The 276,399-nt window shown below is 40.8% G+C and overlaps 4 protein-coding genes and 1 non-coding gene across 7 annotated transcripts; 3 read left to right on the top strand and 2 right to left on the bottom strand.

Annotated features, from left to right (window-relative positions):
* Nucleotides 1-18,606: 18,606 nt before the first annotated feature.
* On the bottom strand, nt 18,607-71,222 carry TMEM182 (transmembrane protein 182). The gene is made up of 5 exons (XM_007097772.3): nt 71,091-71,222; nt 70,753-70,852; nt 68,968-69,066; nt 35,913-36,050; nt 18,607-20,824 (listed from the first exon to the last, which is right to left on the bottom strand). The coding sequence occupies exons 1-5, from the start codon at nt 71,220-71,222 to the stop codon at nt 20,604-20,606; spliced, it is 690 nt and encodes a 229-aa protein (XP_007097834.1). The 3' UTR covers nt 18,607-20,603.
* Nucleotides 71,223-95,082: 23,860 nt separating this feature from the next.
* Nucleotides 95,083-111,655, top strand: MFSD9 (major facilitator superfamily domain containing 9). 3 transcript variants are annotated; one of them, XM_042981080.1, is made up of 7 exons: nt 95,216-95,304; nt 97,686-97,816; nt 99,934-100,021; nt 101,211-101,254; nt 101,573-101,702; nt 104,220-104,429; nt 107,845-111,655. In XM_042981080.1, the coding sequence occupies exons 3-7, from the start codon at nt 99,952-99,954 to the stop codon at nt 108,633-108,635; spliced, it is 1,245 nt and encodes a 414-aa protein (XP_042837014.1). In that variant the 5' UTR covers nt 95,216-95,304; nt 97,686-97,816; nt 99,934-99,951; the 3' UTR covers nt 108,636-111,655. The 3 variants fall into 3 exon arrangements, with proteins under 3 accessions (XP_042837012.1, XP_042837013.1, XP_042837014.1); XM_042981078.1 differs by lacking the exon at nt 97,686-97,816 and having other exon boundaries at nt 95,083-95,304; XM_042981079.1 differs by lacking the exons at nt 97,686-97,816; nt 101,211-101,254; nt 101,573-101,702 and having other exon boundaries at nt 95,083-95,304.
* Nucleotides 111,656-117,280: 5,625 nt separating this feature from the next.
* SLC9A2 (solute carrier family 9 member A2) lies at nt 117,281-216,788 on the bottom strand. Its single transcript, XM_015544618.2, has 12 exons — nt 216,491-216,788; nt 177,464-177,927; nt 169,704-169,954; nt 150,124-150,341; nt 149,525-149,727; nt 139,274-139,363; nt 138,642-138,712; nt 132,275-132,436; nt 124,635-124,731; nt 122,404-122,535; nt 120,795-120,885; nt 117,281-119,472 (listed from the first exon to the last, which is right to left on the bottom strand). Exons 1-12 carry the CDS (start codon nt 216,786-216,788, stop codon nt 119,102-119,104), a joined length of 2,448 nt encoding a protein of 815 aa, XP_015400104.2. The 3' UTR covers nt 117,281-119,101.
* LOC122237110 (basic proline-rich protein-like) lies at nt 216,787-217,602 on the top strand. Its single transcript, XM_042979835.1, has one exon. The coding sequence runs from the start codon at nt 216,787-216,789 to the stop codon at nt 217,600-217,602; it is 816 nt and encodes a 271-aa protein (XP_042835769.1).
* A 20,189-nt stretch (nt 217,603-237,791) lies between these two features.
* On the top strand, nt 237,792-237,897 carry LOC122237491. Its single transcript, XR_006216102.1, has one exon. It is a non-coding gene; the product is annotated as a U6 spliceosomal RNA (small nuclear RNA).
* Nucleotides 237,898-276,399: the final 38,502 nt, after the last annotated feature.

A 276,399-nucleotide genomic window follows, 5' to 3' on the forward strand; every position in this document is an offset into this window, starting at 1 on the left:
TGTTGTACCACCTTCGGGAAGACAGTGGGTCCCTCACAGCTCTTGACTTTTCTCTCCCCATTGTTCACATCCACAATGTATCTCAAATTCGTCCTCTCCCTGCCCTTCCTCCATCAACGGGTGGTTACAATCTCATGGCCTCTCACCTGCACAGCCGCGAGACCTTGGAGAGTTCAAATCCCTTACAGCCATGTTGCCCAGGAGCTATCGTCCATTCCCCACAAAGCCCCGGAACGGCTCCTACAACGTGCAGCTGCCTCATCCCAGCTTTGAAAGTCATCGCTGACCTCCTGGTGTCCTCTACAACAGATTCCAAAGTGTTTTCGGGACTTTGATTCCTTGAGACGTGAGCACTGACAAATGAGAAGGGGTCATCTATTTGGGAAATGGCACACGTGTGCTGTGAATTATCAAGTGGGGCTGAGGGGACAGATGGAGACAGTACATAGGAGTTTCCACCCTGGCATCCTCTGGAAAGCTTTCTCCTAATTCATCTGGAGCTGAATTAAGCCCTCCTTTCTCTGCACGTCCTTAACATGTTAGACATACGTACCACATGACATAACACTAATGTAGTTATGTGCTTTGATACCTAAGCTCACACTCTAGCTGTCTGAAGTGATAACTGAGCATCATAATTTTCTGTTTTGAAACTTAAAATTTACAAAACCCAAATCACACTGGGGAACCGTAAACACAATGCCACCGATGGAGGCAGAATTGGATAATTAGGTTTGTCAAGGAAAAGAGAGTAAGACTTCGTGAATTTGTAAAAGGTCATCTGAAAACATTAATTAGTATTTCTTATTAATACCAGTTTCACTCAGATGGGATTAGTAGCCCACAAGCCCATGAAATTCTACTTGGAATTTCTTCCTCCTCAAATATAAAGACAAATGTGTCCTGTTCATTTCTGCATGATTTTATTCTGATAAAATGAAGATTTAGGTTAAGAGAGAGGACTGTCCCCTGATACAGATTTGGCAACAAGGCGAGAGGAGAGGCTAACTCTGGGGCAGGGGTCAGCTTTATGGGTGAGTAATAACTGCAGTCATACAGGGCCCTGCACCTGGACCTGTGCTTGGATTAGTGCTCTGCTCTGGAATTTCTTAATAACTTTTCAACGAGGAGCTCCCATTTTCATTTTGCACTGGGCCCTGCAGATTATGCAGCCAGTCCTGCAGTGGGGAGATCTCAGGAGCCACTTGCTGCCTCCTTTAACCAGCAACTTCCCCCGAAGCCCCTTCCCAGAAAGGCCAAAATCAGCCTGCACGCTTGGGTCTCTGGAAAGCGCGAGGGTGCAGCTAGAACCAAATCCACAGGAGGTGCTAACAGCCCCTCGGCCTAACCCAGTTGCTCTGCCGCAGTGCTTTGTGGGTCTTTTGCTCTGACCTCCCCACTGCCTTAGAAACCACATCCCACGGGGGGTGCTGGTGGTCCATCAAGGTGGCGTCCCTACAGCTCCGGAACCCGATAAATAAATAAACGTTGATAAAAAAATATTTAAAAAATAAAAGACCTCACATTTTCAAAGGCAGAATCTCCACCCTATTAACAGCAGCCAATCGCTCTACGGTCTATCTGTAGAAGTTAGTTGATGCTTTACCACTTATGTTTTTCTGTTCTCTAATTCAAGTTAAGAACAAATCATCTCTCTTATTTGTCTTACTGAGCAACTTTATACTTCTTGACACTTTTGGAATGACAACCCCCTAAAATGAAAAAAAAAAAATCCACAAACTTCACCTTCTTATGCCGAACATTTGTTTTTAAAACTGAATTGGGTTGGAACTAATGTCTTAAGAATTCTTTATTTCGTATGAAAAAAATTAGAAACACCACAGGGTATCATAGAACTGGGAACGGAAACTACCTAAGAAGACAATTAACAGTGGAGGGAGGTACCGCAATAACACAGAGCTCTCATCTGTGGCTGGCATTCACGAGCGGGGTAGGCAACATATTTCAAGTAGATAGCAAGGCGACGCTAGGTTTATGTGTTGCTCTCAAGAGAGGTCCTCTGTCTTTAATCTGAGCATGAAATTAAGTACATTGATAATAAGCCGCGGATCTGAGAGGCTTGGAATAGCCATCATCCCTCAGGATTCCTCAGTATAAAGCCAAGGACTGCACGCCTTAGGTCAGAAGCCAATCCTGACATGATTGACGGCTGCCTTGTGTGTGGTGCAGAGGACAAGGCTGGGAGAGATGGGGTTCTCTTCCTGAATCTTACTCTAAGTAGCCATGACTTCCCGTGAGTCCTTTTACAGATCTGGAGTCCATGTCCTCCTCTGTAAAAGGAGGGCGGCGGGGGGGGGGGGTGGACAGGCAGACCAGGAATCCAGGAATCCAGCTTCACATCCTGTGGGAGCACCTCTGAACACTTGGCTTTGTCCTTGCTATTTATGGAACCTTAGGTATACCGAACTTTAGGTTATATAACCTTTCGACACCTCCCTTTATCTCCGTGTAAAATACAATGACAAAATCATGGCACTTACCTCATCAGATTTTTGTAAGGATCAAATGAGAGCATTGTTTACAGCACTTAGCCCCGTGTCTGGCACCTAGTAAGCGCGCAAAAACTTTCACCATAAAGAGATACCACCACACAAGTATCGGAATGGCCTACATCCAGAAAGCTGACTACAGCAAATGCTGAAGAAGATTAGAACAACAGGAACCCTCATTCGTTGCTGGTGGCGCAGCGATGTGGGAGAGAGTACAGCCACCGTGGAAGACATTTTGGACAGTCTGGAGAGGTTTCTTTTAAAACTGAACATCTTAAAACTGAACATTTTACCATATGATCTAGCAATCGTGCTCCTTGGTACTTACCCAACGAGCTGAAAACTTATGTCCACACAAAAACCTGCACCCGGATGTTTATAGCAGCTTTATTCATAATTGCCAAACTTGGACACAATAAAGATGTCCTTCAGGAGGTGAATAGATAAAAATACTACTACTACTACTAATAACTCTGGTACATCCACACAATAGAATATTATTCAGTGCCAAAAAGAAATGAGCTATCAAGTCACGAGAAGACCTGGAGGAAACTTCAGTGCACATTACTATGTGAAAGAAGCTAATCTGAACAGGCTGTATACTGTATGATTCCCATAATATGACATTCTGGAAAAGGCACAACTATGGAGACAGTGAAAGATCGGGAGGTGCCAAGGATAAAAAGGGAACAGAGGAATGAGTAGGTGGAGCACAGAGGAATTTTAGGGCACTGAACTACTTTGCATGATATAATAATGGTGAACACATATTACATAGTTGTCCAAATCCACTGAATGCACAATATGGTAAGAGTGAGTGCTTAGTGTAAACTATTGACGCTGGGTAATAATGATGTGTCAGTGTTGGTTCATCAGTTACAACAAATGTATCACTCTGGTGCAGGATGTTAATGATGGGGGAAGCTGTGTGTATGTGTGCATGGTGGATGGGGGAACAGGGTGTACATGGGAAATCTCTGCATCTCCAGCTTAATATTGCTGTGAACCGAAAACTGCTCTAAAAAATAAGATCTATTAAAAATAATTTTTAGCCGGGGCTATTTTTATCAAGGATCCTTTCTAGCTTCATTTTCTTTTTTTTTTTTTTTAATTTTTTTTTTTAACGTTTTTATTTATTTTTGAGACAGAGAGAGATAGAGCATGAATGGGGGAGGGTCAGAGAGAGGAAGACACAGAATCCGAAACAGGCTCCGGGCTCTGAGCTGTCAGCACAGGGGCCCGATGTGGGGCTCGAACTCACGGACCGCGAGATCGTGACCTGAGCCGAAGTCGGCGCTCAACCGACTGAGCCACCCAGGCGCCCCAAGAACAATCTAGCTTCATTTTCTGATGGTATATGTAGCTGATGTGTATTTGTTGAAGGAAGTTACTGTTTACCCAGCATTTGTGTTATCCTGGCCTCTGGTGGTGAATTCGCAGACATGCTATCATTCTCGCTACTGCATTTCACATTTCCATAGCACTTTTCCTGATTTGGGTTTTCCCTGAGCTGTTACAATTATTGAGTCTTTCCCAATCCCCACCCTCCACAATTGCTTTGTGTGCAGGTGATTGCTATTATTATCCTTAATTTCCAAAGAAGGAAACAGGCACAATGGGTCCTTATCTAGGAGGTGTTATTTTGGCATAAATAATACCTCGGCGAAACAGGTGAGGCATAATTTGCATCTTGGGATTAAATTAGAAATAGACCCCAGGAATATTTTATTCCTGAAATAACAACCACCAAGTGGAAAAGCCAGAGTGATTAACTAATGTCCCTTGGCTTTGTAATAACTTGGTAACACACTCAGAGTTGGAGGCACCTGCTTATAGATTGAACTATTCTGGACCTGCCCAGGGCCCTGAGCCTCTTTTGTTGGGTGAACAGAGTGTCAAGGCAGCTCAGTGGACTGAACATCCAAGAGCCTGGATCTTCTAACTCTGCACTGCTATAGCCATACAGAGCAAGTCCTTGAGACTTCATTGTGTGGTTTTTTTTTTTTTTTGGGGGGGGTCGTTTCTTAATTTGTGGAGTAGAGAAACACTTTCTGATTTTTCTACCTCCCAGGGCAAAGGGGAAAAAAAGATAAACGTGGCATATGCAGATAAAGAAGATAACTCCCAAAATGGTGACTGGATCAGTGCTTCTTTCTTTAGGTGAGCCGTCATAAAGGTCATCAATGGATAATCCTTCAGTTTTAGAGTTACAGACCTAGGCCAAGTGGGGTCAGGGGCTGACTTACAGATGTCTACAAGCAGCCACAGTGCTACCAGAGATGTATTTAGACCTATATAACTCCTGATGATCACAGACCATAGGGCAAGAAAGTAAAAAATGCAAACCCCATCACGGATTTGAAGCACTGAATTCTTGCTCAGTGCACGTACATACTGTTCAAACTACGTGTCTACTAAATTGTTAACACAAGGCTTGCTAGGCTCCTTTGCTAACTCAGGCCCTGTTCACAAAAATGGAATAAGCTGTATGTCACTGACTTAGCAGAGCCCATGTTACCCTCACCACTAATGGGTTAGATTAATATTCTGTGCCTCGTGCTGCTCAGAGAAGGGGACATCATCTCTGTGGTATTCTTCCCCCAAATCCATAGCTCCAATCTGTCAAAGCATCAGAAAAAACCGATTGAGAGACACTCGACAAGGTGCTTGACCAGTACTCTTCAAAAGCACCCAGGTCATGAAAAACAAGGAAAAACTGAGGAAAGGTCCTAGATTGAGAAGGCTAAGGAGACAGTACAGCCAAATGCAAAGTGGGGTCCTGGATCAGATCCTGGAACAGAAAAAGACACCGGAGGGAAGATAGTCGAGATAAAAAAAAAAAAAAAGGTGCATAGTTTTAGTTAGTGGTATAGTACCAACGTTGGTTTCTTGAAAGTTATCTGTGGTTTCATGAGATGTTAACATTGGAGGTAGTAGGTGGCAGTGTGTGGGGGGTTCTCTATATTTCTAACTGCCTTGTAGGTTTAAATTTTTTCAAATTACAAAGTTTAAAAAAAAAGCATGGCACTCAATTTTCCAGTCCCCATGCACAATTCCAGGGAGATGCCAGAGCCAGGACTGGATGTAGTGAGGGAGAGAAATGATAGCCAAGCTGTTTAAGCTGATCCAACGGGTCAAAATTAACATGGTTGTTATTTCTACAAGAAGTATATCCATAATTGATTTATACTAGACTGTGAAAGAATAACAGAATTAGTTTGATGAGCTCCTGCCAGCAACTCTGATCCCTAACCCACCGCTCCCCCTCCAACCTTCCACCTGCCTGAGAAAGAAGAGCTCCTCCGTGAAATCATCACATCTTCCAATTTTTGTGTCAACCACGGCAAAGGCACCAACCCTTTTCTTCTTACATTGTTCTCGTGAAGTATGCCGTTAGGGGCTCAGAATAATAAAGACCGCTGTCATAATTAAGCTCTGGGATGTATTTCAAAAGACTCACAGACATTAGAAATGAGAAGGACCCAGCAGGTCATCCAAGCCCGTCTTCCTGCCAGTGCAGGATGGCTGTGTGCAATTTGGCAGATCCGTTATCAGGCTATAAAAATTCTAAACTATTCAAAAAATTGCCACATCGTATAAATTATGATAAAAAGTTTACCTTATTCCTGGGTGATTCTTGAGGGTAGGGAGAAAAAAAAAGGAAGTCATGAATAGCTCCCTAAAAACAATTACTGTCGTCCTATTTAGAAAATACTTTCCAAGGTGAAAATGTGGTTATTTTCTGTTCAGTGTGACAGTCTATGCTTATTGTTATGCAAGAGTTGCCTCTCTGCATCTGATAATTCAAAATTTAGCACTGACCCCAGCTGTCCCTCAAATGATATTATGAATGTGTTTTGCAATGGTTCCAACTTCTTCTGGCTTATATTTAAAGTGCTGGACTTGAACACAGTTGTATATGCTCCTGCCTTTGGCTCTGACCTCCTAGCCCAATGTCTACATTCCTGGAGAATCAATTCTAGAGAGAAACCTTCCAAAGACCTTTCAAGAATGATACTCAAACCACCACACCTGATCAGGTTGGGTGAGGCCTTTTCCAATCAGAATTGTGAAATGTCTGTGATGTATGATCTGACAGATAAATCCAATAGAAAAGGGGCAACAGCAACAAATACAATAATAATAACAAAAGGAAGTATTTTCAGTGCATGGAACTTGGAGGAAAACTGGGGAGAATCACTGAAATGAAGCGGTTAATTCATAGCCCAGAAATACATCCTTGAAATGTGTCTTGATTATGTACAAAATGGAAACTTGGCAGAATAAAGGATGTAGGCAGATACAGTCCAATGAAATATGTGACCACTGTATCCGTCAAGACCAGATGTTTGTCTGTCATTCTTTCATGCTGGGCATTGGAAAACCAGGGCACAGCCCCATGAAATATGTCAATATTTTTCATTTTTGTTGAGTTTTCACTACTTGGTATACACAGTTCACCTTTGTATAACACATAAGAAAATGTAGGTCTGTGTCCTATGAAATAAAAGGAGCATTGTATCAAAAACTATGCCTAGTCCTTCTTTCTAACACCATATTGGATGGGCACATCATGTCTATAATAAGTCATGGCAGAAATTCACGTTTAGAAGCATATCCCAAGAACCAGAAGTTCTACCTTCGAAACCCTTCTTCGCTCTTCTTTTAACATAACTGCATGGAAAATGTATGCAGATAGGATCCCCTTTGTAAGTGGTTTGTGTTTCAAAAATTCATTTGTAGGTTGGTTAAAACTTAAAACACACTTTGCCAAAGCTCCAGGGTTGTAAACAATAGCTTATTTCCCAGGGCAGTTCACAAAAGCTCTTGAACTCATTATTAGAGCTGGTTTCCTTGTCTTGACCACTTCTGTACACAAGATGCTTGAAACATAATTGCTGAAAGTCCCATTAGTTCACACACCATCGGGGTTTAATGCCAGCAATCAATCGACTTCTGAATCCGGAGTTCTTGGACTATAGGGTACGATTGATCATTTGCATGAAATGGTTGTCAAAAGGTGATTGTTCATTAAGCCTGAGGATTGTGGTGTTGAAAATAATAGGTAGAGGATTAGACATATAGAATTAGCAACAGTAGTAAGACAGCTACATCACTAATACAAGAAAGCGGGGGGGGGGGGTGCGGGAAGATTGGAAATCAAATATTCTGTGAGTCATAAATGCTTAGATGGAACTGGGTGAATAGAAAACCCTCAGGTGCCACACCTTTTTTTAATGTTTATTTATTCATTTTGAGACAGAAAGAGAGAGAGCATGTGCATGAGTGAGGGGAGAGGGGGAGAGAGAGAGAGAGAGAGAGAGAGAGGAGAGAGAAAGATTCCAAGCAGGTTCTGTTCTGTCAGCATGCCAGACATGGGGCTCAATCCCATGAACCGTGAGACCATGACCTGAGCTGAAGTCAAGAGTCAGATGCTTAACCAATTGAGCCACCCAGGCACCCCTGCTACAGCTTTCTTGATTCTCTCAATGGGAATCAAGCAATATATATATATATATACGTATATATATATATATATACGTATATATATATATACTTCCTGTTACTCTTCAACTATTACTCTTACAGGTAAAACGGAATTGCGCTACTGGGAGGAAACGACTGCCTCTAAACTTTCCCCTTCCGTTTTGGTTGGCTGTCTGTGTTACCAGACTGGGGACACTCTGAGTCTAGTTTAAATGGAACAGTGGAGTGTTGGAGCAAAATACACGGTGCAAGAAGGGAAAGTTACAAAAAGCCAAGAACACGACACATAAAGAGCTAGGCTACCTGAGGCTGGAGCAGGAGGCTAGGAGCCTCGGAAGGACACAGCAGTAAAAGCCTCTGAATTTCATGGAGCTATCTGGTGTTAACGGGACATGGATGGTAATGGGACCTGCTGGCAAAAATCTTCACGTGCTTTCTCATGGTCTTTGTCCTCCTAAGCCTTCTGACTGAGTATGGCCCATCACTGTCTCTACTGTTTCCATTACAACTGTTGACGTATCCTCCGGGTTTCTGCCTCAACTTCTTCCAAACATCTTTTGATATGTCTCCATTTAAATTCCGGGGAGGGCAGCGACTGGGGGACTAGAGGAAAAGAAAGAGGAAGGGGAGAGAAAGAAGAATCCAACTGCCCAACTTTTGCCCTGGGCTATAGTCATACGTATCGAGTGGATGGATAGGCGATGGACTAGCTGTCCTTGGGCCAGGTGCCCCACCTTGACACAATTAGCTATACTCGTCCTGTGGCATTCACCAGGGACCTGCTTCCTAGGAAGTGTAACAGAAGCCAGCTCTGTGACATTATTAGCACCTTTTTTTCAACAAAGTGTTTTTCAACAAAGGGCTCCAAATAAATAAATTCTTAATCCAGCAATGCTCAGTGTAGGTGAAGGAACTAGCACTACCTGGTGAGAACCTTCAGCTACCATGTAACCTGAGCCTTGCACTTAAACTTCTCCTGCTGGGCACTGAAGGAATAATCTGCTAATTAGTGTACATTAAAAGGGGAAGACAGAATCTGGTGTGTCTGCTAACTTCTGCTCTGCTCCAGATCTTTAAAGGAATGACTTTTATTTTTATAAATGACCATAAATGGGTGACAAAATATTTGTTTAATATAAATATTTACATGCTGCCTCAGTTTCTCCTAAGTCATCAGTAAAAGTGACCTCGCTCTGGGCCAAAATTTCACAACAGCTTGATCCATTCATTCACTCCGCCATTCAGCCATCGTTTATTGTTTATTGAGTACTGTGGACACTCCATCAGGGAGGATCACCAGGTGATCACTCGGCAGAGTTAAGTACCGACGGGTCACCTAGAGCCACAATCAGAAAGGATATCAAAAGCATGACCAGTTTTCCTGATGACTTTATCGCAAAGTAACACGTGACAACCTGAGAAATGATCTGGCTGCCTTGTTTTTCAAGCTCTCTAAATGACTATTTGTATTTCACAGATAGAAAAAAAGAAGTAATGCCTTTCCTAAGATTATGACATATATCAGCCATGAGTAGAGGCAGTGTCCTCATCTCCAATTGCCCATAAATACTGGCAATTCTAGGGGCGCCTGGGTGGCTCAGTCGGTTAAGCGACCGACTTCAGCTCAGGTCATGCTCTCGCCGTTTGTGAGTTCAAGCCCCGCGTCAGACTCTGTGCTGACAGCTCGGAGCCTGAAACCTGCTTCAGATTCTGTGTCTCGCTCTCTCTCTGCTCTTCTCCCTCATGCTCTGTCTCTCCTTCCTTCAAAAATAAATAAACATTTAAAAAAATTTAAAAAAAATACTGGCAATTCTATTGTGTTTTTCCCCCAGGGATAACCCTAATCCATATGAACTGAGACAACTTTGATCATCCCTCTTTGATCATTCCTAGGGTAGGGATTTGATTTCTCTTCTCTGGGTTAAGAGCTGCACAGAGTCCTATCTCTTAACCAAGTCACATTCCAAAACATTTTTATTTCTCTAATCCTAAAACCACAAGTCACTGTTATCCAATGTATGTACTAGTCAAATCTTTATGGAGGTTGCTTGTCTTTCTTGAACATTATGTGAAATATAAATGTCGTATGATAGTGAAGGTGAAGGCTTGAATCTACTCTTCTAATACTGAACACTCAACCACACTTCCAGATCTTGTCTGAGGCTGCTTAGGCAGGGGCAAAATGGTTTCTTTTCAAGAAACAATCTTCCAAGATCAATGATGCACAAAGTACTTTGGTTCGAAAGGAAGAGAGAGGAAAGCAAAGACAAAAAGCAGCTCAGACTGGAGGGCCTTGAAGTTGGGGAACTTTTTGAAGCTGTTCACATATGTGGTATCTACCCTTGACAGGTCATTTCGTTCCATTTAGCACTTTTTCTTCTCCACGATTAGAAGCTCTTAGGCAAATGCAGAAGGGAGGAAAAGCTACCAGCTCTGATAATACAGTATATCAGACTGTCAGCCTAACTGAAGTTCCCCTGTGGTGCGAGCAAGACACCGTTCCAAAAAGAAATCACGCGAAAGAAAGGGACAAAAGGATCCTAGAGATCACGCCTTCACATTTAATTTCAGAGAAGAAGACCCGAAGCTGATTTCTGTTTAGATCAGTTGTGTACCAGTTGGAACACGGGCACCTAGCACTGCAGTGCAGTAATATGATCTGCGCTTTAAATAGCTGCCAAATAGCCATGTGGTGGCTGGCGGCAGGCTACGTGTTGCAAAGAGAGCGATCTGTTTCAAAGCGAAGCCGCATAACGAGGGGACGGGTAAAGCTGATGTGCGGGAGAGCAGTGTTTCATTATCTTTCTGTTTTCCTTTCATATTTATTTAAATGTATTCCCCATTTTGAAAGGGCACTAATTCAGTTTGGACTCTTTGGGTGGGGGAGAGGGGTCGGCCAACCACATATGGAAACCCACCCAAGTAATTTTGTGCTGACTCCTCTTCTTTGGTGGTCTGTTTTCTCTGAAGGGAACATAATAGCACTATTGTCGCTCCTTCCCCCAAGTTTTTCTGGCTCTCATCACACTCCTGGGAAATATTATATAAGCAGAGGCAATGAAATGGAAGATGTCCCTGAGGTGAATTTAGGAATAAGTTGGGGGGGGGGGGGGGATGTGTCTACTGATCTTTGAAAACTGAAAAGAAATCCGGGATCAGAAATTGTAGAAACATGGTAAGTCAAAACTATAATAATAACAATAACAGCAAGAGTGGGTAACATTTATTAAGCACCTGCTCTGTGACAGATGCTGTTCTAACTGCCTTCCACAAGTATTTTACTGTCCTTACTTTGAGGCTGAGGAGACTGAGGCCTAGAGAAGTCTGTAATTGCTCAAGATCATGCTGCTATAGTGGAACTCAGATTTTTTTTTTAATTTTTAAGCTTTATTTATTTTCGAGAGAGAGAGAGAGAGAGAGAGAGGGAGAGAATGTGAGTGGGGGATAAACAGAGAGAGAGAGATACAGAATCCAAAGCAGGCTCCAGGCTCTGAGCTGTCAGAACAGAGCCCAACGTAGGGCTCAAACCTATGAACTGTGAGATCATGACCTGATCTGAAGTCAGACACTTAACTGACTGAGCCACCCAAGCGCCCCTGGAACTCAGATTCTAACCCTGGCCATCTCTCTCTGTCTCTCCAGAGCCCTCTCGCTTAACTGGAAGGCCTCCATTCCCAATACCCTAACTGGCCTTGAGTGGGAACTCTGTTAAACAAAGTCAGCAGCATACCGGACGTTGCACTGGGGGTTTTGCCTAATTATATTGCTTGGAGAAAAATGGAGAGTCTCAGTATCTGAGGGCACACAGATAGGTTTTAGACTCAGAATCCCACTGTCTTTCCCCTGTCAGATAGTTAGGTGCCCTCTCCAACACTGTGAGCAAAGGCTTTCAATAATAAAAACGGGAAGCCATTTCTGTAAGACAATATCTGCTTTCTACATAGCGGACTTTCTATTTTGTCCCCAGAGTGGCATATGCCATTAAAGTGGCCTCAGACTCCTATTGCCTCATTCCAGATTCTAGGTCACTAAGGTCATTGAGCATGTCACGGGGACCCTGACATTCTGTACCATCCCATTTAATGATTGAAGTCCAAAGACTACATCAAAGGGTATGGTCCGTGGAGGATTTTAAAGTAGGTCACTTTGTGCAATTTGCTTTTCCATTCATGCAACTAACCCAACACACGTCTATTCACAGACATCTTTCTGTTTTTATTAAAATATGTTCAAAAACATTTCCCATCCACTTTATGGAGAAGCCAGTTGGTATTACAGAAAGAGCATGGAGATTCAAACACCTTAAACCACATCTCCAACCCTCCCTAGCTGTGTAGCATTGGGCAAGTTATATACCCTTTCTGTTTTAGTTCCTTCAGTGCCCCAGTGGAACACGGATAATGTATGAAAAGCTACTGGTACATAGGAAGTGCTCAAAAAATCAGAGTAATTGCCATTTTTAATCTTGTCATCATTCTCATTTGGTGGAAATTTAGAGAATATCTTTATTTTCCTAATACGATTTTCAATTGTCCACAAGTATTTAATTCACAATAACCTAGGTGGATGGTCACTATTATTCCTCCATTTTAAACTGTGTCCATATAGAGAACAAAGAGCAAAGTGACTCCAAAACCAGTGGCTCTCTAAAGTTAAAGACTTGAACACAGGCTGGGTTGGCATGCTTTTGAGCTGTGCTGGCTTGGCTGTCATTGAAAGAATGTAGTAATCTTTACTTAAAGACACAAATATGTTCAAGCTATAGCATTAAGTAAAAAACTAAGTTTACAAAACTTTATTCTCTATGACCTCCTTCTGGCTACCTATTAAAACTATTTACACCACTTGACTCTAGTGGTGGAATTATGGGCGAAATTTGTGTCTTTCTTTCTGCTTGTTTATACTTTCTGAATTGTCTAATGAATATGTATTACTCTTGTAAAGAAGAACAGCTTGGAGAATTAAAAGATTTCTTTAATGTCTGTTTTTTCTGGGTTTTTTTCTTCCTGTCCTATTGTGTCTGTGAATAGGCAGTGACAGACCTTAGAAACTGTATTTTTCTGAAAGCTTGATAGGTTGTGAAATTGTAAGCTTTGGGATTCACCATTTTATGATTAAGATAACAACATTATACAACAATCAGATTAATTTGGAAAATCTTGCTATCTATAAAAAATCATGTGGACCGATAAAAGTATTAGAAATCATAAACTGTATTGGGGTGCCTACATGGCTCAGTCGATTGAGAGTCTGACTCTTGGTTTCGGCTCAGATCATGATCCCAGGGCCCTGGGATCAAGCCCCACATCTGGCTTTGCACTGAGCGTGGAACTTGCTTAGGATTTTCTCTCTCTGTCTCTGTCTCTCTCTGTCTCTGTCTCTCTCTGTCTCTGTCTCTCTCTCTCTCTCTCTCCCCTGCTCACACTTTCTCTCTCTCTCTACAAAAAATAAAATAAAACATGAAGAAATCATAAACTGTATTGATAATACTATTGACCACTCAAAAACTACAGTATCTATAGGTATAAGATGCAGCCCCTATTTCTCGGAGCTTGAGAGGTTTTACTGCTTGTGCTAGTGGTCAGTCAGGCCAATTACAGAAGAGTAAAACCAAATTATATACTCACTTTATTTTTTTTTAATGTTTATTTATTTTTGAGATGGAAAGACAGAGCGTGAGCAGGGGAGGGGCAGAGAGAGATAGAGACACAGAATCTGAAGCAGGCTTCAGGCTCTGAGCTGTCAGCACAGCCTGACGCAGGGCTTGGACTCACAGACTATGAGATCATGACCTGAGCCAAACAGACATCCAACCGACTGAGCCACCCAGGCATCCCTCTATGCTCCCTTTAAAAAATAAACTCTGATTTTACTACTGATGAATTAAGAAACACAAGAATGTCTTAGAATCCAAACTGAGTCAGTTTTAAAAATCCTCTTTCTGATCATTTATCAACTGTCTTTCACATACTATACTTTTTGTTTTATTTTGGGTATTTTCCCAGATCAGAAACGGACAACCTAAAACAAATAATGCAGAACCCAGATCCAGGGTTCTAGTGTAGTATCCGGAATGTGTTTTGATTATCCTTAAAACAGGAGGCCAAGGTTTTCCATCACACCAATGGATGGATTTCTGACAGTCACCAGGATTCTTCTAGACTGGAATAAAACTAATGCCATCAGATATGAACAAGAAATCTCCTTCTCAAATACTTATCTAGAGAAACAAGTCAGGGAGCATTTAACTTCATGAGCATGATGGAATCTTCTGGATAGTCAGCAACATCCTGACACACTCAGTCTATTCCTACTCAAAATTTTAACAGATCTATATTTATGCTGTGTTTACTCCCTGGGGCTTGATTCATATCTTGGCTGATAAGCAGTGAAGGGTATTACATTTGACCTATACAAGGTGATTTGCTCAACTTTCTGCAACCCCGATGCCTAACGTTGGAACTAGTGCTTGGTAAATGTACAATAGGAATTTTGTTTGTATTTGTGGGGGTTTTTTTGGGGGGGAGGTGTTGGTTGGTTGGTTTTACCAACTGTAACATAGTGAGTGCTTTCTCCATTCTGGGCATCCTTAAATATATGACCCCTTTAAGGGGAGGCAGGTGCACTGTCCCTCCACATGTACATCAGCATGCCCCATGACCCCACCCCCACCCCCATCATGGTCCTTCCCCCACACCATCACCCTCTTCTCTGGACAGAATGACTTTCAAAAGAGGCAAACTCGCTCTCATTTTCCCAGGTCTTAAGAATGCTTTCTCTGGACCTCACACTCCCTTCTCTCCAATTCCATGACCCTTTGCCCTCCTTGAAGATAGACAGTCTTTTTCTAGAAGCGGCCCAGCATGCATTCTCCACATGCTCATCTCTCAGTGACTCCCCACACCAATCAGATCCAGCTTCTGTCCCCACCACTATGCCAAGATTTCTGTCATCATTGTCACAATCTCCAAGCTTCCACGGCCAGAGGCTCCCTTTCTTTCCCTGTCACAGCCATCTTGCCAACAGTGTTGGGAAAGTACAAAACTTAGTCCCTTCTCAAAACATTCTCCCCACTGGCCTTCCCAAACCTATCAACCCTTCTATATCTCTTTCTGGCCTCTCTTCAGGCTCCACCTTCTCTTCACCCTATAAATGCTGGGTTCGCCAGCGCAAAGAGAGTTCCTCTCTCTAGCCATCCTCCCTCGCAGCCTCATCCTTCCCATGCTTTTCAGTGTGGTGACTTCCAGATGTGAGTCTCCAGCTCAGACTGCTCACAATTACTCTTTGCTGAATAAACGAGTAAATATTTTAGATGAAGCTACTGAGTGAAAGTAAAGTGGAATAAGTTTTCAAAGTATAAGTTTAAAATCCAGGATTGGAATGCCGGTCTTCAGACACAGATTTAAAACTTTTGCCACCACACCAGAGGTGTGACCTGAGTCACCAGAGGATCTTCCCTACAGGTGACTCAGATAAGGAGTTCATGAGACACCCAGTTGGCTTAACCTTCTGTAAGGGCATTCAAAAAATGTATCAACCAAGGCATGCTGCTTTAGAAAGGAACTCTTTTACTTGGCAAAACTTATTAGTGTTACATAAATATTCACTAGTGGTTATCAATTGCTAGATATCAGTTGTTAGAAGGTGTTCAAAGACAAGGGCATTGCCATTAGGCATCCATTGGGTCAGACACGACCAATCCATTGCACATGCATCGTCACATACGCCCTGGATCCAAGGAAGAGAGGCTATGGGAGCACTCACTGAGTCTCCCCTTTATCCCCCACTCACCCCTGGGACAGGCTTGCAACAGCATAAAAATAAAATAAGCCCCCACTTCGGCAAGCCTTATGAGACTGACAGACATTTGCAGAAGTATGTATGCACATATGAGAGAAACGTAGGCATTTATTATGTACATATATATATTATAGATGTATAAAATATTTCATAAACATACATGTATTATGCATCTATGTGTATGTACGTTCAGACCTGTCTATTGACAAATGTATATGCAGCGTTATCCAAATCCATATTTACACATGCATACATAACACATATATGCAGAAATAAAACCATACATAGGTTCATGGGTGTATGTTTACAAAACACACACATATAGGTTAATCCAGCTTTCTGTTTGACGTCTCTCCAGGAATTTACACAAACCCATAAAATTCTTGAGGAAAAAGTTCTTGCATTGGGGCGGAGTGAAGACAATATATCAGTACTTCATATAGTGTCTGTATATGCCACACAAAAATATAAGGCAACAAGCATTGTTCCTTATATATCACTCTTATTATTATTCTTTTTAAAGGTATATTGTTCAAATACCTATTTGTTTAGATGGTTTGCAGTGACGACACAATCTGTAAGCATTGGTGAATTTTTTTTTAACAGTGGCAGTCTCTTTTTAGAATAAATGGACAAAGAAATGCTAAGGAAAAAAACCCAATTGCCACACAAAGGGGGAGCTATCTACATTTTCAGTGAATTATGTCACAATAACTCGTAGACTCCCAGAAGAATGAGACTATTAAAATGTTTGCTGTGTATGTATTTATTTTATTCCAGTGAGCCTTCTCTCCCCTACATTATCTACATAATACTTGGGATCAATACAGGATGCCAATTACCCCAAGCACACTTATTTCATAAGAACAATTGAGACTATTCCTATCATTTGTGCAAACAAGAAAAATTATTACTTGAAGAATTCAAAATCATTCTAATGTGTTTACTTACAGATAGATGTCTTATAAATAGAATCGACTGGTTAGACATAATATATGATTCTCTATATCCTAAGGCGTATCATTTTAGAAAGTTCAACCCGCCAACTGCCCCTTCAATTGTTCACAGCCATGGGGACACACCTGTGAGACAAATGACCCCTGAGAAGCCAGAGTTGGACTCTTAGTACTCCTCCGCTGTCATTTCAGACTTGTCCTCTCTAATACTTCCCACCCTCACACACTGGTCCAGGCTGATCTCAACGTTCCCAAAGACAGAGGTCCTAGCACTTGCCTTCATGGAGCTAGCTCAGAAACTCTAAGCTCTAGTAGGACCTTTGTTCTTTCTTTCCTCTTATCCTGCCAACCAGGTTAAGTGTGCCAGCTTGCTTTATGCTTATTATAATATGTATGACGTTTAATATTTCCTCACCTTCCTTGGTTTTTAACATCTAATACACTGTCTTCCTAAGTTTTTGTTGGAATTTCTGTACCTACTCTGGGTCATCGCCGAGGAAATGTCTCTATGTATTTAATTCTTTAGGACAATCAACAAAAAATGTAGTTTCTATTTCATCTCTTTTGTATGAGCCTCTTCACTCCTGGTGGCCTTTCACCAAAATCAAATTGGGGAACTATCCTCTTACTCGATATATTTCTTTCCATGTAAGCCCAGTACTACGGGTCTTTCTCCACAATGCTACTTTCTTACAGATGTATGTACAGCTTATGTTTACTGGCACCTCATATCTGTCTAATCCTTATGACATTCTAAGCCTCTTTGTAAGCTTAATCTGGTTGCTTTTCATGAAAATATAAGTCAAATTATGTACTGAACTGAAGAGACCATCATCAATTGAGTAAAACAGTTAAAGTGGTACTCAGGGACATATTACTGTCCCCCGAGAGAAACAGATTTGTAAAATTTTGCTTATCTCAATTATATTGATTTCCATCACTCACTTTATCTCTTTGTATCCAAATTTATAATTCTGGGTAGACACACACACACACACACACACACACACACACTTATGTGCTGATGATAGATACACAGATAACTACCAAATGCTGACACCTCATCCACCATGCACCTTTCTAAGTGGCTTTAATATTCAACTTCAATAAATACATTTCATATATTAGTCAAAACAGTGACTAAATGGCCAGGAATAGCACACCTAGTAGCATTTTTTTAAGTCGTACCCTCCACCCTCAAACTGAACACCATCATTCAGCTTCTCTGCACAGTTTTTCCAGCCAGTTCCAGTGCATGTACCACCTGCTGCCCGACCAAACTGAACCCCCAGAGCAAATACAGTATGGAAAGACAACAGCTTTCCCCAAGTCCAAGGGCGTGAGGAACTGCCCTCTTACTTCACTCCTTCCAGGATGGCACCAAAAAGACATCTCATTTGTTACACTGAAACTTTATGATGCAAAATCAACACACTTACAAAGGGTTTTGACATATTATTTGGAGGCTTCTGAAAATTAATCAGTACACCGAATAGAAGCAAACACACTATCCCAAATCACACATGAGGCTGTTACGAGAATGTACTGCATATTTCTGCTATTTTAAAGTATATTTTACATATAGACACAGCACACAGAACTCACCTTCCTTCCTTCCGCAGATTGCTGGTAAGTAGATGGGGAAATGCATCTGAATTAATGTGATTGATGCATTACAACTATGAAATACTTCCAAAGTGTGTATCTGTGTAAAAGTGTCATACACATCAGATATTCAGCCAATTGCCTTGTGATAAATATATGGTAGCCGCATAAGTGTATTAGAAAACGAGGATAACCATCTGAAATTTATAAATATTCAAACCTTTACTGAAAGCAGCTTGTATGTGAAATTTAAATGACATATAATACACTAGAAAAAAGGCTCCATTCCAAAGTTCTACAAAAAGGAATTGTATTTACAGATGACATGAACTAATCAAATACATCTAGCATCGTCTGGAAAACTTAATGGCATGCCATAACTTAATATCACAGCAAATATGCATAACAGAACCCATAATTATTTTTCTAATAATCAAGCCAAAAGCAAAGTAAACGGAGCAATATAAAAATGAAAACAGAAAAAGACAAAGGCAAGGATCACAAAAAACATTTATGATATAACTCAGATGGCTTGAGAAACCAGTTAAACCCCTGAAGCTTTTTTTTTTGTCTTGTATTCTTGTGTTTGGTTTTTATTGCATGCGAATCCTGTCACTAAACATTAAAATGCCCTCATGATTCTGCAGATACCTCAGATGGTGGCGATCCCTCCAGAAATCCCTCCCACTGAAACAGGTTAACGGAAAGGATAGATGTATAAGAAGACAGGCGATCTCTCCATCAGGGGAACCGAGGAATGGAAAGCAATAGCCCCTCTATCCCACAGCATCTTCTCGGCGGTCACTCTTAACTTGTCTCTGAGTCCTGCCTTAGGTATTCACAAGGGCCGCAGAGCAAAATGCTGTGTCCAGAACAAAGCTCTCATACCACACAGGTTCTCTGTTCCCTCACCAACACCAAACTGCTCCTTGGTGGAGGTTTCCAAGATGCAAATGCAACGTGGGCTTCTCAGATGGATTTGATTTCAATGAAAATTAGTGCCAAACAAACATCTTTGATATGCAAAACATCTACATGTCTACACTAGCAAGTAAGAAAGAATTATTCACCAACCAGCACAAAGTTTTCTTCCAGGAGGTTAAAGGAAATAGCAGATCTGTAAATGTTAAAATACCTATTGTAAAGATGAAGGAACTGAGAGACAATAATTAAGGGAATCAAATTATCAGAAGAACTACAACCTAGAAAATCTTGGGGAAAGTTACTATTTCATGGTCTTTAATACAGCAAGGCTATTATTTCATGTGGAAATATTTTGAAAGTTTATAGCTAGTGCATATTAAAAGCACATTTCATCGATAAATTTTCACATGCTGAACATATTAGCCTATAATTTTAAATAGGAATTTTAAAATATCAAACAGAACTCTGAACTAAGCTAAGGTGCTTGGTTGTTACATATTTTCAGCCATGTTACATATAATTAATCCACTGAGCTCGTGAAAACCCAGTCTGCATCATATGTAATTTGGCAGTGCAGATTTGCCACTTTTAAACATAGTTTAAGGTTTATGCAAGCATGCACAATTAAGTAACCTAAGTGATTAAGTAAGTAACCAAACCACTGTTGGGGAGAATGTGGAATAAGCACACATTCTCAGTCTGGTTGTGGCCCATTTCAGCCGATGTGTTTAACTGATAGCACACTGCTATCTATTTTTAAGGCATAAATAATTGGCTCACAGGAGTCAGTGAATGTGTATGGGGATACGCATGTGTGTGGAGAAGAAATGGAGTAAGTTCTCTGACAACATTTGTATTCCGTTCTTAATTATTCTCCAAAGATTTTTTTTTTAATAGCAGCAGAAGTGAACGCCAAGAAGGAAGCTTTCAATCAAAGCTTCACTGGCCCAGGTGGTGGTGTTATGCCATTAACAGGCCTTTGTAACCTGTGTGAGCTTTAACAGGTGCAATGAAAGGGAGGCCCATGTTACCTGCTCCTTACAGAACTAGGTTCTTGATAGCACCTATGTGAGATGGACACATGTGGCTGTTGGGAAAGACTCTAGGACCTTCCTATTAGGGGAAGTCACAAGTAAAATATAAAAGTGAACTTCAAATAGCAACTAAATAGCTCACCAACTAATTCTATGCTGGGATCACCAAAACAAAATGAAAAAAAAAATTCTCTCTTCTAAAACCTCTCAAGAAAACATGGGTGGCAACAGTTTAATTAGTGATGTATCTGAATCTGCTCAAGAAAACATGGGAGGCAACTGTTTGATTAGTGATGTATCTGAATATGCCGTCCAATAACTAGAAATAGTAATCCTGCTAGCAAAGAAAAAAATATCCCCGCTGGGGCCAGAAAAAATGACCAGCCATAGAGAACAGAAGGGGTGAACTCCAAGCAGTCTCTCATTTTCATGTTTTTGTAGCCTTCCATGTCAGCCACTGCCTGGACCCAGATGACATACAGCATCACCACCAGGGAAAACAGGATGCCTGGGAAGGACAAAACGAAAGACCTTTAGGCTTTATGAAGATGTTTTCCCAAGAACGCTAACCGATCATTTGCCTGATGATATGTCTCTAAAAATAGCATCCTAGCCAAGTCACCTACTTTGTGTCAGACTTTTTATTTATGTGTCTTATATGCACATTGTCTATCTTTAATTTTCAAAGCATTGAGATGAGAGCTATGGCAACATAAGAACAATGGCAACAGCTGTCATGCATTTACTGAGTACTTACTGTATGCCAGGCTCTGTATTAGGCGTTTGTGAACATAAGAGTCAAAGATCCTGCCTGGTGGAATTTCTTCTAACATTTCATATCTGTACTGTATGTCTGGTTTGGGGTGAGCACCGTAATATATTATTTATTGCAGTATACAATAAACTGGTAAAAATAGGTACCATTAACCCTCGGTTTTAACTAGCAGTTTTCAGAGCTGATTTTCAGCTCAGGTCTTTCCGACTGTTGTTATGTTATTATAACACAGCTGACTGGTGCTACGGGTAATTGTGTCCATGAAAACAGAAGCTGAAGTGAGTACCAGACAAGAACGGAGATGAAAGCACTGGACTAATGTAAAAGAATATACATGATTCTTTCGAATTGAAATACATACGGTAAGATGGATCACGGCATAAAGGAAACATTGCCTGGAAAAAGTTCAGTGGACTATAAAACCACAGGTTTAAGAGCAAGAGCCTTACCAAACAAAAGAAAGGAAGTAAAAAGAATGTGGGGATGTGGGGAGGGAGCAATATGACAGGAGAGCTTCACGGATGCTAAAATTTGAGAACACCACAAAGCATATACTTTTCCATGTGGCAGCTACTGAAAAAAAAAAACAGAAGGGAGCAGCACTTCTGAGCTGCAGACCCAGGTGAGTCAGCTGGCTGACTCACTCACTAGTGACAGATCCGGAGCAGGACGCAGCCTGAAGGATTCAAATCTGTCCCTAAGCAAAATATACTTGAGGTCATTTGCTAGCTGTTCAAAAGTTCAATCCAAACCTGTCAAGGACCTATTAGCTTTTGAATTAAGGAACAGAAGCATCAGGCATCAAATCTCCATATTCTAATTGCCAGTCAGTCTGAAAGGTAAACATAACCCTGGGACTGAGAGCAGAGATGGTGGCATATTGGTAGGACACAGTAGCTTTTAGGAGCCTAGCCATTAATCACCCTTCCCCAGTTGATTGTGCTCCTAGAGTATTTAGGATGCCCTTTCTCTCTTGGGCCATCAATTGCATAAAGAATCTTGAGAAGCACTCACAAAAGAAGAAGGGCTCATAAATATGCCGAGGTGAGTCTCAAACTTTCTCATAATCGTGATACAAAGTACAGAGCAATGAAGAATCAACATAGATGCTTCACTAATAGGAAACATCCTTCACACTGTGGTCTGTAATGTAAATGCAAATACGGCAGCACAGAAGAGTGCAATTTAACCACCGAACAACAGCGATGTCAGAGAGAAATAGTAAAGTCATAGCCGGCGAGCAAACTCCTCGCAAAGCCGTACCTCAGATGTTGACAACAATATGGCAAGGCCATGTGTTGTCGAGCAACTCTGTGCATTTCAATACATTTTCCTGCAAATATATAGACACCGTTCTCTCCTAATGTAAAAGTTTGGCTTAGTTATTTGCATACCATTTGCCTTATGCAAACACACTGCAAACCTTTGTTATTATTTGCGGATATGTTTCTTTATCTCTCTTCCGTCATATGAATCTCTTGTGCTTTCAGGTATTTTTATTAAAAAAAAAAAAAGAAAACTGCCTTTGTAAAAAACTAGAAGCCTTACTTGTATATCCTTTCAAAAGTTACAAAACTCATTACTGAATTTAGAGTATTCAAAAAAACACATTGCAGGTAATCATGTGGAGATTTTTTATAAGGAAGAATTAACTTATACTTAAAATATACTTAAATATTAAAAAATATACTTAAAAACTGCTATTATTCAAGAGCATTTGCATCCTGAAAGCAATGAAAATAGGCATTTCTATCACTGCAGTCTTTAACTTGTTCACCAACTGAGGATACTGTCCATTTAATTCATATCATACCAGTTTATAATTATATCTTCCCATGGGGTAAGACAGAGTTTCCTTACCTATTAAATTGCCACTGTTTTATACCAGTGTGTGTATGTTTGCATGTATACACTTGCACATGGAGACAGAGACAGACAGAAAGAAAATGAACTAACAGACATTGAAAAGTAAGAATTTATGATGGGGAGTCTGCGTGAGACATCTGGCCAACAGAGGAATCAGGAGACTGTTACATAGAGGTACACTGATGAAACAAATAAATATATTGAGGTTAGTTGGAACCATGTTCTTCACCGCCTGAAAGGGGAGTTACAAATTTGGAAAGGGGGAAAGTTAGAATAAACTCTATTCTATTTGTTTGGAGTTAAATATATCAGTGTGAATTTATGGCTCTAGGTAGATAGACAGATAGATGATGGATAGATAGATAATAGATAGAGAAGTAAAAGTGTGTGTGTGTGTGTGTGTGTGTGTGTGTGTGTGTGTGTGTGTGTTAAAATATACCCGTGTGTATATGCCTACATATATTACCTGGTTCTTTTCCCTGAGAGGGTCTGAGAGCAGTAACACCCCAGTAGCATGGAACATACCAAGTATCCAGATCTTCGCTTCTAAATATCAGACCCAAGCATCTCAAAGAAATAGTTGTATCCAGGCTGGGACAGAAAGTACCAGGTAAGTCAGGAACATCAGATGTGCTCAAGGAATTGTGGCAGTGTTTCAGAAGTGAGCTTCAGGGACTTCCCCAGACAGTTCTGAGGCAATCTGACTATCAAACAACAAATGATAATGGTACATTATACCTCACTGAATAAAATAGAAATCTGAGCCCACAGTGATATAAATAAATGAATAAATAAATTAGCAGGGAGACGGGAAAGCTTTTCCTTACAGAATGCTAACTTATAAATGTAGAAGGAATAGTTGAGTTAGAAATCGCCATTTGGCAATCATTTAAGTAATAATTCAGGCAAGAGACAAAAATGGATGCTAAAACTAGTAAATGAAATGTAGATGAGAAATAAATATTTACACAGGCTCAAAGTCTCTTCCCACAAGACACTTATCAATCTGTAAAGGGGAAAACAGTAATTTTATACTGAAGAAACCTAGCAAATATCACCTTATTCAAATGATCAAAGTGAACATCACCAGTGGCATGACATATTCATGTCACTAACCACCTTGTCAGACACAATGAGAACAGCATAGCATCACTGCTGCGATGCAGCCAAAAATGAAGAGCCTAAATCTAGCCGTAGGAAAACATCAGACACGCCAACTCAGGAACACTGTAGAAAATCACAGGCCTGTACTCTTGTAGAGTCAAAGTCATGAAGATCTACCTAGGATTTATTCTGGTCTGATGGAGATTCGAATGACACAACTACTAAATGCAAAGCATGTTCCAGGACTGGATCCTTTTGCTGTGAAAGACATTATTGAGATGGTTAGTGAAACGTGAATGGAGTCTCTGGGTGAAGAGACTTTCAAGTTCAATGTAAATGTGAAAATATTTCAAAACAAAAACCAAAATGAACGAATAAAAAAAAGTATAGTGGGAATCTGTGGCTATGCGTGTTAGAAAGAGCATATATATGCTCTATATATATGGGGGAATGGGAGGAGGGTATGTGTGTTCATATACGTAGCAAGATACATCTTCTTTCTGCAACTTTATTTGTGACTATTACTGAACAGTAGTATTACTGATCCGGTTCACCTACCAAGTGGAGAGTCTCATCTGGGAGAATACTAACAGCAAAATACTATGGAAAAATCTTAATTATTATCCCGTGATATCTTAAAGGACTCTCATTCATGAAAATATAACTAATAACTGTCTTGAGCAACAAGTGATTTGCATTTCAAGCTCACCTGCCACTATGATTTTAGCAGAAATAGAAAATATTGCTAGTATTTAGGTAATAATTTACTTCTAAAATTAAGTTAGATTTAAGTTTGGTCATATTTTGAAAGCATGATTTATTTCCAATTAAATTTAAAAATACCTAGTTTTTGGAAGACCAACAAAAATTCATAAAAGAGCTCACTGGAGGCATAATCAAAGTAAGGTACCAAAACCCATGAAGATTTGTGATAATAAAATCATGGACAAATAAGTCACAAGAACCTGTTGGTTCCCTTATTAATTAGCAGTGTGAGGAAGAGCCATTAAACTTATGATTTCACACGCATTCTCTTACGAAGTTGAAAACTTTTCCTTCTAAATATCAAATTCAGGGAATCTGGGTGGCTCAGTCAGTTAAGCATCCAACTTGATTTTGGCTCAGGTCATGAACTCATGGTTCATGGCTTCGAGCTCCACATGGGGCTCTGTGCTGACAGCATGGAGTCTGCTTGGGATTCTCTTTCTCTCTCTCTCTCTCTCTCTCTCTCTCTCTCTCTCTCTCTCTCTCCTGTCTCTCTACCCCTCCCCTGCTCTCTCTCTCTCGCTCTCTCTCTCTAAAAAATAAACAAACATTAAAAAAATTAAAAAATATCAAAAATTCAATTTGGAAAGAATTTTCTCTGAAACAAAAGTCACATAAAATTTAGTCACAAATGGCCATCAGGAACACAATTGCTAATGATTAACAATATGGAAATGATCACAATGTGGAAAAAAAAAATACAAAAGAATTTTCCCCAACACCAAGTCACAGACTGAAAAATAAAATTACATGTCCTCAATATTTCATAGAAAAAAGTATGGAAAAATAAGACATACTATGAAGATTTTATATACTATCTTATAAAAAACAAATTTAAAAATGTAGTCCTAGGGAAAAGTTAGCCACAAGAATGGAAACTCTTCAAAAAGACAGGCAAATGTCAAACCCCTATATCCTTGCCTAGAAATAGACATATTTGTATTAAAAAACAAAAGCCTTTTGGAGTTACTGAAAAACTATAAGCTTGATCTTTAACTGCTTAGATGTAACTGAACTGCCTTGAAATGTGTTTTAAAACTTCTTTTTTTAATGTTTATTTATTTTTGAGAGAGACAGAGACAGAATGCGAGTGGGGAGGGGCAGAGAGAGAGGGAGACACAGAATCTGAAACAGGCTCCAGGCTCTGAGCTGTCAGCACAGAGCCCGATGCGGGGCTTGAGCTCACGAACTGTGAGATCATGACCTGAGCAGAAGTCGGACGCTCAACCGGCTGAGCCACCCACGCACCCCTTGAAATGTGTTTTAACAACTTGAATCACAAGCAGCTATTGGTCACTTGGGAAAGAATCATAAACTCAAGATGCTTCCATTGGCCTCTCTGTGTCATGCTCCCACACAAATTCAGTGGCAACTCATTTCAGCTTTCATTGGGCATTGAAAATGTCACAGAATTCCGTAGTCAAAAAAATGCATTATGTAGAAAGCTGAAGTGAACAGTAAATTAGAATTAGAAAAAAAATTGCCTTTTCTCTACCTGGAGGATGCATGTATTCTAGAGACAGGGCAATATTCAGCAAGGGAATCTACACAGAACTACAAAGTAAGCTTCAAAACATTTTAGGATGGGGTGCTCAGTGGCTAAGTCAGTTAAGTGTCTGATTCAGCTCATGTCATGGTCTCATGGTTCGTGGGTTCAAGCGCCGCATCGGGCTCTGTGCTGACAGCTTGAAGCCTGCTTTGGATTCTGTGTCTCCCTCTCTCTCTGCGTACAACCCCCCAACCCCTATTGTTCTCTGTCTCTCCCTCTCTATCAAAAATAAACATTAAAAAAAAATTTAGGATGATAGCTTCAGCTTGCTTCTTGCATCTATTTTCAGAAGATGAAAATGAGGTCTGCAATAGTCAACTGCCACAAGGTCAAAGTAGCCTGTGGCATAACACAAACGGCCACCCTGATACACCCTGATAGCAGGTATAACACAGTAGGCTGAAGACATTCAAAAGACATTCTACAATATAGAGAAAATATTCCAAGGAGCTGGTGGGAGATGAGGTTACTTTTCTAGGTGGAGTTCCCTGGAGGGCAGAGAGAGGGTTCATGCTAATGACAGAAATGAAGAAAAAATCTGGAGTGTGGGTAAGAGTACAAAGGATAGCATGGCAACTGTGGATCTGACATGCCCAGAAGAAAGAACAAAAATGAAACAAAAAGCAATGTATTTACTGTCATTTTCTAAAAGGAAACACAGCAATTAATCAAGAAATACATAACGAATGCCTTCTTTGTTCTGCATAGGGACACGGAGAAGCATGACTGACAAAGTCCCCAAAAGGGGCTTTTGCAGAAGATTCATAAACAGTTTTCATACAAACATGTTTTAACTTATCCCATACTCATATTTGAAAGTATTATATTAAGCCCCAATGGTTTGAAGTTTGTTCCAATGTGTAAAAAGCATTCCAGGCTCATTGTTTCTCTTTCTCATTTTTTTTTAAAACCGAGGTATAATTCAGATAGAGAAAAATGTACAAATTTTAAGTGTATGGTTTGATGAGCTTTGATAAATGTAAACATCAGTGTAGCCACAGTCCATTGAAAACAGAACATATTCATCACTGTCACTACAGAAAGGTTCTTCACGCCTCCTCACACCCTCACCCAAAGCATCTATCACTATAGCAGAGTTTTGCCCTCAGAACTCCATAGGAATGAAAGCATGACCGCATGCAGTTTTTGTCTCTGGCTGTTCATACTCAACATGATGACTGAGAATTCACCCACATTGTACATGTGCTAGCCATTCCCAGCTTTTTACTGCTGAGCACTGTCCCATTGTAGGAACAGACCACATTTTACTCATCCATTTATCTATGGGTGACCACTTGGGTTCTTTCTAGGTCTTGGGGATAATGAATTAAGCCACCACTATGAATATTTTGGTTTGCGATGCTCCAACTCAAACATAGAATCTTGAAGTGATGGCTACATCTCCTTAGACAAATGGCTTTGTCCCTTCCCTTTCATTATCTGGCCTCATGTTTTTATTCACTCAACCAAACCGATACAATGTCTATCAGATTTCCCAAATATTTATTACTTTCTTAGATTGGCATGATCATCATAGGCATTAAACATTCTGCGTATCCGATAGTCTGTTCTCTCTCGAGAAAGAGTTATTGATACAGAACGATCATGAGGGTTTATCCATCCATACAAGTCATTAGGGATTTCACCCGGAAAGCGGTTTTCGCTTAACTCCACGGAAGTATTTACTCACAGTCACACTCACTAAGCAGCAAGCGGCTGAACAGCACAGGCCTGGATTCTGACTGCCCTGGTTTAAACCTGACCTCAAAGGTACACAGGTTAGAAAGCTTCACACTTTCCCAGCTGAGCAACCTTGACAAAGTTCTGTACTTGTCTCTGTCTCAGGGTCTTTGCTGGTAAAATAGAGATGGTGCCAGTGCCTCCCACAGAGAGCAGTCATGGAGAATGAATGGAAGTAAAACACTTAGCAAGGTGTCTGGAACAGGACAAGCATATAACAGGCATGGGCTAGTTTGGTTATTATCATTGTTTTTATTGAGCTTTGGCATGAGCTCCTGCTAACAGCTAGCAAATATTATTCTCTGAAATCTTTTAAGGCATCAGAGCTTCTCATATGACTGGGCTATTTCAGGACTGGCCAAGAGGCAAGAAGATAAACTGCCATGGTGCCTTCCAGTTCTGAGATTTCAGAAGTGAGGGAGTGCCCATGTCTTATTAGAATGCTCCACCAGGTGGCACCAGTCACCCCGCAGGCCCATTGCTGAATATTTCAGAAAGGGTAACAGGTGAATCCAGACTTATGCTCACTTCTATATATTAAGGACATTTTCTTTTTCTTTTTTTTTTCCCTTTTTAAAAAATTTTATTTATTTATTTTTTAGTTTACATCCAAGTTAGCTAGCATACAGTGCAATAATGATTTCAGTAGTAGATTCCAGTGATTTATCCCCTATGTATAACACCCAGTGCTCATCCCAACAAGTGTCTTCCTTAATTCCCCTTACCCATTTAGCCCATCCCCCCACCCAAAACCCCTCCAGCAGCCCTGAGTTTGTTCTCTTATTTAAGAGTCTCTTATGTTTTGCCCCTTCCTTTTTTTATATATTAATATCTTTTGCTTCCCTTCTATATATTAAGGACATTTTCTGCTTTAAGTATCCAGTGAGCAAACTTCTTGTCCCTCCCCAACAGCACTTTAGTTATAGAAATCTCTACGACAGACTCTTAGCATATGTCAATCTGGTCATTTGGAGGAGTCTGTATCTAATGTGCTTCTCTTTCCTACAAGTAAGTATAAAGGGGGGAAAAGGCCTCAGAAAATACCTAAAAATTTTACTAAAAAAGGTAATACGCCTTTTTCATGCACTACTAGTTATTCTGAGCAACGTGACTATTTGGGGGAAGGATGTTGAACAAAACAGAATATTTGGAAAGAAACTGAGTCCCTCCTAGCTAAATTAATAACAGATGTTAATGATACACATACTTTAAAAAAGGAGAATGAAGTGATGGAAACTCATTCTGCCTTCCCACCATACCAAAATCTAACCCCACACCAGAGATGCCATTTGTAAACAGGAAAGGATCTTGTCACCCTACACATCTGAAAATTCCCTCTTGGTGTGATTAATTATACTCCCAAAATACAATGACGTATGAGTAAAAGCATTCATCTGCCAGGCTGTAGCTCTAGTTCTCAGAAGGAACCACACAGATGCATTTTTAAAAGGTTATGGAGAGCATTTATTCATGTTTGCAATCCAAGGTTTTCCAGAAAGTCCCAGTAACACTATTACTGAACTGAGCTCTCATACCCTAGGTTTATCTGGGCAGTAGCGGGACCATCACCCTGGAAGTCTCCAACGAGGACACACATACACACCAAGCTCAGGGTGGAGACTCAGGAGCATAAGAGCTCTCTTCCTCACACTCCTCGTCCCTTCCCAGCCTTCAGGTGGCTGGGGTGGTGGAGATTCGCAGACCTGGGTCTCACTCATCCCTTCTGAACTCTCCTCTGGGGACCTGCCCCTTCACTCCAGCATCATATACCTACCACAGTGGTGCCCTGTTCGAAACTGAGCCAGGACACGTCTGGTCCTAACAGCCTGTTACACACATTCCAACTGATAAGGCCACGTGGGAAAAAATAAACTTTCAAAGAAGTATCCAAGAAAGAAAAGTAATAAGTTTTTAAAGTATTCTTGTAAATAAAAATTCTTCAGAGTTCTTTCCTATGTAGTATCGACAAAGGTTGACTTATTCCAGCACTTGACGTTTACATGAAATGTCATAGAGAGGATATTTAAAATTCCACATCAAAATTTGAAGGGAGGCCTTCCCACATTATAATAGTATCAGTATCCAAAACAATACTTTCCCTGAACAAATTCCCAAATATTACAACTGAAGGCACAAATCCAGAGGACAAGGCAAGTACTTCTAGAAAGTTGTCACAGCAAGTACGAAGCAGGTACTTAGAAAGCAGATCTCATGTACTAAGCATTTTTACTGAGCAAAAGAGAAATCCAAGCTGTCATTCTGTATTTCATAAAAATCAGAGACACTAATTCTACTATAAGAAGTATATCTGGCTGATGTATCAGTATCCTACAGTTTTCATTAGTCCCCCCTTCCTTTCCTCCTCCACTCGCCTCCAACAAAACACAGCTATGAATAAAATGTTAAGTCCTGGACTTTGGTAAAATATTCTGTTCCCCACTGGGAGGTCATGTTTGTGATCCTCTCCTAAGAGCCTACCTCTGGTACACTAGGAAAGACCCAGAAGCTCTAGAAAAGCCATTCTGGCAAGCATTTGCCGGTCTTCCAGGTCTGTTAGGCTAACACAGAGGCCCCTTTGCTTGTCCAGGGTTAAGTGGCTGTTTATAGCCTGGATCTCTCACTATATAGACATGGAGACAGCAGGTGCAAGCAGGGAGATGCGTATGCCTGTAAGTTTAGAGCGCCTGCCTCTAGACCGTCAGCAATTCTTCCCTAATCCCTTCCTGCCCATGGTCTTCTGTTTCCTCCACATACTCTTCTCTTGCTCTGCTTTATCTGGAGGAAGACGTGAGAAGCAAGGAATGACACTGAGTACTTCCTGGAAGCCACGTGTTCACTGTCAGCCAAAAAAAAAAAAAAAAAAAAAGAGAGAGAGAGAGAGAGAGAGAACATCTGAAATATGCCCCTTGGCTTTATGACCTATTTTTTCTAGGATTCAGGTGAAAAAGTATCTTGTAGTTTGTAACCATGACATCTATCTTATCTCATATAGAAATACATGTGCTTAACTGATGAGCTACTACAAATTCCATTGACCTTTTGAAAGAAAAAGGAAAACAAACCACAAATCCGATTTAACTCTGATTCAGTATTTTATGTTGTATTTTGGATTCTGAATTTTATATTCCCTTCATATCCGCTCACCTTTCTTATGCTACTTTTTAAAAAGGGTTCACATCACTACGCTTTTAGAAAGCACTGCCCTCCAGATCTGAAGGGAGCAGGGATGAGCTGTGGAGGGATGTGCTTCAGGCGGTTTATCCCACGTGGCAGAGGATTTATACAATTCACCCCAACTCACTCAGTTTGTATCCCTGGTGACCAGTAATAGCTTGGGCAACAGCTGTCTAGGTAAATCTGTGGTCACAGAATGGGGTGGGAGTCAAACCACTACTTTGCCTCCAGGGGACTAATTGTTCCAAAGGGCCAATTACACTGCAGAGGTACCATTTACTTCCATTAATACATCCTGGGTCTACTAAAACAAAGGCTGCTATATTCCTGACTTCTAAGAGGTCCCCGTAGTCTCACCAGCCTGAGGGTCCCACAAGGGATTTAGTCAAGATTCAGAAGCTTTTCAGGCACCTCTACCCAGGAGGGACTCAGTCTAGCTCTACAATCAGCAGAAAAACATACTCTCACTTTGTCACTCAGGAAGAGGTGATTTCAATTTTTACAAAGTAAAAATCTTTGTACCCTAATATGCTGCTAAGATGCTGATCTCTACATTTTATGGCTTATCACCCAATGTCAGTGTCCCCAAACTTCCAGACCATGTCATTATTCTTTCCTGTTCACTTAGAAGTCTTACTCAGGCACAACAATTCCTGTATTGATATCACTTTGCCCAGGCACTAGGAATATTCTGTGGTATAATAATTTCCTCCATATAACCTAAATGTTTTGTAATGCGATGCCTACCCATTCTAACTTCTCCTGGATCTTTCCTATAACCTCCAGTATCACAGGGTTAGAAGAAGACCAGTGTCAGCCCCCTTTGGATCTGAAAGTTCTCTGGGAGCCAACATTAAAATAAATTTCAGCACTTGTTTAGACATTGTAGCGTGTATGATTAGACTCACTGAAACAGGTTCTGTAATATAGCAATCCTGACAATTACCATGCACTTGGTTCATACCCGAACCTCCTTGGGGAGCACATGGCCAGAGACTGCCTGAAGAGGAATCTGCCCAGCTGCAAGGAGTGGCCACATATGTCCTCTAAGTTTTGCTCTGAGCCTGTTGACAGAGCAAGAAGAATACCATGGACCCCACTCCTTACTCACACCGACAACTGCGACATCAGCATGACTCAGCTATGCATGGAATGCCCCAAAGCAATCTTCTTGCTAATGCCAAGGAGTCTTTCTACATGCACACACAGCCAGCAATGGCCATTTGGAATTTGGGTATCCCCTGTCCTAAAGTCATCTGTCCAAATAGAGAGAGTGTGCAATCTTGTTTGTGGCATTGATAAAGCTGCCACGGCAACCCTGGGCCCAAGCTGCACCTGTCACTAACTGCCCAGCAGAGCACAGAGCATTGGCACAGGCCAGCATGGGAGATTCAGGCAACGAATGATGAGGCCCATAAAAAAAAAAAAAAACAAAGAGATTGTATAATACCAGATGCATGGAATGAGATCTCTTCATTTTGAAAATATAAAATCTGACCAAAGAAAGCATTATAAATTCAATTCTGTTAAATTCAGCAGATGATTATATGCATGGGTCCATATTAAATGTGGTACACAAAAATCCGGCTGGCCCCAAAACCTAGTGTTTAGTACATATTTTCCTAGTGTTCCTATAGCATAGCATGTAAGTTTCCATCTTCAGCTTTGAAAGGATAACTTGCTTATTAACATCACCTGAGAATGTCAATAATAGACAATTAAAAGGTTTTACAAATTCTTCTATCAAAGTACTCAAGCTTCAGGATAATTTATTAGCCCCATAACTGCCTTAACAAAATTGTGCTTCATTGTGGAAATTGCCACTGAACCATAAACTTTAGTTATTCCTGGGAACATCATTTTTTCTGCCCGAGCTAATAAAATGAACAGTAATATTTTGTCCCATCCAACAGAATATCTCTCTGTGTTTTGGGGAAACAAATAGCCATATATAAACACTAAAGAATTCTGCCCTGAAGAAAATTAAAAGTCAAATTTGAAAGGACGTGTCCTCATAATTGTCCAGTTCAGTTGCTTTCAGAATGGGTCCCAGAATACCATGGGCACCTCTCAATTCCTAGGGGCTATTGCATGAAGACTTGGCAAGGAGGACCTCAGCCCCATACCCACATACAGCAAAGATTCATTGAAAAGAGAAAACCCACTGGTCATAAGCATAGGAGTATATATCAAATGCTTTACCTTCCTATAGAGTTCTCAGCCAAATATAATTCTCTGAATATACTATTTTCTTGTACAATTTAAAAATGACCAACTTTTTCTTTTTCAAAAGCACTAACACACACAGAGACACATAATTCTTCGATCAGACTAAACCAAGGATCAGAGCACTTCTGAGTATAAAGCAACTATGCTATCCATAATATGTACTAAACTAACGCTATTACAGTTAACCCTTGAACAATGTAGCATTAGGAGCACTGACCTTATGCGCAGTTGAAAATCTGCCTATATCTTTTAACTCCCCCAAATTTATCTGCAGTTGAAAATTTGCCTATAACTTTTAACTCCCCTAAACTTAATGACTAATAGCCTACTCGACCAGAAGTTTTACTGATAACAGTCGATTAACACATACTTTGTATATGTATTACATATCGTATTCTTACAACAAAGTAAGCTAAGAATAGAAAATGTCACTAATAAAAACATGAGGAAGAAAAAATACATTTATAGAACTGTACTGTATTTATCAAAAAAAGAAATCTGTGTGTAAGTGGACCCAAACAGTTCAAACTATATTGTTCAAGGGTCAACTGTACATAGTTCCCTTATTGGAAAAGATTAAAAAAGAAAAGCAAGGAATGAGAAGAAACAAATATTTACAAACTCTAGCAGACAGCTGCTATTTCTGGGAAGACCATGGAAAAATATAAACCTTCACTAGACCTTTGAATGAAGCAAAGGTAGAATGTGGTTTTCCCTCCCTCCTTGAGGGAGAAAAAAAAATTTTGGCTCATAAAATGGTCAGTTTTAAGATATATAAGGGGTTTAGTCTTACGGAATTATGAATGAAGGAAAGGACATTATAAGTTATGAGACTGAAATGGACCGACACAAAAGGCCACACATTGTCTGAATCCATTTATATGAAATTTCCAGAGGAGGCAAACCCACAGAGACAGAAAGTAGATGATTGTTTACTCAGGGCCAGAAGGAGAAAAAGATGGGAGATGATGAGGTCTCTTTGTGAGGTGATAAAATATTCTGGAATCAGAGAGTGGTAATATTTGCACAACTCTGGAAACATATTTAAAAACACTGCATTGTATACCTTAAAAATTTTTTAATGTTTATTTATTTTTGACAGAGAGAGAGAGAAAGAGAGAGAGAGAGAGAGAGAGAGCATGAATAGGGGAGGGGCAGAGAGAGAGGGAGACACAGAATCTGAAACAGGCTCCAGGCTCCGAGCTGTCAGCACAGAGCCGACCTGGGGCTCAGACTCACGGACCACGAGATCATGACCTGAACTGAAGTCGAATGCTCAACCGACTGAGCTACCCAGGAGCCCTGCATTGTTTATTTTATAAAGGTAAATTTTGTGAAGAAATCCAGGCCCTTGGAAACAAGGTCCTTGAAAAAACAGTGAGGAAAAGAATTGAATATAAGACAAAAGAATGACAGAATGGGTTAAATAGGACTCTGATTTGATGGGTTTTTTTCTTTTTTCTTTTCTTTTTTTTTTTTTTTTTGAGGTCTTTGAATGGAGGATCCATATCTGATTATTCTTGTTTTTATTCCCTCTACAGAATTAAGTACAATATTATGTAAAAAGCGTGCTCAAAGGAACTGTGAATTGACCATCAATTAAATGATGAGGGAACACATGATGAGCTGTCTCTGAAATGATTTAGAGACAACAAAGCTATCCATCCTGTTTCTTTACTGTCATTACCATTTCTATAGAAACACTCTGTCCTTCTTATCTGACATTATAGTATAGCTTAGTCATGTGCAATTTGGTCTTACTATAGTGAAGTTTGTCTAATTTTCTAGAACTGTTATCTTTACAAATCACCTGTGCACTTATGTTTTCGGATTAGACTTCTGGCTTTTACTTCCCAATTAAATGAAAAAGATGGAACATTCACAAGACACACCTAGTCGATTATTTTTCTATTTGTGCTATGATCACCATAAGCAGGCATTAAAAACACTAGTTGTAAAGCCGACTAAAACAAACGCAGGTTTTGCCAGGGAGAGAATGTGTTTCGCTAATGCCCATGAACCACAGTTAAGAAAACTGAATGGGGACATTGTAGAAAGAGATGTTTTTTACCTGTGATGCCGGTTTGTAATATCATCAGGAGGTTATCTCTTTTAAGATCACCCAGAAAAGTTCACCCACATCCTGATATTACAGATACGACCCCATTTTACAGAGAGAGTAAACAGGTTAACTTCCCTTCTAGTGCCCTCTTAATACAATATGGATACAGTGAGGAAAGGCTGTGGAGCATGTAGCAAGCGCTCAAGAAATACTGTATATAAATATCATTGTATTACCACTACTAGAAGCCTGAAATCTGAAACTAGAAAAGGAGAATATGAAGATATGGAGGAAACCCATGGCTGGAATCACACCCTTTGCCCAGTGCGTACCTGCAGCAATGTACCCGCCTCCGCCGGCTTTATAGAGAACATGGCTCGCAAAGGGGGCTGCACAGATGATCAGAAAGCTTGCAGTCACCACGGCGACGACCCCCAGAAGCATCAGGACTGCCCAGAAACCACGGTAAACTGGAGACCCGGGGGTGGGGTGAAGGAGAAAAGAAAAACAAACTTAGATTGTGAACACCGCTTAGATTGTACCAGGCAGTTTCTTTTCTCTTTATTGTTCTGATTTCAGCCATAGCACGGATGGGCACAATCCCAAACCACAGATCCTGAATTACAATCCAAGGGAAACCTTACTAGATAACTCCATACTCAATGATATCAACCTTCAATCAACTCGTGCTCGGTGTTTGCACCGCACACATGCTCAGTATATTCTAGGAGCTCATTTTCCGGACCAGATTTTCCATTTTAGAAGTGGAGATATTCCAAAATTCTGGAAAGAGTACCTTTGAGTAAGGATCTAATTGGGTCACAGATAGCGTTCCATACCAAATGTACAAAGACATGAAGACGCATTCACATTTACAAACATGGCCTCTTACTACCACTATAATCACTAGAAGGTAATAATCACTCCAATCCCCTAACAAAAAAGTACACTTCTGTTTAGATTGTGATGCCATTGGAAAGTAGTCTTCAGGTAATAAAAATAGAAAGCAAAAATAAAAATAAAAATTTGTACAGACTGAGATTTTAAGTCCGATATATTTAAGGCATTCTACTTTCTACCAATATTTTTCTTAGAAAGACTCAAAATGAGAAGTTAGAGTAGTCTCTTATGCATGGACCAGCAAGGCTGAATTAATGGATGCAGCTGGTGATAAATGGATTGTGCGTTTGGTGATACATAGTAATCAAATACAGAGGAATTCTAATGATCATTTTTGAGCAGGATAATTACCAATCTATTAAACAAATTCATCATTTCCCAAGGGATAAAACACTAAAATAAGTACCTTTTGGCATAAATGAGAGAAAGCTCTGTGAAACACATTAGTCAAGTTACCTTTTTTCATGAAAATATAGACTTTATATAAGAAAGCAAAAAAAAAAAAAGATTTTATTTTTCTCCACAAGCCCATTTGGCAAAGAAAAAAACACGTCTGTCACCTGCAATCTTACAGAAAAGAGGATGGGAAGGTGGAAACGTACAGGGAGAAGCCACTGCAGTTAAATGGGAAAGGCAGGCTGCACGTTTTGTGTGGACACATCTGAAAGCCCGGGTACAAGGCTGGCTTGTCCCCCATATGCCGTGCTGTCCACTTGACAGTGGCTTCCTGGTCTGTGGTGTAGGAATATTCTGTGGCTGTGTTCAGGCTCCACAGGCAGCCAAGCAGTGGAGAAGTGCTGATCATATCTGAGCATGGGAAGAGTGGTAGACTGTGAGCCAAACATGTGCCATCCAGGTCCTACCAGAATTTGCTAGAGAATTGGCAAGCTTCATGGTTTACATTTTCATTCACACACACACACACACACACACACACACACACACACACACACACACAAATATTCCCTTCAAATTGGGGAGCCTCACCTTTTACATTTGTATTCACTTCATTTGCTTTATTGTCTATCATGTGACAGGTTCTGAGGCAAGTGCTAGGGGTGAAAACGTGAATTAGAGGCAGTCCAGTGAGTAAGGAGCCCATTCTGTTGTTCCCCTGATCACGACTAAAACGTGGACCCACATGGCAAACAACTATCTGAGGAGTCTGAAATGTAAACAGTAGCAAGTGGATTAAGGAGAGAAGTCTAGCTAGCCTTAAGGAAAGATAAAATTGGCTACGAAGAGTTTTCTGAGTTTTTCCTTTTTTTCTCTTCCTAGATTGGACCTGAAGGCAAGTCAGATTGGGAACTTTGTAAAAGTGTAAAAGGTGCAAACAGAAAACAAAGCAAAACAAAACAAAACAAAAATCCCCATAGTTATGATCATCATTCTCACTAGATCAGCAGAAAAGGGGGCTGCTGTAAGCCAGAGTATAGGGAAAGTCCCCATGTTGAAGTCTTCTCTTTTTATTCTCCCAGTCCTGTCTTTAAGGCCTCAAAAGTAGATCTGCACTGCTACCCGAGGGGAGGCATGGACACTTACGATCCCAAATGACGATTTAACACTTTTGCTATAAGAATGAGAAAAAGGAACCCTCAATTTTCAAAGAGTGAGGGAAAAAAAAGAGAGGTTTTCTCTTTTCTTTCACTGCTTTGTGCTTCAATTGCATGGAACTGGGCCATGGCTCTGGAGGCCAAAACTCAGAAAACCTAATCTTTCCAGCCAGAAAAACTGGAAATGTGGGCCTTGGAAGCCTGAAGGTGTGGGAGAAACCCCACAGATGAGAGGGAGCCAGAGAAGAGAATCTCTAATTCTGTGTTTGAATCTACACAAGTGATGAGCTTACTCCCCAAGTTGTGCATGCACAGAAAATGCCCAGAGAAGTGCAGTGAAGGCTCTGAGAACAAATTACAGTATCAAAACCACCCAAGTACCAGAGCCCTGACTGGCACATTATCCCAGGCAGACCCAAACAGCATAGCAAAGGCTTTGAAAACAGAATTGACCTTGCAAAGACTCCCACAGAAGAAAAGGACAGACATGCAGGCGGATCACTCCTTCAAACAACAAATCAATATTCTCCAGAGAAGTTTTTACAGTATGCAAAGTCTAGCAATGTATGTTCAAAATGTCTAGGCTATAATCCAAAATTACTTGATATACTAACATCCATGATAATCTGACCAATTCTCAAAGGAATGAGCAGTCAGCAGACGCCAACCCAAAGACGGCTCAGATGTGTGAATTCTCATACAGACTTTAAAGCAGCTACTAGAACCGTTTGCTATGAACTAAGGTAAACACTGTTGAAATGAATAGATAGAAATTCTTAGAAGAGAAATAGAGTCTTTAAAAAAAAGAACTAAACTGAAGTGAAAAATATAATATCTGAAATTTAAAATCCATGAAATGAACTCAAGAGCAGAATGGAGATGAAAACGAGCAGGCGAAACATGAAGAGAGAGCAGTAGAAATTATCCCAATTGGAATAACAGGAAGAAAAAAAGTGATTGGAACCAAAAATAGCTAGGGTCTCAGAGACTTGAGAGACAATATCAAAAGATATCACATTTGTGTCACTGGAGTCCCTAAGGAAGAGGCAAATAATGTTGGTACAGAAAGAACATTCATAGAAATAATGCCTGAAAACTTCCCAGACTTGCTATAGATGACAGAAACTCAACAAACTCCAAAGGAAATAAACAAACAAAAAAAAAAATTAGCCCAGAAACATAACAAAATCACTGAAAACCATGGATAAAGGAAAAAGTTTTGAATGTAGTCACAGGCAGGTGGGGGTGGGGGGTGGGGGATGACATATTAAATGCAGGAGAACAATAATCCCAAGGACGGAAGTTTCTCATCAGATATGATGGAGGCCAGGAGACAGTAGAACATCTTCAAGGTGCCAAAAGAAAAGAACTATCAACCTTGAATTCTGTTTCTAGTGAAGATATCTTTGAGGGATAAAGGTGAATTTATCAAAGCAGACCTGTTCTGTAAAGACATGCGAAAATGGATTTCTTTAGGTTGAAAGAAATGACGCCAGGGTTCACTTGAAACTTCAGGGAAAAGGAAGTGAAACAGAAAAGGTGGATATCTGCATAAATGTAGTCTAGTATTTTTCTCATCTTAACTTCTTTAAAATATACTTGCCTGTTGAAATGCAAAAATATATTGTCAGCAAAATATGGTAAAGAAGTAGAGCTTTTAGAGTATTTACCACTTCCATGGGATATAACCAGTTACTTAAGTTTCCTGACCAGTTACTTACTTAAGCTTCCTGAACCTCTAACTCTTCTGTAAAATACAGATGTCTGTATCCACCCTTTACAGTTACTGGAGGAATTATTAATAACGCATAGGAAGTGTGCAACATACAATAAGAGATCAATGAATGGCATTTATTTTGTGGTTGCTTTTATTCACATTATTATTTAAACTGTCCTAACACTATGCAGCGGGTAGTACTGTGTTCAATACTAGGAAAAGTGAATTACTTCCCTCAGAGATCCTTACAGACTGCTTTTATGTAACATCGATGTTTGGAAATTCCTTTAGATTACTACACAGGATGCAGTAAAGAAGTTGTGTTTGACAAAGGTCTCTCATACCGTCTTCCTTGGGAAGTTTTCTCATCCCCTAACCTCCAAAAAGGCATTGGGCATGTTTTATAACATGTAACTCTATTTCTAAATACCTGAAATACAAACAAATGGGGTCAGACACCGAACAAAAGACAGCTCAGACATGGTGACTTCAGATCCATGCCTCATGACCAACGTTTTGTAAGGATGAGTTGGGCTCATCAGTGTGATCCCTGCAGAACCGGAAAGCTAGAAACATGAGGTGATTAGTAGCAGGGTTGAAGTTGAAGGAAGCATTGGTCATTGGGTCCAAAAGAGCCACATGTGAACAAGAAGGCAGGCATTATGAATTGGGCCACAGACAGGGCGGAAACAGCAGGACATGCCTCCCTACAGAGAAGAGCAGAAGGACTGAAAGAAGGAGAGAAAGTACCTGGTGAGGGAGAGAGAGAAAGAGAGCAAGACAGAAATGCAGATAAATGCTCCCCAGAGTTGCTGTCATTCCTGAGAGCTGCCAGTTCCTGTCCTGTCATTTGCTCTAACGAAATAGCCTGACTTTTAATTCTGAGTCCCGTGTAAAAGGCAGGAACAACAGATCTGTATTTAAGGGAAGGGGGAACCTCGCGCCTGGAGAGTTGTGAGCATACAGAAATCGCTTCCAAGTGAGTTTCCTTACTGCAGTCACTGTGTGCTTTATTTTTCCACTTGTGTTTCAGCATTCAAAAGTGTGTAACTTCAGGCCTATTTCAAAATGTTTTGGAACTTCCTGTTCCTTGGCTAATTATATTACCTTGTTTGCATATGTGGCACACTTTGATTCCAGAATTAAAATGTTCACTCGTAATTAAGAATCATCTCATGGAATTGGGTAGGGTTCTTTCACTGTCTGAAGTAAACCTGAGGCAATCAGAGAACCTTCAACATAAAGTGAATTAAGTATATGTGTTTTGGGAGTCAAACATGATATTGGGGCCCTTCCAATTACTAATTGTGTGACTCTGATAGACCACAGTTTTCTAAGATGGAAAATAATATCCTTCACATAAGTTTATAGAAAGAGTTGAGAAAATATAAGTAGCTGCATGCAGTAAGTACTCATATACATTTGCTATTACTAGTATTAATTAATACTCACCCTGTAATAAAATGTCAACAATATAGTTGACACATAAAAGACATCTTACTAATTTCATGGATCTAGGATGGACAAGAGTTCAGTTGTAATATATCTACACCTTTTAAATTTTGGCAGGGAGCATGTTTTTGTTTGGTCAGTAGTTTGTATTATTTAAGTCTCCTAGATTGTGAATGTTTCTCAGAGATCACTTCATTTGTTTCCTGGTTCCTTATATGAGCCTGTAAAAACTGTGAAGTTTTGTCTTTGAAAGCTTTGGACTGTGCCGAGTGAAAACATCTCTAAAAATCCATTTGAACCATTAAGGACAATTCAATGCTTAACTTAAACCATATTGGATTTCTATTAATTCCTATTAGAACATGAAGCAAGATGTACAATGTAAGTAGATTTACATGTAATCTATATCATCACAATTTGGATTAATTAAAAGAAAGCTTCATCTGAATCTGTGAAAGTCCAGAATTAACAGCTATTTTCAAAGCAATGGAGTTCTGTTGATTCTAAATAAATTGGCGAACTGACCTAACAAAGTGCCCCTTGTTCAGGTGTTGTAATGAGGATGAGTAGTAATTAGTGTAACAACAGATGTTACAGGAATGGTTCTTCTAGAGTATTCAGCTTATTTTCCTCAATAGATGAAGCTTTTACCCCGACAGTATTACTTGCACCACCAATTTACTTAGTAACTCCATCTTCGTAGGTCTAGATTAAAAATCATCAGTCTCGGGTATGCTGAAATGTGATGTCACTATATCCTGTTTGTCACTTCATATTTTATAATATTTTCACTCACATATGATACTTTGTAGTTTTCATTTGAGGACTATCCTGTTGCTTTTTTAGTGGAGAAAAGAGACCAGTCATTAGAGACTGTCTAGGGTGTTAAATAAGAGTGTATTTGGAATGCAAAACTATGTTCACAATGTGTTTTACTCATAAAAAGTACATAACATAAAGAGTATTAACTGCATTGCAAATTCAAATTTCAGACTAAAACATGTACCAAGAGGAGCTCATATCCTGGGTATACCTAAAAGTCAAATTCCAAAATGACATTAATTAGGAACTGAAGGGAGACATCTACTAAGCATCCTTCAGGGAAAAAACAGAAATATCACCCAAAACTGTAGGACAATGAAGGCCATGAAATAAAGTGGACTATTAACTGTGCACATCAGTATGTGTGCATATGTATGAGTGTGTGTGTGTGTGTGTGTGTGTGTGTACACATTTGCACTATGTGTGCAGGTTCCCACAGACCACAGACAGGAAGCTAATGGCAGAATTGGCATCTGTTCTGAATTCCATCTACATGGTTAGTATTTTTTTTCACTAAGAATGTAATAAAATGCACTAAAACCCATTAATTTTGATGATAGAGCAACCTGAAGTTTTAATTCTGGATTATTTTTTCAAGAAGTTCCATTCCAAGACATTCACATCCATCCAGTAATTCCAGCCGGCGTCTTACAAGGGACCGCAAAGAGAGACCCTGCCAGGCTTGCTTGGCGAACGGGGGTGTTGTTGACAACTATAAGTTACTTAATTTAGCAAACATATTTCTATGGCTCTCTAGGCACCAAAACCTGCTAGAGTAAGACACATTCCTTGCCCTCACAAGTTCAGTCCAGTGATGGAAAAACAAGTAAGTTTCACACTGTGTTGATAGGTGCCTCAGCAGAGGTATGCACAGAATATCATGGAGCCCGATGGACCACAGCCCAGAGAAGCCGCTATTTCAGGGCTGAATGGTAACGAGTAAAGCCCTACAGTTCTTATTCTAGTTGAACTGGGTCTTATTTGAACTGTCAGAAGGCAAGAGGGAAGGTCAGTCTAATCACAGTAGGAAAGAGTTCCACGGATCAGCAAACAGAAAACAGCTCCCTGCAGCTGCTTCCCATATGGATGAAGGGAACAGAAAACGAGGGATAGAAAGCTCGTCAAGGCCTTGTGTGCCACTCAGCAAGATAGTCCTTGTCATACTGGTCCTAGGGAGCCCCTGAAGGTCAGTTATCAGAAATTATAGCCACACCTGTATCAGAATACCGCTCCTGTAGCTGTCCAGAGACAAACTGGCAGGAAGAAGAATAGAAGAAGGGAAACCAGTTAGGTAGGTGCCATAGTAATCCAAGTGGGGCCTAAAACGGGCAGTAGGGATAGAGACGAAAGAAGCTTTAGTGAGAAGCCGTTGTTACAGGAGCTGAGAACCCAGCAAGAACAAAGTCTATCTTTATGGATTTTTCCTTTGCATGCCGGAACAGCGTGTTCTGTTAAGATAGTAACAAACCTCCTCTTGATTTTGTAATATTACAATGTACACATCAAACCTCCTTCCACACAGAGTGGAGAGGGAAAAGTCAACCCACACGATCACAATTCCAAATTCGTAGTGTTTTGATAGATTATTTTGTTGTGTATACAAAAATGTAAATATTGTATTTGCAGTTTAAAGATAAACTTAAGTGTTATTCATGTTTCAAAACTTGCTATCTTGCCTCAGACACCTCACAAAGCTAGTTCATAAAGCTAATCCTATGTTTCGACACATCCTCAAGCACACAGTGTGAAGTGCTATAAAATGTTTTATAAGAAGCCAAAACAAAACGCGCCACCCCCCGCCCCTCCACCATCGTCAGCAGCAAATGAGAACCTCCAGCATATGTTGCCGTTGCTTTAGGCAAGACGCTTCTGTTACACAGGCCAGCAAGCCTGTCCTGCATCTCCATACACTACTGGTCTTGGCAGCATTGGGCAGGTCTAAAAATACAGTCATCCCTTCACCAAAGCAGAAGGACAGGCTGTACAGTGTGTCCGCGTCTGAGCTCTGCAACTGTGGACGTGCCAAGTCACGTGCTCTGCATGGTCCATTGATTTTTTTTTCCAGAACAAAAAGAACATTGAAAGGCCTGATGGAGTTTATTTACTTCCCTACTGTAAACACAGGCAGTGAAGGAAGGGCCGAGAGGGAGGAGTGTCTTGAGCAACCGGGGCAGAGTCCTCACCGTCCATGCCGGCTGTGACCTTGGGACAGTCCCCGAAGCAGGAGAACCGTGGGTTTCTTCACATGGTTTCGTGGGCTTTCCAGGTTGGAGGGTGCGTCTATGGTCACTATCTTGTTTCTCCTCCTGACCATCTTGGGGGGTGGGAAGGGAGGCTTTGTGGGTGCTGGGCTTGGCGGTAGCAGAGGTAAAAGTGGTGGTGGCTGCAGTGACAGCGGTACTAGCACAGTGCGGCTTGACCACAGAAGCAGCCAGAACACTCAAGTCACAGCCAGGAGGAACTGAGGCACTCAGAAGTGAGGTGAAGGGGAATCAGAATGTGTCACCCCAAAATGCGCCACTTTGGGTAAGGATTATCTGAGCTGGAAGCGAGTAAGAGTCAGTGCATGCAGAAAGAAACCTGGGGGGAGTTTTCATCACCTGGCTTAAAGCAGAAACGTTTGAGACATGAAGTCTGCTCTTCGAGAGGAGTTTTATGCCCATGACAGAGACAGCAAGTCAGTACCAAGATGGGATTGCAAACACATCTACTAACGTACCCTTCCTGTCCATTAGTCTCTCCCGTATAGTTCCTAGTTACCATCCCACCGTTTACCACCTCTAGCCCAAACCCGTTTCCTCTGTCTTGTCACATCACCATGTTCTTTGTTAAAAAGGTATATAAGCTCTCAGGCTTATCTGCTTCTTTGGCCCTTCTTCTTCTTTTTTTTCTTTTTTTTTTTTTCTTAGTAGGCTTCATGCCCAGAGCAGAGCCCAACATGGGGCTTGAAATCATGAAAATCACGACCCTGACATTGGGACCTGAGCCAAGATCGAGAGTCAGATGCTTAACCAACTAAGCCACCCAGGCAGCCCAGCTCTTCGTTTTTCCATGAAGGCCTCCATATGCATACAGACTAATAAATCTTTTCTCATCTCCTCTGTCTTTTTATAGTATAATTTGCAGGGCCACAGTCCCTGAACCGAAGGGGATAGAATAAAGTTTCCCTACAGAGGTATTGTATACAAAGACACTCGGATTCTAATACAAGGGACCAGATTAACCTCCAGCTCCAGGTCTTGCTCTGACCCCTGCTGCCTCCAAGGGCCTAGATTTGCAGCCCCATCCCTGCCTGAGCATCAGAGCCACCTGCAGGTTTCTAATGTCATACCCAGGCCAGGATTCCAAACCAGCCCAATTAGGTGAGAATCTCTCTGGGTGGGCACATGCAATCATATTTCTTCCAGCCTCTAGGAGAATGGAATGTGCACCAGGTTGAGAACCACTGGCCTCTTGGGTCTCTCTGGAGCTGCCAACAGCATTGCGAAGGTGCTATATGCCATGAAGTGGCTCAGCCTTTCCAGATGTCCTTCCCTCTGTCATCAGAGCAATCCCTACTCTGTATTTTACTGATGAGGCTGGGGAGCTTAAGGAAAGTTCCAGAAATTAAAACAGCCACTAAATGACAAGGTCAAGATTTGAACTCAGGGCTGTCTGATCTCAGTCTGAGACACCATTAGTCTCTGTGTTTGGGGTGTGTGTGTGTGTGTGTGTGTGTGTGTGTGTGTGTGTTGCAAATAAAGTTCCATCAGAACTTCTAGGTTCAAATCCTCCCACTTTGGTTCCTCTCACCTTATCCTCCAGAAATCCTGAAATTATACTGAAGTTTTCTGTTGGGAAGGGGGAATGCTGTTATGCCTCTAGGCTTTTGTTTCCCCTCACTAGAATGATTAAACCTTCCTACTTGTCACTTGAGATCCGTTCAAGCTGCTTCCTTCCTTGAAGGGACATAGTAGAGTTACTTCCTCACCTCCACCAAAAGGCAGGAGAGCACTGAACCAGCTAGATGAAAGAGGTAGAATAATAACCCTTACCAGCTGTATGACCTTCAGCAAGTCACTTAGCTTCTCCGTGCCTTAGTTTCCTTTCCTATAATGTGATAATAATGATACTTATGGTGTTGTAAGAGGACTGAAAGAGGGAAACACTGAGCAGAGTGCCTGGCCCCCTACTCAGTCAGTGTTCTTAACACATGCCAGTCCCTGGACTTAGCACTCTGTGCTGTCTTCTCACTTCTCACATCCTCCTCCACTGCTAGACTGTGAGTTCCTTCAGGGCAAAGACTCAGTCTTGCTCATTTTTCTAACGCTAGGGAAAGCTTCATGTCTGGAGTGTAACAGACGGTCAATAAAAATACAAATGAGTGGATAATCAATAACTTATCGCTCAGTACCCACTGAAATCTCAAGTTACACAGCCAAGGCTAGGGGAATATTTAAGGGCCGGGGGACAGAATGAAGCAAACTCATTCAAAACAGAAAGGAATCCATGGTCTCGTCTCACTACCACAATGGCTGGGGAGCCTTTATTACCTGAATCCCTACTAGGGAGAAAGAGGCCCTTGAAAATGAAGAGCTGAGGAATCAAGTAATGAGACATTAACACCTGGTGGCTAAGTAAAGGTACCAAGGACTATGTGACTGCCCTTCCCATGCTCCTGAATATCCAGTACATAGAAATTAATTAAGAACGTCAGGGATTCGTGTAAGTTTTCCCACTCAACTCTAAAGATGACAGAAAAGAGACACATTTCCTTATTCTCTGAGTCCCTTAAAAAAGATCTATACCTGAGAAGTCTTGTTATCCTTTATATTAAGCCATGAAAAGAACATTTTTAGAACCGCTTTACTCATATACTTTTTTTTAGTGTTTATTTTTGAGAGAGATAGAAACAATGTGATAGGGTGAGGGGCAAAGAGAGAGGGAGACACAGAATCCGAAATAGGCTCCAGGCTCCAAGCTGTCAGCACAGAGCCCGATGTGGGACTTGAACTCAGGAACCATGAGATCATGACCCGAGCCAAAGTTGGACACTTAACAGACTGAGCAACCCAGGCTTCCCTATTCATATAGTTTTTTAACATTAAATTTGAACCTGCTTGCCCAAATCTTTTGTACAGACAATAGAAAATAATTGTAGCAAAGACTTGCTTACTTAGCTGTAAGTATTGTATTATTATTATTATCCTAGGACTCCTGAGTCTTCATGTTCTTGTCTTTCATATGGTTTGACTCCACAAATCTCTAACATCTTAGAACCACATTTCTCCAGGGAATTTTGTGATATTTTATCATATTGACATTATATATCTAAGAACCTTTTCTTAGAGATGTGACTCAAAAGTAGTTTCTGCTATTTCCACATCAGGAAAGTTGGTTTATGAATTCCAGAGCAATAAAATGATTTGATATGTTCCCTCTATTTTTATCACAAAACACCCAACCAAAGAAGTGATTAACAACTAAACTGAATTCCACTCTTTCACTTACCTATGCTCAGACATTGATCAAAAAATATCTACCTTGTATCAGGCACTATTCTAGGTAAGCACTTATTGGTGATATTCCATGAATAAAAGTACAATATATGTTATCAAGCAGTCTAATAGGAGAGAATTGCACAATCTGATGGTTATTGGCTATGCCAAGTGCAAGGAAAGAATGCAATGAATGGTGTATTACACAAGAATAGAGTAAGGGTATTTGACCCAATCTTGGCATATTGCAGAGAGCTTCCTGGAGGAAGTGATGCTTAGAAGGGACAGTTGGCATGCAGAAAATGGAGGCAGAAAGCACAAAGGAGACCAAGGCGGAATGCAGGTGTGTGCAAGGAGCTTAGTGTGAAAGCAGAGAGAGAGCAAACCTTTGGTGGCAGGGGAAGTGGCTAGAGAAAAAGGTAGGAGGCAGATCACAACGGTCCATGTAGGATACAGTCATTTTCCAGTGGAATATTTTTGGCCCATGTTATGTAAAACTTTCCCTACAAATGACGTAAAAAAATCACTGATTAACGTAAATCAAAATAGGCTTTTTGTCCCCACAAAGCTTCTGTCTATTAATAATCAAACCATTGGCAGGAGGTTTACAGTCTGGATTGTGGGGGGCAGTGTGTTCAGTGAGAAAGACAAAGATAAAAACAGAAAAACACAAGCCCCTTTTCTTTCTTATAGAAATTTGTATTTTCCTGGTTTTGCTTTTCTGAAGGAGTAAAATACCATGATGCAGCCACCAAAAAAATCTGACCATACTTCTGGGAAACTAGCCTGCCCTGTGGCGAAAATTAAATGGACAAAGAAACCTTTTCAAGGAATTAGGATAAAAGAGAAATGAAGCAACCAAGTTTCTAGGAAGACAATGAAGGAATGAGAGTCACCACCAGCTGCCAGGGTGACAGGATTCAGCAGGCAACTAGTGGCCTGTCCCTGCCAGCAAATGCCTTGGAAAACTACGTGACCAGCTCTGGAGAAGGACATGCGTGGTTCGGGATGGGAACCCCGCACACAAGGAGTGTTAGCACAGTCAGCGAAGGTGAGTGTCACATGGGGACAGACGACATAGCTGGCAAGCCGCCAGCATCTCGGCAGGGCAATGCCTCCATTCCCTCCAGAACAAACGTTTGCACTTTGCTCGTCCATGAACAGACTGACAGTCGTATTTTCTCCACTTAGCAAGAAACATGACCTTTGGTGTTCAAGGTCGGCATCCACCAAGTATAGTACATAAACCCTTCTCGGGCATCTTTCAATGACTTGGAATCCTCTAGGGGTCAATCTGAGGGAACGTGTCAGAAATGCTTACTGGCCTTGAGTTCTCACAGAACTGCCAACTATTTGCTGTGTGTGCCTTAGAAGCCAGTCACGTAACCAGCCTCCCTAATTTTCTGTTTGATTCTTAATAAAGAGGTAGCCATCTCAAGTCTCATCTCCAGCTCTTCCAGTTAGAGTCCTGGCAAGCATATGGCCGATATTTCCCTTTGATAATGAACTGCATAGATTGAACTTCCAAGTCTCCCCTTGAAAGGACCAGTCTTCCAAAATTGCCCATTTTAAGCAGAAATTCATCGAGAAGATCAAACGTAACATCCCCACAGCTTCTCTGTACATGGTCTAGTGGGGGATTTGGTTTTATTTATTTATTTGCAGTGATAGGATACATCTTTGGAAGACTTCCCTCTCTAGCTACTCAACATAGCAAACTGTTACAGCAAATATCCTTCTTATTGCATAACAACAGCTGTTGCTCTGGAAACAAGTTAACCCTTTGCTTCCCATAAAACGTATCTATATCTTCCCTTAAAAATACTGAATCAATGCTCCGTGGGTGTGAAGAATACCCTTGGCCACCACAGCCCTGAAGCAATGAATTTGTGGACTAGGAAAAACACTCTAAAGATCAATCATATTTTAAAATAAATATATTTAAAAGTCACTTTGGTTTTACTTTTATACCCCTAGACTTGTTTGTAAAGAATAATAAATAGTAAAAGAAAAATCGACATTGGCTCACCACACCAAAACTAAAAAGTGAAAGAACAGATTATGTAATTAAGCAATGGATTTTGTTTCAAAGTATGTATTGCTTGCTAGGTAAATGAAACATAATTTCTCCTACAATGTTATCAAGAAGGTGGTTATGGAGAAGCAGGCAGCTCATTGCAGAGCCTGATCTTTGGGGTGAGAAACTTAAACACTCTCAGTTTCCTTGGCTTTGAGATAGCAGCAATAAATCCTACCTCGTAGTGCTGTCACCAGATCCAGGGAGCTATATATGTAATATCAAGTAAGTGGGCGAGCACCAGGATGGGCTCCCCTCAATCCATTTAACTTGTAATCAGAAATGAAATACGCCATTCTGTTGTGATAAGAGTGATTTTGATAAAATAAATAAAATTAATTATTATCTATTATACATTAATATTTATTAAGAAATCAGTATTTTATTCACGCAATAAATAAAAATAACACAAATAAAATGTTCCTTTAACATCTGTTAATAGTCTAGTGGGTTTAAATAAGCAGAAATGAGGAGAGAAACAAATAGCATTGAAGGAATTATGATGGTGTCTCTGGGAAATGTATGGCCTCAATGACTGACAAATTCATTTGTTCTCATTCATGCCAGCACTGGAATTTATCAAGTAGTATTTGTGTTTATCATTCATACATTATCATTTACAGATGGAAGAAAGAAAAAAAAGAGTGCAAAAAAATATATATAATCTGTGAAAAGGGAAATAAGAGTAGTGAGCCTCAGAAGAAGGAAGTCCAGCTTGTGAAATAGGAGGTGAAGTTGCTGAGGACAGCCTGTTCAACCCAAGGGTCGGACCACACTCCATACCTGCCTCTACCCCCTGGCAGCATTTAACAAAACTTATCACTTCCTCCTCTGAGGAAAACTTAACCATGGAACATCCTTGGCCTCAGTCCTTGGACTGACCTTCTTTCTCACTACACTCACTCCCCCAAATGGTCTCATCTTGTCTCATGACTTTAAATACACCGCCACACAATGACTCCCAAAGGTACGCTTCCTGCCCAGACTTCCACCTTTAACTCTGGACTCTGTGATCCAAGAGCCCACATAATGTCTGCACTAGGCAGCCTCAATTTAACACATCTGAAAACTTCCAAAGCTTCCTCTTAAAGATCAGCTCCACCTCAGCCCTCTGCATCTCTAGTAATAGCAACATCATCCCTCCAGTTGGCAAAGACAAAAGAGGGTCACCATCGACTCTGCTCTTTCCCTCACACCCCACACCCAATCCATTAGTCAATTATTCCTCCATTATACAATCAGATATAGTGACCTTCTGCTTTTTTTTCAACCAGGACTAAAATCCCTGGAGATTATCTATGAAACAGAAGAGGATTCAGAAAGATAAATATAAGATGCAGACGTCAACGAGGGGGCTTAGAGCCCAAGTAATGGCACAGTGGGGGGGGGGTTCCCTGGGTTTTCTTTTTGCCTCATTCCTCTCATACTTGACACTAGAGAAGTAGAGAACCATAAAATGGCAAAAGCACAGGTCAACCTGGACAAAGTGCCAGGAAGGGGGCTATCTATCATGACAGAAAACATTTAGACGATAACTGTTCTACTGCACTCAAACACCACAGAAGATTTCAACACAGTCTGAATGAAGAGCCTACATTCCCCCTCACCAGACTACATGGACCACTTCAATACAGTGCTGGGTTGGTTTCAGGGAAGAAAGGGAGGTGAGACTTTCATCACCACCAGGTGGGAACATCCAGCCCCTATCCTGTGGTGTTTGAGGAGATGGAAAAGCCGGACACCCAGAAATGGCAACTATCATAGGCAAAAAACAAACAAACAAACAAACAAAAAACCCTAACAAAAACTGTTTATCTAAAGGACAAGGTAAGGGGCTGCCTAGTAAGGCAGGAAACTTTCAGGAAATAAGCATACTACAGTAGTAAAACTTGGGCTCCCAACCTTACTCTGATCAGCAAAGACCAAGAAAGGAGCCTAGACTTTGCCCCTCGATAGGCTGTAACAAGGTGCTCCAAACACTACTGCCTCTGTAATACACACACACACACACACACACACACACACACACACACACACACAAGGATGGGTCAAAGAAGGCTAAATAAGGAGTCAGGACTTTCATCTTTGCAGGGGTAATGAGGTTACCAATCACAGTGACAGGAGAGACCGTGTGTGGAGCCTGGACTTCCACCCCTAAAAGGTGAAAATAAGACATTCCTTCCACCTAGGGTGGTATCAGAGAAGGTAGAGTGGAGAGTCAGGACCACCCCTGCCTACTCTCCATGTCAATGGAAGCCATTGTAGAGGCTGCAATGACTGAATCCTGCCCCTTCTGGATAGGATGGCATCAGGGAAAGCACAGTAGAAAGCCAGAACTCTCATTACTGCCCAGCAGTAGCACAGCATCTCCTCCCGTCAACACATACTAAGTGGGGAACCTGGAATTCTGCTCCTGCCTGACTTTCCCTGAGACAGTACCCATCCCTTCTCCTGCAGAAGCTGTGCCAAAAAAGCCAACCAAAACAAAAAATCTAGAGTTTCATAACATAATACCCCCAAACTCCAGGTTTTAGTTGAAAAAAAAATGTCTAGTCATACCAAGAACCAGGAGAATCACCACTTAAATGAAGAACATCACTCAATAGATGCCAACAGACAGAGTGGAGATGGTAGTATTTGCTAATGAATATTTTTAATGAGCCATGATAAAAATGTCTTGGGGTGTCTGGGTGGCTCAGTCGGTTAAGCATCTGACTTCGATGCAGGTCATGATCTCATGGTTTGTGGGTTCAAGCCCTGCATTGCGTTCTGTGCTGACAGCTCAGAGCCTGGAGCCTGTTTCGTATTCTGTGTCTCCTCCTCTCTCTGTCCCTCCCATACTCATGCTCTGTCTTTCTCTATCTCTCAATAATGAATAAGTGTTAAAAAAATTTTTTTAATGTCTTAAAGAAAATAGGGATTAAATTGAAGAGAAAATTAAATCTTGGCAAAGAAATAGAAGATATAAAGAAGAAACAAAAGAAAATCTTAAGAATGAAAAAATATAGTAGCCAAAAATAAAAACTCAATGGATGGTCTGGAAAGTGGGATAAAGTAGAAAAAGGGGATATACTCAAAAACACTATAGATAAATCAAAATGGAATGAAATTCTAAAAAAATTTAAATAACCCATAGTAAGGCAGGAACAAGAAAACAGAGAAATTAAAACAAAACAAAACAAAAAAACAGAACTGAGATGCCTGGGTAGCTCAGTCGGTTGAGTGACTGACTCTTCATTTTGCCTCAGGTCGTGATCTCACAGTTGTGAGATCGAGGCCCACACCAGGCTCCACACTGAGCGTGGAGCCTGCCTGAGATTCTCACTCTCTCTCCCTCTGCCCCTCTCCCCTGCTTGCGCTCTCTCTGGGGTGGGGGTGGGGGGGAGATCAAAGGTAAGAGAAAATAAAAATTTAAATGGCAGGGTTAATTCCTAACATATCAAAAATGGCATTAAATATAAAGAGCATAAATACACTAATTAAAGAACAGCTTTACCTTAATGTGTATGTGCTTAACAAGAGAGTGCCAAATTACTTGAGTCAGAAACTGACAGAACTGAAAGAGAAAAGAATGGATCCACTGTTACAGTCGGAGACTTCAACTCTTCTCCATAAGAAATGGACAGCTCCAACAGGTAGAAAATCAGTAAGGTCATAGCTGGGCTCAGCAACACCATCAATTAACTGGATATAATTGACATCTATAGACTACTTCACCAAACAAGAGCAGAATACACATTTTCTCAAGCTTACATGAAACACTCACTAAGATAGACCACATTCCAGACCATAATGCACTCCTTAACAAATTTAAAATAGAGATCAAACAATGTCTTCCTTCTCTCAGACCATAGCAGAGTTAAATTAGAACCAATAACAAAGATAACTGGAAAATCCCAAAATATATAGAGATTAAAAACACACTTCTAAATAACACAGCGGTCAAAGAATAATATCAAGAGAAATGTAAAACATTTTCAACTAAATGAAAATGAAAACACAACTTGCCAAAATATGTGGGATTTGGAGAAAACAGTGCCTAAGGGAAATTTAAAGCACTAAATGCATATGTTAAAAAAGAAGAAAGATCTAATATCATTTATCTAAGTTTCGACCTTAAAAAACTAGAAAAAGTTGAGTGAATTAAATCCAAAGTAAGCAAAAGCAAAGAAGTAATATAATTATAATGAAAATCAATTAATTTGAAAACAGAAAATCAATAGAAAAAATCAACAAAACCAAGATGGTCTTTGAAATGATCAACAAAATTGATAAGCCTCTAGCCAATCTGTCTAACAAAAAAAAGGAGGACAGAAATTACCAATAACAAAAATGAAAGAGAGAACATCAGTACATTTTGCAAGGACAGTAAAAGGGCAGTAAAAATAGCTGGATTCATCATACTCATCACTTCATAATGTTGAATCACTAAGTTGTACACTTGAAGTTAATAGAACACTGTCAGCTACACTTCAATAAAAAATTAATAAGCAGCCAAAAAATGGGATAATAAAGGAATACTATGAAATACTCTATGCTACAATTTGATAATATTGAGGAAATGGACTAATTCCTTGAAAGACACAATCTGCCAATACTCAACCTATAAAGGCAAATGTCTATTAAAGAAATGGGATTAGCAGTTAATAATCTTCCTAAACAGAAAGGACCAGGCCCAAATGGTTCCCTGGTGAATTTTACCAAATATTTAAGGAAAAAGTCTATCAATCTCTACAATATCTCAGAGGATAGAAACAGAGGTAGTACCTCCTAAATCACTCTAGGAGGCCAACATTATCCTAACACCAAAACTAAAGACCAATATCTCTCATGAACATAGATGCAAAAATTACCAACAAAATATCAGCCAATTGAATCCAACAATGTGTATAAAGAATTATGCACCATGATAAAGTGAGATTTATCCTAGATATGCAAGGCTGATTCAACATTAAGAAAATCAATTAATATAATCCATCACATCGACAAGCTTAAAAAAGAAAAATCACATGATCATATCAATAGATGCAGAAAAAGCATTTGACAAAATCCAATAAAACATGGTCAAAAAACAAAACAAAACAAAACAAACAAACAAACAAAAACCTCTCAGGAAACTAGGAATAGAGGGGAAATTCCTTAAAATGATAATGTGTATGTACAAAAATCCTGCAACTAAAATTATATTTAACAATGAGAAACTCGAAGCTATTCCACTAATACTCAAGAATGTTCCCTTTTACCACTCCTTGCCAAAATCACACTGGAAGTCTTTGCTAATGCAGTAAGACAAGAAAATAAAATAAAAGGTATAAGGATTGGGAAGGAAGAAATAAAACTCTCTTTGTTCATTGATGATATGATCATCTATGAAGAAAATCTAAAATAATCTACAAAAAACAAAAACAAAGAACTCCAGGAACTAATAACAACAAGGCTGTAGCAAGATTGATACACAAAAGTCAACTGATTTCCTATATGCTGGCAATGAAAAAATAAATTTGAAATTAAAACTAAAATACCATTTACATTAACACCCCCAAAATCAAATAGTTAGGTTTAAATTGAACGACATATGTATAAGATCTATATGAGGATAAGCAGAAAACACTGTTGAACAAAATCCAAGGACTAAATAAATGGAGATATCCCATGTTCATTGGTAGGAAGATTCAGTATTGTCAAGATGTCATTTCTTCCTAACTCGGTCTATAGAGGCAATGCAATCCCAATCAAAATCCCATCAAAATATTCTGTGGATATCAATAAACTGATTCCAAAGTTTGTATGGAGAAGCAAAAGACCAAGAAGAGCCAGCAAAATATTTAAGCAGAAGAACAAGGTTGGAGGACTGATACTATTTAAGTTCAAGATTTACTATGAAGTTGTAGTAACCAAGAGATTGTGGTAATGAAAAAATAATTGACATATTTAGATCAATGGAACATAATATTTAGCCCAGAAACAGATGCATATAAATATAGTCAACTGATCTTTGACAAAGGATCAAAGAATGGACAAATGGAGCAAGGAAAGTGCTACTGGAACAGGTGGACATCTGCATGCAATGAAATGTATGTAGACACAGAACTTACACCCTTCATGAAAATTAACTCAAAATGCATCATAGGCCTAAAAGTAAAACACAAAACTATAAAACTCCTAGGGGCACCCAGGTGGTCAGTCGGTTGAGCATCTGACTTCAGCTCAGGTCATGATCTCACAGTTTGTGAGTTCGAGCCCCGCGTTGGGCTCTGTGCTTACAGCTCAGAGCCTGGAGCCTGCTTCAGATTCTGTGTCTCCCTCTCTCTCTTCCCCATCCCCACTCATGCTCTGTCTCTCTCTGTCTTAAAAATAAATAAAACATTAAAAAAAATTTAAACTCCTAGAATGTAGGAGAAAACCTAGATGTCCTTGGGTATAGTGATGGCTTTTTAGATACAACACAAAGGCACAATCCATGAAAAAAATACTTGATAAGCTCAACTTCATTAAAATTAAAAATTCTTCCGCAAAACATGTTCAACGTCCGTCCTCATCAGGGAAATACAAATGCAAGCTGGTGCAGCCACTCTGGAAAACAGTGTGGAGGTTCCTCAAAAACTTAAAAATAGATCTACCCTATGACCCAGCAATAGCACTGCTAAGAATTTACCCAAGGGATACAGGAGTGCTGATGCATAGGGGCACTTGTACCCCAATGTTTATAGCAGCACTTTCAACAATAGCCAAATTATGCACTTGACCTTAGCCAAAAGGCCGAGAAGCGGTAACAGTAGCCAAATTATGGAAAGAGCCTAAATGCCCATCAACTGATGAATGGATAAAGAAGATGTGGTTTATATATACAATGGAATACTACTTGGCCAAGAGAAAGAATGAAATCATGCCATTTGCAACAACGTGGATGGAACTGGAAGGTATTATGCTAAGTGAAATAAGTCAGGCAGAGAAAGACAGATACCATATGTTTTCACTCATATGTGGATCCTGAGAAACTTAACAGAAGACCAGGGGGGAGGGGAAGGGAAAAAAAAAAAGTTACAGAGAGGGAAGGAGGCAAACCATAAGAGACTCTTAAATACTGAGAACAAACTGAGGGTTGATAGGGGGTGGGGGAGAGGGGAAAGTGGGTGAGGGGCATTGAGGAGGGCACCTGTTGGGATGAGCACTTGGTGTTGTATGGAAACCAATTTGACAATAAATTATATTTAATAATAAAAAATTCTCCTGCAAAACACAATGTCAAGAAAATGAGAAAACAAGCCACAGAGTGGGAGAAAATATTTGCAAAAGGCACATCCAATAAATGACTGTGAGCCAAAGTATACAATGAACTCCTAAAACTCAAGAATAAGAAGACAAAAAGCTCCATTAAAAAGTAGACAAAGATCTTAAGAGAAACAAAGAAGATATAAAGATGGCAAACAAGCTTATGAAAAGATGCACCACAGTATTTGTCATTAGGGAAGTGCAAATTAAAGCAACAGGATACCACTACACACCTATCAAAGTGGCCAAAATTCAGAATATTAACAATATCAAATTCTAGAGAGGATTGGAGCAATAGGAAATCTCAGTGCTAGTAAGAATGCAAAATTTTCTAGCCACTGTGCAGGAGAGTTTAGAAGTATTTTATAAAATGAAAGATATACTTGCTATGCTACCTAGCAGTCATGCTCCTTGGTATTAAAACTTGTGTCCACATAAATACCTGCATGCAGATGTTTATAGCAGCTGTATTCATAACGGCAAAAACTTGGAAGCAACGGAGTTGTCTTTCAATAGGTAAACAGATAAATAAACTGTGGTGAAGTCAGCCAATGAAATATTACTCAGTGCTAACAAGACATGAACTACCAGGACATGATAATAACATGAAGGAAAACTAAATGCATGTTACTAAGTGAAAGAAACCAATCTGAAAAGGCAACATGCTCTATGATTCCTACAATGTGACATTCTAGAAAAGATAAAACTATGGAGACAGTAAAAATATCAGTGGTTGCCAGATGTTGGGGTGGAGCAGAGGGGTAAATACGCAGAGCATGCGGGATTTCTAGGGCAGTGAAATCATGTTATGTGATAATGTAATAATGGATACATGTCATTATACATTTGTCTAAACCCATAAAATGAACAACATCAAGAGTAAGCCCTAAGGTAAAATAATGGACTCTCAGTGATTATGGTGTATCAATGTAGGTTCATCGGTTGTAACAAATGTACCACTCTGGTAGGGGGATGCTGATAACGGGCAAACCCTGAATGTGTGGGGGCAGTGGGTAAATGAAAAAACCCTGGACCTTCTCTCAATTTTGCTATTAACCTAAAATTTCTCTAAAAAATTATATTTAAGTTGAAAAGAGATAGCTTAGCAGACTCGATTAAAAAAATCTTCCAACTATATGCTGTGTATAAACTCACTTCAAATATAATAATATAGAAATATTGACAGTAAAAAAAAATGAGAAATTACATACCATGTAAATACTAATTCAAAGAATTAAGGAGTGGAGATATTTTATCCATATCAGATAAAATAGATTTTAGAATAAAGAAAATTATTGGCAACATTAAATAATGATAAAAGGGTGACTCTACCAAAAAGACATAGCAATACCAAATGTGTATACATCTGACAAAAAAGGAGCAGAATATGTAAAGTAAAAACTGCTACATATTAAAAGAGAAGTAGATAAATCCACAATTATAGCTGGGGACTTCTATATCCCTTCTCACCAATTACTAGAAAACCTAGACAGAAAATCAGTCAGAATATAGAAGAATTCAACAATGCCATCAACCAATAAGCTCTAACTGACATTCACAACACATTCCATTCAACAGCAGTACATTCTTTCAAGTGCCATGGAATACAGAGAAAAATAGACCATACCCTGGGCCACAAATCTCATTAACTTTAAAAGAATTTAAATTATACAGAGTATGGTCTTTAATCACAAGGGAATCAGACTAAATATTAATAACAGAAAGATTGAAAAGAAATCTCCAAACTTTTGGAAACTAAACAACACACTTCTAAATAATCTATGAGTCAAACAATAAAGTATCAAGAGAAATGAGACAACACAGAGTTGAATGAAAAGAAAAATAAAACATATCAAAAGTGTAGGAAGCAGCTAAAGCAGTGCTGAGAGCGAAATCTATACCCATAAATGCTTATATTAGAAAAGAGGATAAAAGACCAATAACCTAATTTTTCATTTCAAAATGAAGAGCAAGACAAACCTACAGCAATCAGAAAGAACGAAATAATAAAGAGCAGAAATCAATGAAATTCAAAACAGAAAATTAATAGGAAAACAAAGAAACAAACAAACAAAAGCAGGATCTTTGAAAAGTTCAACAAAATTAACACTATTTTAACAATACTGACAAAGAAAAAATAAGACACAAGTTACCAATATCAGGAATGAAACATGAGATATCACCACAGATACAGCATACATAAAAAATAATAAAGGAATATTTTGAACAACTCTCTCTATATATATTTTTTACAACTTAGATGAAATGAACCAATTCTTAGAAAAACACAAACCATCACAAATCACACAATGTTAACTACATAATTTGAATAGCCCTGTAACTATTGAGTAAAATGAATTTATAATTTTAAATTTCCTGAAAGTTAAATCTCCTGGCCAAGATTATCTCACTGGTGAATTCTATCAAACATAAGCATTTAAAGAGAACTAACACCAATTCTCCACAATCTCTTCTTGTATACAGAAGATACTTCCCAATTTACTTTATGAAATCATTTTTACACAGATACTAAACCCAGAAAAAGGAGTTAAAAAAAGGAAAACTATAGACCAATATCCTTCATAAATACAAATGAAAAAATCCTTACAAAATATTAACAAATAGAATTCAGCAATATATGAAATGAATTATTTATCATGACCATATGGAGTTTATTCCAATGGTAAGAGGCTGGTTCAATATTTGAAAATCAATAAATGTAATATGTGATATTAGTATGCTAAAGAAGAATAAAAATTGTGATCATATCAACTGATGCAAACAATTAACAAAATTCATCATTCACTTATTATAAATACTCTCAGTAAATAAGGAATAGAGGGGAATTTCAAGTTAATAAAGAATGTATGTAAAAAAAAAAAAAAGGCCTATAGCAAACATCATACTTGAGGAAAAAATACTGAATGCCTTCTCCTAAAGACTAGAAATGAGGCAAAAGTGTCTTCTTTCACTGCTGCTATTCACCATGGTACTGGAAATTATAGCCCATGCAACAAGGTAAGAAAAGGAAATAAAAGGTATGTAAATAAGCAAGGAAGAAATAAAACTGGTCTATGTGCCAATGACATGAATGTTTATGTAGAAAATCCAAAGTAACCTACAAAAAAACAAATACAAAACCTCTTAAAACTACTAAGTAAATTCAGCAAGGTCTCACTATACAATATACACATTAAAAATCAACTATATTCCTATTATCAATAAATATATGGAAACCACAATTAAAAATATATAGCAGTTATAATTTCTAAAAAAATTTAAATACTTAGATGGAAATCTAACAGCATAAGCTGAAAACTACAAAATGCTGGTGAAAGAAATTAAAGATCTAAATAAATGGAAAGATATACTGCATTCACAGTTTGGAAGGTTCAACATAATAAAATTAATTCTTCCCAAATTGATACAGGCAATTCTATCATCCAAGAAAGGCTTACTATAGATATCGATACAACTATCCTAAATTTTAATTTAAAGGAAAAGGATCTAGAATAGCTAAAATAATTTTGAAGAAAGAACTGAATAGGAGGAATCATTCACCCCAACTTCAAGATACAGCTGAAGTAATCGGGATGGTGTGGCTCTGGCAGAGGGACAGACACATACGTCAATGCAACAGAATACATAATCCAAAAATAGTCCAACACAAGTATGACCTACTACTTTTTAATGTGTGCAAAATCAATTCAATGGGGGAAAGATAGTCTTTACAAAAAAAAATGGTGCTAGGGAAATGGGACACATGTTTGAAAAATTATAAATCATACACTTTATACAAAAAGTACCTCAAACTGGATCATAGATTTAAATATAAAACATAAAACTATAAAACTTTTGGAAGAAAAGAGGAGACAAACTTCAGAGCCTGGGGTTTGGTAAACAGTTCTCAGAGATGACACTAAAAACACGATCCATAAAAGAAAACCTCCATAAACTGAACTTCATAAAAATTCACAACTTTTACTCTGTGAAAGACCTTGTTTTCAAGGTCTTTTCAAGATGATGAAAAAAGCTACAGAGTGGGAGGAAATGTTTGGAAACTATGTATTCAATAAATGACTTATATCTAGAATATATAAAGAACTCTCAAAATTCACAGTAATGATCATTCAATTAGAAAATATGTTAATAATTACTATGTTTGAGAATTTCTACAATAAAATACTTGTTTAAAATTTAAAAAAGGGAAAATCTGGAATCCAGGACTGATATTTTAAGGTATATAGCAGCCTGGACATAGGAGTTTTTTTGTTGTGTTGTGCTGTGCTACTGATACTGATAGATATTCTTACTGGTTCGAAACAATTTTAAGGGACCATGGCAGATTCAAACAAATTTTCACCTTTTAATATCTTTTTCTTAGCCATCTGAAATATAGCAAACCTCCTAATTAACTAGTCCCCTGATTCCACATTTGACTAGTCTGTTAACAATGCAATAATCGGAGATATTCTTTTACAACACAAATCAGGTAGAAATCATCCATCAGTCCCCTTCTTCTCTCATTCAGAACATGAGCCAAGGTCTTTACACTGGCCCAACCTCTCCCTGAACCCACCATCTCTCTGATCATCTCCTCTACTCTCCACTCACTCAATCTCTTCCTGCCATACTGGCTTCTTTTGTGCTCTTTGCACACATCAGCCATGTTCCAGCCTCTGGGCCTTTGCATCTCATGCTCTCTCTATCTGGAACACTCTTCTTCTGGATATCACAGAGCTCACTCCCTCACTTTCTACAAGTCTCCACTAAATATCATTTTCTCAGAGCCAAGCTTTCTTCTTAGCACATTACAGAGTTTTTATCACCCTCACTTCTGCCAGCTTCTAGTCTCCAGCCTCTTTTCAGGTGTCATGCTTTTCCAGAGCACTTTTCATCTTCCAACACACTATAAAATTGACTTATTTTATCTTGTCTTGTGTGTCTCCCCTCTCAAGACTGTCGGCCCCACAAGGACAGAGATTTCCATCTGTTTTTGTGCACTGCTGTTCCCCAGAACCCAGTGCCTGGCACATAGTATGTGCTCAATAAATATTTGTTGAATGAATTTTAATCAAAATTACTAGATAAAAAGTGACAAAGCTTGGCCATTACAGATGGTAATATTAAGTATCTTGTACTAGGATGAGGAAAGCCACTTTTGAAGCCCTTATTCTTTGCCAGAGCTCTACCAAATGCTTGATGTCACTGCGCACACACACGCACGCACATGCGTATACACACACACACACACACACACACACACACACACACACAGTGCAGAGAGCCGGAGCATTTCACTAGGGAGAAGCCATGAGGAGTTAACGTGCCCTCATGAGGACTTATCATCAGTGCTCTAAATTGGCATATTGCCCTAGAAATAGCTGACATTTATTGAGTACCAACTACATAGCAACTACTCTGCTAAGCATTTGTATTTTTACCTATTCTCATTTTAACAACTGTGTGAGTTGATACTATACTAATTTCCCTTTCATAAACAAGTGCAGGGAGTTTTGTTGAGATAAAGAAGTCAGAGGCAGGAAGTGGTGGCTTTAGGTAGTGAACACAGATACACTGACTGAAAGCCCAACTTCTAACTGCCATAGAACCCTTACCACAAGCCGGCTCCACTGCTAAGTACTCTGTGCACAGCATCCATCTAGCCTCAAAAGAAGGATTGTGAATCATGACAGCTTAGCTGGATGACAGACCCCCATTCAACCAGGGCTGGCCAACTCAAAACACACATCACCTTCGCTATGAGGCCTGTCACCTTATTTAATATTGAGGTTGCTTCCACACACACTATACCCCCTTTTATTTCTCCCCAAGTACTTAACTGATTTATTTTGTTTGTCATCTGCCTCCCCCCATAATGAAAGTTCCATAAGCATAAGTTTAGGGCTGACACTAAAGCCTGCAGAACAGTGCCCAGCCTACAGCAGTCATTCGATATTTTTTTCCACTGGATCTAGTAAATATTTTTTCTATGACAAGATCCACAACTTGGAGTAGAAATGGTAATATTTAAAGATGAGAGAGACCCAGACCAGATCCTTGCTCCTTTTTTGGCTGTATATTCTGCATGGAGACAGGAAACTAACCATTATTAATATGCTTTTTGAGTCCAGACTTGGAGCTGGGCACAGATGTTTACAGTATAATTCTAAAGAAGAGCTTGGGTCCTCAGAAGTGTTAGGAATGAATGTCTAGAATGTTTCAGTAGTTCTCATGAGAGGTGATTTTGTGCCCACCCACCTCAGGACATTTGCCTATGTTAAGAGATATTTTTGACTGGCACAACTGAAGGGTGCTCCAGGGGTAGAGGCCAGGGGTACTGCTCAACATCTCACAATGCACAGAGCAGCCTCCACAGCAAAGAATTATCTGGCCACAAATGTCAATACAGCCAAGGCACCAAGAGATTCTCTATTAATGGAGAATATTTCTACTTCTGAGTGTGATTGACATTTCAATAGCTATCACCAGAAGCCTCTGTAGAGGCTGGAGCCTGTCCTCCATGAAGGGAAGTCAAGCCACACTATGGTAAATAACCACACAGTCTTGTTTTCAGAAGGCAATCTCCCCGCATTAGTGCAGGGATGTCACATAAGCTGTCAATCAATCCTTAGATGTCCATGAATCAGTTGTAGAGAACACAAAATAACACCCTCTGAAAAAGTGATTTTTAATTACAGCTTTGATATTGGGACCTGGACCTGAAAGCCAACTGTATCTTCATGAGCTGCAGCTTTGGAAGACGGGGCGAGCTTCCCTATGAGTGCCCTGTGATCTGAATGCAGGGGAGCCTTCACTGGGTCACAGGTGAAAAGTCAGCCAGAAATCGGGAATTGCAGTCACCCCGTAATATCACGCTGTGTCTGTGGCTGTGTAATCCCAAATGTCTGAATGAATAGTAGGACATTGAGTGAATGTCAAGGTATTTCTAAATATCTAGGTACTTGACATTTTTGACCAAAAAACAAAACAAAACAAAACAAAAAAGGAACTGATTTCCATTATATTTTACAATGTATGTTTTTTTGCTATATAACTAAAGCAGAACAGAAGGAAATTTGGTAAATTTAAGACAACATCCAGATTCACTGTATTGAACATGGGAAAATTCGTAAATAGGACCCAGCTATGGAAGCATAATTGATCTGGAAGCAGAAGGTCATCCCAATGAAATTAGGTGCCTCAGGTGTGTTGATGTACCTTCGTAGTTATGTGTTTGCATTAACTTTAGACTCAAATCTAAAATATTAAAGAAATAAAATTGTCAGATATGATGGTATTTATATTTTATTTTGCCTTGCATAGCAAAGCAAGATGGTGTGTGTGTGTGTGTGTGTGTGTGTGTGTGTGTGTGTGTGTGTGTGACTGTTTTTATAAGGACTTAGTATTCTCTGTAAATGTGTACTCTTGGGAGCTACTCCAAGTCCAAGTGCTGGCTCCTCACAAAGGTCTCAACTTGTTCATTGCCCATCCCCTAACCACCCTGTATGAGGTTTTGTGCCCCCATCATTCTGTGGTTCTGCCCCTTTATGAGCATCACTGCTTTCTCACCTCTTCCTCCTGAAGGAGGAAGAAGCCTGGGATAGGGCTAGGCCCTCAGGAGGACTGTTGGGTGACAAAATGTGCAGGAAAATGGAACGGTTCCTGGAGGAGGAAGGGCATTGCCAGGAAAGAGGGCAGGGCCCTCAGGTCCCATCTGAGGGAACAGGCAGTGAGCAGGAATGGGATACAGAGCAGAAGGCCTCAGGTCTCAGGCCAAACCAGCAGGGCATTGTGGGTTTACATTTAGAAAGAGATGCCTGTAAAGAGCCTTTGAGGGCCTCTGTAGCTGAGCCTTCAGTAGGCACAGCTATGAGTGGCCATGGGAACCCCTGCATTATCAGTACTATCCAGTTCCTTTCTACTTCTGCATTTGTCACTGAGGGACACCACCTCCTTCCCAAGACTCTTCCTGTCTGCCCACAGGCCCCTGGAACAGTGTTGACAGCCTGCTCATCAGCTTCTTTCTCAAGGCTTCTTTCTCTTTCTCCTTTGTGGGCTGCCTTTGCTTATTTTTTCTCCCCCTAAATATAACTGATATTTTACCACCTCCTTTTCTATCATTTTTTTCTTAAAGATTATATCTGATATCAAAAACTACCTCTATGGAAGGTTTCCTTAGAAAACTGATGTATGGGGCCCCCAGGGTGGCTCAGTTGGCTAAGCATCCGACTTTGGCTCAGGTCATGATCTTGTGGTCCATGAGTTTGAGCCCCATGTTGGGCTCTGTGTTGACAGCTCAGAGCCTGGAACCTGCTCTGGTTTCTGTGTCTCCCTCTCTCTCTGCTCCTCCCCTGCTCATGCTCTCTTTCTCAAAAAATAAACATTTTTTAAAAATTGAAAAAAAAAAAAAGAAAGAAAACTGAAGTATGTATTAGCTCAGAGAATGGGCCTGCTTTGTTAGAGAAGTGAAGGGAGGAGGGGTTGGGAAAAGAGGAACAGCATTTGGGGAGGAGGGACGGCAGGTACAAAGGCCCTAACGCAGGAGGCCAAACACTGATTCTGAAGAACTCAAAGAAGGCCATTGTGTATGTGTTTGTTCCAACTTATGAAGGAAAGGAGACATCATGTTCAATATACTCTGCTGAATAAGAAGGCCAAGGAATTTTTGCACTTAGTCATTCCATAGAAATATTTAAGCACTTACTAAGTACCACTCACTATACTAGGTTCTGGGGGTATAAATATGAGTAGGTTACATCCTGTGTCTCTAGGGAGCTCCAACAAATAATAAAGAAACTAAGGTGAACAATTGCAGTTACATGCAATGAGCACTTTGATATAGGTGTGGCCAAAGGCTATGGGGATAGCAAGAAAATTATTAATTCACTCAAGGGCTGAATTATCTTGAAAATTAATCTATGTTCTATACATCATCACCAAATGATACCAAATAAATGAATTGTTATTGAGTTTAATCATGAAACAAACCAGAAAATCTAAATTCTGACAGATATCAAAAGGCAATAGAATTGTTTAAAGGATGTCAAAGTGGAGCGTCTGGGTGGCTTAGTCAGTTAAGCATCTGACTTCAACTCAGGTCATGATCTCACAGCTCATGGGTTCGAGCCCCACATCGGGCTCTGTGCTGACAGCTCAGAGCCTGGAGCCTGCTTCAGATTCTGTGTCTCCCTCTCTTCTGCCCCTTCCCTGCTCACACCCTGTCTCTGTCTCCTTCAAAAATAAATAAACATTAAAAAATATATTAAAAAAATAAAAATAAAGGAAGTCAAAGTATACAATCCTACCTCAAAACTTCTCTAGGCTTGGGCAACCATTCAAATAACTAAAGTTGAGCATAATTGAATTTTAGAATGTGTACTTGAGACAAAAAATAAATAAATAAAGGAAACACTGAATTAGACCTGACTGTATACACAGGTCAGGATCAGATAGAAAAGTAGAGAAAGGCAACATAAATTTAAAATTGCTCTTTTGTTGAGATCCAACTAAATGACTCATGCTTAGAAAGATTTAACGGCAAATACTAAGATTTGCCTTTTCATTTCACTGTAGTTTATAATAAGATTATCAATAAATAAAATGCAGAGACTTGGACCTTTGCATTAGTTTTGCCAAGGATCAGCTGTGTGAAAACCGAGTCACAAGGTTTCTCTGAGTTTCAGTCTCCCTATTATGAAATAGAACAATTTCAACAGTAGCATCCAATGATTGTAAAATAGTCTTTCCAGAACAATCAAACACTGCTATATTATTTTCACTGATTTCGATACTGGCTAACTGTAACTGCAAAAACTAAGGAAAATACAAAGCTATTTTACCAATTATATTTGCCAGGCTGGAATGCATCCAATTTTTACAAACAAGACTCTGAATTTACCCAAGATAAATTGGCAAATGTATAATGCCTGATAATGATGAGGCTATATGAAACCCAAGAGTACATATGGGGTCTGGTGAAGACTAGATAGCCTCACTAACTAGGAAACACTCACTTTTCAGTCAGATAAAACCCTTCTCACGATACCGATGGCCCTTCTCTTGGATAAGGGAACCATAAAAAAAATCACCCAAATATAATGTCAGATACCATTGTATGTTACTATGAATGTAAATGAAATGTGTATAAGCTGTTTCTTTGTAGGACAGCCTTCCTCCCGTCTTGGTCATGTTTGCTAAAATGTTTGATAAAGCTGCTTAAAGTGAATAGGGAGTGACAATATGTGAGCCAAGGGGAGTCTGATCATTTAAAACAAAAAAAAAAAATTGGAATATGGTTTTGTCATTAGATCCAAAAATGACACAGTAATTATATGCAGTGCTACATAATGATTCTAACTGTAATTGCAGTATAATTTTTGGGGCATGCACGTACACTCCACCTCCATCATAATTATTATGTTTAGATCATGTCACCTTGTGTTTCAAGTTCTCCGCTAATTCCTTGAGCTACAGACTCTTCAAATATGTAGATTCATTTAAACATATATAGCGCCCATGATACCTATCCGATCATCACAGGACCTGAACATATACATGAGTTATCAACAGAACACTAATAGCTATGCAAACACCTAATATTGTGGAAAATCAACCCTGTTCTACTCTGCTACTTCTTGGTCAATTTTACAAAAGTAAGAACGTCAGGGAAGGGATACCTTTTTTGCAACTTTTTGTGAGACAGAATAGTTTATACACTTTCCTATGTGATCTCTTCTCTTATCAGTGAAAAGGTCCACGTCACACAATGCAAAATGCTTTGACAAATGGAAGTGCCTTTTGCAGTTATTAATGGGAAGGAACATTCACACCGCTCGTTCTCAAGGCCAAAAGCCAGAGCCCTTTTAGGCACAAGCGACTATGATGGATAAGCATGGCTGTATGACAGCTTATCTCGTTTGCTATTCAGACCCCACTTCCACTCCATAAAGTGTCATGTTAATTGTGTGATATGAGCAAATGCTACATCCTTTGACAAACTTAAAATTATAAGGCATATAATTTGCAATGGTTAATTTTATGCACTAATGTGGTTAAACTACCCATAATGGGGGTGGGCCTCATCTAATCAGTTGAAGGCCTTAAGACTAAAGACTGAGGTTACCTAAAGAAAAACTTCTACCAGAGTTTCTAGGCTTCAGATTCAAGACTACAACAGCAACTCTTATCCAGCCTGAAATCTTGCCCTATAGATTTTAGACTTGCCAGCCTCCACAATCACATAAGCCCATTCTTTAAAATCTCTCCATCAATCCATCCATCCATCATTCTCTCTTCCCAACCCCCACCCCTACCTATATATCTCCTATTGATTCTCTGGGGACTACTAATATAAGTTTATTCAGAAAAGTAAATATGCTGCTTACTCTCTTTGAAAAAAAAAACAAATATTTTTTTGTCTTTATTTATGACATTGGTAAATAATGAACCAATTCTTAGTTTTAAGATTACAAGAAACACCCTTTGTTAAAAACTTCATGAAACCAGCTGAGAATCAAGTTGACATATTGAGCTTTTGTACTTTGTATAAAACTACATTTAAGTATATATGATATATTTTCCATACCAACTGAGTTTGTGTACCTTCCATAGGACAAAGAGGATGTAAATACCAAGGAAACTCGGTAATCACGACTCTCAGTTAATGACATCTGACTATTCTTCGTTGAGATATCACATATAAGGAAGTCCAGTCATTTTGCAGGAAACCAGTAGCATAATCATATTCTTATGTGTAACAATTACACAAACAATGTTTTTAAAGCAGGGTGTGGATTATAATATTTTCCATTATAAGACTAGCTTTAGGTCTGTTAAACCCACTAGAAGCAGTTATTCCTAATAAACATCATTATTTCCACACCAGAGGACACAATTAAAAAAAAATTTTTATAAGCAGCAAGTTACAATGGCTTTACTTTTAACTCTGAGCTATATTATATTAGAGCTATAAATATTGTATTAAAATGGTATTTTATTATTTATATATAACAGATTGATTCCAGAGAAAATGTTGAAATGATATATGTTAAATTAGTTTTTTTTTTCAGAAAAGCAAGTCTTTCTTGGAGGCATTCTCTAGACAAAGGTACTTACTAACAGCAGAGTCATAGGAGGTTGAATTGTGTTCCCCTCTCGTGAAGGGATATGGTGACAGGTAAGCGTGCATGCAGTTCTTGGACAGTGGCTGATTGGCTAGGAAGGAGAGCAAATGATGGTAGTTGTTATTGAGATGCTGAGTGAAGACTTCCTAACAAGAGACATACAGGACCTGGGATAGATAAGCTAAATAAACTGTGGGTGGGAGCAACAGATTCAGAGAACTGATGAGTGAGGGGGGGGGGGAAACTCACATCAAGCAGCTCAGGGAACCTGGAAAGTAGATTCATCCAAAACATCTAGTTCATGACATAGTTCAATGCTGGGAATGCCCCTAATATCACCTTAAGATTAAAGGCACTACACTTCATTTATTTTCACAGCCATATTCTCCAGTTCCCAACATGATGCCTAGCACATAGTATTCAAAAAGTAATTGTTTTAAAACTCTAATAAACTTAGATTTACCCATTGTCAGCTCTGATTAATATAAAATGTATCCTATATTCTATTTTTAGGGAAAAGCTGGAAATGATAGGTCATACAAGCTAATAATTTAAATGCATTTTTAGTATTTGGAGAAAACACAAGAAAAAAACTTTTATGTTGTTGGAAAACTTGAAACTTTCACTGTGTACCCTTTAAGGAGGAGTGAAATATTCTTTCTTTCTCTAAGTCCTTGGCAAAATCTTCCTCTTGCACAGTCTGACTTACTCTGCCAGAGTCTGAATGCTTTTCATTGGCAGATTCCATGCTCATTTTCCTCTCCAAAAGGACTACAAGATAGCCTACCAACTATTTCTTGCAAAATTCCATTTCATCATTACTTTGTTCCTTTCACATATGCCAACTTGCTGTCAGCTTGCTTACGTCTTCCAAGATCTCATCTCTTTATTATATATTATTTTATCATATAATCTTGACTAGTGTGTAAATGCCATATTTTGATATATCACAGGAGTATTGGATAAGGAGACTAATAATTTCAACCTACAATAACCTTGAGGGTAATAAATAGTTCTTTTATTGTTGAATGCAATAAGATAAAAGCTAGTTATTTTCAATGAATTTACTTTCAGAGGTTAATATAATATAGGAAATACAGTGAAAAGAATGTACTGTATTTTTAAGAAGCTATTCTACATCAAAAAGGAACTCTCAAGTTTCTATGAGAGAACACAGACATCAGAAGCCAGGCATTTCTTGATAATTCCCACTACCTTGGTTAAAGCCCAAACAGAGTGTGCTTTCATCCACCGCTGCTGGTAAGTAAGTTTCATTATAAAAAAAAAAAAAAAAAAAAAAAAAAGATATTTTTTAACTTTAAAGCCACCAATATAAAATATCTGATCTCTATATCTTAATTTTTAAATTTGACATTTAAAGGGTTGATAGCCAAAAATAAAACTAATTTATTTGCAACACAGCAATAACAGACACAGCAATAATAGACAAGAAAAATACTATAGGTAATACCTAGTTTTTTTTGTTGCTGTTGTTGTTGTTAGGGTGAGTGTATTTTAAATATGAGCAAGGAAACAGAAGATAATTCAGTTTTGCCATAAATATTCAGACCCCTATTTTAGGTTAGAAAATAAAATAATTATTCATATAGCCATTTCTACTTACTGAAAAAGAATCACTTCATGAATCTTTTGAAGACATTCTATCAGGATTCTACAGGTAAGAATCCAATCCTATCTTGTAAGTGATCTATGCTAAACAAGAAGCTGCTCATTCTTATTTTAATGACGAGGGGAAATAAAGCTAAATTGCACTTACTGTACCAGAACTTCCAGATACTGGAATCATTCTCTTCCGCAATCCCATTAAACCAACATCTCCAGAAGAATCCTTCATGGTGGAAAGTGACATTCTCTATCTGTACAGAACACAAAGAAAGTAATTTGCCATCAACACAAAGCACATAACCTAAATTATCACATCCGGGAAAATATTAAAACAATGGATTTTATCCCAAATAATGATGGTCAGTAGCTTGCTACCTATCTCTTCTGTGAAGAAATAGGCACTCCACCACTGTTCTCTGATTTCAAGAGGATACATAAGGCTACCCTCATCCCTACCAAGTACATCAGTATTTGGAAGAAGAAACGCACATTCTGTTCACCTGAACACTTCCCCACTTCAGTTGCAAGAAGCCAGTAATCCGATCCAAAAGCCACCAAAAAGAGTAAAACCCCCAAAGCACCAAAGAGAGCCCCAAAGAAGATGGCAATATTTAGTCTCATCTTCAAGCCACTGGTTTCCCTTTAAATAAACTTAGAAATTAAAAAAAAATGGCAGACACGTAGCTTCTCAATTAAAAAAAAAAAATAAGAAAAATAAGAAAGATTTTTCAAGTAGGCAGGATCTTCTTTAGAAGCCTCTCCTAGCTCATGTTTTGGTGACTTCTCACTCGCACCCAGTGGGTGGATTTGTATTCCCTTTGCTCTCCCCTGGAGGGACTCCAGCCCAGCAGCTGAGAATGGCCAGCTATTTTAGGATACTGATTGAGGAGCTGTCTCTCTCCCGTGGGGATCAAAAAATAGCTGACCTTCCCCTGACTGTAGAGAGGAATATCAGGGGCTGGCTAGAATGACCATTTTTGCTGTTGGGTAATCCATAGAAGTGGGAAGAAGATGAAGTGGTATGAAGTCATTGGCAGTATTGGCCCAAAGTCTTAAGTGTCTGAACAAGCTCCTCGGTCTAGAATGACCATTACAACACCAAAGCCGAAGACACTTAAGACTCTCTTTGAAGACAGATAAAGAACAGCTATAAGGAACCACAAAGAGTTTTCTTGAATATAATTAAAGTTGTAATTAATTTCTTAATTCCTTTTGGATACTTTAGGGATACAAAATAATCTGCGGGTCAAGTGGTCTAACGTATCATGGAGTACAGCTCAAGTGTATAACCTAGACATTCAGATGTATACTTAAAAGATCAAGAAAAAAGTAACATAGGCTATTTAAAGTACAAAAAAGTACCTTCATGCTACCCACACTATTGACATAAAAACAGCACTTTCTACAGCAGCTCCAATATCTTGTACAAGTTACTCCAAATAACCATCCCCAAAGTGAACCGAAGAAAAACAGAGTCCCAAAGTATATTGTTGTCTGGATGAAGATGAAAGAATCTGGTCTACTCTTTATTTTTGTTTCCTTCGTTTTAAATGTTCAACTTCGTCAAAACATCCTGGATTCTGATACAAACCACCTCATGAATCTATACTTTTCTCCATGCCTTATCTCTATTGTTGTTTTCTTTTCATGTCTGAGTATACAGGAGAGTATTTTTAAGTACTTGTGTAGCATTTTAAAATTGGTACTGTCTCTATGGCTACTGTTTTTGGTTTTTCCTTTTAAATATATATTCTCAACAATAATGTGAGTTAGTGCATCTTCTGAAGAGGCATCAGCTCTACCAGCCTCCTTCACCACTTCTGCTTGGTATGGGACAGATCCTTAAATACAGAGTCACGGAGGGCAAAAGATGACTCTTCAGTAGGGAGGTAGGGCCTTCGTCAGTTCTGGCTGTATGCAGTCAGAGGTACCCGAAGGTCATGAATGGAATTCTAGGTCACAGAATCAGTGGCTGCGAGGGCTAAATGGAATTCAACAGAACACCTCAGCTGATTCCTTATCTAATGCTCAAATCTCTTTTGTAAGAACCCCCACAGCATGGAGCCAGGCCGTCTCTAGCCTGCTGTCTTGAAAGACGTCAGGAATGTCCACACAGCCCAACCTTAAGTTCTGCCAAAAGCTGCTTTCCTAAAGTTTCCAGTATTAATCCTATTTGGTCCCCTGAGATTGCATAGCACAGGTGTGCAATCTTCTGTCATGTGACAGAATTTCCTGGTATTTTTCTGATGAAGAAGCAGTCATCTCAAGCCTCCTCAAACCAGAACTGCTACTGGACCCCTAAATTGAGGTCTTTTTCTTCTAAGCTAAACATCCTATTCTTTTAAACATCCCTTAGGTTGGCACAACTCCAAATTTCCCTGTTATTCTGGTTCTTGGCTACAATCTTCAAGGATTTGATTGAAGTGAGGCATAGTATAATCTTCTGCATAGAGCCTAGCACCTGAATACCACCACCTTTCTGATTCAGAGGCTGTGATAAGCAGAATAATAATCTCCCAAAGATGTCCACACCCTAATCCTAACTGTAATCACATAATCTGTGAATAGGTTATGTGGCAATATCCTGGATTACACAGGTAGGCCCAATCTAATCACATGAACCCTTTAAAGTAGAGAATCTCTTCTAACAGAGTAGGCAGAGAAAGGAATGTGGCAAGAAAAAGAGTCAAAGAGTTGCTGGTTTGAAGGGGTCACAAGCCAAGTAATATGGCTGGCTTCTAGTGCCTGGAAGAGGAAAGAACAGATTCCCCCTGGGCCCCTCCCCGACTAAGGAAGAAACATAGCTTTACCAACACCTTGATTTGGGAGGTTTCTGACCTCTGGAACTGTAGGGATAGTAAATTTGTATTCTTTTAAGCCACCAATTTTTTATTCATTTGTTGTAGCAACAATAAGAGACTAATACAGATGCTATTCGGTAATTAATGCAATATCAGATCAAATTAAGGATTTTGGGGGGGTGGGGGGAGAAAATACGTCTTGAAGAAGTGCTTATTGAGAACTTGTGAGACATTTTTGCCAGACATTAAGGTTACAGTACATAGGCCCTGACCTTGAGGAATTCATGCCCTAGTGGGAAAAAATAAATGATTCATTAGAATGAAGTACATAGAGGTTTAATAATGAGCTTTGGGCCAACCTGGACACATTCTCCTCCTTCCCAGCCCACCCCTCTCCCAGCGTCAGTGTGGTTGTGTAGTTGTGGTTGTGTAGTTGTGGTCGTAGACACCAACACTGCTCTTTGGAGAGGAGGAGGAATTTCTTCATGAAGATTTTATTTATTTATATCCCAAAGGTTTATGGTAAACATCTATGCATCAATACTAAATCTTTAACACACACACATTAACAAACATACACACATACAAACAACTAGATTTTTTTAAGTAAGCAGGAAGGAGTGTGGAACTTTGTCATTGTTATAATTCATCTCAATTTTGGTATTTGTCACACACAAAAATCATCTTTCTGGGTTAGGTCCATCAACTAATGACATTTTCTCACCATTTCTGGTTTATCCAAAAATGCATAAGCATCATTATAAAAATGTGTGTTTATTAAATCAATTATGAGTAAGCAATCTAATTATTTCCACCATTCATTTGTGTGCATCTATTTGATATCACAGAGTACTTCTCATGTCATGAAACTAAACTGCTTTAGCCCCATTATCCCCAGTGCTTATCACAGTGCTTGACATGCAACAGGCACTAAAATAAAATAAAAATCAATTTGTATTAGGACACTTGGCTGAGATACAAGTCCATGACCTTCTGAGCCATCCAACTGATAATCCGTCCCAGAAGAAAGCGCCCCGATCTGGCATGGCCTGTTCTTTGTGAAACCTGGAGGGATGGATTTTAGTGGGGTGTGTGTTTCCTCTTTTTGAGAATCTCCATTAGACTCTTACTGATAAATGCAATGAAACTTACTCTCCAGGGGTCAAAACGTGTTTCCTTTCTTTAGAAAACTGGACCATTTGCTTGTCATTTGCCACTCCCCTAATTTTGCATGATTCTTAAAATATTCCCAAATACCTTTTTTAAGTTTATTTATTTTGAGAGAGAGCATGAGCTGCGGAGGGGCAGAGAATCCCAAGCAGGCTCTGTGCTGTCAGTGCAGAGCCCAACATGGGGCTTGAACTCACAAACCACAAGATCGTGACCGGAGCCCAAATCAAGAGCCGGATGCTTAACCGACTGAGCCACCCAGGCACCCCGTGCAGCTTCCTCAGGTTCTTTCAGCAGCCTGAACAATTGTCCGTGCACCAGGAAGATGCCTAAAAAGCTGCTGGGTTCTTATCATCTCCACGGATTTGGGCAGAGGGTCTCTTTTTCCCTTCACACTCTTTTCTGGTGAAAGGCCAAGAGATGAGGAGAAACAGACAAACTCAGGCACCAACCCCAACTTGTAATACCCTGTAATAAACCACTCCATTGCCTATCCTTTAGGTGGATATTGAATCTATTTTTATGTTGATATGATTATCACACTGAATCTGCAAGGCCACAAACCTAAGCATGGTATCTCAGGTTTGATCCTGTGGGAAAACTGGATTTTCAAAAATGTGAACTGAGGTCAATAATAACAGCTGATATCCATGAGCATCTACCAGGTAGCAGATAGAAACCTAAGCACATTAAATACCTTGAATACAGGACAACCTTCAGTAGACAGACTATGAAACAACCACTTTCTCTATGGGTGTCCACTCTCTTGAGCAGGAATCTTAGCATCTAAAAGTCTTTTTGGTGGTAGGAGTCAAAGATGGTCTAGGTCACATGAAAGATGGCCAGAGGTAAGCCAAGAGAGATCTGCTTGGAGTCTCACTGCCAAAGGCAATTCTCAATAATTAATGGGTTATGTTTCTACGTTTAGACCCTAGAGGTTACCCCTTTGTTATGATGCTCAATTGTTCTCTGTGGCCCCAAGGCTAAATGAGGAGGCTAGGTGGCTGAGTGCAGACTTAGGACCGGTCCTCCAGAATACAACAAACCTGGACACAAGAGCAGGAGCTGCAGGTACCAGCTCTTCCCCACTGGCAGTTTTCAGAATGAGGATTTCACTGAATTAAGAAGAGTGGGAATCGTCTTTCATAGAAGATGATTTGTGCTTGGGCAAATCACTCAAATCTCTGAGCTTTGGCTTCCCATATGGAAAAACAGGAACAACGCTTCAGAGGATAACTGGGGATATTAGGAAAGAGGGCGTGTCAAATGAGTCGGTGGAATACCCACATTAGGTTTCTCTTCTATCCTTCCTTTAGCTGAAGACAATTTTTTGATGAATTTTTTTTAAAAAAATCATAATACAAGATAAAACTCCCTCTGCTAGCATTCCAGATAGGACTCGGGTTTATTTCAACAGACTAACCTCTCAGCAAGTGCCCCTAGCCCTCCCCACACCCATATACATCATTCTCTCCCCTAGGCCACCTGCAGCATTTTCCCAAATCCTTGCCTATCCTGTTCCCTTCTGATTAGAACTCTCTTCTCTTCCACCTGTCTGATGAACTCTTCCTTAATCCACTCAACAAATACATAGCAAGTCCCTACTCTGTATTACATGTTCTTGTGGGTGTTGAGTACTAGCAGTACTCTCCAAGAAGACTGTATTGTACAACCTATAACACTTTCCTGTATTTAATTACACTCTTGTCTTCCATAGACACTTTTTGAATCCCTGCGTCTTGGGAAAACTTGGGTCAAGACATGTTTGCTCAATGAACAAATTAATAATGAATAAACAAATAAATGAAAGCCCCCCCCATAAAATATGCCCCATTATTCTTCAAAATGTTATCAAGAATGTTAGCCCCTGTATCTACAGTGCCTTCTTATGAAGACCAGGAGGAAATTTCTGAATACTGAAAGAAGTTGTGTTTCCATAGACCACTGCTATTATTTTTAATCTTAGAGACACTATAAATTGTATCCTTTTGATAAATATTTATCAAATGCCTGTTTTAAGGCAGATTGCTGTGTCCCAGAATGATGGTAGTGAATAAAATGTGCTCTCTAACCTCAATGAGCTTATATTCTTATGACACCAAGAGTACTTCTGTCTCCACCCGGGTACCTGGAAAGCTCAGAGACAAATGTACAAAGGTGATGTCCCAGCTTCCCACACTCTTCCCAAGGTGCCTTCCTTAGTTTCCTTCCTGTGTGCCCCCGACTTTCTCTCCCACACACACTTGTTTAACATGTCATTTTATATATGTTTATGTAAGCTGCTTCAAGTACTTTTGAGAACAACATAAAGAATAAACAAGGAAACAAACAGACACTTTGTGAAATCAGATATTAGAAAACATGATGTAACTGCCCCAGCCAAGAAAGCTGGTCTGGTTTTATTGTTCCATTCTAAAAGCTCCCTGAACTCTTTGGTCATCCCTGCCTTTTTCCTCTCATCCTGATCATTCTACTGTCACAATTTCATTTGGAGAGCCTCCTGACTTCGTGGAAATAACTTTCCTTTTAGAGTCTTTTGTCACTTAAAGAAATTGACAAAAACCTTTTTAATTTTTTTAATTAAAAAAAAGTTTAAAAATCAACCTTCTAAAATCTAGAGTATAGGAAGATCATTAGCACTCCAAGTTAGGGTGGTAAGTTTCCTTCTTGTTTTTTACAAGTTAAATAAAACTTGACAACCAAAGACTGGACAACTAAACAATGGAAGGCTTTGATCCACTATTTTGATCCAATGTCTTTTTTTTTTTTTTTTAAGTTAACTGTGTTTTGTTTTTTTTTTTAATTGGTAAATACACTGAAACTTAGCAGAAATCTCAAGTCATGATAATGAGCAAACATTCTTTTTTCTACGGTCATAATTTCTAATCCTGATACTGTAATACTCTTAATTATCTCAAAATATCTAATTAAACTAAGCATTTTGAAAACAAAATTAATTCTGGTTCACTTTAGCTTAAAAATATTCAAGAATGACAATACCCAGGACCTAAAAATGGTAAACAAATTTGTAAAGAAATATGGGCCTACTTCAGAGATATTGTGAGTTTGGTTCTAGACCATGGCAATGAAATGAACAAATAACACAATAAAGCAAGCCAAATGAACTTTTTGGTTTCCCAGTTCATGGTCTTGTAAATGCGCAAGAGTATCATGTCTAAAAATACAATGTACATACCTTAATTAAAAGATACTTCATTGCAGGGTGCTTAGGTGGCTCAGTTGGTTGAGCATTTGACTTCAGCTCAGGTCATGAACTCACAGTTGGTGAGTTCCAGCCCCGCTTCAGATCCTTTGCCCCTCTCTTGCTCTTTCCCCCTCCCCTGCTCACACTCTCTCAAAAATAAATAAAACATTAAAAAAATATGCTAAGATATGCTGATCATTATCTGAGATTTCACATCGTGGTTATCTTTTAAGTGTGTTGGAGGGTCTTGTCCCCATGTTGATGGCTGCTGACTGATCAGGGTGGTTTGCTGAAGGCAATTTCTTAAAATAAGACAACAATAAAGTTTGCCACTGGGATTGATTCTTCCTCTCACAAGTGATTTCTCTGTAGCAGGCGATGCTATTTGATAGTATTTCATCCAGAGTAGAACTTCTTTCAAAACTGGAGTCCAGCTTCTCAAACTGCGGCTGTTGTTTTATCAACTAATTTTATGTGATATTCTAAGTCCTTTGTTGTCATTTCAACCATCTTCACAGTATCTTCACCAGGAGTAGATTCATCTGGAAAAAACAACAAAACAAAACAAAACAAAACAAAACAAAACACTTTCTTAGTTCATCCATAAGAAGCAACTCCTCATCCATCAAAGTTTTATCATGATATCATGATATTGCAAAGTTTTATCACTGATATACAATTCAAGTATAATAATAATGAAAAAGTTTGAAAGATTGTGAGAATTACCAAAATCTAACACAGAGACATGCAGTGAACAAATATTATTGGAAAAATGGCACCAACAGACTTATTCGATGTAGGGTTGCCACAAAGCACCAATTTGTAAAAAACCACCATGTCGTTAAAGCACAATAAAGTATACTCCAATAAAACAAAGTATGCCTGTATATAAATCAAACTCTCACAAACTTCTATAGACTGAGAATCCATTTTCCAAAAAAAAACTGGAATGGTTTTCTAGAGAGTTGGGGTTGAATTATTTTTTGTCATGGAATAATATAGATCCACAATATTTATCTGCCATTCAAAAACCTCTGAAAACCAAAAGCTGTTGGTAAAACAGACCTAATGGGCATAAGGGTATATATAAATTATAGTGTAAATTTCTCATGTATTTTATTGCATAAGTATGAATGTGTTTGATTACAGGGCTCCCCAGCTTACAATGGGGGTATTAGGTAATATATAATATATTACTTTTCCAAAATCCCCAAAATTCTGACTTCTAAACACATCTGGCCCTAAGGGTTACAGTAAGGGACTGTGGGACCACAGCCCTAAACATAAGACAACAGACCTGAAACATCAATTGCTTCCCTATGATCATTATTGAAACAGATTGTTACTGCCAGTGAAACATTGCCATCTGTCTCTGTGGCTCTACTGACTTCTTTAAGTTCTGTTTTTATAATGGTTCTTGGTTCTTGTGTGTGTTCCTCCTGACTACTCTCCCATCCACCAAGATGACAACAGGACCACATCCTGTAGTTTTAAGAGATTATTCACAGGCCTTATCATCTTACACATAGTATGTAACAACAAATAAACTCACTGGACATTATTAGTGGTTCTGTTTTTGTTTACTGCTACACCCCTACCAGCCTGAGGTAGGTGCTCGGGAAAAACTTAACTAACCTAATAAGTAAGCCAGCAATCTTATGGAGGTGAACTGAACTGGGTTGAACACTGCCATCTGCTGGCCACAGGTAAAATTTGCATTCTCTGGTCCACTATGGTCAGTTGTGGGAATTTTTATATAATACAAACATTCTAACATACAAATACAAGATTTGCTATTTTCACAATAGTATTTGATGCTGATCAGCCTTTACTAAGATGGCTCCACCAAAGTACCAAGGCCCTGATGAACAGCGTACACTGAACACAACTGTAGCAAGATCCACTGCCTCACTCACCTCAATAATTTAGGCAGTTAGTATTCCATTAAATTGAGAGCTACTTATACAAGTAACTCACACAAAGGGGATTATATTACAATGACATCCTTTACTTTGAAAGGGAGTTCACTATCTAGCTTCATAGAGCTCCATAAGGAACTCTATTAGTGAACTTAAGTGCATCAGCTCCTGAAAGAGGTAAAAAACTGAGAATTTATTTGTTAAAAACCTGCCTTCAGCTGCAATCAAAACATAATAAACAATTTCAAAAACAAAACAGTGGACTAAAGGGGAAATATTTTTGATTTGTAAAACTAGAAATCAAACAGATATAACTTATCAGAATGTATCTATTATACAAATATCCATCTTAAAGAATTGCTACTTTGAATTTACTCATCCCTTTGTTTCCTTGCAATTCTCTCTTGAGGGTACATGCTACACTCCACATGCCAGAAACCTGTGAATAAAAAGTTTCCCTTCTCCTGTCCCTCAGTTGTGAAAGTGCTTTCCATGAATCTCGTGTGCCATGATTTGAATCTTCATATAGAGAAAGACATGTTTGCCTTGGCTCTGGGGTGTGTTGCCTTGTCCTTCCACACCTTGGCCACTGGTCTTCTTTCTCAGTAAAAATGAAGATGGTCTTTTCATTCCCACTTCAGATGACTTTCCCAAAGCAAGAGGCTCAAATGGGCTCAGCGTCTGCAAGCCAGTTCTGTGCCCCAAAGGAAAGACAATCCAATCCAGGAGTAAGAGAGTGCAGGGTGGGGAGACACATCCATGTGACCTTTGTGCTACCAAGTCTCAAAGAGGAGAAATAGCTGGTGTTGCATTGGTGTGAAAATACAGTCAGAAGCTGTCCAGGGAGAGGCCGCTGTCTGCAGCACTGTTAAAGGTGCTGGTGGTTTCTGCATGAAGGGCTACACAGACTTCTCTTCATGTTTTGCTCAGCCAAGTCCTTTAAGTTCTGTAGATTTAATTCCATAGGAAGTATGGGGTAAGCACTTGAAAATCAGGACATATCAGGATACTCAAATAACACAACAGCTAAATAACAAAAATGACCACAGTGACAAATTAATAGCACCCAGCACTTACGTAGCACTGGCTCTGTTCTAAGCACTGTTCTAAGTGCTTATTAACACATTTAAACTTCACAATAACCCACTGTAATAAGTGCTATGATTTCCCCTATTTTATCAATAAGGAAACTGAGGCATCTCTCCATGGCAGGGTTTCTTATTATGCTAGTTTGTGTGCCCCCCAAAATTCATATGTTGAATCCTTAACCCCATTGTGACTTTCTTTGGATATAGTATTTGTTAGGAGGTAATTAGGATAAAATGAGGTCATAAGGGTGGGACCCTAAAGTGTTACCCCAGAACATAAAACTAAAGCCAGGAGTTAGATGCTCTTTGCAGATTGCAGTTCAATAGCAGCTGTCAAAGAATTATAGCAATGTAAAAAAAAAAAAAAAAAAAGGAGTAAGTTCCATTTTCATCTTGGAAGTGTAGAAACTGGAAGGAACATTCTGCCACCCTTTCTACAAACAAAAGGTTAGACAAACTTTAAATGAATAACTTTTCTTGAACCCATGAGAGAATTGAGATCTCAGGTGAACAACTAACCAATCTGTATCTCTTGGGAAAGACATGTGCCTCCAGGAAGAAAAAGGACCCATGCATATATAGTGGATCATGCTGAGTGGCATGTAAGTTAGCTACAAATTCCTTATGAATTGCTACAGGCCAAGTGTGGCTAGCATAAAGATCTACCCATACACAGGGGGATTCATATCAATTTGTTTGCATCAACAAACTCTTCCAGGTATTTCCAAAGACTGGGGAGAATCTCCATCCTCTCCTACCTCAGTATTGCCTGAGGCATCAGAAAAGTAGCCACTGCCAAACTCTACTGACAACTCTCCCGTGGAACAAAAGCCTAAATCCGAATGGAGAAGAGAAACAAAATTGTCACCTTAGGGCATTAGAGAAAACCCTTTGTAGCTGAGAAAAACAAAAGGGTTTTTTTTTGTGTGTGTGTTTTGTGTGTGTGTGTGTGTGTGTTTTAAGCAAGAAAAAAAAGGAGGTAAAAAGAAAGGAAGGAAAGAAGGAAGCAAAGAAGAAACTTTACCCCAAGAGAGAAGCAGGAGTAAGTAGAGTGTGCAGGATTGATAGAACAGTGAGGATATTCTGCATGATAGTATAATGCTGGATACATGCCTTTATGCATTTGTCCAAACCCGCAGACTGTACAACACAAAATGTAAACCATGGGCTTCGTGTGACCATGATGGGTCAATGCAAGTTCATTGATTATAACAAATATAAACTGTGGCACAGGATACTGATAATAGGGCAGGCTCTGCGTGTGTGGAGGCAGGGGATATGTAGGAACTCTTTATGTTCCATTTATTTTTTCTATTAACCTAAAACTGATCTGAAAAATAAAGTCTATTAAAGAAATCTCTCTCCCTAAGTGAGGAACTAGAATATGTGGTGTCAGGCCTAGCATACAGCAGAATGAAAATGTGAACACTTGTGAAGGCCACACCCCAAGCCTCAGGTTCACAGAGCCTGGCTAAGACATAGTCAGAACATCAGAGAATGCTCCCCTCCCCTGCCAGCTACCCACAAGCTAACATGCGTCCAAGTAGAAATAACAGTGGAATATACCTAGGAATTCCAAGAGAAATATGCTCTCTGAGGGACCGTGCAAAGCTGGCCAAGAGGACAGCAGATATAATAGGAAAACCCTCTAGCAAACTATGTGGAATTTCAGGTAGCTCTAGAGTAGTGTTTCCTAACTTGGGCACTACTGACATTATGTGCTGGATCATTTTTTGTTGTGGGTGCCGTCCTGTGAGGTGCAAGATGTTCAGCATTATCTCTGGTCTCTACTCGCCAGATGCTAGTAGCAATACTCCCAGGCAGTCCCAAATGTCCCCCAGAAAGCAAAATCATCCTCAAGTGAGAACCCCTGCACTCAAGACCATGAAGTCTATGGTACAGAGAGGGTAACCAGCAAAGTAATTACTGAGGGTAACTGGGCAACAACAAACTTCCAGCTCAGTCAAGCTCCTGACTAGATTAACACACACCTTCACACTGAAGGATCAGCAGAAGGAAAGTTGCGCTCACCTCCAAGTATATAAGCAAAATACACATATATATTTATATTTATCTCACTAACTAGTGTCCTATACAACATGCCAAGCATTTAACAAAAATATTACAGAACATGTGAAAAGCAAGAAGAAAATGGAGCCTAAGTTCCACTTCCAAAGTGGCAGCTTGAGGAACTCGATGCACCCATTCCCCAATAACACAAGCATAACTGGTAAAAGCTATTTAAAACACTCAACCATTTACAGTCTGAGCAAATTGTCCTAAAGGACAATTACATAAACCAATGTAGAAACATTTAGTCAAAAATCTACTAAAAATTTGATACAAACAGCATGAGTTCTTGACATTTGAGACATGGCCCACCCCCTTCCTCCCCTTCTCACAAAATACACAAAAATTTAATTCACTATGGACCAAAGGCCTAAACTGAAGAGCTGAACTATAAAGTTCTTAGAAAAAAAGTGAGCATAAATATTCATACCCATGGATTAGGCAATGTCATTTTAGATATTACAACAAAAGCACAAGCAATTAAGAGACAAAAAATAAACTGGACATCCTCAAAGTTAAAAACTATTGTTCATCAAAGAACACTATCAAGAAAGTGAAAAGACAACCTGCAGAATAGGATAGATATTAATAATACACATATCCATATGGAGATTTAATAATAATAATAATAATCCGTATAAGAGATTTACATCTAGAATATATAAGGAAATTTTACAATTCAATGATAAAAAGACAACCCAATTTAAAAATGGACAAAGTACCTGAACAGACGTTTCTCCAAACAAGATACGCAAACAGCAAAAAGGCACATAAAAAGATGCTCAACAGTGTTGACCATCAGGAAAATGTAAATCCACACAACTACCATTAACTAATAAATGTTTGAGGACATGGAGAAATTAGAACTTCCATCCACTGCAGGTGGTAATATAAAACAATATAGCCACTTTTGAAAACAGTTTTGACAGTTCTTCCGATGTTTAAACATAGAGTTACCACGAGCAATTCTACTTCAAGAAAAATAGAAACATGTATATACACAAAAATTTGTACACAAATGTTCATAGCAGTATTAAACCTGTATTATCCCCAAATTAGAACAAACCCAAATGTCTATTAATCAATGAATGGATAAATAAAATGTGGTCTATCCACACAATGAATGTTATTGGCATCTATGCTACCATAAGGACAAACCTTGAAATCAATATTAATAGAAGCTAGTCACAATGGAACACATATTGCATAATTCTATTTATTATGAAATGTCCAGAATAGGCAAATACATAGAGGCAGAAAGTAGATTAGTAGCCTCCTGAGGCCTAGGAGGGTTGGGGGTTTGCAGGGTGATGTCTAAGATGTACAGGTTGTCTTTTCAGGGTGACTACAATATTCTAAAAGTAAGTTTTGTGTTTTTAAGTTTATGTATTTATTTTGATAGAAGGAAGAGCAGGGGAGGAGCAGAAAGAGAGGAGAGAAAGAATCCCAAGCAGGCTCCTTTCTGTCAGTGTGGAGATCGTCCCACGAGCCACTGAGATCATGACATGAGCTGAAATCGAGTCGACCTCTTAACCAATTGAGCCACCCAGACATCCCTAACCTAAAATTGATTGTGGTGATGATTGCACTATCCCATGAGTATTCTAAAAGCTCTCGAATTGTAGGTGTTAAATAGGTGAATGGTATAATATGTGAATTACCTTTTAAGAATGTTGTTGTAAAAGAAAAAACAAAGTCTGAAGAGACAAAATAATCATCATAACCAAGCCCAGACATAACCCAGATGTTGAATCTATCATAATATGGAATTAAAATAACAGATAAATATGTTAAAGATTATAATGGAAAAGGTAGACATTTAAGACTTGATTTACATCTTCAGCAGAGATACGTAAACTATAAGACAGAATTGAATGCAAATCTAGACATCAAAACACAGTAGATGAAGATTGCCTTTATCAAATTCATCAGCATACGAAACACAGCCAAGGAAAGAAACATTGAACTTAAAGACAGATCAATAGAGATTACCCAAGTTGAAACTCAAAAAGAAAAAAGAGAAAAAAATAAAAATAAACAGAACACACCATTCAAAGTCTGATGGGCAGTAATAAATGGGTCTATGTATCACTGGAGTCCCAGCAGTAGAAGACAGAGAATGGGGCAGAAGAAATATTTGAAAAATAATGGCTGAGAATTTTCCTAAATTGGAGATACACCAAACAACAGATCCAAGAAACTCAGAGAATATCAAGCAATATTAATACCAAAATAGAAAAAAAAAAAATAGACCTACCGTATTCAAACTGCTGAACATAAAAGACAAAGATAAAAATCCTAAAGGCAGCCACAGAAAAGAAGGCAAATTACCCAGAGGTTTAAGAGTTACAACAACTTTTCATTAGAAAACACAAGGGATGAAAAAACATGGAGTGAAATCTTTTAAGTGCTGGAAGAAAAAAAAACCCACATGCCATACCAGAATTCTATACTTTTTAAAAGTGAAGGGAAGGGGGCCCCTAGGTGGCTCAGTCGGTTGAGCCTCTGACTCTTGATTTTGGCTCAGGTCATGATTTCACAGTTCTTGAGTTTGAGCCCTACATCTGTGCTGACAGTGCAGAGCTGCTTGGGATTCTCTCTCTCTTCCCCTCCCCTGCTTGCATGCTCTCTCTCTCAAAATAAATAAATACATAAATAAACAAACATGAAAGAAAGAAACAAGCAAACAAACACGGGAATGTACTGTGAAATCCATTCAATAGGTTTTCTCAAAAACCTATAAACAGGATTCTAAGGGATGAAGTAAAATTTTAAAGGTGAAACAAACAAACAAGTTCTACTCCTTGAATATGTTCAGAGTTAGAAATCCACTGGCAACAGGTCTACTTAAAGGGCATTTGGCTAAAAGGTGAAGTATGTGAGAAGTTACCAGAAATCTCCTTGGCTAAATTCCTCAGGGTATGATTGATCTAAAGGTAACAAATGTCAAGAAGCACCTTGAGAATATGTAAGAGATAAATTCAGAAGAGGATCATTTAAAATACAGTAAAGTGATAATGGGGCACCTGGATAGCTGTCAGTTAAGCATCCAACTTCAGCTCAGGTCATGATCTTGCAGTTTGTGGGTTCAAGTCCCACATTGGGCTTTGTACTGACAGTGCTCTCTTTCCCTCTCTCTCTCTCAAAATAATAAACTTTTTAAAAAGTTTAAAAAATAAGTAAAAGGAAGGAAAGTTTTAAAAAGTTTAACAAATAAATAAAAGGAAGGAAAATCAAGCCTTTTCATACAACATAGAGAATTCAGTGCCAGCAGACCTACATTTATAAGAAATGTGAAAGGAAGTTCTTCAAGAAAAGAGAATGTGATATGGATTAGAAAATTGGTTCCAAAGAAAGAAATTAAAATTGTTCTTCCTTTAGTGTCCTAAAATGTTAAGCTTAGATTGTTGATTTTAGATCTTTCTTCTGATACATGCATTCAATGTTATAAATTTCCCTCTGAGTGCCACAATTGTTCTATTTCACAATTCTGAGAAGTTGCATTTTTATTTAGTTGAAAATATTTTTTAATATCTTGTAAGACTTCATCTTTGACCCATGTGCTACTTAAAAGTATGTTGTTAGGGGCGCCTGGGTGGCTCAGTCAGTTAAGCGTCTCTTAACTTTGGCTCAGATCCTGATCTCACAGTTCGTGGGTTTGAGCCATGTCAGGATGCGCTGACAGTATGGAGCCTACTTGGGATTCTCTCTCTCTCCTTCTCTCTCTGCCCCCACTCCCTCAAAATAAATAAATAAACTTAAAAAAATGTATGTTGTTTATTTTCAAGGGTGTTGAAAATCTGGTAATTTTGTTATCAATTTCTAGTTTAAATCCATTGTGCATACTTTTTTATTTTTCTAAAGTTGTTAAGGTATATATTAAGGCCCAGAATGTGGTCTCTTGGTGAATGTCAATGCAAACCTGAGATGAATGGGTATTCTGCAATGCTAGATGAAGTATTTCATAAATGTCAATTAGATTCCCTTGAATGTCGTTGTTGTTCTTTGGTTTTCTGCATTTTTAATATACAGCTCATGTAGGGTTTTTAGTATTTATCCTGCTTGGTGTTCTCTGAGTCTTTTGTGGTATGGTCTCTGTCATCCATTTTGGGAAATTCTAGACCATTGTTACTTCAAATAATAATTCTCTTTCTTCTTCCTCTGGTATTCCAATTATGCATATCACATACTTTTTGAAATTGTCCCAACGGTCTTCAATATTCTGATATATTTTTAAAATTCATTATTTTTTTTATCTTTGCTTTTCACTTAGGGCATTTTTTATTGACCTATCTTCAAACTCAAGGATTCTTTCCTGAGCTGAGTTCAGTCTACTGATAAGCACATCAAAGGCAATCTTCATTTCTATTATAATGTTCTTGATTTCTATCATTTCAATTCCCTTTTAGAGTTTTCATCTCTGCTTGCATTGTCCCTCTGTTCTTGCATGTTGTCTACTTTCCATAAGAGCCCTTAATGTATTAATCATAGTCACTTTAAGTCCTCTGATAATTATAAGGCCTGTGTCGTATGTGAGCCTAGTTCTGACGCTTGTCTCTTCAGAGTGTTCATTCTTGCCCTTTAGCATGCATTTTAAATTTTTGTCAAAAGCCAGGCATGTACGTATTGGGGAATAGAAGCTCAAGTGATTAGGCTTTTAAAGTGAGGTTTTATATTAATATTGCTAGGAATTAGGCTGTATTTAATGTGTTTATGGCTGTAAGTTCCAGAGGCTTCAGTTTTCTCCAGTTCCCGTGTTTTTTTTCCTGCTGTATTTGGGTTTCCTTAGAAAGTCCTTAAATAGGGTGTATGTCTTACATGTTTCTCAGTTGTAATGCACTCTTACTGAAGGTTTGTTGATATTTTCATAAGGTGTAGGAGAGGGAAAACATTCTATAACCTTATGATTAAATCTCAATGCTTTAGTGGGTTTGAGTCTTTGGATTATGACTTTTGGAAGCATATGTTGGCCCCCTTCTTTTCCCCCTCCTTTTGTGTGAAATAAAATGTTAGAGGGTGCTAGAGTTGTTTAATTGTCCTTTTTCAAGTCAGATAAGGCTCTGGTAGCTTACCTTTGTTATAGACAATGCCCTCAGTGTATTTCAAAATGGTTAATTTTCCTGTGTTAATTTTTAAATTTTCTCCTCTCCCTGTTGAAAACATACAGGGACTTTTCTCAAATCCTCACCATAAAAATCTGGTGTGGAGCTTCTGTTGGTAAATACCATGAGAGTATGGGTATCCCTGAGACTGGGCCCCCAAGATTTAAGTCTCATGCCAGTCAACTGTCAACCTCCAATAATTCATCAAAATTACAATGGAAGTGTTCCTGAGGGTTACTAGTTCCAGCAACTTCTGCTGGTATTAAGCTGACTGTGTCTGTATTAGGCTCTCTCCAAATTCCCAGGTGATGGCTTACCCTGTGACATCAATTTTCAGATGCCTCCATTAAAAGTTATTTGTTTCAATTTCTCCATATTTTTTTACTTATGGTAAGAATGGAAGTGTCAACTTCCAAGCTCTTTACATGTTGGGAGGTGAAACAAGAGTTCTGTGAAATCTTTACATGAATGGAATCCTACATGTATTCCTTTTCATCTTATCTCTTCAGTCAGCATAATTATTTTGAGATTCATCCATATTGTGGTATGAATTCATAGTACCTTATTGCTAAGCAGAACTCTACTGTATGGATTTACCACAATTTGTTTAGCAAGTTCACCTTTTGATGGATAGATTGTTTCCAGTTTGTGGCTACTACAAATAAAGTTTGTATGGACATCTGTGTACAAAACTCACTTGGATATATGCTCTCATATATACTGTGTAAATATCTCAGAGTATAATTGAAGTATACATGGTAGGTGTATGTTTAACTGTTTAACTTTTTAAAGAAATTGCCCATCTCTTTTCCAAAATGGATGTGGCATTTCATATTCCCATTGGAATTATTATTCCATATCCCTCCGACTCTTTTCATCTGTAGCCATTCTAATGACAAGCAGTTGTGTTTCAATGTAGTATACTACAAATGAGAGTAATATCTTAACAATATTCAGTCTTCCAGTTCATGTTCATGGTATATCTCTCCATTTATTTAGGTCCATTTTCATATCTCTCAGTGTATAGGTCTTTGCTGGGTGTTAAGTTTGATCTTACGCCATTTAAAAATTAAGTTAGCCTATTACCATTTCACAGATGCCAACAAAAGACATGAGACCCCTGCATAAGAGACAAAATACTTTATTACTCATGACGCAACAAATAGCAAAAACACCAGCATGTTTATGCCAATTTCTCTTGCTTCCATATTCCAGGAGAGTGATGCAGCAGACCCATATGGATTCTGCACAGATAGTGTTTTTTAATCACAACTCAGAAACACTCAGCTTGTTGGTAAGGACAAAGTAAGCTTTACCTTTGATAAGTGAAAGGACATTACCTCATCTTTCAAGGTTACCAACTGTATAATCAGCTCTGAGAAAATGACACAAATGAAGGAATGGTGGGGCGCCCAGGTGGCCCAGTCGGCTGAGTGTCTGACCTTGGCTCAGGTCATGATCTTGTGGTTCGTGAGTTCAAGCCCTACATCAGGCTTGCTGCTGTCAGCATGGAGCCTGCTTCAGATCCTCTGTCTCCCTGTCTATCTGCCCTCCCCTGCTCGTTCTCTGTCTCTTCAAAATAAATAAAGCATTTTTAAAAATAAAAAAATTAAAAAAAAGAAAAGAAAGAAAAGAATGGTTAGAGGTTTACCACCTTGGTGTGCCCACTAAGAAGCACAGGAATTCAACAGGTCCAAAGAGGATTTCTCTCTGCACATTTTTAGTCAACTTTATCCTTATTTCATATTTAATGTTTTCCTAATGATTTTCTTCTTAAACTCTAGTTTCTAATTATTCATTGCTAGGATATATAAAGAAAATTCCTTATTTGTACATTGACCTTGTATTTTGTAATCTTTTAGTTCTAGTAGATTTCTTACAGACCTCTTAGTATTTTCTATATAGATGAGCAGGTGGTCTATGAAATATAGACAGTTTTATTTCTCTCTATAACAAATTTCGATGTCTTTATATCTTCTACTTACCTATTGCCCTTGGTTGAGACACTGATGAAACTCACTGGGAAGCCACCAGCCAGTGTGTCTGTGGAAATGGCTAGGAAATTACTTGCTATGACACCTGGGAGGTTCACCTGGAAACCAGCTGGGATGTCAGTGGAATTTTCTGCTTGCATTGGGTGGCACTGAAACTTGCTGGGGCTAAGCACCAGTAGGTATTTCACACTATTTTGGCTGCCACATACCACAGGAACAAGAAGAGAGAAAAGCACATTAGTCCCTCAGCACCTTCTACTAAAAAAGATTAACATTAGACCATCTAGTAAAGGAGAAATTTTGACAGGGTTCTGCTCCAGTATCACAGAGCAGGACAATTATATGTATATTTGGATTTGGAACTGAGATCAATCAATAATTTTGTCCATCCTTTGTCCAAATACATCCTTCTATTCATATTTCAGTTTCCATATAATTTTCCACCTAACAAAAAGGACACAGTCTCAATATTCACTGTATCTATTACTGACTATATTAATTGCTCCCCGATTTTAGTCACAATCACACTGAATATTATGTTACCTAAAGACTAAATTGCAAGGTTAACCTCCATCACTCACATATATAATTATCCTTGGAAGAAGAAGACAGAAGGATAGCATATACAAATAATCATAACAGTCCTCACATCTGTAACTGGACATAAGGTCATAGTTGATATGGTATCTATGGCTTTCTTCTTTGTGTCCTATATCTTTTTTTTTTTAACTTTGAAAATATTTTTTAAAGTTTATTTATTTTGAGAGAGAGGGAGGGCACAAGTGGGGAAGGGGCAGAGAGAGAGAAGAGAGAGAATCCCGAGCAGGCTCCACACTGTCAGCGTAGAGTCTAACACAGGGCTCGATTCTATGAACCATGAGACCATGGCCTGAGCTGAATTTCACTTGCCCTCTGCTAAAACATCAACTGGTCAGAGTTATCCACCTCATGGAATGATGCAAGTCTTTATCAGTGAAGGGTCTGATTCTGTAATAGTTCTATTTTTGTTTGTTTGTATGTTGTGTGGTTTTCTACATACAGTCTTTCTTCATGCCATTGTACAACAATGTTGTACAATAATTTCTCCTTGGTAATCAGAATTGGTCAATCACTCTAGCCAGTAGAATAACCCCTTCTTCTTCCTGGGTTAGTGGCATAAGGCCAAAGTGGCCAGGTGGTGGTCACATCTTCTAATTCAACAGAACCTTTGTGAGGTCCCATAGTGGAAGCATTGCCCTCTTAGGATCAAAGACCTCAAAACACAGGGTTCAAAGTAGCTGAGATGGCACTAATGGACTAAGTGAGTTACTAGGTGCAAGTGAGAGGAGTTATTCCCACTTTCACAATTTGATTCCTAAACTATGTCTTCTGGATATGGGGGAGACAGCACCATATAATGGTCTCTAATTCAAAGCATATACTATATGCTTTAAGACAGAACTCCATTCTTTTAGGGTATCTAACACTGTAATTGAACCTTCAATAAGACATTATTTATTAAATTAGGCCAGCCTCTTCTTGGCGATGTGATATGTGCTAAGATCAGTGAATTCAATAAGGATGACACCATTGCTTTACTTCCTTGGTAGTGAAACAAGTACACTGATCAGGAGCAATACTATGTGAAATACCACAAAGGAAGAGAAGATATGCTGTGAGGCCATGGACAGTGGTGTTGTCAGAAGCATCATGAACAGAGAAGTCAAATACGTACGTAGAATATGTTTATTCTACTAAGGATCAATCTCTGCACCTTCCATAATAAGAGAGTTCTGATACGGTCAATCTTACAGCAGACTGATCCCCCACGGAATGGTAGCATAGCGGGAATTAAATGTTGGTCTTTGCTGTTGGCATATCAGGCATTGAAGATGCATTGAAGAGTAAAGCCATGCTACTGAGCCTGTGTATAGCCTCCATCTCTGCAACTCTTGCTACTTTGTCATGGACTCTTTCTTCTAGGGTTTTTATGGTTTCATGTCTCACATTTAGATCCTTAATCCATTTTGAGTTTATTTTTGTATGTAGTGTAAGAAAATGATCCTGTCTCATTCTTCTGCATGCAGCTGTCCCAAGGGACAACATTTTAAGCAGACCTTTCAAAGGATAACAGGCCTGCTATGTTAACTCTTCTCTGCACAGTAGTTAGGGTAGTTAGGTGATAGATGGGCACTAAGTCTCTAATGATCTCCCCTGGTACACATTTCATACGTGTCATAACTCATAGCTGGAGAAATTAATTATATCCTGTGTGACTCCACTGGGATAGGACACTTGGAGGTTCATTACTATTTTCCTTTAGACTTTGTCCCATGCAAGTCACTTTGCTGATTTTGCTTTGTGTCATTTTCCTGTAATAAATCTCAGCTATAGGTGTATGACTATATACTGAGTCTGGTGAGTTGTCCTAGAAAATCACTGCATCAAGTATATAGTACTCAGGATTACCAGTACAGCTCCATTTTTACTGATGGTGCACAGTGGCATTTTGAGCTCCTATGAATTAGTGTCAATCTGAAGCCAGTGTCTAATAATTCTCCAAAGATCTGGGTATTTCCTTTTTCATAATTCCCATTCTAATAACGGCTGCAGGCTCCACAAGGGAAAGTTTGGAGGAAGACTTATGGTATATACTCATGTGAATGCTTCAAGATTCCACCTAAGGTTACCTAGACTCCCCTTGAGTCAAGGGGCTCTGTTTGTGAATTGATTTGTGTCTAGTATTGGGTAAGAGGCTGTGATTCTCCTATAGCAAATCAAGTTAGGATTTTGGGTACCAAATCTAGAGTTTTTTCTGTTATATAACACAAGCAATACTCTAGTAGGTGATTTCATTCCTAGGGATATTACAGTCAACTAGCCATAGTAAAAGATTCCTGAAGGCCAAGGCATTCTGATCACTGGTATATGTTACCTCTTACAGTAAATATGCCCACCTTGTCTTTGATGTCAAAGTGGTGCCATCTGGCCTCTAATAATCTGGGATCTTATTACCTCCGTTTAAACTAGGGATATCACCTCAAAAGCAGTATCACCCATAGCTACACCCAGCCTACAAAAGAGAGCAATCACAAGCCTCTTCAAGAATATTAAGTGTGGGGCTCCTGGGTGGCTCAGTCAGTTAAGCCTCTGACTCCAGCTCAGGTCATGATGTCACGGTTCATGGGTTCGAGCCCCATGCCAGGCTCCATGCTGACAACGCAGAGCTTGCTTCGGATTCTCTCTCCCTTCATTCTCTCTGCCTCTCCCGGACTCATGCTTTGTCTCTTTCTCAAAATAAACTTAAAAAAAAAAAAAGAAAGAAAGAATGTAAGTGCTTCTCCCACTAACATAGTCCTCAATGCCTAATTAAGGTAGTGCCTTCCAGGCATTCTTATGGGATGTATTTGGGGGTTAGGCATGCAGGTCATACATCATAAATCCACTATAACACTCTTATTTTCTCAAGCTTTGGACTCCCTTCTTCATATTATGCCAGGAAACCTCTGACAGCCCAAGAGAATCAAATTATGCCAAGAAACCTCTGAGGCCATGTTTCAGTCAACCAACCAGTCAAACTATGAAAGCCACCTCTGGCTCTCCAAGCAAACACATTCCATCTGGAACCTAGTAAGTGCATTCCTATTGGTGAATTCTGCCTAATCTAGTGTTATAGTTTTCCCTCCTTAATCTGACACACTTAAAATTTCCTACCCTATACATTTCCAAGGTATGCTGATTATATATTAGCAGTCTTTCAATTCTTTTGGTGTGTAAGCAATTTTCTCTGAGGTCACAGTGTCTACCTGCCCCCTGGAGTATGCTGAGATTTTACCCTCATTATCTATCTAGTGAAAAGTGAGTGGTTTCGATGGGTCTTGAGAAACAGGAGTATTCCTCTTCAAAGCACCTACCCCGGATGGGTTAACCATGCAAACTTCAGGAAGCACAGGAAGGCTAGTTTCCTTGGATACAAGAAGGCAAATTACTTCTAGAGGCAAAGAAGGCTCAGAGTGACTTGGGTGGGGGGCTCAAGCTTGTCAGATTCATCTGGTTCCAACCACACATCTCCACTCTAAATTTCAGTATCTCATTCTTTCCTAAACGGTGCCCTTTCACACGACAAACTTTGCAAGATCAAATCCAACAGATGTAGGCATTTAGCAACCTGCACAACTAAATTAAGATTTCTCATCAAAATCTCAGACCGAGAGAGGAGTAGGAACTAAGTTCCTAATAAGAGGGGCTAATAACCATAATTAATATTAAGTACTTACCATATGTCAGTCCCTGTGCCAAGTGATCGATATACACACTATTTGGCGTCATGCACTGCTTAATTCCTTTCATTGCACTCAAAATAAAATCTTAAAGCTCTGCCAGGGCCTTTTAGGTCCTGAATGATCGATCCTGCCTCCTGCTTATCTCCCTGATTACTCTGTTCAGAAAGTTTCCGCCATATATATGTACATACACATATATACACACACACGTATACACATGCCACCTCTCCCAAGCTTCCAAAAGAAAGCAGCTCACTCCCGGCCTTAGTTTTCATCTGGAAACAGGGCCTTTCTTCTACCACTTGTCACCACATTATTTTATTTATCGTGTTCTTCTCTTGTTTATTGTATGTTTCTGATTTATCACGTTTATTTATTACATGCTTATTATTAATTATTCCAGGCAACTGTAACCTCCCCTCGGGCTCAGGAAGCATTTGCAGGATCCTCACAGCTCTCTGAGATTAATCTACATTATTTCCGCTGCTTTTCCAACGGGCAAGCCGAAGTTTGGAGGGGCCAGAGGAACCTACTCCACGTCACTCAGAGCCCACTAGAGCCTAAGTCTTGAGTCTCCCAGGCTGGGCAGCCGCCACCCGGGGCGGGGGCGGGGGGCGGAGGGGGGCATACTCTTTGGTGAAGCTCTTTACTGAACCCTCCCGTCCTTGGAAACATAAAACATCATCATTACCACAACAAAGCTGGCGCGTCTCTCACGCTCCACAGGCGCACGCCGTCAGCTCCGCGTCCCGGGCCCAAACTGCGGCTGCGCACGGGGCCCGCCTCTCCCGGACCACCGCCGCGCAGCCTCGTGGAGCTACCCTCTGCGCAGGCGCACGCCGTTCGCTTCCGCTCGGGGCGGGGCTGGCGTGCGGGGGCGGTTCCCGGCAGCGGCTGCGGTGGCCGCGCCCCCCAGCCAGTGTTCGTATGGAGCCTGGGGGTCGCCGCGGCCTGGCCTCCGCCCGGGGGCCGGCCTCGGCTACCCGGAAGCCAAGGCAGGAGCCGGGTGCCGGGGCTGAGGCGCGGGCTCCTGGCGCCAGTGCCGTCAGAGCCCGCCGCTTCCTACTCTGCCTTTACCTGGTGGGCTTCTTGGTGAGTTCCGGGGCTGAGGTCGAAGGGCTGCGTCCTGGACCTGGAACCCAATTAGGGGTGGTTTTTTTCTTGAAGCTCGAGCGGTGGTAAGGTTCAGCCAGGGCTGGGAACCTGCGATCCGCCTGGTGGTGCTTCCTTACTTTTCAAGCCTCCTCTTGCTCCTAAACCCCTTCGCTCTGCTAGGCCATATTGCTTTATTGCCCCTAAGCGCTTTCTGGAGGGCCCAGTTCGCAGCTCCTGTGCCCCTCTTGCCCTCTGAAAGGCCCCCAGCACCAGCCTCAAGTGTGATCTGTGATCCAGCCGGGCTCAAAGGTGACCCCAGGTGTTAGATGCTGTGGTAGGTACTGCGCATGCAGGGTGGACAGTAAGGGCTGGTGGGCAAGCTTGAGGAAGTCCAGCTGATCTGGTGTCTGTAAATGTGCTAGGAATACACAGGCCTTTATGTCAGTCCAGGTCGGGGAAGTCTCTGTTGATGACCCCACTTGGAGAGAATTAGGCACATTTACACTAGGATTCCTGGTAGACTTGAGTGTTTAAAAATGCAAACCACAGTCTTTTTGATTGCCGAGTAATGCTCCATTGTGTGTGTACACACACACACCTTCTTTATCCATTCATCCTTTGATGGACATTTGGGCTCTTTCCATATTTGGCTATTGTGGATAGGGCTGCTATAAGCATAGGGGTGCATGTGTCCCTTCGAAACAGCACACCTGTATTACCAACCAAAAAAAATGCAAACCACAGTGAATTATACACATCTGCCCTTCAACAAAGATTGGACAACGCAGATTTGGTTTTTTCATGATTTGTGCGTGTGTCCTGGTTAAATAAACGGCGGTTGTTATGATTTCCAATGTAGAATGGAAAGCTTAGAAAGATGAGTGTAGCATCGATGGAGGAAGTCATCCATACATCCATCCATGTATTATTGATAGAATTTCAGAAAAGCTGCTATGTGGTAGATGCTTTAAAGCTCCAATCATTGTAATACATAGTCCCTGCTGGGAAGAATTTAACTGTCTTACTAGTAAGCTTGTGTTGGTAGTTCATGGGTCATTATCTCCAGGAACCCGAGATCCAACTCTTTACTCCTCTCTTTCCAAGTCTAGACCTGGTGCATTTGATCTGGTTGTGAGCCAATCCATGTTAGGGGAGAATTGGGACAAAGGTCCGGTAGGATTTCCTCTTTGCTGAGTCTGTATCTTGATGACAAAAGGAACTAGTCAGGTTAAACGTCCCTGGGAGAAGACTGCCTCGGCCGTGAATAGTCCCCAGTGTCACTAGGTCTTGGCAAAGAGGAATTATCGTTTTCTGCCCAGATGCAGGTTAAGACCACTGCTCCCCAGTATGATAGAGTCTGGATGCTGAGCCATGCTCAGCTAGGAGAGGAGCAGGAAGGCAGTTTCCCTGCCCCCTCCTCACTGCAAGGTGTTCATCAGCCTGTACAGTTTTAATGTTGAATTAATAGTTAAGACAATGATGAAAGCATTTTCACCAAGTCACTGTAAACACAGAGCCATGAAGCACTCAGGAGGGCAGCACTTCACACAGAAACTCTGCCTACAGTTAACCTTGCCCACCCTACCTCGCCCCAGGCTTAGTGCCTCCAGTTCCAGAATGCCTCAGCTTGGCATTCCTTAATCTTAGTTCAGTTTCAGGGTGTAAATACCTCTTCCACTTTCCATTCTAGTCACCCAGAATTCAAAACTATTGAGTGTGAGTGGTTCTGGAGATTTCGAAAGGGAGTTGGCTGCCATCCACCCTCTGGTAGGAGCTGGGTACTGTAAGCTACTGCTTCCCTCTCTCATATGGTACTACCGTCTGGTTCTGCCAGAGGAAGAGGATTTGGGCCCTCCCCTGGAAAGTCCGGATTGGAGTTCAGAGAAACCAGCATGAACTAAAATTCAAAATTGTTTGAGTTTTTTAAATGAATTCACAGATCGTTCATCACAGTCAGCGTCCCAACACAGATTTGAATATTCAGAGCTTCTCATATGTTGTGTATGCCCTGTGCACACAGTGAGTCTCATTTAGCAAGACTGATGTAAAATTTTAATAATTTGTTCAAGAGAATCATCAGGTCTCTAATATGTTCAGGGGAGAATGTAAGATTTCCCAAAAGTTAAAAGAGAATAGGGATTTTTTTTTTAATGGAAAATGTAAGCGATTAAAATATGTGCAGCTTTGGGTATCCGTGAAGGATCTAATGGTTCTTTGTTACGTAACATCTAAGGAATATTATACATAACTTAGTTATTACTTTTAATATATTTAGAGATGTAAAGAGCCCTAAGACTTTCGAGAAAATGGTTTTGGATTAATAAGAGAGGAAGGGAACAAGATTAAAGAAGTCATTTGCCAAAGTGTTCTGTTTTTAGTTCTCATCTGGGCTTCCGGGTTTCAACTTGTTTAAGAAGGAAGACCAAGAAGGCCCTCTGGACCCTTTTCGGTTACCATTCTAAGATGGTGCTAAGATCTGTGATTTCAGTCCCTCTCCTCCAGATACACGGTGAGGTTCATATTTTATTTAATCAGCTGTAGTCAGGTCTCTTATTCTCTTATTAGCAATTTACTCATCACAAAATACTTTCAGGGTTCCTACCCTGAAAAAGATCCTGGACAGTGTATTCACCCGTTTTGACAGAGATGTAGCTGTTCCCATGAAAGGTGTAAGCGATCCCCACTCACCTGATTTCCTTATAAATGGTTACAGGCACGTGACCAGTTGCAACATTCAAAGCGCATGCAATGTGGGTGGTTTTGAAGAGCGTGTGGATTCACGGGAAGAGAGAGGTTGCCTTTTATAGTACAAGGGAAGACAGTTTTACAGCACAACTTCCCAAAAGAGCTAACACCAGCCTCCTTGGAAACATAATATTTTTCAGGCTCACATGAGCCTATGTTTTCTTATTACCTTCCATAAATCTCAACCTACTTAGTTATTTCTCTTCCATCCTTTATTTAGAATAACGTTTTGAAAGTTAAATGACAAGGGGCACTGGGAAGTTTTTGGAAAATAAAATCTTGTTGGACAATTGAGTTTCCTTTTCTGACAGATCAGAAAATTCAGTAGGTAACTGATGTATTTTGTGTCTTTTAAATGATACGATACATCAGTAGGCTGATGACACAAAGCTGACAGAAAACCCCACAAGGCATTGACTCAGGCCCAAAAGAAATTTTAAGTAATCTTAATATCAAAATAATAAACCATAGTTCTTGTATAAATTTATGGGCTATTTAAGAACACTGGATAGTAACTATATGGCCACCTAAAGATGTCACCATGAAAAAGGGCCACTGAAAAGTGCATTTAGAGATTCATGTTTCTAAAATTAGGTGAAGGTATAGCCACCAGGAGAAGAGGCAGGCAAAAGATTCATTGTGGCTCAAAGAAAAAAATATTTTTCATGCATTTCTTTCTTTGTATTTAACCAGGATTATAACAAAAGGAATTCGGGTTGAATATAAAGAAAACTGTGTGTATGCCCAATGTACTTTCCTCCTTCTAAGCCAGTTGTAGAAAGTAACCAAGTAAAGTAGGAATGAGAACAAAACTTAAAGGAAAAATTAACAATCTATCTGTTCACTCAGAATACCTAGCAGGAAGGATCAGTACTTATCCCCAGTCCCAGAGAAGAGAAAAAATGTGTGAACTTCTATTGCATGTTAGACCTTTCTCATCCATTATGTCTTTTAATGTACATCATATTTCTACCGGACAGGTATTAAATTATCCCCATTTTTTACAGATGACAGCACTGATGCTTGGTGACATTCAATAACTTTCCAAGCACACATGCTTAGGAAGTGTTGGAGCTGGAACTGAAAACTGTCTGACCCCAAATCCCATGCACTTTCATTGACCCAGCTGCGAAACATTGGCTTTCCCCGCTACTCCAGCTGTCTTTCTCCTTCCTGCTTTGCTGAGACTTTCTTTTCAGATACTACCTTGTAAGGCTGTAAACCATGATTAGTTGCCTTCCCTAATTCTGGGAGGAAATTCATATTATTAAGCAAGGGATGCTTTGCCAAGGAATATGCATTATCCCTACTTCCTTTCCCACTTCATTACACACAAACATTTTTTTTATTTAACTTCTGTCTCATAGCCTCCTTGAGTATTAAGGATCAATTACAGAGAAGCTGAGGTTGAATGATTCTAGGTTATGGGGATCAGGCATTTACACGTAGCAATTCTTATAACATTATCATTGTATTTTGATTCTTTGATAACTTTAACCTGATGAGTGTAGCATGCTACAGATACAATTATGATTTCTTGTTTGCTGAAAATTTTAGGTATTGTTTTTATTTCTTTTTTAATTTTTTTAACATTTATTCATTTTTGAGAGACAGAGCATGAGCAACAGAGGGGCAGAGAGAGAGGGAGACACAGAATCCAAAGCAGGCTCCAGGTTCTGAGCCGTCAGCCAGAGCCTGACGCGGGGCTCGAACCCGTGAACCGTGAGATCATGACCTGAGCCAAAGTCGGACACTCAACCGACTGTGCCACCCAGACACCCCTGTTTTTATTTTTTTTAATCAGTTTGTTATTAGGATTACCACTTCGAGAACACCTAAGCTGCAGTTTCAATCGGAGGTAATTAGTGTTTTATTGTTTAGGATTTGTTTGGTGTAAGCATGGTCGTGCCTTTATTGAGCCTTCATGTCAAGTCTCTTGGAGCAAGTCCAACAGTTGCTGGAATAGTAGGTGAGTAGTTAATATTGCACATTTTCAGAGTGCTGAATTTTCAATCCTCTAGACTAAGACCCTAAAAAATAAATCAGTTACCCAAAGGTAAATTGAAAAGGGGATAAAAGGGATTTTCAGAATACTGAAAAATGTTGCCCTGGAGCAAATGCAGTTCATCTTTTCCTAGATTACCTGTGTTCAGAAAGGTTTTGAGGTTTAGCATTATCCCCTTCCCCTTACCACGAGTGACATTACAGGTACTTCCTGAGCCTCTCCAAGGAGCTGGCTGTGTATGTTAAAGGGTAGGTATAGACTCCTGCCTGCAGGAACCTGTAACCTAATGCGAGAAACCAGAGAAACACAACCTACAGAAATCAAGCCATGTGGCAAAGGGATTTGGGGTGAGCCCTGACAGATTGGTTGTAAGCTTCCTGCACCACCACCGGCATATCTTAGGGGGTTGTTAGGGTCCCTCTACCTGTGCAGCATAAAAACTGCACATCTGCAAGTTACTGACTCACCCAAGAGACAGGAAATAGGGCTTGGGATTGTGCTAATGTACAAGAAACTGTTAAGACTGAGAGCCCTTGGTAATTCACAGGCTAGATAAGCAAATGTTTGGGGACAGCTGTGTACAAAATGTTTGGTAAGTCCTCCATGCCCTGATTTGTACTTCCTTGGAAGGTGGAATCATACTGGACCACACAGCAGCACGAAGGTATTTATGCAGAGCAGAAGGGACGTGTTATTTGACATAATGGGGGTAAAAGCGCTCTGTAAAACATTGTCAGTTCTTTATAAAACTGGAATGTTGGAGGCATATGAGATAATACAGCAGATTAAGACTCAGTAGAATTCTTGCTGATTTCAGATTTCTACTCCCCCCAAGTACTCTCTGTTCAGTCTTCTCAGCTGGGGGTGCACATCCTCACAAAGTGGGAGAAGACCGCTCTGTCAGAGTCCCTGCGGGTGGCCCTTACCTTTAGTCTCTCTTTTGCTTCCTTCAGTTTTATTTTGAAGGTCTTTTATTAAAAATTGTATTACTTTACTCTTCCAACTGAAAAAAAAAAGGGTAATTTCCTTTTAAAAATGGTCCTCCCCCCACCCCCAGTGTTTCTCTGTTAATTTCTTTGTAATTGTTACCATATTAATCCATTTTTTGTGATGGGTCCATCTGATTTTATTGATTTACGGATGTCTTTTGTAGGCTCCTCCTATGGCATTTTGCAGCTCTTTTCTAGCACATTGGTGGTAAGTTATCTCCCATCTGGCAACATATCTGGGTCACATTTTGGGGGTATTTCAGGGCACCTGCCTGGGTGGCTCAGTCGGTAAGCGTCTGACTTCAACTCAGGTCATGATCTCACCATTCGTGAGTTCGGGTTCTGTGCTGACGCTTGGAGCCTGGAGCCTGCTTCGGATTCTGTGTCTCCTCGCTCTCTGCCCCTCCCCACTCATGATCTCTCTCTTTCTCTCTCAAAAATAAATAAACTTTTAAAAATAATTAAAAACATTTTGGGGGCATTTCCATAGTCGTGGTGGACCTGCTGTGTTCCTTGCTTTCCTCAGGGCTGCTGGAGTGATGTGGTTGGAAGACGGTCTTCCTTGCTGGTGTGCATTCTGTTCAGTGCCCTGGGTTATCTGATTCTTGGAGCATCCACCAATGTGTTCCTGTTTGTCCTTGCTAGAGTCCCTGTGGGTGAGTCCTTGCCTTTGTGTGTGTGTGCACTCAAAATAAGTCAGTTACATGTATCTGTAGAAAGAGACTTCCCTTCTTGATTAGAGCTTATGTAAAAAAGGGAATAATGACAACAGCATGAGTGCAACACCAGCCGCTGCTGGTGGCGGAGCACTTCGTATCAGCCAGGCTCTGCTAACTCGTGCCGAGCTCCAAAGCTTGCACATGACCGTCTGAAGCCCTTGCCGTCTGTCGGTGTGAATCATCACGCGGCTGCACAGACCTGTCTCCTTCCCATCGATCTGATCTCTGTGCGTTCAGTCAGTAAGAATTTGTTCGTCTTTGGCCAGCACTGTGGTTACTGTTCTTTCTCTTGGCGAGCTGATGGTTTTAAAATTGGGCTTCCTGACTTCAAGTGGAGATTTATGGCTATGGCTTTCCCACAGCCTTCTGTGAATCTGGCTGCTGCTTGAGGGAGAGACTAGGATGACAATGTAGTGGCTCATGGGTTGGTTTCTGTTTCCAAACTGACGTTGAATGTTTCTGGCATTTTCGAAATAGCTTTTATTTTGTCCATTCATTGAAACATTTTGTCCTTTCTTTGAGACACCACTTGTGAATGCTGTCATAGTGTGGTGCGTAGGCAGTTCCTGTGGAAGCTTTTTATTCTCTCTTTGCCTTTCTCAGTTGTGAGAGCCCTGGAGTTTCAGTGTTTCTTTCTCCCCTTACTCAATAGAGCACTGACACACTGCTGCCCTGTGGACGAGTTTGCAGCACTGGACCTCTGCCCGTATTCAGTGAAGCTGCTTGTTTTTAACTAACACCCCAAAGGAACAGAGCATAAAATAAGTCCTTTTGACATGCAGTTAATGATCACCTTATTTGGGATTTTCACCCCATTTCCGTCACATACATTCTTACTCTTCAAGTCTTTTGAGTTTACCCTCCAGGATTCATGCTGCGCCTTTCTATTGACCCAAAAAAAAAAAAAAAATGTTTATGAAGGTCTTTGCTTTGGATGTGAACAGTCATTAAAATGTTTTTATTTAATATGACGTGAGCCTGGTTTGAGTAATGATAGTTCTGTTAGGTGAACGTCATACTCTTTGCCAACAGGAGAGCTATACATAAAAGTTCTTTCTTGCTATGGGAACCTCTACAGTGCTTGGTGGCCCGGGGATGTGAGGGAGCCCTGGGAAGCCTTGCCGGGGTTGTGCCATGCAATGTCCTGTGTAGATTCAGGTCCTTGTATCCTGAAGGTGAACCTGAGGGAGGTTGAAGTACCAGAAGCAGACCTTTGGTTTTCCCCTCCTCCGTCTGTCCCCTAGCCCAGCCTCTGAAATGTACCAGAAAGCTAGTCTGGGTTGCTCACCGCATACTCTCACCACATTCCTCCTTCCTTAGGTGTGTGAGGTGAACCCGACATCGGTATCATTTCAAAATAAACACAGTATTATAATCACAGGAACATAATCTATCAAGCCTCTTAGGAATCATCTTCCGGCCCCATCCTTTCTCACATTCAAGGAAATAGGTCTAGAGAGAGTCTCTACCTAATTACCAAAGGGATTTATAAGTTTGCTTCCCAGAGAGGCTGGTTATCAGGCAAACACCCTCTCTGATGTTTAGACACAGCTGGGTATAGAACTCACCATCAGTGTGCTGGCAGAGTGATGTGCGGAGTTAAACTTCTTTCAAGAAGATCGTTGGAAACTGTTGTGTTACATCACAGTTGGGAGAAAATTCAGGCAGACCCTGCAGGAGCATTGATCGAGTGCCTGCTATGCATCAATCGACATTGTGGGCAAGCTGTGTTACCAGAATGCACAGTCTGTTCAGCATATGGAAGTATGGACGCAGACAAGTCAAATACATCAGCAGAAGTAGGAGGAATATGAAGTTGTAACATATAATTGAATCTCTTATTAAGCCATGTCACAGCTTTCAGTTTGTTTAGTCAACCAATTCATAACCCTCTCGCTAATAGAAAATCAGTTGGTATTGTTTAGATGACCGTGTCATCATATTTTTATATTTTTGCTCCCTATCCTTCTTGCCTGTTCTGTTTCTCTCTGTAGCAATTATCACCTTTATACACATACACACACACACACACACACACACACACACACACAGGCTCTGTGAAGATAGATACATTTGTGTCAAGGGTCAAAGTTAATGCTAGACGTATAGTAGGTATGCAGTGAATGTTTATTCACAGAATGAATGAATAAAGAATGATACATCTCTGTAGAGAAGCCACCATGAATTGCACTTGGCTAACAGAGAGGACCGGAGATACTGGGATGTCAGGGTGGGAGGTGGGGAAGCTGAGGATCCAGGGCTTCACCACCAGGGATAAGTTGACCAACTAGGACTGTGGGGCTCGACCGGGAGTCCAGTCACGGAGGCATCAAACTGCAGAGCTTAGACATTCGAAGAGAGTGGAGACTAGAACTCTTGTCAGTGATAGAGATGAAACGCAAGATACTTTTGGTCTGAAAAATGTCACAGAGCATGTTTCTTGTCCCCTTACAGGTATTTTTAAACACACACTCTCCATTTCAAGAGCTCTGCTCTCTGATCTGGTTGCAGAGAAGGAACGACCCCTAGTAATTGGACAGTTCAATGCAGCCTCTGGTGTGGGCTTCATCTTGGGCCCCATGGTTGGTGGATATCTTACTGAGTTAGATGGTGGATTTTATCTAACAGCCTTCATCTGTTTTTCTGTCTTCATTCTCAATGCTGGTAAGTTGACATTTCATCATAAGAAGACTGTTTAGTTTATGCATTCACACTGATTTACTTTTATCTCCGTACAATTTGTTGTTCTTAAAATAGGCGGATTTTTGTTGTTCCACTCTAGTTAACATACAGTGTTCTATTAGTGTCAGGCGTACAATACAGTGATCCAGCCATTCTGTACATGACTCCGTGTTCATCCTGTTAAGCATATTCTTAACCCCCTTCACCCCTCACCTTAGAATAAGTAGACTTATAATTTGAAGTTGGACCACTTCAGCCCCTGCTACAGACCCCCCCCCCCCCATGTCTTTCCATCATGCTAAAAGCACATATGTGTCTCATACAGCCAGCGTAGTGGTGAGCTGGCCCTGCCCCTCATTCCGCCTCCCTCCATATGCATCAGCCACACTGGCTTCCTGGTCGACCTCACACACACCAGGCTCATTCCCACAGGAGGGCACTGCAATTTGCTCTTTCCTCCGCCTACAGCATTCTTCCCAAATATCTTTACTGGGTCTTTCTTCTTATCATTCAGGTGTCAAATATTTTCTTCCTTGGAAAGGCCTCCCCTGATGATCCTGTTTAAAATAACTCCCATTTTCTTGACAGCACTTCTGAAATTATATTAGAAATTTGTTTTCTTGCATCTATTCTTTCTGTCCCTCTCCTCCCCACCTCCCCACACATACCATTAGAAAGTAAACACCACAGGCATAGGGGTTTGCTCATTGTTGTCACTCCTGCCCAGAACATGCCAGGCATAAAACTGAATTCAATAATATTTGATGAATCAAAGAATACTGACTGGACTGTGAGCCCCTGAATACAGGGTCAGTTACCTAAAGCAAAGAAGATGAACCTCTTTGCCCAGAGACTGGACGTGGATGAGCCTTAGATGAACAACTTTAAATTTTTTTTTTTTTTTTTAACATTTATTTTATTTTTGAGACAGAGAGAAACAGAGCATGAATGGGGGAGGGTCAGAGAGAGGGAGACAGAATCTGAAACAGGCTCCAGGCTCTGGGCTGTCAGCACAGAGCCCGATGCGGGGCTTGAACTCACGGACCGTGAGATCATGACCTGAGCCGAAGTCGGACGCTTACCTGACTGAGCCACCCAGGCGCCCCAGATGAACAACTTTATAAGCAAGAAGAGTGATTCACGTTATTCAGTTTTTCTTAAGTGTAACGCTAACCTACTGCACCATTTTCAGTCTTTGTCTTCAAGGCTCCACATTGAGTGATGAATTCCATGTTGAGCTAGGATTTCACACTCAGGAAGCAGAGTTCGTGGGTTCAGTGTCAGTCCTCACACGAATACTTCATGATTTCCTGCCAGAAGTTTAACCTGCAACCTCAACCAGGAGGCGAGGTCTGATGGATTAGTGTAAATCTAGATAATACTTTAAGCACCTGACCAGTTGGTGTGGCCAGGTACCTTCCCACACGAAGGAATGTGATGAATGCGATAGCACTCGAAGTCAGAAGTCAGTGTGTAAACGAAGAACATGATTATGGAGTTCTGTTTTGGATTCTCCAGCGGTGCTGCTGTTTAATATTTTGCCCTCACCTAAGCCTGTGAATGGGTCTGAGTCAGTCAGGGATACATTCACCTGCAAGCGTTCTCAACCACAATGGCTAAAAAAAGTAATAGGGGTTTATCTTACACTCTTAAGAAATGTGGAGGTCGCTGGACCAAGCTGATGCAGGAAATAGCAGAGGAGAGCAAGGGGGGGTGAGGGGCTGGAGAGCAGACACTGTCTAATACGGGGCTTTGGCCTAACAGTGCATTGAACTCAGTGCACGGTGTTTGTTTTTGTTTTTGTTTTTTTTCCCCTCAACAACTTCAACTGTTTTCCTCAACCCTCTTTACCCCTTCAGCTTCTCGTATCCTCTGTCTGATCTGCCCCGTTGCCTGAGAAAGGCCTTTTATGTCTTTTTTCCATGATTTCTGTTTTCAGACAGAAGTCTAACAGACTTAGATTCAGATTCCTGCTTTGCCACTTTTTAGCGTGGGCCTTGGGTGGGTTGTCTCAGTTCCTCATCCGTAAAACAGGGTGACAACACTCCTGTGCTTGTTAGGACGAACACCATAGGCCTTGCACACAAGCAGCTCACCCCTCTGAGTCGAGTATGGGAAGCCCTCAGTAAATGTTAGTTGCTGTCATGATTATCATCTTATTATTATTTTAATTATACTCTTCCTCTCAGTCTTCCAGGGACAAGCCTTTCTCATTTTTATCAAGATTCTATGAAATGTCTAAGGGCCCTTTTAAAGATCAGAAGAGGTGGAAAGTCCAGGCCTGCATTCTTGTGTGGTTAGTTTCCTGTCATAAATTAGTCCCTGGGTAATAGTCCACCTGTACTATATTTGGAGAAACCACACACACAGATGTAGCTGCTGAAAACAGCATGAAGTGGCCTGAATGGTCACTGGTCCAAGTTGAATTTAAGTGTGGAAGGACTGAGAACCCAACAGCATGAGTTTGGAAAAGATATCCTAGAATGGCAAGCTGGGATTCAGTTTTAAGACATTTGGGGGCATGGATTGGCCATGCCAATAGGTCATTCTACTTGGATGGCATGGGATAAATAAAACAATCATGGCAGGAATGTGCCAGTCACAAGGGTGGAGGTGGGATTATCTGAATAGGAATGGAGCTGCTGTGTCAGGTCATGCATCACGGTCTGTGAGAATGGCACCCCCAGAGATTTTGAGGTGTGACTCACGAAAGCACATGATGGCCTTGACTAGGGGCAGATCCAAGCAGGTGCTTTCTGATGGGTCCTGGGCATCAAGCTGTCCCTCCCCGGCTGTCTCTGTTCACAGCATCCTGTGCTTTCCCTAACTTAGCACTTACCCTGTAATCCAGTTGCTTTGCTTGTCCAAACCCCCTTTTAGACTTAAATTCCTTGAGGGCAGGGATTATATAGGCCTGGTCTTGTTGGTTAATATATTCCTACTATTCAGCACAGAATTTAGCATTTAGGAAGCATAAATATTCAGTATTCGAACGGATGAAATACGGGTGGTGAATGAATGGGTGGATGGATGGGTAGGTAGATAATGGATAGGTGGAGAATTAGAAGGTAATGATGGGAAGAATTTAAACATACAGCATGAGAACTTAGATATTGCATGATATAGGAAACCAGCTCTTGAAATGGGAAAAAAGTGAACATTTTGTAGGTGTAGGTTTTGGTTTTTTTAGGTGAATCGCAGAATTCTGCGATCAAAATGGGGTAGAAGGAGCTGTGGGAATAGTTAAAAACTGGATTCAAAAATACAGATGGGTAAACATACTAATACAGAAATACAGAGTAGCAATCCCTTACAATTGCTCACCCCACCCCCATGGGGGCGCTGTGGGATTCAGGGCGTGCAGCCTGCTGTGACCGATCCTATGCCGTCTTAACAGGGCTGGTTTGGCTGTTTCCATGGCGGGATGCCGAGCTCACCAGTACAGAGAAAGGCCTGCCAGTGGGTAAGAACCCCGCACTTTGGGGGAAGACAGACTGCGAAGTGCAGGAAGCGGCCGCCCCCTGCCAGAGCAGGGCCAGGGGGAAGCCTGCCAGGCCGCCCTGGGTGGAGGTCGCTTCCACCCTGCGGGACATGAAGAGCCTGATATTTTCCGAAATGTGGGACATCTTTATGGTGCGCTTGCTGATGGCCGTGGCGGCCATGCTCTACTACAGTAACTTCATGGTGGGCCTGCAGGAGCGCTTCGGGGTGCGGCCGCGGGCGGCCGGCTACCTCATCAGCTACAGCAGCGCCCTGGGCGCCCTGGCCGGCCTGGCGCTGGGGCCCATCCTGCGGCTGTACCGGCACGACGGCCACGCGGTCCTGCTGCACTCGAGCGCGCTCACCTGCGTGCTGCTGCTGCTGCACGCCGCCACCCACACGGTGGCCGTGGCCGTGCTCTGCGCCTCGCTGCTGGCCGTCTCCACCGCCGTGGGCAGGACCTGCATCACCGACCTGCAGCTGGCCGCGGGAGGGGCGCAGACCAGCGGCACCGTCATCGGTGTGGGGCAGTCGGTCACGGCCGTGGGCCGGATCGTCGCCCCCCTCCTTTCGGGGGTCGCGCAGGAGGTCAGCCCATGCGGGCCTCCCAGCCTGGGGGCTGTCCTGGCCCTCGTGGCGATTTTCATAATGTCAGTGAACAGACCCCGCTATGGGCGTGGGGGCAGAGACAAATTAAAAAGCGAGTAGAATGGAAGTGGACGGGCAAGAAACCAACTCCGAGGCTGTGAAGGAGGGATGGTTCCCCAGCGGGTGTGCCGCGTCGGTAGACGTCCAGGTCCATCCTGCTGGATGATCAGAAGTCATCTTTGTCAAAGGGGAAGGTATTAAACGTTCTGTAAAAGTCTCCTCTTCGCACCCAACCAGTGGGGTTAAAATTTTCCAGGGAAAGCACTACCAGCTTTGGGAGAGGGGGATGGTGGTAGGTTAACAGAAGGTGATATGCTTCCCTGCTAAGTAAAACTTAGGGTATCACGTTAATAAAGTGATTCACTGGGACACAGGTGCCATCTCAAAATGCGTAAACTAAGAGGGGGCCTTTCTGCTATGAGAATCCTAGAGATGGAAGAAGCTGCTTTACTGAAACTCGCCTGTCACTCTCTCAAGTCATAACAAGGTTATGAGTTCTAGTTCCCCCTGGGAAACCAGGAAAATCAGATAGCTGGCCCCAGAGACTGATTCGGGGGGCCTCAGGGAGGCCCAGAAACCTGTATTTTATCAGCACCACTTGCACTTTCTCATGGAGGCAGAAAAAGGATCATTCAGAGACCATACTGGTTTTGAGTCAAGTCAAAAGCCAGAAACTTGGTTGTGTTTATGAATAGCTAACCCAGTTCGAACTATTAAAATTAAACGATCACAGTGTGTGACATTTCCCCGAGTTCTTGGCAGTCATGCTCCATAATAGGAGAAACAGGTTCCTGGGCCCCGTCCCCTGTGTCCACTGCCTCTGAAGCCCCACGCTCTGCAGAGAGCTGGTTGCTGTTCGTCTGGCCAGTTCTCCCTGGATTATCGGGCATGAACTGCTCCCAGAAGCCAGTGGTCCAGCAGGTGCATCAGTTGGATGGTGGTAGAGCCCAGTGGAGAAGCCAAAGCACAGGAATGCCTTTAAGATGACATCTCATGCAGTGTAAGAGTCAGGTGTCCTGCCTCATCAGAGGGATCTTAGTTCTACAGCATCTTATGTTAAAAGTCATTTCCTTTATCTCTTTTTACTATCACGACTGGGAACGAAAGAGCTGTGCTGATCTACAGGGAAATGTTTTGGTGTGCCTTTTCCTAGGCCCAAACTGCCATTCCAAAAGTAGGGCCCCAGGGTCCAGCCAAGAGGCCCAGAGTGAAGGTAGGTACAAACTCCCAAGAGCATCTGCGAGGCTCTTGCTATTTGGATGATGTCAGCCATTAATAAAAATTACTTTGGAGCCCCTTCTATTTTCCTCACCCAAACTACCACAGTTCATATCCCCTTCATTCTTTTTAAGTGGTCCACTAGGAACTTATTCCTGTTCTCAGCCTAACACATGTATAATTGTAAATGATACTTTAGTACACTAATCAGTTGTAACGTTAATACTAGTATGTAAAGCAGAAAAAAAAATGTTTCTCTATTTTTAGAAGTTGTGTGTGGGGTAAACTCATACCTTTATGAGAAAGAATTAATTGGATGTTTGAAGGTTGTCCTTTCTCCTATCTGGCTGCAAAGAAAATATTAACTTTTTATTAAATGTTATAATTGTGAACTTTTATACAAGCGCTAAGTGCTTTTGGTGAAACCAAAATATGATATACAATGGTGTTGGCCCTTAAGGAGCACACCAAATCATCATAGAGGTTAGATTCAAAAGACAAGAAGTAATCATGGGTTTATGCAATGAAGTAGAATTTCTCCGAAGATTATCCTTTCTGTGCACTCAGAAATAGACAAGTTTCTTAGGCACTCTTTAATATAGTCATTATTAAATGTTTCAAATCATAGGACTTTAATTTTGAAGTTAAATAAAGCCTACAAATTTATTAAGGCTTTACAATTAACCAGATCTCTGGAAATCCCGAAAACCAGGGTTGATCTTAGTATAGAAGAGTAGAGAAACATTTTCGTTATTCTCCACACTTATGTTTTTTTATAGAAATATTATACAGGCATACTTTGTCTTATTGCACCTCATTTTATTGTGCATCACAGATACTGTGTTTTTTACAAACCGAAGGCTTGTGGCAACCCTGCATCAAGCAAGTCTGTTTGCGCCATTTTTTCCAATAGCATTTGCTCACTTTGTGTCTCTGTGTCACGTTTTGGTCATTCTCACAGTATTTCCAGTTTTTTCACTGTATTTGGTCTGGTGATATGTGATCAGTGATCTTAGGTTTTCCTCTCATAACTGTTTTGGGGTGCCATGAACCACACCCATATAAGATGGTGAATTTAATCAATACTTGTTATGTGTTCCAACTGCTTTACCAATTGGCTGGTCGCCTGTCTCTCGCCCTCTCCTCGGGCCTCCCTATTTCTTGAGACCCAACAGTACTGAAATGGGTCCAGTTAACAACCCTACCGTGGCCCATAAGTGTTCAAGGCAAAGGAAGAATCAATCGATGTGGCAAACTTCCTTGCTGTCTTACGTTAAGAAATTGCCACAGCCACCCCAGCTTTCAGCAACCACCACCCTGATCAACATTGAGAAAAGATCCTCCAACCAGCAAAAAGATTACCACTCACAGAAAGCTCAGAGGGTGGTTGGCATTTTTTAGCAATAAAGTATTCTTCACTAAGGTATGGACATTGTTTTTTTAGACATAATGCTACTGTAAAGTTAATAGACTACACTATAGTATAAACATAAGTTTTATACATAAGAAACCAAAAAATGCATTTTACTCGCTTTATTGCAATATCCACTGTATTGCGATGGTCTGGACCAAACCCACAGTACCACTGATATATGCCTGGAGTTCCTCTTACACGGTCCAATGTATTGCTCTTCAAAAGTATGTTCCAGGAACCAGCAACGTCCACATCCCCTGGAGTTTGTTAGACGTGTAAACTTGTGCCCCACCACAGAGCTGCTGGGAACCACTCACAAGATACCCAGCTGCTTTGTATGTACAGTAAATTTTTAAAACCACTGGTCTAATGGACAGTATTTGTATGACTTAATGGAATATGATCTCAGGGAAATTAAATCTGCTCAATTAAAGTTTGTGTTAAAGTTTGCGTTGTTTTGTTTTTAAGCTCTTGAGTAACTTGTGTAAAATTTCCGAAGTATGTAGGTTGAGCCACATGAAATTGCCATTTTTCTAAGTCAAAAATAACCGCAGTTTCACATGATTCAACTTAGTATTATATGGAATCTTATTTTAGGGGCATTGAACTTGCCTGAGAAGTTTATAAAGGAAATGGCACCCTTTCACCATTATGCCAGCCACAACTTATAAGTTCTGTGACTCAGCCTCAGGGTTTTGGGTTCTGAATACTTGGCCTTCTCCACAGAAGGAAGGTATACCTCACCCTCCAGTCCAGAGAGATGAGCAAAATTCACAAAGGGAGCAGGGCATTCCTGACCAGGGCAGTGACCCGTGCAAGGCTCCGAAACCCAGGCTGTGTGGGTCAAGAGTGATGTCTCCAGCACACAGAAGGGGCTAGAATCAGTGCTGCATATTAGAGTCACCTGATGCCCAGAGCTTGCCCTGGACCTTGAGAACCAGACTCCAAAGTGCCCCAGAGTTGAGAGTGTCTGGCTTAGATCATGGAGGGTCTTGTGTACCATGCTCAGGAGTGAGCTTCATTCTCACAGATGGGGGTGGGGCGGGGGGGGGAGCCACTGAAGAATTCATGTTGGAGAATGCTCCCAGGCTTTATGTTAAAGGTCCCTCTAGGGCGGGAATCCAAGAGGAACATAAGGGAGAAGTGGTCATGCACACTGAGGGAGGCAGGTAGGGCACAAAATTTTCTGAAAGGCCTGGAGAGTATCAGCTTGTGACCTCCAGGGAGATTCTGGAAGGGGCCGTGGGCAACACCCACGTGTCTGGTCCAGGTGGAGGTCAGGCAATGTTAGAAAGTCTGGTAACGAGCGTTGAGCACATTCTGCCCCTTCCTATGTTAGCTGGCAGAGAACACGTGTGGGCATTTATGGAAGTTTGTTCTCTGCATGTTCAGAACATTAAGAAGGCGTCTTTTCCTGAGGACATTTCTATAAGAAATTTAGACATCTGTGGGGGAAGGGGAATGTCAATCCACTTAGGAGAAATTTCAGGCATTTGGGCGCCTGCTACAAGAGAATGGCTTTTTATTTGGAGTGTGAGTGTAGCCAGCATGGTAATTCTCCATGTCCTATTCCTCCTGGAAACTTAAGCCTTTAAGAAGTCTCTGAAATAGGGGCACCTGGGTGGCTCAGTCGGTTGGGCATCCAACTTCAGCCCAGGTCATGATCTCCTGGTCCTTGGGTTCAAGGCCCACATAGGGCTCTGTGCTGACCGCTCAGGGCCTGAAGCCTGCTCAGGATTCTATGTCTCCCTCTCTCTCTATGCCCCTCCCCTGTTCATGCTCTGTCTTGCTCTGTCTCTCAAAAATAAGTGTTAGAAAAAGATTTTTTTTTAAAGAAGTCTCTGAAATAAGAGATTCCACAATAGAGATACCACAGATCTAGCCAGGATGATGTATAACGTGACTTCTCTCAGAACAGGGTGATGAACTGAAAAAATAATTTTCTGTCCTAAAACTATTTTTCCTGAAGAACTTGCCAGTTACATGTAATAATTTTCTTTAATCATACAACCCCTTTAAAAGTATAATGAAGTGTTGTCATTTATTCTAATTGTCATTTTTAGGAGCCATTGCTGTATCCTGATACATATTTTACATCAGTATCCAGAAACACCTGAAAATGTTAACTTCCAGTTACTGTAGAAACATGCCCTAATAGTAAGAACAACAAGCTTTTGGCTTTGCACACCATCTACTAATACCAAATATACACATAATCTGAAATTTACTGCACACCGTTGGTAAGCAAATTGTTTTAAGATATCTCATCAATAGTATTTATTTTTAATCAATCAGGTACACAAATGCTAACTTATTTTAAAACATTATTTTACTTTAGATTTCTCACTTTTCCCAGTGGATTGTCTAATCCCACTACTTTACAGACAGCTGCATATGAAAACAATACAATTTCTACTGTTTTTGTGATTCGGTACATTGTAAGAAATAGTGTGGATTTTATCTGGAATTGGACACTCTCAAACAGCTTGTGCTGTTCCTTGAGGGGAAAAGATAATTATAAACATTAAAAAAGGAGGTGTTAATTATTACCAATAATTATATGCATAAACTATAGCATAAAAGTGGACTATAAGGATCTCGTTAGAATGAAAAATTGTATTTTAATCAGTCTTGATTTAAACTATACTACATCCTGATAAATAAACATCTTTTTTCCAAAATATACACTGTGGCGGGGGATAAAAGTAGTTAAAGTACCTATTAAGAGTTGCAGTTTACAACATGGACTAGGAGATGTCCTTTCTTCAGGCTTATCAAAGAATCTCTTACATTTTGAATCACTGGGACTCAGGTTCTTATCCATACTGAGAATTATTTTTTTATGTGATAGCTCTCCTGAGTTTACCCAATGAAATTGAGACCACATGAACTATCCAGAATGAACCTGATGTAATAAATGCATTTGCTGCTGACTTGGGGCCTGGCCCTTGTGAGTGGGAGTGCATGTGAATGGGTGCATGGTCCGGCTTGCCTTGGTCATGACGCCTGGGCATCAAGCCAACTCCTGACCAGTGCCAGGTGGTAATGACACGGGTAAGGGTGATCGTTTTCTCCTGGGCACCTTCAAAGCACCTTCCCTGTGCCATCTTTTTGGAATGAGTAACACAACAGAGTATACCGAGTTGTGACGCCATTCAAAGTAACTTTCCAGCTAAAGGTAAGAACTTGAACTAGACGCCCAGCGGTAAGAAGTACTTGTGGTAGCAAGCGAAACCACAGTTAAGTGGTTTCGATCGGGTACGAAACGTTAGTGAAAACCTAAAAATGTGATCTGTTGGTACACAGCCCTGCATAAATCATCTCTAAAAATCATTCTTTAAGACAGTGGATGGCATTAACCTAATTTGTTTTCCTTGTGTTTCCTTGTGTTTGGAAAGCAGCATTCAATATTCCAGAGCATGCATTATCTTCGAGCCCTTTACAAAAGGGTCTGTTGACACACAGAAAATTAAGGGGCACCTGGATGGCTCAGTCAGTTAAGAATCTGACTCTTGATTTCGGCTCAAGCCATGATCTCAGTGTCGAGATCAAGGCCCACATCAGGCTGTGCATGGAGCCTGCTTAAGATTCTCCCTCCCTCTGCCCCTCACCCACTGGTGCAGGCCCTCTGGCACTCTCAAAAAAAAAAAAAAAAAAAAATTAATGGACCAGTTAAAATCTTCATTCCTTTAATCAGGTTCTTTAACACGGTAGCAATGTTAGCCCTGTTTAAGATATGTGTGTTTGAAATTAAAACAACTGAAATTTTTAATACTCTTGAGTTCTTACCTTTCACTAATTCCAGCTATCATGCCTCCATTTTAGCACAAATGAGAGTGGTTTTGATACATAAATGTAAAAAGTGGAATTTGGGGAACTGTCCTGGTTTCTTGTGATGCATGATTTTCTCCACGGTGATTAAGTATTTCCATTTACGTTTATTCCATTAAATGTTTCCACTCCATAGTGATTTAACCCTTAGACTTTTGTATACTTCATAGACACCAGGAAAACTTCTTTGTTGGTGTACATCTATAAAATTTGTTTGGCAAGCAGTGACCATGACTAGATGCAGAGAGCCTTGTTTAAATTAGAAATGTTGTTACCACCTGCACTGAGGACAAGACCCAGTGAAATAATAAAAAAAAAAAAAAAAAAAAAAAGGAGAAATGTACATTTGAATATTTAATTCAAGGTATTTTTTTACAGTAGTGAAAATCAGAAAAGTCCCCGCCAATGTGTCTGGCATTCTGTCTACTGGGCATCTCATGGAGGGACAGTTCAACACCGCACAATACAAGGATAAAAGATCCCCATGAAACCTATGTGACATAAGAGCACTGAAGTAGGTGCTGAGCCATTCAAAATAATCAATATGCTGTGCAGATTGAAAATTTGGTAATCCGTTTGCAGTAGATATATTCACTCTACACACAGAAACACTTACTTCTCTGACCAGACAGTTAAGAGAGCTAGCCACATTTTAATGACTCTTTTTAGAGGTAGTAAAATAGAATTTTCTTTGAGAAAAAATGTAGAAAATTAGAGAACAAAAGGGATCAAAAAGCCGTGTACCATTGCAACATTAAAGACGTTCACAACTAACCACGTGGGTGCTTGGTCTGCACATCTACGGTGGGCAACCATGTTTGAGGGTGTCAGCCACATGTGGAGTGAATGACATCGTAAAAAGTTCTGAAGGGAGGCGTCAGTTTTCTTGAACAAAGAGCTGTGGTCACTGGCAGGCAGCAGTTACCCAAAAGGGGCTCTCACTGCCTTACAAATGGATTGAAGAAAGGGCCTAGTTAAAATATCAGAGATAAAGTACCAGCAAGCTACTTGTTTTGCTCTAAAAGAAAACAAAAACAGAAACAAAAAAAAAAAACAAAAAACATTCACACACACAAAATCTCAAATAATGAGACAGTTGAGTCAGGAGCCAAAATCTCGTTCATCTCAACAAAGGGAAATCAACATACTGTGTTCAGGCTTTGGCAGGTGATGCCAACAGCTACTTCAACTGGACAAAAAAATCTCTTCAATAACTCCTCAGAGAAGAAAGTCAAGTGTGAACTTTGAGCTAACAAAATATTACAGTTCTCACACTTGTCTATAAAATGCCAGTTTTCACATAGACATGATTTGGGCAGGACAACAAATGGAAAACATGCTGAGACATGTAATATATAACTACTTCTCTATGCTCTTTATATAAATAAACACTCCCTTCCCCCACTACAAAGCTCAGAAAAAGCCGAAGGCAATTTCATCCCAGATATTCTGGGGGCTCATACATAAAACACATGTTTTTTAAAAGTATCGAACTCTGGAGCCAATTTCTAGTTGTTTGCTAACTGGCCTAACTGTTCCCAACAGTCAGCCCTTAACGTTAAATGTAAAGAAACAAGCCTTGACCTTGCACTTTACAGGTTTCAAGTCAAATCTGTTACAACAATCACCAAACACCCATCAAAATTCTACAGTTACACTGGAACTTTGGTTGGATCAAGTATTGCTTGAAATAGGGGAATCATTTACAAAGGGTCTGGGATGGGTCTGTCCTACAGAAAATTTAGACTGTTCTGATATTTAAAAGGTATCATATTCTCTCCTATAGTGTCTAGAACTTAATTTTATTTGGAAAAAAAAAAAAGTATAGAAAAAAGCGAAATGAAGTCAAGGTTATTTTTCATTGCTTTTGTCATTCAAAAAATAAGAAAAAATTTAAATTGATGACATTAAGTGCTCCTTTTTTTGTTTTGTTTTTTGGAAGTTTACACAATGTCAACCAAATTCTTTATTGACTTTTAATCAGTGCTAGATGAACTTGGTCTACCTGCTTAACAGGAAGAAATGTAACAAAAATTTTCAGGTTTTCTCCTTCGGTTCTAGAAAATTGGACTCCTTATACTATTTATTATTCTAGGACACCAGGAAAAATCGAAAGTTTATTTTTAAGGTCATTTTCCATTTTAACCTCTTTTTTTTTTTCAGTCCTCATTAACTTCTAAAAATGTATTCTGGACATTCTCAAAAATATTCATCCCATCTCTTCATGAATCATATTCCTATAGTAAAATTCTAAAAGTCAGTTTTAATTTCTTTTCTGCAGATGAAATATATGTATTTTTATATAAATATTTTTGCTTAAAATTAAGATATTTGGCACAGAGTCCTCAGCCTACAGTTTCCAAATTGTGGCTGTGCCACTTTCCACTGGCCAACGTGGAAGAGTTTGGGAAGGAAATGGTGCTCTTGATGAACTTGTACCTCGTGTCCTTATCTCTCCCTCCGCCTCACGCCCAGCAATCTAGCAGTATTCCAAGACTGTAGAACACTCGAGAAAGGGTGGAAGATTCATTTCTCCATGTCGATGGGGAGGAAGGAAGGGGGTAAGAGAAGTGTTGCTGAGGATTTCTGAGTACTGAGTCTTCGTTTAATTTATCCATGTTTTTCCACCAACAATACCGTGGTCCGTTGTGTCCTCTGCTGCATCTCCAACGTGCACCCAGGGGACAAAATGTGTGGCCGGGTTTGTATCTAAACCCAGACATTTAGAGTCTTGTTCTAGTCAAGTGTTAAAAGGGAGTTTTTCAGGAAAGAAAAAAAAAACAAAAACAAAAAACCAAGACAGCAATAAAATCTACAGATTAAGAGACAGAAATTCAAATATTAATCTTTAATGATTATATTCCACTTCTTGTCTTGTCTTTCTGCTGTACTTTTAAAAAGTACTCAGATGAGGAGAATCCATTTTTATACGAAGAATTTGAGTCACTACTTTATTGAGGGGCCAGAGGTAACAGATTACACACTAGTGCAAAAAAAAAAAAAAAAAAAAAAAAAAAGAACTACATTCTCCAAAGTGCTTCCTGAATAAATTTCAAGACCTGAATTCTCACCAAATTGCTAAATATTGGAATACTGTTTGAATAAACTGCTTGGAGGCTCAAAGTTCTAGAACATTCTACAGAAAATTCTGAAGCGGGTAGTCCTAGATGGGCATGAAAGGGAATCTCCTGTATCCTCTTCCCAGTATTGCACAATATAAAACCTGCCCACAAGGTGTAAGCAGGCGCTGCTTTGTCTCCCCCACATTCAACATGAGGCCTGCACGCTGGAACTTCATCAAAAGCTGCCACCAAGTCTGTCATACGTTGCGTCACCCACACAGCCTGTTTGCGCCAAACACAAATGAGAGATGGAACCTATGTCACCCCCAACCATACAGAATGAGGAACACAGTAAGTCCTGCTGACTCATTGTTTCACGGGAATCCGCGCTCTGGGAGCCAGGCCACCTCATCTGCCTAGATGTTCTGGTTGTCTCCCTGGTCTGAGTTCATGGAGCATGGTCTGCTCCATGCTGTGCTCTTCCTGTACCAACTGGTCATCAGCTCAGGATGGCAAAACACCTTGACTCTGAACAAATGGCCCACCATCCTCCGGGCACTGCCTTTTACACCCCAGAAAGATGTTGAGTATGTTTAGCGCCCTTCATTTAAAAACTGATTACAGATATACATATGTTTTCATAAATAAAACTTGAGGCATACATGTATATATTAAAATTTTCACCAACAAGGGTGTGTTAAAAATTTCAAGTTCTGTCATTCAAGTTCAATAAAGGCACACTTTTTTTTTCCTTTAGGCTTGCAAGGAATACAACTGCTAGCAAGAAGTCATAAAAGGCATTTTATGGGACTTTCTTCTTTGATTTTCCTCTTCTTGGGATGAGTGTTCATCCTGTAAGTCAATGGCATGACTCTGCTACCCAAAGAAGTATTGAGATGCATAGAGGGCATTAAATGGATTCCACTTCTGTGTCATGTTTCAGAGTGACAACCCCCAGCTGTGCTGGGTCAGTCACTCCAGGTCTGCTTTGGCCATTTCCATCAAGGCTTCTCACTTCCAAATCGGGCTTTCCGGCTGCCAGGTTCCGATGCCCTCCGGACCAGCCTGGGTGGTGGCTTGGGGCAGACACCTTCAGTCACACTGTCTTCCCGCACTGAGCCAAACTGGCCTTTGGAGAGAAGGGGCTGCCGTAGCATGCCTGGGGTCTGGGTGCCCCCCTCTTTGCTGGGGGGTGCTGAGGGGTTACAAGGCTGGCCCTGTCCGGAATCGACGTCTACCTCGTTCTTCCATTCCATTTTATAGGGCTGTGGGGCTTTCTTTGAGAACTGTTCTGGCAAGAAGCCCCTTGCTCGGGGCTGCAAATTGAGGACGGTAGTCCCAACATCTGTGTCCGAGTCACTGCTATTGCCACCTACCACAGAGCAAAAGAAGGACAACATGGGCAAGCATTTCAGAGGGAAGGAATTTCAAGTGACTCAGCAATGCATCAGTGGGTCCAGCATTTGCGGTGCCCTCAGGCACCTCAGGCACGGTTTGGGCAGGGGAGGTCCGAGGGCTCGCTACCTCTAGCCCACAGACCTGGGCATGATACATAATCTCTGTGGGCGTTAATGTTGACTGTCCACACTAACGCCGAAGAGCTTACTGTGCGCCAGGCAACTGTCCTAAGCACTTTGAAATGCATTAACCCATTTAATCCTCACAAGCGCCCATTCGGCAGGTGAAGTAACCGAGCTTCAAGAGATATTATTAATCAGTGCATGTGGGTGTCACAGTGCGACTATCTGGCAACAGCAGCTGTGTTCCCACCTGCCCCATCAGAACGATCCCAGAAAGGCTCAGCTACGTGTCTGGCACACAGAAAGCAGATTGGCAATTGGCTGCTATTATGAAAATTCTTGTCTTGATCTGGAATCTCAGAGACAGCCTTCTTTATCTCCTTTGCAGTTTCATAAAAGGGCCGAAACACCCATGTGCCATTTACAAACAGTGGGAAGACACACGATCAGAATGAGCTGGTGTCAAAATTCAGGTCCTAGAGAACTGTGGGTAGAAGAGCTGACGGGGAGCTCGCCCAGGAGCTGAGATTCTTGGGACCCTAAGACCCGGTCTTAGTGGACGTGGCCCACAGCTCTACATATTCAGTGCTGCCTGGCCTCTCTTCTCAGGTCTCATCTCACTGATCATCACCACCAGCCAGCATTAGAATTTCCTCTTCTTGGTTAATTAAGTAAATAAGCAAAAATAAAGGACGTGGTAGTGTTATATCCCACATTCTAATAACATGGTATCTTAACATATTTCTTCTGGGGTTCATAGAAAATGGCTGGGAGTCTACCCAAAGATTATCATTAAATAAAGAGATATTAGACTCGTGATTACAGGCAGAAGTAAAATTTATGGTTGACCTTATGAAAATATATGCAGGTTGTAAAAATTTAAACACTCCTTCGCACATTCACAGCTCTCTATTTATCTGTTCACTACCACAGGTGACAATAGTGGCTCGTGCTGTATCAAATGGAATCATTATGGAAAATCATTGGCTAAATTATTTATAACGTACACAGAACTCCATCCAAAAAGCTTACAATGCTAATAATAAGTTACCATGTTATTATTTGAGGTTTGCAAACCATTAAACAGATTGTCCTTAATGAAGAAGAAGAATGGGAAATTTTCTCTATTTTGTGAACATTAGTAACATGACTCTGCTCCAACTGAGTTCATTACCTGTGTTAGAAATATTCTTTTTCTTTTGTAGCTTTTCTGGAAGCTTTGTATTTTTTGGTAAGGATAAATATCGAGAGGCTGAAGTGGACGCCTGTGAGAAACACAGAAAATGTTTAGATTACGCAGATGTCATTTATTGTATCTTAGAAGTTTAAATTCTTAGGGCAAACCCTGGTGTTAAAAATTAAAATTGTACTTTTCTACTCCAAAATTACTTGTGAGGGGCTGGGGGCATAGGGAAGAAAGCTTCCAGCAATAATTATTTTACTTAAAATAACCAAATCTCTTCTAAAATGTAATAGAAATCAGTATTAAGGAAAACGAAAATAAAATAGGACCATTAACAATAAGATGTGCAAACTACTGAGTCTTTTTAAAGAAAAGCTAAGGAAACACCTATGTATAAGAATATACAAAAGATATGTAGAAACAAGGCACCTGGGTGGCTCAGTCAGATAAGTGTCTGACTCCTGATTTCAGCTCAGGTCATGATCCCAGGGTTGTGGGACCCAGCCCCGTGTCAGGCTCCACGCTGGGAGCCTGCTTGGGATTCTCTCATTCATATTCATTCTCTCTCTCTCTCTCTCTCTCTCTCTCTCTCACACCCCCCCTTCCCCGCTTGCACTTTCTCACTCTCAAAGTAAATAAAAAAACTTTAAAAATATGTAGAACCTATATGTATGGGAAGAAAATATATGAAAAATGTAGCTTACTTGAGTTTTAATTACTTTAGTAAGTCTTGAAAATGATAGAACAAAAAGTTATTAGTATAGCTAATTTGCTGACCATTCAAATGCCACAATCTCTACTTTCCTTAACTTTACATCAATGCTGCCACATTTTACACATTAAAAAAAGATAATTACCTTGTTCACACATTACCATTTTGGTCTCTGACGACCCAATACAGAATATTATTAAAAAATGAAATGCAATCCGAAAATTAATGCAACCTTGTGTGTCAGAGTGATAAGATACAACGTCTGCTACGTTAAATCAATCAATCATACTGTCATTTAAAAATGGCTTTCCTTATCTATTGACAGTGCCCTCCATCAAGGGCAAAGGTGAACACTCACGTCCCCCCAGTGGCTGTGACCTTGCAGTTCCAGCACGTGCCCGTTGCCCATCTTTGGGCTGCAACCTCTCCCTGGAGATATCAGAAAGGACTTTGCAAATGAAGCTTGGTCCAGCCATGCTGTTTAAATCTGCAACTTAACTGACCCTTTCTGTGCTCCCAATCTCCTTCCTCAGCATTGTTTTTTTTGTTTTTTGTTTTTTTCTCCATAGCACTCACTGCCCTCTAACATAACAGATAATTTATTCCATTGCTGGCTGCCTTCTCCTCACTAGAATAGGAATTCTACAAGCGAAGGTATCTTGCTTGGTCAGTTTCGTTCACCAACATATTCCAAGTGCCTAGAACAGTGCCTGGAACATAATGGGTGTTCCAGAAATATCTAGAAAGACTTTACCATCAACTCCATCTCAGAATTCCTGTGACTCAACCCTCAGCAGCCATTCTGTCAGTAGAGCCTCCAGACTGGCGGCTGGCTCTGCTCTGGGAAGCTTCCCTCCTCCCAGACAAATGGTAACAAATGCCAGTTACCCTGTGCTCCTGGTTCAAGCTGCTGTCTTTCCGGATGCTTTCTCGCAAACTGTGCCTTCGTCGGATCAGAATTTCCTTGGCTTGTCGCTCACTTGTGTCAGCCGTCAGATTGTGTCTGTTGTAGGACAAAGTCTGAAAGGAAAAAAGAGACATTTTACAAACAACAAACAAACAAAGCCTGAATGCTGCCCCAGAAATTCCAAAACTTTGCTGTGTTTCTTTGGCTTTGCACCTCAGCGAGGCACTTAACTAATGTGCAGAGCAGAAAAATAAATGAATAAAAAGCATAAAAGTTGTTAACATTCATAACAAAGTTAACATCCGTTCAAATTTTGAAAGCACTTGTTTTCTAATAAAAGTGTGTGAATAAAATATCTTTCATTCAAAAGCGTGATCTTCATAAATCAGAAAAATGATGGAACTCATCAAATGCCTCTGTCTACCTTGAAGTGCTTTATATGTTTTTAGCCCTCATTAGTAGCTGGAGAAAATGATACAATTCATCTTAATAAATTCTCTGTTGAACAGGAATTACTGGTATAAAAACAAACCACTTTGAGCCACTTGGTGGTGCCGTGTCCTTGTGATTAAACTTAAGAACACTTTTACAACTGGGTGGTCAAACTGAAAAGGCTGGGGGCTATCACCAGCAATAATCATGTGCCAGTATTTGAAGCAGTAAAATTTCTAAACCAGGGCTGGACATGGCACACATTGTTAGTTTTCTAAATTTCCTAAAATAAACTGTAATTAGCGATGGAGTTCATTTTCTGGTGTATTAATATATTCTTCTTGGGAATATCCCTGTGTCCCAAACTATTAAATATTAAATCTTGAAGAAATATGCAAAACTGAGAGAACAAGGCTCAAGTCCTGCCTTGAGAAAATTACTGGCTGGCTGGACATCAAAGGCTAACAAAGTAATACAAAATTGTGAAATTAAGTGCTAAAACTATGTGGTACGTTATCAGCTCTTAGTGCTACCCCACTTAAAGACAGGGCTGGGAATAATACGGAGGCTGTCGAGGAATCCTTAAACATCGGAGGATGTGGATCTGCTGACAGGAGCCAGTGGGACATCCCAAGTGGAGACAGAGAAGAGAGGAACAGAGTCCAAGGAAGGAAGACAGAACCTGGGGGCTTGGGGAGGGGAAGGAGGTGTAAGGTCAGAGACTGTAGAACTTGGAATAAGAGATCCCAAATTCTGAGAGAATAGTTTAGCCTGTAAGCCACAGCTGTGGTTTTGTTTCAATTCAAACAGGGGAACGCTGCTTAAAAGGTGCTTTAGGGGAAAAGGAGGAGCCATAGTAATGCAGGATGGAATGGGGACTGCTTTGGGGAAGACCAGCTGAAAAAGTGCAGAAATGACCCCAACATGGGTGAGGAAGGCTCCTGACAAGCAATGTGATCTGTGTGCCACCTCGCCTCACTGTACCTTAATTTATTCATCTACAGAATGGAAACGACAGTCACCCCACTTGGAGAAATGAGTTAATACCTGCCGAAATGGGGCACGGCAAATTGTATGCACTCTCAAAATGTTAGCTATATTATTAGCCAACTGTTAGAATGAGGTGTTAACAATGGGACAGCTGTGAAAGAAGTGACTCGGGAGATACATTAAAGGAAGACACTATAGCACTTGATGAATAACAAGGAAGATTAAACGAATTTGGATAAGTTTTCTTAAAGCTGTAAGTTTTCTACAAGCTATAAAGCTATTTCATCAAAAAAATTAATGCCTGGGTGGCCCAGTCGGTTAAGCGTCTGACTCTTGATTTGGGTTCAAGTCATGATCTCATGGTTGTGAGATCAAGCCCTGTGTCAGGTTCCACGCTGAGCGTGGAGCCTGCTTAAGATTCTCTCTCTTCTTCTCCCTCTGCCCCTTCCCCACACACGCTGTCAATCTCTCTCTTAAAAAAAAAAAAAAAAAAAAAAATCAGAAGAGAGCCATCAATTTCTTTTTTCACAATTAGTTAAAACATATTCTTTTATCTCCAAATCCAGAGTAGCAGAACTCCCAGGGGACTCCAAACTTTTCCCACTGGTGTCTGGGAAGGAATGGCACCCTAACAAGATAGGACCCAGAGAAGAGAAGTTGTCTGGTGTGGGACCCGCAAAAGGCTGGCATAATCGTAGGGCAATATCCGCTACAACTGGGTAGCGTGAAATCAGAAGGCATATTCTCAGCCAAAGGCAAGGAAATGCTTGGCTAAATAAATTATTCTCACTCTCTGTCGGATTTGATAGAGATTTCTGGATAATATTTCTCGGATTTCATCCATTTCACCAGGTGTGAGCTTCCTTATTTTCTCTTCACGACAATCACTGTGAAAGTTTAGAAGAAGAATATATTTTACTATTGGACAAATGTTGGAATCATCAATTTTTTTTGAGATAGAATATCATCTAAGTAGAATCTTAGCTTAAAGAATAACACTTAGGGATTATTCAGTATTTTAAGATAACTCAAAATTCTAAAACTGTTCAGCACCAAAATTATTCAAAACAAGTTCAATCATGCACAAGTTTTCACAGTCTGTTCACGCAATTATTTTTTTCCATACAATTATTATTTTAAGGGAGAAAAACTATAGTAGCTTATAATGGTCTCACTTTAGTATTTCTAATACTCCATAAATAAGGTAATACATGATTGAGTTTTTTCCAACAGAAACTTAATTAGCTACATTTTACTATTAGGGCTTAGTCCTTTAAACACATCATTATAAATATTTGCAAAGACGCCACTTACAATATGGATGCATATGCAGTCAATCATAATTATTCAAGGATTTCGTATTTGTAAAGTAACCTACTTGCTAAAATTTACTTGTAAACACAGTATCGGTACTCCTGGCACTTTTTCACAGACATGTGCAAAGTGGGGGGAAAATATGAGTGCCCCAACACACAGGTTCCTGGATAAGGCTGAACATGGCAACACTCTGCCTTCTTGATTCAGGTCTTGTACTGTAAACAAATGTCCTTTTTGTGGTCTACTTAATGACACATTTTTCACATTTTTGTGCTTTCTTTTGGTGACTTCACTGTTTAAAATGGACCCCAAGCATGGATCTGAAGTGCTGTCCAATTTTCCTAAACAAAAGAGAGCTGTGATATGCCTTCTAGAGAAAAGTCATGTTCGGTAAGCTTTGTTTAGGCATGAGTACAATGCTGCTGGCCGTGAGAGGAATGTTAATGAAATAGTAATATATATGAAACAAGGCGTCTTTAAATAGAAATGTACATAAAACGAGGTTATATATCATCAGTTGATGAAAATGTTGTGACCAGAAGCTCACAAGAACCTAAGCCCGTATTTCCCCTAGGAGCAACTGTTCAGTATGGGCAAATCAGCGTTTATGGCAATTTTACAAGACATGACTACTGCCAACAATGAGAACCAACTGTATTTATACAGTTTTATTCTACTGCCTTCAAAAAGACTTTGAGAGGGCCTACAAAAATATACGGTAAAATAAAATGCATAGCTAAGAAGATAAATTAAGAGAATAAAGCTGAGAAAGTTAATATACAGAAATCCAGGTCTTATAGAAGATGGGCTAAGGACACACCAATTGAAGGCATAGTTCCTTTATTTTTTTTTTAAATGCAAACTTGCTGTTACTGAAAATCGGCCATAATATTAATTACCTATGCCCATTGGTACTGGAGAAAAGCAAAGGAACAGATACAGAGATTTAAGGCTTCAGCAGGACAGACTTCTCTAGATATAAATGATTCAATTTTGCCTCAACCTCAATTGTTCTTGAGTTTTTAAGAAGCATCTTCTTAGACTAAAGCATTGTTGTTTAGACAGCTGTCCAGGTATCTAATCAGGAGTTTGATCAGCAAAGTTAATTCACAGGACTTGAGAAGGACAAATATAGTCAAGAGGTAACAATCTTTTGGGTGTCTGATTTTCTTGTACAATGTTCCCACCAAGTTTTATCCAACATATGTTTGTATAACTCTAGTGGTAAGTGCCCAACTACCTCCCTTGTTTATACCCAAAGTGTATCTACTGGAATGTAATACAAAAACAAAAAGTACAGGAATCTTACATGCACAGCTCAATGAACTACCACAAAGCAAGTGTACTTGCACAACCGCTACTCAAGTCAAAAAACAGAACGTGACCTAGAACCCCAGAAACCACTTCATATTACACGCCCCCAACAATCACTACTTCCTTCCCTCTTTGACAAAAACAACCACAATCCTAACTTTGGAATTCACAGAATACTTTTGCCAGAATCTGAACTCTATATAAATGGAGTCTTTTAAATACAATAGGTAGTTTTTTATTTTTATTTTTTTATTTTATTTATTTTTTATAATAGGTAGTCTTTTAAATTTAGCCTCTTTTGCTTAGCGTTATATGTTGGAGATTCAACTGTGTTATTGCATGTAGCTATTGTTGGTTCATTTTATTCATTGTGCAATATCCCATTACATGAATATAGCACAATCTACCCATTTTACTATTGATGGGTATTTGGCTTATTTCCAACTTTTGGATATGACAAACAATGCTTCTATGAAAATGGGTCTATTCCAAACTCTTACTTTGTTCCGCTGGTCTATTTGTTCTTTTATCCTTACCCAGGAATCACATTGTCTGAATCATAGGAGTTTTAATCTTGCTACCTGATAGTATAAATCCTCCAAATTTGTTCTTTCATGTTAAAGACAATTTTGTCTTGGTTAATTTGGGCCCTTTATGTTTCCACAGAAATGTTAGGACCAGACTGTCTAATTACACACTGGAATTTTGAATGAAATTGCTTTGAGTCCACAGATCAATTTGAGAAGAGCTGATAGTCTTATAATATTGAGTCTTTCTTTTTATTAATATAGTCTTTATCTGGTTTGGACTTTCTGCAGAGAGGTCTCACACATATTCTCTAAATTTCATTTTGATGTTTGACATGGACGTATATGAATGTTTCATGATACCATTCTAAATTAAGCATTTTTTAAAGTGTCATCTTCTATTTGTTGATACTTATAAAGCCACCACTGATTTTTTTTTTACCATGTATTAAGAAACCTAGATAAATTACCTTATTATGTCTAATTACTTTTCTGTAGGTTCTTTTGGATTTTCTCTGAAAACAATCCAGCTGTTTGGGAATAGTGACAGTTCTACTTCTTTTCCTATCCTTAGCTTTTAAATTTTTTCTTGCCTACCATTGGTACAATATTCATAAAAATAGTAATAATAGGCATCCTTGTTCTTGATCTCAGGATAAATCTTTCCACATTTCAACACTAAAAATCGTATTTGCCATAGATTTTTCATGAACAAACTTTATTAGCTTGAGAAAGGATTTCTTCTATTGTTAGTCTATTTATATATTTAAAAAAAATAAAGGATATTGAATTTCGTCATATAATTTTTGGGCCTCTATTACAGATAGATAATAACCCTTGATTTTTCTCCTTTATTCAGTAAAAATGGTAAATAATGGATTGATTTTGACTCTTAAATCATACTTATATTCCTAGAATAAACCAAAATTATTGTGATGTGTATCTTGTTTATAGATCTCCGGATTTGGTTTGCCAATATTATGTTTAGAATTTTTACAGGTTTATTATAATTTTCCGTTCTTATAAGTGTCTTTGTCAGGTTTAGTATCAAAATTATGCTAGTCCCATACGGCAATTTGGGAAGCTTTCCATTTTTCCTTACTTACTGAAGAAGTCTGTGGAAGATTGGTTTTATTTTCTCCTTAAATATTTTGTAGAATTACAAATAAAGCCAAATGGTCTTGGGGTTTACTTTGTAGAAACAATTTCAAGTACAGATTTATTTCCTTAGTATTTACGGTACTATTCAAATTTTCTGTTCTTTTATGGGTTTAATTTGTCATTCCTTTTTTCTAATTTCTTAGTATGATTTATTGATTTTCAGCCTAACTTTGTTATTGTTTTTTTTTTTGCCTATTAACTGTATTTCTAACATTTTCATTAAAGGTTAAAAAAAATTTTCCTCTAAAAATGCTTTATACAAGTTTTCATATATCCTGGTTTTCAAAGTATTTTCTGATTTATAGCATAATTTCTTACTTGATCCAATTTTTATTTAACTTCTAACTACAGGGATATTCTACTTTTTATGCTCTTTTATATTTTATTTTGGTTCTGATTCCCGCCTGGTAAGGGAACATACCCTATATGAAACTTTTTAAGACTTGATTATTTATTATGTTATTGAAATCTTCTATATCCCTGTTGAAAGTCTGTCTGCTTATTCTATCATTTTCTAGGAGAAGAGCAATACAGTTATCCACTATGATTATGAATTTGTGTATTTCTACTTGTGGTTCTGTTATGCAGAATGTAATGTTTACATTTTATGGTAATAATATAATTATACAAACTTTCTTTTGTTTAGGTGCTTTAACAAGATACCTTTTTATCAACCTTTCACTTGCAATCGGTCTGTACTTTTAGCTAGAAGTGCTATCTCTTATAAGCAACACTTAGTGAGTTGTATATTTTTATCCATTTTGATCATTCATCCTTTCAAATGGAATGTTTGTATTTAATGTAATTACCTTTGGGTTCAAGACTATCATCTTAGTATTCGCATTCTATTTGTCCTACCTCGTCTATAGTTGTTTTTTCTACTTTGCTGCCTTTTAAAATTTTATTTTATTTTGCTCTTTTATTTCTGTAGTTAGGTTGGCTTTTATGTTCTTTTACTGTTTTTTTTTTTTTTTTGGTGGTCACCTGGGATTACAACATTAATCACTGACTTATTAAAATCCAAAATAATTTTTACTATTTTCTGGACAACACAAGGTTATCAAAACACAATTAACACCATTTACCTCCCTCCCAATTTATAAACTGTATTTGTTGTTCATTTTAATTCTGCTTACATTCAAAACCACACAGACATTATTACTTTATGCAACTGATATTCATTTAGCTATTATAAGTACTCATTTCCATTGTTTTAATTCCTTCCTTAATCTCCAACCCTTCTCTCTACGGAGACTCTTCCCCTTCTGTCTGAATTTTTTTTTTCTTCTGCCTGAAATTTTTTATCATTCAATTTAGTATGATGGTTTTTAATTGTCTTAAAATGTTTTCATTCTCCTTTTTGTGAAGAATATTTTAGCAGGATATGGAACTCTATAGATTATCAGTTGCTTGCTTTCAGAATTTTGTTGAAAAATCAGTTGTCAGCATTTCTTTTTTACTTGAAGAAAACAGGTCTCTTTTTCCCGCTGATCATATTTAAAATTCTCTCTGTGTCTTTGACTTTTAGCAGTTTTGTTAGCGTGCACCTGCATTTGGTATTTTTCTTATCTAATCTGCTTGGGGTTTGTCTTTGATCTGTCTGGGAAATGCCCAGTAATTAACTGTTAAAATACTATTCCTACTAATTTCTCTCTCATTTTCTCCTGGAACTTTCACATAATCCCATATATTTCTTACTTTATTTTCAACATTTTCCATGCTCCCCTCCCACCCCCACCCCACCGCACCAGCTCTCTGCTTCATTCCGGTTATTCCTTCTGTCTTAACCTTACAATCAGTCGATTCTCTCGATAGCTGTATCTAATCTGCCTTTACACTATCAAATGAGATCCTAAATTTAGTTGTTTTAGCTTTAGCTCAAATATGCCACTTAGATCTTTTCTATTTATATCATCCCCCACAACAATGTCAAAAGCATCAATGCCATTTTCTTTCCTTACACATACTATTATTTTTATTTTAAAGTCCCTGCCTGATAACTTAATTATGTGAATCCCCTTTATGGTCTGTTACTACTCCCTGTTTTTATTTTATCTTTTTCTCAGTGTTTTCAGTAACACTTCCTTGTCTACTCTTATGCTTTGGATTGGTTGATAGACACGATATAGGAAAAATCATGGAAGTAGTTTAAGACTCTTTATAATCTTATTTTCCTCTGGAGAAGATTTAAGTTTATTTCTCTCAAGTAGCTGGGATAGAAGTAATTACCAATTTCAGATGATTTAAACAATCATGGATTGAGAGAATTCTAGGCTAGACTTCTTTCCCTTGAGGGTTAAAGGGTAGAATTTGGAAGTAATAGCCTATAAGCTGGGTATAAGAACCCCTCCTTCTTAGTAGGTACTGAATTCCAATTGTATTCTGTTTTAGCCTTTTAGACTCTCAGATAACTTCTCTGTGATCCAGGGGAAAAAATGGCACCAAATGCCCATTCCATCTTCTTGGACTTCCCTTTTCTGTTGACTCTTGGCCAAGAAATTCTTTGCACTGGTGCTTTCCAGCTTTTCAGCAGGTTTTAAAAATACATTTTGTGCTTTTTTTTTTCTAGTTGTTTGCATAGTATGGTTTGGACTACAACACTGAGTCTATTACTGTCAGAAATACAGTTCCTTATTACCTCCCTTTCTGCTTTTCATTTTCTCTAAAGAAAATGTTTCAGGAGCTGTGGAATGGTCAATATGCTACTCATTTACACAGCCATGCAGCTGACCATTAATTCTGTTACCTACTTCCATAACCTTAAGCCTTTGCCTTTCTTCTGCTTACTACCAGCTTCCAAATGAACTATACACAGAGAGGAAAACTAAGATTTCTTAGTGATCGCAAAGATAATGGCTCTCCTTTGTGAAGCTGAATAATTGAATTATCCTTTGCCACAACTGTGAAAGGAATGGTGAGTAAGAAAGATCATTAATTTGTAAAGCTAGAGGGAAACAAAGATCAAGTGTAGCCCCATTTTCTACTTGAAGAAACTCAATCTCAAGGAAATAGATGGACCAGCTTAAGGTCACATAGTGAGTTACTGCAGCGGAGGACTATAAATCAGTCACTGCGCTCAGTCAACTACTGTTCCTAGTGCAATATAATGCCTTTACCTCCAAGCCATTCTTGATCACTATTTCTTTTTATTTTGGATTGGGTAAACTCACATAATTTTAATAGGGGAGGTACAGTCTTAGTAAAAACCCTAGTTAATATGGTTGGGTGTAATTTGGAGTTTCCTTGTCTTATTTCAACTCTCCCATTGATAGCATTCTAATTACGTGACATGTTCTTTAAATGCACTTCAAGCTCATCGGTGAAAGAAGAAATCAGCAGAACCTGTAATTTCTGTTATTTTTGTGGCAGGGAAGGACTGATGTTTACATGATAAAATGACCTCATTTGTTAACTGAGCAGTAATTTACTGCTCTGCTATGGACTTGCTATAAAATTTTGGGTAAGTCACTTTACCATTCTGAGTCTTCATTTCCTCATTTTTAAAATTAGGGAGATAGACTAGGTCAGTGGCTCTGAATTCTGGCTGCATATTGGAAATATCCGAAGAACTTATAAATATACCTATACCTGGGCCTTAACACCACAGATCCTGGTTTTATTGGTGTGGGTGAGGCCCAGACATTTGTATCATTTAAATGCTCCTAAGATATTTTTAATACGCAGCCTAGGTTGAGAACCGTCATACCGTATGATCACTAATGTTCCTTGCAAGCCTTAAACTACGATGCATGAATAATCTATGAGGAAATAGCTATATCCACATGCGTATTTATAATAGCACACCTTAAGATATTCCATTTCAAAATGCTCGCTAAGGAGGCACCTTTAAAAAGCACTGAATTACATTAAGAAGATAGAATAAAGGCATACCCATCCTAAACATGACAAAGTATTTGCTGACCAGTCAATTCTAAAATAACCTGACATGATGTGACACAAGGCACACATTTCTAGGCTGCACATTTTAACCAGGATCTCACTCTTCTGTGAGGTGTCCAGAAAGAGGTCAAATTTGTTATTATTACCGGTTTCCAAAAACTATAAAGACATACACAGGAATACTAACTTTTATTTGCAAAACAGTACTTACTTCAGAGATGCAAAAGAAGGAACAGTACTTATCATCCCCGTCTCTGCCATCTCAATGGCATGTTTTATTTCAAGCTTTTTATATAAAGACACAATGCTTGACTTGGGTTGGTTTTCCCGAATCAAAAGCTTCCGCAGGTATTTGTCATCGAACTTCTTAAACCTGGAAACAAAGGAAATCAGAGCTTCAAGTAATTAATACTAAACTGACAAAAAAACCAAACAGACAAACAAAAAAAACCAACAAGCCTGCTTTTACCAATAAAATCATTTCTACTATACTTGGGGAAAAACTCAGTAGCAATGTTTAGCTCATCTGATTATTATATATGTGTGTGTGTGTGTGTGTGTATTTTATGTGTAGACCTCAATGTATGTGCATATATATGTATACATAAGTGACACTGTTGTATCCAGCCATGATATACATGTATCTAATATTTACTAATAACAGAGTAAACTACATATTTTTTTTTAACAATTGCTATTTCACTGCTTCTGCTTTCAATAATATTACTCAAAAGTGTTTTTAATGCTTTCTATCTCCAATTCCTCTCCACGGATTTTCTCTTGCACATTCACAAATTACGCTTTTGTCCCCAGCACTCCATTGAAGCTACTTGTACTGAGGTCATCGGTGACCCTACAATATAAATCCAATGGCCAGTTATTAGCACTCACCTTTCCTGACCTGTCCTGCTTAATAGGTCATTTTCCGGGACGTCACATTCCCCTGGGCTCCCTCCTACCTCTTTCCCAGTCTCTTTTGTTGGGTATTTTTCTCCTTTCTGGCCTCTTGATGTAGGAGTGCTCAGGGTTCCATCTTGGTCCTCTCTACCTCCACTTGCTCTCTAGCCATCTTGCCCAGTCTCGTGATTTTAATAGCATCTCTGTGCCAGCGACTCCCATATTTGTATCCTGCTGTAGCCTCATCCCCAAATCCCAGAAATGAATATTCAGCTGCCTATTCAACATCTGCACTTGGATATCTAGTTCTCCAACTTGACTTTCCCACCGAATGCATCTTCTCCTATAGTTCTCGCCATTTCAGTTAATGACCACTCCACCCAGTCAATTTTGATTCTTCTCCTTCTCTGACATTCCACATTATGGACTGAATTGTGGGCCCCTGAAAGTTCACAGGTGGAAGTCCTCACCCCCAGGACCTCAGAATGTGACTGTCTTTGGAGATAGGGTCTTTACAGTAGTGATTAAGTTAAAATGAGGTCATTAGGTCAGGTCTCAATCCAATATGACTGGTGTCTCTATAGTAAGAGGAAATTTGGACACAGACACACACACAGAGGGGAGACCATGTAGAGAGGCAGAAGGCGGCCATCTACAAGCCAAAGAGAGGGGCTTGTAACAGATGCTTTACTTATAGCCTTCAGAAAGAACCAAATCTACTGATAACTTTGATCTTGGACTTCTAGCCCCCAGAACTGTGAGAAATTAAATTTCTACTGTTTAAACCACCCAATGTGTGGTACTCTAACAACTCTAGCAAACTAATACTCCATGTCCACGCTACCAGAAATTTCTGTTAGTGCCACCATCAGAACACATACACAATCCCACCATGCCTCGGCACTTCTATCCTATCTCTTGGATCCACCCTGATGCCAGACATCATCACGTCTCGGTGGATTCTTGAAACAGGCACCCAGTTGGTCTCCCTGCTTCCACCACCGCATTCCTCCAGACTACCCTCAACACAGAAGCCAGAGCGAACCTGGTAAAATGTAAGTCAAACCATACAACAACGCCGCATCTCTCTTGAGTAAATGTACAGCGACCTGGGGGCCCTACACAGTTTGGAGCTGTACCTCTTAGCACTGTGCTTCTCACATCCAGCCTCACTGGTGTCCTTCCTGCCCTGGAAACTGGCAGTTCTGTTCCCACCTGTGGGGCTTGGTAGCCACTATTCCTTCCACCAGGAGCACCCCTGCCCCACAGTTGCAGACCCCCCCTTTAAGTCTTCCCTTAAGAGCCATTTTTCCAAAAGGCTTTCCCATCCATCCCATTAGAAATGCATGCTGTCTCCCTCCCACCCTCCTAACTTCCCATTCTACCTCCCAGATAGATTTCTCTCCATACCATTTATCATTTTCTAACATGCTATATAATTTATTTATCTTGCTTTCTGTCCCCTAGCACTAGAATGGTATATATGGGCAGAGACTTTTTCTTTTTGTTTTTGTTTTTTTTCCACTTTTTCCTGTATTACCAGTGCCTAGGACAGTGCCTGGTACACTATAAGCATGGATGGTAGAAGAGATCTTTTGCCTCGATTCCTCCCTGTATCTACACCCTCTGCCATATTACTTGGCAATGTCCTTCCACCACGGCCTAGGTGACCTGTGCTGTCCTGTTTCCTGCCACTGGCCCCAATAACGTTACTTGCTCTGGTCAGTGGGCTACAGCAGACATGATGATTGGGGCAGAGGCTTAAAACAGACTTGTTGGCTTGCACTTGCGTATTGAAGCTTATCTCTTTCGTTTTCACAATTACCGTGAGAAGGACATGCATGGAGTGACTCATGAGTCCCAGGACAAAGGTGAATGCCACATGAAGCAGAGCTCTATTACTCCAGTCACATACAAGAAGGCCAGCCAGGATGAGCTGACAACTAGCCAACCCCCTGAAGCATTAGCAAGACCTGTCCGCATCAGCCCAGCGCAGCCCAGATCCTGGACTCTCAGACTCATGACTCATATGCTTTCATAATGTGACTGTTGTTTGGACAGCTGTATATCAGGGCAGTTTATTATGTAACATTATTATGCCAACAGGTAAGCAAAACAGCATGCAGTAAATATTTGTTGAGAAAGAAAGAAATGCATTACAGTGATCACCGTAAGCCCAGAGAGGTTTATAGGTACACCTGTGCTATGAAAGGAAACAATGTGAACCCACATTCTTGGTACTAGTCCTTTGTTCTATACTGGAGGGCTATGAATAATTAAAGAGAGCCATCCTTTCCACTGGGGCCACAACACTAAACACACAGCTAACTTTTTTCTCCGTTTATTCTCAACTTCATGTTAGGCCCATTAGGCCAGGACTCCTGGCATCAGCAACACATCTTTTCACTGTATTTTTTTTTTAAGGTTTATTTACTTATTTTGAGAGAGAGAGAGAGAGAGAGCAAGTAGGGGAAGAGAGAGAGAGAGAGAGACAGAGACAGAGAAATCCCAAACAGGCTCTGTGTCGTTAGCGCAGAGCCCAGTGCAGGGCTCGATCTCACAAACTGTGAGACGAGGACCAGAGCCAAAATCAAGAGTCGGACTCTTAACCAACTGAGCCACCCAGGTGCCCCACAGCAACACCTCTTTTTAAACTTCTGTTATTTTTATTATTGCTTTAGCTTTTCAGTAGAGATCAACAGAAGAATTAACATCAAGGGCAATGACATCTGATCTATTTAGCATAGGAAATATGCACTTTCTTTTCTTTATTTCCACACCTTTCATTTCTCTGCCAAGCCACGCCTAGGTGCTTTCTTCCTTTCGCCATCATTAGGCAACTTTTACCAAGTCTGAGAAACTTCCCTACTCAAAGGATTGCGCTTTACCCTTCCTCTGAGCATCAAATGCCTCAAGAATTCTCTGGCAAGACCACTAGAAATTTACAGCATAAGGATTCCAGACGAAATGGAAAGATACCCAACATACCTGAAACAATCCACTTCTTTATATGTGATCTTTAACATCAACAATCATGTACATACCAGAGATAGGATCTGCGGAGAGCTAATTTTAAAAATGGCCTGCGTCAGCACCAAATTCCTCCACACCCACACCCACTTCCCTGCTCTACCTGCGACATACAATGTACTTGACAGTCCAGAGAAGTATTTGAAATCTACCTGGAGAATATGAGGCATGGAAATATACAGGACTGAAATGAAGTATGCACACTGCAGAGAAAAACGTGAGACACAACGCAATACCACCTTTCGGACAGGAAATCAGAGTTGGCTCTGCCCTCTTTAGTATTTATGGTCCAATTACCCTGGCAGCATGTAGAAATCAGTCTGGAGCAGACTCCCGTACCCCAGAGACAGAGCATCTCTGCCTGCAAGACAGGATGTAGCCAGACTTTTCTCTGCTGTTCCAGATCAAACCCACAGAATCACAGGGTCCACCAATCCCTCCTACCACTGTCCCAGCGGCTGCGGACCTGATGCCTACATCTATCTACTCATGTCTACTTCCCCCTGTTTGGGAGGCAGAGGAGTGGTATAAATCTTTAATTGCATCGCCCCTTTGGAAAGGAACCAACTGTTGTGGGCTACTACACTCTCCTGTCCCTCCAGGGAAGGAAGGGGTGCCTAGAGAAGGGAGAAAAGTGGTCGGGTGGAAAGGGAGGATACAGGTGGAAAACGGACCGGGCTGAGAAAACAAGAGAGAGAGAAAGGCAGAAAAGTCTGTACTGCTGGCTCGGCAAAGACAAGGATCCATCTTTGTTAGGAAGGTCCCAGGGATGTAAAGCAGGGTAGTGTAGAAAGTCACAACAGAGATGGGTAGGTTCTCTCATCTACCTCCTGCCTGCAAAAAATGTAAAATCCTGCCCAACATAAATGGCAATTTTTCTCCATATTTTTACGATGGAGATTTCAGTTTGCTTTATTACTTTGTGCTCCCGTGTGGCTAACTGGGCACTCTCTCCAGACAAATAAAATATTTTTTCTTTACTTAATAAAGTAACACTAAAGGTTACTGAAAGGTCCACCAAGGTCCACTAAAAGGTCCAAGGAACTTTTCTACATTAATAGAAAAGTGTAGCCAGGTTTGTAAAGGTTGCTCTCATACTTAGAGTCTCTGTAACTCATTTGATCACCTAATGATATCACACACACACATACATACGTACACACACACCGGTATGCTGTGTGTCTGTGTTGTTACCTTTTTTATTGCAAAATTTTAAAGTCCTGAGTTCATGGTATATATTTCTCGTGTAATCCAATACCATGTAGGATGTAAACAAACAGTAAGCACGCAAAAACTCCCTTATGTTAAACTGCATAAATTGGTACGTTGGTCAACTTCACGTAAGTTAGCAGGGAGAAGGAGGGGATCTAGCAAGTCAGCCAAGCAAAGGCAAGCAGAAGAGGAATCTACCAAAATATAGTTTAAATCTGTCTGTCTGTCTCTTTCAAAAGTCTGTCTGTCTCTTTCAAAAGGCTTTCCTCAACAGTGATGGGCTGGTAAGTGTTAACAAATTGTTTTATGACAAACCAGAAAAAGGCTCTGGTTCAGAGCATTTGTTAGTTCCATGGCAAACTCCTGCCATGGCTGACTCAACCTACCCATGTAGATGGCAGTGAAGGTGCACGATCAGCTCCTGGTGGTCGGGTGGGCTGGCTCCTCCACTCTGTGGTCCCCAGCCCTGCTGTCACACTAATCCTTACTGCCTGATCCCATAAGTCTGGTTTTCAGTTAATATGAAAGCATGTACCTAATTCTGTACCTAACTCTGCCTGGCTAGTGTACCTTGTCCATTTCAACTCTAAGATCCTTGAGGAGAAGCACTGAATCTTCTTTATCCACCGCAGAGACTTTAAAGGTTAAAACAAAACAAAACAAGGACAAAGAAACAAACAAAAACGGACAGAGACAGACACATTTATATAAGCACACACAATATTTCATGTAAGTGTAGATTGAAAAGCCTTTGTTATTTGTATTTTAAATCTATTTGTAAAACGCGTGTTATTCTATTTATATCCTCAGGTGCTCTGAAGCTCTGCACTGGACAAAGCCCCTCAACAAGCGTGGGAGAACAGACAGTAACAGAACCCTCAGTTTTTAACCAAATGGACTACATTCCTCAGCCTCCTGTGCAGTGAGAACTGCCCACGTGATGGAGCCCTGGCCCTATAGGGCCAGGCCATGTGTGTTAACTGGAAGAATTCTGTGAAAGCTTCGGACAGCTCCATTTCAGAGGAAGGTGGTACATATTCCTTGTCTCTTCATTATCTTTCTTCCTACGTGCAGCCTGGAATGTGTGCATGATGACTAATGCTGCAGCAGCCACTCTGGTCTAAGAGGCAACCTTGGAAACGGAAGTTGTTGGTGGATTCACCTAGACAGAAGGGTCCCGAGAACCACAAGCGGTCCGTGGAGCGGAGCTCACCTATTAATGCCTACATGGTCTACAGAGCTCTGGCTTTTTACAGAAGAGAAAAGTAAGCTTCTATCTTGTTCTAGGTGTCTGTGGTTGTTGAACTTTATCTTAAAGGACAGAGGCTGGCACAGCGCAGGAAAGGTGTGCAACTCAGAAAAGTAACACAGCTCAGTAAGCCCTGCTTCCAGAGCGAGCCAGAGCCACTTCAGAATATAATGGCGCAAGACCTTCTTACTTGTCTCTCCAAAAGTTGTGACCCCAATGTCCACAAACATCTTCAATCCCAGTCTTCACATGATCAAAAAACTAAAACGGAAAAAGCAGGCTCTTGATTAATTGTTACCTGAAATCACTAATTTCCACTCTACTGCTATCACTTCTAAACTCTGAAGATGCGGATCATTTTTTGTTTTGTTTGCTGTTGTTGTTGTTGGGTTGTTTGCTCATTTTGTTTTGTTTTTACTGCAAGCCACAAAACAATAATTCAACTCCAAACAAATTGATGTGTATTATATCAACATTAGGCAATTCTCAGGTTAGCTTTCTCATCGTAACACTTTGCTCATAATTTTGGAAAATAATGACATACAGTGATAGTTTTCCAGCAGAAACATTTTCAGGTTGAATGAAGTAACAAGAGGGATTTCTTGGGCCCCTATTCCCAAGAGGTCTAGCGGGTCAATTTGGAGAAGCCATTATGGGGTTGTGCTCGTTCTATTCCCCCTACTCATGCCTTCCTTGGCCCCCCTTCCCCTTTATCCTTTGCCATTTCCCTCTCCTTCAGGAAATGAACACCTTAATATCAAGTGGTCGACCGAATCCAACAATTTTTTCTCTTATCATTTAAACCATTACATTAACACTTACCCGGCAATGGATTTCTTCACTGACCGCTTGCTGTTTCTTATTGGACTTCTTCACATCTAGAAATTCCACCAGCGGTCGGATAGTAATTCCCTACATAGGAAAAAAAAAAAAAGTGTATCTTCTTATAAAATTAAGTTAAAAATTCAAGAATAATTTTTATTCTTCTAAGCTTTGATAACTAACAAAAGATACCCTCCTCTACTAGAAACACAACAATGGACAAAGTACAAGAAGTTGCAAACAGACTCTAAGTAAGTTATTCTAAGAAACAGAGAAAGAAAGAAATTCTAAGAAATAGTAAAGTATTACCCAAGTCAGAGGAATCACCTACTTGCAGTACCCATAGAAAACTTTTCAGTAATTCTTATATTCATTACTTTATTAAAACCACTTTATTGAACTTCTGCACAAATGTTAGGGTCTTGGGCATTTGGGACAAAGTTAAGGCACTCAGCTCTAGGACTTTGTAATTTTACAGAGAGAAGGATACACCAAAAACAGTTATAAAGTAGGCAAAAGGAAGAATGAGAGGTACCCAGGAAGCCCATCCAGGAAGGCTTCCTGGAGAGGGAATACTGGATAACAGTCTTAAAAGACATCGGAAGCGTATCGTAGCAGGACCAAACACGAGCAAAGAATCAGCAGTGAGAAAGGGTACAGAGGGGTTTGGGCACGTTTGCGAACTTGAAAAATGGACAGAACCATAAGGTATTTAGTAATCTAAGAAAAGAAAAAAATATCCTTAATATAAAAAAAAAAACATCTGCCAGAAATCTGTAGTGAACATCTGACTTAATCATTAAACATTAAAAGCCTTTCCATTAGAACTAGAAATAACACAAGGATACTCCTTATCTGCTATTTGACACAGTTCGACATGTCCCAGCCAATTTAATAAGAGACAAACAGGTAGAAGTAGAGATAATAAAAATGAAATAACAAGATTTTTGTTGCTCGTGAGCGATCTAGTTTTTGTCCTAAAATATCTAACACGATCTTTTTTCATTAAGAAATACCAAGAAAGTTTAATAAAGTCACTAGACACAAAATCAACATACACAAATCTATCCCATATCCTAATTTCAAAAAAGAAACAGAACACTTACATGAAAGAACACATATATATAATACTAGTGTGTGCCAGTATATAATAACATATAAAATATACACTAGTATACTATATAGATACTAAATATATATTATATACTCCATATATGCATATTATGAAATATATGCTCCCATCTTGAAATGCACAAAACCTTTATAAAAATAACCATAAAAATTAATAAAGGATATTTAAAAGATTTGAGTTTTAAAAAGACACAGTTCCTAGATGGGATTACATTACAGTATGATCCTGACAATTTTATCTCAGTACATGCAATAAAATTCCGGTAACATACTCCAAAGTATTTTTACTAACAGAACTTAAGAGGCTGGCTCTAAATTAGTCTGGAAGAGTACAGGTAGCCAGGAAAACTTAGAAAAAGAAGAATGAGGAGGAAGTTACAGATATCAAAACAATCAGTTAATAGACTTAAAACTATGAGATACTAGCACTAAAACAGGCCAGGTAAGGGGTGGTGAAAATGTGGGGTCAAGGAAGAGCCCCAAGTCTGCTGCATGGTAGGCAGATGGGTGGCCCTTCTTGGCATGGGGAACACATGAATGGGGGGGTGGTAACTGGGTTTTTTTGGGGGGGGTGGATACACATATTAAGATATGTTCCCTGCCATGTATTTGATTTTGTCTTGCCTTTCCACATGTCTTTGAGAATGTTTTTGATAATATAAACTGTGACACACACACACACACACACACACACACACACACACACTTTTTAAACTTTTTTTTTAATGTTTATTTATTTTTGAGAGAGAGACACAGAGCATGAGCAGGGGAGGGTCAGAGAGAGAGGGAAACACAGAATCCGAAGCAGACTCCAGGCTCTAAGCTGTCAGCACAGAGCTTGACATGGGGCTTGAACCCATGAACCGTGAGATCATGACCTGAGCCAAAGTCAGCCCCTTAACCGACTGAGCCACCCAGGTGCTCCCCACCTTTTTTAAAAATTTTTTTAATGTTTATTTTTGCGAGAGAGAGAGATACACAGAGTGTGAGTGGGGGAGGGTCAGAGAGAGAGGGAGAAACACACACACTTTTTAAAGGAGGTTATTATCCACTGTGTTCTATCAATCCAGCTTCAGGTATTTTTAAGTTTAACTTTCTGGGGTGTGAACTGATTTTGACCAAATTTGGTATATAAGACACATTATGTTCTATTTGCATTTCAGTCTGTCTCTCTGAAATAATATAAGAGGTGATGCACAGTTTTCCAATCAACAAGTATTCTGTAATTTTTAACTTCTATAAATGAAAATAGGTGTAAACACGTGGCTACAGAGATGGGTGATTCCATTGAATTTGAGATTCCATGAAAACACTGATTTAATAATCACTCCAGGAAAAAAAAAATCAACAAAATCAGTGTCATGTAGAAACTATCTAATGTGTTCTAAGGACACTCGCGGTTGTTTTGCATGCTTTTTTTCTATCAGTATCCATTTAGTAAAAAAATAAACAAGGGCCCAGGCATTGTAATATAGGGGACATAAAAATAAAGACAGGACACGGGCCCTGATCCACATGTGGACTCCTTCCACCAGACATATAATCTAGAAGTTAATGTACTGCTACAAATAAAAGAAAACTGATCAACTACAGGAAGCAAGTGCGGTCTGGTGCTTAGGGCAAATCCAGTTTCCAAAAACACCACCTATTTTATAGTTTATAATTAATAAAATCTATCGGTTATATGCAATGGATCACTGGTACAATATTTTGACAACCTGTTCTTAAACAGCTCCTTTAAGAGTCTCCTATTTGCTCTTTGAAGTATTTGCAGTTGTCATGTCATGTCAACAGGAATTATTTGATAGGTTCCTCTCCTTCCCTTCTTCCTTCCTTCCTCAGTCCATCTATTTTGGAGGCAGAGTATGTGGCATCTGCATATGTCATATTAAGTTCCCCAAGCTGGATGCTCTCTTCTAGGAGCCCTGGGTCTTGGGTTGGGAGAAACAAAGGGGGAAAACAACAACAACAACAACTAACCCTTGAGAAGTTACCTTATTTTACCACACTGGAAAATTTCTAATTTAGGTCACTTGGGAAGCAACCTGATTAGCTTGTTACCATCCGGGTGGGTTAAAAACAAAATAAAGAAACCCCTTGGTCCTCCATCAAACCACTGAAAAGCGCATCTACAAAGTATGAGTAAAATGTTCACCCATTCATTCGGCTTTGGCACAGCGAACATAACACCGCAGGGCCAGACCCCATGGAAGGGAATATTTAATAGCAGGTGCAAACAGAAGGACAGCGAGGTGAGCCTTGTTTTCTACCTGGTGCCACCCCTGTTTCCACCCACCTTGCCTGCTTCTGTTCCCAGTAACAAGTCACGAAAAAGAACTGCTGTCTGATTAAGTAATGAGCATTCTTTTGGTTTAAGCTTTTGGAAGAAAATGAGTTGGTTGGTTGGTTTTAATTAAATTTTACCAAAAAAAAAATAAATAAATAAGGAGGTTGGTGGGGGGGGGAACTACCTTCTATTTCTTTGCTGATTTAGCAGACAATTTCCAGAACAACTTGAGGAAACTCTTATTAAAAAATGGTGCTATCATTGCTATGCATAGCCCATATCCTATGTAAGGCCGTGCTCACATTACAAACTTGATCACAGAGACTGTAAACCCAGTTGCACACACAGTATTTATTTTTGAATGGGATAAGTGGGCAAGAACCATAAAAGTGTTCACACGGTGCTCACGCTCTTCACCCCCCCGTCTCCCGGCTTCTGTTTACATTTCTTTCTGAGCTTAACCACATTGCCCGGTATCTGGCCATCATCTGTCTGTCTCTTCCCCTAAACCAAGTCTTTCCCTTTACTGTGCCATCAATGTTTCTCTCTGCTGTACCAGCATTCAGGCATGCTACTATAGCTTCTACTTTGAAAAACACAAACAAAAGCCCAAACAGTCCCTTCTAGCTACTGCCCCTTTCCTCTCCCAGATCTCAACAGACTTGCCTTATATCTCCTGTCTTCGATCTCTCTTTATCCTTCTCCCTGGAATCCAATCGACTGGTGTTTCCTCACCATCGAACCCCAGCACTCTTGTGAAGATGTCCACTCATCACAGACTTGCTGCATCCAACAGTCCATTCTCTGCTCCCATCTCACCTGACCATGCACCCCCTTTATCACAGTTACCAGAACCCTCTCCTTCCTGAACACTTTCTTCACTTGACTTCTGGATGAGCCCCTCTTGATCTTTCCCCCACTTTACGATTCACCTTTTTCATTCTCCTAGGCTGGTTCCTAAACATTTTCTTGACTTCTCAATATGGATAGGCCTCCTCTTCTGTATTCCTCCTATGCTTGCTCCTGAATAGTTTCTTCCAGACTCATGCTTTAAAAACCATGTATATACCAGAGTCTCAAATTTCTATCTCCCAGTGAGGAGACGGCTTCTTTCATAAATTCTAGACCCATATATATAATTGCCTAGTCAATATTTCCATTTAGATGTCTAATAGGCAAATATTCATATCCAAAATATACATGTCCAAAACTGAACACCTGGTTCCCCACCCTTCAAACCCAATACCACCACCACCCCCCGGTATTAATTAAAACATTGCCTTCTCTCACCTGGTTGCTCAGGCACAAACCCTTGGAACTATCTTTGTGCTTTCTCCCACATCCTAAATTATTCACCTACTTTTTTTTTTTTAATCTTAAAAATTCCTGATCATCTTGTCATTTTACTGTAGGACCAGAATGAATTTTTGTTAATTTCATAGCCCCCTCCCCACTCACTTAGTAATGATGTATGTTAATTAAATATGGAAGGTGTCACTGTTACACTACATACATATCTTAAATATGACCATTCATTTAACAAATCAAAGCACACTTGAAGGTCCTCGCAATATCTATAAAATAGTTGGCATCATTGGCCCAGTTTGAGAGGCTAAGTCAGCAGAGATACTTGTTGTTGAAAAAGGCCAGCCCACCTCGGGTCCTGAGTGTCCCACCCATTCTTGCAGGGGGTACCAATAATGCGGGGCCTCAACCACTGTTACCCAGGCCATTTTTCAGGGTTGCATTTGCAACAAGCAACATTGAAGGATGAGGTAATATCCCCCTCAAGACAAAGAGAGATAGAGTCTCACGCTCAGTGCCTGTGTCCCGTCTCCTGCCACGCACCACACGTGCAGACCTCCATTCTGAGTCCTCTGTGGGGAAACCCCGGGGGATGGAACACTGACACAAACCAACACGAAGCTCCGGCTACTCCTTTGGCCATGTGTGAGAAAGCCCCTCGTCTCTGAGTCACGAGTCAGAATCTTCTCTGACTTCTCTGATTCATGGAGTCGTCTGCAAGTGTCCATGGAAATTTGACAAGCAGGTTAAACTTGTTAACTTGCAAACAGGGTAAAATCTCAGATGCTTTACAATTCTGAACAATGACTTACAACAACACTTATCTGCAGTGGAGACTGAAAGAGACTGGCCAGGACAGCCTGGACTCTACCTCATCCCCAATCTTGAATATAATTTTAAAACAGGAGAGACAGCTTATATTTTATGTATCATTACCTATCTTATCTAAAAGAAAATGAATTCACATGCTCAAGGGATCAGATTGTTTACTCATTCAATATTCCACAAGCAAGAGTGTACTCTGGTAACATGTTAATGTGTTTCATAAAGAGGCAACTTTCTCTAATTATCACCATGACTCAAGGAACGCTAAAATTCTCATTATAAATCTTGGTGTCACACAATAAACCATGTCACGTGGAATTCTATTTTAGAATATAGTGCTGATAACTCAACAGTATTAGAACGGAGGCGCTCATCATATAAGAAATAGTGAAATAAGGGGGGAAGGCATTTTGAAGTTTCATGATAGATCCATCAACATAAAAGTTGTCATTTGAGAAAGAATGCATAGCCCTTAATCAGAAGGCACAATTTTATGCATATATTATAATTATTTCTGGTATGTTTATAATCCACTTAAGTATTTTCTTCCAGGCTTCTTTCCCCGAGTCCCTTAATTATGGATGTATTCTGGAAAAAATATCCTCTCTTAAGGAAGTGTGTGTGCCATTTGTGTGTGTGTGCATGTGTGTGTTCATAACCCAGAGGCTCTTAAGAACTAGATTCAGGGGAGCCTAGGTGGCTCAGTCGGTTAAGCGTCCAACTTTGGCTCAGGTCATGATCTCATGGTTTGTGGGTTGAAGCCCCGCATCTGGCTCTATGCTGACAGCTCAGAGCCTGGAGCCTGCTTTGGTTTCTGTGTCTGCCTCTCTCTCTCTGCCCTCCCACTCTGTCAGAAATGAATAAACATTAAAAAAAATTAAAAAATAAAAATAAAAAGAGCCAGATACATTAGTCTCCAATCTGTCCACACAAAAGGGTGGGCAAACAACAGTGACAGGAAGATTATGGGAAGTATGGAACTATAGAAATTCCTCTCCTTCAGGGGCACCAGAGAGAGCTTTGCCAGGTTATGCTTAAGCTGAATCAGAGGAGAAGACTATCCATGGTGTATGCTTACAGACTCCCAAATGTTGACCCCCAAATATCTCCATCACTGAAGGGTTAATTTGATATACCTACTATACCAAATATAGCAAATACATCTAAACTATTCTGTTTGTGGCCGGTGTTTTTTCATTTGTCGCATCAAAAACTCTGTTAATCGCAGTTAAGTCTGGATATACATGCTGTTCATTCAAACTGGGTGTGTAGGCTTTAAATATGGGTATGTCAAGTTCACCTGTATCTTTTGGTTGATTTACAGTTCCAAAAAGCCAAGATACTATAAGCATAATAATGGCACTCTATATTAATCACCTATATACACACACTCATTGAATAACTGTACACTTTCTGTAATACTTTCCTTTTCCCTATGTTATGTTTGTTCTGATTGTAGAAATGCAATCTTGCCTGTTGACTCTAATAACTAAAACATTTGAGGTTGTATGTTGTATGTCCTCTCCTGAATTACATCTTCCTATTTAGTCATTTTTTTTTAATGTTTATTCATTTTAGAGAGAGAGTAGTGTGAGCAGGGGAGGGGCAGAGAGAGTGAGCAAGGCAGAGGATCTAAGGCGGGCATTGCGCTGACAGCAGCCAGCCTGATGGGGGCTCCCACTCTCAAACTGTGAGATCATGACCTCAGCTGAAGTTGGACACTCAACTGACTGAGCCACCTTAGTCAGGCGCCCCTTAGTCCTTTTCATTATATTTTACAAAAGCATGCGCCCCTGATGTCGGGGGAGGGGGCTGGTTCTGCACTATAGGTATTTGAGAAGCACTTGTGTAGGTAATTAATAGCAGCTGATATATTCATCTCCAAATGACCTAGTTCCTAGTTACCCCAGGCTGACTTGGTTCTATTTTTGTATTTGACACCTTAAGTTCTGAGGGCACGGAGGAGTCCAGAGCACTGACTAAGCCTTGGCAGGGCTCGCTAGGAGTGCTAAGGACAGGGCAGCTGGCCTAGGAGAGGCAGTAGTTCACTCACTCTCGCCTGACTTTTCCCCTCGAGCCGGATGCCCCAGGATGGATGCTCCTGAGAGATTAAAATGCTCAAGGCAAAATGCATTCAATGCACAATTTTGCCTCAGGTAACCTGTGGGGGTAGCAAATTGGATGACTTTTTACAAGAATCCTGTAAACACCACAGTAAATAGATAAAGACAAGGTCAGTTTGCTTCTCCTGTACACCCCCAGGTGACTCACTGAGTGTAAGAAGGGGACTCAAGCCAACATGGGATATTTGAACCATAACTAGTATGTGTGACTATAACCGGCACTGTTATGAATCATAATCTGATAGGTAATGTCTTTTCTGAGTGAAGTCAATGGAGTTCAGTCATTCTGAGCTCGTCTGTGGGGTCAGAGTCCTAGGCTTAACCTCAGCTTCTGTCATTCGCCTATGTGTGTCCTTGAGTCAGTCTCCTTTCTCTCTTTCAGCCCCATGGGGCTTGTGCTCAAAGGTTTGTTGTGCAGATGAGATAATACACAGAGGAAAGTCCTTGTCTGAGTACCTGGCACAGGATCACTGATGGGTACCAGCAGTCTGAGGGTGCTGAGGACAAAGACAGTAACAAAAAATGGCTACTTCTTGACTTAGGAAAGGGTCGCCCAAGGCATTCTTCTCCAGGATTCCTCAGACAGGACAACCCACTGTCCCCAGCACTGGGAGGTATGAATGGATAAAGGATGAACTGCTTTTTGGGGAACTGATCAGCGGGAGGAAAAGGAGCACAATGAGTCACAATACTGAATGCTTATTATGTACTTTATTGAGAGTCAAGACCAAATTGGTCTCTGCACCACCTTTTACTATGTGTGTAAATTTAGGACAGCAACTTAAGCATAGGCTCAGCATCTCGGTTTCCCCCTCTGTAATATGGGGTGGGTAACAGTGAGTCCTAGAGTTTTGTGCCATAGAATTGTTATGAGGATCGAATGAGATACTATAAGAAGAGCTTAGACCTGAGTGAGGCAGCTAGGAAGCATTCTGTGATGAACTGTTGAACAAAGTTGTTTTTTTTTTAAAAGTACCTCCTGGGTTTCCCCCTTTGTCATTATCACTTGCTCTCAGTGTCCTTGGCTACCTCCTTCTTCTCCCCAGTGTCTTAGAGTTGGGCTGCCCCAGAGACCAGTTGCTGGTCCCGTGTATTGGCTTCCTTGATATATGTTCACTCCCTTGGCAACAGGTCCGGTTTCACGGCTTCCAACACCAGCTCTCTGCAGATGACCAAGCTATCTCCTGAAACCCAGGCTCAGGACCCTGCCTGCTCATCCCTCTGCTTGTAGGTTTACGCAGCACCCCTAACCCGGCGTTGCATGTAGTCGAGTCCAATCCCTTCCACCCACACCCTTCCCTCCTCACTTAAGAGCAAGTCGCTCCTCCTAGCTGCTCAGACCCAAAGACCTTGCGTCCTCTGTGTTCATCCCCCATCCCTCCAGCCACACTGGCCAGGAACACATTGCCTGCAGACCTATGGTCCTACCTGCCCAGAATGTTCTTCAGCTCAGCTAATTCCTTCACCCCCTACCAGCCTTTGGTCTAGTGTCACTTGATCCAGTGTCGCCTTCCATGACGACTCTATTTAGAACTGCAACTCCCCTGGGGCGTCTGGGTGGCTCAGTAGGTGAAGCCTCCAATTCTTGATCTTGGTTCAGGTCACGAGCTCATGGTTTTGTGAATTTGATCCTACATCGGGCTCTGTGCTGACAGTGTGGACCTTGCCTGGGATTCTCTCTTTCCTCTTTCTCTGACCCTGCCACACTTGCGCACACGCTCTCTCTCTTTCAAAATAAACATTAAAAATAATTTTAAAAAGAACCGCAACCCCCTGTCATTTACCACTCCACCCTCGCCTGAGCCCTTACTTCTCCTTATATAGCACCTTTTACCTTCTTACATCCTCTATAATTTACTCACTCACCATGTCTGGGGTCTAGTTTCTGCCATCCCCTCTGGGATGCTAAGTTCACAAGGACAGAGATATTTCTGTGTTTTGTTCAGTCACGGATCCTAAGCCCCCAGAGCACTGTCTGGCACATCGTAGGAGTCCCAATACATATTTACTAAGTGAGTATCTGCGAAATATAATCTCCTAAGGGCTGGCTCATTAACTTAAAGAGACTGGTTGGCGAAGTCAGGATCCTGACACGGGCCCGTGTTCTTCCTACCACACTTTCTGCCTCCTGATACTAAACATGTATTCACACTGCCCATCATTTGCAGGGACACACTGCTATGCAGTCAACTAATGTCAAATTGCTGTGGGAAGGTCATCACACAAGTAGCATTTAACGAGCACATTTACTAGGTCAGAGAGTAAGACAAATGACAAGGGTTAGCAAGCTCAGTTCATAAGTTTCCAGTAGTAAGCTTAGATCACTTAGCTGAGTTTCCTTAAATAAGAATTCCTGTGGGGGGGGTGGGGGGGACAAGCGAACAAACTGGATTCTCCCAGGGTCCTGTACCATCAGGTGACATGAGAAGATAGCACTTTCCCTAACATCACGACTGCCAAAGTTCCAACCCACCTTTGCCACTTTGTATCCTGCAAAAGGAGTACATTATGAGAGCCTGAAAGATCTGGTCTCCTCTTGGTAACCAGACAGACTGTGCCGGAACAAAGAAACTTACTCACCAGGATGAAGACAGTAAAGAATATGACAACGATTGCAGCTGTAATGAACAGCTTTTTCCGAGGAAACACAGCAGCAGGTAGGAGAAACACAAGCGCAAAGCAGATGGCACCTCGGAGCCCTCCATAGGCAATGATGAACTGATCCTTAAAGGTCAGGGGAATCGTCCGGAACCAGTTAATGACCTGAGTCAGGACAAAGACACCTGAGAACAAAAAGCAAAACCAAAGAGAGCAGACTGTGTGAGGCCGGAACGTGAAACTAGGAAGACTCATTTTCTGCGCTTCTGTGGCACACGGGCACGGTATCTAATCTAAGTCCCATGATCTTCCCCTGCACCTCCGCTCTCAGGCGCGCTTCCTCGTTCCAGGATAATGGGAGAAAACGTGGACTCAGAGAGGCCCAGAGAGGTCAGTCTGACTTACAGCATAGTCACGAAGGTACTTGGGGATGGAAAGCATCTATCAGGAATGGGGAAGAGGGGGAGGAGAGGGCGAGGGAGAAGACAAGGAAGAAGAGGAAGGAACAGCAGCCAAAGGGAGGACAAGAAGAAGCGAGCCCCATTCGTCTGAGTGTTCATTTGCGAAACAAGCACCATTACCCAGCGCTCGCCAGATGAGACAGAAGGCAAGAGTGAAGCACACGAAGGCCCAGTTCCACTCGTGGTTCTTTCCAACAGTGGACACGCCCATGAAGATGAAGATCAGGGTCTCGCTGACGCTGCTCAGCATCTTCATGAAATACTTGATGGTCGTGTAGGACTTTTGAGATACGTTTTCTTCAACATACTTATTCATAGTCATTGCACAGGCGGTGATTCTGCAAGAAAAGATGCAGCTCCTATTGAAACATGACATGGATCCTAATCAGAATATTGAGTGTCAGCACTTAAGGGCTCAATGGCGGCTCTACCCTTCTGCCAGTCACTATAGTGTTATTGATTGACCGGTGTAAGTGAACGAGACGTGCATCATCGGAGCCCCACTGTCCCTGGAGGTCTTCATCAGTACCTATGGCTTGAACGTCTCAGCTCTGCCCAGCTTTGGAGTCTATGGGCACCTGCCAGCATCACAAAAACAAGTCCACGATAAATTCAAAACCTGTCGTCTTCCCACAAAACCAGCTTCATCATCTCTATGCCTCCAGTGCCTAAAATGCTAAGGTATTGCCTAAAACCCTGAACTTGAAACTGCAGTGGCATTGGCCTTCTCTCCCCTGCCGCACCTCCTCGGTGCCCCCTACCCCACCACCTAATTGGTCACCAATTGTTTTCTACCCCTCATCCTGAATATTTCCCAGACCCACTTACTCTTTTTTATCCCAAAGCCTTAGTTTCGGGTCTCGTTTCTACCTATCTACTGTATGCGCTCCTAGAAAATTCCCAACGTATTTATAGGCTCAGAGAAACTCCAAGAGGAAAGAAGCCCTTTTTCTTGTTTCCTCCAACATTTCCAAAACTCTGGGACTACAGAGCCCTTATTTCCCCCTCGGAATATATCTGTTTTAATAGAGCACCTGTGCACACTCTGGTGAGGGCAGGGCTTCAGGGTCAAGTTCATGCTCCTAAGTTGGACATCCAAAGCTCTTCATACTCTTTCCTCAGTGGACAATTCCAGTTTCATCTCCCACACAGCCTCTCCACCCAGCATACACCATATGGCTCAACTGTAATTTCCCCACCACACCCTGCTCTTTATTGTCTTTTTGCCTCACCGTGTGCAAAAGCTCATCTCTCTGTCTGGAATGCTACCCCTGACCACTCAGATGGCAACCACAGAGGAAAATTCAGTATGAGCCCGATGACAGCTCATCCCAGGTTCCACCTAAAGAGACACAGATACTAGATATCGGCTGTAGCAACATTTTTTCTAGATATGTCTCCTGAGGCAAGGGAAATTAAAGCAAAAATAAACTACTGGGACTTCATCAAAATACAAAGTTTCTGCACAGCGAAGGAAACAACCAACAAAACTAAATGGCAACCTACTGAATGGGATAAGATTTGCAAATTATATATCTGACAAAGGGTTTGTATCCAAAATATATTAAGAACTTCTACAACTCAACACCCCAAAAAACCAATCTATTTTAAAAAAATGGGCAGAAGACGCCTAGGTGGCTCAGTCAGTTGAGCGCGACTTCAGCTCAGGTCATGATCTCATGGTCTGTGAATCCGAGCCCCGTGTCAGGCTCTGTGCTGACAGCTCAGAGCCTGGAGCATACTTTGGATCCTATGTCTCCCTCTCTCTCTGCCCCTCCCCCACTCATGCTCAGTCTCCTTCTCCCTCTCTCTCAAAAATAAGCATAAAAAATTTTTTTAATGGGCAGAAGACATGAACAGACATTTCTCCAAAGAAGGCACTCAGTTGGCCAACAGACACATGAAAAGATGCTCTACGTCATTCATCATCAGGGAAATGCAAATCAAAACTACAATGAGGTATCACCTCACACCTGTCAGAAATTGCTAAAATCAAAAACATAAGAAACAACATGTGTTGGCAAAGATGTGGAGAAAGGGAACCCTTGTGCCCTACTGGTGGGAATGCACACTAGTGCAGCCACCGTAGAAGACTATATGGAGGTTCCTCAAAAATTAAAAATAGAACTACCCTATGATCCAGCAATCGCACTACTTGGTATTTACCCAAAAGATACAAAAACACTAATTCAAGAGTGCGTGGGTGGCTCAGTCAGTTAAGCGTCTGACTTTGGCTCAGGTCACGATCTCGCAGTTTTTGAGTTCAAGCCCCACATCGGGCTCTGTGCTGACAGCTCAGAGCCTGGAGCTTGCTTCAGATTCTGTGTCTCCCTCTCTCTGTCTCTGCCCTTCTCCCACTCATGCTCTGTCTCTCAAAAATGAATAAACGTTAAAAAAACACTAATTCAAAGGGATACATGCACCCCTATGTTTATTTCAGCGTTATTTACAATAGCCAAACTATGGGAGCAGCCCAAGTATCCATCAACTGATGAATGGATAAAGAAGATGTGGTATGTATATGTGTGCGTTGGATATGTATATATCCAACAGAATATTATTTGGCCATAAAAAAGAATGAAATCTTGCCATTTGCAACAACATGGATAGAGCTACAAGAGTATAATGCTAAGCAGAATTAAGTCAGTCAGAGAAAGGCAAATACCCTGTGATTTCACTCATATGTGAAATTTAAGAAACAAAACACACAAGCAAAGGAAAAAAGGGGAGAGAAAGAGGAAAACCAAGAACAGACTCTTTAGAGAACTGATGGTTACCAGAGAGGAGGTGGGGGGGGGGTAGTGTAATAGGGGATGAGCATTAAAGAGTACACTTATCATGATATAAATTAAGTGATAAAAAAAATATACAGAGACATGGGGACTAGAAAGTACCAAATGACTTCATTATGAGAGAGGCTGTTCTAGAATGAAGGAAGACAGAATTTGAGTGAGCTGTCCGCCTTCCACCATGCCATAAACCAATTGCTGGCCATGATCTGTGAAGTTTTCCACATTCTAACTTCAAAGCTACAAGGACCCTGAATGCACCCTGCCCCCAACCACCGCATGTAGTCTTTCTGACCTTGAGAAGATGGCTGGTATTTTAGGAAAATCCTCCTACTGTGAGCACAAGGATAGGTAAAGAACACAAACCTAAGGGCTCTCTGAATCAAGACCTAAATGGGTAATCATGAACATATTTCACTGCAAGAAAAAGACCTGTTTTTTAAACACAAAAAATGTATATTTATTTTTGTGCCCCTATTAAAAGAAAACAAAGACCCCATCAGGTCAAGAACCATGCATTTAGCTACAATGCCACTGTCCCCAGAACGAATGGGTACTTCTTTTAGATTTATATGTGGGAGGAATGCATAATTCACATGGTTCCCGAAAGAAAGAGTGCCTTATTAAATAACCTAGTAAAATTCAGCAACCACAAACACATAGCAAAGCCTTTGACATAGCAGAGGGCTTGTATAATAACAAGCAACCTTTATAGCACCCCTGCTGTGCCAGGTGCTATGCAAGCTCCCTGTGTGGATTATGTCAGTTAACCTCATTACAAGCCTCTCAAGCAAGTTCTGTTATCATTCCCATTTTACAGATGAGAAAACAAAGGCAGACAGAGGCCCTCTTACTCAAGATGACACTGCTAATAAATGGTGGTGCCAGGATTTTTACTCAGGCAGTCTGACTCAAAGCCAGCACTGTTGAGGATGTAACCCTTGCTCTCTGTGAGCCCGGTTACCTCCGATGGGGAAGAGGTCTTAGTCCTCTGCCAAGCCCTTGCTCATCCTGTCTCAATTACAAGCCCCTCTGTATGAGCTTCGTATGGCTGCTGTAAGAAATTAGCCAGAACTTAGCAACAACAACACAGACTCATCATCTTATGCTTCTGGAGGTCAGCAGTCTAAAACCACTTTCACTGGGCTGAAATCAAGGTACTGACTGATAGGGTTGTATTCCTTCTGGAGGCTCTTTAGAGAGACTGTTCTCACTTTTTCTAGTTTCTGGAGGCCGCTCACAGGTCTGGACTCACGAGCCGGTCATGCCAACTTCCTTGGCCATCTCCTTCCGACTCTGACCCTCCTCCTACGATCCTCTCCTCAGGTTCTATGTGATCAGATCTGACCACCCAGACCATCTAGTGTTATCTCCCCATCTCAAGGCTCTAACTTAATCATGCCTGCAAAGTCCCTTCTGCCATGGAAGGTACCATATTCTCAAGGAGAGTCTGGGGATGAGAATCTTCAGGGGGCCGTCACTGAGCAGATGTGTGGTGGCCACAGTCAAGTGCGTGTTTCTGGATGAGCGTGACCGGAGTTGCTCAAGTGTGCTTGGTGACAGAGGCAAACAGAAGCTCTGCCACGCTAACCTGAATCAAAGGCTGGAATGTCCACTAGCAGGCGGGAGAGCCTGAGGAGAACAGAATGGCAAGGAGCATCTCTCTGAGCAAGTCTACAGGGCATCTCATCAGCGCTCCCCACCCCCCACCCCCGAATAGAAGCCACTTGTTAACTACACTCCTGAACATCTTCGGCTTCCATATTTTAGATTTTCTTTAACCCGACTTAAAAAAGTAAGATTTACCCAATAGAAAGTAATGAAGGCAAAAGCCAGATTAAGCTGATTAAAAATCGAAAGCATATGTTTTATACAAAAAAAGACATACACACAGCAATACACACTAGTGAGCACTGTCAAGTTGAAAATTTGTAACAAAAATAAATTATAACGGTCCCATTACTTCCTGAAATTGTCTAATGCTACGCAAAGGGTGCTTCACAATGATTTTATTATAAAGCATTTAAGCTTAGATACAAATATACAGAATAGGGGCGCCTGGGTGGCACAGTCGGTTAAGCGTCCGACTTCAGCCAGGTCACGATCTCGCGGTCCATGAGTTCGAGCCCCGCGTCAGGCTCTGGGCTGATGGCTCGGAGCCTGGAGCCTGTTTCCGATTCTGTGTCTCCCTCTCTCTCTCTGCCCCTCCCCTGTTCATGCTCTGTCTCTCTCTGTCCCAAAAATAAATAAAAAACGTTGAAAAAAAAATTTAAAAAACAAATATACAGAATAAACACCAAAGTACTTACTACCCAGCTCTTTCTAATCACTTTTTTTTTTAATTTTTTTTTTAATGTTTATTTATTTTTGAGACAGAGAGAGACAGAGCATGAACGGGGGAGGGGCAGAGAGAGGGAGACACAGAATCTGAAAGAGGCTCCAGGCTCTGAGCTGTCAGCACAGAGCCCGACGCGGGGCTCGAACTCACGGACCGCAAGATCACGACCTGAGCCGAAGTCGGATGCCCAACCGACTGAGCCACCCGGGCGCCCCTCGCTTTATTTTTTTTAAATAGAACATCAGCTACTGAGTTGAAATCCCTATACTTTTCTTACTACCCCTATTTCCCTCTCTCCCTCCTGGCATTGGATTTTAATCATTCCAAAAGTGATTTTTAAAAGGCTGGAGAATATTGTTTTTGTGAATATGATAAACATTTCCCTCTAAGATCACGTTCCCATCAGTCACTGGGCAAAATGTAAACCATATATAGGCAAAGAATAAGCTCCAGTTCATTATGGGAGCAATTGAACAAAAATTCTATTCAGAAATTATTGAAAGAGATAGAGCTTTGGTGTAAGAATAAAAGACATGAATGAATTTTACATGAATGTCCATGGTATCAATTTCCATGGCTTTGTGTCTTAACACGACACCACAGTGATGCTCATGTCTGCCAGACATGTCACTGTAACTTAATGCCGCTTCCTACCTGCACAGTGAGACACTGGAGGGAGAAGAACGGCCCTGGCAGGTACCAGAGGCCTCGGCATCCGGTAGTTCCCCGTTCAGGAAGCGTGGGCACGTCTAGGACATTGATGCGCTCTACAGGCTGGGGACAAAAGTTCCAAGTGTCCCTGTTCTGGCGTGTCACGGACAGCTTAATAATGCACGTGGCCTCTCAAGCAAAGGCCTAGTGGTGTTTTCATCGCAAAGGGGTTTTTTGTTGCGCTACGCTCTGACCTGAAGTCAAACCACCTCACTGCAATCATCTCGTAAGTACGCAAAACGACCCATTAGGGAGGCAAACACAATACAGTCTCCAAGCAGCTGAGAAGAATAGAAACCTTCTCTCCTCGCTGCAAAGACCATCATCTGCAGCTGACAGTCTTGGCACCATAAATTTGCATCTTCTTCATTTTTCTAAAAGCAGGCACAAGAAACTTACGAGGCGGTAATGGTCCAGGCTGGTGTCTGACTGTCTCCAGCCTCACTGGCTCTGAAGTGCGTGGCCAGGAGTGTCCTTGGGGACAGGGTCATGTCAAAGCATGTCACTGTAGCAATGTCCTTACAGAGAACTAAGATTTTCTTCCTCCATCAGCATGGGATCACATGACGATTTCATGCCTGAAATCCATGCCTTCTCATCCTCATTCTGAGCATCAGTGTGACAGATAATATCTGCACCAAAATAATAACCTAAACAGAGGCGCCTGGGTAGCTCAGTCGGTTGAGCGTCCAACTTCGGCTCAGGTCATGAGCTTGTAGCTCGTGAGTTCAAGCCCTGCGTCAGGCCCTGTGCTGACAGCTCAGAGCCTGGAGCCTGCTTTGGATTCTGTGTCTCTCTCTCTCTCACTCTCTCTTCCCCTTCCCTACTCACTCTCTGTCTCTCTGTCTCTCTCTCTTTCCAAGATAAACATTAAACTTTTTTTAATTCAAAATAATAACCACGACAGGCTCATTTTAGAAAATTCTAGTTGAATCTCTTAACTCTAAAGCTCCATCAAATATAAAACCATTGGCCTTTAGAATTTGCAATAGAGCCTTACTTTTATAAGCCTATGTCACTGAGTCATCCCCCCCTTCCCATGCACATTTCTCTTTCCTAGTCTCCAGAGCTAGCTAATATGATTATGAAGCACAATTTAAGATCAACCAACATTTTCTTAGCATTTACTCTGGGTCAAGTTCTGTGCTGGGGTCTAGGAAGATAAAAAGCAAGTAAGACACAGCTTCTATTTTCAAAGGTTCACAATCTCAGAGGAGAAAGGGCCACACAAAGATAGCATCGTGACACAACAGTGCAAGCGCCAGATATGGGGATTGGAAATGAGGCTTTGGGAGTGCAGGGAAGGAAATCACTCTACCTCTCACAAAGGAGGAGACATTTGAGCAATATCTCTATGGCTAAGGGAAGAGCTCACCAAGCAGGAAGAAGTCGAGCAAAAGCAGTGGCCATGTACGAAGGCATGAAAAAGAAAAAAAAAAAAAAAGTTGGCATATTCAGGGAACAAGGAATGATTTGGTTAGCCAGAGATGACGATGCCAAAAGAAAGGAGTTAGGGGCCAGATAATGATAAATGACACGGTTATATGTTATGCTCAGGAGTTTCAACTTTATTCCAAAGGTTGGAGGGGAAAAAATGAGAGATTCTACCTTTGATCTTATACTTAATGCCTATTTCCCCAACCCAACTGTTAGTTTCATGATGAAAAAATAAAATAAAATAAAATAAAAAGTGTCATCAATGTTTAGCATAGTGTCCAGCAGGTCATTAATGTGTTTCAAATCAATGACTACTTTGGATCCAGGGATGGATTGTTCACAGAGATGTTGGTGTGGTGTGCACAGATCTTGTGTTTTATCAAGAGAACTCTGAAGGAAATGCAGAGACCAGATTTGGAGGGACAGGAACCTAGAGGCTGGAGTCAACTCATTTCCTACAATGGTTGGTCATTTTGTTTGTAAAATCCATCGTAGCCCCTACCTGGCCCATACGATATCCCAAAATGTGTCCGTGTTTTGACAGGTGTTGGCCTCCATTCTGCGGGGCCACATGGAGGTAAGGTATGTATAGAATTCACTGGTGTTTTCTGCTTTGTTATTACCTTACCTCACATTACATTTTAACATAAATGTATGGTGATTATCACCAATTTAGAGGCGGAGAAGCTAAAGCACTACAATTAGTGGTTTTTACCTTCACCAGCAATTGAGGTTTTCTTCATCACTACGTCATGCTAAATACAGCATACACAAAATTCAGGCCAGCTAATACTATCTCAACAGAGTCTTTGGGGGGAAAAACAAACTTTGTATTTAGAGGACCTGTCATTTGACTATTCCTGAATAGAAAATTCCAACAAATCCTTTGCTCTGTACTGCAAGACTCCATCCCAGCAGTCCACGAAGCCAGTCTTCCATGGACGTTCATTTCCTTCTACCAGAATATAGATTTTGAGAGAGCAGGACTAGCATTCAACCACGCTTACCATGGTTCACTTCATGTTATGGTACTGAGTTGCATGTTCAAATAATCCTGGCTGAGCTTAGTTTAATGAAGGTCCAGAACCCTTCATTTAGATGGCTGTGATCTGTAGGACGAAAGGGACCAGCGTCAATACGGAATGCATACCCTGTCTGTGTTTATGTACATATGGTGATGCCATGCCTCAGTGACTTCAGTTTATAAATACAAGTGCTTTTACTTTTTTTTTTTTTTTTTAAGGTTCATTTATTGAGAGAGAGTGAGAAAGAAAACAAGTGCAGGAGCACAAGTGGGGGAAGGGCAGAGCGAGAGGAGGAGAGAGAATCCCAGGCTCCGTGCTATCAGGGCAGAGCCAGACGCGGGGCTCGATCTCGCAGACTGTGAGATCATGACCTGAGCTGAGATCAAGAGCCGGATGCTTAACCAACTGAGCCACCCAGGTACCCCACTTGTATGTTTCTGAAGAGTGGCCAATTCTCTAAATTTCCATTCCCAGATTAGGAGACTTCTTCTGTAATCTGAACTGCTTATTGGAGTTAAACAAATAAAAAGAATGTTGCAAAGTTCTTGGCCCCTGTTCTATCTCCACATGTGAACTTAAAACGTATGGATTCAGTTGCAGAAAAATACGGTCCAAATTATAACTGCATATTCTCAATAAAGACTTTGCCAGATAGGAAAGCATACTCCACTAATCAGTGTCAAGCATTAGCAGTGACAAAGGACAATTAAAAAGCTTTCTCTGTATTGATTAAAGCCAGGTCTCGTGGTGACTCAGGGTACACTGCATGTTCTCAGAATAAAGTACTCACTCATGTGAGGTAAATTAATTATTCCAGGGCATGAATTACTATATAATGGATTGCCTCTTCTACAAAACCTGACAACCGAGAGAGAGAGAGAGAGAGAGAGAGAGAGAGAGAGAGAGTTTGACATATGAGAAAATGCAAGCAAAATTTGTTTTTAAAGAAGGATCCGAGTCTAAGAACGGAACAATCTTTCTTAAAATACCAAAGAAAAGCAAACTTAAACTATTGCAAATGTCTGGTTATTCGTGTAGTCTTGCCCATTTCGTGTATTTTCCACGTCTTTTGTTTCTTCTCCTTTATAGGCTTTCAACTCAGGTCAACTAACATTTATAGGTCACTCACTGAGTGAGGGTTGATTTTGTGGAGAGAACATATAAAGAATCATTATCAATAGTATAGTGACATACAAGGCATCAAGGGACCCACGGAGTCCACTGACTCTAGTTGGGGAGTGTTGGCAAAGGCCTTGCGTTTCTTTCATAAAAATATAGCTTCTCTGTAATGACTAGAAAGCCTGGGACAAACATAAATGCCTGGGCCCCATCCCAGACCTATACAGACTCAGAATCTCTAGCTGGGGCCTGGGATTCTGTAGACACGTAAGACAACTTTCCAGCTGATTCCTAAATACATCAAAGTTTGAGGAAAGCAGGAGGGGTTACAGGCGGAGGGTTCAGTGGAGTAAGAATGAACGAGAAAAAGCGTTGAAACTTGAATCATTTTATTTACAGTGTTATTGGAGAGTGAAAATAAGGGCCAACATGAGATGTATGGACTGAATTAAACCTCACCACCTATTCTCTCCTTCCTTTCTCCCAATTTCCATTACTCGGTTCTGGGTGTAGGTTCTATCTTCTCTTGCCTGGACGGCACACATTCTTGTCCTGGCAAGCCTCCACCTAGGCACCTTCACTCTGCTGCCAGAAGCTGTTCCCTCTCCTCCCACCCAGAAGGCGAATCCTCTGCCCCGGGGGTGGGGGGGGGGATCCAGTGAGCCTGAGGCCATGACTGCCTGCCAGCTTTCACCCCAGAGTGCTATGAAAATACTACTAGTTTGATGTGTGATGGCCTAAGAAAGCTTTGGAGGCACTCCAGTCTTCACTATGAAACAGAAACACAATTGCGTCACCTCTTTGCTCAAAGCTTCCAAAGGTTCCCAACTGCCTACAGCACAAAGCAGGGCGAGACCAAGCACCTACCGCCTTTCTCATCACCCCGGGGTTCCATTCCCTGGAGGCAGCAAAGCTTTTCGCCTTGGAGCTCTCTGCTGCGCATCACCCTTGGCACATAATGCCCTTCTCTTCATCACTGAGGCCTCAACTCAATACGTCACCAGTCCAACCCTCACTATACTACAAAGGACTGAGCTTTCCTGGATAACTTGTGGTCAACACAGACCGAGAGGCAGGTCACACTGGAATTAAGTTTAACTTCACAACACCTTCTTCCGGTACTTCTCCCACCACAGGGCTGGTCATGTGACACAGTCTGATCCAATCATGATCCTTGCTTTGAAATGTCTTCTAACAGGAGCTGGCAGAGTAGAACTCCCTGAACGCTTTAGTGACAAGAGTCGCAGAGCAATAAAGCCCGATCTGTCTGTAACCCCTGCTTGATGCTTTAGAGATGGCTAGCCTATCAGAAGGAAGCCATCACACAGAGTAAGATGAAAAAGAGAGAGAGGGGCTTCTGGCCTGGGGTCCCATCAACCCAAAGCCAAATCTACACCGGCCCTCATCAAGAGGTGATTTACAAGAACCTCTATTCAAATAAATCTGGTTTGATTTTGGGTTTCACTGGGTGACCAATAATCTGTTTTGATCTGGGTTTCCCTTGCTCACACAGAGCCTCCCTCTACTGTCTGAGCTGGGCTCCTGCTTACAAGGACCCCAAGTGACTCTATTTACCTTAAATAGCCGGGGATTAACTGCGAGGGTGCATGTGGGAAAAAGATTCTTGGCCACTTTTCCAGATCCCCTGGAATCAAATGCCCTCATGTCTGACTGGCATAAAGGAAGTGGCAACAGAGGGACAGGGCACACTGACAGAAAATACTAGAGCATCAAGAGGAGCTACTCACAGCTGCCCCATGCCACGGGCACCAAGAGAGGAAGTCTCTGGGTTCATTTCAGGCTAGCTTCCTCCCCCACACAGCCAACTGCTAAGTAGTACACTAAGGTTTGGGGCGCCTGGGTGGCTTGGTCAGTTAAGCGTCCGACTTCGGCTCAGGTCATGATCTCACGGTCCGTGAGTTCGAGCCCCGCGTCGGGCTCTGTGCTGACAGCTCAGAGCCTGGAGCCTGCTTCAGATTCTGTGTCTCCCTCTCTCTCTGCCCCTCCCCTGTTCATGCTCTGTCTCTCTCTGTCTCAAAAATAAATAAACGTTAAAAAAAAATTAAAAAAAAAAAAAAAAAAAAAGAAGTACACTGAGGTTTGTTAAAGCAAGGTGAAAGAGAAACAGGTTTTCCTTAGGGCACCTGTCCTGTTCTTGAAAGAGCAAATGTTGACCCCCATTGCTGAATTCCCTCATGAAGGGAACGGGACATTGATTCGAGCCATGTGGCCAAAGGCTGGTGTCCTACTCAGAAGTACTAGCTGGGAAGTAACTGCATGCTTTCCTTCAGCATCAGTTTGCTGCAACATTTTCATTTTTCATTAAAACAGAAAAGGCAATTGCTTCTCAGCAATTATACAACATTTACGTTTCTGATTTATCATCTTACACTTACATTTTGGCCTACATATTACTAGAAAACAATTTTAGGGGCGCCTGGGTGGCTCAGTCGGTTAAGCGTCTGACTTCGGCTCGGGTCATGATCTCACGGTTGGTGAGTTCGAGCCTCGCATCAGGCTCTGTGCTGACAGCTCGGAGCCTGGAGCCTGCCTCGGATTCTGTGTCTCCTCCTCTCTCTGTCCCTCCCATGCTCATGCTCTGTCTCTGTCTCTTAATAATATATAAACTTAAAAAAAATAATAATAATTTTAGCCTTACTATTGCAATTTACTTATACCTGAGAATATGGAAGCGGAAAGCACCACGTGAAGTAGCGAGCTCTGGACCAAGAGCAACCCAGCGATGTGGTGCTGTGATTGTTTTGACATAAACACAAACAAGACTTAAAGAGTCCAAAGAGCAAAGTGACAGTAACCCCAGTACTACCCGATCACTGGTTATTATCGAGAACCTCTATTCATCAGAGATCTCAGGGAATGGGGTTCTTAATTCAGGAGCCAACTGTTAAAGTTTCATGTAATGTAAATAAATGTAGCAGGCAAACACCAACCACGTTCCCTAAAGTAAAGATGTGTGAAAACGACACGCCTAAAGGAGCCACCAAAGCCCTCCAGTGAGGAAGGCAGGCCTCAAATTCTATCACTCTATTCAGTTGCTCTCAAAAGAGAAATCCATAAAGTGCACTTCACAAAACGAAACACACTTATGGTGACATTCACTGTGACCCCTCTTTTTTAATTTTTATACTCTTTTCAGGAACTGCCACGAAATATTCCCCTGGGCCACTTGCTGCATTCTTACCCTCCCTGAACATGCCGAATGACAAACTGTGTGACCGAAATCATATACCACTCTTGTAGTCGAGAACTCATGGCCTCTATGAATGATATTCCCCATACAGATGATTATGATAATGTTTTTAATGTTTCTACGTATAAGAAGATGAGGCGTGAAAACACATTATTCTGAACACTGAATTTTACAATTTCAGTTTGTGAAAAACATAAAGTACCCAACCCCAGGGAATCTGTTTTAATGGACTTCGCTCATTCCTAGAGCGATAACAACTTTTTCTCAGGAACAGTCACTCCCCTTGGCCATGTTTTGAAGAGTTTATTCAAAGCCTCTAAATGTGGACCTTAGGGTAACAATTTTCCTTTCCTCACAGGGGCTTTAAGTTGACTTCTTAATCATCACAAGCCACCTCAGGAGAACCCTCTGCCCTCTCTTCTGTTATTCCTCTCTTGCTTTCTGACCTTCCTTGCTCTCAAAGAAATCTTCTTTATAAACAGCATGATTTATAAACATCCATGAAGGGAATGCATTTCCATTCTGTTTCTTACCTCCATCTTTTCTTGCCCTGTTTTTTTTTTTTTTTTTATTCTACTGTATCAGACGGAAGAAAAATATATTTCAACGTCTTCAAATATCCAAACAGCAAAAACTAATGGCGAGCACTAGAGAACACTGTTACCTAATAGAAATATAATGCGACCTTAAATTTCCTAGTAGCCATGATTAAAACTGTAAAACGAAGGGCGCCTGGGTAGCTCTGTCAGTTGAGAGTCAGACTTCAGCTCAGGTCATGATCCCACCATTCGTGAGTTCAAGCCCCACATCAGGCTCTCTGCTGTCAGCGCAGAGCCTGCTTTGGATCCTCTGTCCCCCTCTCTCTCTCTGCCCCCTCCCCCACTCGTGTACATGCTCTCTCTCTCTCTCAAAAATAAATATTTTAAAAATGCAAAAAGAAATCGGTGCGATTAATTTTCATAATATATTGATTTCACTCAACAATTATTTATATTATTTATTGTTGCTTCAAGCTGAAATCAATATACAAATCATTAATGAGAGTTTCTACAATTTTTTTCCCACTAAATTTTAAAAATCTGGTGTCTAGTTTAAACTTAGAGCACATCTCAATTTAGACTAGCCACATTTTAAGTGCTCAAAAAGCCACATGTGGCTGGTGGTCACCACACTGGACAGCACTCAGGGAAAATGTGACAGCCCACTGGTTCTGCCCCTTCTTCTGAAAAACCAAGCAAACTCTGCAGTTCGTCAGTTTGACTCTGTTTTGTGAAACAGTTTAAACTATAAAAATAAATCCAAGCAATTTCATGAAGCACTTACACTACTCTGGATAAATACTGCACGATCTCACTCATGTGTGGAATTGAAAAAAAAAAAAACCAAGGTCATAGAAACTGAGAGCAGACTAGTAGTTAGCAGGAGTGGAGAGCAGAGGGGGTGGGGAGCAGGTGGAGGGAGTGAGGGAAATGGGTGATGGTGGCCAAAGGGTACAAACTTCCCTTATAAGATGAGTAAGTTATGGGATCTAGCGTACAGCAGGGTGACTGTAGCCAGACCTTGCTTATTTAGAATAAGTTTTTTCTAATGTTTATTTTCGAGAGACAGAATGCAAGCAGGGGACGGGCAGAGGGAGGAAGGGAGACACAGAATCCAAAGCAGGCTCCAGGCTCTGAGCTATCGGCACAGAGCCCTAAGTGGGGCGCGAACCCACGGACCACAAGATCATGACCTGAGCCGAAGTCAGACGCTTAACCGACCGAGCCACCCAGGCGCTGCAGAATGAGTCTCTGTCCGTCTCTATACTCCGAAATGTTAGAGGGATGCAAGATGGAAAGTGCTATGGAACAACACAACTTAAGGAGGAGGCAGACATGCGTTGCAGTATGCACGCATGGGAGCCACAGGGCACCGGGACCTGGGGCTGTCCTTAGAGCATCCCCTACCCATTCTTTACTTGTGATGCTTCAAGAGCTCCAGCTGGCCTGCACTGAAACCAATAACTGACTCAAAGTGCCGGCTGTAGGATGAAGTCAATTCTCAAAGGCCATTTCTTCTTTGAGTGTGCGCAGGGAAAGGTATGAGCGCTGGGATGGGAGTGGATTTGAAGTTCAAACTAGAAATAAGCTGATGTGATCTGCTTGCTCTCTGTTTAGACAGGCTTTAAGACCAAATGGATTTGCATGGAGGCCAGGCCGGAGGGTGTGTAATAACAGATTACTTGGGGGCACTATTTATCCTGGTTGCATTATCCAGATTGATTTATTAAAGCTCCAAGTCACCTTCTTACACTAAGGAAAACATTCACTAACCTGAGACAAGTCTAGGAAAATTAATAAAAGGCGCTTGTCTTCCACATACACATACAAATATATGTATATACGTACATATGTAAGGTTTTATGAATGTCCTGCAATGTCAAGAGTTCATTTTTGCCCCATATTTGGAGAAGAGCAGAATACATGAACATTCTGCAAGCAGGAACATTCTGGCACACTGGCCTATGATTCCATATGACTGTATCTTAAAGAGACGGTCTTCTAAATGCTACCAATGGTAGGCTGGTCAAGAGAAACCAGGACAGTCGCTATAAAATGGCAAACAAAGGCATGCTTTCCTATTTTTCTCAATGTTTGAAAAAAATGACAATTACCAACTCATACACCGAGAAATGAGGAGAGAAAAAACGGCCTTCACATCTTCAGCAATGACTCCTCAGTCCAGCTAGCTTGGCCCACTCCTAGACTTCATTTCTGAGCTTATCATTCTGGAAATTCCCTGTTAAAGTCTCACTTAAAAATTGTCATACAAATGTGCAGTTTTTTTAAGTGTATACTGGGACATAGGCTGGACTGGCCTGGTAACTGGAGTCCAAGGGTCCAGGACCAGCTTACAAAGACTCACCTGCAGCCATGTTTTTTCACCACCTGAGTCTCAGTTTACTCATTCATAAGACAGGACTTATATTTACTATTGCCTACAGTCTTTGCCACAATGCTGCTAGAATGATTGAAACAACAAATGGAAAACATTAAAAAATTTTTTTTAAATGTTTATTTTTGAGAGAGACACACACAGAGTGTGAGCAGGAGAGGGTCAGAGACAGAGGGAGACACAGAAACCGTAGCAGGCTCCAAGCTCTGAGCTGTCAGCACAGAGCCAGATGTGGGGCTTGAACTCATGAATGGTGAGATCAGACCCAAGCCGAAGTTGGACGCTTACCCGACGGAGCCACCCAGGTGCCCCCAAATGGAAAACATTTTAAGTACCCTCAAGAGAAGGAAGACTAAGGAATTATGAATCCATGAAAGAAAAAATCAACTAAGAAATACTGGGTGCTTATTCTCCTATCTGAAGGAGGATTTAGCCATTTTTTGAAACTCCTGGAGCACCTCAAAGAGAAACCAGCACTTCCCCGCAGGCTGCAAGCTGCTGTGGAGACTAACATCCCTTCCTTCGTGACTGTGTGTTTTTAGCATCTCATGGACTGGAGCACGGGGGACGTGGCGGGCACGAGGTGAGGACCGAAAGAGGTGCTTGATGTCCACAGGAAGAGAACAAAGTCCTACTTCAGTTCACTTCTTTGTGGATCTGATCTGTGGAATCATCTTACACATCCGTTTGTGTCTTTGGATAAGGGGAAGGGGACAACATGGAATTGTCAGTGTCTTATCTCTGAGCATTTTTCTGAACATAAAGCCCAAAACATACAAACCAAGACACGCATTTCTAAAGCCAATAGCTATTCCGCTTCCTCTATATGCCCTACCATGCTGCTGTGATTCTCAAAGGTGTCCAGTGCTCCTGAGACATGAAATTCCCAGTTCAAGGGACTACGGATACTTCCTTTTAACTTTAGCTGCAGTGCTGTGGAGCTGCCTATGAAACACACACGCACGTGCACTTTTCCTACTGCAACAATCTGTTCCGGTGTAGAAATGAACAAGAGAATATTAGCAAAGAAGGAATTTCATTTACCCTCCTAGGGGTTGCAGCGAAAACCCTCCCGAACACACAGGAAGACAGGACTATCATTAATTGCTTAACATTAAATTAGCTTCATGAAAGTTATGAAGAGACCACAAAGGGGAAACCAGACCTAGGGATGCCTAGAAATCAGCTCTCCAAATAGCTTCTGTCAGACAGAGGAGGAGAAGGCAGATAGAACTCCACCTCGTGTTATTTCACGTACTTGTTGTCAGTGAAAATCAGATATCTCCACAATTCCATGACAAAATAAACAGCTGCAAGGGGAACTTTTGAATGCCCACGGTACATCACTCCCAACATCTCTCCAAAGAAACCAAGGTGCTGAATTCCTACCCAGGGCCTTCCTACCTAAAAGACTGACTGCATTTTGAGCTCAGACCCAAGTCTTCTGTTCTGTGGAAGGATGTTTCTTTTTAATCAGACTTTTGTGTTAACTTCCTGCTCACTGAGTGATCTCAATCTTGGACAGGCTGCTGCCTAACAGCCCACCCAAGACAAAGTGCAAGCACAGAGGGTTACAGCATCTGGAAGGCAATCAGAAGGGGAAGGAAGAGAAAGGAGAGATAGATGGAAGGAAGGGAGAGAGGGAGAGAGGGAGGAAACCAGGCGAAACTCAAGCAGGACAGATGCACTTTGCTACACTGTGTTACAGATACTGACAGGGGCTTTAACCTTCCTCTCTGCTCCCCAGCTGCCTAACCTCAGTGCCTATTTTCCTTTCTACGTGGCTGCGCACTTCTCTCAAGAAAACAGGGGAAATCACTGAGCATGCTCAGCATGTCACATGCCTTCACTCCCATTAACCTTAAAATTTGTTTTTAAATGGCAGAAGAGTGCAATTAGCATGAAGTATGATGGGAATTCTTAAACTCCGTGCAATTTAAATGCAGAAAAAAAAAATCCCTAGTTCTATAAAAACAGCACACATGGATATGCAATTTTAACTGCATCATTAGAGGGGATCCCCTGGACCGACGTCCCAAGGTAAGGGTAGTACTTACAATGGGGAAGAGCACACAGTGCACTTTTCAAAGGGGCGACACGCACACCTTGGATGTACACCATACAGAAGCATCACGCATGGGCGAGTCCTGAATAGCATACTAATACCCCACATTAGAAAACAGGGTGGTCCTTCTGAGAACAAACACACTCCAACATCAATCTGTCACTTCATTGGCTATCATAGGGTAACGGGTGTGTATGGTAATTCCAGATCCAAAAATGTTTAAATCTCCTGCCATGTCTTATTTAACAGTTAACTTATTATGTTAGCGCACTACACGCAATGACAAAATTTGTTTAAATGTAATAAAGGACCTTTCTGTACAGTAAGCTGTTTCCACACTGAAGCTGGAAACAGAGGTGATGTTTTTCCTCCACCAACAAACCATGCAGAGGATTCCCTGTGCTATCTCCCAGGGATATGTGGCCCTATTTGTCCCTGATTTCCTAATTCCCAGAGCAAGTAAACCCCTAATCGCATCTTCGCAGGAGGTCGGGACCTTGGTGGAGAACCAACCAACCACCGTGGACCCTGGGCCTCACGGACATTTCTAGGCAAGATGCACCAGGACCCCAACCCCTTGCAACACGTCAACTATCCCCCCAGCACCCTGGATCTTCCCATCTCAGTCCCTGCCAATGTCAAACATATTTAGATAATTGTGTGGGTGTTCTAGAACTTTCACTTGTGCACGTGGGCAAACGATATTCAAGGTTCTGACACAAACTGCTGTTAGCACACTGTTGGGATACTAGACACAGAGTTCCACCCCCATCATTCTTTAGAGACCTTGTAACTAGCTGATCACACACTTTCAATGACACTGGTCAAAGAACAGTGAGGAAACTGGAAGTCATACAAATGATATGAATAGCAACCAGGAAGATACAGAACATTTCATTACTGGGTCAAACTGGATTAATATGTTGCTTTATTTAGGCTCTCTGTGAAACAGAAAACCACACAACCTTTAACTCATGGCTTGCATTATAATGGATTCCACTCTCCTCAGGGAGAGGCACCTGACTTCTTCCACCACAAACCTAGTCTGCTTCCAATATAGCAGCAGTGATAGGAGGTGAAAAACAAACAGTCCTTAATCAAAGCAACATCTAAATCCGGCTGCAAGATGAAACTTCAAGAACCAGTCTCGGGTCTACAAACCTCAAAATGTAGCAGGGCCAAGCACAGAGCCCAGCACATGTCTAGCTATAAATAAGTATTTATCAAAATGAAACCATATAGAGCCATTCCATTACTAAGCATTTCTCACCAACCCTATACAGGGTGTGACCATAGTAGGCTTGTTTTTGGAAATTACAAAAATATCCACACTCAACAGGGAGCCTCCTTCAAAGTGACCCTGTGAAGGCTAGAACCTGATCCAAACACCACCCTTCTCTAGCCCGCATGCAAGGCTTCTTGAGAAAAGTCCTTCAGAATTTGTCGGTGAATGATACACCAACTGTATCTTTAATAAAGAACTTCTTGCTTAATACATTTCTTGCCTTATAAACATACCTCTTTTTTAAAAAGCTAAGCTAAAATGACCTGATTACATGCTTTCCATATTGAATTTTGCTTTGAATGACTTAAACCTATTACTTCAAATCGAATGGAGCACACAAAGTGAAAGTTCCCTCCTGCCAATACCATTCGTATGAATATACATACGCAATTCCAGAACTCCAGATGCAGTTTGGGCAATCTGACCTTGCTGGAGTAAGTTTAGAGCCTCCCACGTGGACAACCTCTGAGTGAGCATCAAACTGGGAAAATTCTTGGTGCTTGACAATCAACCCCAACAGTTTATTGTCATGTTTCATATGAGACCCAAAAGAGAATTTCTTTAGTCGTTTTCCATTCTAGCACCAGATCGCTTTAGTATAAAATTGGCTGAATTTCTTCATTTCTTTGAAACTAAGAGTAAGGAGACTCTATTTTTAACTTTCTGGAAAGAATTTAAGGAACCCTGTTTTATAAAATGGATTCAACCTTTGCCTCTTGGCTTAGAATACATAAATTTAATGAAACTTCATCAGTAAGTGCTTTTAACAAAGAGTTAAATACTTACGCCATGATACCTGAGAGGTGAAACATTTCGGCTGTTATATAGGACAAATAACTGTACAGGAAGACAAAGAGTGGTTCAATCACCCGGATGTTATGCGTGAACCGAGTAGTAAATGCCGCTATAAATCCCAGGAAGATGCCAATCAACACCCCACCAATTCCCACAACAAAGAAGTTTGCAATTCCAGCAAACACGTCAATGGTCTCAATGGTTTTCATCTGGCAAAAAGACTTGAACAAGTTGTACAGGACCTGTGGGAGAAAGAGAGCGCATGGTCAAGACCCTTCCAACTTCCCCGTTTAACTGCAGCCACAGAAAAATCCACCTGGCCTTGCAACAAGGACATTCCTTCTATGTACCAAAGTTGCTGACCAGTGGCAATAACTATATTTCTCTATGTCATGTTTTAATATTGTGTTGAATAGCTTTGAACAGAAAGCCATGTAAAAGTGTATTGTCAGGAAAGAGATTTCTAAAAGTGAGGGAGAGGAGACTTCACAATTATGATGTGACTTGCTCCTAAAATGTTATTTTTTAAGATACCATCTAAAAGATAATTTTATGAGATGTGGTTGCCATCCAAGAGGCTCTGCTTGTATTACCGATGCTGGACAAGTAGTACGTCACAGAGAAAGCTTGTCCGTGTTGCTGTGAGTTTAGTTACTTTGTGAGGCTCTCTGGTGAAGCCCTGCCCTGGAAGGGGCCCCACCCAGCAGTCCAGGTACCCCATCTAAAGGTATCTTCCTCCCAGGGCACTGAGGTCCTCCCTTCTCACCCCTCCTCCTCACCCCGCCCACACATGCACATCAGCTAGAGGAGACCCAAAGGAACTTTCTTGAAGTCAAGAGGCACCTGTGTCATGTGTGTGTGTGTGTGCGTGTGTGTGTGCGCACTGTAATTTCATATATATTTTATCCCTTTTCTAAAGTAATGAGCTTACCCAGTTACTTGGCTTCTGAAAAATCCAGTCTTTACATAGTCTCAGTTTAATTAAGCTTCAAAAATGCCAGGCACTTCATGTCTGCTAGGGAATATGCTTGCAAACATGTTTCTAAGGGTCACTGGGCCAAATGAAACAGGAAGTGATGGCTTACGCCCTGCCACACTTTTTACAAAGCCAGCAAGTAAAATACTCCAGCAGGTGCCCTGCTTCTTTTCATTGCGTTATTTACAGCCAGAATCTCCAGGGAAGCTGGCTGTCAGGACATTGGGATGAAGGCCTTTTACAGTACAGGCCGTACTATCCCCTTATTTGGTTTCTGAGAAGCTAAAATTGAACCCATTTGTCCATGGTCACACAAAATGTCACAGGCAATATGAGAATCTAGGTCTTCTGACCTTCCTGGTAAGTTTTTCAAACTTCAACCATGGGAGAGTGAGTCAAGTTCTGACCCAGCGAACCAGAGTGTGATCTGGAAAAAAGTCTATTCCACTCTTCACCTCACTTAAGGTCCTTTTTTAGTCTACCGTGTTACAGGTTTTGTGTAATTTTTCCCTCTTTTCTGCTGGATCATACACTCCTTGTGGTCAGGGTTCATTCCTTATTATAATTTGCTTCTTCCATGCTGCCTGGAGGGGGACAATAAATGTCTGCTGGTTTTGAAGAAAGCAGATTACTAAGAAATTAGGAGCTTTGCTCATTCACAGGTATGACACTCAAGAGCATTTGGTCTTGGACCACCAAGAAATGACTTGAGTAAGAAGAAAAAAAAAAAGCAACTTATGCCCCCAAAGATTTGAATATGTTGAGAGTATCATCATTTGCTGAAAAAGAAACTGACTTCAAGCAGTGGCTGCTTCCTACTTTCAACCAGAGGCTTGCTGCATACAGGATTCCATCAGCATCAACATGCCACGGTTGCTTCCTGAGGCAGGTTCAGAGATGTGCTATATATACCCCATGTCTCCAAACAGCCAAGACTGAAGGGTGACGGTCACCTGCTTCCTGAGGAGAGAGGTAGGTTTCCTGGCCAGCCATCTCTGCATAGACAAGCTCCCCAGGCCACTTGGTCACTGTACTTCTATCCCCAGGCTCCATGACTTCTGCTCTCCTTGTCTCCCGCCTACACCAGCAAATCTCAGCTCTCCCTTGCTCAAATGCCCCATACAGCCAACACAAGACTCACTTCCTTTATTTTTAAAAAAAATTTGTTTAACGTTATTTAGTTTTGAGAGAGAGAGAGAGAGAGAGAGAGAGAGAGAGAGAGTGCAAGTGGAGGAGGGTCAGAGAGAAAGGGAGACACAGAATCCAGGGCAGGCTCCAGGCTCCGAGCTGTCAGTACAGAGCCTGATGTGGGGCTTGAACTCAAGAAACATGGGATTGTGACCTGAGCCAAAGTGAGATGCTTAACCTACTGAGCCACCCAGGGGCCCCAAGACTCACTTCCTTTAAATACTGTTATTCTATTTGTCACTCTCAAGTTTAAAATCCTTGACTTCCTGGGGTGCCTGGGTGGCTCAGTCAGTTGAGCGTCCGACTTCAGCTCAGGTCACGATCTCGCGATCTCGCGGTCCGTGAGTTCGAGCCCCGCGTCGGGCTCTGGGCTGATGGCTCAGAGCCTGGAGCCTGCTTCCGATTCTGTGTCTCCCTCTCTCTCTGCTCCTCCCCCATTCATGCTCTGTCTCTCTCTCTATCTCAAAAATAAATAAACGTTAAAAAAAAATTTAAAAAAAAATCCTTGACTTCCTGGGGTGCCTGGGTGGCTCAGTTGGTTAAGAGTCCAATTTCAGTTCAGGTCATGATGTCGCAATTTGTGACTTCGAGCCCCACGTCAGGCTCTGTGCTGACAGCTTGGGGCCTGGAGCTTACTTTGAATTCTATGTCTCCCTCTCTCTGCCTGTCCCCCACTCACACTCTGTCTCTCTCTCTCTCAAAAAAAGAAAAATTAAAAAAAAAGTAGTAATAATCAAATCGAATCAAATCCTTGACTTCCTGACTTTGGGGAAGGCTCAATACACCTGACAATTTTTTTTCTTTTTTTACCACTTTCCAACACCCTTCAGTCTGGAAGGGGGTCTCATCACAGCTCCACAAAACATACCATATTTATCCATTACTGCCCCTGGTTTCCTTCTTGTGGTTTCTCTTGGCAGAAACCTACCAAGTAAACCCAGGGCAATCTTTATCTATCTTCCATGGCCCAGCTGAAGCTGCTACTCCTCTCCAGAGCCTTCCTGTACGTCTACAGCCCCTGCAAATCACCTTATCCTCTGCCCTCCTACAACTAAGATGAGCTCCAAACCAGTTGGGCTTTGGTGATGCACCATCTTGCATTGTAGGTGTTGCCTCTTGGTGCCTACCTCATTTCCCCAGCAAAAGCAGAGAGTCCTTGCACACAGAACCCGAATCTCCTTCTCCTCCTCTCTCACATCTCCCCTCCCCACCCCATCGAGCACATTTATGAGGCCTCCAAAGGAGGTGCAGGCCCATGACCAGCATATAGTCACAGTTTTTCCAGAGGCATTTTCCTCCATTTCAATCCATCAAATCCATCCAAGGGACATTCTGGTTTCAATAGCTTTTTAGGTTTTGCAGAGAACAAAGCTGAGTCACAGGCACTGTACGTTCTGCACCCGGGCAGAAGCTCCAGTTGGATCAATCTACTGCCTCAGATACCAGGGCAATGTTACAGGGAAATGTCTTAGGTAGAGACGTTGCCTTGACAACCAGAAAGCTTTCCATAACCTCCCACCTGCTTTACACTGAACCTGATACCTAGTGATCAGCACAAGATAAAATTCTTTTAGTCACCACTGGCCATAACCCATAGTTAGTTCATTCCAGTTAAATACTTTAGTTGTATCACAGGGGAATCTATGTAGAAAAGTGCTTTTGGAGATTTTATTATATACTATATTTATATATATGTTATACGTGTATGTAAAATATATAAACATATATATAAATATGATGGCTACAATTATGTCGCTAGTTGGTCTGTGCAAAGCTGACCTCAATCTGACAACTGTACTTTTCGAAGACTGAAATACGGGTGTTGCCTGTATTTTGTAGTGGGCTAATCTGACAGCTGAGTACTTTCCAATCTTTCTACTTGATACTGGGGTTTTAAAAATTCTTACATAAGCACCCTGCTAGCTCAGCTGTTAGAGCAGGAGACTCCTAAAATACTTACATATAGAAGAATTAGAAATGATCTATTGTGACCTTTGATTTAAAATGTGCAATAATTCAGTGAAATCACAGAACACAAAGATGCAAATATGGATCCTTTACCAGAATAGCTCTGTTCTGGAAAAATAGTTTCCAGGTCACTTTTTTTTATGTGAAATGCAAGAAATAATCATTTTTGCATAAGGAATTTGAAATACAGTCTGTTACTCGCAAGAGCAACAATGAGTACCAAGTGGTTGCTGTTTACCTTCTAGCTTCCTGAAGTTAAATTCCAGGGCGCTGCACATAACGACTGGGCCATTAAAGCCCATCCCCAGCCTCGTTCCAAAGAACCAGCTATCCTTATCCAAGCCTTGTTATGGTTGATTAAGGAAATTCTTTAAGTGTTCTTGAAAAATGTATTAGGTTATTCAATGGGTGCATTAACACGGTCTAGAGGTGATATTGGAAATTACCATTTGAGCACAAGTCATTGGATTATGGACTACTAGGAATGGCAGGAATGATCTGGTAACTGACAGCCTGAGCTGTCTTTGCCTAATAAGGAAAATGTTGACAGATTTTCCTAAAATATTTACCATAAGGGAAAGTACAAAGTTCCCAATGAAAAATCTCACCTTTGTTCCTTTGGCTGTCATTTCTCCAGCTGATTCCAATCTACTATAGCCTTAGACAGTGGCACAGTTGGACTGCAACATATGTTATCATCAATTTCTCTTTGAATGGGGACATTTTTAGGGTAGGTTTTCTCCCCTCATCTCTGCCACCTCAGTAGTGAACCTACCGTGATTTGGGGAAGGGATTAATTGCACTGACCTATAATTTCACTCATCAACCAGACTACTTTTTTAACACGAGTTCTCTCTGTTTAATCTTTACCCTTCTAGTTGCAACTCCTAGTGACTCATCATTTTCACTGTACACAGCAGGATTCATACTTTTCATGCCTTTCCCTACCCTAAGAGTCCTTAAAACACTCCTGGAGATAAGACTAAATGTCAAAGAATCTTCCATAAAACATCTCCACTTCTATACTCTGAGGGTACCTCACTGGGAGGCAAAATGATCATTTTTACAACGTTGTTCTAATCATTCCTAACACCACATCAGTGCAGTCCACTATTCAGCCACTTCAGTGAAAATAATACCTGGTAGTTTATTCTTCGGCTTTAGGTAGGCAAAACCCTTGGGCATGCCCTGCTATCCTGTGGGTGTGGCTTTAAGGGTCCTCAGCTTGGAGCCCAGGGTATATAACCTGAGGAAGGCTCATTCATGGGAAACCATTATAGTCATCCTGACTTACAGGTGTTGGCTTTGTAACAAGGGCTTTCACATCTAAAGAGCAGTCATGCCCTTTCTCTGTCCTTGCCCTCCTTCCTGTAGTGGAATGACGTCCTCAATTTGGCCCACTGCCCTCTCTGTCCATAAAATCACATTTGATGGCTTGGTGCCTCTTGACAGGAAGCACGGGATGTGCCTCTGGAAAGCCTGGGGCCTTCGCACACTTTGAATGGTGGTTTAGCCAGATTGTTTCCTCATATCTGATTCTCGACAAACTCAAAGAATGGACACTGAGTTGTCTGAATGACAGATTTTATAAGAGAAGAGAAAGCAGTGTAGTATCACTCTGAAACTGAGCTGACATTGCTATACTGCCCAAGAATGAGTACAGCAAGGTGTTATTATTTCTTTATAAAATTTTCTATATGCAAAAGAGATCCAAGAAATCCTCATTAAAATGTCCACAATCTATCTCAACAAGGGTAACGTGTACATATCAAACTAGAAGTTAGAATAAATCACAAAATGTCTTCATTGCTATGGCACCTTCCCAATTACAATTTATATTGGTAAGTTAATGACTGATCACTGTTAATGAACAATGGAATAAAGGAAGTGTATTTTGTTACTTGCGTGAGGCAACTTAGCTGCCTTAAAATACACATCTTAGCAGCCATTCTAAAGGATGGGATTTCCTGGGGCACCCCAGTGGCTCAGTCAGTTGAGCGTCTGACTCTTGATTTCAGCTCAGGTCATGATCTCATGTCTCGTGAGTTCAAGCCCCACATCGGGCTCTTTGCTGACAGTGCAGAGCCTGCTTGGGATTCTCTGTCTCCCTCTCTCCCTGCCCCTCCCCTACTCGCTCTCTATCTCTGTCTCTAAAATAAATAAACATTTTAAAAAATGGGATTCCCTTCTCAATAAATTACCTTCTACCTAATAATGTCCACATGGAGTTAGTGGATATCCTTAAAAATGATATTTTACTCAGTTCAGGGGTCTGAATATAGGCTAATGGCGAGTGATGTAGGTTTCTGTAGTGACTTTTAAATGAATCAGGAATAATATTTTAATGAAAGGACCTAATGAAGAGAGTGATATAAATTACGCAAGTTACTTCAAAGGATTTAATCCTTCTCTGCCTCAACTTTCTTCCCTATCAAAGGTAAAGAAATAATTACTGCATAGGTTGTCATAAAGACCCAAGCACAAAGCAGATATCCACAAAAGGGTAACAGCTACATTGACAACTGTCACCATCACCACTACAGATTGGTGGCTGACATAAAACGGCCTCACTGGTGCCCACTAACAGGTTTACCGATACAGGGACACCTGAGTGCCTTTTGCTGCCAAAGGGGCATTTTGTAGGCCTTTTGCTGGGTGGACAGAGACACTTCCCGGTCACTTCTCCGTGTTTTGCCTGGGCTCCGAAAGCAGGGCGGAGGTAAATTGTGCTACCATGAAGATCCCAACAGCCTTGGACTCTAATTATGGGGTAATTAGTGACAATAAAAAATAACTAGGATTTTCAGAACAAATACCCACTTGCAGGAAAGTGGCGAGGACCAGAAATAAGCTGGCTGAGTGATGTGTGATGAAAAGTTGGCCTAAAATCATGAAATGACAAATAAACCATGCCCAGATACAGAACGGTACACAGCAGGTATTATCGTTTCACTTCTATCGCGTGTATCGTATACTGGCAGCGTCGCATCTCACAAAGAATTCTGGGACTTGAAGTCCTTAAATTCTATTCAAAAACCATCACTTTTAAAAATGGCACATGAGGGGTACCTGGGTGGCTCAGTGAGTTGAGCGTTCGACTCTTGGTTTCGGCTCAGGTCACGATCTCACGGTTTTTAGGTTTGAGCCCCACACTCAACTTAGTTAGTGTGGAGCCTGTTTGGGATTCTCTCTCCTCCTCTCTCTGCCCCTCCCCCACTTCCTCTCTCTCTTTGCCTCTCTCTCAAAATCAATAAACCTCAAAAAGTTTTTTTTGGAAAATGCCAAATGAGAAATCCTCAGAGATAGGGAGGTCACAATCACTCTTACGCTCCTCTGTTCCAAGCAGGGACCCGCAACACAGTTTGTACAACCCAGTGCAAAGTGAAAATGAGGGGCCCGCTGTATAAAAACAAATAAAAAAAGTCATTAATCAATAAAAATCTTTACAAGATATTTCAAGACAGCAGGAACAGCATGAAACCAAGCGCGGGGCCTTCCTAAGCACAGGACTGTACAAGTGTGCAGGCAGGCTGCACCTTCGGGGTCTCACCTCAGCTGTCACTACCAGACACAGATAGACCAGCGTGTTGGAGCGACACAGCATGAACCTGTTACTCACCACTGTCACTGCATCATTCAGCAGGGACTCTCCAAAGACCAGGATGTAGAGCTGCTCGTTGACCTGGATGTTCTCGAAGACAGCGAGCACAGCCACGGGGTCCACCGCTGAGATTAAGCTGCCGAAGAGTAGATTCTGGAGCAGAGTGATGTCACTCAGGCCAAAGGCTTCAATTTGGCAGATACCAAACAAAGACACCCCAATGCCAATGGAATTCCAGAGGGTCCCTACCACAGCATACCAGAAAATGGTGCCAATGTTCTCAAAGAATGGGCGAGTGGGCATGAAATAGCCCGCATCAAGCACAATGGGTGGGAGAAGATACAAGAAAAACACATCGGTCTTCATGGCAGGGGGGGACTTTTCATCGACCCCAAAAATAATCCCTCCTAGCAGCAGGCCAACCATTATAAGGAGGCAGCTCTCAGGCACTATTGTGGGCAACTTGTGATACAGATGGAAGCCTGTGAAGGAAAAAATAAAGACAAGGCATTTGGGTTGTGCATAAATTAGGGAGAAGGTATACTGGTTCTCTCTGCCAGAACCAACAGGTTCTATTTCAAAACCTCCCAGGTCAGCATAATTGGCTACAGACTGGCTTTACAGATTATGATGTACAAAGTCAGATGATCTCCTTAAAACTATTCACAAAGTACATGGAGGCACAAATGCAACTTTACATTAGAAGTTGAATGAGATACATACATAATACACAGCACGGCTTTGTCTAAATTCCAATTAAGTTTTCTTAAACGAGATCACGCAATTTTACATTTGAAGCAATTTTGCGATTTCCAACACATTTTCAAATATGACAGGTCATTTCAAAAAAACTTCAATGGGGCGCCTGGGTGGCTCAGTCGGTTGAGCGTCCGACTTCAGCTCAGGTCATGATCTCTCGGTCTATGAGTTTGAGCCCCGCGTCGGGCTCTGTGCTGACAACTCAGAGCCTGGAGCCTGCTTCAGATTCTGTGTCTCCCATTCTCTCTGCCCCTCCCCTACTCATGCACGCGCTTTCTCTCTCTCTCTCTCTCTCTCTCTCTCTCTCTCTCTCTCTCTCCCTCTGTCAAAAATAAGTAAAACATTAAAAAAATTTTTTTAATAAAAATAAAAAAATAAAACTTCAAGGAGGAGGTAGGGCAGTTATTTTCACCGTTTTAAATGTATTCATTTCCGTGGAAACCGAGGCTCACAGAGATACAGGGTCTTGCCACGGTGGCCACATCACATGGCAGCTTTTGGGTTACCACTGTGCCCTCTGGTACTGAGAAGAGCTTTAACTTACTTAATATTTTTAATGTCTGATTATCTCTTGGAATGCTAAGTATGTTTCATTTTTCAGAGGTCTGAAACAACCAAATCAACCCTCCAAAGGCACATCAGGTAGTTACGACACGAGGGTGTAAACACACCACGATCTCCAGTCTCAGAGAGTCTCCAATTGAGGCAGAGGAAGAGATACGTTTATGACCTCCTCTGATGTAAGACACTGTGTGATAAGGCCCCAAACAGCCACTAGGGGAGCAGCAGAGAAGGACATCATGGAGGAAGCAACATCAGGCAGGGCTTCCTTAAAGGACAGACTTTAAATACACAGAGGAAGCGTGAAGAGTCTCCCAGGAAGAGAAGAAATGGAGGGAAATACCCATCTCCTAATTCATGGTGGAGCCCAGTGTAGCTTTATTGCAAAGACTATGTCGGGGGGAGGCCTGCAAGCAGTAAAAGGAGAGGAATGTGAATTGTACCAGTACATGGTGTAACATGAGGAGCAAGTTCACACATGAAAGGGCAGCCCTTATTTACGAGGCAACAACGAGCCATCCTGAAGACATCTCACACACTGTAGAATTAACGCGGCACGTGGAAGTAATCTGTTATAGGAACGCAATACGGAAATGACAGAATGAGTCCTTAGAAGCTCTGAATCACAAAAATTTTAACAAGAAATCCCTTAGTACAAACCGTACTAAAGTCATAGCACGAAATAGCTTCTACACGACAGCAAAACACTAAATGAACAACTTGAAGAGATGTAAAGAACTAATTTCTAAATAATGAAGTAAACATCTTTACACTGGGATTCAAATCATTCTTCCAGCATTGATCATTTTATTATTCATATTCTAGCAGGCTCCAATAATTGGTGAATAAATGTATTCAACTGGTTCAGCCACTCTTTACCCATAACCTCTATCCTGCTGACCCCTCTGCTGAACAGAGAATTTTAAGAAAGTCCCCTGAAAACCGTATCTTTGTTTTTTTTTAATTAAAAAAAAAATTTTTTTAAACGTTTATTTATTTTTGAGAGAGACAGAGATGGAACATGAGTGGGGAGGGGCAGAGAGAGACACACACACAGACTCTGAAGCAGGCCCCAGGCTCTGAACTGTCAGCACAGAGCCCGACCACGGGGCTTGAACCCACGAATCGTGAGACCATGACCTGAGCTGAAGTTGCACACTTAACCAACTGAACCACCCAGGCGCCCCTGAAAACCGTATCTTTGTAACCTCTCTTCACAATGACTCCTGCTTCTACATTCAACTTCCCCCTGTGTGATAAGGATGTGCCCACAATAGCCCTGCTGGCCCCCTTGATTCTAAGGGAAACCAGCTCCTTTCTGGAATGCAGGACAGGAAGATCCAACTTGAAGGCGCCGTGTGTGCTGTGAGCCTTAATGGCTGCTGTCTGACAATGGCCCGTGGCTTCACATCTAGTGCTCCCACTCTGCCTGCGGCTGTGGATAGGTCACAACCAGGCCCAGGCCTGTTTGGTTATCTGGCGACAAATGTACCTGCCACCTTAAGGACTGGAACAATCATGAGTTGATGGCTGCATGGAGTCACCACTGTGCCTATGATATCACACATGCCCCCCAATTTTGGCTTCCTCCCCGTCTTCTACATCAAAACACAAGAGAAAAAAGTTCTAAAGAAATACACAGAAGGACTACGATCCTCTACAGACGCAAGGCCTCTTCCTGGTGGTGGCTCCCTCTTGTTCTGGCCTCTTGCTTTCCTCTTCCTGCCACTCAATCCCAGAAAACCCAGTGTTTCCATGTGGAGTGTCGTCTCCTCTCACTGTATTGAAAGGAGGTCTTACTCCTAAGGATGGAGGGTGGGAAACAAGGCAGATGAAAGAAAGGAAGAAACAGAGGCTGCTTGTATGCATTTTGCAGGCCAACAGCTGCCATGCTCTGGCGCCATGATGGATCCTAACCAGGAACGTGGGGAGCAGAAAATGACCAAGCAGATGCCAGAGAAAGGCAGCAGAATACCATTAGATGAAAGGGCCACTGGGAGAGGGGGCTAAAAGAGATGGGGCTGGGGGATGAGGAGGGGGAAGTCTGGTAGCTGCAAACATCAGAAAAGAACAGCAAACATCAAGAACTGTTGTTTAAAAGGTCCTGCCTTTAGGGGCATCTGAGTAGCTCAGTCAGTTGAGCGTCCGACTTCAGCTCAGGTCGTGATCTCTCAGTTTGTGAGTGCCACGCATGGAGCTCGCTGCTATTAGCGTGGCTCCTCTGTCCCTCTCTCTCTACCCCTCCCCCTCCTGTGCTCATGCTCTCTTCCTCAAAAATAAACATTTAAAAATAAATAAATAAAAATAAAAGAGCCTGTGTTTATATTTTTAAAACACTGTTTCCCTTTCTTTTACGAATGTTTTGGTCATTCCGAATTGGTCTGAGTGACCCTTGCTTGAAACTGGACAGTAGTCCCGAATCTGCCCAGTTGTTCCATAAGCAAGGGGGGATTAAATGAAGGGTGGCCATAAGACATCTTCGTTCTGTGCTTCTGGGTAAACACAAGCAGAGACACTGTATTTTCTAAGACACTCTCTGTGGGCACAGAAGGTTTTGGGTGTTAAGCGTCTATGGTTTATGAATGACAAGAGTCAAGACACCTATCACCAAAATAACTAATCAAAACAAAAGTCATCTTAAATTTCACTGTTCACAGAATAAAACAAATAAATCAACACTTGCCAATGTGAATTCATTTGTGGCTCTCCCCACCCTCAATTCTTTGGAGGGTACATGAATTTGAATGGACAGAATTTGCTCTGCAGAGTCATTATCTCATCAAATGCTATGGAGAAACAGATCAGTAATCAGGAAAACAAAAAAAAGGAAAACAAATGAACTTTCTGATGATTTTCACGAGGCTGAACGTGTGCTACTCCAAGTACAATCTACTGCTCAGTCTAGGGGTCAGCTAATTTTTTTCCACAAAGGGCCAGATAGCAAATATTTTCAGCTTGCAGGCCATATTTTACTCTGCCGTTGTGGTACAAAGGAAGCCAGAGATGATACCTAAGTGCAGGAGTATGTTCTAGGGAGGCTTTCTTTGTGGACATGTCCTACTAGTTTTTATGTCACGAAATGTCATTCTTCTTTTGATTTTGTTTAAAAATACAACAGCCTTTCTTGACCCACAGGCCATACAAAACCAGGGCAGGAGCCATGCTGGGCCCTTAGGCTGTGGTTTACCTGTCCCTGTTTTAGTTTGTTCTTTGTATTTCCTGCTAAGTTCTACTTAGTAATGTATGGGGCATTGTAATTGTGTCATTCACTTTTTATCACTAGCACATAAGAGTCTGTGAGGGTGGATGCTTTAAATTTTCAAAATTCACTTAGCAAGAAGGGGAACAGGATTAGGGTCTCATACAAAATGCATAGTTAAGACAATCCTCTCTTGGAGTGATTTTAATTTCTCTTTGCATACAAGTGTTGAAATTAACTGAGCTTTTTTTAAGAGCTAAAGATCTATGTAGAAAGAAGTACAATGCAATTAATTCACTGTATTTTCTCATTATGGTTATAAGCTATTTGTCAAATCCTGGGAAGAGAACACAGGAAGCTTCCAGATAGCAGGATCCACAGAAGAGCAACAATGTAAAAATCTAAATCCCAGAGAACCACCACCAACAAAAAACCATACAAAATAAGTTTCAAAAATTACATACAGTTCTTTTTTTTTTATTTATTTACTTTGAGAGAAAAAGTAAATAAATGTGAGCTGGGGAGGGGCAGAAAGAAAGAGAGAGAGAGAGAGACAGAGAGAGAGAGAGAGACAGAAAATCCGAAGCAGGCTTCATACTGCCAGGGCAGTGCCCGATGCAGGGCTCAAATTCACAAACTGCGAGGTCATGACTTGAGCTGAAATTCAGAGTCAACGCTTAACTGACTGAGCCACCCAGGCACCCCCAAAATTACCCACAGTTCTAATTAGCAAGCGACACGGCCAGGAGGGAAAGAGGCAACTAGCATAGGTGAGCAGGGACAAAGCCTACAGGAGAGAAAGCCTACCCTCCAGGCCCAGACAAACAAAACTATCCAATTAATGTTCCATATTTTACGAGAGCTTAAAGAAAAAATAATGACATTTATTGGATCCACAAATATTTTCCAAGCTCGTGTTAAGTAGGGGACAGGTACCCTTGGAAACAAAGTCAGCATAGGCAGCCTGACTCCGAATTCGTGTCCCAGGGTCATCCTTCTTGAAGCAACTCTGGGAAACATTGGATTTAACATAAATAGTCTAAAATAAGCCATGCCTTCTTGGCTGGGGGATAAATAGGCAAATATAGAGTATATTAAACTTGTTTTTAATTATTAAGAGAAATAAGCAAGTTCATTCAAAGCTAAAAATGCTGGTTTTATGTATCCCAATTCACATAGCAAGCAAGCAAAGGCACAATTTCAAAACCAAAATGGCAGTAAGCACTAAACATTGAGAAACTGGAAATAATGCGAATCATTTTGATCTGATACAGCAACAGGCTGCTGTCACTGCCAGATTGATGCCAGTGGACAAAGACTGAGTGACAGATTTTAATTCTAAAAATAGAATTGGGGCGCCTGGGTGGCTCAGTTGTTTAAGCGTCCGACTTCAGCTCAGGTCATGATCTCGTGGTCTGTGAGTTCGAGCCCCGCATCGGGCTCTGGGCTGACCGCTCAGAGCCTGGAGCCTGCCTCGGATTCTGTGTCTCCCTCTCTCTCTGCCCCTCCCCTGCTCATGCTCTGTCTCTCTCTCTGTCAAAAATAAATAAACATTAAAAAAAAAACTATCTTAAAAATAGAATCAAACTGCATTCGTAAATAAAAACAAACAATAAAAGTATGGAAATAAATAAACACATAAAATAAACAATGAAATTCAATAAATAAAACAGAATTAACTGATTTATGTCAGTAACTTATTGACACATGGATGCCAGGGCCAAAAGGTACATTTAATTTCTCCCCACCAAAAAATAGTGCAACTATGAATATATAGCCAACTCTTGTTGTATTGCACTTTGCGTTACTGTGCTTTGCAGATACTGCACTTCTTTTTTGTTCGTTTTGGTTTTTACAACTTGAAGTTTTGTGGCAGCTCTGTGTCCTTGAGCAAGTCGACTAGCACCATTTTTCCAAGAGCATCTGCTCACTTCATGTCACTGTATCACATTTTGGTAATTCTCCCAACATTTCAACCTTTACATTATTATTATATTCATTATGGTGATCTCTGATCAGTGATTACAACTTGCTGAAAGCTCAGATGATGGTCAGCTTTTTGAAGCAATAAAGTATTTTTTAATTAAGGTATGTACACTTTTTTTAGAACATTTAGTAGACTGCAGGATGGTGTAAACATAGCTTTTATAGACGCTGGGAAACCAAACAATCCATTTGACTTGCTTTATTGCAATATTTACTTTATTGCAGTGGTCAGGAGCTGAACCTGAAGTATCTCCATAGAGGTTGTAAAAATGCCCCACTTAGGAGGTCTGCAAAGGACTTATAATAATAAAATAATTGAAAACAAATAAAATATAAATGAAACATTAAAAATTTATTGGGATTATTCCAAAGCAGAACTTAGATGGTATTTAATTTTTCCAAATGACATGACCACTTGCAAAGAAAAGAAAAGAAAAGCACAATGAGTACAGTCAGTCCATGAAGAATTTCGAAAAGGAAGGAGGAGTTAAACCCTTAATCAGACTGTTGAGTCCCTTCCCTGCACAAGGCTGTGAGGGAACCAGTATCATGGATCATGAATGGGCTACCTTCAGTGAGCTTGGATTTGGCACAGAAGATAAGACACGAACATAAGTAATTATAACACAAGACAGAGAGTGATAAACGTGAAGAAAGAAGAGCTGTAGAAGTTCTAGAGACATAAGGAAGGGAAGAAAATCACAGAGGAGGAGACTCAGGAAGAAATTGGAGGAGGTGGTGTTAAGATAACTAGCTGTGGATATGTAGGTTTTAAGGGGAATGAAGCACAAAGAAGGCACGAGAAAGACTGGGTGCCATGAGGGAGGGGCAACACACCTGACCTAGATACAAAGCGTGAACAGCAAAGAAGAGATGAGCCAAACAAGGAATGGCCACACTACAGAAGGCCTGGAGAGCCGATCTTTGAAGATCTGCCTCTGTTCTCTGTTCTCAGAGGGAGCTATTGAGGGTGTCTCAGAACCATCCTTGTCTTCCACGCATGGCGTGAACAGGGATGAGCCCCTCCTAAGAGACTAGAGACTGGAATTTAAAAATGAGGGATGAAAGCTGCCTAGAGTTTTACACCAGATGGATGTGATTAACCATCAGTGAAAATAAAGAAGACGATGATGCAAACATGTGACTAAAAAGTTTAAGAAGAGCCCAAACTCCAAAGGGATGTATGAATAATCTTATAGAGGAAAAGTCTGAGAGGAGAGCCACTCAGCACAACCATGTTGTAATGTAAAAAGAACACATACATAACAGAACAAAACTATATTGCAACATTATATGTGCCAGGGAAAAATCAGGAGCAATAAAAATTATCAATACCATCCGATCATATTTTTCATTCAATATACGTTTACCGGGACTCTCCTATGTGCCGGGTACCATATGAGGCACTCGGACTGCAGCAGTGAAACAAAGAAAGCCCCTGTGCTGGAAGGCTGCAGTTTAATGGAGGGAAACAGGAAATGAATAAATCAGCCGGTAAATTCAGAGCGGCAAGTAGTGATGAGCGCTACAAAGAAAGCCAGAGAAAGGTGAGGCATCCAAAGTGACAGGACAAGGTGGTATCTGGCATCAGTCTGGTCAAAGAGAGCCTCTCTGATGGGTGACATCTGAACAACACCCTGCGTGAACTGAGTATGTGAAACATGGTGGAAGAACTTTCCAGAACAGAGAAGAACAAGGGCTCTGCGTTGAGGGCACCTGAGCAAGAAAACCACTGTGGTTGGAACAGGGGAAGTCAGGAGAACAGGGTAGGAAATGACATGGAGAGCAGCAAAATAATAGAACACTCAGAGCCTGTGGCCATGGGAAAGGCTTTGGATATTTTATTAGTGCAATGGGAGCCACTGGGAGCATCTGAGCAGAGGAATGTCATGATCAGATTCACAGTTTTATAGGGTCATTATGACCGCTGTTGAAGAATGGAAGCAAGAACACCAGTCTCTCAGGAATTCAGGAAGGAGATGATGGTTTCCATTAAAGTGGTGGTGTGTATAAGAGGAGGCCAAATGCTGAACATATTTTGATAAGTGCTCCAAGAGGGCATGTTGCTGGCCTGGAGGAGGGATGTGACTGTCATATTGTGATATGAGACAAATATATATATTTGGTCTTCATCCCAAGCTCCTGGCCAGAGCTCCTAAAACCTTTGTAATTTTCCAAGTGATAATGGTGCTAGGGGCATCTTTTGTTCTAATATTTGATCTTTGACCCCACTTCTTGACACAGAGCTCTTAAATTCCTTGGAATTTCCTAGGTGATAGGAGTGTCTTTGGTTCTAATAAGGCAACTCAAGGTGGGCTCCTGGATAACTTCAAGATGAGGTCAGGTCACCAGGAAGACCAAGCCATGAGTAGAAACTTGTAACTTTCAGCTCTCCTTCCTCATCCTCTGGAGAAGGAAAATGGCTGGAGACAGAGTTAATAGTCCATCCTGCCTATGTGATAAAGGGTCCATAAAAATCCCTCAACTGTGGTATTCAGAGAGCTTCCAGACTGATGAACAAGTCTACCTGGCAGGAGAGTTGTACACTGCAACTCCACAGGGACAGAAGCTCCTGCACTGGGGGATCCTTCCAGATCTTGCTTTATATCACTTTATCTGGCTATTCATCTGTATCCTTTATCATATCCTTTCTTATGTAATACACCAGTAAGCATAACTGTTTCCTTGAGTTCTGTGAGCGGATCTAGCAAATGACTGAACTCACGGAGGGCATCATGAGAACCTCGATTTATATCTGGTCAGTAAGAAGCACAGGCACTCACAACTGCCATGAACAGTCTTATGACGCTGAGCCTTTAACGAGTGGGCTCTGACGCGAACTCCAGGTAGATAATGTCAGAAGTGAATTGAACTGTAGTACACCCAGTTAGTGTCCTCAGAGAATTGGAGCATTGCTTGGTGTGGAAAACCCACACATCTGGGTATTCCGTAAGTCTAGATGTTTTTCTCTTAGTGAGACTGATGAATCAAAGATGAATCTGAGCATTTTGGAAAATTCCATATAGGTTAAATAGTTTAGCATTAGAAAAAAAGAAGAATCTATAAAACACACAATAAAATTCTATGCTGCAATTATCTCTCTTAAAAAGCAGTGACATATTGTAATCAATGACCCCAAAGTAGAGGATATTAAGCTAGAACTTAATATCCTTTTAAATTCACCTTTTAGCTCTGTGCTGGCAGTGCAGGGCCTGCTTGGGATTCTTTCTCTCACCCTCTCTCTCTGCCCCTTCCCCACTCATGCTCAGGTGCTCTCTCTCTCTCTCCTTCCCTCCCTCTCTTTCTCTCTTAAAATAAATGGGTAAACTTTAAATAAATAGACAAATTCAACTTTTAAAGACTTTGAAAAAAGTAAGAAAATAAAGATTAAGGAAAAAGAACTAACTTCGGCCTCTGGAAAGATGGAGTATGAATGTTTCTTTATTCTTCCAACTAAGTAAAAAACCCTAAAATCCCTAGACATTATATACAAAACAAGCATAAGGATATTCTGAAAAGTGGACAGAAGAAGGAAAACCAGCTAGGGACCTTGAGATCTGAAGAACAACATGGCTGAGAGTTTTTTGGGTTTTCTTTTTGCCTCTCATATCCCAGACCTGAAGAAGCCACTAGCCTGGAAATGCCAACAATCACAGACGACAAAAGTCCCAGCAAAAGTCTGCCCTATCTATACTATGGACCAGGAAAGAAGCAGTATAGCAAAACAGAAAACTTTTAGATCGTAGCTGCTCTACTCCTGCCAACACGTCAAAAGAAACTGTGGCCCCAGTCTTGGCAAAGTCTGAGTGGGGAGCCTAGATTATGTGCCTACTAGACTGTAAGGAAAACCCCAGCCTCCCTATTGAGATGGTGTCAGAAAAGAAAAAGGAGGGAGGTAGGACTTTCTTCATCATGGAATGGTAACTCTCTTCCATGGTGCCATTAAAGGCTATGTGGAGAGCCTGGACCTCTGCCATCTGCAGTAATGAGGCACCCCAGACCCTCTCCACTGAGGTGGGTCAAAGAAGACCTAGTGGAGTCAAGACTAGGTCACTTCCATCCAACCGAAATGAAGCCACCGCACCCCTGTGGTGTAAGTGGAGGCCACCAGAGGAACAGCAAGGAGGTACTCCTAATCCCTCCCAGCCAAGGAAGGATCAGGGGAGCACTAGTAAGGATCCGGAACCGCCAGCCCCATACAGTAATGAGAAGCATCCTCCCCAGGTAATCAAAGCAAGCAAAGCGGAGACCTGAAAGTCCATCCCCACCTGTCAGTAACGATATAGTGCCTTTCTCTCCCACCACCAAACTGCTCATCGTAAGAAGTCATCTAAAACAGAAGGTATAAATAAGATCCAGAGTCTCATAACTAATATGCCAAATGTTCATGTTGCAGCAGAAAGCCACTCATTATACCAGGAATCAAGAAGATGTCAAACCAAATGATAAAGAAAAAAAAATTAACAGATACCACTATCCTGATGACTGAGATGTCAGATTTATTTGACAAAAATGTGAATACCGCCATGATAAACATGTTTCATAAGCAATTACAAACACATTTGAAACAAATGAAAAAAATATAGGCAGTCTGCGCAAAGAAATAGAAGATATGAAGGACAACCTTCCATAAATTTTAGAACTGAAAAACATAATTGAAATAAAAAAATTCAGTTGTGTAGGCTCAATAGCAGAAAGCAGTAGACAGGAAGGAATTAGTCAACTTTAAGATAGCATGACAGAAATTACTCAATCTGAGTAATTGGGGGAGGCTTAGGGACCTGTGGATCTATAGCAAAAGATCTAACATTCCCATCATCCGAGTCCCAGGAAGGGAAGAGAGAGAGAGAAGGGCTACAAAAGCATTCAAAGAAATAAGGGCTAAAATCTCCCCAAAGTTGGCAAAAGACATAAACCTACAGAATCAAGATGAGTAAGCCCCAATTGTGACCAGCCCAAAGAAGCCTACAGCATGACACCCGATAGTCAAACTTCTGGAAAAAAATTATGATAACAGCCAAAGAGAAAGGACACCTTCTCTACAGGAGGGAAAAGAGAATGACATCAGATTTCTTGTCAGAAACCATGGAGACTATAAGGAAGTAATAAGACATCATTCGTGTACAGAAAAAAAGAACTGCCAACCCAGAATTGTGTATCCAGTGAAAATATCCTTTAGGAATAAAGGGAAAATCAAGACCTTGTCAGCTGAACAAAAACTAAGTAAATTCGTTGCAAGTAGACCTGTCTTGGCTAAAGGAATTCTCAAAAAGAAAACAATGTAACCTTAATATGTGTGTGTGTGCGTGTGTGTGTGTGTGTGTGTGTGTGTGTGTTTACATACATACATACATATATTTTAATGTTTGTTTTTTAGAGAGAGAGAGAGACAGAGTACAAGTGAGGGAGGGGCAGAGAGTGAGGGAGACAGAAGACAGAATCTGAAGCAGCCTGCAGGCTCTGAGCTGTCAGCACAGAGCCCGACGTAGGGCTTGAACTCTTGAACTGCGAGATCATGACATAAGCCCAAGTCACATGCTTAACCAACTGAGCAACCCAGGTGCCCCAAAAATGGAATCTTAGAACATCTGAAGCATAAAAGAAAAACAGATAGAATAAAAAATATGGACAAATTCTATGCATTTGCCTTCTCCTCTTTAATTTTCTAAATTAAGTTTGACCACTGAAACCAAAATTACAACACCGTTTGATGTGGTTCTCAATGTATATAGAGGTAATGTTTAAGCCAACTATATGACAAGTTGGAGAGAGTAAAAAGATGTAATGGAAGATAAGGTTTCTACATTCATTCAGACTGGTAAATGACTACACCATTAAACTTCTATTTAGTCACATATATAACATAATACCTAGAGGAACCACTAAAGAGGCTATACAAAGAGGTAATCCCAAAAACACTATAGATAAATAAAAAATGGAGTTTTAAAAAAAATGTTCAAATAACCCACAGGAGGGCAGGAAAAGAAAACAGAGAAATGAAAAAGAGAACAAAAAATCAAAGTCACAGACTTAAACACAAACATATCAATAATCACATAAAATGTAAATGGCCCAAACACATCAATTAAAGGCAGCTGTTAATAGAATAGGTTAAAAATATGACCCAACTATTTTCTGTCCTCAAAAAGCTCACTTCAAATACAGGGATATAGGCTGGGTTAAAAATAAAATAATAGAAAGTTATATCATTAAACATTAACCAAAAGAAAGTGGGAGTAGCTATATTAATACCCAGTAATGTAAGCTTCAGTGCAAAGAAAATTATGAGACAGGAAAGACCATTATATAATTATAAAAGGGTCAATTCACCAAGATATGGCAAGCCTAAATGCATATATGTCAAATAACAGAACTACAACATATGTGAAACAAAAAGTGATAGCATTAAAAGAAGAAACAGATAAATACACAATTATAGTTAAAGATCTTGATACCCCTCCCTCCCTCAATAATTGATAGAATAACTAGACCATCAACCAATAGGATCTAATTCTACAGTGGACTCCAGCCAACTACAACAGAATACACATTCAAGAATCCACAGAAACGCATCGAGAGACATATCCTGGACCATGAAAACATGCCTCAATACACTTAAAAGAATGGAAATCATACAGAATACATTGTCTCATCACAAAGGAGTCACACTAGAAATCAGTAACATATAAAAAAACAGGAAAATCTCAATTTGGAAATTCAATACTCTTCTAAATAATCTGTGGGTCTTCACAGACACCAGGGTGGCTCTCCTCAAAAAGACAGGTAATCACAAATGTTCATGAGCATATGGAAAAATAGAAGCCCTCATATACTGCTGCCAGGAATGTAAATCGTACAGCCACACCAGAAAACAGCCTGGCAGTGCCTCGAAACGTTAAACACAGACGTCCTGGGCGTAGAAATTTCATTCTCAGGCATATACCCTAAAGAAATGAAAACCTGTCCACATAAAAACTTATACAGGAATGTTCACAGCAGCATTATTCATAATAGCCAAAAGGTGAAAACAACCCAAATGTCCATCAACTGATGCCTGTGATAAACAAAATGTGGCAAAAAAAAAAGGGGGGGGGGTATTATTTGGCCATAAAATGGTACATGCTACAACATAGATAAACCTTGAAAACATGCGCTAATTGAAAGAAACTTGTCACAAAACCACATATGGTATGACTCCAGTTATATCATACATCCAGAAGAGGCAAATCTACAAAGACAGAACGTAGATTCGGGATTTCCTTACGGTGGGGCAGGATGGGGAAATCACACAGACATAGCTAAAGCATATGGGATTTCTTTTAGAGATAATGAAAATATTCTAAATTTGACTAGAGTGATGGTTGCACAACTGTGAATATACTGAAGGCCATCAAGTTGTATACTCCAAATGGATTCAATACATACTATATAAATTATACCTCAATAACACTATTACAAAAGAAATCGATGGGTCAAAAAGGAAGTCTCAAGGGAAATCAAAAAGTGCTCTGAACTGAAAGGAAATGAAAATACAAAATATCAAAAGCTAAAGTTTTGTTGAGGAAAAAATTTATACCACCAAATGCATTCATTAGAAAGTAAGAAAAGTCTCAAATTAATAATCTAACCTTTTACTTTACTATTTGCAGGTGACATACTACTATATATGGAAAACCCTAAAGATTCCACCAAAAAAAAAAAAAAAAACTACTAGAACTGATAAATGAATGCAGTCACAGGATACAAAATTAACATAGAGAAATTGGTTTCATTTCTATACATTAAAAATGAGGTAGCAGAAAAAGAAATTAAGGAAAACAATCCCATTTACAAATGCATCAAAAAGAAGAAAATATCTAGGAATAAACTTAACCAAAGCAGTGAAAGATCTGTACAAAAACTACAAAGCACGGATGAAAGAAACTGAAGATGACACAAATAAATGGAGAAACATTCCGAGTTCATGGTTTGGAAGAACGAATATTGTTAAAATGTCTGTAGTACCTAAAGCAATCTACAGATTGAATGGGATTCCTATCAAAATGCTAACAACATGTTTCACAGAACTAGAACAAATAATCCAAAAATTTGAACGGAACCACAAAAAACTCCTCAGAGCCAAAGCAATCTTGAAACAGAACAACGAAGCTGAAAGCATCACAACCCCAGAATTTGAGACACGCTACAAAACTGTAGTCATCAAAACAGTACAGAACCGGAACAAAAGTAAACACACAGATCAATGGAACAGAATAGACAGCCCAGAAATAAAACCCAGGCTTTTACAGTCAATTAATCTATGACAAAGGAGACAAGACTATGCAATGGGAAGAAGAGTGTCTTCAACAAACGGTATTGAGAAAACTGAACAGCTACATGCAGAAGAATGAAATTGGATTGCTGTCTTACACCATGCACAAAAATAAACGCAGAATGAATTAAAGACCTAAATGTGAGACCCAAAGCCATAAATTCCCGGGAGAGAACATAGGCAGTAATTTCTCTGACATCGGCCATAGAAACACTTTTCTATATATGTATCCTCTGACAAGGGAAATACAAAAGTAAAATTAAACTATTAGGACTACACTAAAATAAAAAGCTTTTGCAGTGAAGGAAACCATCAACAAAACTAAAAGGCAACCTACTGAATGGGATATTAGCTAATGATGTATCTGATAAGGGGTTGATATCCAAAATATATAAGGAACCCATACAACTCAATAACCAAAAAACAAACAATACAATTTAAAAATGGGCAGAGAACATGAGTAGTCATTTTTCCAAAAAAGACACACAGATGGCCAACAGGCGCATGGAAAGATGTTCAACATCACTAATTATCGGGAAAATGCACATTACAACCAGAAGGAGATACCACTTTACACCTGTCAGAATGGCAAAAATAAAAAAAACCACAATAAATAACAAGTGTTGACGAGGATGTGGAGAAAAAGGAGCACTCATGCACTGTTGGTGGGAATGCAAACTTGTGCAGCCACTCTCAAAAACAGTATGGAAGTTCCTCAAAAAATTAAAAATAGATTTACCGTATGATCCAGTAATTCCACTGCTGGATATTTATCTAAATAAAAAGAAAACACCAACTCAAAAAGATAGATGTACCCTACGTTTATTGTACCATTATTTATAATAGCCAAGATATGGAAGCACATGCACACATGCACACACTGGAATATTACTCAGCCATAAAAAAGAATGAACTGTTGTCATTTGCAGCAACATGGATGGATCAAGAGGGTATAATGCTAAGTGAAATAAATCAGAGAAAGACAAATACCATATGATTTTGTTCCTGGGTGGGATTTAAGAAACAAAAGAAATGAGCAAAGAAAAAAGAGACAAACAAACAAACAAAGACTCTTAAATATAGAGAACAAACTGGTGGTTACCAGAAGGGAAGTGGCAGGAGGGAGGGGAGGTGGTAAAATAGGTAAAGGGGATTAAGCGTACACTCATCATCAGATACCCGGGTGGTTCCATCATTAAGCATCTGACTTCAGCTCAAGTCATAGTCTCACAGTTGTTGAGTTCGAGTCCCATATTGGGTGAGCTTGTGCCCCACTTCGGGTAAGCTCCAGCCCCACTTCAGGTGAGCATGAGCCCGCTTTGGATAAAAAAAAAAAAAAAACACGAGCCCCGGGTGAGCCCCACTTCTCTCTCTCTCTCTGCCCCTCGCTCACTTGACCCCTCTCTTAAAAAAAAAAAAAAAAAAAAAAAAAAAAAGGTGTATACTCATCATGATAAGCACTGAGTCACTGAGTCATGTACAGATTGTTGAATCATTACATTGCACACCTGAAACTAATATAACACTATGTGTTAACTATACTTGAATAAAAAGGAAATTTTAAAAATCAAAACAACTAATCACAGCCAACATGTCTCTCCCAAATAGAGGCAATTGTTTAAACTAGAGCCAATCAAGTAATTTTCTTCCTTTACTTCCAGTTCTTCTCTATGAAAGTCTTGCCCCTGGTTCCTGCCAGTTGAGTACTCCTAATGACTTCTGGTTTGTCACCACCCAATTTGAATAGATTTTTTCTCAAATAAACCCTTAAAATTAAAAATAACAATAATAATAAAAGCAAAATAAACCCAAAATAAACAGAAGGAAGGAAATTATAAAGAGCAGAAGTCAGTGAAATCAAACACAGAAAAATAGGGGAAAAAATAGTGAAATAAAAAGCTGAATCTTGGGTCACCTGGGTGGCTCAGTCAGTTAAGCATCTGACTCTTGATTTTGGCTCAGGTCATGATTCCACAGTTTGGGAGACTGAGCCCCGCATCAGACTCTGCGCTGACAGCACGGATCCTGCTTGGGATTGTCTCTCTCTTCTCTCTCTGTCCCTCTCCTCACTTGCACACGCTCTCTCTCTCAAAATAAATAAATAAACATTTAAATGCTTGTTTAAAAAAAAAGGGTGAATCTTCAAAAAGGTCAATAAAATTGGCAAATCTTTAGCAAGACTGGTATTAGTGTTTACCAATAATTTGGGAATAAAAAAAGGGTATCCACTACAGACCCTGCCATCATAAAAAGGATGATGTGGGAATACTATGAACAGATTTACATACACATTTCACATCCTGGATGAAATAGGCTGATGCCTCAAAACACACAAACAACCATAATTTACCTCACATGGAGATAATTTATATAGCCCTACAACTAGCAAAAAATAAAAACAAAAACAAAACTGAACTTATGATTTAAAACTCTTAAAAAAATAAACTCTTTAGCCCAGATGGTCGTATTAGTGAATTCTACAAAATAATACCAATTCTACATAATTGTTTCCAAAAACTGGAAGAAGAGGGAACATTTCAGTTGACTTCTGAAACTACTAGACCCTAGTATCAAAACCGAACAAAGAGTACAAAAACTAAGGCAACAGGTCAATATCCTTTATGAGCATTGTGATATTGTAATTTATAATAATAAATACATATTTGTTCTTCAACCCTTTTTCTGGCTTACAGAGCCCCTAAAACCTTTGTTTGATAAGAGAGCAGTCTTGTGGGACTGAGCCCTAACCTGACGTTGCTTCCCAGTAGATAGTGTCATAATTGAGTTGTAGGATACCTAGCTGGTATCCAAGAATTCCTTGGTGATGCTGAAATTGAATGCGGGATTATGGTATAAATGCAAAAATCCTTATCAAAATATTATCAAAGAATTCAGCAATATATAAAAAGACTCATATGTTGTCTTTTGACCAAAGGAGGCTTACTTATTTCAGGGAGGCAAATGTGCCTTAATATTCAAAATCCAATCAGTGTAACACATCATATCAAGAGACTAAAGAAGAAAAATTACATGATTATACCAACTGATGCAGAAAAAGTGTTTAGCAAAAATTCAACATCTGCTTATGATAAAGACCCTCTGCAAACTACTAATAGAAGGAACTTTCTGAACTTGATAAAGATCATCTGATTCCAAATGCCAAGTTTTAATTACCCTGCAAAAAAAGTGCCTAGTTGGCAGAAAGGTTGGCCTGTTCACTTAAAAAACCCCAAAGTTGGTGCTCAAGACACATACGTTTGGGAAATGACTGAATAGACTATAAATCAGTAGGTGGAAACCATGTATGCTATGGGAAAATCATTGCAAAGAAAATATTCTTCCTTCCTAAAAACTGATAAATAACTCATATGATTACTTATTCTTTCATTTATTGACCCACAAGCATTTCCAAGCACTCACCATCATGAAGCGTGCATAGCACTAGAGACATCGCAATAACCAAGATGGAGATGTCTTTGTCTCCATGAAGTTTACCATCTACAGGGACAAAGGACGCCAAAGAAGTGGTTACAAATGCCATGCTTGTTACGGAAAGGGAAATGTAAGTCACAGTGGAACCGCTGCAGGGTCTTTAATCTTGTCTGCCCCATTGGAGAAGGGCTCATTAAGGAAACAGTGGTAGGAACTGTCAAAGCCAAGAGGCATGGGAGGGGCTTCTGAGCAGAGGGAATGGCATGTGCAAAACTCAATAGTGTGGGCACCAAGTGTGGCCCATAGGAGGCGCTGCAAGAAAACCAAGAGAGGGTGACAGTAATGTGTCCTAGGGCTTGTCATCAGCAGTTTGGATTCACCTCAAGGTAGTGCAAGTAGTAACACCCAACACAGGCAATGATATGAAGAAAAAGGCATGCTCTTCATTGGAAGACATTTACAAAATGTTTCAGAGGGCAGTGAGTACCCACATGGCTCTCTGTCCACAGTCACACTGTGCAGATGTTGTTAACAGACTACTTACTGCACTACAGTTCACAGACCCACCTGAGGGTCTGTTTCACCCCCTAGAGCAGGTTCCCAGGGTGGTAGCGAGTTTTACTCAATTTTGCCCTCCCATTATCTCATAGGTTGTAGCAGTGGACCAAAATGGCAGTAAAGAGGGGCATCTGGATGGCTTAGTCCATTGAGCATCCGTCAGCCGGCACAGAGCCCACGTCAGATCCTCTGTCCCCCTCTCTCTGCCCCTCCCCAACTTGCTCTCTCTCTCTCTCTCTCTCTCTCTCTGAAATAAATAAACATTTGAAAAAAATGACAATAAAGAGAAAAGCGCTTCACCTTCCCTTTGATCTGGATGTGCTCCTTTAGGGGTTTTACTCCATGCCTCTGGACAAGCATGCAGTGACAACCAGATAAGCATGCTGTCGCTGGGGGTCAAGCACTTGAAAACAAAGATCAGATCATGGGCTTCGCCTTTTATCACAGTCCTCACCCACATTCTTAGTTCCAGCTTTTCTATCATTTTCTTTAATCTTTAGTTTTGTTATTTTATTTACCAGCGGAACACCTAGCCAACTGGTTTATATCTGATTACCCTAAAGGTTTATGCTTTCATCACCGATGGTGAGTTCTACCTTCAACTCAATTTCCTTAAGGTTGTAAGAGTTATGCTGTTCCTCCTTAAAATCTTCACTTCCACCAGACACAAAAGAACACACACTGTATGATTCCCCTTACATGAAGTCCCTAGAGTAGTCAAATTCGCTGAGAAGAAAGTAGAATAAAGGCTCCCAGGATCTGAGAGGACAGAGGATATAGGACAGGGAGTTAGTGTTTAATGGGCAGAGTTTCTGTTTAGGAAGACGGGAAAGTTCTGGAGATGGCCAGTGGTGATGGTTGCACAACATGGTGACTTGACCTAATGTCACTGAATTGCACTTGAAAGGGTTAATATAGTAAATTTTATGTGGCATCTATTTTACCACAATAGAAAATACATCTTCACTTTCATTTTTCACTTTCCTACTCATTCTTATGAAGTAATTATGGCACAGAAAAATGAAATATTGGTAATAGCTACATAAACCCTGCTCAGCAAACAAGTGTGAAAAGATGTAGCTGAAACTGATCTCTGCTGATAGGCACTGGCACCATGCACATAACCCAAAACAACTACCATCAGCTGAAGGCAACTCTCAGCGTGGTGAAATAAAGCGTGTCTGGGTATTTTCACTGTGTACGTCTCTGCCACAGCATTTCCACTTGCAAACATTTTCACCGCACAACTAATCGACCAAAAGGACTTCTGCTCTAAAAGATAGAATGACTGATTGACAGTTTGGTTTCATTTCTCCATTGACAGTTCCCATTGTTACATTATATAACTATTGGCTAGACCTCATAATGTTCTATACGGTGATGAACAGACAGGGTAGTATTAAAATAGCAGGCGATAACTTCTAAATCGACTTGATAGAAGAGATGGTAACCAAACTTACTGGAAGTGTGAAATAAGACAGTCCAAAGCTGTATCGCATACTATACTCTACTAGAAAATATCAGTTACAATGATAACAAAGCTCAGTTACAAATGCATTACAGCAACACTATGTCTTGTACATTTCCCATAGAACTCCAGAACGTCTATGAGCAGACATGTGACAATATGTCAAGGATGAACAGCAGTGTAGAAGCCTTTCAGAGTGCAGTACGAAGCTCCGTTACAAATGTGTATCCTAGTCTTTGGAAAACTGACACTTCTCTAAATGAAGGAAGACATTAACAGTGAATTTTATTGCATTTTTCATGTTTATTTATGTCCTTTTACATGTCCCTGTTTCACTTTTCATGGCTTGATCTTTTATTACAAATATCCTAATGGCACTTCTATTAATTTTTTCATGTTTTGTTATGTCCATTAAACATGAACGTCCCTGTTATCTTCTGTGATTTTCTCTTTTGCAGCAAAATTGCCTTACACCCAACTAGATATATAGCAAAACGTTTGTGGCAATCATGTTTGTGGTGAAATAACCAAGAACCATAAAATGTGCAAAGCACGGGCTGTCCAAAAATAGCAAGCAAAAAAATCAGGATTTTCTGCGATGCAAAGGGAAAAATAACTAATTTTTACAAAAACACTCATAGCAAAATATCAAAAGGAGATGGCTGACCAAAGTATAACACGCTAACATGCTATCCCAATCTACCATAGCACATACGTCAATTACAGCAATACTCCTATGGGTTTATTGTAAATGATGCTCAGTGAACAAGAGCACAAGAATGGTTGTCTTTATTATCGTTAAAACTGTTAAATTCCCCGATCTTGTTCACAGACATATTTTTAAAGGAAAGTGCCTCTTATATGGGACCTCATCATCCACTGAGACCCTAAGACCAGATAGCCTTATTTAAATTGGCAAAACAGAGACATTTGGGGGAAGGTAAGTAACACTTTCATTGTTTTAACAATGGTCGGGATGACATTTGATGTATCCATAGAGTTTACCTTTCACAGATAATGAAGTTGCTGTGTGACATAACTAAATGTCAGAGGCAGGGTGAGAGGGACGTGCCGGCAGCCTGGCATCCCTCCCAACACTGCTTCTCACGCCTGCGCTCCTTACTCAAGGTGTAAAATGGGAATGCCTTTTACTTAGGGATTCCATGACAGCCTCCCCATTTTTACCAATGGTAAGGGGATGTCACCATTTTTACTGATTTCTCTTTTGGTAACACAACCATATTCTGAGGACGGTATTCATTTTGACTATTATTAACTTGATAAATTCCAGCGGATCCTGAGTGCATAAGAATCCCAATCAGTAGACTCACCTCCCTTAAATATAAGCAGGTATAAATACTGGAAGCAAAATTTCCTGCAACGTGAAAAAGGCTGGGCCAGAGGTTACAAACTGGCAGCTCATGGGCCATCGTGGCCTATAGACCGATTTGGTTTTGCTTGTTGTATTTCTGAATATCGAGCTAATCTCTCGTAAATGAGAGTTTCCACATACAAATTCCTCTGTTTAGTTTATCTTGAAAAATCAGCAGACTGGGCCCTCTGTCCCCCAGTCTGTGCAAGGTGGCAATGAGCTGGAACTGGGCAGGGGATTCCTCTAGTCAGAGCGAGTGCTGGCTCTCCAGCTTGCCTGCCAGCCTCCCCCACGCTGGGCATCCCCACCCATCCAGCCCACACAGCATGCATATGCACTACTAGGCCACACTGTGTGCTGTCCGTCTAGACGGCAGGTCCAAAAGCCTATCTTCAGAGGCTACTCAGACTGCAATGGAGGGGCACCTGGATGGTTCAGTCGGTTGAGTGTCCAACTCTTGATTTCATTCAGCTCAGATCATGATCCCAGGGTCCCACGTGCATGATCCCTGCGCGCATGGGGCCTGCTTAAGATTCTCTCTCTCCCTCTGCCCCTCTTCCCCACTTGTGCTCTAATTAAAAAAAAAAAAAAGACTGCAATGGAGACTGGGGCGAGAAACCTTACATTGTCTTTCTCTTCAGTCTTCTTTTTAGATTCCTGACTTCAAATCGGAACTGCAGCAATGAGAACACAACTCAGCACTCAGATTCCATGGCTTATGGGACTGGCTTCCCATCTCTTAAGCAAGTGACCAGTGCTCAGCAACTCAGGGGGTGAGGTGCCTCCCTCTTCTCACCGGGCCCCATGGCTGGTTTCTGTCAATAGGGCGAGCTCCCTGAAAAGTCCTAAGTGCCACACTTGGAGTTGGTGACTTCTGCAGGCTGAGAGAACTTCCCTCAGTGTATGCTGAGACATACATTGCAGGCTGGGACTTTCTCCTCCACTGAATCCTAATCTGACCCCTGAGCCAGGGCTGAGCACAAGAAGTGACTTGTGCTCTTGCCTCATTATCACCTGAATTAAGGCCTTTTCTTTAGTCTCAGACCCATTATTTGCATTCCTGGGCCATCAGCAAGATTAAGATCAATTCTCAGTGTTAGTTAGATTTTTCTTTCTACAAGAAGTTGGGCCCAGAGAGTTAGCCTATAACCAGTGGGTCAGAAAAGTATTTTTGCTGTGTCGAGTATGCAAATATTCATGAGCAGAAATCTCATATTTAGTTTTTACCTGGCTACCTGTGATTGCTCATGACAGACTTAAAAGTTGTGTGTGTGTGTGGTGTGTGTAACACATGGAGATACATGTGTGAAGTCATCCCTAAGCCCTGTGGTTTGCCTTGCTTTACGAAAGACACTGCATCCGATGCTGAGAGTTTTATGTCACACAGAAGACACATTTACTGGGGCCCAAGGCAGATGCGGCTGGAGGTGCTGCTCTCGGAAGTCCGACGTGGAAAAAATAAAAGACTATATAGGTCTCTGGATTTCAAGGAAAGTCACAAATTGAAACAACAGCAAGCTATCCCTTCAAATGATAGAGAAGTTTTTGGTTCCACACATGAAGGTGTCTGGGAGGAAATATGTGCTGGGCTGAGCGGGAACCAGGTGGCCTGGGAAGATCTTCCTGGCACTGAATCCCTTGGCTCTCCAGGGCCCGGAGACCAAGCGAAAAGGGCCAGAGTCTCTCCAGGCTTGGCAGCCCAAATCAATTTTGGGCAGGCCGATCACAAAGAAAGTTCTCCTGGCTGTAAAAGAGGCTGGGCCACAGTGGCGAGCACACGAAGCACTGTGCAAAGTTAATGACTCTGTTGATACGGCTCCTCAGCTTGTGCGTTACAGCGTATCTCCAGTCTTCCAATACCTCTATAAAATCTATTCTAATGAAGTGACAATCGCGTGCCCTCGCTGCTTGAAGGCAGCTTCTGTGACAGAAAAGCTCACTATTTTTCTAGGAATTCTGAAGGAGACGGTCATGCAAGAGACTAGCTTATTAGCATCTATGTAAAGGACATACATCATAATTATTTTGCATAGTTATCTTGCCAAAAGCAAATCAATTTCTTCCTTTCCAAGATAAGAAAGAAACTATGCTCGGAGAGTGAGGAAAGCCAGAGAAGAAAGGAGAAATAAATAAATGAACACTGTGCTTTTCTGTAAATAATACTTCTTGCTTTTTATTTGAGTTATTTGCGGTTTTCAATTTTATGTTAGGTTGCTTACCACTCAATGGCTTTCAGAGGATCAAACCAATTACATAGTTTACCATCTTGGTTACTTCCTACTGCAGAGGCCAATCTTAGATTACTCTGTTAACGGGTCACACTCTCCTTTTTTTCTTTTTTTTTTTCATATTTATTTTGAGAGAGAGAATGCACAAGCAGGGGAGGGGCAAAGAGATAAAGAGAATCCCAAGCTGATAGCATGGAGCCCAACACAGGGCTTGATCCCACGAACCCTGAAATTGTGACATAAGCTGAAATCAACCAGGTGCCCCCACAGTCTCCTTTTTGAAGCTACAGGTAGGCTAGGCCAGGGAAATGAATTCCGAAGATGTTCAGTTCTTGCTATCAGCATGCTCAGATTGGGTCCTATGAATTTTGCAAAACGTTCCATGAGCGCAGTGCAACCAAGATGGAGTAGTCATACCACACCATCCACATGGCCCAGAAATTATAACTGATTTGGGTGCGTCCTTACCGCCCACCAAGGCAGCAACTCTGCACCAGGAAATAACAATGACACTGGCCAGTGTCCCAAGAATTTTCACATATTTTACATCTGGGTGTGAAATATGTGCCTCCCTATGCCAAGTAAAGTAATCCACAGATGCCAGGGGAATTTCTAATATCGCCAGGTGGGAAACAAGATCCACGCTGTTAAAATGCTCAGAGCAGCCCTCGGACGCGCCAAGAATTCTTATTTAGCAGAGTCCTCGACTCATGTTTCTCATGAAGTACACATAAAGTCGTCACAGAACTTGTCCTGCATCTGTCAGGACTGCAGGTTCAGATTTTACAGCTCTGAAGCGGATTCGACAGCCCCATATTCTAAGTATCTTTAACGTTACCAAGTTCTACCCCCTTGTGGCTCTTGGCCCACCCCTTTTTCTTCTTCTTCTTTCTCCACTGCAGTAACACCCTTCGAGGAAGGGGTTCGGAAAAGGAAGGGGTAGACTGAAAGAGATCTTTCTGAGGGGAAAAAACTCTCCCGGGTATAGGCATTATGTAGGGGGAATGACAGTATCCAGGGAGTAGTTAGGTTTGCCAACTGTATCTGAATAGACTTTCTGCAGATCTGGCTGGGAGGGAGAGGGACAGGGAGGGGGCACCGGGATCCAAGACCCAGGAGTGGTGACAGGGACCCTGGGGTACTCTAACCTAGAGAGAGGCAAGACTTGCCATGCAGGCCAATGGCTGAAAGCAATTTTTTTCCTACTGCCCCAGCTAGATGTTAAAGCCCAAGATTTGTGATTCTTTCAACCCGTGTGTTAGTAAATGATTTATGCCAATTTTTGGTTGTGTTGTTTGCCCACCCATCATTAAGTTATGCACGGTTATCCAGACAGCCTACCGCACCCACTCAACCACGTTGTGTTGGAGTTTTATGTTCCGTTTGGCTTTTATTCCTCTGAGAGCCTGCCTTCTAAACAAACGTACCACTTGCTTAAAATAAATAGATCAAAGTATAGTAGAGGAACCCACAATTGCCAGTAATTGCTGCCTAATTGCATTTTTCAATTAAGTGGTCGCTAACACTTAACTCCAGTCACTGGTTATATACACGGAGGGGATCTGCGTGCACACCGGTGGCCAAAGCTAAATTAAGAAACTACCCTATTTGGTAAAAGGATGCTATTTTCTCAACTTACCAGAATCAGCATATTTTTGCTCATTTTGCCTCCTCTCCAGCTTCTGATTACCAACTCGGTGATCTCTGCACATCCATGTGTCTTTCGATTTGCTTATCGTTGCAAAGACCAAAGGGATTTCAATTCTTAAGAATCCTATGGTCCAAGCATCATCATAATTATTACACTTTAGGAAAATAATAACCAGTACTACTAACATATTTAGTGGAAAAATAAAAGACCGGAGTCCTGCCAGTTATACACACTTGTTCACAGATTCAGAAACAGTAATAAACTCCCTTGGTTTCAGTGGCCTCAAAACACAAAATTGAGACATCAAGACCAAACGGAAAGAAAAAGAAGAAAAAAAAAAAATCACTGCAGAGGGAGTAAAGTCATTACATATATAAATCGGCTATCTTATCAACCAAATCCCTTTAGCAAAGCCATTAGCACTCACGAACCACGCTTCGAATGAAAGCACATGAATACATGTCAGCAGTAAAACAAAACCAAGTGAAGACTCTTGTGAGAATCAAAATAGGCTTATATATGTGAAGCAGCTGAAAACAGAAAACAGTACTGAGGATGTAGACCTCATGAGTTTTGACTGTGAACCGCCTAAGCCCTGCAGAGGTAGACAAAAACAAAAGACACAGGCCCCCATCCCTGGAGCCTGTACTTGAGGAGGGAGGGACTGTGAGCACACACAGGCGACTAATAAATAAATAAACATATGTCAGATAGTGACAAAAGTGCTAAAAGAAGGAAGCCGTGCACAACAGGACCCAGAGAGACTGGGGTGGGAGCTGTTTCCCGCAGGCACACACACATATTTTCTAGTTCTCTTAAAGACATCAGCTCCTTGAGCCCACGGCAGCATCTTTGTATCCTTCCGGACAGGTCACGGAGGATGCACAAAGAATGATGCCATTTTCCTAAGAAGACAGGTAGACATGAATGGTGTTTTCATGATTACTTTGGGCAAGACTTTGTTTTACAACTCCTTCCTGCCTCGATTCCTAAAGGAACACAGTTTAAAAAAAGAAAAAAGAAAAAAGTACAAAGGGACTTGGGAATGACCTGCTGAAAAACATGTTTGCCCTGCTTGTGTGTGAATGGACATTGCTGGGGACCCTGAGGACACGGAGTAGACCCAGCAGCTCAGAGGGTGTCAGGAGGAAGGCCTAGGGGAGAGCCAGCTCCTACACAGAACGTCTCACCGGACCACAAGCCTTGTGTGCAAGGCCCTCTCTGCTGCCTCCCACCTACTATGCCCCTTACCTACTACACCTGGCTGTTCGCCCTTCAGTCTTTGACAGAGGAACCTGCCACCAAACAAAGGGGGGTGTGTGGCCTTTCTTCTCTATTGCAAATTAACTTACAAAAGCAGACAGATGATTTTTTTTTTTTACATTTATGCAACACTGAAAACTGCAAGGTTATGATTTAGAGAGAAGCCCGTGCATAACACCAACAGCAGGAGACAGGGCCATCCAGACAATCTAACAACTTGCTACAGAATAACTGGATGAAACAGACTTTGGTGGCGCGATACCGTTATGCTTTGGAGGAGGAAGCAAGACATCGGTTCTTATCCAAGGGCTAACCACATTTCCAAGGTCTGAAGGTGGCAAGTTTTCTACGTGCACTCTCATCAACCTCACAAGGAAGCTATTCTCATTCTCCTATTTTATGGATGAAATAACTGAGGTTATAGAGGATTATTAACTCACCCAAACTCCACAGCTAGTAAGTGGCAGAGGTCAGATTTTGGACAACAGGGCGGAAGTTACCACTCAAAGTATGTGCAATTACAGTATATGCATTGTATGTAGAGTGACTACATAAATGACCACGTGGACTAGCATATTTGAGAGTGAGGGGCAGACTATTAATATATGTTCTCGGATAATGGACGCAAATCATGGATATCATGGACAAACCAGGAGACACAGTTACCTTAATTACCACATGATTAAGCTGAGGTGAAACAAAAAGTGTCTCTAACTACTATTTACTTATTATTTTTCTCAGTGCTTATTTATTGAGTACCTGCTCTGTGCCAAGCACTGTTCTAGGCAGCACGTCAAAGAGACAAAATCCCTTCCTGCACAGAGCTTCCATCCTAATGAATGTCGTTCACGTGTGCAAATGTGTCTGCGTGTGCATGCATGTGCATGCAGTTCAACACGTGTGCATGCACGTGCAACCACGAAACACATTTAACACCCTGTCTCCTGTAAACCTGTTGAAGCTGAACTTTGGCCTATTAAAATGTATATGGTAGCCCAAGTTATGGGTTGAACCTTTAACCTATGAATCTTAACATGTTAAATATATATATCAAAAGCATTGGAATTCTATATTCTCTAAGTTATGCATGGGAGAAAAAGTTAGACCAAGCTTCAGAAATTCCAGACTCAAGTTCTAGCTCTGACACCACTTATGAGTTATGCCACCTTGCCTTCTGGAGCTCCTTCTGTCCTACCAGTTTACAGAGTTGTGGTGAGGTCCGACCAATGTCAGCTGTAGAGTCAAATGTGCTTTCAGTTGGTCCACACAAAGATCCTGTGAAGTAGGCAGGATGTAATCATCGTGGTCTGATTTTACGGTGAAAATCTGAGACCGTCAAGATTAAGGTTAAGAGTGTATGAGATAAGGCACATCTAGGTGCTCTGGAGACTACAGACAGATGCCTAGAACGTAATACTCTTCTCCGGAACAAAACACAGTAGAGCAATGAGGTACGCTGACCATGGATCCCACCTCTACCACTTAAGAGTTGTGATACCCTGGACAGGTTACCTCAGCTCTCTAAACCTGTTTCCTCATCTATTTTTTAAAACTGGGGATAATAATGATGGCTTACCAACCAGAGTTGTTGTGATGATTAAATGAGACAATGGGTATAAAACACTTGGCCCAAATACCTGGCATGGAATAATGCTTCATCCTGGTTGGCTATTATTGTTTTATTAAAGAAACCTGTGATAGAGGGATTATGTAGGCCCACCCATCTCCACCCTCCAATGCCACAATAAAAGACTCTGCTCGGCTGCATTACATTGATCAGGTTTCCCAGCCCATGGATCCCTAGGAAAGAAGCTTAGTAATAGGGAGTAGCAGAATTGCCTGTGGCAGAGTCACAGGAACACGGCAAAAGAATCGTCCCATGGCCTTGTGACTCCACGAGAAACTTTCCATGGATAACAAAAATTTTAAACTGCTTTAGAGCACTTTCACAGGCAGGCTGGGCATGTGTAATCTGTTCCATTTGCCGCTGAAATTTCTAAAGACAATTGTGAATTTGACTTTTCTGTTTTTCACATGTGGGCCTTTGTATGCCAACACCAAGTATTAACATGAAACTCACCTTTAAAAATACGGTTATGTCACAACCACCCAGAGAGCTTTCAAAGGAATTCCCATACCTCCCCTGGAGTTATTGAAGAGGGAAAGGAATGCATACATCTTCAAACAAGGGATGAATTTTACAAATCAAGATTAGAAAGCCCTGGAACAGTGATGAACAATGTGTAGGATTGTTGCAGGAAGTACATCAATTATGATTCATCACATTTAAAAGATGTAATTGCAAGAGAGTAACCTCTAATTGTGCACGCCTCATTTAGAATGACAATACGCCCATGTCTGCACGTCCCTTTAATATAATAAACACATGCTTCTCTTGGCTTAAGTTTCTTTTGCTATAAAAGTAAAATCTTTGTTATAAATGACTTCCTCCCCTACACAGTATCTCTTATTATCCCTTGGAAATGTTAAACAGGTGGGGCAGATACATATCCCTACTTCTACTAATTAAATGTGAGAACCAAGTCTTGGGAGGATCATACAACAAAGTTAATGGCAGAACTCAAAGTGCCACAGGGTCTTCCTGCTTCTGATCTGGGGACGTATTTTCCAAACCTCAAGTCCAACACTTTTTCAATTGCTGAACTATTTCTCTTCTACCCAACTATGAAAATATAGAAGAGAAAAGGAGAATAGTTACATCTTCCCATCCTGCAGATAGAAAAACTAGGAAAAGAACATATTATATTCACCTTACATTGAAGAGAGTCCATTATGATATCCTATGGGCAGAACATACCCATGGGCTTTTAACACTACATAGCACGCATTTCTTTTAAAAGTACCATATAAAATGTCACTGAGCCATCCAACAATGTGAACACAGATAAAACCATCTCGTACTTCAAACACAGAAGATTAATATCTAGCCACATCCGAAATAAAGGAAAATGTCTCCGAGGCCAGAAACAAGAGAAGTCCAAGAAAGAGACATCAGTAGGATTTCAAGCCACAGTGAACCTGGGGGATTGGATTCCACACAAGTTTACCTGCACTATGTGCTGGGACCTAGCATTTGAACACTTATATGAAGCCAAGAAATCCGAAGTCAGACCAGTCAGGGAAGGATTCATGCATAAATTCCTGAGTCTCAGAGAGCTACTTTGTGCCAAATAAACACGTACTAAAAGATGTCTATAGCCAAGGAAAAATTGAAGGAAATACATCAACTCTTTATAGCCTTGGGCAGAGGGAAAATTCACCTGTGAAGTATAAAATTCCAGATTGACCCCACACACAGGTTTAAAGTCCACTTGAATAATATAGGAAAACCAAGCTAGCACTAAAAACCAATCACTGAAATTCTGGGTCCCAGCATGAAAACTCAAAACCATTTTTGTTAGAACCATTCATAACTTAAGGGAAACAAACCACTTCCAAGTAAACATCCCCTGCTGAAGCTAAGCTCACAATAAAAAATATAATCTATATGAGGAAATAAATATCCAAAAGGGAAAATCGGTAAATGTGATAAACATAATTAACAACTAAAAATAAGAGAAAAATCTACCTTTTTAAGTTTTTTTAATGTTTATTTTATTTTTGAGAGAGAGAGAGAGAGACAGAGACAGAGACAGAACATGATCAGGAGAGGGACAGAGAAAGAGAGAGAGAGACACAGAATCCAAAGCAGGCTCTAGGCTCTGAGCTGTCAGCACAGAGCCTGACACAGGGCTCGAACCCACAAACCGTGAGATCACGACCAAAGTTGAAGCTGGACGCTTAACCAACTGAGCCACCCAAGTGCCCTAACAGGAAAATCTAAAAAAAAAAGGAAAAACAAAAACCACAACAACAACTATAAAATGAATACAGTTTAAATAAAATACTCCAAAGGAGGAGTATAAGTTAATTAAATAGTAGAATAGTATGAACAAAATGCAAGTAGACTGGAAAAAGAACCAAGGCAGCATAAATGAAAATATAATTAAAATGAAAAATCCAATGAGTAAGTTAGGCCTGTGCCTAACTGTGAAATCTGTGAAAGTATAATGTGGTACTGGAAAAAAAGATCTGATAAAATCACCAAGAAATAGAAAAGAGATGAAAAACATCAAACGGCATTAAGAAACATGGAAGCACAAGTCCAAGCAACAAAAATAAAATAAGTCGATACCTAGACATACTGAAGAAGTGGCAGAATATCAGAAATAACCAAATGAAAAATCTTAAATACACACAGACAGCAAAGTCTGATTAATCCAAAGGGCAATGAGAGTAACAACATAAATCTCCTTAGCAACAAAACCAGACAGAAAGTAATGAAACAATATTTTCCAACTGATAAGTGATAATAATTCCAACTCCTATGTTGTTATATAATCATTCAAGAGAATAATCAAGATAAAGACATTGTTAAAGATCAAGAGAATTTATCATTCAAAGGTCCTCCCTGAATGAAGTATGTATCAAAGAAAACACTTCAGTAAAAAGAAAACAATGTGGAAGGGAGAGAGAAGAAGTAACAATAAAAAAATTGGTAAGCATGTTTGCAAATCTATGTAAATACTGCTTATAAAAATAAAAAACTAATTTGGAAGAAATTAAATACAAACCAGGTCTAAAAATTAAAGTCTAATTTGGAAGAAGTTAAATATAAACCAGGTCTGAATTCTAAACCAAAAATTACAATTCTGAAACAGGCAAATAGCAGTTAAAAATTTTAAAGTTTAAATATTATTAAGGAACAGTGTAAAACAATAACATAATAGTAAATACTGTTTGCCATGTTCCAAAAATTGTTTTAAGATTTTACATATATTAACTAATTTATTTTTTATAGCAGCTTATGACACTGGTACTTTCATTATACCCATTTAACCAATAAGGCAACTGACCCCAGAGAGTTTTAAGTTATGTACCCAATATCTCACAACCACAAAATATGTAGGAAAATGTAACTGGGATGTGAGCCAAAGCAGTCTGCCCTGGCTCCTGTTAAATCAGATAATCAAATTAAAATTGAAAAGTAAGCACAAAAGGAATATAAACAGAATATATAATAATATGTTAAAAATAAATGAAAAAAATTGACTAGGCCAAAATATGACACTAAAATTAAATATACCAAATAAAAGCACAATAAACAAAGAGCAAAATAAGCTCACATATATCTTAACTTACAATAAATGTAACTGCAATTTTTTAAATTACAAATATTTTTAAAATTTAAATTAAATATAAAAAAATCCAGTTATATGTAGGGGTTTTTTTTTGAGCTTTAAGTACAGACTTTATTTAAAAAAACTTTTTTTAACATAATTTATTGTCAAGTTGGCTAACATACAGTGTATGCACTCTTGTACTGTTGGTGGTAATGCAAACTGGTGCAGTCACTCTGGAAAACAGTGTGGAGGTTCCTCAAAAAATTAAAAATAGAACTACCCTATGACCCAGCAATAGGACTACTAAGAATTTATCCAAAGAATACGGGAGTGCTGATTCATAGGGGCACATGTACCCCAATGTGTATGTAGTTTAACAAAATGTATCTGAAGAACAATTATCTAGTTGATTTGATTGCAATGTTAAGGGAAAAGATATGTCTGGAAAATGTAGATGTGAAAACAGATACAGAAAAAATACATGTGCAAAATCTAGTTTTATTTTGAATAGCAATAGTAATAAGAGAAAAAACAGACTATGAGCCACAAGAATATTATTGAAAATAAAGAAGCTCATAATTTAATCATTAAAGAATTCACTCAGAAGATATAATATTAAACTTGTATGAACCTAATAACTTGGCATCAAAATATATAAAGCAAAAACTGACAAAATTACAAATAGTAATTGGCATCACAATCTTAGAGACTGATTTTAATGTACCCCATAACCTAATAGATAAAATAACCAAAACTCAGCAATTCTATTAAATATCTGAACACCATAATTAAAATGTAATCTAATCCTCTGTGTGGAGGCATGTTATCTTCATATGTGCACATGTGCCTGTATAGAATCCTACATCCAATAAATAGAGAATATATAATCTTTTTTTTCTTTCTTTTTATATTAGAGAGACAGAGAGAGTGGAGGAATGGGGGGGGGAGAGAGAGAGAGAGAGAGAGAGAGAGAGAGAGAGAGAGAGAACGAGTGCTAATTTTAAGCAGGCTCCACGCTTAGCATGGAGGCCAACACAGGTCTCAATCTATGAACCTGGGATCATCACCTGAGCTGAAATCAAGAGTCGGACACTCAACTGACTCAGCCACTTAGGCACCCCTATAATCTTTTTCAAGCAAGCATGGAAAATGCAGTTTAAAAAGGACCACATGTTAAACCACAGAGGACATCTCAATCAATATCAAAAATCAATTATCAGGCATATCTAACCAAAATTAAATAAAATATGAATAAATAAAAAATAACCACATATCTCAATATGCTTACTGACTAAAAACTATAATTCTAAATAATTATTGGGCTAGAATAAAAAAATCATAAGGGAATTTAAAAATACTAAACAATACTAAACAATAGTGAAACAATAGTGAAAACTCTACATATCAAAACTATACAATGCAACGAAAGTAGGACAGAACAATATACTTTTAGCCTTAAATACATATATTGCTGGGGTACCTGGCTGGCTCAGTCGGTTAAGTGTCAGACTTCAGCTCAGATCATGATCTCGTGGTTTGTGAATTCAAGCCCCATGTCAGGCTCTGGACTGAGGGCTCAGAGCCTAGAGCCTGCTTCACATTCTGTATCTTCCTCTCTCTCTGCCTTTCCCCTGCTCATGCTGTCTCAAAAATAAATAAACGTTAAAAAAAATACATACATTGCCATTCTTCTAAGATATACCCATTTGGATCATGAGAAACCATCTTTAAGAAGAGTTTCTTTTACTATTCCTATTTCAGCACATGAGGCATTTCTTTGACTTCATAAAGACTGTATTGGATTTTATAGATTTTAAATCGGTGGCTGGGTGCCCTTGATGAGATACTTCAGTCATCTTTCCAGCTTTATCACTGATATGTTAAGTTCTCATTTCAGAATACAGGTGGTTTGTCAATTAATAGCAGTAATGATTTCATGCAGTTGCTTAGGAAAGTGCAATTCCTTCCATTTGCATCACCTCCCTGAATTCTTTAGTCTTTGCCATGCTCTTTATTGTTATTATAATTTGCAATACAGATAAATTTACATAAACATAGTTATCATGACTATGCTTTGTAACACAGTCTTGAGTGTTAGTTTATCACAGCTTTGAATTTAATGAAAACAAGTAAATAGCCACATTTTGGAGGAACTGATGAAGAGAAATGGCTTCTTAGGAGTTGTAATAACTAAAATAAACTACTGAAATAGTTTTGTGCATTTTACTAAGACTGATGTCATTTTAGCATAAGGGTATGCCTATTTTAGAACATAGGAGCTCATAAAAACATTTGTCATTAAAATTTTTGAAACTAATATTATGTTTTCAACTCTAAGTGTTTTTTTCAGGGATTAATTATCATTGTTAGGTGGGAATACACATATTAGAAAACAAGTAAATTCAATAATTAATGAGCTAAACTTTCAATTCAGGAATGAAAAAAATATATATATGCCAATAAAGTAGGAGTAACTAAGTAATACAGAGAAGAAATTGGTAAACTAGAAACCAAACAAAATCTAATTCTTTGAAAAAGTATAAAATAGATAAACTTCGGAGACTGTTGATCAAGGTAAAGAAAGAAAAATTACCTGTTACTCTTTTAAAAGACATGAAAATATTTCTGCGTTACAGTGCAGTGATAAGATTCCAGGTGGCACCTGAATGATCCTTAGAAACAATACAAGCTGCTGCAGTCATCCTTCACACAGAACACAGGAAATGTATGGTTAACCCAAAGTGGAGAGAGATGGAAGCTTTCAGACAAAAAGAAATCAAAATTCTTCTTTTAGCTTTATTAGGAACAAGCACACGCCATCAGGAAGACTGAGCTCCACAAGTGTGTTCGAAGTAAGATGTGGTTCAGAAACAAGGAAAGATCATGAGCTTCATCCACTGACCAACCAGCTGGTGTATACACTTCAGGAAAAACAAATACAACAAAGAGAAACAGATCAAGGGCAATGATAGGTTTTTCTAAGAGATCAAGATCTCAGGTAATACAGACAGATAACAACTGCAGAAACTATCTGGTTTCATATTTCAAATCAGGACAGAATTGATCCCAGAGGAGAAACCTTCAGGGACCAAACTGCTTTGACTTTTCCTTAAAATAATACTACAAGTTATTTAATGTCAAGACAACGGGGTGGAGGGAAGTGGAAAATTCTGCATCCTAACCCCAAGTTTAAGGGCAAAGGAGATGAAAAGGGCAGGATTCATGCTGACACCTGAAGAGGCAAACAGGCCAGCTCAACAAGACTACTAGGTAGGTGAGGGGACAAGAGAACGGAGTTGTGTTGCTTTAAACAGCAGGGACCCAGTACTCTGTCCTTGAACTCTGAAGAATGGTAGAACACATGCCCAAGTTCACCTGGTTTAGGACAAATCCAATGATCCACTTCATGGGCAAGGAAATCAGAGGAGACAATCTTAGAACACTCTTGGAAGTTCTTCCTCTTCTTAATTCTTTGGCTACCTATTACTCTAAGCTGTAGAACTCCATTGCTGTGTATAGGATTTACCAAGCAAGGTGTGCATTTCATAACTGTTAAAAAAATCAACAATTATTCCAAATATAGATCTTAAAAATTAAAGAATAATACAAGTTCACATGTGCTAACTTGGATCTAAGTGAAAAACAAATTCTAAAACTGCAAAATTTAACACCTGTTCAAAAGTATAATAAGTTTCCTACATTCTTTGATTTATTTAACCTACTTTGCATACACATTCACATCATCATCATGATGAGAGGATTTTGTTTTTAACCAAATAATTCAGAAATTGAGTTTCCCTAATAATCAGGTAAAAGAGTGAAAAGTTGAATCATTCAACACTCTCCCGCAAATGCACCTGCTCACTTCTGACTGCAATATTTCTAAGGTTATATTGTACTGCAATCTAGCAAACAATTCTGAATTCACCATCAGGCATGATTTAAACCTCCTACAAATGTTATTAGGAGCCTCCATTTGGGGCAACCTGTTACCTTTGTTTAGATTAATCGCCAGCAATGTTTCTCCATGTTCTCTGGGTAGGTAAGTTCAGGTACACCAGGTACATGGCATAAAAGTGCTCCAAATAGAAACCATGGCATTTTGCATGAGTTAACACATCTGTAATCTCTCAAGTCTCCCTGCACAGCTCAATTCATCATCGTGCCCAAAATATGAGCAAATTAAGTCATATAAGTCTCCCCAAATAATAGTTTTTCCAGGGCAAAAGTTAAGATAGCATTTGAATGACTAGATACTGTTTAATGGGCTGTAAAGGCATCCCACAATACAAGACAGTTTTCCTCAAATCCAACAAAAAGTTCAGGGCCGGTGGGGGAGGGGCGTGGGGGTGGATATCTGGGCATTTCCAGGCTTCTCTAAGGGCAGAGCTGCAATAGGAAGGCAGGGCTGGACTACATATATACACGAAGAACCTAGGAAAGACCCCCAAAAACTGGCTTTGGGAGACTGAAACTATACTCTCTCTTCTGGGAACTATATATACCCTTTACCCCACAAACGGCAGTCTCCACTGAGGTCTCTCTCTGGTCAGACCCTTCTGGTTGGGAGACATGAACATCTGTCTGTGTTCCCATTTCTGTGCCACCCCAGATGCAGGGAAGAAAGGGGACTTAGTAGCCAGTAAAGATTACAATTGGGGGAGGGGCAGAAAGGTCAGAACAACAAGTGCCAGGGAATATAAATACATCTGGGTATAAAACAAAAATACTGCCAATGGGCAGATGAATACACCTATGAACTCATAGAAGCATTTCAATAAAATACCACACAATTAGTGGGATAAAGTCAAACGAGATGAATAGATGATGACAGAAAACAACAAGTATGAAAGAGCAACCCACACACGAATAGGAACACTTGGGAAAGGCTGAGCCTAAAGGAGCAGAGAAAGGCAGGAGGTTACCCAGCGCAGTGGAAAAGGAAACACAGTGCCAGAGCACTACCCAAGGCTTCAGTTCACTCCTCTTCCACGCCTACTAGTGACAACATTCAGCGCTTACCACACGTCCAGCATTTTCTAAGAATGTTATACATAGGTAGTGTCATTTAATCCCATAACAAAACAAGCCTCCAGGATAGACACAAAGATGAGACATCAGACAGACCTGGATGGAATTCTGGCTCCCCACCCACCAGCAAGGTAACCTCCCCACTGCTGTTTCTTCGTATAGGAAATGGGGTAATCAGACCTACCCACGATGGTTGTGAAAATTAGAGGTAATGAACTTAAGTGCCTACCAGCAGCTGTTATTAGTGTAATTAATCAGATTAAAATAATCAGGAGTGAAGAACAAAACAAAGACTTGTAATTGAATAGAAATAGCAACCGAGCAGCAGTAATGGAAACAGGGCACAAAAGCACCTCTCCAGCGATGGAGGCTGGGACAGAGTGAACAGAGCCTGCATTTGGCTCCCCACTTTGTATATCTGTGGGCAACTCCTGTAAGCTCTCCAGAGTTTCAGTTTCCACCTCTATCAAGGGCGGGGGAGGGTATTAATATCTGCCCTTCCTGCGTGGCAGGGTTGTTGTAAGGACCATGTGAGGAGACAGCACCTGAGTGTATTGTTACAGACAAGGAGTTTACCTGCAAATGTGTATACCCTACCTGATAGATGGGGAAATCCATTTCCCCTGCTTCCACTTCTCAGGTGGAATTAAAACACTGAACTGGTACAACAATGTCAAAGCCAGGCAACTGCAGCCTGAAAAGTCACTAAACAGCATGTGCCTCCTTTGGCCACCATTAATAGAATCTAATTAATTTTATCTGACATCAGGCTTACCTCCCACAACTTCCACCCTCCTGCAAACCATCTCTTCTACCTGCTTTGTGCTTTCCTCCCAATTTGTGCCTTTGTTCATTCCTCTCTGGAATGTTGTTCCCTTTCATCTCCGACTGACCCTACCCTGGTCATCCTTGAAAGCCCAATTTAAATGCTTCCTTCACATCCTGACTTCACATCGTGACTTCACATCGTGACTTCACAAGTGACTTCTGCCTCCCGACACTGCCATATTATCTTTTCTGAATTTGTCACACAACTTAGCACTTTCTTGTATGAGGGTCACGGGTGTGTATGGCATCTCTCCCACCAATCAAGAAGCCCAAGGCCGACAGGCAAGGCGTCTGCTCATCCTTTAGGGCGACCTGCCTCACGGTGCAGCACAGGCCCTTTCCGAGGACAAATGCAGAAGACGTATGCAATAATGCATACGTGTCTTTTGACCTAATAACTTTTTGAATCATGACGACAGTAGTTGACATATTTTAAAATAAAAAAGTATTTAAAATATAAAGCAAAAATAGCATAAAGCACCATGAGCACAACAAAAGTTTACGTGTCGGGGGCGTGGGGAATGCAGATGAAAAAAGACATTCAGCACTTCTGCTTTCCAAATGAGAGTTAAGGAGACAGTTTAAAAAGTGGGTTAATTATTTTTAAATATGCATCTTGCTTCACTGGCCTCAGTCACCTAAGAAAACGCTTCCTGGATAGTGACAGCCTCAGCCCAAAGGAGGGGAGGAGACAGGGTGTTCCTGTCGCAGCTGCAGGCACTCAGTCGTCCCAGGTCCTCTTCCATGCACCTCATTAGTCAGGTGCATGGCAGGGTCTGGGTCACTGCCAAGGCGCCTCTCTCTCAGAGCATCCAGGGCTTTAACCGTTTTAGTCTCTGTGCTAGCCCGCGCCTCTCTCCCAGTGGGGGAGACCAATAAACCTCAGCTAACTCGCCTCCTCCCTCAGTAAACAGGTCTCTACTTTGGCAGGAGGCTGTACCACTTGGTGTCCCAGGCAAAAGTAAGCAGCAAATCGCTGAGTTTGTATGGACTAATAGTTTCGGGCTATTTCAAGGCCAATGTCCACTTAAGAACCAAAGCATGAAAGTGTTCCTCCCGGGGTCCCTGTGGAACAGAAGCTGCTTTGTCGCCCCTGCCCTGATCCGCAGGGAGGTGGCCACCACCCAGAGGCCAACTCGCCTACTCGGACGCCCACCCACCTGGGCGTCCCCTTCCGATCGCCTCCACCCCAGCTCGCGGGTCCAGCTCGCTCACCTATCTTGGCCAGGGAGGCCAGCAGGATCCACAGGGTGATCTCGAAGGGGATCTGCACGTGGGGGTAATCCAGGGTGAACACTGGCAAACGACTCTCCTCGAACGGCGTCGTTCCGGGAGCCACCACGCTCGCGGGGCTCGGCGGGCTGGAGCTGGAGCCCATAGCCCTTGACGCGTCCAGCAGGGTCTCAGCCACGGTGCCCGCCGGCCCCGCCACCTGCAGGAGCAGCAGCAGCAGCAGCAGCGGCGGCGGCGGTGGCGGCGCCCGCAGGCTCCTCCCGGCGCCCGCGGGCTCCATGGGGTCGGCTCCCCGAGCTGCCGGCGAGCCCCGCGCTCGGCCCTCCGCGAGCTCAGCGCATCGCTCCGAGGCAGCGCCGCGCGCTCGGCCGCGCACAGTGCGGATCCGTGAGCCGCCGCCCGCCGCGGGGCCGGGGTCTCTGCAGCCGCCGGTTCGGTCCCCGCTGCGAGCGGGCACACCGCCTGGCCGAGCGCGCACCCTCAGCCGCCCTCCGCCGCCGGCCGCCGGCCCATGCCCGGTGCGCCGCTCGCCGGCCGCAGCTGCAGGCCCTGCCCCGGGCGGCCCGCGGGCGGGGGCGGGGGCAGGGGCGGGGCGGGCACGGCGCCCGGGCCGCGGGGCGGGAGGACGCGAGCACCGGGCCGACGCGCCGCGCACCTGCCCCAGCCCGCGGGCGACGCGGGGCCGCGCTCCTCTCTCGCCCGCACCGCGCGCCCGGACCCCCCCACCCCCGGAACCAGCCGGCTCCGGGCGGAATCGCGCAAGGTGGCCGGAGCTGTCCCCGCCCCGGAGGCAGCGTCGGGCGTCCCTCCAGCGAAGGGGCCGGCGCGACCCACGCGTCGCGCCCTTTCCCCCGCAGGCTCCTACGAGGGGACGCCGGGTGTGCCGGGCTCGCGCCCAGGCGCCGCAGGCTCGGGGTCCGGAGGGGAGGCCGGCCCCGCGGGGTGGGGGCGCTCCCGGCCCGGCCCCGGAGCTGCGGAGGCCGGGACACACTGGGGAGCTCTGTGGCTGTTTCAGAAAGTTGAGAAAAGCCTCATTTTGTTCCCCTTCCGAGGGTTATCACATCGCGTACTGTACAGGGCATTCTGCGCGCTGAAACTGTCCGTGCCAGACTCTCTTCCCACGCTCCCACTTTTCTCGTCCACCCCGTACTGGTTTCGCTCCCTCCACCACTGTCGCTTCCCCTGTTTTCTCCCTGCCCCCGGTCACGAAAAAGAAAAACAGCTGTCTCTGTTTTCAGGCTTAGAGGTGCACATGTCCGAGAGCAACACAAATATAATTATTTCGTGAAAAGCCAGTGATTTGCCTAGCTCAGATTGACTCGCTCCGCTAATTACAGGACGGGTTGCGGTTAGAAGAGGGGAGGAAAGGGAGCGCGATTCTCCTTGGATCTCCAGGAGCTTCCAGCGCCGACCGCCCCCTGCCTTCGGAGCGCAGCCTGCTCACAGGGCAGTTTTCCGCTTCCCTGGGTGAAGTCTTACTGCCCCAGTATCTTCATCACCAGAAACTGAAAGGATCCATCGTCGAAAGCGGACCGGTCGTCATTCAAATAAGTGAAACCGTTTTCCCTTCGATATTTAGGAAATAAAATCCTTCTTTTTTTCAAATGTTTTCAATGTCAAAATATGATTCCTGCTACTAAGCACTCGGCATTTCAGAGTTTAAAGCAGATCCCCCCCCCCCCAAGTTCTAACATAGGGAATCTATGAGAGGTCAACAGAGGATACACGGGAGAAAGAAAGGAAAAAAAAAAAAAAAAAAAAAAAGGTCTCCACCTGAATAGAGCATATAAGTCATCTTCAGACTTTGAAAGTTACGCAGGACAAGTCCAGGATAAGAGAAGGATTCTAGGAGTACTTCAGTTAATATAAAGCATTAGTGTTTCAAAAATTGTAACAAGAATTGAATGTAGGGATGTCCTATCTTCTTAAAGAGAATCAACGAGCCATTCAAAAATCTGCCTGCCTTCTAAATTTTCATTGAAAAGTATGTGCTTCATATGCCTGGGAAGAAAGGAGCAGCAAATAATACGTTTGTAAAACTGTGTAGCTCTATGTGGGGAGCTGCATGCAAAGCACTTTACCTGTATTTTTTGTCAATTATCACAAAACCTCCAAGAGGTAGACATTCTTCTATCCATTTTACATTCTTGTACCCCTTTTGTAAGCAAAGAATTGTCGATGAAGAAATACTTAAAAGCAAACAAGCAAGCAAGCTGATGTACCCAAGTTTACCAATCAAATAATGGTTTAGGAGGAATTTAAGTCAGCCTGTCCGTGCCAGCACTCCCTCCACCTGAGGACTAGTTGGCCATGAATGGCAGATTATTTTCTCCAGTGGTTTTAAATAGAATAGTGGAGGCTAATTTAAAGATTGTCCAAAAAAGCCACAGCAGAATAAAGTTTTCTTTGCAGTAAGCAAATCGGGCCAGTTCTACAAGTTGAGTGAAATAACAGCAGGGCAAGGGCACATTCAGACAATAATTTCTAGAAGTTTGAATCACAGAATGCTTTGAAGAATGATTGTGCATCATAAACAAGAAAACGAATGACAAATCTATGTTTCTGGGATCTGACTGCCTATAACAACTGTAGAAATTACAGACTCTAGTATCACTTGTATAAATCTGTGTTATTGTAGTTAAAGATTATCAGCTTTTTCTTACATTTAGAAAAGTACTCTTTTCTATAAATGGGAGATGAAGGACTTAGTTTTATAAACAATCTTTTCATCCTTCCCCTAAAGCAAATAACAAAGTATCAAACTATACTCCCATGCTGAGGAGGGCCTGGCTGAGCCATTTTTCAAAGGGGCCTACGAGTCAGAACTCAACCCCCGAAAGTGGTAACACCACCTATTACTGTACACATGAAATGACTGAAGGTAAGATCATATCTCTATCAAATTAAAATCCTTCAGTGACTTTTCAGTGCCATTTGGAAAGATTAAAATCCTACAGTGGCTTACCTGATTTGACCTCTGCCTTTCCTACTACTTTACTCTATCCCATCACCACCAATGCACTGTGAACTCTGACCAAAGTTCCAGGCTTCCTCTCACCTCAGGACCTTTGCACATTCTGTTCTTCCTCTTTTTTGCCCTTCACGTTGTTAATTCTTCCTAGGGTCTCTGCTTGAAGGTAGCTGGTTCAAGGATGTCTTACCTGACACCTACCTTTCTGGAGTAATTAGAATCCCATTTTATGCCTTTGATGTCTTTCTATAGCTTTCTGTCTTAGCACTTAATCATTTTACTTTTCTCACACTAGACCAAAAGCTCTGTGAAGGTAAGGGGGATCGCTTTGATTAACTTGCTTATCCTTAGCTCCTAGCACAGTGCCTAGAATAAATACCACTTAGTATGTATCCGATGAAGGCCAGCTCTCCTGCTTTAGAGGTATAGGCTGCAGTCCTTTCCCTGACTGTATCAGTCACAGGAAGGATATGATGGGTTCCACATGAAATGTTTCCCTTCAATGATCCCTGGTTCATATTTTGGGATCTCACATCTCCTTTTTTTCTTTCTACCCAAATGATGTGAAAATCTGATCACACGACAGGATATGTAAATATTTTCATACTTTGGGGTGCCTGGGTGGCTCAGTGGGTTAAATGTCTGACTATTGATTTCAGCTCAGGTAGGTCATGACCTCATGGTTTGCGCGTTCCAGCCCCAAATGGGGCTCTGCACTGAGAGTGCAGAGCCTGTTTGGGATTCTCTCTCTGCCCCTCCCCTGCTCTCTCTCTCTCTCTCTCTCTCTCTCTCAAAATAAATAAATAAACATTTAAACAATATTTTCATGCAGGGTAACTACCTGATTTGAGACTGACCTTCACATAGGAGCATATGAATCCTCCCCGAGAAACCGGTGAGGCTTTTTTTCTGCCCTTTGATCCGACGCGGTCGATTGGAATATTATAATCCTGTAACAGAAATAACTCCTGAACCATCCAGTCATCAAACTGGACAGTACCTCTGGCATCACTAACACTCACAAAGGACTTTGGAATTTAGCTCAAGAGAAAGTGCACCTTAAAAAATAGAAATGTGAGTCCTGCAGGGAAGATGAGGATCATCCTAGTGCAAGGCTGCTCTTAAATCCCCTCCTCGCCCTGGAAAGCTCGGGAGGATCTGGGATTTAACTGGCTGCCTTGCTACCCAGAGTTTGGAGCTCGGTGAAGTCGGTAAGAGTTGAACCCCAGGAACTTCTGTGTGAAGGAGAAGGCGGGGATCTCTATAGCCTAGCAGACAAATCCAGAAAGCCTGTGTATCACCCCGATTTTTCAGAGGTAGAGTGGAGGCTGACCAGAGGAAGGGATCCGTCTGCAGGTGGCAGTGGCTCCCCTGCACCACAGCGTGGCGCCCGTCCTCTCCCCACTGGCAAACTGGCGACAGCAACGTGGGCTGCAGTCTGCTGCGCATGCGTGCTCCGTGCTCCGGGGACAGGGGGCGGCGAAGGGCTCAGCTCTAGGGTGCGGCAGAGTCCCTAGTAAGGGAAAAGAGTTAGTACTGACATTTCACACTATTTATTCTTTTTACATATTTTTATAATATTCATATTTTAACTTCTCCTTCTTTGAAATCTGCATTGTACAACTACAAACCCTTAATGTTGTAATGATATTTCAATTCCAAATCTTTGCTTATAAAGTCAGCCCTCATAAGAGTGTTGACTTGATAATTTTATTATATTTGCAAGTCTTGAAGCCTGCACTAGCTTTGTTTGTTTGTTTAAAGACAGTTCTCAGCAAAACCCTAAAGCCCATTTCTTAAAGAGCCGCCCTAGCAAGGATCATGCAGTAGTGTGAATGTTTTATTATGTGCACAGAATTAAATGCTTCTCCCTCTCTCTTTTTAGCCAGAGATACTTGTTTCATTTCAGCAGAGAAATGTTTTGGTGTCTGAAAAGCTGCAAATTGAAGGTAAATAAACAAGCGTGGTACTTTTCATATTGAAATCTCCTAGTATATTTAAAAAGAAGATTCTGTCTTCAGATATTCAACTACTAAGCTTTGCAGAGCCTTGTTTTTCTTTTGTAAAAAAAAAAAAAAAGTCTTGTAATAATAAACTTTACGTTTCTTTCTAGAAGGCTTAAATAAAATCTAGGGTTTGAATCCAACACATTTGTGTAAAAGAGATACACACCTACATCCTATGTCACCCTCCTCGGCCCTGTGATGTCAGGTGTGGGGGGAGAGCCTCCCTCTCCTTTATCTTGCTATATCTTGATTCTGAGGTGCAGAGCAATCAAAAAACCAAAGACAACCCACAGAAACCTCTGAGTAGTATCCCATTATTACATATAAGGCACACCCATTCACCAATTCAACAAATATTTATAAAGTAAACCTCTGAAGTTGCTAGGCACCTGCTACTAAAAGTCGTTTTGTACCTTTTTTTTTTTGTATCCTTCTGAGTTTTCAGCTGAGATTAACGAGAGAAAAACAGAAGCTTATTAACATGTGTGCCTGTTATGTGCATACATGAGAGCTCTCCAGGGAAAAATGAGTATCTCTCCAGGGTGGCTTAGAATCCAGGATGAAATGCCATCTTTGTAGGGAAAGTAGAAGGAAGATGTGACCTTTTAGGGGAGGGTAAGGGAATAGATGGGAGATGATAGTGATGAGTGAGCAAAAGGCAAGCTTAGCACAAAGTACAAGCTGGCACCGCCCCCTCCCCAGGTGGGATATGTATGATATTCCTCAGGCACTCCTGGCTGCCCAAGAACAAAGGAAAGGAAAGAAAACAAATGGTGGTTAACTGATAGAGATCACAGTCATGAAGAACACGGGTCTCCATCAGTTACAAATGTCTTAGTAAATGACAAGAAAAAGGCAATCTTATCAATAACCTAATCTCCAGAAACCTATAGGCTCACTTTTCTGGAGCCCCTAATATCCACCCTCCCCTCCATAGTGATGTGGGGAACAAAGGCAAGAGGAAATAGCAGGTGAAATTAAATTTCTTTATAACCTGCAGCCCATTGACAAATACTTGAGGCATATACAGAGTATAACCTTAGTCCAGGAACCCCCAACTGTCTTCATGTTAATGCCTTACTGGAGGGAAAACTACCTTAGCGTGACTAATAGCAAGGCCTCAGTTATTTTAGGAGTCCTCTTTAGCATATCAAAGTCCTTCTGGAAACCTGCATTTGCCTTTACCTTCCCAACTCCATAACATATAACCAGCCACTCTTCCTAACCCCAGGGCAGCCTTTCTGGGCATGTCCTGTCCCCGTGCTCCAAAAAAATCACCTTTTTTGCACCAAAAACATCTTCAAGAATTCCTTCTTGGCTGTCAGCTTCGAGCCCCCACCATTCCAAAACACCACCAACAGTTCATGACACAGTGTGTCTCCTGTCAATTTCCTGTGACCAGTCCATCTTTCCTGGTTGCTGAAACTCCTAGGAAGATGTATAGCAGCCAACTTCCTTCTGGAGAATCTGTCTTTAGGCAGATAAAGGGAGTTCGGAGAAAGCCTCCCCCTGCGTCTGCTGTTTTTCAAATGTCCACGGCTCAAAATAATCAACATACCAAAGTGGCATGTTTTGGGGTAGTGTATACCACTACTCTTCAGGATCATGGCGAAAATGCTTGTAGAAGCAGCTGGGAATGAGGAATCCCCTTGCAAATGTATATTTCGTTTAGCATTCTGGAAGTGAATCAACTGCTACCATACTGGAGATGGAAATCTGCCCAAACCCTAACCTGGAAATAGAGAAAGCAGACTTTAAAACACCCATCTTCATCCCAGCGTCTTCAGTCACTTCCTCTTGCTCTTTGATCTGAAATAAGTCCTTAAAGCTTTTTGAGTTTTAATTTATCTCTCCAAAGGTCACTGTAAAGGCATGCTTGTGCAGGTCTTATTTAATGAGAGTTCACTCTGAGAAAATCTCATCAGCTGCAACCAATGTGAACTCTGGCCCAGTCAGTTCACCAAGGACTATTTCTCTGGATTCTCGGTGCTTCTCCAAGGCGAAATCCAGTGTGTGTACCTCTGAATCTCCCTTCTCCCAACAGTCCCTGGCTTCTATAATTCTCTTTATCAGTCTTAAAACCTGAAAACATCTTGGGGTGCCTTGGTGGCTCAGTTGGTTGAACGTCTGACTCCGGCTCAAGTCATGATCCCACAGCTTGTGGGGTTGAGCCCCGCGTCAGGCTTTGTGCTGACCGCTTGGAGCCTGGAGTCTGCTTCAGTTCTGGGCCTCCCTCTCTCTCTGTCCCTACCCTGCCTGTGCTCTCTGTCTCTCATAAATGAATAAATGTTGAAAAAAAAATTAAAAAAAAAAAACCTGAAAACATCTCAAGGAGATAACATTAGTTTAAAATTTCATGTGTGCTACATTATGCCCTGCCTATCTTTGACTTCTGTTTTTATTCATCCATCCATCCATTTATTTATTTATTTATACAACCAAACCTCTAGTGTTTATTTAACTTTTTGCGACTCTACTGTGTGCTAAGTGTTTGTTCCTACAGGAAATACAGAGATAGACCATATGAATCTTTCCCTTGAGAATTATATACCCATGACAGAATAGATATAATACCAATAGCTAACATTTACTGATCACATGAAGTGAGACAGACTCTTTTTCAAAGACTGCATCTATCATCTTGTGGGTAAGATAAGAAGGAAGACAGGGCTTTTGGTTTAGAAACGTAGAGGTTTGGGGACCCGGAGAAGAACAAGTTTTGTACAGCAGTACCTGTGAAATTCTGACAGGTTGAAGAAGCGGGAGTTGGAGACAGTGAGTAGAAGCATCGATTTCAAGGATTTTACTGTATGGGGAAGAAAATAAATGGGACAATAGCTAGACGGAAACAGGTTCAAAGAAAGAAACATTTGTAAAGCCTGGAGAACCAACAGCATGTTTTCCTAGTAATGAGCATGATCCCATGAGACAGGGGAAAGAAGAGAAACAGAAAAATTGCTGATGCACTATCCTGGTTAGATGTGAGGGATGGTTTCCAGTGTGCAGATGGAAGGATCCGGCGTGGCTAGGAGCAAGGACAGTCTATCTGCGGCAACAGGAAAGAGGGCACAGACAGGTCGGTGAGCAGTTGTGATGACAGCACAAATTAACGCGTTCTGGTCTCACTGCTTCAGTTCTTCAGTGAGAATGAGGTTAGGGAGTGAAGCATTGAAGATTTAAGGAGAAAAGTGAAAATATAAAATATAGGTTCAAGGACATTGGAAGAGTGAATGGCATGTAGGCATATAAATTATGAATTACAAGCAGAATTAGAGCTCCTTTGAAGCTTACAACCAGGCATATAAAAAGGACCAGTCAGATAAATTGTGTGTTTTCTGTACGTTCATTCTCTTGTATAGGTGCAGGCATATAGTGGGCAGAGATCGGATTCACCTACGTTGTGGTTTCACCAGGCGTGTAGGACAGAGGGAGGTGATTGAGTGCATACACAAGGGAGTGGTACAATGGTCTAACGGCATTTAAGTCAGGTAGGACTGAGGGACTACAGGTGCCAGTGAAGGCAAGGATTGATACCATTGGGGGTATTTGAAAGAGTGAACCAGAAAGATGTGGAGGGCACCAAAGTGTGGAGTGTTTAATATTTGAATTTATTAATGAATTTGTTTATTTTCGTGTATACTTTGATTTATGAAAAAGGGCTGCAAAAGGTGAATGTAATTTGTGAAATGTGTTCAGATATTGATTTATTCATTCAACAAATGATTATTCAACTGAATTATTTTAGACTTTGTAACAGACTTCCATCATTGTACGATAGGAGGTATTTTAACTAACGAAGCTCATTTTCTCATGGATTGGCACAAATCTTAAATTGTAATTCAAGTTTAAAGACAGCCCTGCCTCGGGGCGCCTGGGTGGCTCAGTGGGTTAAGCGTCCCACTCTTGATCTCAGCTCAGGTCATGATCTCACAGTTCATGAGTTCGAGCTCCACATGGGGCTTGGCACTGATGGTGTGGAGCTTGTTTGGGATTCTCTCTCTCCCTCTGTCTCTGAACCTCCCCAGCTTGTGCGCTCTCTCTCTCTCTCTCTCTCTCTCTCTCAAAATAAATAAATAAACTTAAAAAATTAAAAAAAAAAAAAAAAGGCAGTCCCTCCTCTAGAAGCAAACGAATAGCCCATGAGATACCGTCCTTATAGATTCAAGTTTACAAACCAACATAGATCACAATTGATTTTTGCACAGGGACATGGCCTGGAATTTCTTCAGAATTCTGTATTTGACTAAAATGGGCTATTTTGTATTAAATAACAACTTATCCCTAATATGAGCATATAGATGCATGGTAAGAACTGTACAAATTTAGAGCAAGATTTAAATACCATAAAGTATTTCCAGCTAATTTCCAATGCTTAATCTGAGCTAGAATTTACCCAGGCTGTTTAAAAAAAAAAAAAAAAAAAAAAAAGCCCTGATTTGTTCTGGGAGCCTACTTCCTTCTTGGTCAGAGAAATTACTTAGAGGTAGTTTTGTCAATTCTGGAATTCTGAGAATATTATACAGAGAAAAATCCTTACAGAAGACTTTATATGTCCCTTAATTAGTTTCTTATGTGATCATCTATGGCTCTCTTCCCTGTATTCATTTATTCCTGTCCCATTCTCCCCCTCTAGGAATGTGAGTTTCTAGTGAGCAGACACCATATAGATGCTCAGCCAGTGGTTGAATGAGTGGAAAAAAATCAGCGAATGGCCTTGATTGCTGCCTGGTCCTGTCCTACTTAATTCTTACAGAATTCTTTTTCATTCTGTCTGTCATTCTGTCAACTGTGTGCTCCTTGCGATTTCATCTAAACTCTCCCTCGGTCTTTCTTACATGCTTTTCTCATCCTTGTAAAGAGAAGGACATTGAGCCCCAAGATATACAAGTCCTCACTTGCAACTGGCTTTTTCTACTCAGGAGTCTGGGTAGCATCCTCCCAGATTGTAACATTCACTCATGGCTTCCTCCTGAGGTGAAAATGACTGTGTGGAATGCCAAGGACAGCTCACTCTGGTAGTTGACTTCTGGAGTTGTGGAACCAGTCTGCTTCGGAGCAATTGATGAGTTTTCCACAATATCCTTTTTTTTTTTTTTTTTCTTTTTCATATGGTTAGCAAATAATGGAAGTTTACAGTATCTCATAGAATATGTTCCTCAAAGCAACACTGCTTGGTATGTCAGACTTGTCTGCAGTCAAAATCTATTGTTGGGCAAATGAACAGAATCATCTTGAGTAAAGGCTGAAGGCAAGCATACATTCAAGTCGAGTCCCCGGAGTCCTGATTCTCAGAATATACTCTTCTGATTCCAAAATCAGTGCCTGCTCTACTTAACCTCCTGAGGGAAACTTACCCTCAGCTCACCCCTGGGAGGGACAATGCTAAGGCATTGGTTTAAGATACCAATTAACAGGGCGCCTGGGTGGCTCAGTTGGTTGGGTATCTGTCTTTGGCTCAGGTCATGATCTCCTGGTTCATGGGTTCCAGCCCCAGGTTGGGATCTGTCCTGACAGCTCAGAGCCTGGAGCCTGCTTTGGATTCTGTGTCTCCCTCTCTCTGCCCCTTCCCACCCCCCCCCAAAAAAATAAAGATTTTTTTAAAAAATAAAAAAAGAAAAGATATCAGTTGACTAACTTGAAAGGAAATTAAAGAATCCATTTATGTGAAAACCTCAATGAAAATTATAAAAGTAATTAGGTACAACAGATCAGGTGGATAGCAATGTGTTTGCTTCTCTGTATAGGTCACTCTTTCCAGAGGAGTTCTTGCAAATCCTCCTTCAACAAATGAAACATTTTCAATTCAAAAGTAACCTTTCCTCTCCTAAAATGAAACTGATAGCGCAATCATCTCAACCTACCTGAGTTCCAGAACTGAGCACGGCTGATCTCTGAGGCTAGGACATGGGAAGTCCTCTTAAACATTTCCAAATGAGTCAAAGCCTTGTATTTTAAACCTTAAATATACAACAACTCGATATCAAATTTGTTGTGACAGTGGGAGGTACAAAATGGATGAACCTGGTAAATAAGAATGATAAGAAACCAGGACAAAGACATTTCCTACCATCTCACTTAAGGGGGTTCCTTGTATCCCTTCTTGGAAAGAAAACTGGAAATTCATGCAGAACCAGACAGCACTTCACTTCTAAGTTGATTAATACACTATTTGCTTTTGAAGTTTTACAATTTTAGAAAACAGTGTATATTTCCTGTTTATGCCACAATGTCAGAGAGAGAACATTTTCCTCCTTCTGGGTTTAGAGCATTGAGATTATCCAGATACACTGTTTGCAAAGATACTTGACATGGCTTCCACAGAAATCAAGTTTCCAATATCAAGAAAGTTTTACTCCCTGACACTAATTTTAAATGCATATTTTATGATATGCATCTAGTATACTGAATGCTCTTCTAGGTTAGAATAATTTTATGAAAAATAATGTAATAGCTTTAAAGAGATAAGTATAACTTAGGCCAACTAACAGGTATATATAACAACATATATACTAAGTAGTTTCCTATATTAAAATAATGATGATAGTGGTAACAATAGAACTCTCTTATGTATTGTAACAGTGTGTGACTGATAAAATAGACAAACAGACTAAAAACATGCAAAGAGAGATTCATTGATGAAGGGCAGGATGACTTCATCAATATAAATGACTCACATGTGCATAATCACTATGCAAATTCCTAAAAATGCAATGTCATGTTGCATTGAGATTTCCTAAAAACTCTTTTTTTTATTATTTATTTTTATTTATTTATTATTTATTTAGAGAGCATGGGGAGGGGGCAGAGGGAGAGAAGGAGATAATTTCAAGAATCTCTGTGCTGAGCACAGAGCCTGATGAGGGGCTCAATCCCAGGACCCTGGGATCATGACCTGAGCCAAAATCAAGAGTTGGACACTCATCCAACTGAGCCAACCAGGTGCCCCTCCTAAGAATTCTATTGAGGAAGTAAAATTACCCTTCTATAAATATTCCCTTCTCTAGAGTAGTTGACCAAATATTAGACTTAATTGTTTTTCGGTGTTTATTACTGTTAACATTCCTGTGATGGTTTCACATAAATTTTATACCCTTACTGATCATATTTCTATCTTGAATTGTTCTTTCATTTTATAAGTGTGAATACCTTTTCTATCCTAGAGTTAGTTGAAAAAAAGTGATATACACATGCAAATGGGTGAGTGGCAAAAAAAAAAAAAAAAAAAAAACCAAACCCACACTAATCATGAATGTGTATGATACTTATGACAGGCTCTATGTAGGTACATTTTTACAACTTCACAGACCTCCATTTCTTTATTTCTTCATATATGAAATTAGAGTAATGGTGTCTACTTTGGAGAGCTGCTGTCAGGATTGATTGCAAAAATGTATGGTTAAGTACCCAGTGCAGTCTGAATAGAGCACACTCTAAATAAATATCAACTCTCCTCCCTACATAGTCCCTGGAGGGCCCTGGAAGCTCCAGTATCACATGGCATAGTGCCTGATGACCATTGATACTGCTCAATAACACTTGGGTCCTATCTGAATTCCAATGAATCCTAAGAATATACATATATAGATATATATATAGATAGATAGATAGATATACACACACAGAGATATGTATATATTTACATATATATATACATACATATGTACATATATATGTACATATATATGAATATACGAATACATGTACGTACATATGTATGTATATATGAATATATATACACATATATATGTACGTATATATGTGTGTATATATACGTACATATATACATACATATATATGTGTATGTATATATATATGTGTATATATACACACATATATGTACATATATATGTATATTCTTAGGATTCATTGGAATCCATATATATATATATATATATATATATATATATAATTTTTAAATGTTTTATTTTGAGAGAGAAAGTATGCAAGTGGAGAAAAGGGCAGAGAGAGAGGAGAGACAGAATCTCAAGCAATCTCTACGCTGTCACAGGGGAACCTGATGCTGAGCTCAGTCCCACAAACTGTACCTGAGCTAAAATCAAGAGCCAGATAGTCAACCAACTGAGCCAACCAGGCACTACAAGAATATATATTTAGACTTGGTATCATTTCACGTACATAAATTATGCTGGTCTGAAATGGTGAAAATATAACCTCTTCACAGATGTGGTGAGGAAATGAAATTCTTTGCCTTTATAGATTTAAGGGACTTAAATTTTCAATGATTCAAAATCAGCTTGTGCTCTTACTTCCATTTTTCTAATTACTTAGGCACTTATGGAAATAACCAGAAGGAAATAAAAATAACGGGGTGAAGGGTGATTGGCCAAAGCACCAGTTTATATTGTGTTCTGAACCTACCATTTTCCTTTGAATGTACAGATACATTGGCCATCGGGGTGCCTGGGTGGCTCAGTCGGTTAAGCATCTGACTTTTGCCCAGGTCATGATCTCACAGTTCATGGGTTCAAGCCCCACATGGGGCTCTGTGCTGACACCTTGGAGCCTGGAGCCTGGAGCCTGCTTTGAGTTGATTCTGTGTCTCCCTTTCTCTCTGCCCCTCCCCTGCTCATGCTTTCTCTCTCTCTCTCTCCCTCTCTCTCTCTCTCTCTCACACACACACACACACACACACACACACACAAATAAATAAACATTAAAAAAAAAAAGATACATTGGACATCAAGAATCACAAACTTGAGGGGCACCTGGGTGGCTCAGGCAGTTAAGCTTCTGACTCTTGGTTTCAGTACAGGTCATGATCTCAAGGTTGGTAAGATCAAGCCTCTTGTGGGGCTCTGAGCTGACAGAGCAGAACCAGCTTGAGCCTTTCTCTCTCCCCTCTCTGTTCCTTCCCTGCTCTCTCTCTCTCAAAATAAATAAGTAAACATTAAAAAAAAAGAATCGCTAACTCCAATTAGATCTGCAAATAAAATAGTTTAAGTTTTACTAAACTAAATTTTAGGCCTATTTAGATTTAAATTCAGGCCTATGCAGGTTTGAGTTTTAGATTAAATTCGTGCCTAATCGGATTCATTTCCAACTACTCAAAAACATGGACGCAGTTACCACGCTAAGGAGTTAACGGTTCAATTATCCAGGAACCCTGTGTAGTCCTTGAAACCAAACGTTAGCAGAAAGGACTTCCAACAAACATTTAATAGGAAAACATACACTATGGCCACCAAAGCAGCTGCCTGTGCAAAGTTACACTGGCCTGGACCCTGTTTTCCCGGATGTTTGTGTTTAGTTGTTACATCACAGGTATGAGCCAGATGAATAAACTGAAGCCAGTCGAATCACTGAAACGGAAGGGGTCAGGTGCCTTTTCAGTAATGCTTGCAATGGGGGGTGACAGTCCCCACAATGCTAAATAGTAGAAGGAGACACATAAGTGAAATGTCCATATGTCCATTCTTTTTAAAAAAAAAAAATTTAAGTTTATTTATTTTTGAGAGAGTCAGAGAGAGCAAGCGGGACAGGGGTAAACAGAGAGGGAGAAAGAGAATCCCAAGCAGGCTTTGCGCTGTGAGCTCAAAGCCTGACCTATGGCTCGAACTCACAAATCATGAGATCATGACCTGAGCCAAAACTAAGAGTCAGACGCTGACCCAACTGAGCCACCCCGGTTCCCCAATATGTCAGTTCTAAGGAATAGCATCTCCAATTTCCCTTCTTTCACTAACAAGTCTCTGGGTATCTGACCAGAAAAGGAAGGGTCTGAAAAAGAAAGAGCTGGGTCTTCCTCTTATGGGAAAAAAAACTACACACACACACACACACACACACACACACACACACAGTCCAACGCCTGCATTTACAGAAGAGAATGAGTTCTTAAAAAAATGCACTGAATTAATAAAAAAAAAAAAATCAGTGCCATATCCAAAAAAAGAATTCTGACCTCCTGACTTGTAACTTGATCACTTCCCATTCAGCTTAATAATCCTGGTAGCATGATGGTCCAACCAGTTTAACATACCTTGAACATTTCTGGGTATCTATCTGGGATTAACTAGAAATTTTCCTTATGAATGTGTCATCTAAATAAAGATATTACATGAATAAAACATAATCACAGATGCTGTTGAGACATAATGAGATTCCATACTACTGGACTGTCATTATGAAATATTATGTTTTTATCAAAGAGGGTGAGATTGCAGAGGACAGAATTAGCTAAGGACAGAGGAGAAGGTAAAATGAATTTTCTGATCCCAAAGAATACAGAACAGCCTGGTCTACCTTCTACCTGCAGAGAAAGAATTGTGAAGTTATTGCTGATCTGCCATGAAAATACAGGCTCACTCAGAAGTTGAAATCAAATCTGGCTAAATCCAAGAACTTGATTCCGTGACACATACACACACCCCTACATCAGCCATGGCCTGGATTCTCAGCAGGGAAAGCCAATAAGGGCCTGTATGGACCGCAGTACCTGCTGCCTTCTGTGCCCTATTTTCAAGACCCATAACCTTGCCTGCACCTCTTAGGGAAAACAGCTGTATGGAGGCTTCAGTGCCCAAGGACGAGTGTTCCCACTTGGTAAAAGCATAGGAACAAAGGTCAGCTGTGATAAGAATCTCCATAGTTGTTGGGGTGCCTGGGTGGCTCAGTCGGTTAAGAGTCCGACTTCGGCTCAGGTCATGATCTCGCGGTTCGTGAGTTCAAGCCCCGCATCGGGCTCTGTGCTGATGGCTCAGAGCCTGGAGCCTGTTTCAGATTCTGTGTCTCCCTCTCTCTCTGACCCTCCCCTGTTCATGCTCTGTCTCTCTCTGCCTCAAAAATAAATAAACATTAAAAAAAAAAATTAAAAAAAAAAAAAAAAAGAATCTCCATAGTTGTTGATAGGGAGGAAATAAAGTCAGGAAAGAAATCTCAACCCAGTTTTTTCCCCCATTCTGTATTTACTCACTTAATGATGTCCTTACTCTTTCTCAAACTTCATGTAGCTGTCTATTGACAAGTGGAAAATTTTGTAGTCATCTGGATGAATGAAGTAGGACAGTCATGCTCCCATTTCTGTACGACTCTCTACTTGTATGTAAAGTCCATATTATGAATTGTATTTGCAGGTGTAATACACATGCTTAAATACAAGTCTATATGTTTATGTGTTTTGTCCTCCTCTTTATATCTCTGCAAAAGAGAGTAAGGAAACCGAAATCACACCTTAGGATTGGCAGGGACTCTGCCATGTGCTTTTCACAGATTTTTCTCCTGATATATCTCTATTTTCCTTCTCTTTTCTCCTCCTTCTGTTTTTCCTTCTTTTCCTTTCCTTCTCCTCTTCCTTCTTCCTTGTCCGTCTGCCTCTTCCCCTTCCCTCTCTCTAATCTGTCTTTCCTCTCAGATACACAGGTACACACATGCACACATATATGAAGCCATGTGTAAGAATTAAATGGCAATCCAGGGGTGCCTGAGTGGTTCAGTCAGTTAAGCATCCGACTTCCACTCAGGTCATGATCTCACGGTTCATGAGTTCGAGCCCCGCATGGGCTCTACATTGAGGAGGAGCCTGTTTAGGATTCTCTCTTCTTCTCTTTCTCTCTGCCCCTCCCTGGCTCATGCTTTCTTTCTCTCTCAAAATAAATAAACAAACTTAAAACATTTCAATGACAATCTGATGACAACAAAACTATATCTAACTTCTCTCTCTCTTTCTCTCTCTCTCTCTCTCCAGCCACACAACTTTTCTGCATCTAAACAAAGGAAGTGTTGCTTTTCTTTATAATTTTCTTTATAATCCACTCCATGTCCCCTGGCTCCAGGCTTTTATTGTATTTCATCTGGTCAGAAAGTGCCCTTGGATTCTTCTCAGCTTCTTCCTATCATGAGGCTCCCTTGCCACAGTCCTAGAGAGGTGATATTATAGGATCCAGGCTTGTAAAAATGACAAGGAAAACCTGGAACTTAGCCATCAAAGGGGAAAAAAGGACATGTCCATTTACCTGAAATGAGTGGTCAAGCTGCGTTCATAAGAACACACTTTTTGGCTTATATTTAAATCATCCTTAACAATTGCCATGACTCACTGCCTGAGTCATAGATATGTTGTGAAGCCAACCAAAATATATGAAATGGTCTGGCTCATTCCCCTTGTGTATATTCAACTCAAGGTGAGAGGTAGGTTACTCTTCAAGAATGCCTACGGTGCAATCCGGCTTCCACTGTTTAAGAACCAGTTTTTATAAACCTGTTTTTAAGACCTGTTGTTTAATTCATAAATGTCAAACAAAGCTGTAAAACCCGTTCCTCTATTTGGGCTGTACTAAGAGGAGCCTTCTGGTATACATCTTTTCATCAGATGATGTAGTTTCTCTGTAAGTAGACCTACATTCCTCTAGTGGTACTTGGGTTCTACCTTTTATACCTAAATTGCTGTCTGTGTAAATAACTCATGACTGTGGTTGATAAAGATGCTTTATCGTAACTTATTAATTTAAAGGAACGCTCCTGTTTTCCATCAACATCTCAGTGTGTTTCTGTCCTGAGATGTATTACACTCTACAAAGTGGGAATATCGGCTTGATCATCAGGCATGGTTGTGCCTTGATCCAAAAGGCTGTGGTTGAAAGGACACCCATTTAAAGGTGTATCTCTTAATTGGATGACTTAACATAGTAAACATTGGTCCATATAATTTTTTTTCAAAAATTTTTGAAGTATCACGGTAAATTAGCATATATACAGGATATGTCCCTAGGTATCAGACATAGAGAATAAGATCAGCAAATAAATTCACCATGGCCATTGAAGTCACCTGGAAACAAACATAAGAATATCAACAAGAGACAGCAACTGAACATGCATTGTTATGGGAAACCCATTTTTTCTTTCTTTACTATTGACCAAAGAGTTGATTATTTTGGGGAAGCTGATAAAAAATAACTAGAATTCTGGGGGCTCCTGAGTGGCTCAGTCAGTTAAGCATCTGACTTCAGCTCAGGTCATGGTCTCACGGTTCGCAGGTTCGAGCCCCGCATCGGGCTCTGTGCTGACAGCTCAGAGCCCAGAGCCTGCTTCGGATTCTGTGTCTCCCTCTCTGTCTCTGCTCCTTCCTTTGCTCATGCTCTCTCTTTCTCCCTCTCAAAAATAAATAAAACATTTTAAAAAGTAACTAAAATTCTGATTTTTTTCAGTCAATTCCAAGAAAAATTTCAAAAATACAAAATAAGGAGTTGGTTTTGAGCAAAAGAAATCCAATATCCTCAAATCTCTTGTTCCGCTGTTTTTCTGGCAGGCACTGCACTTCACAAAGGGAGGCAAGGTAAGTACATTTTTTGTTCTGTGTGCTTAATGTATAAAGTATCCCCACTTCCCTCAAGAAACAGTATCATATCTAAAACACTTTGACGAACACTGAATATTAAAATATTATATGACACTACAGAAATCAAAAGAAGCAGACACAAATGCATGCTCTTCAATTTCTCAATATGTTCAGAATATACCACAGCATTGATAATATGAAGACAAATATTTGGATTTATTTTTAAATTGAAAATTCTTCTGGTTGTTCTTCACTGAGGGGCGTTAGCGGTGAAGAGGTGATCAGCTTGCCGCTGAACGAAATGTGTCTGGCACGTTCTTGGTGTCTCTCCTCCACCTGAGTAAATCAAGCCGAATGTCTGCTTTTTCTTTGTGTGTTCCCAAGTCTGGTGGAAAACAGCAAAGTCATTAAGATGTGAGACATGACAAATTCACAGTCCCCCACCACTCCTGGGACCTTAACGCTGCCGGGAGAACAATGAGGTTTTCTTCATTTTCTCTCCCAATTTTTGTTGTTGTTTTTGTTTTTGTTTTCAAACCTTCACTTTCCTAAAGAATAATGCTTCACCTCCTTCCCATACCACTCTATCCTCCTTAAAGAGAGAGAGAGAGAGAGAGAGAGAGAGAGAGAGAAACCATCAAGAACTCTCTCACCCACACCGTATCAACCGTTCATTTGTTTCCATACTGTCTCTTTATCTTGTCCTACTGGGGGGTGGGGGTGGGGGGCAATTCCTACCCAAATTTTGTTCTTGTATCTGAGCTTCGAATTTCATTCCCTTGGGTCTTATCAGGACCATCACCATATTGATTTTTCTCTTGTTCTTTGCCATTTAGTCTCTCCCTCCCTGAAAGCAGGCATACACTCTTCCTCCATGATCTTCCTTCCTATGGCCTTGGCTGCACATTCTTAGCTTCCCTGGCAAGATCCCTTCGCCTGCCCGCCCTTTCCTTGTTGAGCTGTTGGCTGATATCCTTCCTCATTCCGCCCTCTTCGTGTATTCTCCATGAGCATTTTCACCTTCTCTGCTGGTGTCCAAGTCCGATATACCCATGACACATAAATCTACCACCAGCCCTAAATTCTCTACTAAATTTCAGACTCATGTTTACCTCTAACTGCAAAACAGTGCCTCCTGGATATCTCACAAGTGTGAAAAATGAGACAGTAGGCCCCAAACAGAGGCACTTCTGCTAAGTCCCATGTCACGGAAGCAAGACTTAATTTAATTACAGTCTCAGCTCTCCCAGAAATGGAATCTTAAACCAGTCCATCAGGAATCACCTAACCGGCACTAATTAGGTAATCTGCCAAAGAAAGCCCTGTCATCCCCCAAAGGAAAGTAACCCTGCTATAACTTTGCACATGCTAATGTGCCTCTTTCCCACCTTCCTTGTTCCAACTCCTTTCTGCCCATGTAAGTCTTCCATTTTGTAAGTTTCCTCAGAGCTTCTCTCTGTCTTTTAGATTGGATGCCACCTGATTTGAATTTTGACTTTTGCTTAAATAAGCTCTGAAAATATTTAACATACCTCAGCTTATCTTTTAACACAGGTAACTCAATATTTTAGAATAAAATTTTTTATCTATTCCCCCTATCAATCCAACATGACCCTTTCCTCTAATTCTGATTTCATTAAGTGTAAAACCATCTGTTGGATTAGTCATGAAACTTGGGCACTATTCTTGATTTCTCACTCTCCCTCATCCTGGACAGAGTAAAACTCCAAGCCCTTCCCCCGGGGCTCCAAAATATCACTGGAATCTATCCACATGTCTCCACCTCTGCTGCGTCTACGCTGGTTGATGCCCTGCTTCCTCCAGCTTAGACATTGCAGTAGCCTCCCTGCCTCCTGTTTCCCTATGTCTTCCATCCACTCTTCATTCTGGGCCGCGGTCACCTCTCCACTGAAACTCCACTCAAACTGCATCTACCTACTGTCAGTTCTAAGTCAGCTTGCCCTCCATTTGTTGGTTAGGCTTTAGCTTAGATCTCATTTTCTTTGTAAAACCTTCACACCATGACTCTGGGTAAGGCTGTCCTTCCGATGGCCCCCTAAAGCATCCTATTGAACTGAAATTTCCTACTCAGTTGTCTGTATCCAACGCTGAATTTCATAAGTTCTGTCTGTCTTGATCACCCTTGTGGTTCTAGAACCTGGCACCCAGTACCTGGGATAGAGGAAATATTCTAAATAATTATTGAATAAATTCCTGAATTTGTAAATAAATGGTTTTAGGACTAGTTGAATACTAAATAGAATAAGTTGGGCTGAGGGAGGGAAATCAAACACTCAGCAAGGCAGTTATGAGGGCAAAATGGTCGATGGATTATTCCTAATGTCTCTTTTCCATCATAAATTCTTTAAAAATGTGTTTACACACTTACGACTTTTACATGTTTGCAACAGATTTCACTGAGTCTTATTCTTCGCTTTTCCCTGTATCTATGCCACTTGTCAAGTAATTTTGCAAAGCTTACTAACCATGGGCAGGGCACGTTTCCCACCTCAGCTCTGATTTCAACCATGACAGATGCTTTGGTCCACAGGTAGATGTGAAAGTAACACAGTGTTGGTCTGAGTCTAAGACCCAAGAGGTCTTGCATGTTTCTGCTGGTTTCTTTGTGCCTCAGCCACCGCCATGAAAAGAATATGGCTGTGCCAATGCACTGGTTCCAGGAGGAGAGTATGAGACCCAGGGAGCAAAATGATGCAGCCAAGGTGCTTCAGCTGACCCCAGCCTAGGTCAGCTGACCCCAACTGACTTGTAGCCTTGGTTTCTATATAAATGCTTATTGTTTGAAGTCACTATGTTCTAGAATAGTTTTTTATACCAAACTTTCGTGGTGGCAGTAACTGCCTGGTCTATCTGCTACTTGAATGTTTGGGTATTCCATAGATGGTTATGAAACGTACTTGCCGTTGTCCATTAAAAAGTAATAGTTTTGGAAAAAATATTTACGGTACATACATCTAACGAAAGAGTCGAATCCAAAATACATAAAGAACTGTGCTCACTTTGGCAGCACATCTACTAAAATGGAATGACGCAGAGTAGATTAGCATGACCCCTGTACACGGATGACATGCAAATTTGCAAAACACATAAAAAAAACCCCTCATAATAAAAAGTACAAACAACCCAATTTAAAATGACACCCCCCCCACACTTGAACAAATATTTCACAAAACACGGTATGCAAATAGCCAGTAAGCAAATGAAAACGTGCTCAACGTCATTAACCATAAGAGGATGCAAATTAAAACCATGGTGAGATACCTTTCACAGGTGCTAGTGGGCTATTCTCAAAACACCTAACAAAACAGACATTTGTGAGTATCTGAAGTGACTAGAAGTCTCATCTATTGTGGGTAGATGTCGAGGAATGTCCAACCACACGGAAGAACTCCTTTGCAATTTCTTGTAAAGTTAAACAGTTACTTTACGTAAAGTAAACAGTAAAGAAGTAAGGACGATGTGTACACAAAAAGACGTAGAGAAGAATGTTCATAGTAGCCTTACTCATAATTGCCTCAAACTCGAAATGGCCCAAATAACCATCAACAGGTGAATGGACTAACACATTGTGGTAAACTCATAGAGTAGAATGCTTCTTAGTAAAAAGAAATGAACTACTGACACACACAACAATTTGGATCAACTTCAGAAACATTATATCAAGCCCCCTCCACCAAAAAAGCACGAATTGTGTGATTCAATTCGTATGACTTTCAGTATAAGCAAAACAAATCTATGTGCTAGAAACTAGAGTTGTTGTTGTTGTTGTTGTTGTTGTTGTTGTTTTCCCTGACAGGAAATAGTGCAGAACTGACCAGAAAGAAGTTTGAGAGGATTTTCTGGGGTTTTGGAAATGTTTTCTATTTCCATAGGTTGTGGTTAAATGGGTGTATGCCATTGACAAAACTCTTCAGAATGTGTCCTTAAGATCTATGTATTGTACGTAAATTATACAGCTACATCTGTAAAAGATTGTTCTGGCCAAAGGGGATGGCGAAGATATATACATAGATGAGAAAGAAAGAGACACACATACAGAGAAACAAAGAGAAATAATGAAAACTCAAACTACACTTCAAAAGGGAAGTTGCAGTGTTTTGTAACCATTTGATAAGGGAAGGTGCTCTCCATACACACCATTTAATGACAAAAGGAAACAGTGCTTTTTATGGAGGGCACATAGTATTTGTGAAATGAATGGCTGCTACAGATGGTCCTGAGGCAGCCACAGTGAGATCTCCTGGAGTAAGAAGAACGCTGAAGCCCACAGAGGATACAGGAGACTACAATTTTGGTGGCAAGACATTGCTGTACAAGCTGGCGTGCAATAGGTAGACTCTTGAGACTCACTCGACGCTTTCCTGCCCAACGGGGTACACACTTAGAACTCTCGAGACTTCAGGTTTCCTTGAATCGAATGGCTTTCACCTGGGCTCTGCACCTGGGCTCAGAACATCGGACCATGGGCAGCTGCATCTATTCACGAGGCGCAGATATTTTTGTTTGGTACTGTCTTTGGTGCTAGTGTAAGGAAGGGAAAAAAGCCTCTTCCCCATCCCCTCCGAGGGTCTCCAGCTGGAGCCTGAAAATAGACTGACAAAGGACCGATGAACAAGAGAAGAACAGAGCTTGTTAACGTGGGCAGCATGCATGCATGTGGGAGAAACTCAGTGCTGGGTAATTCAAAGAGGTGGTTTGAACTTGCACCTAAATGGCATCTTAACAAAGAAGGACAAATTTGTAGGGAAGTGACAAGACACAGGGAAAGGGTTTCTGGCTTCTAGGGACTTCCAACTGTGGGAAGGCAATGTGGGAGAAACCAGTGGAAAGGAAGGGCCACTTTAGCAAGGTTTGGTTGCACAGGTCCACTTCAGTGCTGATTTTCCTTCTTCTCCGTGACCATAGAGCTTCTCCGGGAGAGGGGATTTGGGGCAGTTTTCATTTTCAGAAGTTTCTGCTTTGAGTCAGATAAGAGAAGTTCTGAAAAGGCTTCTTTCTGCATCTCTTGATTCTCCGTCGTACCAAAGCTGCACATTTGGGGATGGCACGTTCTGATCCTCCACACTAGCTCATCAACTGAAATGAAAAGTATTCCTATGCCACTGACCTTGGAACCCGGAGATCGACAAGCTTCAGTTCTCCTTCCTATGTTCCAGAGTGGAAAGAGGGAATCCCAAGCAGGCTCCTTGCTGTCAGCACAAAGCATGATGCAGGGCTGGACCCCACAAACCGTGAGATTATGACCTGAGCCAAAGTCAGATGCTTAACCGACAGAGCCACCCAGGAGCCCCCTTAACGAGAGCCGATACTACTGCCTTCTAGATGGGTCCACTTTGATCATTCTCCCTTTGTAATTTAGATTGAGTACTTTGTGTAATACCATAGGTGAATTCCTGAGGAAATTGTACATAAGCCATGATCAAATCGTTTTCATGCACTGGAAAGACTCACTATTTAACAGATTCACTATTTAGAGGAAAATTAGATGGAACCTGTCTCTACAATTGTGCCAGCGTTCCTGGTTTCAAGCAGAAGGAATACATTGATTTCCTCAAAGAGGAAATGGATGCATTGGAGAGACAGCTGGCGCTCAGAGTGGTTAACAGCTTATATTCCAAACCGGACCATGGCCACCAAGCTCCGAGGTGCTGTGTGGTAAGAACCACAGTCAGAGTCACAGCATAGGTAAGGGACACTGACACAGCAGCTGCCCCCATGATGGCTATGGCTTCAACCAGCGCTCTTGCTCGTGGGTCATTCTCCCAAGTATCAGCATCCCCAGAGGGTCCAAATGTCCCAAGGACTGTCCCCTGCATGGGACCCCCCTAGCTTTTCTGAGTGGGGAGTTGGGTGATTTGGACCCCACAGTTTCCATAGGAAGACTTACACTCTACATCCTAACCCAAAGATGCAGGGACGTGCAGTTCTCCAAAGGGTAATTAATCCTTGGGTGCCTGGGAAGGATGAAAAGGACTGACAGTGGGAGCTGGCAGCCCAAAATTGACAAATGTCAACTAGAACTTCGTTCTTAATTGAGGAATATCAAATTGATTCGGCATGGAGATGTAGTTTCTTTTAGGTATAGGACTGGCAAAAAAAGTTACAGCATCCATAGTGAGTATTGTTACTAAGGGTGTGGAAAGCATTCTCCTATTCTGTGGGTTAGCATGTAAACTGATATAATGTATTTAGGGGACAATTTGGCAATTTCTATCAAAATTTTTTTAAAAATGTAATGTTTTTTATTTATTTTGAGATAGAGCATGAGCGGGGGAGGGGCAGAGAGAGAGGGAGACATAGAATCTGAAGCAGGCTCCAGGTTCTGAGCTGTCAGCATGGAGCCTAACGCAGGGCTCAAATTTGTGAACCATGAGATCATGACCTGGGCTGAGGTTGGACACTCAACCAGCTGAGCCACCCAGGTGCCACAATTTCTATCAAATTTAAGACTAAGTAATCTCTTTGAACCCACAATTGACCTTCCAAGACTGAAAAGCAGTCTTAATGCATACCTGCAAAAGGGATTTATGGTGTTGGCAAAGTTGTTTATAAAGAAGATAGAGAAGAAACAATTTAAATTAAGTGTTCATCAATAGAAACATTGTCAGGGAGCCTGGGTGGCTCAGTGGCTTGAGCGGCTGACTTCGACTCAGGTCATGACCTCAGGGTTCCTGGGTTCAAGCCCTGTGTGGGACACTGTGCTGACAGCTCAGAGCCTGGAGCCTGCTTGGGATTCTGTGTCTCCCTCTCTCTGTCCCTCCCCCTCTCACACTCTGTCTCTCTCTCAAAAATAAATATCAAAAAAAATTTTTTTTAAATAGAAACATTGTCAAATAAATTATGGTACCTCCAAACAGTTAAACAATGCATAGCTTTTAAAAACTTTGTAGATATGAAAAGATTGCATTCGTTAAAGTAAAAATGTTAAAAACAAGGGGTGCCTGGGTGACTCAGTCCGTTAAGCGGCTGGCTTCAGCTCAGGTCATGATCTCGCGGTCCGTGAGTTCGAGCCCTGCGTCGGGCTCTGTGCTGACAGCTCAGAGCCTGGAGCCTGTTTCAGATTCTGTGTCTCCCTCTCTCTGACTCTCCCCTGTTCATGCTCTGTCTCTCTCTGTCTCAAAAATAAATAAACGTTAAAAAAAAAATTAAAAATGTTAAAAACAAAAGGCTTAATAAAAGGGAGGCATATGTAACATCTATGCTTGTATACATGAGTAGAATTTTCTTACAGGATTCACAAGAACGTGAGTTGGGTGAGTTAAATTTGAATCATAGACAAACAATGAGTAATTGTTTAGTGAGAGTATGTCTCGCTTGTTTATCTGAAATTCAAATTAAACTGGGCACCCTTTCCAGAGGAGTATTTTAAGGAAAAGTCCCATGAAACTTTGTGTCAAGGTATTGCTGAGGACAGGGATGCCTGTGTGGCTCAGTCAGTTAAGCGTCTGACTCTTGGTTTCAGCTCAGTTCGCGATCTCACAGTTCTTGAGTTTGAGCCCCGCATCGGGCTCTGTGCAGTTAGCTTGGGATGTTCTCTCTCCTCTCTGCCCCTCCCCTGCTAGTGTTCTCTCTCTCTCTGTCTCTGTCTGTTTCTCTCTCTTTCTCTCAAAATAAATAAACTTAAAAAAAAAAAAAGATATTGTTGAGGACATTGTTTATTCTATCATGTAGTTTCTTTTTCAAAAAGAGACCAAACATAAGCATTTTGGTTTTTTTGGTTGTTGTCCGGGTCTAAATGCCAGGAAGAATCTTCTGTGAAATGCGTTTATTTCTTAGAGTCTGTGCGGGAGCACTTGACCAGGTTACTGTCTTCACTGTGGCTGCTGGCAGGTTCGAGCCACATTTGTCGCCCAGACACGTGGAAGAGAGCACATCAATACTTGGTTTATGCAAACGTTTAGGCTTTTTTCTGGCTCCATTTTCTGGCCCTCTCTAGTTTCCTTTATTCTGTTGCTTCTGCTTTATGATTGTTATCCTCTTGGGTTTTGTATCATTTTTAGCACTTTTTAAAAGTCTTGGAGACAGGGTGTGTGAAGAAAAATAAATACGCTAACCCTGAAGTCTTACAAAAATAGTTTGGTAATTTGATAGGGAATTCTTTGTGTTGGATTCCATCTACAATGGTTTTGTGGCTAAAGGTTTATTTACCGTTATTAGGAGATCTACAACATAGGCCCATTTTGAAGGTGGTCCCATGGTCGAATCCCCCAGACCCTCAATGGAGTGAGAATCCAGCACGTTTTCATTCTTCATTCGGGGAAGAAAATGTTCTCTTTCTTCACCTGGCTGCCGTATACCCTTTCCTCTATTGCCACCACTAAAATTATCTTTTTGTTTAAAGAACATTTGTGTTAATATCATATTTCTATTCAAATAAACACTCTACCTCCTGTTTCTTCTTTAACCTCTAAGTTATCAGTATGCAGATAAACAATTTTATACCTTGTTGTTAGAGGGGGAAATGGGGCCACTGTCCATATGGGATGCTTTACATGGAGCCCCATCTGAGAGCCGAGTTAATTAGGCAGAATGTTAATTGATTTGGTCGGTGCAAAGGTTGCAAGTGAACACTTAGTTTAGCGCTAGTCTCCAAGTTAACTCTTAGCCTGCTGCTCCCTGGTAGCATAAGTGTTTATGATTTGGTGACAGTAATCCCATTTGTACTTGCTTCATGGGATCAAGTTTTCTCACCTCTAATTTCTTAAGTAGTTGTCACCTTGACTGTGGCATTAAAGGCAGTGTCTTTCATTTCTTCTTCCCCTCTGAGTTTACACCAAGCATGCATCAGGACATAAACAATAAGAACAAATACAACCTAAAAGTGAGAAGAGGTTTTTTTTTTTTTTTTTAAATTGTTTTTTTTAAGTTTGTTTTTTTGAGAGAGAGAAGGGGGGGAAGGGCAGAGAGAGAGGGAGACACAGAATCCGAAGCAGGCTCCAGGCTCTGAGCTGTCAGCACAGAGCCCGATGCTGGACTCAAACTAATGTGCCGTGAGATCATGACCTGAGCCAAAGTCAGACACTTAACGGACTGAGCCACTCAGGCGCCCCAAGAAGGGTTTATTAAAACCTACCCTAAAGCCCTGTGACTTTGTCTTCTAAAATGCAGTGTGGGGTTCTTTTTAATTGCCTTGATTGGAACGCCTTGGTGGCTCCTGAAAAATCAATCTGTAGCATAAAACATTTCAATCTTTGCATGTTGAAAAACTAGTAAAATCATTCAAGAGAGTGAATTTAAGCTTATGTCTCCGGCCTCTGGACATGAAGAACCAAAAGAAACAGAGGAGTTAACGAAAGTGCCGGGACGGGCTCCTCGCAGAGACAGACCCATAGTGCTGTTCTGCTTCCCATTTGCCCCAAGCTCCTCTGACATTATTTCCTCCTCGGTTTCGTCCGAGACTGGGACCGGCTCACATTCCACCCCCAACGTGACTGTTGTTCCAAGAGCTCCTTCTGGAATTCCCCACTGCACTTTCTGGTTTCATCGAGAGAGGTCACTGTGGCACTGCTACTGATAGAGCAGCCTATCCAGCCGGCAGAACAAGGGGAAAATGCAGTCAGTCAACAACCACGTATTGGACGTTATCAGGCACCACTGCCAGGCGGCAGGAACGAAGAGGCGCAGAAAGGAGGCGGTCCACGTGGCACCGGAAGGGAGGGGAGTCGGAAAAGAGGACGCGTGGAAATACGCTCCGACAACGGATATGTGCCCGGCCTCAGTGGCAAAAACATCAATGTCCTGTTTACATTTGGTAGGTTTTGCCTTGAACTGCATTCCGGCAAAGTCTTAAGCACGAAGAACTGCTTTTAAGAGGCTCGATAACTTGCGTCATGTTGATTCTGTATCGCAAAATACCTTGGAGTCGTGTCTTCAAAGAAGCAAGTCAGCCACAGCAACAAAAATCCCACAGATCTGTTTTTTTGAGAAATACACTAGGCTGGGTTAGTATTACCTTTCACCATCGGTGGTTTGTAAGCAGGTGACAGCGAAACTCTCTAGCCATTGCTTTCCCCTGAGCAGTGAGGTGGAGGCTCTTTTAAAAATCCCTATCCCTAGGCTTCATCCCAGGCCAATTACATCGGAACCTTTGGCACAGGGGGCAACACTGGGGTCTTTGAAAGCTCCAGGAGACTCCAGTGCACAGCCACGACTGAGAGCCAGGGCCCTAGGAGGTCCTCAGCTCTGGTCATCAAACTAGGTTCTTGTCCAACACTGAGAAGGAGATTTTAGAAATGATTTTTTAAAGTCTATTTCATGGAAACTGCTTGACAAATGAAGGGTCGTTTGGTTCTAAAATGTTATAAAATTGCACAAACTAAAAGTAGGGCTGTGGCCACAGTTAGTTTCAAGGAAACGATGGAGTCGTGAGCGGGTAACCCTTCTGAAGGTTGCCAGTGATTATCTGTGGGTCATGTGAAATGAGTTTTATGTCAATACAGTAGAAGCTGTTTTGTGTGGTTAAGTACTTTTGCCTGGTTAAATAAGCAAACAAAGGTGGAATCGGGAAAGGAGCAGAGTCTGATTTGCTTTGTGCTACCCAGATAAGTGGCCTCCCTTTCTCTGGGTTTCGTCTAGAATAGAAACTGTCTCTCCTGCCTCCGCCCCTGGTCTGTAATGAACAGATGCTGATTGTTAGTCAGAACTTAAGACCTAGCGTATTAGTTTGTGTCACAAGTACGGGTCCATGGCTTGATTTTTATGACTTCTCTCTTGAGCAGTGGCTATCCTTCTCATTGAAGTGAGCTTTGAGCTCTGCAAACACTGCCTGATTAGAATTGGTATCATTAAAAAAGATTGTTTTAAACATTTGTTTATCGAAATCTGTAGTGATTTATTTTTTCAAATTTTTTAATGCTTATTTATTTTTGAGACAGAGAGAGACAGAGCACGAGTGGGGGAGGGGCAGAAAGAGGGGAAGACACAGAATCTGAAGCAGGCTTCAGGTTCCCAGCTGTCAGCACAGAGCCCAACACAGGCCTCAAACTCACAAGCTGTGAATCATGACCTGAGCCGAAGTCGGACGCTTAACTGACTGAGTCACCCAGATGCCCCTGTAGTGATTATTTTTAACGCATAAAAGTGGCTAAAATATTTTTCCACTATATTATGGACACAGTATGTGAAGAGTAAGAGGAAGTAAAGATGTCTGAGTAAACTGAAAATTGTTCAGTTCCATTCATAGTGAAAGATCTCAAGTGAAAGCAATAATGAAGTTCATTTCCTCTATTAAGTTGTTTTTAAAGTTACAGTGTGTAGTACAGGTGAAAATATAAATGGAACTGGTATATCTGTCCAATCCTGAAGACCATATAATGTGGCAGAAAATGTTTGAAAAATAATTTGACAATACTTATAACAGCTTTACAATAATTTGACATTACTTATTTGACATTACAGCTTTAAAAATATCTATACCTAAGTAATAGGAATCAAATAATATTAATATACAATTTTTTTAAAGATTACAAACAAATTTTTTAAATTTATTTTTAGAGAGAGAGAGAAAGTGTGAGTTGGGGAGCAGCATGGAGAGGGAGAGATAGAGAGGGAGACAGAGAATCCCAAGCAGGCTCTGTGCTGTCAGTAACAGAGCCCAGCACGGGGCTCGATCTCACAAACCATGAGTATGGATACTTAACCAACTGAGCCATCCGGGTGCCCCTCCCCACACTGTTTTTAATATTGTGGTTAAATACTATGGAAGAATAGTAAATTTTATGACATACGTGATGTTCACTGACGGGAAACTCTACCTTATAAACTGGAAAACGGTACATTAAAAAAATTAAAAAAAAAAAAGGGGGGGGGTGCCTGGGTGGCTCAGTCAGAGTGTCAGACTTCAGCTCATGTCATGATCTCGCAGTCTGTGAGTTCAAGCCCCACATCGGGCTCTGTGCTGACAGCTCAGAGCCTGGAGCCTGCTTCGGGTTCTGTGTCTCCCTCTCTCTCTGCCCCCCGCCCCCGCCCCATTCATACTCTGTCTCTCTCTGTCTCAAACATAAATAAACATTAAAAAAAAAATTTTTTTTAACTGGAAAACGGAGAATAAGGGAAGTAAACTAAGTGAAACATCAGAACCAGTTCAAATTATAGAACCACTTTAAAACATAATAAATACAAAAATACATAAGGTAATATGTAATATATAAATTATAATACAAATGTAAAAAAATAAAAAGTCATTTTAAGATTCACACAAAGTAATACCTTTTCTGGTGATAGATGGTAACTACACTCCCTGTGTGAACACTGTGTAATGTACGTAATTGTTGCATCACTGTGTTGTGAACCTAAAGGGAAAAAATTAAAATTAGGAAATAGAGAAAGGGTGTATTTTTATTTAAGTATCCACCAATGAAAATATTTGGAAAAGATTTGAATCTAAATGCCTACCAATATATTATGTAAGTCATATCTACATATAAGGTATTATTGGGATATGTTGATATGTGAAAGCCATTACTTTTATAACGTAAAAATTCTCTGTGAAGCAACAGAGCAAAAGCTCGTGCCGTATGTGTGATCGAGAATGAGTTGACACAGGGGCGCCTGGGTGGCTCAGTCGGTTAGGCGGCTGACTTCGGCTCAGGTCACGATCTCACGGTCTGTGAGTTCAAGCCCCACGTCGGGCTCTGTGCTGACAGCTCAGAGCCCGGAGCCTGTTTCAGATTCTGTGTCTCCCTCTCTCTGACCCTCCCCCGTTCATGCTCTGTCTCTCTCTGTCTCAAAAATAAATAAACGTTAAAAAAAAAAATTAAAAAAAAAAAAAGAATGAGTTGACACAAAGCTCAAGGAACAAAAATGCGTTACTTGAGATCTGGATAAGGGTGAGAAAAAGTCAAGCAGCATGCAAGCTTTGCTATAAAAGAGGTGACAATTATTACCGGACTTGAGTTGCAGAGGCAATAATTTATATTGGGGGATCGATAAGGTTCTAGAATGAAGGAGGAAGCATCTAGAATGAATTCTGAGAGGATGCTATCAAGCAGGTGGATATTTGTGTATGTAAAGTTGGTTAACAAGCTGTAGAACATAGGTCAGTCGAAGGGAGAAATATCTGTGTGCAGAAGGCACATGGGAGAAGAGTAAACTATTTTATTGAGGAAAAAAGTTCATTCCATCTTATTCATTCATTCAATCAATCTATCAATATTTATTGAGCAGTTACTTGGAAATCACACTTCCAGGTGTTCTGGTTACAATGGTGAAAGAGACACAGTCCTTGCATTTCATGGGGTTATATTCCAGAGCCTGAGACAGGAAAGAAGTGTTGGATTAACAAAAGTGCTATGAATGTATATTGGGTACACTAATACTGGGTAACTCTGCTTCCAAACATTTATTATTACATTTAATGACAATAATAACCTTACGAAGTGGAAATTCTATGTCCGGCTCCTTTAAATTAGCTTGATGAAGGAGTTACAATCTAGATATCAACACCCAAACTAAAACTGCATCCTGTAAGTAAATTTCCAACAGAAGAATAAGGACCCGCAGGATGAGGGGATTATAACCTCTTTGCAGATGCATATAAACAAATGGTTTTTCAGTCATGAGACTTTGGGCCCCTCCTGTGTCTGACCTTTAGGAATTTACCTGGACTTTGAGAGTTAGTATGAAGTCCTGCCTTCCCTATTTAAGAAAAACCATTTCATTTAGTGAAGAACTATTTTTTGGTACCTACAATAGGTTGAGCATGTTGTTAAGCCCCGGAGACACCAGTAAAATAAATCCTGCTCTGTCTTCAAAGAGCGTGGAGTCTAGTGGAGAAGACCCAAGACTGAGTGGTCAGTGCTGATAACAGTGCTCTCCAAAACCAAATCAGAGAACCAGAGCCAGCTCCTGAGGAGGTATTATTTGAATAGGGTTTTGAGGGGTGAGTAAGAGTTAGCCAGATTAAAACAAAGTGTGGTGTGGTAGAAAACATCACAGAGCCTGAAGCAGGGCTCAAACCCACGAATGATGAGATTATGACCTTAGCTGAAATCAAGAGTCAGACCCTTAACGGAGCCACCCAGGCACCCTGAGTGATTTTTTTAAAAAAAGCAAAGTGGGGCCCCTGGGTGGCTCAGTGGGTTGAGCATCTGGCTCTTGGTTTTGGCTCAAGTCATAATGTCACAGTAAGCAGGTTCAAGTCTGGTGTCAGGCTCTGTGCTGACAGCACGGAGTCTGCTTGGGATTTTCTCTCCCTCCCTCTCTCTCTGCCCATCCCCTGCTCATGCACGAGCTCTCTCTCTCTCTTTCTCTGTCTCTTTCTTTCTCTGTCTCTCTCTCTCTCTCTCAAAATAAATAAATAAATAAACTTTTTAAAAAATTTAAAAATTAAAAGAAAAAGAAATGCCTTTGGATGAGATTATACTGGTCTCTTTCAAATGTTAGAGAGAGGTTAATGATGTTAGTGTCTGAACATTTAATTTTCTTTAATTATTTCTTCATATAGCCAACATGCATCAATGTCTCAAGAATGTTCTTTAAAACTTTTGCGTGAATTACTTGCTAATAATAAATCGTCTATATTTAATCTATAACTTGTTAAGTAATATATTTACTTTACCTTGCAAAATGATCTCCTCCAAGCTATGATAGGTCTTTTTTCTTTAGGAGATAAGGCCGTGTTGTTTTGCTTTTATGCACATGTTTTTCAGTGACTCTGAATTGAGAAGCTAGCACTCAGTGATCCCTATGGTGCCAACTGGTTCTCAGACTATGGCCCTACTGGGGAATTTTTGACTTTCCAGATATATAGAATCTAATTATTTATTGTGCCTTCTGTGAAACCTTCTGAACTGTTTTAATCTCTGCAGTTTCTTTTCCAGATCTGCTATGTTTTCCTTAAAGCGTGGTAACCAGCTCCACATGACATACTTCTAGAGGGCCATTTCCCCAAGGGTACAAAGCCTATCTTTGAGAAATGAAGGCAGAACAAGTGAGAGTTTGTTTGCCTGTGACCAACACTCCCCCAAAGGACCTAAGTCACCACCAGGGATTCAGTGCATGGTGCCCCAGAGCTTAGCTTCCCTCGGGAGGTGGGGGAGGAGGCGGCACAGGCAAAGGGGAGAAAGAAAGAAAGAAAAAGGGGGCTGAGCACAGGCAAGGCCAGGAAAGAGGGTGAGCATCCAAATCAGAATTAGCTATGTAGTTCTGCAGGTTACATGGAACCCTCCGGTTTACCCAAGATCAGATTTATCGTATACTTCTCAAAATGTAGATTACTGGGCCCCAGCACAGACCTGTTGGATCATCTGGGGAGAAGTGAGAGAGAATGTGCAGAAATCTGTGCTTTAGACAAATTCCCCAGGTAATTTTCATGCACAGTCAAGACTGAGAATCATTAAGACAAAAAGGTGGTACATTTTACAGGTGATCACCCTTGCTCTTAAGAAAACATTTAGAATGTGCAAATGTCCAGAAAATGACCTCTAAACTTTTCTATGTGTCCAATCGCTTCTATTTGAAAGACTTTCCTGAGAAAAAAGGCAATTTAAAATGGCATGGCCAAAACGAGATGGCACATTATCACATTCCTTTCAACTAAGCTTAAAGATACACTTGTAAGTGCTTTCTAGTTTTCATTTCAAAAGATTGTGCTCAACGTGGTTGCTTCAAGTCAGTTCAAGTTCAGCTAATGCACCAGTGCAGACCAATCTTTTTTTTTTTGGTCTGGAGTCCTACACAGATCTTAGCACATCACATTTCTGTTTCAGAAGTCCTCCTTTCTTATAAAGTGAGAGGGAAGTCCCCTTTTTCCCTAAAAACCCTTTGCAACCACTTTGATGCCTGAAATTCATTTTCCTTAAATGAGGCTCCAAAGCTAGGTCTCTGAGAGATCTAACACACCAAAATGTAAGGTGCTTATCCTGAACTTTGCCTAAGAAGGCATTTTGATAAAGTAGGGGTTGATGGGGCGGGGGGGGGGGGGGGGGGGGGGGGGGGGGGGGGGGGGAGGGGTGGTTGTTGCGCAGCATGAGGCCTGGAGGGGAGGGACGAGCACAGCAACAAGGAGCTGGATTGGAAGACCTTGACCCCATCATCACTTTCCAGGACCAGCCCTGCCCTGTTACACTTATTTTCCTTAGAGTAGGGAACAGCCATTTGAAGACAATGGCTGGTGCTCCCAGAAGCATAGCTATTTGGAGCTCAAGGACCCACTAGCTCAAAATCTGGCCCCTTGTCTAAAAGGAACAGAGGAAAGATTGTTTCACTTTACCCAGATAATAGATCAAACCAGGGAAAACTGATTAGTCCATAAAAGCCTTTCAGCCAGACTATATTTGCTATACAGAAAAAAGAAAGGCGTTCTATTTTAGCTACTCTGTGCCTCCTCCCTGAGCTGCCTTAATTAAGGGTCACTCCAGGATTTTCAGAGTTTTCTTTGGTGGCTTCAGAAGAGAAAGATAGGAGGTGGCTTTGAACAAACAGGAACCTCACCCATAAAGCCAATCTCAAATTTCAACCTCAGTTCTTTTGCCAGCTAAAGCATCCACATAGAGAAAGGAGGGGGCCATTGTGCCAGGGAATTCACCCTCAGGGAAAGACAAAACCCCAACAAGCAAGGACTAACAAAAGATAATCTCAGACACAACCCTTCACCCTGGCTTTCAGAGAGAAAACACACTGTGGGTCTTAATTCCTTTATCGTTGGAGATAACAAGGCCAAACATTGGGAGCTGGATCCCTATGGTGGAAGGGTACAGCATGTACTTCCAGTCTAAACCTTAGTGTTCTCCAAATTGTGGTCAGGGGTCAGCTGAAGTCTCTTGAAAACTTTCTGATGACTCCCCACATCTCCTCTGGTTCTCTTAGTTTATAGCCTGGCAATGCTTCCCCATCCGGCAACTCTTCGTGATCCTGGTGGTCACCTAGTGACTCTGTCCCCAGCTCCCACACTGCCATTCCTAAGCCTGAAGGCATTTTCCAGGAAGATTTGAAGAAGAGCCAAATGGAAAGTCAAACAGGCAGAAACCTTAGCGAGAGATTAACTCACAATAGGTATGTGTGTTTGGGTGCCCTGTAGGGCAGTATTGTGCATGGAAAAGCTATTCAGAGGTTTACTTTGGTTTTAAAAAAAGTTAATACAGGTATCCCCTGATTTTCAAAAGGTGCCATTGCATCACTTTGCCATGACAAAAAGACCTTCACTAGTACCTGCTTCCGCTAACCAAAAGAAACCCAAAAAGGATTTTCACTTTTATGAAAAAAAGTTGAGAAGCAAAAATGGCATTCATTGTTGGTTTTGCAGTGAGCCACTAGAGAGGTGGGGTGCCCGTGAGTCCCTTCCCCGGAGCTACACTCCTGCCGGAGCTCTGACCTGTGTCTGTGACCTGGGCTTCATCTTGATTTGTTCTGTGCATCTGTTGGCAAGGTGTGTCCTCATGTATCAGAAAAAGTATAAGAGAGGTTATTTGGGGGGTCTACGAAAGCTCGAAACTTTTTCCATGTAAATGAATAGTAATTGCTCTTTACTTTATGCCCCTTTATGCCGGCTCAGGAAAGATTTCACGAGAACACTCTTGGGTGGCAGAAGAAGCCTATAATAAATTTACTGAAGTTATGAATTTAAAATTCAAACCCTCAGCTATTTCTCTAACCTTTTAAAGTCAGTTCGCATTTGATGAATCAGACTTATAATTCCATTGCTATTTGTAATCTTACTAAGATGGCTAGTTAAAAATCATGGGACTATTTCAAATGCTTAAATATTCATCTTATACTGCATTTGTAAGGCTAATCTTGTCTCTACCAGTTGAAAGTCTGGAACAATACAAATACATAAAGTATCAATCATATACAGATTTCTTAATTCAAAGATATCAGTACCAACGATTAGGTCTCACAAATATTTCTTACATTAAGTTTTAAGTCTTCTCATCATTGAAAGACAGGTATCCATTAAGGAAAGAATTATGGTAGGAGCACCTGGGTGGCTCTGTGGGTTAAGCATCTGACTTTGGCTCAGGTCATGATCTTGCAGTTCGTCAGTTTGAGTCCCATGTCGGGCTCTGTGCTGACAGCTTAGAGCCTGAAGCCTGCTTTGGATTCTGAGTCTCCCTCTGTCTCTGTTCCTCCCCTGCTTGCACTCTGTCTCTCTTTGTCTCAAAAATAAATAAAGATTAAAAAAAATTATTTTTAAAGAAAGGAATTATGGCCTTTCACACAATTCAGGAATTATTTTCCTATACAATTTTAGGGAGTGCCTTCTCAACCTGGTAAGCTTCTTAAAGTCCAGAGATTTCAAGCAGGACATGACTGATCCTTGTCTCTGACCCTGAGAGTTATTATACCTGACTGTATTTGTGGTGGCTGGTTGGATGACTCCATTACTCAGAAAGAAGCAGTCAGGTAGTCCCAGAGATAGAATTAGTTACACAGGGACTAATTATTTGGGAATGACCCCCTCCCCCCCGGGAAATTGAATACAATGCAGAGGGCTCATTAGTGTGCTTCTTTAGGTCTTAATATATATAATATCTTTCCATTTTACTCTGAAGATCTATGGACCTGATGAAATCTTCTATTCTTTTTTTCAAATACTTCTCTCTTACTGATATTAAATGATACCTGCTTGAATAGTGACTCTCCTCTGGCGATTTTGAGGACTTGATCACAATTTTCAGTCATTCTGTTAACTGAGATCAGCTTCAGAATGGTATTGAGAGGCTGTCTGGAGGGCTATTTGAGTCTGATTCTTGGGAACATATGTGGACCATAAACTAGGCAGTTCCTTTGCTATGAGCTGAACAAGTTTTCCATGTACCTTAACTGGGGATTTCCACCCTCATTCTTCCTCCCTACAACCCTTGCTATTGCCAGAAATAACCGTAATAAGGCCAGTGATAATGCAGACCATATAATAATGAAGCTCAAAACAGAAGAGTCCATTGTTTGGTTTCACGGGGAGGATTTGCGATATATTGAAAAGCCAGGTAGGTAATGGGATGTGTCCATTGGGAGCGAAAATGTACTGCTCATATAATCAGAGAAGAGTAGAGTTTGGGAGATGTCCAAAGATGGGGTGGAACTCCATGGTAGGATGTACTTGCTGTATAAAATGGAAGGAAACAACACTAAGCAAGCAAGCAACCAACCAACCAAAATTCTAGCACAAAATGAAAAATAAAGTAAAACACTAATGAGCTTCATCTCAAATGACTGAATTACCTGGGTTCCAATTCTTACTCTGCCACTTACCAACTGTGTGATGTTAGACAGGTGATAACTGCTCTGATCCTTAGTTAATTTATTTGTTAAATGGAAACAAAACCTACCTCCCAGACAGAGATGTGTATTCCAGTAGGAAGACTTGTTCCATGCTTAGAGCACAGGTATTTAAAAAAAAAAAAAATGCTTCATTAATGTGACAGTTGCTACTTCAGAAGAAAAATGATCAGTATTTTATTAAGAAATCATAATTCTGCTGCATTTCCTTACATATATTTTGCAATGAGTATTATTTTAATTTTCGTCTTGTGTTCACCGGAATTTTTTTTAGCCCATAAGGCCATTAAATGCCATTACCTGGCTCAGTTTCCAGAGTTATTATGAGAATTACATATATGTGAAAATGAAAAGATTGGTAAATATAACAGGTGGCTGATGATTTTTAGTGTGAGAGGGACAAAAATTTAAAATAAAACAAGTTTCATAGGCAGTCCCTACCTGCTATGGAAAATTTTCTTTGGCTAGTGGCATTCAAGCCTCCCTCAGCTTATACCAGCCTTATCCAATTGATTGCTGGGAAGAAAACCTTAAAAAGGGAAACAGATCCCTTCTTGCGGAGAAAGAAGATTGCATGTGAAAAGAAAGAGAGAAAGCGTGAAAAAAGAATCTAGACCTTGCACGGTGACTGGTTTTGAAATCTTCCGGGAGCCTTGAATAAAAAGATGACTTTGGACACCAGCACACTGTGGTGGGCCCTCGGAGCAAGAGAGATGTGAAATTTATTTTTAAGGAGTTTAGGACATTTGTCTCTGAATATTCTTCATATCTGGCCTTTTCACAAGAGAAAAGTAAAGAACTAATTTTTTTTTTTTTTTTTTTTTTAGTTCTTTGCTTTACCGATGGTCTTTCATTCCATGTCTGTGAAGTGTTGAGTTTTGAGGTCAGAAGAAGTCATTTTGCTTTCGTGCCGATTATATTATTGTCATCACCATCACCATCGTTACTCTCATTATTGAATTCCAGCTACACAGAGAAAAGCAAGAGGGTATCAAGGAGTCCATCCGGCAAAGAAAGTGAGTTCAGCCAGTGAAGAACAGAGCATCTGAATGAAAAGCACGCAAAACAAGGCACAAACCAGTTCATCACACATGTATTGAGCACCTGCTTTGTTCCAGGCATGGTGGTAGAGCTTGCCAAGTTTATGAACAAAGGTCGCTCCTTTAAGAGGATCACAGTCTTGTGGACGAAATATTTAAACATCCTGGACATGCTAGAAGTGCCACAACACAGAAAAAGCATAACAAAGTTAAACTGTTATATAAAGGATGGAATGATTCATTGTGGATAGAAGAATTGAGATCAAATTCATGAAAGAGATAGAACAGTTCGACTGAACCTTGAGGTAGACATTGGATTTAGGCTGGTGTTGCTGGAGAGAAGGGGAAAGGACACAACTTCATTTTGAAGCATAATATACTTGTGATAATGTTCTGCTACATATGAGTGAGTTATAATTATATGTATCATATATCATACGTCTGTGGTGAACACAGATGTAAAATTTCTATGTACGTAGAATTTCTATCATATGTCTGTGGTGAACACAGATGTGTTCATACTTGTGATAATATATTTGTGATATAATATACTATAATATACTTGTGATATATACACAAATATACTTGTGATATAATAATATACTTGTGATAATGTTCTGCTACATATGAGTGAGTTATATATGTATCATATATCATACGTCTGTGGTGAACACAGATGTAAAATTTCTACGTACATAAAATTTCTATCATACGTCTGTGGTGAACACAGATGTAAAAATTCCAACAAAATAAACAAAAATAAAAGTTCATCAACAGTTAAAAGATAATATGTAGCAACAAGTTTGGTTTATGAGCAACATGCAAGGTTGGTTTAATATTAGGAAATCAATCAATATAATTGATCAATATATATAATTCAATATAATTCATCACATCTCTCCTTCAAAGATAAATAAATATTAAAATTTTTTTATAAAAAAAGAAGTGGAAATTATAGAAGTGAAAAATACATTCACAGGGAAAAACATTATAAAATTGGCTGAAGGGGAGATAGGACACTGTATAACAAAGGATCACTAAGCTCTAAAACAAGTCAACAATCATCCAAACTGAACTTCAAGAGAAAAAAGAATGACACACACACACACACACACAAACAGACCCTCGGTGGTCAATGGGAAAATATGAGGCAGTCTAATATTTGTGTAATTGAAGACTCTGAAGAAGAAGGGGGTGAGGGAAGTGCAGAGAAAATATCTGAATGAATATGGCTAGAAGTTTCTTGAATTTGGGTAAAAAATGAATATACAAGTCCAAAAATCTCAGTGAAACTAAGCAGCATAAAAATAAAGAGAAACATACACAGTGGATAAACCATAGTAAAATTGCTGCAAATCAGTAGTAAAGGGAAATTCTTAAAAGAGAATATAGAAAAAAAAGACATATTAAATACAAAGATACAACAATAAAAGTATGGCTGACCTTTTATTAGAAACCTCCAGAAAACAATTGAATTGTGTCTTTAAAGTGCTGAAAAGAAAAAAAAAAATGTCAACCTAGAATTCTTTGTTCAATGAAAATGTCCTTACACAATGGAGGCCAATGATGACTTTTTTTTTTCCAGTTAAACTAAAATTAGAGAATTTGACTTCAGAGACCCTGAGTATATTGAAAAATATTAAAAGTTCTTTAAGTTGAGAGGAACTGATGTCAGATGGAATCTTGGGTCCTTATAAAGGAATCAAGAGGACAGGAAATTAAGACAGTGATATTGGCAATAGGGTAGATAATAATTCAGTGCAGCAGAAGGGAAGTTCCAGGGATAGACTCACATATCTAGTCAGTGATTTGTGATTTCCCTGTTCAAGATCAAGTAGGTCAAAGTGGAATCTGAAAGTCCGAACTTACAAATTCAAAGTTACAGAGTTATGGAAGCCCCACCCAAACCGTGAGCGCTTGACATTTGGAAGTGTGAAAATATGTTTAAGTGACAGGCAACAATGTCATTACATGGGATGGGTAGAAGGTAAGGAGCCAAGAAAAGTCTGGGTTTTTAGAGTTTGCCCAACAGAAAACTACTTTCTGACCGAACTCTACTGCATCTTTTACTGAAAGTGGTTCTATCATTCTCTTGGACAAAAGGAGTCCATTGCATTTCACTTTAGATTGGAGAATACTTTTAAAAATGACAGTGTACTAGTTATTAGTATTATTGAAAGGCCGAAGGATGTTTGAATGAGGTTCATATTTTGCTTGCAAATAAACATAGCAATTAACATGTACTGAGCTGTCACCATTGACAAGCAGTATTTTAAATACTTTCCAAGAATTCTGTTTCCATGTCCGAATAGCTCACATGACCACTATCCTCGTGTTTGAGATGAGAAAATGAAGATCACTTGCCCAACATCATAAATCTAATCAACGTAAAAGCTGATATAAAAACCCAGGTAGTTGGGCTCCAAAACCCACACTCTTAACCACTAGTCTGTATCTGCCTTCCGCCAAACAAACACTTTGGCACCTTCTTTTCTTGGGACCTATTTACCTACATTTGGTCATTACAATTCCTGTTACATACAGGAACTTTCAGATAAGCCCCAGCAGCCATAATGTTTTTGTGTTTATGTATCTGAGGCAGCTTTCATCAGATTCTGTCCAAATGTATTCTGCATTCATACTCTACAAAGGGTGTGTGTAACTGGACTATTTGCAAAATACTGAGGCACAAGTTCTCTTGACATCACACTAATATTAGAAACAGCATTCTCATTTTTTCCAACCTCCTTTAACAAACACTTCCCCACCCTGTAACCCAACGTATATGCTTTCCTTGTTACAGGTCTGTGCAGGGATGGCTTGCTCCATTCTCTGAATATGGGTTGTTGCCTCTCTTTCTGAGTCATGTTTATCATTACTATTTTTTGGTTTCCTTATTCCCCTTTGTATGAGATATCTAAGTTTCAGAGAAACTCATGCTCGTTTCCTTATCTTACACCAAACCAAACACTCTCAGAAAACTGACAAAACTCTTATAGTTAACCAACACTGTTGAAGCAAGAACTTGATATGTGTGACTCCTTTATTTGAGCATGTTTAAGGTAAGGCTGAAAATCATTTTGCTAAGTGTGTTAGATACGTACCAGGCTTTAGAGAAATAAAGATGAATTAAGACTTGGTAACTGCCCTCAAGAAGCTGATGACTCAGTGGCAGACCTGTTAATGGACCTTTGTTTATTCCGTGGATTTAGAGAAATCCTAGAGAAGAAAACCCAGCCAGAGGGACGCCTGGGTGGCTCAGTCGGTTAAGCGTCTGACTTCAGCTCAGGTCATGATCTCACACTCCATGAGTTCGAGCCGCATGTCAGGCGCTGTGCTGACAGCTCAGAGCCTGGAGCTGCTTCAGATTCTGTGTCTCCCTCTCTCTCTGCCCCTCCCCCTGCTTGCACTCTGTCTCTCTCAAAATAAAATAAAAACATAAAAAAATATTAAAAAAAAAAAAAAGAAAGAAAAGAAAACCCAGAGAAGCAAGATCCCTGACATCCAGAGATCCTACAGCTGCAGAAATAACATCTCTATACATGATGATTGAATGAATTGGCTATTTGTAAAAATAATAAATAGCCTTTGAATACCCACTATATGACAGACATTGTTTTAGTATATTTTTTTAAATACACCACAGTCTTGGGGCGCCTGGGAGGCTCGGTTGGTTAAGCGTCTGACTCTTGATTTCGGCTCAGGTCACGACCTCACGGTACATGAGTTCAAGCCCATGTAAGGCTTTGAGCTGACAGTGAGTACCCTGCTTGGGATCCTGTCTCCCTCTCTTTCTGCCCCCCCTCCCCCACTCATACTCTCTCCCCCTCTCCTTTTCTAAATAAATAAATTGAAAAACATTTAAAAAATCCCCACAATCTTATGAAGTTGATTTCTATTATTACTCTCATTTCATAGATAAGGAAATTGAGGCACAGAGAAATAGAGTAACTTGCTGAAGGTCACCCAGGTGTCAGGAGCGGATTTGCATGTTTAACAGGAAAACCACATCTCTACTAACTGGTTAGTCTCAGGCAAGTTATTTCCTTAAAAGTCAAACAATAGTATTTGTTCAACTTCAAAATATTAAGTGCAATTAACTGAGTGGCTATTATATTTCAAACACCATTTTAGACTCTAAAAAACAATAGTAAGCCGGAGCACCTGGGTGGCTCAGTTGGTTAAGCCGCCGACTTCGGCTCAGGTCATGATCTCGAGGTCCGCGAGTTCGGGCCCTGCGTCAGGCTCTGTGCTGACAGCTCAGAGCCTGGAGCCTGTTTCAGATTCTGTGTCTCCCTCTCTCTGACTCTCCCCTGTTCATGCTCTGTCTTTCTCTGTCTCAAAAATAAATAAACGTTAAAAAACAAACAAACAAACAAACAATAGTAAGCCTTATATTCATTGGTGTGCAACATTCAGGCCATATATTGAGAAGCCTAGCTAGATAGAAATATATCTATTTATTTCTTAATCCATTCAATACTTGTTTACTGTCTATTTATTCTGGTTTAGACTCTTGTCCTAGCTCAAGCCGGCATATACATCCATGTACAGGAAACTTTTAGGCCTCAAGAGGTTCACACTACAGACAGAAGAAACAAACAATAAATACATAAATAAGCACACGAATGAAGCCAACTTCTTATAGTATACTCTGCTTTTCTACAACTATCACCATGTGGTAATTTTTTTTTCATGCTGTAAAGATGTAATGGATCTTTTTATTTTATTTTTTTAATACTTGAGGATATACATCATCCTTTGAAAATCCTTTGTATACTGGAGTACATTCCCTTATGATATCTTCCCTCCTGTGTCCTAGATACAATTCGATCTGCACTTCTTGCTGTAACCCAGGTGCATGTGGGCTCTTCCAAACAGGTGTACTGCCATTGGATTGGAGTTGGAAGGGGCAAAGGAAGTTGGTTCTGCACACCCTCCTGTTTGCTAGTCAGGGTGGAGGTAAGGCACCTGTCTTAGGGATTGTCAAGTCCAGTCCCTGATACAGAAGCAACAGCGGGGCCAATAGCAGGGGATTACAATGGTGTTTCTGGCATCCGATGCTGCTGTCCATGAAGGCAGCAAGCAGGAACAGCAACTTTTAAACAGGCCAGCTCTTGGGGCTCCTGGGTGGCTCTGTCCGTTAAGCTTCCAACTTCCGCTCAGGTCATGATCTCGCGGTCCGTGAGTTCGAGCCCCGGGTCGGGCCCTGTGCTGATGGTTCGGAGCCTGGAGCCTGCTTTGGATTCTGTGTCTCCCTCTCTCTCTCTGCACTTCCCCCACTTATGCTCTCTCTCTCTCTCTCTCTCTCTCTGTCAAAAATAAATAAACATTTTAAAAAAAATTTAAAAACAAAAACAAAAAAACAGGCCAGCTCTGTGGTGACTTTAGGCATTCTATGTGGACATTTAACACCAGACCCATTTCTCCTTCTCTCCCAATGATACTATGAGCTGCTGAATGTCAGTTAATATATTTCCTGGAAACTAGATAGTGGATTCTGTTGCTTATGACTGAGATCCTAAACCTATTCAGTAATTGTTACCAGCAGTGGGTGCAGGGACAAGCTTTTGCTTAAATAAGAAACTTGTCTGGCCTGGTCTGAAACAGAAAGAATTGACAGGAATAAGAAAATGGGGTTCTGGTAGTCCATTTCATGCAATGCTGGAAACATTTTTTTAAGAAAAAAAATTTTAATGTTTATTTATTTTTGAGAGAGAGAGAGAGAGAGACAGACAGAGAATGAGCGGGTGAGGGGCAGAGAGAGAGAGAGACATAGAATCCGAAGCAGGCTCCAGGCTCCAAGCTGTCAGCACAGAGCCCGACATGAGGTTCAAACACACAAACCATGAGATCATGACCTGAACTGAAGTCAGATGCTTCACTGACCAAGCCACCCAGGTGTCCCTGGAAGAATTTCTTTTAAGGCCATCAGTGCTCACCCTGAATAACAGACAGGCCTTGGAGGACTAAGTGGGCACTGCCTTAGGGCAGAGAGGAAGATCTGAGGAAGGCCATAATAGGTGGGCTGTTACTTCCAACTGTGCTGGAGAATGTAAAGGAAAACAAGGTTAGGTTTTACATTTTAAATTTTCTGAATACAACATATTCTGTCCTAAGAAAATGTTTTGGACATAAAGACCTACAACAGTAAACACAGCTGAAAATTGTACAAACTCCTTGACCATGTTAAGATGCAAAATTCAAGTGAGTAAATTTTTAAAATCTTATTGGCTTTATTCAATGATTCATGAATCAGGTGGCATCCAGTCGAGCTGATAGAGAGGTGTTTCCAAGGAATTGTACAAAGGAACACTTCTACAGGCAGAAGGGAACAGGAACAAAGAAGTTATATTAGGCAAAAAATTAAATTGGTTCTAGTACGGTCACTTTGCTTTACGGGAGAGCAGGGGTCTGTCAGGCAGATTACCTAATTAGTGCTGATCAAGGGATTCCTGGTTAAGTGATATAAGATTCCATTTCTGGGAGAGCTGAAAGTGTAATTTAGCTAAGTCTCAGTTTGGTGATGTGGGGCTTAGCATGAGCGGCTCTACGTGGGGCCTATTGTCTTATTTTTAACAACTATATGAATTATTTAATGAACACGTCACTTGAATTCACAACTCACAAGTTTTATTATGTGAGACCGTAGATTTTGCTAGGGAAAGAGTGAGATGCAGAAAATTTGAATGGGCATAGTAAGGAATATTTGAGTCTTTCAAAATGCCCCAAACTACAAAACTCCATTGAATCTCCTAGACAGAAGAGGCAATTCCTTCCATTCTGCATGATAAAGGCCTACTAGGTTTGAAGACCATACAATGATCTAACTGGGGTAGGTGTTTTGCAAAGGAGAGCCACCTTTATCACCACAAGATTTTATCATGTCCTAGCATCGCACAGGGGGCCAATCTTAAGAGATTTCCTCCCTAAGTAATCACAAGATATATTCTAGTTTACATTGATTAAATGTGAAAAGTATTTCCATGGCCATAAATTCACAGGGTTCCAGATTAGGGAGGAAGAAGTACAATTTTAGATCAAGATGACTTTGATACAGATGCATTTTTCCAGAGATTCTAGATTCAATGTACTTGCTTGAGCGCTATTTGTTCATTGCATTGGCTGACATCTGAATTCATTCATGGTCTACACTGAATGAAGTTCGGAGGACAGAAATTCACTGGTACCTACAAAAGGATTCCAAAGACAGTCAGTGTTGTGGACGTACTTGTGTTACTTTTTACCCCATCCATAGCTCTGTCCCTGAAAGAAAACTCTGAAGTTCTTCTCTTCACCATGATGAAGGGAACACCAGCATCCTTAAAAAGCAGTGCAATGACCATTTCCATAGGCCATAGATATGTTTGGGAGATATTGGCTTTCAGATGGGCTTCCAGATGTCAAAGTGGGTGATAAACTCTTGAAATGACAGAGACCAAAGAGCAGTGCTTACTAACCACACACAGGGTAGCTGCTGTTACCGTGATCATCAGATTGGTTGGTGTCATTACGAGAACAGTCTGATCTTCAGAGGTCTTTGGCAGTCATTGATTGATGATTGGGTTCCTAGGTTGAATTAGTAGGGAAACCTGCTAATTTCCTTTGTGACCCCTTCAAACTCTGAGTCTATTAGATCACCACAGTAGATTCATGGCCACTTACTAATTTTCAGAGTTAACTCAGTTCACAAACCCAGAGGCCCTTGAATAAAGGGGAGACCAGGTACACTTGAGTGTCCTGTGAGAAATCGAAACCACACACACATTAAACTTCCACCTAATATTTCCCAAAGAAAGTTGTAGATATTCTTCTTATGATTGTGTCAGAGAGAAAGAAAAATGTTGGGAATTGTTGGACATGGGTCCTTGAGACAACTTTCATTCCTGCGAATTTCAAATTCCACAGTGGAAAACTAGTCAAAATAGGGGCTTATGAGGTAAAGCAAGACGTGGAATTTTTGTCAGACTCCAATGATTGATGACCCACTAGATCTACGAATCTATCTGTGGTTAGTTTTCCAGATCCTGAATGAACAATTGAAATACAATTGGCTCCCTGATTCATCAAGTGGGGACCACTACATCATGAAAGAGCATGATAGGTTCTTCTCCTCCTGTGCAAAATTGCCAACTGATATTAACACTATATTCCTAGGGGAAATCACAAATATTAGTGCCATTTTCAAAGCTTAAAACGTGCAAGGATGGCGATTTCTTTCATTTCCCCATTTCGCTCGTCTTCTTAGACTGTTTGAGAGCTTTGTGGACATGGTAGGCACTGTGTGCACCCTTCAGAACCTCCTTCAGGACAGAGGCATGGCTATCACCTGCTGAAGGTTTGCAGTTATTCCTTCCAGAGAAATACCCTTAGTTAAGAAAGTTGCCTCCTCCAAGGTTATGACCTCTTTTCAGGGCAGCCCACCTCTAGTGATGGGTCTTAGTGGAGGTATAACAGCCTGGCCCTCTTGCTTTAGTTCAGGTCATCTCTCAAGAGCTATCTCAGCTTAAGATTCCCTCGTGACTTTGGCAAAGGCCTTGGTTGCAATTCTATCACAGTTAAATATCTCCTTCCGCCCAGTCCCTATCTTTTCTTACTCCTTCACAGGTGTTCCTGGGAACACTCTTTAAGATTCCTATATGCAAACCTGCTTTTCAGAGTCCATTTCTTAGGGAACCAGGCATATGACAGTTGGTGCCAGGATTGGTCCTAGGAATTAGACTCAAAATGAGACTTTGGAGCTGTATCACCCATCAGTTGGCAATAAAGTCCTCATACATGATGGTGGCATAGCCCTTGGCATGCTGTTATTGTGTAGCTATTAAAACTTTCAATGGTCATGTACTGGGACTGTATACCAGTGGAAGGAGACACACAGGCAGGGGCAATAGTTTAGGTATTTCAGGGGCATAGGGAAGTAGTAATTATAAGGAAAATGAGATTAGATGGCAATTTCTGAATGCCATTCGTGAATTAGGAAGAAGTAGTGAAATGCCGAGGGTAATTACCAATTTAATACAAAATATGAAACCAGAAGCCTCCTTGGAAGGTTCTAAAGACATTCTTACCTCCTGCAGCTAGAGAGCAGAAAAAGCTGCGGCTCAGACTCAGAACTTAATAATAGAAATAGCAAAGCTCCACAGAGTTTGAATTCTCAATCCCAGGAATCCCCAAGATCGGGGTCCCGATAAAGAAACGTTGGCTCTGAGACATCAAGGTTTGTGAACCTGAACGTCTTGAGTGGCAGATTCTCTGGATTCTGAGCCTATTGGAACGGCCCACTGTTCTCTCCCAAATGCCAATGCCACCCCGCCCCACCTTCGGTTGTAGATGGTATTGAGGTCTCTGCTTTGTAAGACTACATGTGCTCCCTCATGAGCTACCTTCATCTCTCCTCCTGGCCACTGGACCAGTAACTAGTATTAGTTCTCAACACTGCCCAGCTGGGGAAGTGCTAGGCCTGAGAAAGCGGAAAGCGAGCACGCCCCAAGTGAGCAGCAGGACCTAGACCTCATGCACTGGTAGGAGCTAGTGGAGTATGCATGGGACCAGGTCCCGAGGGTGCTGCATCAGGGAGGTGAGGGGTGCATAAAGTTTGATCAAAGAGGTTTATAAATATAGGAGCACTCTCCTGTCATTCAGGATTTAACATCCTAGCAAGAGTTTGGGAGATGGTGTTAAGAAGCTAGCAGTTAGCTCCTGAAATCCTAGACAGAGTGATGTTCCATATTAAGTCAAGTAAAAATGCCCAAACTTCTATGGCAAGTGTTAAAAGCCCGGGGTGGGGGGATCAAAAGTCTCAAAGAATTGGCAATGTTTGAATGGATCTATCATGAAAAGCCAGAAACCAACCACCAGCCAACTTGGTTCTCTGTTGGAGCTTCTGCAAGACACTCCATCTACTAAACAATAAAGAATGTCCTGTTGAGAGGGCAACAGCACCACTGAGAAGCTCAGTGGTCATTATCCTTTACAGGGAAGCCTGATGAGAGAAGACTCATTAATGGCAATGAGGAGGAAACGATCCCAAACCAGGAGAGACAAGTGGAAGAAATGTGATGAGCATGAAGACTAGAGTGGCAGGCTGTGGGTCTGACCTGCAGAGAGCTACAGAGAAGGCATTTAGAAGGGAATCTATCTTGCTTTGGGGTCTGATGGGGGGAGGGGGGCAATGAACAAAGGTACTGTTCAGTATCTCCAACCAAATATTAAGGACGAATGATTCAGGAGTCTGATGGAAGTGGCTCGTATTAGATTCTTACTGCTGCTGTAACATATTACCACCAATTTAATGGATTGAACAAATGTTAATTCATTCTCCTATAATTTTAAAAGTCAGAAGTCTGAAAGGGGTCTCACTGAGTCAAAATCAAGGTGTTGGCAGTGTTAGTTCTCTCTGGAGGCTATAAGGGAGAATTATTTCCTTGCCTTTTCCAATTTCTAGAGGCCACATGCATCCCTTGGCTCATGGTCCCTTCTATCTTCAAAGCCAGCACATAGCATCCTCAAATCTCTCTCTGATTTTGATCCTCCAGCCTCTCATCTGTTCCTCTGAGTCTGACCCTCCTGCCTCCCTCTATAAAGACCCTTGTGATTATATTAGGTCCACCTGAACAATCCAGGATAATCTCCCAGTATCAATATCCTTAACTTGATCATATCGGCAAAAAGGGTAACACATTCACAGGTTTTGGGGATCAGGATGTGGATACCTTTGGGAGTCATTACTCAGTTTATCACACTACCCAAATAAACATGACCATTACTTGCTAGTTTTCAGAACTGAGCCAGATTTCAGAACAAGAACCCAAGGACTAAAGTAGAGGTCAGATCCCCCAAATCAATTACTTTGTAACCCTGGAGCAAGTATATATGGGATCATTTCCTAGTCCTTCTGTAAAGGGACCTATAGTCGTTTACTCAGGGAACCATCCACTGGGAACAGAAGGGTACCCAGATATTTCAAGGACTGTTGGACACAGGCAGGGTCTGATTTCACCTTAATACCCAGAGATCTGAAGGATCATCATGACTTACCGGTTAAAGTGGGGATATACAGGAGCAAAGTAATAAATTGATTCCTAACCCATGTTCATCTTCCTATGGGTCCATTGTCTCCAAAGACCCACCCAGTGGCCATTTCCATAATCTCCTAATCTATAATTAAAGCATATGTGTTGGAGGTTGGCAGAACCCCACACTTTTTCCTGGACCCATGCCAGCATAGCTTGGAAATCCAAGCTGAAGCCTCTAACACACCCCCTCTGTGGCCAAGATATTAAATTAAAAACCCATGGTACATGGCAGAGATTAATTCCACCCTTAAAGACCTAAGTGATATGGTGAGTGTGGTCCCAATAATATTCCACTGAATTCACCAATCTGGTTCCTATAAAAAGCATATAAATACTGGAGGTTAATAGTGGATTATTGCAAATTCACACAAAGAGTTGCCCCAATTGCAACTGCTACTTGTATGTGGTACTATCTGTTAGAGCTGATAACATGGACTCAGGTACAATATAGGCAGCTATCCACTGTTGGATGTGTATATTTTCAACCCTACTCAGAAGGAGAGCCAAAAACCAGTTTGTATTCTCATGGGAGGGACATCAGTATATCTATATGGTCTTGCCCCAAGGCTATGTTAACTCCCTATTCCTCTGTCATAATCTGAAGATAGCTGGGTCTTATAATCTTATGATTATGGGTCTTATGTATAAAACATCATAATGGCATCGTTCTAATTGGTTGGATGAGCAAGAAGTGGCACGTTTTTGGAAGCCTCGATAAGAAGCATGGACAGCAGAAGTTGGGAGATGAAACAATACGAAGGTTCAGGGATCTGCCGCATCAGTGAAGTATTTATGCCCCGAAGATCTGGGGCATACCGAGACAATCCCTTCCAACTGAAAGGACAGAATGTTTTGTTTTGTACCTCTCATCACTAAGAAGCCACCCCAAGGCCTGGTAGGCTTCTCTGGGTTTCCGAGGCAGCGTATTCCACACTTGGGAATGTGTCTCTGATCCAGTTATCAAGTAACACAGAAGGCTGCCAGCTTTGAGTGGGACTCAGGTCAGAAGGGCTCTTCAACAGCTCCAGGCAGTGGGATAAGCAGCCTTGCTACGTCAGCAGACCCTGCGGCATTAGAGATACGTAGTGATAAAAGATGCTTTATAGGTTTTACGGCAGGATGGTGTAGAAGAATCACACCATGTGCCACACAAAATGACACACCATTTTAAAAACAGCTTTTAAAAATTTTGGCATGCTGCTGGGACCTCGTAGCTTCTCACCACAAGACATCAAGTGACTATGTTGCCAAATTGTCTATCATGGGCTGAGTTCTTTCTGACCCCATTGAACCAGAAGTTTAGGTAGGCCGAGCAACGAGCAAAATATCAGATTGGTACATCTGGGACCAGGCAGGACAGGGCCAAAGAGCATAAGTAAACTGCACAAGCAGGTGGCATGGACCCTTTATTTCTAGAAGCCTTTAGTCTAGGGATAGAGAAGACTTCCGTCCTTTGCTAGCCCAAGGGTACTTCACCATCCCTTGTTGATATTCCTAACTTTGTCTTCATCTTTCTAAATAGATTCCTCATTAAGAAATCCTTACTTACCAATATTTGAGGATTCCGTGGTTCCTTGATAGGACCCTGATGAATGCAAGAACGAATAACCTGCCTGAGACTACTGACGTGAGAAACCGCACTGACCTGTAGGACCCTTAAATTTTCATTGCTTGAGTCACCTGTTCTCTTACACATGTATGTCTTAACAAGACATCAATGTTCCTTGATATTTTCTGGTCACCTAGCCTTAACAGCATGCCATCAATGTAATCGCCAACGTATCCAGTCAAATGGCAAAATAACCAAAATCCTTGTAGTTGTAATACATGTGTTCGATGACTCAAGCTTTCAATGCTCAGGCAGTTTACAAGTCTGCCTTACGCTTTATTTCCTGCTTGTGTAGGTATTTAAAGATAGCTGGTGGTAACCAGGACTGTCTCGTGTCTATCCTGCACATGTGTGAGGACTTGTAAATCCCCAGGAATAGGTCATAGCTTTTTCAAGTTTCTATGGATATCTCATTTCCCAGATTTTCCTTTCAAATTGTTGGCTAGTAATTGTTTACTGTGGCTGGAATCTCAGAGCCTTAGGCAGCTGTGATATTGAACAATTCCTGCTGATTGTATTTGACAAACACACCGAAGATAGAGTTTTTCCCACTGAACAAGGACTGAATCAGGCCAAATAACACAAGCCCTATGAATTGGACTTTTCCAAGGAGCTGTCAGACAATTCTCTGGTCATGGAGCTTTTTGAGAATGGGAGTAAGCCCTATGAAACCCCACAAAATCTGCCATTCTTGCCAAGAACTAGTAGTTTTTTCTTGGATAAACAAATGATCTTCAGATTGTTGTAAGCTTTCAGCCCATTGTCAGAGCTCTGAAGATAATTTTGATAATTTTGCCAGTATTTTCATTGTTTTTTATGACGGGAAAGATTCATGCAGCTTCTCCCTCGGCCATTCCCTAGTCATTTATCCTGGAATGAATTCATTTACCTTGATTTGCATCCTTCTAGAAGCCATGCTATTTATTTATAGTCATGGTATTTACTTATTTATAATCACAATATTTCACAAAACACTGTCCTGACAAAACTCATATTTTATAGTAAAATAAATGATACAGTATGCTGAAACCAACAGAATTCACCAATTTTATCATATATCCCACTACCCAGAAGCAGGATAGTGGAATAGTCAATTGAAGACTCAGTTATGGAGCCAGCTGGGAGAAACCACTTTGCGAACTTGGGTTATAGTCTTAAGACTGTGTGGTACATAGGCTGAACTAATCATCAATATGTGACTTTGTGATAATTGTTACTTGAATACATGGATCCAGGAATCAGAGATAGAAGTGGGATTGATTCCTTGTCTCTCTCTCTTTTTTTAATGTTTATTCATTTTTGAGAGAGAGAGAGAGAGAGAGAGAGAGAGCACGAGTGGGGGAGGGGAGAGGAGGGAGGGAGACAGAATCTGAAGCAGGCTCCAGGCTCTGAGCTGTCAGCACGGAACCTGATGTAAGGCTTGAACCCATGAACCATGAGAGTCTCAAACCAGGCCATATTTACCCTGGGCTGCTCTCAATGAGTGAGCACAGCAGATGTATTTGAAAAGTCATTTTTACATACGATGAAAGATGGCAGTTGTCTCAGGATCATTTATTGATAGTATGTTTCCAAGTATGTGTGAGTTCATTTCTGGAGTCTTTTGGTGTTGTCCTAGTGGTCAAGGTATCTATCCCTTCACTAATTCTCCCTTAATTGCTACAGATTTATAAAAAGATTTGAGACACGATTTGACTAGTCCTTCAAATCTTCTCCTCCATCCTCCTCCTTTACAAAAAAAATAAAAAATAAAAATAAATAGATAAAAATTAAGTTTATTTATTTTGAGAGAGTGAGCAAGTGGGATGGGGCAGAGAGAAAGGGGAGAGAAAGAATCCCAAGCAGGCTCCACAGTGTCAGTGTTGAACCCCATGCGGGGCTTGAACTCATGAGCCACGAGATCATGACCTGATCTGAAGCCAAGAGTTGGATGCTTCCCTGACTGAGCCACTCAGGCACCCCTCCTTCTACTTCTTCTTTGTCTTCGTCTTTGTCTGGTCTATCCTGAGACTGCCCTTTTATATAAATTTATAAATACTCTTTTAAATTTAAAATTTTTAAGTCTTGAGAAATTCCATATTAGGACATGTTCATATTTTAATTTAAATTTTATTAAATATAGACACATTCAGGGAGAATTACTGTATTATGTTGGGTCTTCCTATCTATCCTCTCACCTTAATTGTTGTCTTCATTAATATCTTCCCCAAAACTTAGTAATTTTCTCCCAAATGGGCTGGAATGCTACTTTTTAAAGGAAAAAAAAAATCCAATGACGCCAAATCATGGTGTAAGTATGGAATAACAACACACACACTCTTCCTGGATAAATGGAGGATAGGGGAGCTATTTTTTTTCTTTTCTTCTTTTTTTTTCATGAGGGCCTTCTATATACTCTTTGCCTGGGGTTTTACATGCATTATTTTATTTATTTCTCACCTCAGTGGAAATATTTTTGTTTCCATTTTGTATATCAATAAACAAGGTTCAAAGAGTTATGGTAGTTTGTCTAAGTTCCCACAGTTGGAATGTTACAGAGCTGTAACTGGATACAACATTAACACACCCTACACCGATGCTTTTTCCAACATACCAAATGAAACGAACAGTCAATAATGAAATAGGAGAAACCTTTGTAATCTTAGGACAGTTTTGCAAAAGCTGGGAGTAGCTTAAAAACAAACATAGGGATAACTCATGGGGTAAGAAAGTTTTAAACAGGCAATAAGACAAACTATAGCCTAAGACATTGGCTGTCACAATCAGGAATAATCACATGAAGGCCACTGAGCTGGATCAGTATACCACTTGGGTTCGTTAAGTGTCAAATCTATTGAAAGTATAAGATGGGGGCACCTGGGTGGCTCAGTCGGTTAAGCGTCCAACTTCCGCTCAGGTCGTGATCTTGCGGTCCGTGGGTCCGAGCCCCACACTGGGCTCTGTGCTGACAGCTCAGAGCCTGCAGCCTGCTTCAGATTATGTGTCTCCTTCTCTTTCTGTCTCTCCCCTGCTGGTGCTCTGTCTCTCTCTCCTTCAAAAATAAATAAACATCAAAATTTTTTTTTAACAAGCCTAAGACAAAGGAGTCAGATTTGAATTAGTTGCAAATCTGAACAGTAGGCAGTAATGTAGAAGAAGCTTATCAAGAAACTGGAATTTTCTCAGTCATAGCGTTTCCCGTGAGTTTTTAGCAAATGGGAATTTAAGTTCACAATATTAAGGTGCAAAAAAATATGTCATTTTGTTTCTAGATTAACTTCAACCTGCTCCAAGCACTACTGTTTTAGGCTTTCATTGTCTTTGAATTATTTTGTTGTCTGTCAGCTCATCTCAATTCTGTAAACTGTAGAAAACTGATAGCATTGAAAATAATTCGTGTCTGTAGATATGCAAGTGCATTCTGTCAGGTGAAAAGATAACTGATTTTTCTTCCCACCATGTGAAAAACTTATTTTGCATTTAGCAGTTCATTTTTGTATTCCTGACTGCCTCTTAAATGTGTGGTGTTTGGAATTCTTTAGAGACATTGTATTGGTTCCCTCATGAATTAAGGAGTTAAATATATCTTTAACAAGTGTGCATTTTATTTCTGAGAGTTGTGACGTTACTTCTTAAAAAAACATTTGCCCCTTTCCAGGGTCTAGGTCATCTGACTCCAACGCCTACATGTTTCACCATAAAACGATGCTAACTCCTTCGTTATGGTAACAGGTAAAGTTTTTAGTGCAGTAACTACATCAGACACTCCGCTAACAGCTGGGAGAACATAAGCATGTTGCCTAAGTAAAGTTTTACAAAACCACAGGAAAGGATTCAGATTCGTTTTACTCCTGCACTCCAGCTCTTTTTTCTTTTTTTAAAAAAATTTTTTTAACGTTTATTATTGAGAGACAGAGCATGTGCATGGGAGGAGCAGAGAGAGGGGAGGCACAAAATCCAAAGCAGGCTCCAGGCTCTGAGCTGTCAGCACAGAGCCAGACTAGGGGCTCGAACTCACAAACAGTGAGATCAAGACCTGAGCCGAAGTCGGACACTTAACCGACTGAGCCACCTAGACGCCCTTCCTGTACTCCAGCTCTTAAACATGATCTTAGATTTCCTCCTCCAGCTCTTTTGTAACCCCCCCAGATTTTCTGCTTGATCAAGACTGATGCAGGGATCCATATTTCAGAGTTGGCCTCATGCCAGAGTCGCACTGCCTTCACGGGGTAGGTAGAGTAGATGTCTTTGCTCTTTATTTAGTGATGTGGAACTAACTGGGGAAGTTAAAGGGCTTGATCAGCATCATGTAAGTACTGAGGGAAGCAATCCAAACCTTCCAATTCCGAGATTCTGAATTCTGTGTTGCTCTGTTGGAGGAAGAGGCTGTCAGGTCACCCCCCAGGCAGGTGGTAATGCCCAGCAGGAGAGCCGACTTCCGGGTGACCCGTCTCAACGTAATAATCCTGGAGTGTTCAGCAGCCCTGGAAGGACTGATCCTGTGGTGTTAAGCCAACATTTGACCACTGCTCTAAGATTTTTATATTTTACCATTTATTAGGGACACATCGATGCAGCAACATTTCCCAAGGCTTTCTTTATATCTGACATCCAAAGAGTTTATGGTCTAGAAGAGAACAGTGGGCGGTACACCAAGCCTTGCAAATAATTTATCAAATTTAAAGTTACCTTTCTTTTTTTTTTTAATTTTTTTTTTTAACGTTTTATTTATTTTTGAGACAGAGAGAGACAGAGCATGAACGGGGGAGGGGCAGAAAGAGAGGGAGACACAGAATCGGAAGCAGGCTCCAGGCTCTGAGCCATCAGCCCAGAGCCCGACGCGGGGCTCGAACTCACGGACCGCGAGATCGTGACCTGAGCTGAAGTCGGACGCCGACTGAGCCACCCAGGCGCCCCTAAAGTTACCTTTCTGTGAATGAAAGTTTCCTGAGTCTACCCTAAATGCGAGGAAGGGTCTAATGTGATATAACCATAATCCTATCTTTTTTTCCCCCGACAAATTCATCCTACCTCTTCAAGCCATTATGAAACTTCTAGCCTGCTTGAAGGTACTCTCCAAATAACTATTTCCTTTCATCCTGCCTGGAAGAATTCCTGCCAACTCACCGTAGATGTCTTTTCCTTTTCAAATATTCATTTTCGTTCTTGCAATGGGTGTCCAGATATTTTTAACAAGAGCTGCCTGGAGCCCCGCGTGTCACAGAGTGACACTGCAGAAATTCCAGCTGTATTGTCTAAATTCAGAACTTGAAATTCAGCTCCAGGGGCGTGGGTGGAGTACAGCAACCATTGTTTGCTAAGCCTCGTGCTCTCACGACTGCTGGTTTGGACTGCCCTGCTCTGTGTGCCTTTCCCGTGGGCGTGGGCGTAGCCCTGGTGAGGACCTGTCCTTTGTCCTCCTGTTTTAAGACTATCTCTATTTTGGAGGACAGAACATTTATCCTCCCTTTCCTTTTTCAGATTGGTGTTTTTACTTCTGCATTCGTAACGCTGGGACATCCCCCCCTGCCCATACACACAACCCCTTTGGAAGATGGCACAGCGAGATAATAGGGCTGCCTCCTGAGCCAGGTCTAGGACAAGCACAAACTCCAAACAAGGGCAGCCTTCGCCGGTGAAACAGTACACCAGTGAAACCCAGAGTCCGAGTTTCACTCGCTCTTAGTTACCCAGAGAAATTCCTGTGAGGAAACAAAATAAATGAACCACTGTGGGGCCCTTCCTTCCTTTTCCACGGGTCCAGGGCCACGGTGCTAGGTGACCCCTTATTTTGAAAGTTTCTATGTGGCTCGATTTCTACTATTTTCTTTCGTTCAAAGATAAAGTCCAATAGGAATAAAAATATTGGAATTATAAAAATCAGCTAAAGGATAATTCGCGTTCTCCTGTCATTAGACTTAATCTAAGATACAGACTCCCGGAAGCAACGATTTGGCCACAGGCACTGTTAGCTTCAATTAGCATTTGAACAGCAAGCCAAACAGCAAGGAAACTTGTGGTTGTGGAAGCAGTGCGTAAACAAGACCAGAACGATTACCTGATATAGTGAAGTGACCTTAAGAATGCAAATGATGGTGGCCAACAGCGAATGCATTTTTTAGGTTACTCAGTGTTTTAGGTTACCCAATGCTGTTGCAAGCTATGAAGGTGCTACTATACTTTAGTGGATAAAATTAGTGCCTTTGGGGGGCGCCTGGGTGGCTCAGTCGGTTAAGCCTCCGACTTCAGCTCAGGTCATGGTTCGTGAATTCAAGTCCCGTGTCGGGCTTTGTGCTGACAGCTCAGAGCCTGGAGCCTGCTTCAGATTCTGTGTCTCCCTCTCTTTCTCAAAAATAAATAAACACTAAAAAAAAAATTAGTGGCTTTGGAGTCAGACAGCTCTAAATGCCATTTGTGTCTTTGATGAACACTTGGATCAGCTGTGTGCCCTTGATGAAAGAAAGCTTTTCTGAGACTCTGTTTCTTCACCTGTAAAATGGGGATAATAATCATAATACTTACTTCATAAGACTGTTATGAGAATTAAATTTTTTAAAATCTATATGAAAAGTTCCTAGTAAAAGCCAGACACATAATTCGTTTCCAATCAATGGTATGCTTACCAAGCATATGCGTACCTCTTTAACTACTAAAGTTGTTTAGCAGTTTAACAGTAGTTGGTCATTCTCCCAACCCCTTCCCACCCTCTCAGTGGGTTGCTGGTTTGTATTTCCATCGTGGGTAAGCAGCATATGGAGATTGCTTGGTTGGGACCTCATTTGGGAATCAAGAACAAAGTTCTTTGGAAACAACTTATAATTGATACTCAAAAAAGCTCAATGTAAAATCAGACACAAAACATTTTAATTGTTATCAGAAAACAATCTTAATGCCAAAAATGATCAATTCTTCTCATGATATAATCATCCTTTAAGTTTGTAAAAACAGATTTTCAAACACATCACCTTCCACTGTATTTATTTGTCCATTTTAAAGCCAAGTTCTTTTTTGGTAGGATGAAGGTCCTCTGTTTCTTTCCATTGCATCTTTCCCCAGTGAGAAAAAGTTAAATTCTTAATTCTCCTCAGGGAGAAAGTTTAGGTCAATGGTTACAAACCAAATAGACCTGGTTCCCAAGGTCTTTGTTGGAAGCAGGGAGACCTTGGACCTGTTACTCGATCTCTCTGAACCTTGTTTTAAGATGGGATGACACTGCATCTATGTAGGTAAAGTACTTTGAGTACTGCCTGAAATATAGTAAGCACTCTATGAATATTGGCTATTATTACTGTTCTATTCAAGACTGATCTCTTAGAACACAGGGTATATACCTTGATTTTAGGACCACCCATTTTAATTCAAGATCTATATCACTATGTCTGGAAACAGAGTAGTGACTGTCTTGGTTCAGTTTACAACGTGGCTCCGATTACTTTGTTGAATAAGCCCTAACCGGAAGAAGGCTGGGCAATGGAAATTTCGATTTCAAACCCATCATACTCACTTTGAGCACCCTTGGCTCAGAAGCTGGTTAGACTCTCAGAAAGAAAAAGAATTTATTCAATCAAATATTGTGCGCAGAGAAACAACATATCACTTGTTAATTACAGAAGTGACTAGCGCTGATCCAGGCATCTCTTTTATTCCCCTCGGCTTATGGCCCAATTAACAATTAGCAGTGACTGATGTCCTAAAAGGAAGCTTTCTGTCTGCACTACTGGCTTTTCTCAGGAGGAGTTACAAATAGGATACTTGACAGAGTTTAGTCATGAAAAAAAAAAAAAAAAAATTAAAACTACAAGAAACCACCTGTATTACTCATACATGAAATATATTTGCAAAAATTCTAGATAACACCAACACACTCACTGACTTTATTTATAAAGAAAAAAACAAAACAACTACTCTCCCTAATTTCAGAAAGTTATCAAACGTAATAGAAACTACTTTTTTCCATGCTGAAAATCCTTAAACATTTATTTAACTAGTTAATATTTATAAGTTAAAATAATCACTCTTTTGGAGAGGAGGTCTCTTATGGAAAAGACTCCAAGCTGAGGAATTAAACCGCATTGAATGTTTCCCCGACAAAGAGCAATTTTCCCTTTTTTCACAGGGTGCCTGTCATGATAAACAGAGGTAGGTCTTCTAAATTCACTGTCTCTTTGAGGATAAACCATGATTTGGATTGGACACCATGGTAACCATCCTCCAAACAAGAAAACACAATAATTTTGAGGTAATGACAAAAAAATTCAATAAGCTTTGCCAGAAAACCATGAATCCATATCCAGATCTGATCTCTGGTTTTGCTATTGATTGATGGATAGCCCCAAATATCCTCTATAATGTCATTCAAACTACTTCTCAGAAAAGTCTCAGGTGTCCATTATTTATACCTCTTTATGTAATTAATTGAATGTATGTCCTCTGTCATGAGTACATACATTTTGGCCTAAATTAGTATAGCTGTTAGTGATCAAGCTCTTCCTACAAAACAAGCACTAAACTAAGAATTTTACAAACACTATCTCATTTGACCCTCATGATCATTCTCTGAGGTAGATAAGATTATCACCTTATTTATCAATCAGTACATTTCAGCTTAGGGAAGATAACCAGGCTGCCCACAGCCCCACAGCTAAAAGTGGTCTGACTTCAGAGCCTGAGCTCTGAAC

This window comes from Panthera tigris, chromosome A3 (assembly GCF_018350195.1).
Source record: "Panthera tigris isolate Pti1 chromosome A3, P.tigris_Pti1_mat1.1, whole genome shotgun sequence".
NCBI classification, from domain to species: domain Eukaryota; kingdom Metazoa; phylum Chordata; class Mammalia; order Carnivora; family Felidae; genus Panthera; species Panthera tigris.

Bases quoted from the DNA above. Each gene is read 5' to 3' on its own strand.
- SLC9A2 (XM_015544618.2), bottom strand. From the start codon at position 216,788: ATGGAGCCCGCGGGCGCCGGGAGGAGCCTGCGGGCGCCGCCACCGCCG. The intron at 120,886-122,403 runs GTAACTGGCATT...TGTTTCTCACAG, and splicing joins GCTTGAACCAGGAGCACAGG to GCGTCCACTTCAGCCTCTCG. The intron at 119,473-120,794 runs GTAATGAACTCA...GCTCTGTGGTAG, and splicing joins AAAGAATATTTCTAACACAG to GTGGCAATAGCAGTGACTCG.
- MFSD9 (XM_042981078.1), top strand. From the start codon at position 95,140: ATGGAGCCTGGGGGTCGCCGCGGCCTGGCCTCCGCCCGGGGGCCGGCC. The intron at 95,305-99,933 runs GTGAGTTCCGGG...TTTATTGTTTAG, and splicing joins TTTACCTGGTGGGCTTCTTG to GATTTGTTTGGTGTAAGCAT. The intron at 101,255-101,572 runs GTAAGTTATCTC...TGCTTTCCTCAG, and splicing joins TCTTTTCTAGCACATTGGTG to GGCTGCTGGAGTGATGTGGT.
- TMEM182 (XM_007097772.3), bottom strand. From the start codon at position 71,222: ATGAGACTAAATATTGCCATCTTCTTTGGGGCTCTCTTTGGTGCTTTG. The intron at 36,051-68,967 runs GTAAGTACCTTT...CCGGGTCTCCAG, and splicing joins CTCCTATGACTCTGCTGTTA to TTTACCGTGGTTTCTGGGCA. The intron at 20,825-35,912 runs GTACGCACTGGG...TGTCCTTCCCAG, and splicing joins AGGCGGGTACATTGCTGCAG to GCATCCTGTTTTCCCTGGTG.
- LOC122237110 (XM_042979835.1), top strand. From the start codon at position 216,787: ATGGGGTCGGCTCCCCGAGCTGCCGGCGAGCCCCGCGCTCGGCCCTCC.